The following is a 240,571-nucleotide window of genomic DNA, read 5'->3' on the forward strand; positions in this document are numbered from 1 at the left end:
GAGTTGGAACGCCAGAAACTGTTGCAGGAAGCTGTCGACGTGGTTCATGCTCGGCAGGAGCTCGAGATTTCGCTCCGTGAGTATAACAAAGCTCATGGTCTCAATTCCACTGCAATGCATAACCCTAGCCGAGTTGGGGAAGTGCGTAATCGTGAAAGAAACTTGAATGCCGAGATAGCTAGGGATGGCAGGGCAATGCCTGCTGTGTCGGCAAGCTATGTGTCGGCACTAAAGCCGAAATATAGCACTCCCGTTAAGAATCTCAGAGCGGCCGAGGCTGTAGAAGAGGAGTTGCCGAATCTCACAGGAGAGGCACTCCGGTTACAGCAGTTGCGTGTGAAGGAATTGCTTCACACGGCTAACGAGCAAAACAAGGCGTACATGAGGTTGCACGGTAAGCCCGGTGCATCTCAGATCATTCACTCGGCCGTAGGCGCTAGCGGCCGGGCCGACAAGCAAGCGTCTTCGCCCGGTGGCAGACGGGACAAGAGTGTCAATTCGGGCCGAGACAAGCATCTAGAGCATTATGATCTGGCATTAGCTGAGAAGCAAATGGTCAGGAGAGTTGATGACGGTCAAAGTGGTCTGCATCTCGGTAAAAATCGTCGAGATCCACAAGAGCGTCACTCGGCCGGTCATGGATGCCAACCTCGGGGTCCGGTGCCCAATACTGCTATAGGTCAGCAGAGTGCAGTGCGCAACCCCCTGTATCGAGGTGAAGATAGCCGGCAAGACCGTTACAATGACGGATACTCGGCCATGGGAGATGCAGGCTATCTCAGGCGAGAGCGTGACAATGTTGGCCCACTTGGAGCTCGTGTGGGAAACCGACAAGTGTCGCCGCTAGACGACCGACATCGGCTCGACAGAATCTATCTGTCGGAGCTTCTGGAAGAGCATGGCCCTTCGGGACCGCGTTGTTTCGCTCACCGGATCATGAGAGAGACACCAACCCCGGGTTTCCAGCTACCTACGGGCACGAGAACATATGACGGCAGCACCAAGCCGGAAGACTGGTTGGAAGATTATGTCACTGCAGTGCATGTGGCAGGCAGCAATCACAGATGGGTGGTATGCTATGTACCCCAAATGCTGATAGGACTAGCCAGGATCTGCCTGAACAATCTGCCGGAAGATAGCATCAATTGCTGGATAGATTTTGAGGAAGCTTTTGTCAGCAACTTCACCAGCACCTACAAGAGACCTAACCGCCCTCAGCAACTGTCCATGTGCAAGCAAAAGGACAACGAGACCGACCGAGACTACCTGACCAGATGGAATAACCTCCGCAACTCATGTGAAGGGATAGTGGAGTCCCAGGCCATAGCATGGTTTTCCCAAGGGTACCGACATGGCAGCATGTTATGGCAGAAGCTGCAGAGGGAAATGCCGGCCACTTTGTCCGAGATGATCAAGATTGCGGATATGTATGCGTTGGGTGACCCAACTCAGCCATCGCTGATGCCGGCAAAGCAACAAAGAGAGCAGCCGACATATAATCCTGTCGGAGCATTGCAGAGGAATGAGCAACAAGGGACGACAGGCCGGATTATCGGTATGGGCCAGCCCAAGTCGCAGCTATTCAAGATCAACCTGATGCCGGTCCTAGCCAGCGTCAGAAGACTGGAAATCAGCAGTGGGCCAAGAAGGGAGAGCAGAAGAAACCCTGGCAAGATAAGCAGAAGTATATGTTCGAGATGATGCTTGATCACCCTTGTCGTTTGCACACGACGAATCCCAGCAAGCCGGCGAATCACACAACTCGGCAATGCAGCTGGATGCAGCGGGCCGAGAAGGGTGAGGCAAGTCGGTTGCCCCCTCCTCCGCCGCTCACAGGCGCCAATGCAAAGATTCAAGGACCCCCTCTGGCGAACAATGCTGTCAATCAGGTGGAAGACCAAGGCATCTCAGAGTATGCAGGAAGAAACGAGTACCAGGAGCATCACCAGAGCTACATGATTTTTATCACGGAGCCAACCGACAAGCAGAGCCCGCGAAGGCATGAGATGGAAGTCAACGCTGTCATGCCGAAATTCATGTACTGGTCGGAACAGGAGCTCTGCTGGAACCGGGCAGATCGTCCTAAAGTCATGCCGAATCCTGGTGGTTATGCTCTGGTGGTTGACTGGACACTCATTGGGCCTGACATCAATGTCAAGTTCACTCGATTTCTCATTGATAATGGGAGCAGCATAAACATCATGTACTGAGACACGATGCTCAAACTCGGCATTACTGATAACATGCTTGAGCCTAGCCGGACTACCTTGCACGGTATTGTGCCGAGAGTGTCTTGTGCTCCGGTAGGCAAGATCCGGGTTGATGTCTTATTCGGCACCAGGGAGAATTGTCGGACAGAGAACTTGGTGTTTGAGATCGTGGATCTCAACAGTCCGTATCATGCGCTGCTCGGCAGACCAGCATTGGCCAAATTCATGGCGACTACTCACATTGGCTATCTGAAGATGAAGACGCCGGGACCAAATGGTACCAGGACCATTACCGGCAACTACAAGCGTTCGATGGAGTGCGCGGCAGCAGGATCTGCTTTGGCCGAGTCACTGGTCATTGCCGGAGAGAAGAGGAAGCTGCAAGAAGTTGTCGTATTGGCTCAGTCGGCGCAGATTGGTCTGCCGGCTATGACCAACCCTCATGGAAGCGTGGCTTTCCAGGCAGACAAGGAGACAAAGAAGATCTCGGTCGACAATGAGTTCTCGAGCCGCACCGTCATCATTGGTGCTGGCCTGAATGAGAAATAGGAAGGCGAGCTCACCAGCTTCCTCCGTGAGAATCGGGACATCTTCGCATGGTCCAACCAAGACTTGCCAGGGTGCCGAGGGAGTTGGCTGAGCACTCATTGGATGTCAGGCCAGACGCAAGACCGGTGAAGCAGCCCCTTCGACGCTTCGCTGATGACAGAAGGAAGATTATCCCGGTTTCTAGCTGCCGGCTTTATTATGGAAGTGTTGCACCCTGACTGGTTGGCTAACCCGGTCATGGTCGAGAAGAAGATGACCCGACTGCTGCCAAGGTGTGGCGCATGTGTATCGACTACACTAGCCTGAACAAGGCATACCCTAAGGATCCTTTTCCGTTACAGCGGATCGATCAAGTGATCGATTCCATTGCCGGGTGTGAGTTGTTGTCTTTTGTAGACGCGTACTCTGGTTTTCACCAGATACTGTTGAACCCTAATGATCAAATAAAGACATCATTTATCACCCCGTTCGGCGCTTATTGCTATATGCACTATGCCGTTTGGTTTGAGAAATGCAGGGGCTACTTACCAAAGGTGCATGCAGAAATGCTTGCACGACCAACTCGGCAAAAACGTGCAAGTATATGTCGACGATGTCGTCATAAAAACCAAAGAAAGCGTCACGCTGCTGGATGATATTCAGGAGACATTTGGAAATTTGAGGAGATTCTGAATGAAGCTAAACCCGGCCAAGTGCACATTCGGTGTGCCGACAGGAAAGCTACTCGGGTTCCTGGTGTCAAGCCGAGGTATAGAAACAAATCATGTGAAAATTGCCGCCATAGAAAGAATGAAACTGCCGAAATGTCTCAAAGATGTGCAGAAATTCACTGGATGCTTAGCATCGTTAAGTCGTTTTGTTAGTCGGCTGGGTGAAAAGTCAATGCCCTTATACCAACTGATGAAGAAAACCGACAAGTTTGTGTGGACGCAACAGGCAGAGGTAGTCTTCCAAGAGCTGAAGAAGATGATCGCTATGGCGCCGATATTAGCCTCGCCAATGGCGCAAGAGGCATTGTTGTTGTTGTATATAGCAGGAACAAACCGAGTTGTCAGCGCCGTCATAGTGGTAGAGAGAGATGAAGACGGCAAATCGGTACAGAGGCCTGTATATTACCTGAGTGAGGTATTATCATCATCAAAACAGAATTATCCTCATTACCAGAAGATGGCGTACGGCGTTTATATGGCGGCAAAGAAGCTGAAGCATTATTTTGATGCACATCAGATCCGAGTAATATGTGAAGCGCCTATCTCGGAGATCATGAGTAATAAAGATGCAAGCGGCCGGATAGCTAAGTGGGCTATTGAGTTAACACCCTACACGCTGCAGTATGACAGACAAGATGCTGTGAAGTCTCAGGCGATAGCGGATTTCCTGGTGGATTGGGCCGAGATGGAATATGAACCACCACCACCTGAAACTAGTTATTGGAAAATGCATTTTGACGGCTCCAAAATGAAAAGTGGGCCTGGTGCCGGCATAGTTCTCACTTCGCCCAAGCGCGATCAGTTAAAGTATGTGTTGCAAATTCATTTTGCAGTGTCCAACAACGTCGCCGAGTACGAGTCACTTGTTCACAGACTGAAGATGGCAAAGGAGATCGGTGTTCGCCGGATTCAGTGCTTCGGCGATTCTGACTTGGTGGTCCAGCAAGCCTCTGGCAATTGGGATGCATTGAATGCCAACATGGCACTATACCGCTTTCATGTGCAGAAGATTAGTGGCCACTTTGAAGGGTGCGAGTGCCACCATATACCACGGGCGGAGAACGAGGCTGCCGACACTTTGTCGAAGCTAGGATCAACGCGGTAGGCCATCCCGGCCGGCGTTGCGTTGGAACATCTAGGCAAGCCATCAATCAACACGTCACCAAAATCAGAATCAATATTTATTCCGGCAAGTTCGGAAGCTGATATCACTCCAATGGACATTGACAGTGGCAGTGGTTCTGGTAACCTGCGGACTGAGCGCCTTAACTCGGCTGAGGCCATGGCAGTTGATCCCATGGAGGTGGATGGGCCAATTTTTGTAACTCGTCCTGTGCCGGCTTGGGCACAGCCAATAATGTCCAGACTCAAGGTTGGGAGTCTGCCGGAAGAAGAAGTGTCGGCAAGACAAATTCAGAAAAGAGCAAAAGCATACACCATCATCAACGGCGAGCTATATAAGAGAAGCGTCACTAATGTATTGCAGTGTTGCGTTGAGCCAGAAGAAGGACAAGAAATTCTCCGGGATATTCACCAGGGGGAGTGTGGTCATCATGCATCCTCAAGAACATTGGTGGCCAAGGCATTCTGGCACGGTTTCTACTGGCCGAGTGCGTTGCAGGAGGCGGAAGATATGATGAGGAAGTGCAACGGTTGCTAGAGGTATGCCAGCAAGATTCATATGCCGGCATCCGAGCTCAAGACCATCCCAATCACTTGGCCATTTGTTGTTTGGTGTTTGGATATGGTGGGGCCCTTCAAGTGGGCAAGAGGAGGCATGACGCATATCTTGGTCAAGGTTGACAAGTTCACCAAATGAATTGAAGTAAAGCCAATACGGAAGTGTCATGGCAAGACTGCGGTGTCGTTTTTGAAGGATCGCATCTTAAGATACGGCTACCCGCACAGCATCATCACGGATAATGGAACAAACTTCGCAGAGGGGCATTTTGCGCGGTTTTGTGCGGATAAGAAAATTCGGCTGGATGTCGCCTCAGTAGCACATCCTCAGTCAACCGGGCAAGTTGAGAGAGCAAACGGCATGGTTTTAGCCGGCATAAAACCTCGGCTAATTGAGCCACTAGAACGCACTCCAGGATGCTGGTTAGATGAGCTCCCGACCGTGCTGTGGAGTCTCAGGACAACCCCGAATCGTTCCACGGGATACACGCCATTCTTCCTCGTAGATGGGGCGGAAGCTGTCTTACCAGCCGACATCCAACATGACTCTCCGCGAGTGATCATGTATACGGAAGCCGAGGTAAAGGAAGCCCGAGAAAATGATGTCGACCTGCTCGAAGAAGCACAGGAATTGGCTTTATCTCGGTCAGCCATCTATCAACAACACCTCAGGCGTTATCACAGCCGAAGGTAAACCCACGGGTGTTCCGGTAATGAGATCTCGTGCTCCGGCTTGTGCAGCGCACAGCCAGCATGCATAAATTATCGCCCCCATGGGAAGGACCTTTCATTATGAGCAAAGCGCTGTACAATGATTCCTACTATCTTATAGATGCGTAGGACCCCAACACGAATAGGATGGACAGATTTGGCGAGGAAACTAAGAGGCCATGGAATGTAGCTTTGCTTCGTCCATTCTATACTTAAGAGATGAGTATTTGTATCGTCTTTTCCTTATGTCAAATATTTTGAGATAATGAATTATCCGCCGGGTTCTTAAAAGGAACTCGGGGACTCCCATGTTATATGAATGTTGTGTTACATTTATCTATTTGTATGTCCGCATGGCTTGATTGTGTAATCTTATATTGGTCTAATACTGTGTCGATACTGAAAACTCCCTCTATGACTTAGGTATTGTCCGCAACGCAGCTTCATGGCAGGCTAGAGCATGGGTACGAAGTTATTGAACACACGAAAAACGATTGTGGAAACAAACAAACGAGCGAGCCGAGGGGCGCGTTATTTTCCCTAACCCAGCATTCCTTTTTTATACCGGGCGTTGCCAGGCGAGTTTTATGGGTTTAAATTTTTTTGGTCTATTCTATGACTTCGTGATTCATACGTCGAGCACCGACAAGGCAGACAAAGAACCGATGTCATATAATTTCACCGACAGAAAAATAAACTCGGGGACTCGTGTGGGAATTTGATAACTTGTGGCATAAGCCAACCCAAACCATAGTGCATCACAAGTAAAGATACTTCAAAGTATTTTACATCTGCACCCGGAATCCCGGGGATCTAACAATTTTAAAGAGTTTTTGCCGACATAAAAGGCACGAATTCAGGTAGCAGGATCGTTGGTGCCGACGCTCGAAGCATCCATCTCGGCAGGAGGTGACTCGGCCACAATTTCTTCATCCACCTCTTCTTTTTCTTCCTCGGCCGCCTCTTCGTCTGCGTCCGATCTCGGACCCTCCACAAAGGAATGCATGTTGGCATACTGGATGAAGGAGTAGGCCCGTTCTTGACGCTTGGCAATCAACTCCGGATCCGAGAGGAAGAGCCGACGCGCATGGACTGCAACACGTCAAGGTTAATGCCGTCGTACCAGGAAAGTACGAACGACGATGCCTCGTTGGCGCCGACACGAGCGGCCAACTCAAGCCACTCGCTAAGCCGGTCCTCCACCTCCAGGAGACACTTGGCTAACTCCGGGATGGCACTCGACGCTTCGTCTCCCGGCCAAAGAGCTCGAAAGGCGCGGATGCCAGCATTGAGCATGTCAACCCCGAAAGCCTTCAAAGGCTTGACACGGGTCCGGATGCTGATGAGATTATCATCCACATCTGAAGCGATCCTCCACCTTACAGGGTTCGATCTCTATGCTTACAGTGCTAGTCCCTGGATCAAGTCGCTAGCACACACAGTTTCGATATGTAATATCAAGATACAAAGGTCAAAAGTATATTACATCGCATTGATCCAGAATCTTACATATTGCATAACCTCGTGGGTTAGCTTAGAGGAAGATAAAATCTTGCAGCGGAAAGCAGTAGATGCAGAAGTCCCATAACAACTCCACAGTCGAAACATGTTGGAATGTAAACTCGCAGCCCTAACAATTCGTACCTCACTCTTCGTCTGATTTACCTGCATTGTTAATTGCAGCCACTATGTGGTCAATACATTGAATGTATTGGCAAGTTCACAAAAAGGTTATAACAGATCCTGTCAAGTATATGCAGTATTTGGCAAGGTGTGGTTTGGCTATTTGCATAAAAGCATCAATGTATCATCCTATCATTTTAACAAATAGTTTTATCACTATTGGACACGGGGTAGAAACACTCATGCTCCTATTAACCTAGAGCACATTGAGTAGATACATCAAGTGCCCCTACCCTGTTCAAACCATTCATTTTATTTGAGAAATTGGAATGACTGAGATCTTCCTTACAGCCCCCATATCTAGTTGCTCATAATTGTCCGTAACCGGGGACATGGCTAAGTACTTAGTTTGACACTCTCGAGAGGTTGTACACATTCCCCACAAAAATCGACGTGTTAATCCCTTGCTGTCCTCAGGGTAGAATAGCAACGGCATCGATTACAGGAATTTTCAGACCATAGTCAGCCGGACCACCTGAGGGACCTACATTCCCACCTACATGGCTACATCTGCACAGTCCCTCGGATCCAGGATCATATGTCTTACATCCATCCTGGCAGAGCCCATATTACCATGTGGTTGTACTGGAAGCTACTAAACAGGAAACTAGTGCAGCCTCTGGTTACCCCGGGTGGCATTCCACATTTGCGACGCAAGCGCTCCCGAATCCACGGAAGAGACGTCCATGGACGATCCATCTCCGAATCCACGGAGACTCGACTCAGAGGGACCCATAGAAATGGACCTGACGTCGCATAACATCTCAAAGTCTCAAAGCCGTCCACCCTGGTTGATTCGTTGGGGTTGTTTTGTCAAGTATCCAAAATTACTCCTCGATGACAATGATAACATATTGTAATAATACCACCCTCAAATACTAACATAGCATAGCATTTGACTACCTACGTTGGCGATTGGTGGTAAGGACATGGCAGGGGTATCCTGTACTACTAGGAGATTCATAGCTAGCATAGGTACAATAATATTCTTAACAATGCAACTAATAAAACATCTAGTGCATAGCGAAATAATAGGTGAAATGATCAAAATGAACTTGCCTTTGTCACAGTAGTTCGAGTTCAAACACTCGTCACACTCGCAAGGTTCGCTCTCCGAGAAAAACTATACGAGACAAACAAACATACACATACATAAACACACTATTCACATCACGACAGAAATAAGATATGCTATGATGCAATGCAACATGTGACATGACTTGGTTTATTTTATTTGGGTGATCAACTAGTCCAAGGCATTGATAAATTAAAACACAAGTATTAGGGTTTTAGACAAAGGACAAAAACAATTTATTAAACCCTAAATTAAAGTTTTATTGGCACCAGCCAATTAATTTAATTCAAAAATTTATTTCTTTGTCCAATTGGACAGAGGATAAGAAAACAAATTTTTGGGCACTGGTTTCATTTAAAAAGGACCTCTAGATAATTAGTTATGAATTAAATGGTATTAAACCCTACTCTGTAATTTGAATGTGATTTGAATGTTCAAATCAAATTTAAACGGTGCCAAAAGATTCTACAGGTTGAGAGCTTTCCAAAAAGGTCACGTTTGTCAAATTTGGCCAAAGGGTTTGAAAGTTATAAGCATTTGAAGTTACAAGGGCTTTTCTGCAAAAGTGCCATTTAATTAAACCGGGGGATTAAAATTAGATTTCCATTTTATAAATCGTATGCCACGTGTCGCGATCCTATTGGTGCGTACCGGTTCGATTAAAAAGAAATAATATGTTCTAATCTTGACCGTTGATCAAGATCCAACGGCCGAGATCGAAGATGGAGCTCACCGGCGAGGTCTAGGGTTCCGGCGAAGCTTCCGGCGGCGGCGCGGTGCGGGCGGGCGGCATCTCCGGTGATGCTGGCGGCGCGGGGAAGCACGGGGACGGAGCGGCGCGTTGAGGCGGGGTCGGGGACACGGTCGGCGGCGCTCGGGACGGTCGAGCGCCTTGCCTAGGACGACGGCGAGCGGTGGTGGCGCGACGCAGGCTCCGGAGAGCGGCGGGCGGCTCTACTCCGGTGGCTGCAAGGCACCATGATCAAAATTGCGCGCGTCAAAACGTGCGCGAGGACGATGCGGTCCAGAAATTGCAAGGTTCGGGCGAAGAGGCTCACCGGCGGTGTTGACCCAAAGCAAAAACGGCAGCGGGGAACTGCTTGCTCTAGCGAGGTATTCCGGCGGCCCGGCGGCGTGGTGGCGAGGGGGTTTAGGGGGGGAAGAGAGAGGAGGCTGCGGCCTTTATATGGACGCGGTCGGGGCTGCGAAATCAGGACAGGGCGAGGAGATTGCGGCGGTGAGCGCGCGGCGGCGAAGAAGGAAGGCGGCGGCGTTCTCGGGCGAGATTTGGGGAAGAAGGAGCTGGCGGGTGGGGCCCGCCTGTCAGCGAGGGCGCGGCTCGGGTGGCGCGGTCGGATCGGGGACGCTTCGGCCCAAGCGGTCGGACCGGTCCGGTTTCCCTTTTTTTTCCCTTTTTCTCATTTGTTTGATAACTTTTGATTTTGAACTCCAAATTGGTCCAAATAAATTCCAGAAAATTTGTAAAATCATGTTCTATCATGATACAACTTTTGAGAGTAATTTCCCTTCAAAATAAAATATATAAAAATATATTTGCCCTATAAATGCCTTTAGGGCTATATAACTATTTAAATAAAATAGTTTTTCAACTCCAAAAATTATCAAAAAATTATGGGATAGCTCATTTATGCAATAAACCCCTTTTATATATAAACCCTATTGGTTTGAAAAATCCAAAGCTCAAATGGGTGTAAACCCTAGGGTTTAAATTGAAATAAAATCTTTTAAAGCCTTTTGAGATTCAAAATTGAATTCAAACATGCAATTGTGGCATGTTGCTTATGGATGCAATGCATATGTAAGAAATTTGAACTTTTGGGATGTTACAACATCGTACTCTGATGGCAATGCCTTGGACGAATCCCTCTTTCCACGAGTTTTAATCACGGCGGCCTGCACAGCTTCGGTAGAATGCGGGAAGATTTCTGCCAAAGACAAAGATGAAATGATAAATCCCGGCAAATTGCTATTGTCGGCCAAGTGATCAAAGGAAAAGATTCGGGTTAGGGCAATTTACTGGCTAGCAATCCATCTATCTTGCCGAGATCCCTTGTGCACACGCTTAGCATATGTGTGCTCTCGGTCTTCTCCTCTTCAGCAGTGGTAGCTCGAGTCTCGGGTTCGGCGAGAAGATCCTTGTATTTTGGACTTCGCCTTCCAGGCGGATCTTCTCGTCAGCTTGCGCAGAAAGCACTGAGGTAAGTTGGACTACCTCGGCCTTATGCGCCTCGCCTTGCGCTTCAAGTTGCGCCCTTAGCCGGGCCACCTCATCTCGTTGCTGCTCCGCTAGTTGAATCTCCGCTAGCTGTTTATGTCGGCACATGTCAGTTTTCAAAGTACATAGGTAACTCGGTATAGTTTGTATGTCGGTGGAAGTGTACTGAGTCTTGTTTTGCAGCTCGGCCACCAAAGCCTTGTGCTTGTCCGTCAATTTCCGGTGTGACGCAAGCAGAAGTTTGAAGATCGAGTTCCGTTTATTCATACAGCTCTGCAAGAAGATGGTCCACAGTTAATTTGATAGCAGGGAACTATAAGCTTCAGGCCGGCTATTCTAAACCCGGCCTGAATCTCGGGGAATAGTGTTTGAAGTTTTTAAGCTTCAGGCCGACTATTCTAAACCCGGCCTGAATCTCAGGGAATAGTGTTTGAAGTTTTTAAGATTCAGGCCGACTATTCTAAACCCGGCCTGAATCTCGGGGAATAGTGTTTGAAGTTTTTAAGATTCTGGCCGACTATTCTAAACCCGGCCTGAATCTTAGGGAATAGTGTTTGAAGTTTTTAAGCTTTAGGAAGACTATTCTAAACCCGGCCTGAATCTCAGGGAATAGTGTTTGAAGTTTTTTAAGCTTCAGGCCGACTATTCTAAACCCGTCCTGAATCTCGGGGAATAGTGTTTGAAGTTTTTCAAGGCAAGCCTCAGGCCGACTATTTCTTACTCGCCCTAAACCTCAGAGAAAGGAGTATATATACTAAAGATGGAATAAAAAACTTCAAGGGATTTTCATACCTCGGCAGCTCGGCTGGACTCGAACAGCGCAACTCGTGCCTGGAATATCCGGGCCGCCACCGACTCTGAAGTCGCCGCCACGGGTGATGGCCCAACCAGAGCATTCTGCTGCGCTGTCTGGATTGTGCCGGGGTTAACCTCGTAGCTGTCGGCGCTGTTCCAGTCCATGGCATATTGGCTGAGAGATCCCCAGCTGTGCCCGCTCGTTGTCCTAAGAGGAACTCCTTGAGTACCCCGAATTGACGGTGAGCCGGATGAACTTAGAGGCTGCTGTCCCGTCGGGATGGCATAACTCCTAGTCTTTTTTTCTCGAGCAGCCGCTAGCTGCGTCGGTTGCGACTGCGGTGGCTGCTGCTGCGGCGGCGTTGCTGTGGCTTGAGGTCGTTGAGGCTGCGCCGCCGGCTGACGAAGAGGATCCGCGGCCAATGGTTGCGGCTACGCATTAGGCGCTGCTGGCGAAGGAGCAGTCTCGACTGCCGACGTCCCAGCTTGGGCGACGCTCGAAGCACCGATGCCAGGGCCGACATCCTGGATGGGGGATGTCGGATCTGTGGCGGTCTCGGTTTCTTCCGTGGCCTGAGCAGAAGGCTCTGCACGGAGACGAGGTTGCCGGGATCTCGGACGCGATGCAGGTCTGGGACTGGGTGGCAGTCGGAGCCTACCTGCAGGAATGGAATGTTGTTACCTTCATATCAGTTATGAAAAATACCGACATTAGAAATTGAAATGGCGTAAGGCTTACCCGACGACCATGGGTTTCGGCTTCGGTTGCCAGCCAGCGGTTTTCTTCCGCTTCATAGTCGTGGAAAGCTCTGTGTCGGCAATGCGCTTCTCGCCGGTCGACACCTGAGCAGCAGCAAGGGCCGCAGCAAGGCTCGGATCGTCCAAGTCAGTTGTTCCCGGACAAAAGCAGACATGAGCATTTTGGAGATAAGAGCTCTGATATCCATGAGAGGAGGTCGGGAGTTATTACCTACAACACGTCTGGGGTCGGCATGAGGAATCGGCATGTGATGCTCCGAATCCGGGTCTTCTGAGTCAACTCCCAAGCGATCGCTTCCGAAGCGCTTGTCTAGCGAGTCCCCGTCCTCATTGCGTTGGAGCGTAAATTTCTGCACAAAATTATAAGGTTACACCGAGATAAGACATTATCGGTCAGAGGCCGGCATACAATCATGTCGGAAGAAAATCGAAGAAGCAAGTAGACAAAAAATTACCAAGGGCGCATGGTTCTTCTGGATATATGGTACCATGCCCCAACTCCAGTTCTCGGACAGGTTAGTCTTAGCAATCCCCTTGACTCGGCGTCGAACCTCGAATTTGTCCAACATGATGGTTGAAACTCGGTTCGGGTCAAACCGGCCGCTGTGGAAACACATCTTGTGTGTCCGGCGTTGGAGCGGGCAGACTCACCGGAACACAAACGTGGCCAACAGATCGTCAGCCGTCATCCCGTTCTACTTCAGCGCGATGATGCCGGAATGAACCTCATTAATCTCCGGTAGAGAATCCTTGGGGTCATGTTTCCAGTTCTTTTCTCCTCCGACGGGCTGACTATGAATCCCGACAAATTTATTTTGTCAGTGTCAGAGGCGTTCATGACATAGAAAAAGGTCTTGAGCCACTTTTTGCAGGACTCAAGACAGTGGCGGGGCCGCATTGAGTCATGGGCTTAACGGCGTCGGGATTGTGAAGAACCTGGGGCCGGAACATAAAATATTTGGCCCACAGATCAACGGAAGGCCAGAGGCCGAGATAGCTCTCAGAGCAGGTGACAAAAGCGGAGCGGGTAAGAATGGCATTGGCCGGAAGGTGCTGAGGCTGGAGGCCAAAATGGTCAAGAAATGGTCAAGAAACTGCCGGACCAAATCAGTAACCGGGAGCCTGAAGCCGCGTTCGAAATGCGAAACGAAGACAACAAACTCACCGGGCTCAGGTGTCGGCACGACCCCATCATCAGGAATCCGGCACTCCACCTCCTCCGGGATCCGCCGGGTGCGGCGGTGCCAGTCGATGTCCGCCGGAGACACGTCGGAGCCCTTCCATCCGGCACGCTCCGAGCCGGCGTCCTCCTCGATTTGCAGAACGGCGGGGTCGACGGCGGCGGCGTAACGAGAAGAAGAGGCCATGGCGCAGAAACAAATCTGGGTCTGCTCCGGCGAGAGAGTGGCAGCGCGAGGCGCGGGCGAGCAAGGGAAGAGCGGCGGAAACGCAGACGAGCGCGCGCAAGAGTGCAACGGCGAGCTTGGCTACCAGAGGCAAGGAACGCGGCGGTAAGGAGCTCCGAGCGTGCGGCAATGGCGGACGCGCGAGAGCAGTGAAGAAGCAAGGGTTTCGGGGGGAAGTAAAAGCTTTCACCCCGTCCCCTTATTTATAGCCGGGGCGCAATCATGGGCCGCGGATCTTCCACACCGACGATCCCTGTGGCCAACGGTAAAATAGCGCGTGATCATGGGAGCGATTAACCCCATAAACGGCGCACGCTCGGTTACTGCGCAACGTGGCGCAGTAAATCCAAGTGAGGCGCGGAATAAGCGCGACATGTGGCATTGATGTCGGCCATAGAAAAAGGTTCTCAATTGCTGGCCGCGATTAAGAGAGGAATCTCGGTTCAAAGCTGAAAATACCACGCCGACTAAAAATGTCGGTGGTGCCAAGTCTCGGCTAAGAAAGCTCGGGATTGTATCGGCGTTTTCCTTGGTCGAGTCCTCCTAGGCCCTGAGTTGTTTGAGTTTTGGGAAACTGTCGTGGCCCGACATCACTTCCTGTCGAACCGCAACAGATTCGGGGACTAGTGTCGGGGGGATGACCCCAGGTAGGGTCATGACAACACGTATTAACCGGGATAACGGGAGCAAAGCCGGCGTAAGCAAGTACGTCGGCATCTTTAAGCCGACTTAATAACCGGCCGGCATATCAAAAGTGTGCCGGCATATCTATCTTGTCTTATGTGATCGCAGGATAAGCACGAACTAGCTGATCTCGGCTAAGGCCGGGATGCGCCAACAGTCCTATCCTGATCACATGGCGCAAAGTAAAGCAGCGACCCCTTTATGACGGAAAAGCAGTCGTTGCTCATGTCGCTCTGCCGAGCGACTGCACAGTGACGCGCCGTAGAAGGACAGATGACGAAGGCCGGGGCATGGCTACAGTACGCGCAGTCTGGCAGTACGTAAAGCACAAAGCTGCATTGTCCCCTCCCGGACAATCCGGAGGGGACCATGGGCGTACCCGGCGGGCCCGATGGTAGCTAGGGTTTGCTTTGGGTCCACATGTCAGTGTGACACCTTTGGCCTATAAATAGAAGGTCCACCCCTCCTGTGAGAGGGGATTCCTCACTTAGACATTTTAGGAGTTCTCCTTCTCCTTCTTCCTCCTCTGTAAACAGATCAAGGAGCACCATTGTAGCCCTCCATATCTTGGCTAATACGAACAAGGCAGGAGTAGGAGCTTTACCTCATGAAGAGGGCTCCGAACCTAGGTAAACACCGTGTGTCCTTACTTTCGTGCGTGGTTTACACCGCGCCATCCCTCCTCCGGATCCTCCTTCGTCCATCGGCCCCATCTCAAGCCATCCTATGGCATTTGCCGTGACACCACCACGACAAGGAGAGATCAGTTTTTCTGTAAAGTAATCCACCCAATGAGCAGGGATAATGACTAATGCCAGTTCAGGTGAGGAAGCTCTGAAGAATTTATTCCATAGCATGGTACCTTCATTAGTGACCTCAAGCTTCTCATAATGAGGCATAGTAAGATGAGGCCCATTCAGTGCAGGGAAGTCATCCAAAGAATGAATAACTTCAGGAATGTTGACCCTTCCCACAATCAGATCTTGGTTAATGACAGGTTCAACCTGATGAAACTGATGAAATTGCTCCCCACTCCCCATTCACAGAACCTTCAGAGCTAATAGCAGGAGCATTGCTACTCAGCGTGAGGGTGATAGCACTATCATCATCAAGTTCCTCAATATCAGCCAGCATCTGATCCATGTCCATAACAGGATTAACATTACCCAATGGATCCAAATTCACCTGCATCAGGTCTGGAAGGGGATCATTGTTCCCATTTCCTTCATTCTGTGCCTGATTAGCAGGCCAGGCAAACCAGTCAGGCCAGGCAAGCCAGTGGTTGATCCATCTGAAAGGGAACCAAGGGGAGCTGGTGAGGAGGTGCTCCATCAGGTGGTGGCAAATCTTCATTAGGTGGCTGACCACCAAGCATACTCTAGTTCAGAATAAACACAAGAACTGACCATGACTCAGCATGGACATCATCACCATGAGACACAACAATGCTATGTGGAATGTGGCCCAGCTCAGTAACTCTAACTTTGATAACCACCCTCACAGTATTGCTGACAACTCTATCCCAATGAATCAAAGTACCCCACTTAGCAATAGCATTAGAAATGTTTTTGGAATCTCACAAATCCGGTGCAAAACCAAGCAACATCAGCCAAACCTCTTGGTTATAGGTAAAAGAACGCCAGTTAACACCTTTGTTATGCTCACAGAAGGTAAACTGAACTCCATTATGCACAAGAGGACTATTACGAACGAGTCAATCCCGATCACTAACTGACATGAGGCGGACATAAGCATGGCGTAATGGACAGCGATGGATAGCATCGGTCTGAATTCGAAGGTGACCCTCAATCAGCTCAGTGATGGTACCTCATGTGAAGTCGAATGGCACCTCGGGGTCCGGCGGCGGGTTCAAGGTGAGGATGCATAATGCTTTGTAGATTCAAGAGTTCAACCTTCGTGTTTGCATAATGTATCCCCACATTGCTAAACAACAGTGTAAACATAAGCTACAAATGCAGAGGAGTATCTCCAAGTTACAGAACAATCTGTATTTATATGTTAAGCATACCAATAATTATTTATCATGGTTCACTTCTATCAACTATGAACGTGCACTATAAGATATCAATATTACTAAAACAAATTGGATTCCAGGACATCACTATATAATTGTTCCGACACTTTAAGGACAAAATATCAATAGTACTACGCCATGCACTCTACTCACGGCCCAAACCAACAGCAACCAAATTAGATTAGTACATGCTTGTGTTCAAAAAAATAGAAGCTCCAGAGACACATGGACAGATGGGAGTAGAGTACTAGTACTAAACCTTCCATCATCACAATATAGCAAATATGTCTCTGCGATCTCCTCCGTGTGGTGTAGCATGAGCTTTGCAGGGGCAGCTGCTTCGGTACCTCAAATTAACGTGATACAACACTGTGAACCAGACAGAACCAGAGAGATTGACAACAGAGGAGATCACAAAGAAGAAGACCGAGCAGGGTTTACCTTGGAGGGACTGTGCAGATCCGGAAATATGGGTGGAGAGGCCGGCACATCCGCGCAGGGTAACAACAGATCCGGTCCATCCGGAGGCGGCGGGGGCGGCGGGGGATGGCGGATGCGGCTTGCTGGACGAGGGAAAGAGGCGGAGGTGGAGACGGCGGAGGCGGCTTGCCAGTCGAGGAAAGGAAGCGGCGCAGGGGTCAGCGGCCGCCCGGCTAGCCGGACGAGGAAGGGGGGCACCTCATGGGGTCGGCGGCGGGCGGCGGGACGGACGGGGAAGGGAGGCGGCGGGGCAGCTGGCCGGACGAAGAAGCGAGGCGTTGGGGCGGCTAGCCCTGCATGGGTCTGCGCGTGGGGGAGAACTGAGAAAGGCTCGGAGGATATGTTTTTTTTGGGATTTTGACCGGTCTTTATTTTCAGAATTTGGCCTGCCCGCGCGCACCGACGACCCCGAGTAGCAGCCAAAATTTGTTCGTGACGGCCCGAAAACATTCCTGACGGTTAGTCTAACATTCTTGACGGTTTCACCGAACCGTCATGAAAGAATACATAATTGCTGACGGTGAGTGTTATTCGTGTGGGTCGTCGACGAAACCGTCAGGAATACCGTAATCACTCATGACGGTAAGTCATCCACGTCATGAAAACAAGTACTTTCCTGACGGCCCGCACATAGCCGTCACGAATGTATGCTGCCGTCAGGAATTTGTCCGTTTGGGGTAGTGTGACTAGCTTCAAATGTTTCGAAAAGCCCCTTGAGTCGCTCATCCAAAAAGATGAGAAGCCATTAACGTTGAACGTACTTGGACTGGGGATGATCTCCTAAACGTGCAGGTCGTCGAACCGCAAGATCTTCATGAGAACGTCAGAGAAGTATTTCAAAATTACAAAACATAAAACCAACAAATACATCATGACACACTAACAAAAATTTAACAGATACGTGTAAACGGATCTACGAGTACATAAACCCAAGATCGACAAGATCGGGTACACTAAATACACGGGGATTGAAAATCTCTAACTCCGCAGCAACCCCCCGTTGAGCACCACCACATCAGAGGAAACACCAGAATACCTTTATCCATGACGGCGTCACACCCTCCGCTATGGCAGTGTTCCTGAAAACTTCTGGATAATCTTAAAAGGAACCGATGTTCCCCCCACCTCGCAGCGCCACGGCGGCGGCCGGAGGCGAGGGGAACCGAAAATCTCCGATGACGACGGCTACGGGAGTGCTCCTCAAAAACCTAGCGAGACCTCTGAATTAATCCATCAGCAGATGGCGAAATTAAGAACGGCCTTACCGAGTGCTCGGCCGCTCGGACCGTACGTTAAGCTTGTTAACGGGCTGAAGCCAGCCTCATGATTAGTTGTCGTTAAATCGACCGGCCGCACCTCTGTCTGCAGCGACACCGTTCATGACGGATCAATGGGAAAACAAACACGGGCTACTTTCTTTTTAGGGGAACCAACACGGGCTACTTTAGTCGTTGTACGTTGGCCCAGTAAATAATGAAAATTGGGCCTAAGCAGATCTCGTCAGGGGAATTGGTCACCAGCCCAATAGCCCACGTTGATGAACAAATTAGGCAACCTCTTATAAGCTGGGCTGTGGCTACATAAACCATTTATAAGTCGGGTTGTTGCTGGGCAGCAGCCCAGACACGATGGCCTTTCATACATTTTAGATCATTTGCCTCGGTAAACATGTACTCCTTCCGTCTGACTCAAATTTGTCCAAATATGCATGTATCTATATCTAAAAAATATGTGATGAAGGAAGTACTTGCTTTTTTGACTTCTCTTCTAAATCGTACTAGAAAACAAAAACAAAAACAAAATTTTCTTCTCAACCTATATAGTTCATTTAATCTCTTAGAACATCATGTCTGGATCCCTTTAACTCACAGGCGATTCAGAGGGACAAAATCACACCTGAAAATTATCAACAGAACAATCCAAAAAAGTCATCTTAGCACCAACGAGAAAAGTGAGCCAACCCTACGTCAAAATTTTAAAAGTTTGACCATGTTTATTGATAAAAAAATCATCATCTATATTATCAAATTTCATTATCAAAATTTATTTCATGGCTGATTTTAGATATCGGTATGTTTATCCTACTAGCTAAATGTCCGTGCTTTGCTACGAGATTAAGAATCTGTGGCTGTGGCTCATATTTTTTAAAATTTGTGATAAATAAGAATTATCTCAAAATATTATTTTTGATTTATTTTTTTAATCTTGAAAGTCACAAAAACCAATCAAGAATAGTCAAAAAATCGTGCTGTGTATTAAATGAGTGGCAATTAGATGAGTCCGTAGCCATTAAGGGATAGTTTTGTCGGAGTGAATTTGCGACCACCAACTCAGATCTTTATAAGTGTAAGATAAACATACTTTAAAAATCACATGTCTTATAATATGGAAACGTGGGGTTGTACTCTTTGGCTCGTCATGAGTTGCTTGCGTTTTCAAACATAATGCTGATTCAATGAATTGTTCTTATAAATAAATTATTTATTGTTACTCTGATCAACAGCCAAACACTCTGAGAAATATTAAGAAAGTGTCGCTCACTTCCTCTTTTGGGCTATTATATCTATAAAAACACTAAGGGAGCCAAATGATCATGTTAACTCTCGCCGAATTTTTGGAAGAACCAAATCGTGCCTATAGAAATTTAAAGGAAAGCTTGTGCGTGGGTATTTAATCATTGTAATGTTTTTGAAAAGATGTTATTTGTGAGAAATACAAGTGCTTTGCGTGCATGTCACAAGTTGTCATATTTCTAGACCAAAAATCTATAAGCTTGTAAATGATGTCCTACAGTACAATTAAACTTCTTTAACGTGAACTCATGATATCTAAAAATTACTTTGTCATGAAAAATAATCAATGATATACTTATCTCAATGAATATTATATGTGTATGATATAAATCATATATTAATAAATAAAGTAATCATTCATCAAACACTTATCTTAATGAATATAAAAAAGTCAGTACTAAGCTAATCATCTTCTTCTAACTTTTTTTTTGAGAACACGGTACAAACGCAGACGCACACAACACGCGCATACACCTACCCCTATGAACGCACACACGCACACCCTACCCCTATGAGCACATCCGAAAGACCGAGCTGGCAGTTCTTGAGAGATTTACGAAGTTTTGTTTATGTTTTTTTTTAATATTGTTTATTGTTTAGTTGAGGCTAACTTTATTTTGAGGCGGCTATTGAGGCCTGTCTTTATTTGGTTAGCCGAAGGTGATCTTTGAGGCGGCTATGGATGGTTCGTTTGGTGCTGCAGAGAGTCGGAACTTGGGTAGTGGAGAAAAATAATAATGCGCGCCCGTGTGTGGTCAGCTATGTCGATCAGAAAACTCTGATTGAAGCACTAAGTCTTAGAGTATTCATTATCTTCGAGTAAAGTTACGATGATTACCTGCACCACGCTAGAATTAATACTACAGTACTCCCTTTTTCTTTGTTGGCCAACAGGGCAACAGGCTATAGTTTCTCGAAACTCGTCTGAGATTGCTGATTCAAATAAACGCCTGAGCTGATACCAAGGCAAGCATGTGGCAACGAAAAAAGCGAAGCGGGTTGAGGTAGAATGGGCGGCCGCACACAGCAGCAGATTCGACAGAGCTTGTTGACTTTCCAAGTGCCATTTGGGCGAGCACACCAGCTAGGAGGCCCTGGGCGGATCAGCTCGTCGCGATCGTTTTGCCACGTCAGGGTGATGTGTATCTGCAGGTCAAACCTCTGACTCAGAGCCCGATCCAAACGGTGGTCTGCCGCCGCAACCTCCCAAGTTGCAGAATGAGCCGTTGCATACTCGTATGCCGTCTGCTACGAAAACAAGTAAACAACCCTTTCACAAATATATCTACTAGCAGTCTAGCACTACCTGCTCCTTCCGTTTCAAATTAGTTGTATAGGTTTTGCAGGTTTGCTAAAACTATTTGTACATTTAAAATCTTAGAAGTTAACTACTCTCTTCAATTCATATTAATTGTCTCAAATTTGCTCAAATATGAATATATCTATGTTTAAAAAATGTCTAGATACATGTAATATTTCGACAATTAATATGGATCGGAGGAAGTAGTAATCATCATGCAATTATTTCTAAGAAACAGTTTTAATGGTACTATCTTTTTTTACAGCTTTAACGGTATTATCCTAGTGGATGAAGATGCAAGGCCAAAAGTAGAGAATGGAGAGGAAGATTGAATGCAAGGTGCAATAAATTGTACTCACTTCGTCCTAAAATACGAGACGTGAATTTGTACAAGAATCTGTACAAATTCACGTCACTTATTTTGGAACTGAGGGAGTATGAGAACATGAAGAGGGAGACCAAATGGTATATTTTTGTTTTGGTTTATTATGTCTCTACAAGGCTAATGTACAACTAATTTAAAACAAAACGAATACAAATTGCATCATTGCTTTTACTGTCTTACTAGGAATTACTTCCTAGTTGCTTGTGGCGCCATGAACTCTCCCAATCCATCGTCTTTTAAGTGTTGTGTTTTCTTTCTTATTTAATAATCTCTTTATTTTTAATAAGAATGAAGTTATATATTTCGATGTTTCACTTAGATAATCAACTAAATTAAAAAATATGTGGGTCATGTGTAATATATTTTTTATGCCATTTAATGCTTTTTAATGCTTTTTTATTTGTGTGCCCCTCATCCCTTAGCTGTACTCAGGAATACCCAGGCCTCATAACAGTTCTCGCTGCTACACTTGTTCACTTTCTGTTTCCTCGCAAATGCCCTCACGGAGCACCTGCTAACGGTCAAGCCCCTTTGACCGTTTGCTTCTGACGGGTGGGCCACGGGGAGTGCTGACAGGTGGGTCCGGAGCCACGTTTCTGGTGTGTGGGGCTGCGAGGAGAAAGTGCAAGCGAGCAGTGCTTAACGGGTCTACTGAGCTTACATGCGCGCCAACGCACGTGCGTCCTGACAGGTGGGGCGGCCATCGTTAATGACAAGTGGGCCGAGGAAAGGCTGACCGCTGGGGTCGAGCCAGAGGATGACAGGTGGGCCGAGCCAAAGGATGACAGGTGGGACGAGAATTCAGATGACAGGCGGGGCCAGTGTCATCTTTCCTTACATGTGGAGCCTACTTGCTCTCCTTTACTCTCACCCAAATCCCGACCAGAACCCTAAATCGGCGGAGGACGGCGGCGGCGCTGCGGCTAGTAGGTGTGTAGAAACGAACAGGAGGCGGCGATGGCACCCACCTCCGTACCACAACGTCGGTAGCTGCCGCCGATTCACGGAGGAGATATTTTGCCGCGGGGAGCCTGATATCCGGCCCGATGTGGCCGAGATAGTGATTTCCCGCACCCCCGGAATGGAAGAGAAGGCAACGAGTCTGCCAGGTAAAGCCATCGTTGCAACCATCCATACAGGATCAGCGCTCAATCCGCCGGCCACTTCGGCTGAAGAGGTCATGTTAGAGTTTGAAGATATTCGGTTCAACGAGAAGATCCTAGATAGAGATAGAATTAGTTTTTGTTGTTCTTATCTCTCTCTTTAACCTTGCCGTGTATCTCAAGTTCTCTATCTCTCCCGTTGCTAACGGTTTGTAAACAAACTCTGTAATCTCCTTCCCGGTGGATACCCCGACATATAAATAAACACCACGCGGTCCTGAGAAGGGTAACACGCTTACACCAAAGTTTATAGGCAGCTCTGAATCAGCGCTGCAACTTCAAAAGGGGAGTGCGCATCACGGTATGTCCTGCGCCCGCCAACTTTCTGATTCGCTTTGATTCGAGTGATGATTGCACCGCAGCGGTGATGCAATCGATGCGCATCAGGTGCCCTGCCAGCGACATCTCGTTTCGCCGCTGGACCTCCATCTTCCGCGGAGAGGAATCAAAACTGCGTTTTAGCTGTGTTCTTAGCTTGGATGGACTGATGGAGGATGTGTAAGAGCTGGAATTTGTGAAGAATTTGATTAATCAACTAGGAGGCAAGTTCGTGGCAATTCTGCCTAGGACCGATCCACGCTGCGTGAAGCTCAGGGCATGGATGCGTGATTCTTGTGCCATCCTGAAGCGGTTGCTGATGAGAGTGCCTACTTCGGCCACACAACCGGTTCCTCAATATGCTGATGAGCTCATTGATGATTCAATTGCAGCGGGGACAGAACTAGAAACCAGACGTGCTGCGTCGTTCGGGGTCATCGTCCACGTACATGAAGTGGTCAATAGGTTTCATCTTCTTACTCATGGTTCGGACCACAACAACAGGGAATACTCTGATTTTTCTTCAGATGGAGAAGCTTATTTGGACTATGGTGGTTCTGGAATACCGCGAGGAGATCTCACTCGCCTCCATGAGTTCCCCTGTTTTGCTGGCGCTGTAGATGACTCAGGTCCTCCAGAAGAAGGGGTTAATCCATGTTGATGTTGTGTTATGTTTAATCCATGTTGATTTTGATGTATGTTGTCTATGTATTAGTTTGTTGTCCGAAGACTACCTATTTGTACTGATCAAGGGCAGGTTGTTGCTCTTTATCTGAACCTGGGCATGTACTGTTATCGGCACATATCATTTCCTATGAATTTCTTTTGCAATTTAACTTTCTCCAAATTAATTTCTGACTGCACAAATGAATAGTGAATGGAAAGTTATGCAAGATTAGCAAATTTTAATATGTTTTGAAAAGGTTGACTTTTTTTGACCAGGGAATTTATAGCGACATTTGGCTGTCCCATCCCACCCAAATGGACAATTTTGGAGAAAGTTTAGAAAGTGAACTTGCTCCAAATTGATTTCAGACTGCACAAATGGAATCCGAATGGAAATTTATGCAAGATGACCAAATTTGAATTTGTTTTGTGAAGATTGACTTTAGTTGATCAGGGAAAAAATAGCCACATTTGGCTGTCCCAACACACCAAAATGGCTGCAATTGGAGGAACCCCCAAGATTCGACTTTCTCCAAATTATTTTCTGATTGCACCAATAGAAAGTACATCAAAAGTTAAGAACACTGGTGAAATTTCAAACCCATTTGAGAAAGTTGACTTCGCGTTGAGCATGATTTAAATCCATTCAAATACGCAAAAGTAAAGAGTTTTTTTGAACTTTTCTTCGAAGAGTCAAGTACTAACAATGTTTGCATACTTCCAATAGCTGTTCCACAACTTCAAATCATGTATGTCGTATCATTTTGGCCCAAACACAAAAAATTTAACTAAATTTGAAATTCAAAAAATATAAAAACTCGCCAAATTGAAAATGCTTTTACATACATGCAATACATACCAAATGTGCTTAGTGTGCCAAATTTTACAGGATTTGGACAAAGTTTTAAATCCAATTGTCAAAATGACTTCATTTCTCCAACATCACCTCAGGGAGATGTGGTGCAATGTACATGAAGTACATTGTGAAATTTAGATAATGCTCTGATTTTTTTAACGTGATGAATGTATCATTGAAAATTGACACTTGCAGAAAATCATAATTTTTGGACAAATATTTCATATTATTAACATTATTATACTATTGAGTTAAGTGTAAATCACAGTAATCAAGGTATAAAACATTTAATTTTCAATTAAAGCTATGTGTTTGCGTTCTAATAGGTTACAATGGGTCCAATCGACCTTTCTTACATTAATTTCTTGTGGTAAATGTATTGAAAAAAGTGATTTTTCATTTAATTCCGAATGTGCTGAAAATCCAAAATATGTATGAAATATAGTAAAATTGCTCCATAAATTCTGAAATTCTTTGAGAAGAACAAGTAACATGTAAGGTTAGCAAAGAAAAATTCTTATATGTTCTAAACCCTTATTTACAAACGTTTTGGACCCAACACTTGAAAATTGGATGAAACTCTATAAGTGGCGGGTCAAGAAAAGCCCGCCATGGATGAAACTCTATAAGTGACCCAACTCTATAAGTCACCCGACACTGATAGTTATGACCGGTTCTAGGGGACATGGATCCCCTGACGTACGTTACCCTGCAGTTATCAACGATCCCCTGACCGGTTCTAGGGGACATGGTCACTGGCACTGATTATTTTTAGTGTTTTTGCATTATCAACGATTCTTGCAGGTCATTTCTGTACGAGATTTAATGTAACTAAAGAAGATTCGAATGGATCTTTAAAATACATATATAGTTCATCTCTCCAACATTACATATAGAAATATATAAAAAAGGAAAAATACATATGGAATTTTATTCCACGCTCCTGGTGATCTTCTCAAAGGCCTTGGTACATGTCTCCAGTGTACTGATCAACGATCGGAGCACTTCCACGGAGACTTCTACTGTCGGCGGCGGTGGCGGAGGCGACGACGGTAGCGGTGGCATTGGCGATGGTGGCAGCAATGCACGACGCGACTGCGGGGCCGTAGGAGCTGCTGGAGGCGCCGACAGTGGAGGAGGCGGTGGCGGTGGTGCAGATTTCGGGGCCGGTTGACGTACCACCGGCGAAGGAGCAGGCGGGGCCGGCGGAGGAGCAGGCGGGGCCGGCGATGGAGACACGGCCTTCCTTTTACGGCCGCCTCGCTTGACGCCAAACGTTGGCGGAAGCGGCATCGGAGTTCGACGCCGTGGGGAAGACCGCCGGCGTCCACGACCACGGCGGCCAGTGCAGCGCCGCCTACTACGGACTTCATCTTCGTCCGATGAAGTCAAGAATGTCGTCCGTCGGTACTGGAAGGAGTCCCCAAACCACCGCGCCATGTCGATGGATCTTTGGTATCAGGGAAGAAGGCTAGATGGAAAGGCCGGAATGATGGCACGGAATATATAGGCATAGAGCTCTGTCGAGAGACTTCCGCATGCCTCCGCAAGTCTAGCTCCCTATTAATTAAGGAATATTGAAGGCCAGAGGGCGCGCGGGAATACATCAGTTTCCCATGCAAGTCCCTGCAACTGCCCACGCACGCCGGTTTCCCATGCAAGGCCGCCGTGCACGCCTCCGCAAGTCAAACCGCTCCGGCGAAGAGTCCCCGAGCATTCATGCAAATTGCTTTCAAAGCCCACCACCCAACACTCATCACCGGAAACCACTCCCCTTCCCCTTACCATCGCTATTTAACCCGGCGCCATGGAACTACTTTTTTCTATTCTTCTCCTTCTTCTACACATCTTCACCTCTCTCCACTTCTTCTGTGCGGTTAACCGACGGGCAATGGCGTTCCAAGGCCGCACCTTCAACCCGCCGCCCCTCATGAAGGAGCGGTTGTTCCCACCGGGCGTGCTTGTGGAGCGTACGCTCCAGGTGTGGGCGATGTCGTGCAGCAGGAGCCCAATGGCGTTGGTCAGGGACTTCCTCCACACCGGTTTCTTACACCGGGAAGCCGTAGGCCCTCCAATCTACCGCGTGGAGCAGCTCCGAGAGGATGGCGTCGACACGGCCATCCTAGTGCACCTCACCAACAGCCACGACGCCGAGTACCTCCTTGGCCGCATATATTGGTGTGGATGCGAGTTTATCGCATTCACGCTGTACAACGTGTACACCAACACGGCGAACACGTTCCCCCATGCCGACCAGATGCACGGCCTCCCGTACGTCGTGCCGAAGGTGGCGCCTATGAAGGGGCCTGCCGAGCCTGGCGTGGCAGCGGGGGAGGAAGCCGGCGGCCAGGAGTGATCGGCCGCGTCATTTTATATGAATGCTGTCAATTGTAAAGTTTTATATGAATGCCGTTAATTGTTAGAATTTGCATTGCATGTTCTATGATGATGAACCGCTTTATTAAACTGCCCGTGATGTGATCGCTTCCATAATTGTGATTGTATAGTTTTATATTAATGTCGTTAATTGTTAGAATTTGCTTTCTTCGATTAGGCTATGTAGACGCCGCTTCCTTTCGCAACTCTCGCCCGTGAGAACACGGAGGCGTATCTGGCGGCGGTGTTGCCAGGGCGAGCACAGAGGCGTATTTGGCGGGGGCGGCGGCGTATTTGGGAAAGTGATGAGAGAGATAGGCTTTCCTTCGCAACTCTCGCCGGTGAGCCCCCGGAGGCGTATCTGGCGGCGGCGTTGCCAGGGTGAGCATGGAGGCGTATTTGGCGGGGGCGGGGGCGTATTTGGGAAAGGGATGAGAGAGATAGGCGACGGACCCACCTGTCATTTTTTTTTCGTCGCCTCACATGTAAGTTAAGTCGACCGCCCCCACCTGTCAGGACGTGGCCCGCATGTAAGGTGACCCGTTAAGACCTGCCTGCTTGCACTGTCTCCTCACAGCCCCACATGCCAGAAACGCGGCTCCGGGCCCACCTGACAGCAGTCCCCGCGGCCCACCCGTCAGAACCAAACGGTCAAAGGGGCTTGACCGCTAGCAGGAGCTCCGTGAGGGCATTCGCGAGGAATCGCGAAACGAACAAGTGTAGCAGCGAGCACTGTTATGAGGCCTGAGTATTGCTGAGTACAGCTAAGAAATGAGAGGCACAGAAATAAAAAACCCTTTTTTTTTAATATGAATCAAATGATATACTCTCTCCGTCCCATATTAAGTGACTCAAATTTGTCTAAATATGGATGTATCTATATATTAAAATACGTCTAGATATTACGGCACTTAATATGGGACGGAAGGAATAAGTTTTTTTAAGAACGCAACCCACGTATCGACGGTCTTATTGTTTGTCAGAACTGAATTTCGGGTTGCATGCATTCATTATGTTATGGAACGGATGGAATATCTTAATAAAAAAGACAACAACAGTCTCTCTCTCCATTAATTATTACACCACATTAGATTTTGTGTATGTGGTGGGCTAGGAGATAACGACAGATCGAGCAATGGAAAGGACCTTAAAACATGACGGAAAGGCGCAAAATCATGGAAGCGAGAGAAGAGTGGATCGAGCGTTGTTTGAATAAACATGGTTCAAATGCTTACTCAATTCAGTATAGTATAAAGTTGTAGAGCAGGCTCTACTAGTGGCTCAAGCACATCTCGACAAGCTGATTGTATCTTTTTGCCTTTAGACACCACCCCCTGTTGATCAGATAAAAATCATACATGTTTTAATAGATTATTTGATTTGAGACAAAATACATTCTTTTTAAATATCAACCATATTCTTTCGGTCCACAGCAACACACTGGTTGTGCTTCTGTTATAGAAAAATAATATTGGCTCGTATAAATATGTTTCATTTAATGAAAGTTTGATAATGATTGAGTTGGCCTGAAAAACAAATTTAGCTCGATAAAGATTAAGGCTTGAGTTGGCTCAACAAACTTGCAAAATTAACATAAATGTGCATCAAAGCGAGCTCACCAAACAATCTGAGCTCGAGCTTTTTTCCCAGCCCTACCTAACAAATGCTCCACACAAATAGCTTCAACACACAAAATAAAAGCTTACCGACCTTTTCGATTTCTGGGTAAGCTAGAGGCGTTATCGACATATATAAATAATATTCATACCCATAACAACAGTATCCTTTAAATATACATATCGATAGTAACATGTATTCTTTAAACCTAGTGTCAAGTATATTTTAAAATGAGGAGATATGCAGCGCAAAAAAATTCATTTGGTGCTAACTTGCAAACTATTCATGTGGACCGCCAGATCTGAAGCTTTTCTTTCCAGAAAAAAGTCTCCAGCCTCTACATCAATCGATGCATACAGATAGATCTAAAACGTGATGCAAATTAAAAGTGGGAAACAAAACAGTCACTTAAACTCGTTTTTCACATCCAGATATTATCCACACTTAATTGAGCTTATTCAGCTGCGAATGCTGCTATCCGTAACGAGTAGATTCGAAGGTGGAAAATGAAAGTTTGCACCAATTGATATATTATAAGTCCTTGAAATATACGGTGAATACGTCCTCTTTTTCCCGAATTCCGGATAATTCGGATCTCGGATCGTCGCCGGCCAGTTTTCACGCTGACGCTCCCTAGCCTATCAAGGATCGGATACGTGCGTATATTTTTTTGCTTTCCTAATTTGTTACACGCCCAGTCAGAAAACCGATCGAGTCAAAGTCATACGCTCCTCGTGAAGGTTCAAAGGAGGAGGAGCACTCTTGGCGACGGCCTCTCTGGTCATGGTCACCGGTGATCCGCAGCCTCCTCGAAAAGGCAAAACAGAAACAATAGATTGACAGACCCCGAGTCGGAGCAGCAGTAGCTTGCTTGTCCGAAGCCGACGCAGCCTCCATCCATCCATATCCAGAAAAACAAGCCTCCTTGCCCGATCCCAAGTCGAAAATCCAGCGGCTTTCTGGTTCGGACCCGCCGGCATAAATAGGCACCCACACGACGACCCCCTCCTATCCCAGATACAGAGGATCTAACTCTTTATCTTCTTCGACAAGAAGGAGACCAAGAAAAAGAACGCCATACATAAAGAGCTCGGCCAACAGCAGAGATCCTTGAGTCGATCGATCAGCGAGGGCTTCTTGTGAGGAATCTCTTGGAGCGGAGTCGTCGCATTTCGATCATCTTAGGAGTTGTTTGTTCGGTTCATCGAATTGGGATCGATCATGGTGGCGGCGGCGGCGGCGGAGCGGGTGGTGGCGGAGCTCCGGGAGCAGTGCGCGACGCCGGCGGCGCGGCTGGACGGCGTGGCGGCGGCGATGGAGGAGGAGATGAGGGCCGGGCTGGAGCATGAGGGCGGGAGCAAGATCAAGATGATCATCTCCTACGTCGACAACCTCCCCAACGGGTAAACAACCACCCATTGACTCATTCTCTCCCTTCCCTTTGCTAAGAAGTAAAGAACAGAGCAAGAACAGAGCAGAAACTACATCTTGCTCTGTTTCCCCATTCAAAAACCAGAAGTAGAAAAAACGAAAGATTTCACGTTTTCTTTTCCCTACGTTTTACTAGAACAAATGGGCATGTTTAGCTTGGTGAGCTCCTTTCGTTGAAAATTAATTACGCGGCTTGGAGGCGTTTTACTCGGAGTTGGCTTCTTTCGTCTAGCTGGGTTGGGTTGGTAGCGAAAGCTGGAAGAGTATTCTCGTGCTGACTGACAGATGGTCGTAGGCTAACTGCAAAGTGCGTCTGTGATCTGTGCATGTGACAGATCGCTCTTTTATCACTCGTTCTGGTGTTCGTGTCCACTCGCCTCCGGCCGAACCGCTTGTGCGGCAGCACGTGGGAGACTATCGTGTCTGGACGTGAGCGTGTGCAAACAAGTCCGCTTGTTTTTGCCAAATCGAGAGGGCCTAGAATTTACCCATGGACATACATTTTTTTTTTAGCAACATTTTTTTTAGGGAACATTTCTTTCTTTTCAATACTGTATGTACGGAGTAAACAGGAACCTCTATCCAAGGTGCAGTCCAGTTTGGTCACTCAAACTTCCGGCTCGATGGTTTTACCTGCTTCCAGTCTGAAGATAACTATCAAGTTAGAAGAAAGGAGTTTTAACTCGATTAGTAATTCAAATGTAGCTAACTATATACAAAAGGCTTCCTGGTAATGAAATTTACTCCCCAGTTTCTACTCGCATTTTCCCAATAGCAACTCTACTAAGAATTGAAAAGAACATATCAACATACTGTAGTTCATATAGCAAGCTTCATTGGTCTTCTTTTTGGATGCTTACCATTTTGTACTACTGAATTTAGGAGCGAAGAGGGTCTTTTCTACGCGCTAGACCTCGGAGGAACCAACTTCCGGGTGCTGCGCGTACAGCTCGGCGGCAAGGACATCAAGCCCGAGTCCAGGGAGGTCTCCATTCCTCCCCATCTCATGTCCGGCAACGCCGCGGTAAGCATACTTTTCCTGCAGTCCCATCACCCTGTTTTAGTAGCTAGCATCTGATAAACCAATGATCTCATTCTAATCCTCTCCAGGAGCTGTTCGGCTTCATCGCTTCCGCGCTGGCCAAGTTCGTCGCCGACGAAGGGCGGAGCAACGGTGTGTTGAACGGCAGGCAGCGGGAGCTTGGGTTCACCTTCTCTTTCCCCGTGAGGCAGTCGTCCATCACGTCGGGCACGCTCATCAAGTGGACCAAGGCGTTTTCGATCGATGATGCGGTAAGTTATTCCGTAGTTTTGTTTGTTGCCACACACGTTCAATGAAATGCATCTACAAGAGTTGTATCTGACATTGTCTCTGGAATTGTACAGGTCGGCGAAGACGTGGTGGCCGAATTGCAGACGGCTATGGAGAAGCAAGGTGTCGACATGCGTGTGTCTGCATTGGTTAGTTTACGTCTCTTCTGATCTGGTCTCATTAGTGTCAGCACTGTTGTGAAACGAACTGGACATTTTCTTACATTGGGTCACATATTGACATTACTTGTTCATGGTTCAGATAAATGACACCGTTGGGACACTCGCAGCGGGCAGCTACTATGACGAAGATGTTGTCATCGGCGTGATATTGGGTACTGGCTCAAATGCTGCATATGTAGAGAAGGCAAATGCCATACCCAAGTTGGAGGGCGAGTTACCTAAATCGGGAAACATGGTAAGTGTTAAAGACTTATCACTTTCGGGTAACTAGTGTGCACAGCACAAAATCCCATATGTGCTTCTGGCAATCTCTCCTCACTGTTCTTTTTGCATTTTAGGTCATTAATACAGAATGGGGCAACTTCTCTTCGTCGTGCCTTCCGATCACAGAATATGACCAAGCATTAGATGAGGAGAGCCTTAACCCCAGAGAGCAGGCAAGTTTCTCCAGAGGACATGCATAATTTTCATTCATGTTAAATGTTTACTTTCACTGTATTAACAGTAGATTCTTCCTCAGATCTTTGAGAAGTTAATCTCCGGAATGTATCTTGGTGATATCGTGAGGAGGGTGCTTCTTAAAATCGCCTCGCAGTCTTCGATTTTCGGCGATATCAACCGCACGAAGCTCAAAACCCACTTCATTCTGAGGTATAGAATCTCGAATATTAATGATTAGTAGGATTAGAGAACAGATGATATTATGGTCATAGTGAAGACGTGCTGACCAAATCTCATTTCTCCATATGTTGTGTTCAGGACCCCTGATATTTCTGCAATGCACCACGATGAAACCCCTGATCTGAGGGTCGTTGCCGAAAAACTGGAAGAAAACCTGAAGATCACAGGCACGTCCCTGGAGACTCGAAAGGTGGTTGTCGAAATCTGCGACATTGTGACCAGCAGGTCTGCCCGGCTCGCTGCAGCAGGGATAGTGGGGATCATCAGGAAGATCGGGAGGGGCACCGCTGGTAACAAGGAAAAGACGGTCATCGCGATCGACGGTGGGCTGTTTAAGCATTATGGCAAGTTCCGGCAGTCCCTGGAGAGCGCCCTGGTGGAGCTGCTCGGGGAGGAGGCGTCGAAGTCGGTGGGGATCAAGCTCGCGAATGACGGGTCAGGTCTCGGAGCTGCCCTGATTGCGGCTGCCCACTCTCAATACATCAACTGATCAATGTGTTGATTTGCTGTTGTCCAACGAAGTGTAGTGAGCTTCTGTAGATTTCTATGAAGCCTGATGGGCCTGTACCAAACGAATGTTCAATGAAATTGGGCTCTATGTTTGTTGTTGTGCTGAACCATGTAGTGATGGTTTCTACTAATGGAAACCGGAGGGGAAACCCTCTCTTTCAAGAGAAAAAAATTGTTTGTTGTTGCAATATCGGTGTCTAAAGTTCTCCCGATGTACATGTACCCTGTGGTTCAGTCCTCAGCCAAGTTATCTGCCGATCTGGCTCTGTGGCACTGGTGCCTGATGCGTTGCGCTTGATACCCCTGTTTATAATGCAGAGTTCAGACCTCATCCCTCTCTTGCGAAGCGTAACTGCAGCAGCTCGGTGGCAGACTAGATTAGGAAAGAAGAGGCTAGTTTCCTCATTTCTACACGAGAGTGATACGGATTTTCCATTGGGTTTTCGTTTTGCCAAGAATATCCCACCTAGGGCATCTCTTCCCGGGTAATGTAACCCCTAGCATCCAAACAAGCCCTCAAAGCCGTTAATTTCAAATCTGCAGAACAGTCAATGCCTAGTCAGAGTTCCTCCTTTCCTCTGAGGGATGACAGGCTGGGAGTGACATCAACCGTGGCAGAGGCATATCCTAGGGCAGGGGTAATTACCACGGTTGTACAGTCTCATTAGGTTTATTCAAAATTTTGATTCCAAATTAAGCTCCTAATTGACGACAGACCCTACAAGCTACAAAAAAGGAAATGACTGACATTTCACTGCAATCATAGAAACCTCCAATACGTTTTACATTTTTTCTAGGAGATTTTGATGACATTATTTAATCAAGAATATGACATGACATCTGCAACAAGAGATCGCAAAATGAATCAATAGGCGCCCGTGAATGTGCCAGCATAACAGAGATCTTCAACATATAAGTCTGCATTAGGTTCAGATAGTACAACAAAATACATCCATTTTTTCTGTTCTAGCATCTCTGCCAAGAAAAAGGAAAGCACAAATCCTGAATACGACGACTTGTCCAAATGTAAGCACATAGGATCACTCTTCCATTGCATCGCCCTCAGCAACCTCAGCCTTCTGCTTCAGCGGTATGATCTTAGTGGACAATACCTCTGCAAACAGGAGAAGGATATTTAAGTCCATATTGCTCGAGCATAGTTACGTAAATCTGTAACATCAATCAGATACTTACCAGTATGTCCTTTAGTGAAACTGTATCCCTTCGAACTGGCGTAAGTCCTTGGATTTGGCAACTGGTGGTTTCTCAAGTACTCTGTCTTCCCCTGGTATTGTGAACAGAAACTTGGTTAGTGGAGGCCCGGAGGGAATAAAAATCCCCTCATCAATTTGAAGCAAACTAATCAGAGCATCTTCAAGATTGTAGATACATCTGGGCTTATTTTTTCTACCAATTCGAGTTGGCATCTTATAATTTGCCCAAAATGTTCTACCACATGGTAGAAGGCAAAATGGACCAACAATCTGACACAGATAATTAAGTTGGGAAAAAAAATCTACAACCCGGCATGTTACGCCCCGGGGTCTGGACCCAATGGATTGCTTGCCATCTGGCCTGGCAAGGTGTGCAGAAGAAGATTGACATCTTTGCAGGGCAACAGCGGCCCAAACAAAAGGTGATTGATTGGGTCCAGCTGAGGGTCGTACCATGAAGGGTCCCATAGGATTTTCTTCCATTAAGTTGACATTCCATTAAGTTGACATTCGATTTACTAGAAATTACAAAGGGTAATATATAAGTCAGCCATACACAATGGGGACTACCAAAGAAGACTAGTAGACAGGTAAAATGCCATGACAACAGTTTGGAAGCTCATCCTCTGAAAAGTGAACATTTCATTGATGTTGCAAATCGCTTGTCATCTTAGGTAACGGAGCAGAACTAACATACCTTAGTTATTACGCAGACATCCACATTGCTGCCACTACCCAAGTCATTGAAGATACCAGCACAGATTGCTTCAGCTACAAGTTGTATTCCCTCCTCCCTCTAGAGGATAAAAAGGAATCAGTTACTGCAATCTTGTTATCTTTTTAAAAAATTGCAAAACAAAAACAAGCATCGTGATCTGCAAATGCTAATCAAGTCACCTCACATGAAAATAGCAATATTACCACCATAGCCAAGTGCAGGAACTATTGCATTTTTTTCACTTACTGTGAGGCCTTCTTTGTACTTTGATTCAAACACGGACATTGCGGCAAGGGATCCAGAACCCATCGTGGCAAAAGGAAGAGTATCTGTGGATCCATGTGGATAAACCTGGGAATTCAAAAGTTAACAAAACTACCAAAAATTTCTCTTATAAGAAGATCCTGAAATAAGCATAGTCAGTACTCACAGTGTGTAGATGTGGTCCAGTAACATCTACTCCACCAAGAACAAGGGCAGCACTGACATGACCTTGGTAGTTAAAAAGGTGGGTCTTCAGTAGTGTAAGAGCGGTCACAACTCTTGACTCACGACTAGTGGCATAACGGTGAAGGTGTAGCTGAGAACTGACCATATCTGTAGTAAAAGCAAATATAATCATTTTTATGTGATAAATGCATAAGGAATAAGAGGAAAGCAATGGGGGTTAGTTTGGTTTCTTTCTCTTGTATAACTTCTTACCTGTCACAGCCTCTGTGTCAGCAGCAGTTCCAGCACCACAGCAATATATGTTTGGCGCCATATAGTGAATTTTCTCGCAGTTCTTGTCAGCAACTATAGGACCCTCGGTTGCCCTTGTGTCTGCCCCGAGGACAACACCATCCTAGATACAAAGCATAATCCATTAACACTTTATTATCAGGTCATTCTTCATGACAGCCATAAAAAGATGCAGTTGAAGCCATATTGGCCAATCTTCCATCCATTATCGGTTAATTAGAACTACTGCGAGGGTCAGAGCAAACAGAAGAATTGTTTATCAATAAAAAAATACTCCATTATTATTCTAAAACTAAAAACGCATTCTTGTCATCTACAGATAGCTAAATGTAGGTATGTGACACAACAGAAGGTTAAACAGATAATAAAATTGAGCTCCCCCAAGAGTATAAATTGCAAAGAGTATTGTCCACAGGTAAATCTTTAGCAGTACCGAATAATATGACATTACAATTTACATTTACCGATGTACATCAAGACAAACCGAGCACCACAAACTAATGACAGGAGAAGAGCAGAGCCTCACCTGAAACACGAGGCCTACGATGGTAGTCCCGGTCTTCCTGAACCCGGGGACCTTGAGGCCTTTCTTCTCCAGCATGGCGTTCCTGCGGCACAGGTCGAAGCTGAACCCGCCCTTGGCCGGGAGATCCATCGATCCGGTCATCCTGCACCCACGCCACCAAAGGGAAAACTAATCAAGATCGCACCAACCAGTTCCACCGAATCACCGCAACCCGCACCCTATCCACAGTCCCCTGACCTCGGCTCCACTCTAGATTGGTCGTCCCCCGATCTAACGAGCAAATGACCAACGGAAACCTAGAAACCCTTCCCGGCGAAGATTTATCCGTGGCGAGGAAAGCGAGGAAAAACGAGCAAGGACTGGGGGATTAAGTGGCGACCGGAGGGAGCAGGGGATGTACTGTACCTGATCTCGGATCGTGAGTGAGCCGGAGACGATGAGGGGAAGAGCTCGAGTTTTTTGTGCTTCTTTCTTCTCGCGAATTTGTTTTTGCGTTTCGGTTTAGGTGTTTTGGGGAGTTGGAGCTGGATTGGGGGAGAAGAAAGGAAGTGACCGCAGCGCCAATATTCGTGCTGGGCTGGATAGACAAGTGTTGATTAACCTTTGAAAAGACCCATCCCATGGGATGTCGCCCATACTATTCCAGGCTTAGTAATGGCCAATGGGCCGTATTCCGTGGACCTTCCCGAAAGAAGATGTGAGCATTCAGTGTAATCCTTCGAGTATTTGTTCGGCGCCTGATTCTCAAAAGATAAATAACTAACAAAAAAAACGCTACGGAACAACGGAATGATACGGAAGAACAGAAGATTGTATCAAAACGTCAAATCAAAATCAAATGTTGATGTGTTTTTTGGACACATATGTATATAACGACTATGATACTCTGGTCTCTTTCTCTTTGCACACGTCTTATTTATATATCTCGTCTAAAAAGAAAGTGACACATGTTCAACTTTTTTGCACTCTACCTCTAAGTTATCACTGTTCTCACATACACCACACTTGAAAAATCATGTGCGAGCGTTTTTTTAACTTTTTTGCTGAATTCATGAAGTGATTATCAATATAATCATGAATAATGAAGAACATGTAGCAGTGATAACGTTTATCACTTCCATCCGTCCAAACCGCTCGACCTCCCGTGTGGTGATGATTTAAACATCAAGCATCGGTATATCGATCAAGACAACAAGCAGCAGCAGCCATCTATAAAGCAACCGGCATATAAAGCAGCTTTCCTACTCTCCTATTACTCCTACTCTCTAGATTATTTCTCAAATCACTTCTCCCAATTTCTCTCGCTCTCCCTCTAACTATCCTCTCCATCCACCCCGAGTGCAAACTCCTCATCTCCCCGTCTCGATTCATCCTGCCACCGAACATTGTGCGGCCGCTCGCTTGTGCGAACCGCCTCCGCCCATAGATTCCCGCTGCCCGTCCGCTCCCGCGCGCCGCATGCTCCCACTTGCTGCCCGGTACGCCTGTGCGCCCTCTCACCGCCTTGTCCGCCCGTTCGCCGCGCGCCGCCCACACATCGCGTCCGACCACTGGTCGTCGTGCGCCACTGCCCGTCGGGAGGGCCACCGATGGCGCCGACACGGTCCCTGCTGCCTTGCGCGAGGCCACCGCCATCCCGGCCTCAGGTTCATCCCATCGCCGTCCAAGTCCCGCGGGGAGCCACCGGCGCACTCGAGCCGGTGGAGGCGGCGGTCGGGGCGCGCGACGGAGCCGCAGGTCCGCAGCCGCCTTCCACACACAGACGCCGCCGACGCGCACGAGCTGGTGGAGGCGACCAAGAGCGGCGGCGGGCGCTGGCGAGATCCGAAGGGCGGCGTCGAGATCCGGATCGGGTGGGGTGAGATTCGTAGGAGAGGAGGAGCGAGGAGGGCTCTGTTGTTGTTTTTCTTTTTTTGTGCGGTACGTGTTTTTCTGCGCTTAAGGACCGCGGGACAGGGATTAAAAGGCGCGTGGGGACAGCGGTGGCAGATTCGTATTTTTGGTGAAGTGACGTACCGTGACGTCCGTACCATCACCACCAACTCCAATTTAATATATGGTATAGATAATGATTGTTCGGCGCCAAATCACACCGCTACACTCGTGTTCCTCGACCTCAAATTGCTTCCCTCACGGGTGTTCGGGTTTGGGAGATAAGGAGGATGCAAGCATCTATCACCAAAACTTAGAAAGATGATCAACGAAGAACGACGGCGGAGGTGATAAGGCAACATATGGTAGTGGTGACACCAATGATGGAAGCGGCCAGGACAAGGTGAAGCGGAAATGCAGAGACAAAACAAGGATTTTGCTAAAGGGAGGCAAGGGGGCCAACATAGATCATAGGAGGTTGGAGGGGCGAAAATGGAAGTCGATGACCTTGTGCTTCGGAGTCTCCGAAGTTCAGGCCTCCGTGTCATCGTCCGATCATGGAGACCAGTCCTCCTCCTCCTCCTTCTCCTCCTTGACCGGAGGGGGCGCCTGCGCCGATGGCGGCGGCGGTGCTCCGGCTCAGTCTTGGTGGAGCCGAGAGAGGTAGAGCACCGCCCCAAGGTCGAGCCGTCCTGTGCCCGAGCTCCTCCCGCTCCTACTTCTCGATGGCTGCCGCCACCATTGCCCGCTCCTCCTCGGCGGTATGCGGCGCCGCCACCTCCCCCTCGGGCTCCTCCTGCTCGACGACGACGGCGGGAGGCGGCGGGGACATGCCGCGGCGGACCGGGACGGCGGTGAAGAAGTAGCGACGACGCACGCCGTGCTCCGTCTCGAACCACGCATCCCAGTAGGGCGAGTACTCCGCGTACGTCGGGTCTTCGCGGAGCTTGGAGCGATGGCGCCAGATCTCGACCTAGCGCGCGCGGCCACTCACCAGGACGGGGGGCATAGGAACCCGCTCGAGGTTCAAGGGCCACCCGTGCGGGAGGTGCACGTCAGACCACGGCTGTGGAATGCTGTGGTCCCAGGAGTGCTCCGCCAGGTGCACTTCGACGTACATGGGGCCCTCCGACTGCCTCCTTGTCGGCGTGAGGCGGAAGGGCGTCGCCACCAACCGCCGGTTGCGCGCGCTCGACGAGGAGCAGGGGACGGTGGGTGGGTGGAGAAATGAGTACAAACCGGTTCCCATTTAATATGACTAGGACAGGTGCTCGTGGGTCGCTGCCAGGTGGGGCCAAAATGCAAAAATGTTTGACCAGGGGTGGACCGGACGGCGCTCCGTTTCTCGGTCCGTGGACACGCAAATCCGATGCAGAATTGCGTCCGGAATGCATCTCCATGGACCAAAAAGCGGACCTAGGCGCAAATGGGTCGCCCCGTTGAACCGTGGTTTGGTCCATTTCCGCCCGAACGGACGCAATCGGACCAAGTGGGTCGCCCCACTGGAGTCGGCCTAACAACTTGTAGTTTCTTCATCTTCTTATAAAGACTCCATTTCTACAATTTGTCATGACTAGTCCCACAAACACATGATAAGTAAGAACTCATCCTCTGCAGTTAATTCAGCTGTTTTTAAACCTCGATGCCCTGAGAATGCCTAACTATGTTTAAATACTACTCTCTGATTCTAAATTTTTGACTCAAATTTGCCCAAATATGATTGTATCTATTTTTAAAAGGTGTTTAGATACATGTAATATTTCGACAACAATTTATGATCGGAGAAAGTATACTACTTCTTCTGTCTCGTATTAATTTGGAACGGAAGGAGTATTTTAACACAACAGTGTCTTAAATATAAATGGTGAGCATGTCTTTTGAAATATGATAAGTGCAAACACATAACTCGTAAATTCAACATGATTCTTCTTTTTTGTTTGCATTTTTTAAACTCCCGTGTGTCTGAACTTCTGGCTGCAGAACTGGTAGTACTATATGGCTGCAAAACATGATATGTAAGAACTCATCCTCTATAACTAATTCAGCTGTTTTTTAAACTTAAGTATACATATGAACTTTTCTACGGTACCCCAGAATTATTTTAGACCGTCCATTTTTTAAATCTAAAAGTTCAGATTTGTTGATACTTCATAAAACCCCAACTTAGCTACGTGGAGTAACAGGTTGGAGTAGTGAAAACAAGGACCGGAGTAGTAAGTCATTCACACGCCTCCGGACTGACAGTTTTGGCCTCCCCCACCCCACCCCACCCCAACACACCCCCATCTTTCTCTCCCTCCCTCGCACGGAAGCTCCGCCGGCTCCCTGTCTCCTCTGCCGTCCTCTCTGGATCCCCGGTTTCATCTCCTCCGTGATTCTGTCTCCGCCGCCGCACTCGGCCAGCCCGCGGCGCCGCCGCCCTCGCCCTCGCCCCAGCTCACGCCGCCGGCGCCGCCCTACACCCAGCCCGCGGCGCCGCCTCCCTCGCCCTCACCACAGCGTGCACAGCCACCGCGCTCCACCCAGCCGGCGGGAGAGGGGACAAGATCTGCCGGCGCCCTGGCCTCCCCCGCCCCGCCGTCCTTCCCTGCCTCATCTACTACGCCGCGGGAGAGGGGAGGAAGAGCCCCCTGCGCCCTGGCCTCCCCCGCTCCGCCGTCCTCCCCTGCCTCATCTGCTACGCCGCGGGAGAGGGGAGGAAGATCCCCCTGCGCCCCGGCCTCCTCCGCCGTCTGCCCCTTGCTCCCCCGCCCCGACGGCATCCTTGGACCACGTCCTGGCGCGTCTGCACCACCGCACGTGATGATGGCGACTCAACAACCGGCCGGCTACGACCCTGCGCTGCTCCAGGCTCTCAACAACATGTCGCTGCGTCCTCTGCGTCCAACAGTGGGGAATGGTTCCTCGACATCAGCGCGTCATCGCACATGTCCAACTCGTCCGGTATGCTCGAGTCTGTCCAACCTTCTTCTTCTTCTGAAATTACAGTGCAAAATGGTTTGATGGGAAATCCATGCCAATGCTCTAGAACAACAGCTGCAATGGCAAGAAAACCAACCTTGCTGCAATACAGATACTAGATGATTGGCAGGAAACTAGTACACTTTTGGCTGCATTAGAGAAGATTGAATCTTGGATATTTTCTCGGATTGTCGAGACTGTGTGGTGGCAGGTAAATTTTTCTTTAGACCACATAACCTTGTTGACATTTTCACCATATGCCAATCACATATAGCATCTGATGCCATGGCGAAGGGGCTTATGTTAATCTTGAATCTAGATGCCTGAAATGTTCCTTTTGTAATCTCTGCAGGTACCATGAAGATTGAACAATTAGCTGCTGGTATAGCTATGGAGTTGTTCTGTGAATCATAAAGTGCTTGCACAATCAAGTTTTGTATAGCTGGAGGCCTAACCATTTGTTGCCGGTTTCCTGATGTTGCTCCCGACCCCGTAGTGTATAGTTCGGCTCAAGAACTGATTCCACCGTAAATTGCTATTGTGCTTTAGCTTGCCAAAAGCGGAAACCCCATATTATTCATGAATTCCAAGCTTGGGGCCAAGTGTTGATGGCCTAAGCATATTGATATTTGTGAATGGAATTCTCTTATAAGCACGCTATACTTCTCTTATAATATGTTTATAATACCGAACTTACAATATGTATTGGTGGCCATGCAAAGATTTGAATTCTACAGTACATGTCCAAATACAAGAAAAGATATCAAACAAGCACATTATTGGTCATCTCAATAGCAGCAGCAGATCATCCGTTGTTTGCACAGTGCACCTTTTGTTCCTTCATATATTATTGAGTATTGACTGCAGTAAAACGGTGTCATATATACTATATGAGCATTTTAAACTTTGAATCTTATTGATTGCAGTAAAACTTCCATATACAACCATGAAACTATATTTTGGATGAAATTGGGAAAAGGTCCTCCTGTCAACAAAGCAGCAGCGAGTGAAACCCAGGTTAGTACACACTTGCATCTTTTTCCCCAACTATACAGCACGACAGCAGTTCCTTATCATTCTGAAAATCGTACTTAACTTCCTAGAAGAATAGCTTGTTACTGCCAGCATCAACAAAATGGCGATCTTCAGACTTAGCACTGAAGTTGGGAAAAACTGACAATCTAAAAGATCATCAACCACAAGTAGTATGCGAATACGAATAATATTAAATTTTCAAGCATATACAAAACCATGCAAAAGTAAGCTAATTCTTAGTTAAAGACATAAATATTAGAAGTAAATGATGTCGCACTTTCGGTAGTTTGCAGGAGAAATATGGAATACTACTACAAAAATGCATTCTTTCCAATGCTCAAAAATGCAATACTATTACAAACTATGATGCTGATTCTATACATGTGGTGGTGTTCTCACAGGAACACCAAAAAAAACTTAGTAGTCTCAGCACTAGTGCTGTTAGATATCATAGGGTTTCCGACTGCATCAACTTCTTGAACTTCGGATAGACCGCCATTAGATATTTGAGGAGAGTTTCCCTCTGGAGGACTGTCCATATATGGCGCCTTGTTCAGATTACAGCGGAGCAACGTGCATGGTAGCTCCTTTCTGAATGTATCAATTTGGCGCTGCGCATTTAATTAAAAAACTTAGATAAAAAATATGCATGATTAAAATGTGGGAGAGAAATGAGAATAGGTCATTATACACCTGCGTGAATCTCTCCTGTAACTTTTCTCCCAACCAGTTCTCCATAAATTTAAGCATGAACAAGCCGCATGAGGAACTGCAGGAGATATACCAAGTTAAAACCGTATCCATCAAACCAACAACAACAATGGGTTTCAAATGGATGCTGGCTAGAATGGCATACCCATCTCTCTGCTGTGGCAGCCCACGTATGAACTTTCTTTTCCAGGTTGATACCTTGAAATCTGTCCATATAGCATTTGTGTGTGCCGTATTATCTTCAGTTGTGTCCAGCAACTCCATGTACCTCTCCATTCCTTGGAGCTGTTATTTGTGAGGTTGAATCAATGTATCAAAAATATTAGAGCTCAACTATTAGATTGCAGAAAGTAATGCTATTAGATATAAAGAATTGCTAAAAATTTGGCATACCACTTCTGACAATTTCGTCTGGTCTGTACAATTACTCTCCTTGCTAGCTGCAGGATTATGCAAGGAGTCGAGTATGTGAATTTCTTTAAGGCTGGGATTGACCATGGATAAGTACCAATGCCTTGAGTGATTTAAGGGGAGGAAAATCTGCATCGATTTAAGATTAGTAATGAAACAAGTACGGTAATTTAAAAGATAGGGAACAAATGGGTTACCAACTTACCATGTCATGCTTTAGATAATTTTTTGCTTTATTTCTTCTTGAGAGCTTGTCGAGCTTATCGAGCGGCCTTTGTTTGGATTTCCCAGCTTTGACCAGCTGGATCACTATCCATGTGCACTCAACCTAGACCTTTTTGTCTCCTCGGTGGTCGCTCAGCGATCGCATGTAATAGATCCCTGCATTGACTATCTGCATTGCACTCGGTATTAGGTTTTAGCATTGAAAGATAGCAATTGATAATAATACTGTCAATAAAACTTACGGAATCTGTCAAGTATTTCTGTGAACTGTCTTTCTCAAACTCTTGCGTTAGGCATTCCAAGTCTTTTTTACGTAGTTCTGCGTCTTCAATCAAGATCAATAGTTTTGATTTCTGTTAGTCATTAATCCATGCAAGCGTTGGGGTACAATCAACAGAGGCTCCCTTGGCATGTTGCTTTTTCTGTCTCTTTGCAGTGCCCTAGTATACGTATGGATTACTTTTTTGAGAATCATTATTACGAACTCGCTTTGGCCGCTGTCCGTCCTGGTTGCCGCTCGTAGGTGCAGTGTTGGCTATAGGGTTGTCTTCATCTGTGGCGTGTGATGCCTACAACACATAAGGTTGATATATCATGTAAACTAGGAATAAAGGGTTACCATCTTTTATGAATTGTATTTACCTTGACCTCTTCTGATGTACGTTTCATCTCGTCGAGTCGGTTTCCCATATTTGTGAGATCTGCTTGAACAACATCACGATGGTTTACAAATTGTCCTTCTAGGCTGTCCTGTTTCGACATAATTTCCCTTAGTAGTTGAAGTACCTGCATATTCAGAAACATGGAAAGGGAAGAATAAGATGGTAACAATGGTCTCCTATTTCCATGCAATTTAAGCATACTGTTCATTTTCATGCAATATAAGCGTACTGTTCATTTCCAGAATCCACATACCTCATCATTGTCTCCTTTTGGCATTTTTTGACTAGGACATTCCGCATCAATCTTCTTGTGCTGGATAGTATGTTAGGGAACAATGCATGATTTAGTATTGAAAGGGAAGAAATGGGATACTAAACTTGATGTTGCACTACACCCAGGATGCTGAGCAAATTTAATTTTGTTATCTGCATACCTGCTCCTTTTCGCCGTTCCTTGTGCTCATGATTTTCTCAATAATCTGTTACACAATAATTGGATGAACTGTTAAACTCAGTGGTGAACCAAGAATATGATTTTGCTGGCTTACCTCCCCTTCTCCAAATGTAGATTTCGATCTTTCTCTCGCTTTTTCCTCATCCCAGTGTTGAATGAGAGGTCTTAACCGCCTAGAATGTTCTACATGCATGTGTTGTCGATTCTCATTAAAGTAGATTTTTTCCCAATACCACATCTGCATTGAAAAACAATAAGTTGGTAGTGAGCGAATGCATGCGATGGTAACATATATTGTACTAGACTTGATGCATGCAGAGTGGATTTACCTGAAGCAGACACAAATTTCCCTGTATGTTTTGCACCCTTTTCATCTTGCAGTCAGTCATGGCCTTCTTAAGAAAATTGATTGTTAGGCTAGCCAAATTCAGTTTCATGAAGTCTTCCTCTTCTAAGATTAGTCCTAGGTAGTTCGAGTCGATGTTCATAGTTGTTGTAGGGCACAACAATATTGCAAGTGAGCAAAGAAAAAATCTTCTAACAAAATGGATATCGGATGAGCCTTTGTTCATCCTTAGTTGATCCACCAAGCCAGAATATTTATATGTGGCGAATTCGCATCTTTGTACAGCCTATACAGTTCGTTCTGTTTCTTGCCTCGGTCACTTCTTGCAAAGGCTCCATCCGAGCAGCTCCGGCTTCATCTTCTTTATCTTGTACGGCCCAATTGACCCTCTTGCAGTGTGGACTGCAAACTCCAGGTTGTTTCCACCTACCTAGGGCCTTTCATGAACCTCCGAGGTGTTCATTATTAGTCAAGCCTAAATCTTGTCAAATCGGAGATTGTCTCCCTGATGCCTTCCATTTCCAAAACTCATCAACATTTTTTGGACAACAAGCCTATAAGTGGAGTACATCCTTAAACATGAAAGTAATCATTATTGTCCCTGCAACTGGATTGTCGATCTAGCCTTTTTTTAGTGTCATTTGATCGACCACGCGCCTATAATGTATATGACCGGCATAGGTGGCTTGAGATAGTAGCAATAAGAGTTGTGGGGGTAGGTTGGGTCAGCGTGTCACGTACAGTACCAATGTGGGTTCTCCTTTGATTTTTTTTCTTTCTATAATATATGTTTGGTCAATTAAAGAGGATATATGAATGCTGCGAAGCAGCTGCAAGCCCAAATGGGCTAAATCAAATATATAATATATCAGCCAGTATCATTGTCCTTTGATTTTACCGACAATAGTAATTGCACTTTTTGACCATTGTACCATTCATGTGCGGACGAAACGGGCATAGAGCATTGTTGCTCAACACGATAACAGGCCACTGCTCTCTGCTCCCACGGTCCAAGCCTCTTTGATTTTGACCAACACTGCATACTACTCCAAACTGTCGTCATGTCTGCACCAAAATGTCAAATGTGTGGTCAACATCATCACACTCATTGGCCAGTAACCTTAACTTTGTGCCAACCTCTAAGCAGTAAGCAACAATGAAACTAAGAGAGAAAGTGAGATCATGGGAAAGATGCATGCATCTTTTACTTAGGTATGAGACACATCTAACCACTACGGCATTTGGCGACAACATCAGAGGCATGTGATGGATCCTAGCTTAAAGGTGGAATTACCTTTAAAGAACGTGGATACGCCTATAGTAATCTTAGGGTACCATAAAAGAATTCGATTCGAGAAAAACTACAAGATCGACTCTAAAAGTTTATCCCAGTGCCCTCTATTCTCAAAAAAGGCTCTCCCATACATGTTTGCTTAATCTTAAACCCGGCCTATATGTACTTACGTAAAACAACGAGTGCATGTGCCCTTGTAGTTTACTTGTTCTAGCTGCCAACTTCTACAGTACCTCTCTAGCGTTGAGACCGCATAGGTAGGGCTACATATATAGGGATCGAAGAAATAACAAATTACACGAGCCAACTATAGCAATAATGGGGCAGTACAGGTTTAAATATGCATAGTACTACAGCTACCTTCGTGCAGATGATGTCTAGAAGTGATTGCTACGAGTACCCCGTAAGACTTAGAGCAATTAATAGTGGTGGCCTGACACTAGATAGTCACATCCTGGATGAGAGATGACTCGTATTTGGTCGCAAGCAAGCAACTAGTCCGACCTCCACTCCTCCATTTAGATAAATAGCTACGTCGAACATTGCTCGATCGATTAATTCCATATGCTCACACATGCATGGTCAAATTACCGGCTGCTGCACAAAACAGAGGATCCATCCAACGGTTGCTCTTCCAGAGTCCTGAACACCGTGTATACAGCACAACCATGTTCTTGTTTCTTACCGGCACGAAGATGATCAGGCTACCCTTCCTTGCGTGCCGGGGTGCGCCATCATCGAGATTTTTTTTCCAATGAAAGGAACATTGCCGCCGATTTCATTAATGAAATTTTTTGCGGTTTCGTTACGAAAATCGGCTTATGCTTAAAGGAATGATGCTGCATTCTGAGTATGGAAGGCATTGGGAAAGAATCTTGTGGAGCTTCTAACCGAAAGAGTAGTTGTGCGCATCTTCAAATTCATGCCATCTTGGGCCAACGGGACACCAACTATAAGTCTATAACACCACCTACGGAAGAGCCTTCACGTGCTTAATTCAAGAGCACGGAAGAGAAACCTGGCACTATTTTGGTGCGTGGTTGAATCCCACATATTTGGGACTGACTCTTAACCAAAAGTAAGCTGAAGACAAAGTATGTTACTCTTCATATTTCAACCAAAAGAAAGTTGAAACACTTGTTTGTACAGGAGCTCTTCTACGGTATCCGAAATTATTTTGCACCGTTCATTTTATTTGATCTAATGGCACAGATTTGTTGCTACTACTTAAAACTTCAATTTGGATGTATGGAGTATTATCTCAAACAAGGTGGAGTATCAAGAAAGGAAGGGTAAGAGCGTAATCTACCTAAGCAAAACGACTCAATTTAGTCCGGTAAAACAGCCTGATCATCGCGAAATTAAGGCAAGAAATTAATCAAGAAAGGAAAGAGAGAGAAGTGCTGTCAATCAATCAACGATTCAATTGTGCCTGCAGTTTGAATTACGGCTGGAGATGGGCCTCATGCTAACGTGGATTGTGCTAATCAATCAATCACCCAATTAATTAATTTCAAATCGACCAATCAATGGTGCTCTTCGCCGTCGCCGCTGGACAACGATCGCCGCCGCCGACGTGGAACTCGTTGGTCTCCGTTCTTCGTTCACCGCCCTGCGCTGCCTCTCGATCAACAGCAACCTCCTCGCCGTCGACGAAGGGCGCCGGCAGGCAGCAACGCGGCTCAATGGACGTCAAGAGAGAGAGGCAAGGCGGCGCCATGGACGCCGATCAAGCGAGAGAGAGAGAGAGAGGGGAAAGGCTGCGGCCGGAGTCGTAGAAGTCTAGAAGACGACGAGGATCCTGGCGGCGCCAGCAACTGCATTGGAAGAACGTTAATGTGTTTTAGATGGAGTATTAGGTAGGGTATAAATTCTCATCCATATAGTACCAGTTTTTCTAGTGAAAAAACATTTCTTTCTCTTTCCTCTTCTCTTCTTAAACTATGCCCATTCAACTGGAGAGGTGCCCCGAGAATGCCCAAGTATGTTTAAAGACAGTAGTGTCTTAAATCTAAATTTTGAGCGTGTCTCTGGAAATATGATAAATGCAAACACATAATGTCTTACGAAAATTTACTTCTCTTCAGGCAATACAGCCAAACATGTTAATGTTATTTGATTCTTGTAAATTCAACATGATTCTTTTTTCTTGTTTGCATTTTTTAAACTCCCGTGTGTCTGAACTTCTGGCTGCAAAACACTCCATGGACTGTGCAGACATCACCAGAAACCATTTCTTTTTTCAGGAAAAAACCCATCACGAGAAGCATTCATTCAAGAGCAGAGGGAGAAACCAGTCAGCAAGCAAGCAGCGTCGCATCGCTGTACATGGATGGCCATGATGAAAAGCAATGTCTCTGCCGACTGACCAAGATTCCTCCTCTCGCCTCCTCTGAGAGGCAAAGAACAGTAGACGGTAAAAGCCAAACCCACATTCCTGGCGTTCCAAAAACCAACACGTTTACGAGTTACGACACTGCACCTTACTACATGCATGATCCCAACAGTGTACCCCTTCCGTCTTTCCCACCCCGGGTCATCTTCTGGCTGATAGCAACGTGACCCAGATAACCAAAAGATCTGCCGCTCGCAGAAAAAGAAAAGAGAATAAGGAAAGTATTCAGTAAGAGCTTCAGCTTTCCGTTGCTCCCCTCTTCCGGCTCACCGCCGCTCGTAGCTGCAGAACAAGAACAGAAGTAGAGTAAGTTAGTAAGGATCGATCAGGTTGATCATCTGCAAAAAGTCGAGAAGATTTCGGAGTTGAGAGCGTACCGACGACGCGTTCAGATCCGAGCTCCGCAGAACGCGCAGCCTCTTGGCGGTGGCGACGAACATGCTGCACGAGAGGAAAAAAAAAACTTTGGTTACAAAAGAGCAATTAATCGCAGCAAGTGAAATTCGTCAGTTTTGCGATTGCTTACAAGACAAAGAAATTAAGATGTTTGGTTTCGAGACTCACTCCCATGGGACGTCTCCGACCAGCATCTGGTCGCCCTCGTCGTCCTCGTACACCAGGGTGTACTCGCCGCTGCCGTCCAGAAGCCCCGTGATCGCCGCCGTGTTCTTCTCCCCTGCGCAGCTGCTCTGGCCTACAGCAATGGCCGGATTAACGTCCCTTTGAGCTGCCGGCACGAAACAACAAAAACAAAACCAAGAGCAAATTCATTCAGGTTTCGCCCTACACCAGAGTGACACAAGCCAAGAGGTGCGTGCGTGCGTAAGTGCGTACCGGCGAGGAGGCCTCGGAAGAGGTGGTCGACGGCGTCGGCGAGCTTGCCGTAGCCGCCGTGCGCCTTCAGGTCCACCTTCCGCCCGATGGGGACGCCGTCCATGTTGATCTTCACGAAAAGGCCCTGCTTCTGGCTTCCGCCGCCGCCGCTGCTGCCGGCCTTGCCTCCGTGCCGTGGTTGTGGCTCGGCAGGCGGCGGTTTGGACGAGGACGAGGCGATGTTCCGCCGGAATGAGCGCACGGGCGGCCATCCCACCACTGGAGCTGCCGCTGGCGGCCTGCACGCACGTTACGGACAGACACGATGATCAAAAGCGCAAAGGAAAGAAACTAAGCTTAGACGACTGAAACCCCATTGCTAGCTGCAAGAAAGTGGCCAAAACAACGGCAGGGGGGAGAAGAACCGGAGCGCCTACCTTGCCTTGAAGCCGTCGCTGCTTCTCCCCTTCGCCCCAGCGCCACGGCGGCTTCCCTTGTGCTCCTCCTCCGAACCTGGAACAACAACCAGAAAACAGCTGATCAAAGCATGAAACTTTGCTGTGGAGCAAGAAGAAGAAGCAAACAAACACGATGTTTGCAAACTTACCAGCTTGGCCTGGTGATCCGGAGAAGTAGCCAGGCAGGCCAAGGCTCAGCTCAAGCCCCCGTTCCTCCTCCTCCCTCGACCCATTCCAAGCCATCCCTCTCTCTGCAGGGCAGCACAGGCTGCTCGAACAAGTTACAAGGCACGAGCCCTCTGTGTCTCTGTGTGGAGCGTGAAGCAGGCAGGCAGGCAGGCAGAGAAGGGAGGCAGGAAATGGGGGAGCATATATACTGGGTGAGATGACAGGGGAGGGAAAGGCTGCTGCAAGCAGAGGAGAGGTGGTGGTGCTGCGCCCGAGGGAGGAGCAGGCAGAGACCGGAACGGCCAAGAAACGGGCTTGTGACTTGCGAGAAGGGACAAGGTTTGAGGGGTTTGAGAAGAGCGTTCATTAAAAGGGATTTCTGCCAGCGTGCAGAGTAGGGGGACAGTGTACTACTACTGTGCTGTGTCTGTGTGACAACGAAAGGCCTCATCTACTCTCAACGGAGCACTCCATTACGGCGAAGGAGAGAGAAGTCCACTCCAGCTCGATCTGTCTACAACTACGGAGTATCTTTTTCACATGCATCCATGTAAGATCACCTTTTTGAAAATTCTTGCAGCCTTCCTCCTCTCGCTCTCCCAAGTGCCCCTGTCTCTTGTGTGCATGCATGCATGTACTAGCTCTCTCCCTCTCTCTCCCTAGAGGAGTAGAGATGCAGTAAAGGAGTGCAGAGACGGGGAATAAGGCAGAGAGGGATTCCAGGGGAGCGACAGAGCCCGGGAAAGGCAAAACGGGAGAGCATCAACGCTGTGCGCCGGGCTGCTGCGCACGTAAAGTACGCGCCAGGAGAGACGGGGAGCAGTAGCATTGCAGCAAGCAAAGCCAGCCAGACACACAAACCACGGCCAACGCCGATCTCTCTCTATCTCTCTCTCAAATGTTGCCCTGCCCGATTAGAAATTGAAATGGAAGTTTTGTGGTTAAAGTTTAAACCGTACTTTGACTGAATACAATTACACATGCTTCGTGCTCCGCCTGCAGAGGTGCCAGAGTCACACATTGCTGTCACCTCGATTTGGAAAATAGCAGTGTCATCGACTAGTGTCTACGATATGATTTATACACAATACTGGACAACTAGTCTGGCTCAGATAATTTCTAGACCTACTTAATTCAAAAAACAAAGCTTTTCAAAACAAAAACAAAAAATAGGCAAATGAATAGGATTTCTTGTATTGATAGAAGGCTTATTTGAGCCGACATGCGTGCCTAGTTTTCAAAAGCAGACTGGACCGCCTGTTGAACTAGAAAAAACTGGAACCAGAGACCTTGTTGGTTTTTTAAGCGCACAGGATCGTCCCTGTCGTCGAATCAGAAAAACCGGCCGGTCCGGCCGTTTTTATGTTGCCCTTGTTCAAACTATTTTTGTGTGAGAAATGTAATGGTAACTTTGGAAACAGGAAAAAAATGATGCTATCTCTAGCTTTTTGAGTCAATCTTGATAGATTATCTGAAATTATAATGTGAATTATTATTCATATTGGCAAGTCTGAATTTTGCAGTACTCTCTCCGACCGATATTACTTGTCGCAGATTTAACCGGACAGTGAAACCAGTGGTTGGATCGGTCAAAACATTTTCAATTTTAACGCTATTTGTAGTTTAGCGAGCAATTATGATTTTTCCCGTTTAGTGCTAAAGCATCGTAGCTGTGGTGGAACTGCTCTCAAACCGCTGTAGCAACTTTGTTCAATAGGTGGTGAGTAATCTTTTCTTTTTTCCAACGCACGTTGACACATTTCTTCGAGAGTCATCTATGTTCGTTTCCATCAACGTATATGGCGTTTAAATCTGCAACAACCTTTCTAGGCTTGTTTGATGGTGATAGGATAGGTCATCTGTGCAGTTGTACGTCTGCCCGCTGATCAGCAGGGGCGCCGAGAGCAGGCAGATGCCTGTAATTACTACTCGTGTGCACTATGGACACGTGCAAGAACTTGAACTTAGTTCCCCTCCAAGCGCAAGCTTGTAGTTTTCCTATTGTTGTTTCTACGGTCGAATGGCATGTCTAACGTTTCCGACGTCTCTGTTTAGCATCGTGAACTGTGCTGCGCTAAATTTATTTTATAATCTGTTGTGAAAAATTACACACGAAAGCAGTAAAAAGTTGGTTTGCCAAACACGAAAATAGTGAAAAGCGGGTGAGAAAAACGGGATTATTACGAGAATCCACCTCAATGCCGAACGCAACCTCAATAAGACATACTCCCGAGCAATACTGCAGACCCAACTAATTTGGTATTCTTTTTACAAATAGGCTAGTCTGATTTTGTGAGCCACATGATTCTCAACTAAGCTACCCTTTTAATCTTGAGTAAATTTCACAAAACCACTACTCTAGGAGCAAGGGTTTTAGAGAGCCACCACTTCAAAGGCTTGCTTCACTTTGCCACTACTCTAGGGGTAATTACTATCAGTTTGCCCAAATCTCACGGGTTATAGCATTTGACAGTAAAACTGACTGGATGGGGCCACATGTAAGGTCAGCTTTTAACGGGTTTCCGTCCGACCCGACCCGTTAACGAGCCGCCCCTCTTTTTTTCTTATCTTCTTCCCCAGTTCCCCGACATTTGCCCTGTCACTGGAACCCTAACTCCGGAGCAAATCGACAGCGGGTCCGGCGGCGCGGCTGAGGATGATGGGGGCGAGTTCCAACGAGGTGCAGGATTCCCGCTTGCTTGGCGAAGGGCCGGTAAGTCGCCGTCTTCTTCCCCATCGTGCAAAGTTAGGGGATTTGGTGGATTTGTGCGATTTTGGGGGATTTGGATGCAGTGGATTAAGCGGGCGTGTTGTGGTCGATTGGGATAGGGTGGGCGCAGGCTAGGAACGAAGCTGCCGCTGTACACCGATGATTTGCCAACTATCCAAGCCGATTGTAGCCTAGGAAGTCGTTGCAGGCACGGGCTTCTTCCTATGAGCCGTGTGTCTTTGGAAGGGAAATCAACCGGCCGACGGTTTTTTGGGTGTCCATTTGAGGTAAGATTAGTGCATATGTGGGAAAATGTTGGTGTTAATCCGTTATTTTGCCATGCGCCTAGATCATCATTTAGTGTTAATCCATTAGTGTTGGGGGATTTGGTGCAGGAAATGGAAGATTGTGGCTACGTGTACTAGATTGATCCGAAGTGGCCTGCATACATGGAGAATGCTTTGTCTGAGTTATGGGGCAGAGTTGAATCAACTCCTTATTTTAGCGTGCAGGATGTGATGTTCATGATCCAAGTTATGAAGAAACTGAGTGCAGAGAAGAGTAAAACTGTCAATGAGAAGATGAAGCTAGAGCTGAAGATTGCAGACATGGTGCATGAGATGGAGCAGGTTGCAAAGCGGAAAAGGAGGTCATTTCGTTGCCGGCTACAGGAATATGAAAATTGGTTCATGATAGCAGTTATAGTTGCAGTTATCTTAGCTAGTGTTTTAGTTGTAACTCTAGCTGTGAAGTAATGAATTTGAATGTGTGTATGTGTAATGAATATTTGTTCTAGCCCCTGTAGTAGCACCTTTGAACTAATGAATTTTCATATGTATTGAGTCCTGGTATGTGCAATGAATGTATTCTTTAGTGTGTGCATGGAATCCTAGTGTGTGCATGTATGTATGTGTGCAAGTAATGAAAGATGATGACATCAATGCATTTAACAGCATTCCAGATTCCAAGCAAGAGTATAACAGCAGTGCATGTATGTATGTGTGCAAGTAATGAGAGAATTGGGCATTGCAGAACAAGATTGTAACATCATGTATGTATGTGTGCAAGATTATAGCCACATTCAAGATTCCAGCATTCCAGAACAAGATTATAATAGCATTCCAGATTACCCTATTCCAGATTCCATCAGTTTAACAGCATAAGTACTAACAACAGTGCATATTACATCATAACAGTTCACAGCAGTGCCAAAATGACAGTTTTACAGTTCCATCATACTTGTACCATCATAGGATTGCAGTTCCACAAAATACAAGTTCCATTATAGGACTTACATCTTCAAACAGTACATGCCAACTTAATAGTTCCCACTTGCTGTGAAGTACTCCATGAACTTGCCTCCTGCCACCCTCTTTCGTTTCACAGGTAGCTTATGCCTCTGAAATTCAGGTGACTTGTACCTAGCAGGTGTTTGCCCAGCTGTGGTCCTTGGAGGTCTTGCTGTAGATGGTCCAGTCTGTGTAGCTTGCCTTCTCCTAGTCATTGGGCCACCTGGAGGAGCTGGAGCTGCCTTACTTGTGGCCCTTGGAGCTTTGAATGCTACCATATTTGGAGCAGGTGCTGGACTAGGAGCTGCAGCTGTGGTTGCTCTTGATCTTGGTGTTGATCTTGGCCTAGAAGGTGTTGATCTTGATGATGCAGCAGCAGCAGCATGCCTAGTAGCTGACCTGGTCCTAGGTGAAGCTGGGGTTGATCCTGGTGCATTACTAGGAGCAGCAGCAGCATGGCTAGGGTCTTGGGGCTCAACTCTGTTACTCTGCAGAAATAGATGACAGTCATTAGTTAACAATAAATTAAATTAAATTTCTGCAGAAATAAATTGAATGCTAACCCTGTGCTCGTTTTCCCTTATTGCTAGCTCAGGCTTCAGTGGAAGTGAACATGTTGGGTACTTGTGTCCTTGCCTACCACAATTGGAGCATGTGACAACTGTCATTCTTCCTCTGCCTTGTAGATTTTCCTTCTCATCTTGACATTTCCTCCTGTTCTTCTTCTTTCTGTCAGGGTGCACAAGGAATATAGGAGGGTCTATGTCTTCAGAATCTGTTTTAGTCTAAGCTAGCTGCCCAGGCACTGGATAGATAACCTCATTGTGTGCTAACTTGTACAGAGGCATTTTGAAGAAATCACTGACATAGTCTTCAGGGCTTCCTTTAGCTTTGTAAATGGCACAGATTGCATGCTTGCAAGGTAGGCCTGTGAGGTCCCATTTCCTGCATCCACATGTCTTTTCATCTAGATTTGCTACATAAGTGTTGCTACCAGATGACACTTGTCATAGGCCTTTTGCTGCACAAACTGCTTTGCAGTACTTGTACCATTTTTTCAGTTTCTAATTTTTCTGCATAGTGGGGTGTTATCTCCCATTCAGCCTTCTCTATCCCCACTCTCTTAGCATGGAATCTTGCCATCAACTTGGTTCTAATTCCATCAATCATTGTGACTATGGGCTTGTCTCTGACTGAGATGATGAAATTGTTAAACATCTCACTCAGATTATTCACTACCAGGTCAGTTTTGCAGTTTGTATCGATGGCATGCCTAACCCAATGCTTGGGATTGATTTTGCTAAGCCAAGTCCAAGCATCCTCACATTCATCCTTAAGTCTACCCATTGCAGCATCAAAATAAGCTTTACTATATGAATATGCGGCAGCATCAACATGGGCCTTTATATCTCCCCCTCTAAATCCAGCAGTCTTAAAATTTGCATAAATATGTCTAAGGCAGAACCTCTGTTCACAGTTTGGAAAAACAGTCTTCATAGCTCCAAGTAATCCCTATGTATATGTGTTGAGTTAAAAATGGGACAGCTACACTTGCCATAGTAAAATTTAAATCTGTTAAATGAGCAAGAACTTACCTTCTGCCTGTCAGACATGAAAGTGAACCTCCCAAATTTGCTGCTGTCCCCACCAAGTCCATATTTTAACTGCTCAAGAAACCAGCACCATGAAGGAGTGTCTTCTTTGCCAACTACCGCAAATGCTAATGAGAACAGATTGTTGTTTCCATCCCTAGCACTTGCTGCAAGCACTTGGGCCCCTGTTGTAAGCTTAATGAAACAGCCATCAACACCTGCAAGTTGTACATGATCAATGTTTAGTACAACATGATGTAAAGTACACAATAGTTATGAAAGGCAACAACATGTTATGTACATTACCTATGAAAGGCCTGCAACCATTCAGGAATCATTCTTTCTGTGCATTTAACATAATGAAAAGTCCATGAAATCTTGGGTTTCTGGCAGGGGCAGGTTGGAGAATAGTACATACAATTGCTCTGCTTCCTGGATTAGTGTCCATGACAGTCTAGAGATAATCTCTTATCCTCCTGTACTGTCCCTTGTGATCACCAATAACCTCCTTCCAAGCTTTTGCCCTTGCCCTATAAGCCATGATCTTGTTTACATCTACACCATGCTTCCTCATTGTGTCATCTATCATTGACTGAATCTTGTACTCTGGATCAGTCCTAACATCCTCAGCATATGCATTTGCTAGCCATGTGCTACTGATCCTGGAGCTTTCTTGTGTTATGCCACATGTATGTGGGATTGTGATTTGCCTAATGCAATGTGTCTTCTCTCTTTTGATAATAGATGAAACCATATAAAATGGACATGACCCATCTGATTTGCAGCACACAATGATCCTCTCTTTGTCATTCCTCAGATATGTGAAGTCTCTTCTGTTCACAATGTGATAGTTCCTCAGTGCTTCCCTGAACTGATATACATTTTTGAAACACATAAGGTGCTACAATTGTTCATGTGGCTGTGGCTTCTTTGGGTTTTACCGGACCCTAGATCTTTGTGGTCCAGCTCTACTCTTTCTAAATGGCTTCACCTCAGCTCTTGGCACAGCACGGTCATCATCACTTGAATCTGCCAAGTCAGCACAATCATCACTGTCTTGGGCACTCAGATATTCTTCATCATCACTAGTTCTCTTGGATGCCTTAACCAGAAATTTCTTGTTCCTCTCCTTTGCTGCCTTCAGCTTCACTGCATAATTCTTCTTCTTCTTCTTGGGAACATTATGTTCCATGGCTTCATCTGGGTTCACTGTCTCTGCTGGAGCCTTTGGAACATCATTCTCTTCCTCCTCAGCACTTGAATCAGCCAAGTCTTCTGCTGAATCCCAATCTGAATCTAAATCAGAAATAGAGAGTTGTTCCATAAATAGATCCTCCACATCGGTATCTCCTTCACAATGATCACCTTCCTCCTGTGGGCACTCTTCTTCTTCACTGTCATCTGATTCATTTGCTTCTACTTCCACAACAGCTTTCCCTTTCCCCTTATCTGGTTCAGCCTGCATTGCTGCTTTCCCTTTCCCCTTATCTGGTTCAGCCTGCATTGTTGCTTTCCATTTCCCCTTTTCTGCTTCTGGCTTCTTTGCTGCTTTCCCTACCCCCCCCCCCTCGGAAATTGTGACCATATTGGCTTGAAAGGCACATCATGATGTTGCAAAATCCTTATTGTCTTCTGCCTCTTGGGAGGTAACTCATTGTAAAACTCAGCAAATGTCTTAGAAGGAGAATATGTCACATCTGCAATGCGTTTACACAGCACATACAAAACTAACACCCTGTCCTGGCTAAACTTGTTCAATATATCACCCATCTGCTCCTGGCTACTAAGCATACACCTACCTGTAATTCCAACCCCTGGTTCCTTCTCATAGTACAAGTAATCATCACAAGCAAAACCCAGCTGCAACCATCAGATCAACCAAATTCTGATATGTCAAATAAAACCTCCCAACTGTCCTCTGTACCCTCTGTTTCCCTTCTGAATGCAAGCTGACCACCCAAAGCTGGTCCTCCAAACTAAAAGTGCGTTGCAATTAAGTTAACACCCTTACAAATGCCAAAAATATCTACATTTTACCACATCCCACAGTCCACGCAAAAAACCCCAAATTTCACGAACCCTACTCCACTCGGTACAAATCTGACACCTCGAGTACAAAATAACACTACTTCTTCGCGACCGTAACCAAAATCCGACCGAAATCCATCAAGGAACTACATCGATCATCGCAAATTTCAAAGGGGCGAAAACCTAGGGTTCCAGGCCGGGGGGAGGAGAGGGGGGAAAAGCTAGGGTTTCTGCAAAATAGGAGGAGCAAATGGTCGCGGAGACTTACTCGAGTCCAGCCAACGGGTCCGTCCAATCCATCCTCAGCGCCGTCGGAATCGCCTCCGCCTTGCCCCGGCTCCTCCCCGTCCATCGCTCTCGAACTAGCTAGCGCTGTTGTTTGACCGTTCAGACAGGACTCGGGACTGAAGGGGCTCGTTAACGGGTCGGGTCGGGCGGAAACCTGTTAAAAGCTGACCTGGCACCTTACATGTGGCCCCATCCAGTCAGTTATACTGTCAAATGCTATAACCCGTGAGATTTGGGCAAACTAATAGTAATTACCCCTAGAGTAGTGGCAAAGTGAAGCAAGTGGTGGCTCCCTGAAACCCTTGCCCCTAGAGTAGTGGTTTTGTGAAATTTACTCTTTAATCTTTAATCGTACCAAAAATCACATGAACTTTGTGAGATACTGTCGAATATTTTCTCACGAGATATTTCATTTACAACTCGTTTGGCATCCATCATTTGGGCCTAAAATTTCGGATTTCAATTTGAATTACAGAAACCAACTTGTTTGGTTGGCATGGAATTGCCCACAAGAATTCAATCTTAAATTACATGGAATCACAATATAACTAACCTTAGTTTCTCTCTAAAGGCCATTATTTCTCTGGAATTGTCTCACACTCTACAAATACATATGGCAGACAAACATGATTTTGAACGGTAATTCAAATTCAGCGAAACAAAATTCTATTAAAATTTGGATTTTTTTTAAATTTCAACAAATGAAATGACAGCTCGTTTAGCACCCATCATTTGGGTATAGAATTGTAGAATTCATTTTGAATTCCAAAAAACAACTTGTTTGGTCGGCACGGAATTAGCCACAGGAATTCAATCTCAAATTTCATGGAATCACACTATAACTAGCCTCAATTCCTCTCTAAAAGCCATCATTTATCTAGAATTGTCTCTCACTCTTCAATTCCATGTGGTAGACAAACATGATTTTTCAACCCGAAATTGAAATTTAACCAAATGAAATCTTATCATATCAAAAATTAAATTTCATTTCATTTTGATCAAATGAAATGAATTCTTGGTTGCCAAACGAGCCGTGAACTGTGAAGGATGGATGCTAGACGAGCCGGCCGCATCGTCGGTCTCAAGTTTCATCAGCCTCGTAGACACACTATTCGAGCACGTGTGTGGTGAGGTCGACGTGGGTACGTGCCTACTGGGTATCTCTGAAAAAATATTTGCACTTTGATTCTGTGATCACTATATAGTTTATTTTAAGATATACTTTCTCTGTTTCTAAATACTTGTCGCTATTTTAGTGCAAATTTACACTAAAACAGCGACAAATATTTAGAAACGAAGTTAGTATTTGACAATCAAATATAAATTAACATGGGCACACCATTCATGGCTGCTCATTTGCCAAGTGACCGTATATACTGGCCCAATGCAGAGAGAGAGCGACAAGACATGAGAGGATGCATGGATACGGGGATAAGATAAGCTGAGCACTAGCACGGCTGCTTCAGTTAATTATCATCTGTTTAATCCCTTAACCTTAGGGAAACATGGCCTGATTAGTTAATAAGAAATCTTAGTGTTTCTTAATTACCATATTTGTTGGATGGAACATGTCATGCAAATATAATCTTACTAGTATATTGCTAATGCTAGTAGTTGGTTTTGTTCACGTGCAGTTAGTTTAGTGGCAAGTGTCGATAAAAGAACACTGAATCAAGACATGAATGGAGCATCTTCTAGGCTTTTTTTTTGTCACGTGTGATAACTTGCGTGAAAGTGCAGTTCAAAAGTAAAGCCATCCTTCACTTGATGGGAAGATTGAAAAATTGAGCTCATTTTTATATAATCTTGTAAAATTAGTTGGTTAGTGGTGGTGGTGGGTGTGTGTGTGTGTGGGGCTGCGGCGGCCACACAAACGAACAGAAAAGTAGGACAGAGACAGTGGGGTGCAAGGGAAGATGTACTGTATCTTTTTCCCCGCAAAAAGGTTCTTTTTGGGTGCAAGAATATTGGAGTATCATTTTTCCCTTCATAGAAGTGGCGGAAGTTTAGGGCCATGCACGAGGGAATACCACAAGAATCTACAATAGATTTCTTATTAAAAAAAGAACCTAGAAAGAGATTTTCCACGCTTGACAACAACAAGAAAAAAAAGAACAGAAAAATAATGCTCGGTGTGCCAATGCAAAACGAAAACATGTTTCATTGTAATGTTTTTTTTTGCTCCAAGATTACTAATACTAGCAACGAATCCTTCTCTAACCAGAATGGGAGAAATAGCAGAGACAAAAATAATACAGTGTAGTACTATGTAGTATCTTTTTGAACGGAGACAGAATATTTTGGAAGGGAACATGTCTCTCTTCTGTTCTCTCTCGCAAGGACAGCGAAAAGTCTCGAGCGAAATGATTGTATTCTCTTGGTGGTACTCCACTCCAGTAGTACAACGTAGGTAGTCTCTGGAGCGTACAGCCAGCCAGCCTGCCTGAGTAGTTCTTTCTTGTCAGGTTATTTTCTTTCACAAAGTCTTAACTTGACCAGGACCAAATCTTGGTTGCAGGCCAGGGCAGGCAGTAATAATGGCTATCTCTAGCCGTGCTGCCTTTTCCAGAGGTGTAAAGCAACGAGCGTACCACCGGCCGCCTGTTGACCATGGTGTAGAACAAGGCTCCAGATTCCATGCTTTCCTCCTGCAAGAGACGCCGGCGTGCAATTACTTGGAGAATTTTTAGTTTTCTTTGTTTCTGTTCGTGTAACCGTTTTGCCATTGTACTATACTACTATTCGTTCTGTCCAGGGTAGAACAATACGTTGGGTATTTATCGTAGGTGTAAAGTGGAAAAATTTGTGGGCTAAACTGGAAATGCAAGGATTGAAACAGAATGCAGTAAGAAATGTTGGATAGTACGGTTGGGAAACAAACAAAGAAAGGTAGTACCAATTGGTTGAGCCTTAGGCTACGCTGCAGGGACCGAGAGGTGGCAGGTGGTTGGGGTCGATTGTGAGGGAATTTATGTCAACTTATATGATGTTGGTGGCTTAATTGATCATGTGCTAATTGATATTCTCTTCGTTCAGATATATAAGGTGCACGCGTATTTCTATATCACCAATTGCAACAGAAAGAATATATTTGTGACATTTCATTCATATTTGAAAAATGTTTTTAAAGGATATATTTGTGACATATCCTCTCTCCGATCAGAATTACAATAATAATACAGGTCCACTAATCAACGCCGCCGCCGCCGTCTTGAGCCACTGCTCCTCCTCTTCCTCGTCGCACCGCTGCCGCTCTCCTCTTTCAAATGCAGCAGCACGCCGGATCCGGCGAGATCCAATGCTTGGACCAAAAGGAGATGACTTTTTCTAGTGGACGAACAGAGGAGAGCGTGGGGCTTAGAGAAGGTGGAGCGCAGCAGGAGCAAGGGGAAGTTATAGAGAGAGAGAGGGAGAAAAGAGGGGAGGAGAGGACTGCGGGTTGACCAGAAATAGGTTTGAGGTTTTTTTTCCTGCAAAATGACCGGGGCGACAACAATTTCAGATCGGAGGGAGTAACTCATACTATAATCTGTTAGTCAGATGCTCAAATTGGTGGTCTAGGAATATGCGTGGGTCTATATATGTAGTATTACAATGTGTTGCAACTTAATTGGATGAGAGGAGAAAATAGAGAACGTGCATAAGATGAGTTTAGATGCCACGTTTGAGTTTTGTAAAATTTAACCTTTGAAAAACTATTTGACCAATAGGATGTCTATAATAAAATTCTCTTGGATTTGCAAAACCTAGAAAACAAAATAACAGTGAAACCAATAGGATGTCTATAATAAAATTCTCTTGGAATACATAATTATCTTTGTACTGAATTAAACCCATCATGTTCTTTATTCCATATGATTCGAGTAAATAATTATTTTGATTAATCCATTTTGCGGAAGATTCATTGGTGGGAAGCAACACAAAGGTGTCGAAAAAGGCACCAGGTTTTCTGAAACACTACATTCGTTCCCGTTGTAGTTTTGTCCCAAGTCAAACTCTGAAACACTACATAGTTTTGTTCCAAGTCAAACTTCTTTAAAATTTGACCAAGTTTATATAGCAATATACTAGAGTAAATTTCGCAGAACTACAAGTTTTGAGACTTCTTCCTCACCGAACCACCAATTTTGCTAATTTGTCCGCAGAACCACAGGTTGCGTGTCTAATTGTCTCACATCACTCAGAGTAACGATTGAAGTGACTTTGATTGGGATTTTTTTACAAATGGGTCCCGCATGACGGGCGCCGCGTCTTTTTCATTGAACCCCTTGTCTTTTTCTTCATCCCCTCGTCTTTTTCTTGAACCTTGTCTAAGGACGATGAGCCTCCACTCATGGGAAAATGAACCCCTTGCCGAATCCCACAGTATAGCAGGCAACGACGCAGGTTTGGACGTTGGCATTCTCCGGACGACCCGTGCTCCTTGTGCTGCCGATGCGAGCGCGCGGGCGGGGCAGCTGGTCGGCGGTGCGAGCGCGCGGGGGTAGCCTCCAGGGCCGTCGTTGTCGCCTTCAGCTTGGACGACCCCACCGACGCCGGCGAGTACACTAGGGCCGGCGGCATCCTTCATGGCCGCTGGCGGCTTCTCCACGTCGCACCTCTGGAGGCGGCAGCGGAGCAGGTACCTGAAGCCCGAAAGGCGGCGCGACGAGAGCGTCGAGGAGGGCGATTGCGGCGAGTAAAACTGTCAAAATCGCTTGAATCGTTATTTTGGGTGGTGTGGGACAATTAGACGCACAACCGTTTGTTTCTGCGGACAAATTAGCAAAAGTGGTGACTCCGTGAGAAAGAATCCTCAAAACCTATGGTTTTATAACATTTACTCAATATACTAACATGTACCATATCAAACAAATAAAATATAAAGATATATATATATATATATATATATCATGACATATTTAATAAAACTAATATAGAGTTGTAGATTTTGATAAATTTATATATAAACTAGGTCAAAATTTAACAAGTTTGACTTGGAACAAAATTAGAACATCTTATATTTAGGAACAGAAAGAGTAGATAATATCAGGTTTTTGAAATGCAAATTTAAGTCTTCAAATTGCTTCTTCGATTCGGACTAACTGGCAAAATTAAATTATAGTTTCGCCACTGTTTCCGTTGGATGATATCTTTAAACCTTGTCGACGGCGAATAGACCGGCGAGCCCGCATCTCCTGGTTGACGGTTGAAGAATGACACCAAGAACACGAATAAAAGTCATCACCTGACCACTCACTGGGGATAACCAATAGAGAAGCAACACGAGTAGCATATTCTCGTCTAACTCAGAACCGACGAGAGTGCGTTTGGCTCGTCGTGACTGTACCACATTCACCATTTGTTTCACAATTTTATAAGACGAACAAGTATTTACTCGGCATGGTTCCCTGCCACAGAGCTCTCCTTTTGGTTCAGCTCCACGAGATCAACATCTATCACCAACTAAGGAGGAACGTGATAAAAATGCTTTTCAAGACGAACATGATGATATTATTTTCATGTAACGAAACATGAATATTTTCTTATATGTTAGCAGTGAAAGTTCTAAAGGTTTTACTGCATGCATCTTATGAAGTATTTAGGAAACTCACAAGACATGGATTATGCCATGTTAGGCTATACTTCCACAACAACGACCACATGGGCAGCATTTCGGCAAGGAACACGCCCCCTCTTCTTTCCGAAGACAAGATAAGGACAATAAGACGTTGCAGAATTCTGCAAGTGGCATCTTCACTCGATCAGAAATGAGAAATCTGGATTCCCAGTGCATGTCATTTCTGGGAGGAAAAAAGTGTTTGGGTGAAAGATAGGAAGCGCAAAAGTGAAAAGGCACCCCTTTTCAACCAAGTTCAACAAGGAAATTATACCGAGGGGACGTCGATGGAGATTGGAGATCACCACAATTTAGAGTTGACTCTTTGGATCAGTGCATGGTTTTCGTGCGCCTCACGCCGCGTCATGCCGGAAATAATAATAATTCCCGCTTGAGATAAATAACTTAATAATCTATACCAATATATTAAATTGGAGTTGGTGGTGAGAACTACAGACGTTGCCTGTACGTCCCTATCTCACCCAAAATCCCGATCTCTTAGTGGCCGCCCTCTCTATGCCTACTCATGTCCAAGTCAAACACAAACTCGTCCAAAATCCCGATCTCTCCAATACGAACTGCTCGAGCAATGGATCCGGATCCAAATCCCCGATCTCTTCCTCACCCAGCTTCCTCCTTGCACGCCCGCCCCGATCCGCCTCCTCCTCACACACAGCACTCCCCACGATCCACCTCATCGATCACCTGCGACGTGTTCTGCCCGCTCATCCCAGTCCTTCCCGTCGCCATACGGCACGTCACTCATGTGCTCCCGTGCTAATCCTGTCCTGATTGGACGCCGGCTCCTCCTCGATCGACGAGGTGATAGCGCGCCGGATCGAAGGTCACGGCGGCGCCGAATCTGAGAACCATGCAGAGAGGATGCCGAGAGCGAGGAGAGGGAGCGGCGTTGGGGATGCGACGCCGAGAGAGATAGAGATCGACAAGGGAGAGGAGAAGCGTCGGTGAGAAGATCAATGGTTGCAGTCGTGCAGGTGCACGGAGAGATCAATGGGAAACCAGCTCCAATTTATACCAGCGAAACCTACATGTAAATAACAAGGAAACATATTGAGAACTCATTCCTTCATCTTCTCAGCTTCTTTCACGTACTAATACACATTAGCTAACCACTACTAGATGTCACCTTTTAGCCGAGGGGAAAATTACTGTCGGCTATTTTGGATCACCGTCGGCTAACCATTAAACCGACGGTTTATCGTCGGCTATTCCCCGCCGGGTATGCGGCGTCAACCATTACCATGATAGCCGACGGTACAGTCGGGTATTGCATTTGCCTACGGTAATTATCCGACGGTTGACCACTCGGTCATATGACTCTGATAACCAACAGTGCCCCGTCAGATATGTATTGACCAATGGTTATTTCCTACCGTCGACATGCTTAATAGTCGACGGTATATTTCCCCGCTGAGGGTACACACACCCCGTCGGAGATACTTCTAGTTGAGAGACCATCTAGCACCTTCGGACTATAAGATAGCCGATGGTACTAAGTTCCAGTAGGCCTACCATATATCCCAGAGGTTTCGCACCGTCGGGGATTTCTTTTGTTGAGTGATGTTGGACAATGTGGAAATACAATATAATATGGAAATTTTGGCATTTCAAACAACCCTCTTACAATTGCACACGACACACGTGACAAACGACATATATTATATTTCACCCAATATTACACATGCCTAATGAGTTGCACAATAAAGATTCCGATAGTGCCAGGATGCAAAACAAAATAGTAACTGCGATAAAATGGCCCTATCTTTTTACAAAAGATAAATTGTCCACAAACATCAGATCTTCACTTTGCATGAGTACTCAATCATCATCTTAGTGATCACTTTGCTGATTTCCATAGTCTTCAGCACCCTCATCGCCATGATAATACTCATCTCCTTTGTCGCCATAGTACTCTCTTCCTCGTTGCCATACATATCGTGCTCATCATCATCCATACGAAGATCCTTGTCACCGGCTGTGGCTGCCTCCAATATTAGTTCCCAAGCCCTGAGAAATAAAGGATAATACAAGTTGTGAGAAAGACAAAGAATAATTTTCTGTAGTTGTAATATAAGCGATCTGCATGTTCAAGTCATGGTACTAGCATGCAAGATCATCTTACATGTTGGAAAAAGACCAATCAGCCAATGCCATAGCACCTACTGTACAAGAGCATCCACAAGTAATTATTTGATTATCGTAGTTCAAACGCCACTGCCAAATATAACAAAAAAATTATCTTTAGTTGGTAACTCTTTTTCAGTTTCTGGAACAAGCAAAATTGTTAGTGACTGAAGCAGCTAAACTCGAGCAACGTGACAGAAAAAGGTGTAGTATTTCAGTTTCAGAGTTACGGCTATGCAAAAGCTTTTAGTTTTCAGTTTCACACACAAGCAAAATGGTAATGGGTAGAAAGAAGTTATACTCGAGCAATATGACAAAGAAAAGGGAAGTATTTCAGTTTGAAATTACAGATGCAACAGGTTTTATTTTTCAGTTTCACAAAGAAGCTAAAATGGTGTTTTTTTATGCACGAAGAATTGCATTGCATGTCATGAACTGTGTGCCTATTTCCCTGATCTACATTTGAAAATGACTGAAATTTATGCATGAATAACTGCAGTGCATGACAGGAACTGTGTGCCTTCATTTTCCCTGATCTACATTTGAAAATGAATTCAAGACGGAATCTAACAACATATTTACATTTGGAAATGAATTCAAGAGGGAATCTGTACCTGATGTGTTTCAGTTTGAATCTGAAATGGTGAAATGTTTCATTTTTTTAGGCAGGTCGGAAGGGAAGACCATACCAAATTTTTATATAAAACAATGTGTACTTAAATAATACCTAGGTTCCCAAGGGAGGAGGGGGGCAACGAAGAACTGAAGAGCTAAAGTTAACTAGATAGTTACAGTTTCAGAAACCCCAGAGCCGAGAGGGCAATAATCTTGAACAATCATATTCTGATGACGAAGAACTTCTCGTTAATCCCCTGTTTAAGCAACAGCCAAGCAAAAAAAAATTGCATTTTAGAGGCACAGATCATTGCTGGATGGCTGCAGAAGCAAAATCTGAAACTCCTATAGTCCAAATACTATGTGCTACTCAGTTTTTCCTTCAAAGTTACAGCTACAGAAGCTTTTTAGTCTCCAGATATTTCAGTCTCAACGTTACTGATACAGAAGCTTTTATTTTTCAGTTTCAGATTCCAAATTACAGATAAAAGTGATATAGTCCAAATGCTATATGCTACTTCAGTTTTTCCTTCCAAGTTCTGTTTACTGACAAAAAAAAATATGGTACTAAAATAAATAGCGGCGAGCTTTTTGACTGTGTATATCTATATAGAAGTTTGGCTTCTAAGCTGATACAGTAATTTTATTTATGTTTCAGAATTCTTAAAGCTCCTGCAATCTATACATATATGTAGATGTACTTACCCCCCAAAAAAATTCAACAACCACGTATGCTGCTGTTCTTGCTCCTGCATGAGGGGGACACTTGTAGTCATCCCAAGAGGACACCGGTTTCTTATCATCATTAGGACCATTGGCTCTGGATAACACTTGCGTAGTAATGCACCTTCACTGTTGACGGATCACGAGCAGTGTACCGGTGCTTTTCCTATTGACTATTATGAATGGAGATTAAAGAAAGTTAGCATATGAATATTGCCCCAACAAGTAAAGCAACTAGCTAATACTTACGTGCCAATAGGAACCAGAAGAGATCGATCAATTTCCTCTAGCTTGTCACCAGCTCCGGTCTTAGTTCTAGGGGTTCTAGCCCTTTGTCGCGCACTTGAGCCAGATGATCCGTTGTTTCCTAAGGGGCAATAGGAGACCTGTTTGGCATAGTTATTGCAACAGGCCTATGATTCAAGTGACCAATCCTGTGTACATGGTGACAAAATGCATCTTTATTAGTAATATAACAGATCATTGTCCAATACATGCAAGGGGAAGAACAAACGAAATGGAACATTCTGTAACAACTATATTAGAAAGTACTGATTAAGAGACATGATATATTATTCAGTGCTAATTTCACTCTATATAACATATATACTTGTCGATAGAACCAGCCAAATTAAAGTTCTGAACTGCAATCATGGCTGATTACTAAAGATTTACTAGTTCTACACGGAGACAAATCAGCAAAGATTTTTGTCAAAAAAAATCAGCAAAGATCTACGAGTCCTAGACGGAGACAAATTAGCAAATCTGCTAGAACCAGCCAAATTAAAGTTATGAACTGCAATCATGGCTGACGGATGATCCTTCCCTAAGTACAATTCATCGTACAATCTACTACTGCACAAATAAATTGCAATCAAGAAACAATTATAAACAAGAAGACACGGAAGCACGAGCATATAACTCGATCAGCCTGTGAGAGAGGGAGGAGAAGGTTGTCCATCGCAAAGGAACTGCTGGACACCTGCGCGCCGTCAGAGCGGAAGCAGAGGAAGCAGAGGGATCGATTTGCGCCTGGGCATCCGTCGGAGAGCAACGTACATCGGTTTGGGAGGAGATCGAGGGTGGGTTTGTTTCAGAATTAGGGGACTGCAGCGGTTGAGGGCTCAAGGATATGGGCGAGCTGCTGCGCGCGGGTTAAATTTGGTGGCGCACCAAGAGTTAGCGCCAGATCGCGCCAAAAAAAAATGCCCGCGCCAAGTACTGAGACTCCACAAGCGTAAGTTATTGGTCAAACCCACGTATTGCCAAAAGGTGCATTATTTTTTCGAACCATCTTGTTTGTATTGTTTTTGCCCAAATTATTCTAAAAACATTAGTTTTGTAATTTTCATATTGAAACGCATATTCATTTAATTTAGGACATTACTACTTGATTAATTATCATGCACTTACAAGTTTCTCTCTTATCGTCCACTTTTTCAATTATATTTAATTTAACTCTTACTTATATGAAAGGACATTGCTACTTAATGATCAAGCACACACAGCCGCCTATAATTGATCTCAATCAACTTCATACAAGTATTCTGTGTTTCAATTATTACTAGGCAGCATTAAAAATTAAATATGTTTGACATCTTGGTCCAAGCAGTGCATACAGTTGGCAAGTGAGCTAGACTCAACCAGTGCAAGCAAAAGCTGTCAATAGAAATGATTTTAATTTTTCATGTTATCAGAGGCGGCTGCAACGACGCCCTTCTATAATACCACATACAAGATTTTCAGATATGTGTATTCAGCCTCAACAGCTATATGCTCAGTTCGTTTGAGGGCTTCTCTAGTAAGCTGTCCTCTCCCCAGATATCAGGAGAAGCCGCCTCTCAAAGTTGGCTTCTCTAGTCAATTTGGTGTGCAGCTTCTCTGTGAAGCTAGATGAGGGCAATTTCTTGGAGAAATTGGCTCTAGAAACTGAAAAGAACGCATATATATAGTTAGTACATAATTAATCGAGCGAAGGTTATCTTCCATGGTCAACTGACACATATCTTGTGCCCACACCTCCACAACGACAGAGAGATGAATGTCTCCATTGTGAGCTATCTTGATGGTTGAGTCCATCTGATCGATCGACTAATATGCGGACAGAAGGCCAGATATTTTTTTGGATTGCAAATTTCTTCTAAAAAACATTTATCAATTAGGTTATTTTCCCCTTGACACCGTGAAGCCATTGCCCACGAGACCACTCATCTCGACTAGGTATGACTAGATTATTTCATACATCATTGGCAAATTAAATAATGGCCGTGGGTCAAAGCACCGTCAAATAACCATGTAGCCGACGGTTGCAGTGAACCGTCGGCTATATGTACCGTCGGGGATGCTCGAAAATACCCGAGCGTGAAGTCAACGGTCGGCTATTACTATTCACCATCGGGTATTTATACTTATATCCGAGAGTTGATAATTGACCGTCGGTCATTGTTACTTATAGCCGAGAGTTTTTATGAACCGTCAACAATGTATAGTCACCGTCGGCTATGTAATGCTAATAATTGTGGGTGGAAGACAAACCGTTGGTTATTACTATTGACCGTAAGCTATTACATTAATAATCGACCGTTGTTTTTTCCCTGTCGCGTATGTCATATCACCGTCGGTTATTTATTGTCATACTCGACAGATCCTATAGAACCGTCGCCAATTAGTTACACTGTCGGATATTACTGTATTAGCCGACGGTCCGTTGGATATTAAAAATCACCGTCGGCAAAAAGGGGATATCTAGTAGTGAACCAAAAGTAGGATCATGTCAATGGTGCTGTTTCAATATTAAGCAGCATTGTTTCAAAGTTCAAATCTGGCATATCATGTCATCAAATGAAATCTTGTATATGAAAGCAACAGGATCATATCCTGACACTGTGTATAGTTACTTAAGAAAATGTATATGCAGCATCTACATCCATGTTTCACTGAACGAAACTGAGAAAACCTTCAGAGCGCTTGCTTTTAACTGCCCTTATCAAGTAGAAGAGATATATGTACATATGGAGAGAGACGATGGACAACTTAAAATAAAAAAGCTATGTGTTTAATTGTTTTGAATAACTTCAGGGAAATAAAACCTCCTTATCACGGCTAACAGTATATATTGAACAAATGATGCTTTCCTTGCTCAAAAAGGTATAAATACCATTTTGCAGTCCATCTATGTAGCCTAAGTGGATGAATTTGTTTTGCAAATTTAGTTAATGCCATCAAAATACTATACAATACAGGTGGCCGGTGAGGCACCATGAATAAAGCCTACTAACCAAATGGGGAATTGAACGATCAGCCATTCTTATGTATCACTGGGAAGCATGATAAGTTATGTGTCAATATTTTACCTCGACACCGCTGAATAAATTCTTTCATTTAGTTAGATCAAAAGAATTGTTCTCTAGGACCACTAAACTGGTAGAAGGGAATTTTCAAGTTACATACTGAGTTATTGATAGCTCAATATTATTCTCTTCTGTCAAGTAGTATATATCATAAAAATGACATGATATTGTTATTATGTATTAATCGGTAAATGCATGATGGGTTTTAAACCAGTTGCTGCATATAACTCTGCCGTAAGAATAACAAAGAATATCACGTACCGTTCATACATTCAAACCTAGCTGGACAATTATGATCCTGCTATGTGGTTAGCAAATGACAAAATAACATGCATACAAATACAGAGCACCATCATATATAACCTCGCTCATCAGTTAGCTCCTTGTTTGGTTTCCTACAGTATGCAAAGAACTACGTAGTAACACTACAAAGAGCATGATCTCTTGATACTGTCACACATTTTATTCCTTGTTTCAGAATATCCATGTAGCCTTACAACGACAGTAACATTTTGAGAAAATGACTTCACCCTCCCTCCCCTGCCTGAAAATTCGTGAATGCCTTGTGATTGGCCCTCCTTTTTTTGCCATGTCACAAAATGAGTAAAAGCCTTATGCTGAACCTCTAGGGACAGCTTTAGGCTACTCCATCACAAGAAATGTGGTAGGCAAGAAATTCAGAACTAAACGGTAAATTGAGATGAGCTTACTTACCTTGCTCTCGAGTGCATTACCATCCCTCATCCCAATGCTTCCGCCATGCAGCTCCAAGGGTATGATCCATTTTTGCACATAATGTAACTCTAGATGGGATAACTAAAATACGATTTGACCATCTAATGCCTGAAAAGCCCAAATTTTCAGGACCTGCAGAGTTTCCGAAAACTTAGTACAACTTCTTATTAGTCGACATGTCAAAAAAAAACACGAGGGCACATCAATATAGACCACATTATTATGCCAAATATAAAAAATGTTGACAAAGCATCATGCATTTTGTAGACGGGAAAACCAAAAATAAATGGAATTCAGCCGGCAACACCAAAAGAAACAATTGGACAGACCTATTTTTTACAGGCACGCCAATAAAGACCACATTATTTTGCCGAACATACAATGATACAAATGTCAATAAAGTAGATGCACTTAGCAGTCTATAACACCACAATATAGTACGTAAGATTAAATTCAAAGAAAAGAAGACAGAACCGAGAAAGCAACACAAAAAGGAACAATTGAACAATCTGATGGAGTACCACCCCTTGATAATCAGGGTTATACAGAGCCCAATGATACTTACCAGATTGAAGCTGAAACAGAATAATCTGCATTGCAACCTGAAGTACGGACACAAACATGCTCTTGAGTTTAAACTTGTACTGCTAATCAGAATATAAATTGAAGCACTCACCATAAGGCTGAGAACTGGCTAGTTAGAAAGAAATTGCTGCGAAATTGCAAATTCCCCATGACCATGAATGCTACTCTATGCGATTAACATAACAGTAGCTGTTCAAAAGCACACAAGATGCCCTCATATGGAAGTGTCAAAAGGAATATATTGCCACGCACCAGCAGCTTATAGCTAGCCGAAGCGACAGACCTCTCGGGCACATCCACTTCCAACGGAAGCTAAGCTGCATGATACAAAAATCAAGACGTAATACAACAGGAACGAAATCATATATCACGCAAGTCGATGCAGGCACGAGTTTCCTAAATCATGATTTTGCAACATCGCGGTAAGCTAATGGTATAAAGTAGCATATCAGGACACAGGATTTTTTACACCCGAGCTTACTGCTCCGGCTATCCAGGCCGTCTGGCGGGATTCGCTCGAACGTCCGATGCCAAGCCCCTAAGACGTCGTGAAGTCCACATAACGGCAGAAGACGCCATCGCCGTCCCGGCCTACGTGTAGGGGCACTGTTCTGCTGCAGTGTCCGGCCGCTCACAAAGAAAGAAAAGAAAAGTTAAACATTGAGAGGAAGAAAATCTGATGCGATTTGTCCTACCGTGTAGGGTCTGTTTGGTTTACAACCAAAATGAGCCATACCAAAAATTGGCTTGCCTACAGTATTTGGTTGCTATTTGGATTGAGGCCGAAAAGTTGGTTTGTCCAGCCCGTCACGGGCGCGACCGCACTAGTCCAGGGAGAGCGTTGGCGAAATCAGGACGGCAAAAACGCTCGCCAACGAATTGACAACGCTGGTCAATCTCTGATCCTTAGTGGGCCCCGGTGATTTTTTATTCTTTTTTTCTCCGCTATTCATGGAAGCAGAGCACTCTCTCTTCTCAATCCGGTGGGTGGAAAAGTCCATCAACTTTTTCATTTTTGTTTATTTCTAATCCATGATTTACCTCTAAATCTTGTTTACTGCCTCGCGAACCGAGAATTTGATCTAAGTTAAATGTTTGAGCACTAAGTTAGTTGCAAACATAAAAGGTTGGCCAAAAAAAATTAGATGCAAATCAAACAACACCTATTTGCCAAAATATTGGTCATGCCCTTGTTTTGGTCGTGCCAATATTTGTCAAAAATTTGGTGAGGCAGACTGGGGCTCGAACCAAACAAGCCCATAATTGCTTGGGGGCGAGATCTGGATCCAACATTTGAGAGGAAGGAGATCGCCATGGTCAACCTACCTCTCGCTACCACCAGGATTTTCGCCGAGATTTCTAAACGGTTTTGCTATTTCTTAGGCGACTGAGAAATAACTATTTCTCAATCGATAATAACAACCTTTTGATTCAATCATTGAGATTCGTGTAAGATTATTGTAGGCCCGATGGATAAGAAAATCTTGATTGGATAGCTACGATTGTTGACTGAGAAATAACTATTTCTTAGGCGAGAAATAGACACTCCCATTTCTAAAACCATATGCAGGAGATTGGTTTTGGCGATGCCGTGCCAAGTATTACGGATCTGAATCAAGGTTAGTTAGTTCTACTGATTTAGTTAGTTCTGTTCCTATATTTCGCCAATTTAGTTAGTTCTGTTCGGGTTTTTTTTCTTGATTGATTCTGGGCCGATCTCATCTTTCTGGATTGCCAAATTAGTTTGTTTGTTCTGTTCATATATTCTGCTTGATTCTGAACCAACCTCGCCTTCCTATTAATTTTGCTAGATCCAATATTTTGCCTGACAATGCTAGTACCGTGCTTGCTGAAATCTAGGATGACTGTGCGTTTGTTCATTGGGTCGACCCCGAGTGGCCGGGGCCGCTGAGGAAAAAATTAATTAATCTACTGAATAACTATGAGTTGGGGGAGAAATGCAAAAGAGAACAAGAGAAGGCGTTGAAAATGGAATCAGAAAAGATGATTGCACAGCAAGAGAAGGAGATGGCAGAATCAGAGAAGATGGTAAAATGGAGGAGAAGAGGAGGGCAGAAATGTTTTAGGAACATTTGTTTTCGTACTATTCGGGTAAAGCATGCCATTTTTTGCCCTTCTAAATTTTTAGGACACAATCTTGTGTGATGGATTTCCCCGTTGAAGGGACTGCGCGACCGACGAATAAATGAAGCAGCGCCGGTGGGTGTCCGGAGGAGGGGTCCAAACTACCTGCAGACTTGCACGAAGCCATTTTACCAGAGTGCTATCTAATGAACCAGATGATGGTTGGCAGAGAAGGTATGTAAATGGAGATTATTACGTAGGTACGGATTGGATCGGGATAGTGTCATCGTCTAACTCTATACATACATTTGTGCTGCCTATTATTATCAGGAAACGAGCAGTCGATGGGCATCCAGTAGTGTTTTTGCTGATCTTGTGAGAGATTGCAAGTTAGATGGTTCAAATTTCAGAGGCTGGAAAAGGAAGATAATGTTTTTACACACTGCTGAATTGATTAAGATGCTTGATTCTATCTTTTGAAAAGGACCATCTAAGTATCTAACCTTTGAACTATCACTAAAACTTGGAACTTTTGGTTATATGGTTGAAGAGGCCTGGGTTTTGTTATCTCAAACATAAATTTGAGATGCTGTAGTTGAATTTCCTTTCCGAGCCATCAACAAGCATTTTAGTTTTCTTGCTTACCTTGTTACATTGTGAATCAGAATTCAATGCCGTAAGCATTGTTAAGGACAACTTGTTGTTCTCGTTATCCTCTTTATTTGAAGTTCGTTTCCTCCATATTTCTGCAAGATGGTAAATTTGGGAATAAGCTGATGTTTCTGACCCAAGGAAGCAAGGATGCATACATCTTTGAATACGAGATAAATCTTGATGTTGGTATAGCTAATACTTTATTTAAACTCTACACAACAACTGCAATGGCTTTTCGGGCAATACTGGTGAATGTAGCATAGTATAGACAAGGTTCTTTGGTGATATTTCATTAATGCCTTCATTTGCTGATCTTTTGTCTTGATTTGCCTGAACCAGCTTAATTTGACGGAAAAAACGAAAAAGAAACATGTCGATTTCGTAATTTCGTTTTATCTTACCGACTTTCATATTACTGATAAATGAAATCCTTATGCTATACTATTGCTCAGGATTCATTCTCTTTTCAGGCAGAATCACCTTCACCTTCTCGGCTTAGTCAACCAATTGCAGGTAAACAATATTTTTGGTGCTTTCTGTTTATTCTAATATGGCAGCTGCCTATCTCATTTTTTCTTTCAATCGCCGTTGAAGTGAATAATACTCAGGGAAGTTTGCCTATGACATGTGTAGAGCTTTTCCTACATTCCAGTGGTGTGATGGCCAATATAAGCTAAATTAAATGCTCAGATGGAAATGCCCCAGGTTGTGATTCAATCAATGAAGAAAAAAAAATGTATGCCATAAAAAGATAAAGGCTTGTTATATAGGAGTAGCTTGCTTCCCATATTTCTTGATCTGATAATTGCCCAAGAGCATCCAGATTATATCTTGACAATTTCAGATTCCATGTCATAAAACTAAGTGAACTGACAATAGTGCATCTGGAGTCAAATTCACTAACTATCTAAAGAAGGCTCCCAATTCAATTGAAGTAGAGTAAGAAGCATATTTTCAATTACATTCAGGATTGTACATCCTCTGGAACAGAAAACAAACAGGGAGAGAAAACCATGCACATCCTCTTTTCTTATTTGTATTTGTCCTACTTTTCTTTAGCTGAGGCTGAAAGTAAGCATCTTTACCTGAATGTGTACCGATTGTCTTCGATCTTTGTATATATATATATATATGAATGTTTCTCTAGGATTTATGGTGAATATACTGATGTAAGAGAAAATTTGTAAATATAAGCTAGCAGATTGCTCTGAGATCGATGACTGCAGCAATGTCCAATATTCTAACTTTTACATGATACTGCCATTGAACGGACTAATGATTAGGCTTTGAAGACAACCTTTCTACAGGGTACAGGCCAGTATGTCTGAGTATTAAGTTTCATTTCAGGATATGATATATTGCTGTGAGTATATATTGATAAAAAAATGAGTCACACAACATTAAGTAAATTGTCAAACTTGATTGTTTCTGGTTACTGCCGTAATTTGTGTTCTTCTGCTGGTCTGTACCTTATAGAACTACTTTCTTCTGTAGGACTTTGAGGAATACAGTGGACTTGAAAAGGTTGCTGAGCTTTTGAAGGATGTGCAAGTAGAACAGCATATAAGGGAAGTATTTTCCCCTTAAGTGTCCCTTTTTTGAAATCTGAATATAATTCATGCCCAACAATTTGTGCTAAAGTATTGTTGCAGTGCCATGCAAAGGATAATTATTAATATATTTCAGTCGTATGATTGATCTTTCTATGATTTAAAGAATTATAAACATGTGAAATGAGTAAGAAGTATGGCAACAATGCCTGCTAGTTATATGTGAAAATTATCAGTTGTTGGCCTCTACTTGCTCATTTGTCAATCGATAACTGTCTCCAATTGAATGCCAAGAGATAATTGTCCACAATGAAAGGTTGAGATGAGCAACTGAATCTGTTGCATTCTTAGTTTTTTTATTATTATATTCATTACAGAGCCTTGTAACTCCTGCTCTTTCTTTGCTAGAAAGAGTATCAAGTGCATATTTATGTCTCCATGCTGTTTATATGTTATCGGATTTGTTTTTTCTTTATCTCTTCAATGCAGATTGAAATGTGGAGGAGTTTCTACTGCTGCTCATCGGACATGTTTGCGTAAAGGAAAAACACTTCCATATACAAATGAAAATCTATTTGGGGAGGCAGCAAGTCGGTTTGGATCCACCCTCGACTCGGAGCTGACCCTCGTCTCGATATGAATTTTTTTATATATATCCATTCTATCTCAAAAATTATGTGTTTTCTCTCTCTCTGTATATATATACATTCTCTCTCAAAAATATGTGTTTTCTCTTTTTATTTGATTTCATTTCTTTTTCTATCTATCTATCTATCTATCTATCTATATATATATATTCATTCTCTCTCAAAAATATTTGTTTTCTCTTATACAAATTTCTCTTATACAAATCCACTGTCAGTATTATCCACGCCACTAATTCAGTACGGAAGGAGTATAGAATATGTGTTTTCTCTCGCTAGTCGGGTATGTATACTATGTGCGGATGACATTTTGACTATTCCAACAGTCCAATACTGTGCCATTTTGAATAGTGTTCTGAAAAGTGCTCCTTGAAACCCGGCCGTCCCATTGGATTGATGAAGCAGATGTCCACATCATGAATTAGGGATGCATGTGATTGCAAATTCATCAGTAAAACACAAACATATAACAAAACTGAAGCCTTGTTTAGCCATTAAGGCTTTTGTTGACCATAATGAACCAGACAGATCAGGTGATATTGAAACTCCATGCTGACAAGTGCAAGGCAGCCTTCTAGTCGGATTTTATTGGAGTACCCATCTGTATTTGCTAACTGAGGACTAGAACAGCAATCGCTGAGGTACACTCTCCGAGAGACTGATGCCATTCACGTAATTGGTACTGAGTTGATTCCATCACATATCCGATTTGCTATGGCCTGATGCATGTCGACCCGATCAAGACAGCAGTACAGCATGGCGGCCGCCTTTACCTCACGCACGTCGCCCCACAGTAAACCATGGAATCCCTATCTATTTCCTCCAAGCCACTAAATGCTTAACTCATCTCCGTCACGCGCCCGACGGCAGATGTAGGGCTGCGATAGATGGAGCAAAACTCTCGGGAGTAGCATCAACTTTCTCCACAGGATATCCTTCTAAATGTAGGCACCACAAGTAGAGAAACAATTGTGAGATACTTTCTGAAGTAAAATACATGAAAAGCATGGGTGGCCATATAGGAAGATTATGATCTATAATGCATGAGACACTAACATAGTAAATGAATAGACAAAGTCACAGATGCCATTCAATAAGGATGCAGATATAGAAAGAAATACATCAAGTATGAATTCTTTTGATGTCCATTAACGGGGATATAGCTGGTAGATGCAGATATAGAAAGAAATGGATCAAGTATGAGTTCTTTTGATGTCCATTGACAGGGTTATAGCTGGTATGGTACACATTATGTGCACAAAGGAATCATGAAACACCTTGATAAATATAAACAAAATTCATATCACAGAAGCTTAACAACATTTCCATGCCCAACAGAGCAATTACACCATTTGTCTGTTCTGAAATAAGTTAGGACAGAAGGCAAGTCATCTGCCTCTTTTATCACGGAGTTAAAAATAATGAAAACAAAATAGAATCAAGCCACATCTCATTCCCCGTGAGCAAAACAGCGTACGCAAGGGTAAGACTTTGCAAGAGTGCTAAACTGATGAATTAATAATAGTGTCACCAATAATTAATAAGCATTAATCGATTCAAAACAACAAACATAAAAATCACAGACAAATCCGGAAACGAAGCAACTCACCAAAACTATGCATGTGCCCCGGATCACCAGATCTTGCGGGGAGAACTCTAGCCCCTAGACAAGTCGAGATCTGTGCAAAGCGGCGGTTGCTTGCCCCTATCCACCAGCCCGCTGCTCCTGCCCTCGTTCCGGCCGCCGCGCGGCCAAGCCTTCTTCTCCAAGACCGGCTGAGCACCGCCGGCGGCGGCACCACGCCTCTGGTGCCTGCCTGTCCTTTCAGCTGCGACCAAGAGATCCGCGCTCCAACCCTGAGACTGCTAGCGCCATCGCCCGAGGTGCAGCACGACCCGATCCTCCCCGCCTAGACAGACCAGCGCACTAAGCAACAAAACCCCGACGCCACACCGCACCACCGCAGGCAACACGCCTATAAATAGCGGCCAGAAGAAGGCTCCGGAACCCGAGATACCGACCCGCGCAACTGCCAGCACACGCACTCCGCAACATTCCAACGGCCAGCGCACATGACACGCGTCAGCATGCATGCAACCCCTCCGCACAGCGCCAATGAAAGTGGCCCATCCATCCACCAACCAACCCACCGCGCGATACGCATCGCACCCCTCTCGCTGACAGCAACAATCGGTCCGGCTACGCCGTCTACGACGGCCCACCGTCAGAGGCTAAGACACATCACATCTAGGTGCACGCAACCGACCTACAAACCGGAAGTGCAGCAACGACGAAGCAAAACAAGGCCTGGGTGGCGCAACGAGGAAGCGAAGAAACCACCCGGCCTTAATTCTTGTATCTTAAATCACAATGATAAACACATTCTGAATCAAAAGCTGTTCCAGTTACTGGAAAGAATAAGCAGCCAATAAATCTAATTATATTTTACATGGCAGAGTCAACACAAATGCAAATACTCCCTCCAATCCTAAATTGTTGTCGAAATATTACAACTATCTAGACGTTTTTTAAGAATAGATACATCCATATTTCGGCAAACTTGAGACAAGAATTTAGAATCGGAAGGAGTATCTATTATCTGCCAGTTTGACCATAGATTCCACATCACAATCAGCTAATTTAACATTCGATACAAAGTGCAAAGCATGCCAAAGAACCTCAAGTTTAGTTCTAATTCATATATGACATGAAATTTGTGGCCTTGAGATATTCAGCTCTTTGGCTGCTATGGTCATCTCTAAACAAACCAAGTAGAACTTCCATACTGCAATATAAGACATGGAAAATCATAGCCTACAGACTGCTGCTGCACATCCCCCTTCGATAATTTTGCACGTACCATACTCAACTACTCAATGTCCAAAGAATCACCAAACGTAATCATATGAACTGTATCTCCCTCCCAGATTGCATACACGCATAAAGCCCACACTGCACGATGGACCAAACGCAAGGGCAATTAACTGCCGGGAAAAGTAATGAAAGCAAGGCAGGCAAACTGCCGGCAAATCTGCAATCTTTACTTGTAGACAAACTGCCGGCACAACCCATGGGAGGCAGTTTATCTGCCGGCACAACTGGGATGACAGGTGGGCCAACTCGACATGCGCATCTTCTTATCCTTATCGTATGTACATGACCCCTCAGCCCCAAACCTGTATCTCTCTCCCCACGCGATTTCCCTTCACCCTCCGTAGGGTTTCAGCCCATAGAGACCCTAGCGTCGCCGCCGCCATGACCCCGCCGCCACCCAAAGCTTTGCCAACACCGCCGCCCGTAGCTTCGTCCTAGTCTTCGTCCGGCCCTAGCCCAAGGGCAGCCCGAAGCTCCGCGCTCGCCGCCGACGGTAAGCTCCGACCTCGTCGCCGCTACCCCGAAGCTCCACCTTCGCCACCACCACCCTTAGCCCAAGGCCAGCCCGTAGCTCCACCCTCGTCGCCGCTGCCTCGACACTCCGCGCTCGTGCAGCTGCAACCCGAACCACGACTCGGTCGCTCCCTGGCCGATGTCAATGCCCCAGATCCGCCGCCAATGGCCCCGATCTGCCACCAAATCCTGAAATCGTCCGCCACCGCACCCCAGCGCCACCACTTTCTCTTTGACATCTCGCCGCCGTGCCACGCTCCTCCACCGCCGTCAATCTCGTCCGCCACGCCACGCCCCTCTAACGCCGTCAATCTCGTCCGCCAGGTGCCTCCCTTTCACCGAGCCCTCTACCTGCCGCGCCATTCACCGAGCAAGGCTACTGCTAGGTGCGCTCTATACGTACTGCTATTGCTCATCTCTTCCTCCTTGATCTGCCAATTAGTTTTTGGTTCTTCAGAGAGATTGCTCAATGATTGCCTAAATAATGTGTACAGATAACTGAGAGCTAAACTTAAATTGTTAAGCAGTCTACATGTCTAGTTTGTACTCTATCAGGTTCAAGAAATCAGCTGGTATTTTTAGTTAATCTAAGCGTCCTTAGGTAGGGCATGTATAAGAATTTAATTGCCACAAGGGTCACAACAATTTAGACTAGCTTACTCATAAATCATGTAGTCAGAGTATAGTTCTTGGCCTCGAAAATTAAAAGGTGCGCATTTTACTAACCCTGCCTCACTATTTTCAGTGGATAATATATTAGCTGGTCAATAGTATGTCTTTAGGTGATTAATAGGGAAGCTGTGTCTAGGTATATATAGGTGAAGCTATCGTCATGGGGAGGCAATTTACATCTGAGGCAACCATCAAAACCAATCGTTAAACACACTTTCAGGTGCGCTTTAGTTTTCAGCCAATGAAAATGAACTGAACCGATACCAAGATAAGAGAGTGAATTAAAGTGAAACTATATGGTAATCCATCACATTTCAGAGTGTTATCTTTGCTCTATCACATGGTGTTGTGGAAGTCCAGACAGTGCGCTGTGCGCACAAGTTACGAATCACACTAAAATTGATCTAGCTGTGAACTGAAACTATCTAATTGTATATTTCTTTGAAGGATTATTTCTTATAACTCCTATTTACCTCATAACTCATATATGTAGCTAGAGGTGGAACAGAAGTCCATGGCGAATTCAGCCTCACCGCCACAAGTGGATTGAACTAAAATATGTTTTCTTGGAATTATCTCAGGTCTGTAGCTTCTTCTCTTCTTGCCCAAGATCTGGTTTTGGTTGCTATGCCATGGCGATGGATTGTTTGTTGCTACTGTATGTAGCTCAGTTGTATTACTTGCCAAACCTTATCTCCTAGTAGCTGCTAGAGCTGCTGCTGAGTACTTGCCAAACCTTCTTGTTATTGCGGCTCAGCTCAAAGGCAAGTAGGCGTTGTACGTGCATTGTTGCTGATCTTTTATCAAATGAAAATCTACTGGATAGTTTACTTGTGAAATAGCACTAAAATCAAACCTGTAGCTAAACAATAATGCATGTGGATTAATTAAACTAACTATGATTTGATTCACCTTACATGTTTAATTATGTATAAACAAATTGAGAACATGGTGCAGGCTGTACTGTGTATTTTATACCATAGCAGCTCGCAACGTTCTTGACCTCTTGATTTATTCTCTTCTACTAAAACTTTTAGCATGTGTCCAATTTCATGTGCAGATCCCATGGGGCAAACAATGCATCGGCCTGTGCTTGTGGAGTTCCCAGCTTGTCGCATCAAGGGATGCATGCTCCTGAAAGGTAGATACTTCTGTTTCCTTCTCAAGCTAATTTTTTTTTCAAGGATCTGTTTTCATATGATTTTCTTGTAGAGATCTTTGTGTGAGGTGGTAACAAAGAATCATGCAAGTTTTCCTATTTATGTATTTCTTTGGTATTCCAGATAGTGGCTAATACTTTATCACCCCCCGGTATATGTTTTCTCTCTTGCTTGCATTTAAGTATTTGTCTCCTTTTGCAATAGATTTCTTACAATAGATTTAATGTCTAGTTATGCCATTAACACTAGTTCCGTATATCCAGACTAATGGTTAATTGAAATTGTGGCAGTTATGTCGGAATTCTATGCAATGTAAACTTGTCAATTTTTCAGCAATCTTAGCATCTGTCATTTCTCAATTTTTCAGGCAACAAAATCAGAGATTTTGTACATGTGCTGGAGGCTCGTCGAACCGGATAAAATGGGAGTCCCGTAACTCATAAATAGTTGTCGGGCTGATAGTCTTTTTAAGTGATCTTTCTAGTTTGCTAGGCTTATATAGAGGCTTTGCAAAGTCTAGATCACTAGATGTCATACTTATGCGTGTGACAGTGCTTGATGCTCCTTTTTGGTTCAGTGTGAATTTCAGAAACATGTGAATACATTATGCTGTTGTGATGCTTTTTAATGAAGAATAATTGTGGTGGAATGAGTAAAATATATTTTTTTAATTATGAAATTGCAATCAAGGGCAGTTTATCTGCCGGGGAAGGCAGGAACAGCCGGCAGACAATCTGCCAGCGAATGTAGTAACTGCCGGCAAAATCGTTTGTATTGACGGCAGAGAAACTGACTTGAAATGTCCAAACTGCCGGGAAATGTCTGAACTGTCGGGTAAGCTCTTTGCCGGCAGACAAATCTATCTGCCAGCAAAATACTGGACCTGCCGGCAAAACTGGAGCTAGCAGGGCATATAGACTGCCGGCAAATACTTTTGCCGTCAGCTAGCGGGCAGGGAAAACTGCCGGCAAGAAATTTTTGCCGGCAGTTTATTTGCCCTGTATAATGACTTTTGCCGGCAGTTTGGGTGCCCTCACGTCTGGTCCATCGTGTAGTGCCAAACATCTAGTACCCCCTCCGATCCATAAAAAATGTCACCCATTTTGTATTAAGTCAGTACAAATTTTGTTTGTACTAAGTGGGCATCATTTTTTATGATCGGGAAGTAATAAATTTATGGACCCCTTAATAATTTTGTACTAATTCATTTGAAACAGAGAAAAGTTAGAATAGACGCGCCAGATAGCAAGGACATGGAGCACCGTGTCGTTGCGGAGGACGATAGATTCCACCGCCTGTACGGCATCTTCCTTCCTCTCTCGCCAGCTGCGCCGCAGCTCCTCCACCACCGTTCGCAGGAGAGGAACCGTACCGGGGGAATGGCTCTTGCCTGCTTGTCCAGTCTGCCATTGCTGCACACGCACCGCGGCTGCCCTTTGCTATGCGCATCGAGGTCGTTGCTGCTCCCTACCACCGTCACTCACCGTACCGGGGGAAGACGGATCTGGGTGGCGGGGGGAAGGGGGTGGAGGCGGCGGCGAAGGTAATGATGGCAGCTGGAGAGAGAGAGACATGGCGGCCGTGCTCGTGGAGCGCGAGCGCTAGCTGTCTGGCCGCGCACGAAGCGCCGCGGGGTGGCTAAACCTCGCCGGGCGGCGGCGCAGAGCAGCTCCTGTCCATGAACACGTCGCGCTCCTGGAACGGTTAAGGGAAGAACCGGTGAGCTTTGGGCCGCCTTTGGTTGCCAGGCCTTTGCACTCTCTATTGCAGACGAGATATATAAGCCCTGCATTCGGCTACTTGCACTGCACTAGGCGTTTTAGCTGGGCTTTTCTCGCATAACAGTTCTCGTATTCAAGAAGACAAGTAGTCTTCATCCTAATGCAAGCAGATTGCATAAGAGCAGCTCTAGCGGTTGCCGAACCCAGCTGATTCGAACCGGCCGTGTTCGGTTCCACTGGATCTGAGTTTTCAGTTGAACAAAGTTTTGCGAACTGATCTAACTGATCTCAAATACAAGCTAGTTGAAAACGTAATTCGCGCGTTTATACAAACATACTAAAAACAAACATACGTATAGATTTCATATAGATTCAACCGAGTTCTAAAAAACATACATATAGATTCTAGAAATACTAGTAGGCATCGCCACCGGCGGTTCACTTGTCGGTGTGGGAGCGGCGGATCGCCTCCGCGAGGTCGGCCTCAAACTCCACTGCCCTCCTAGCCGCTTCCGCTGCCGCCGTCTGCTCGGACCGGAGACGGACTGCCTCGTACGCGTCCACCTCATCCACCTCCGGCAACTCCTCCGGGGCAGGCGCCAGGAGGAGCTGACGGGAAGCGGAGGCGGAATTCTCTGCCTCCGCCTCCTCCATGCCCCACTCCTCCTCCTACTCGTGCTCCTCCGGCGGTGGCATCGGCGCGGGTGCGAAGCCCGCAGCCACCGTCGCCACCCTCTTCACCTTCTCCCGGAGGTAGGCATCCCACCAGCGGGCGGCGTTGTTGCTGAAGTGGCGGTGGTGATACCATTTCAGCATCCTCGGCCGGCGAGCACCTAGGTGGCGGCGCTCGTCGGGGGAGAGGAGGGCGTCAGCGGCCGTGCCATTTTCCCACCACGGCGGGGAACTAGGGTTTCCCCGCACGCGCGGGGAAGCGTGATGGCCGCCGCGGTGATGGCTGGACGAGCCGGTTGGCCTCATTGCGGCGGGGCTCAGTGGCGAAGGGCGGCGGCGCGGTTCGGATTTGGAACCGAAACGGCCCCTCCGAGCCGTAGATATACGAGCTCGTTTCGGGCGGTTTCGGTTCCCCGAATTCTTTTTTTCGGGCCATGCCGGTATTCGATATCTAATCGGACCATTTTTTCAGCCAAAACCGAATACCTAGTTTGGATCGGCCAAGTTCGGTGACCGCTAGAGTTGCTCTAAGCTGCAAAAAATATTGTTCCTAGCCTGCGGAGCTTTGACCGTGGGTCTCAACCATACCATCACATGCGGATGTGAGGTGGAACATGACAATAACCTGTGAGTCATAAGTCATTGGAACATTCCCTAATTGTGAGTTTGTGACCGATGATGCCAAATTCCAGCGCAATTTTTTTTATAAGCAAAGGATAGTCGTTTAGAAACTGTCTGTGCCTGCATTTTCATCACATAGATAATTTTTTTTTATTAGACAGTACTTTGTTTGCATCTCTATTCTACTCCTGTCGGTAGCTAATCACATTTGCCATGAGGCGTTTGCATCCTTGCTATGTATTGTACTTTTCGTCTTTTACTTTACCCCCAGTCCAGAGTGTATTTGGTTTTGCGGAAAGTCTTATTAGTAGTTGTTGTAAGTCTTGTGTTAAATGGCGGTTCCAGGCCTCCAGGGTTGAATGGTTGATGAACTTAGTGAGAGTCGAAGAATGTAAAAATAAACTTCTGTGAAGAGATCTCAGAGCCAGCCAAGCTACCCCCAGCTGCATCTGAATCATCCACCCCTTTCTATGATCCTCTGGAAGCATCGTTTCCTTGAAGCTGCTGCCTGCCAAGATTCATGTGACGAAAACGATAGGCGATGAGATGACTACAAACCCCACACCCATGTACTCGCTCCATTCCATCCCAAATCGCACAGATCGCCTTGCCTTTTGACAAGTGTCATCCCGGTTGATCGTGGCTTTCTTTCTCCTTCCATTGATGTCCACAAGAGCCAGCATAAGTATGCGAGCAGGCTCCTCAAGGCTCAACCCTCCCACACTCCTCGAAAGCCAGAAATCACAAGCTCAGCCATAACCATTCGCCTCTTTTCTTTTTTCGTTGGTCGCTGCTCCTGATCCTTGAAGCAGAGCATTTGCAGGTTTAGTGGCCATGAGAGCTGCATCATCACGGCCGTCGTTGATGGTGCTGACATTAGTGCTAGCGGCACTGTGCGTTGTCGTTGTAGATGGAAGGAACCACATACACAAGCAGAAGCCTCATGGCCATGGAGGCGTCGGCGGCAGGCACAACAAGGCCAGCGGCGCCAATGGGGCCACGGTGGTGTCATCCCCTGCAGTCCCACCAGAGGATGCCGATGAGCCGCCGCCGCTCCTTGTGCCGCCGCCGCCGATCGGCACGGGCATTGTCCCGTCAGACCCGGCCACCCCGACGCAGCCAGAGCAGCAGCCGTGCGTGTTCGACGTGCGGGCATTCGGCGCGGCGGGCGAGAGCACGGCGGACGACACGGACGCGTTCCGGGCGGCCTGGAGCGCGGCCTGCGCCGTGCAATCGGGCGTGCTGCTCGTGCCATCCGACGGCACGTTCACCATCGCGTCCACCACGTTCTCCGGGCCATGCCAGCCCGGGCTCGTGTTCCAGGTGGACGGGGTGCTGATGCCGCCGGACGGGCCGGACTGCTGGCCTCCGTCGGACAACCGGCGGCAGTGGCTCGTCTTCTCCAACCTCGACGGCATGACGCTGCGCGGCGCCGGCACCATCGAGGGGAACGGCGAGGAATGGTGGAACCTCCCTTGCAAGCCTCACAGGGCACGTACACAACAAAACAATTTTTTCTTTCAAACTGACACGGAGAAAAATTGACGACGAGTTTCTCACTCTGCAGGGTCCCAACGGGTCCACGCTACACGGGCCGTGCGACAGCCCCACGGTAACGTCGTGACTCTTTTTAGCTGCAATCTTGCCTGCATCATAAGCAGTGGGTGATTGATCAAAATGAGTGGTGGCCCTTTTTCTTTTTAGCTGATTAGGTTCTTCATGAGCCGGAACCTGGTGGTGGAGGGCCTGAGGGTGGAGAACAGCCCCGAGTTCCACTTCCGGTTCGACGGCTGCAGCGACGTGCTCGTCGACGGGCTCTTCATCAGCGCCCCCGCCAACAGCCCAAACACCGACGGCATCCACGTCGAGAACACGGAGCGCGTCCGGATCTACAACTCCAAGATCAGCAATGGTACTTACTACTAACCTCTTGCTTCTGATCACTCTTCTTCTGGATGCAGCTGAGTTTTGGATAATTTACTGAGCAAGACGGAAATTTATTTGTTTCCGTGCAGGTGATGATTGCATCTCAATTGGGACCGGGAGCTACGACCTGGACATACAAAACATATCGTGTGGCCCTGGCCATGGCATAAGGTACACATTAATCCCGGTTCCTCAAGATTTTTGTACACATGCATGTCTTCTTATTTTCATTTTCTGTACAGAAAAAAGAACTGTTTTCTCTACTTGATTTTTTTCTCTAGAAAGACGAAAACATGCAACAGAACATATTCCATTCCAACTGAATTTTAAAGATGACAAGAAATGTTGTTTAGAAACATAGAGCCGAACCGACCCGTGTGTTTGCTATGGTCCGCACCAGAGATACGGCTTGGGAGAACACAAACAAAGAGTCAGAAACCTCCAAGCGGGTAACATAAATGAGCGATGGCATCACCCGAGCTTCCACGACATCTCTTTCCGTCCGTGAGCCCCTTCCTTTGGCTGCTGCCGAACTGTGAGCCCGTGTGATTCGGTGTCCTGCGGCTGCCTGGTCCTAGATTACACATGCCAAAGTTTTGTCAACCACTCATCTTGCTTGGTCACATGGATGAGCCTGCTTCGACAAAAGTAAACAGACATTATTTTTTGGCTCTGGGCACATGTGGTTGGCTGCAAGAATTTACTAAAGAATGTCTTGACGAGTATAAATAATGCAAGGAATTTCACACGTGAAACCCATCATTAGTAGCTACTCTCTCCATTTACTTTTGCAATGTTCCAAGTGAAAATTTTAAAGTTTAATCAAATATAAACAAATCTGCCAACTCTAAATTAGGTTTAAATCGATCAAGATATATATCTTCTTAGTTCTTACTAGTATGCTTTTTTGATATTATAAATATATTAATATTTTTGTTTACAAATTTGGTCAGAGTGTATTAACTTTGAGTTATAACGGTACAAATTATCGATGGCCGCTCATTCCTCTCTGCTCCTGCATTTTTCTGTTTGTATAGCATCGGCAGCCTGGGCGTGCACAACTCACAAGCCTGCGTGGCGAACGTGACGGTGCGGAACGCGGTGATCCGGAACTCGGACAACGGCCTGCGGATCAAGACGTGGCAGGGCGGCGCGGGCTCCGTCTCCGGGATCGCCTTCGACGGCGTCCTCATGGAGAACGTCCGCAACTGCATCATCATCGACCAGTACTACTGCCTGGACAAGCGGTGCATGAACGCGTCCACGGCCGTGCGGGTCGCCAACGTGTCCTACAGCAACGTCCGGGGCTCCTACGACGTCCGCAGCGCGCCCATCCACTTCGCCTGCAGCGACGCCGTCCCCTGCACCAACGTCACGATGTCCGAGGTCGAGCTGTTGCCGTTTAGCGGGGAGCTCGTGGATGACCCTTTCTGCTGGAGCGCCTATGGGGTCCAGCAGACGCCCACGATTCCGCCGATTTCGTGCTTGCAGGACGGCCTGCCGGAGTCTCTCCTCGACGACCTAGACCTAAAGTGTCCATGATGTGTGTATAACACCACTAGCTAGCTACACATTACTGGTTGTAATAGGATTAGATACGAAAATTCTAATTTACTGGACCCGGGACCTACCGGAGTCAGATCGATCGTCCGTCGGTTCTCTCGTCCGAGATTCGTGCTTCTATTTTCAGGTCCGTGGATTTTTGTTGTGCATATCCAGAAGCGTGTTCGGAGGCAGCAAGCAGCAGGCGTGCAGGGTCGCGGGGACCTAATGTTGTGTTGGCCGGGCGTACGTGGGTGCTGGTTGGGACCTCACGCGGTGTTGGCCGGGCGCGTGTCCCAGTCTCACGACGTGGTTGCTGGTTGGATATACTAACACATTTTGATTTTTGTATAAATTTTTTGCTGGTCCAAACGAACTCGGAATTTGGTGAAAATTTGAGGATTTTTTAAGATGGTGTTTCCCACCTACAGAAAAAGTTTCAAATTTTTTTGAACAAGTTCGAAATTCTGGAAATCACTAGGATTCAAATTTGGTTTAAAATAAAAAAAGTAGTAAACTAGTTCCGATTGACGCGAAATTTTGTATGGGCTCATCTTACATGTATGCAAACTGGTAGAAAAAGTGTCGGGTCAAAACCACAGAGTTGAAAGCCATGTGTTTTACAGAGGTTTGAAATATAATTTAACGGTTGGAACAAATTAGTGTCTAAGGATTGCCGATTGAAACATTGATGTTTCAATGAAACTTTCTTATGTAATTTCAATCGTATATGAATAAGTTCAACTCTTGCTGATTGAAACAGTAGCGTTTCAATGAAACTTTCATATATATATATATATAAAACTTTCATATATATGTCCAATGAAAACATTGTCCTAAATGAAACTAGTGTTTCAATGTTAGTTCAATGTTTAACCGTTGAAATAATGATTGGTGCTAACCAAACCAAAACCTGAACGGGCGTGGAACCAAAAAAAAATACTACTTTAATCAACTGTATTGGAACTCGTGTTGGGGGAGTAGGGACAGCGTGTCCTACAAATAGCTCGGATATTGACGAAACTTTATGGTGGATTTAACTCCGGTAACTCCTGGGTCCAATAAAAAAATCGCTTTAGGATTAGATGGTGTTTGGTTTGCACAACGATTTTGGAGTTTAAGAGTTTAGGCATTCTGTACGAGTCACCTAACTTAGAACCATGGTCGAAGACATACTCATCGCTAGACAAGTTGTCTGTTGGTTTTACCAAGTTGGGTGTACCAAATCAACCTTGCTGAAACCCTAGTACCCTCAAATCTTAATAGGAATCAAGTTGATCCGGAATTTCATGGAAGAACAAGTCTCTCAGCCCGCTCTGAAATTGATTCAACTACTACAGATTTGAGGCCAAGATCATGGGTCTGTTACCATTGGTACACCCTGACGATTGTGTTTGTTACGAAATCCGGCGGATGCACGATCAAGGATGACACCGAAACACGATATTTGTTAACGAGATTTGACCAAAGCCTACATTCCCAAGGCATGACTACGGACGCTCCTCCCCCCATAATACCGCAACACCGGCCACCCTGGCCCCCCTATTGCTATTATGTTGTCATAATCTCTTTGGGATACCCCGCGGTGCCTTTATATATTAGGCCCGGGTTACACGTGTTCGACTCCAACACCTAACCCTCCGCTGCTTCCAACTCCAATTGTAGGCCTACTCGTACACATATTCGACACATATCTCAACAAACTCCACCTTGACGAATATTTCCCTCGCCACCTTGAAGCTGTCATGCACGATCCTCCATGTACCTTGGACTTGAAACATCAATCATGAGCTCCACTGCTACTTCCTTGATATCACATGACTCCACCTGCAACTGTAGTCCCTCCTCTTATTCATTAACAGTCAATGCTGCCACGAAAAATAAGTTCTCCAAACTCTTTCCTTGTGTTCCTAACTTTCCAGAGTATCTGTTCAACGCCATCACACACCAATCATAAAGTCACCATATCCGACAACTCCGATGTATCGTCACCCTGGTAGCCTCTTCCTTGATCTATGTGAAAATGAACAACTCACATGTTAGGTACACATAAGAGTTACCTGAACTCATCATCCTCGCTATTGTTGACTACCCGCATGAAACTTGAAGGAATTTCACCGTCGCCCTTGAGTCACCTTGAGTCAATTTCACAGTTGTCTCATCCTTTTCAGATAGTTTTCTACATGTCCCACGGCTATAGCACTCCGCCTCCTTCTGCATCCCATCGTCTGCACTTTTCCATGTGCATCGGACATCACAGAATATACGACCATGTGCTCTCTGGGCCTTTGACAATCCAGACTTTCAAGAAAAACACTTTCTCAGATTCCCCATGGCCGACTCTTGTCCATCACTTCAGACCTTCCTGATAGACCCAGTCACCAACTTGAACATGGTACTCGCCAACACTGCTTCAGCACCCCTGCACACATGTCAAACAACTGTCTGACCGCATATGCCCTGGTCTGTTGCTGTGTCCCGTGCTTATCGCACACCTCGACACTATCACCGCGTCGAGCATCCGCAATCTTGGCCAAGATCTACTGGTTAGCATATCCACACCATCTCAAACTCCACTGCGCCACGTGTTGCCACGCCACGGAATTCGGACACCATCAGCCCTCACGCTCCTACGTCGTTGTCGCCGATCTTCTATCCTCTTCTGTTCCGACCGACATCCCTGTCGATCCGCTAGACTGTCGTCTGACCCCAGCCGAACTTGTCCGACTGCAACCGTATTCCACCTTGCGTCGTGCCATCCCCAGACAACTCCTAGCCTTATACGCGTACTGTCTCTCATCGCCTGAAGCCACGCTGCACGCACCCAACGTCCTGCCAAAGCTCCTAACAAACCAACACTAGCCTGCTCTTCAGAGAAACTCCTAAGATCCTTCACTTACGTATGCGATCCCTTTTTCTCCTCGCAAAACATCTGTGCTCGAAAAATTCGATCTGCAACAACAGTGACCTGATCTCTAATTGTCTGACTTTCCCGTGGTTTCTACCTTGCTTTGGCCAACGACTACTTAGCAGCTCCGTGGATTTTTCCTCTCTGAGTCGCCCTGCCGCTTTTCCTCGTGTCCTACTGCTTGAGTACTTAACGCTGCCTTCCGCGCCGTACAGACTCGACCTCGGTCTGCCCTCCGCGCATTGCACCGAAGCCTACTCGGCCTCTGCTCCCTGCCGCACCGCTTGAGCCTGCTCCTGCCTCGAATTTAAACCGAGCTCTGACCTGCACACGCCTGCTACTGCCTGCATGCGATTTTTTTTTCTCAATCCGACCAGAGCCCTGCTGAAACGGCCTTTTTTTCTTCGAAACCGAAGCACCGCTAGCCAAGGACGTGACAACCTGCATGCACCTAGTGCCTTGGCCTCCTAGTACTTTTCCTTTCTTTATTACTTCAAAGCCGACCAGCCCCCAGACTCACGTGGCTGTACTGGCCTTGACCCTTTCCTTGATTAACTTAGAAATTGATCAAATCCCACCCCACGTGATGGCCTGGCTTCAAGCCCTTATTTCTTTTTCTTAAGTTGGAAACCGATCAGTACTCAGCTAGCCACCTTCGACCTCCAAAATTTGCTTGTGCAGCGCTGTGCCTGCTCTCCGTAGAACTCTTGACTCGGCTCAGATTTTCAATCCAATTAGTTGCCGCAGCTTCGTCCGACAAGTTAACTCTCGTGGCTGTCACGCCGGCAATTTGTAACAGTTGCATCCTTGTGCAAATTATATGCACAAACCCGTGTTGCATCCTGGCCACCTGCATTGTCGACACAACTCGTCCACCGTGCCACCATGCCGTCCTGTGCCACACCCGATCCACCGCTATACCGCGATGCATCCCGCTCCGATCTATCCGGTCGCCCCTGCGTCTGGTCGTCGGTCTGATCGCGAGCCGAAGCCGTCGTCCGATCCGCGACGTCTTCCCAGCCACTGTGTCAGCCCGATCACCATGCCAGGTCGATCCTTGCCAACTGCAGCCCATCGAACGGTTCAGGCCTCCTGAAGTGTCCGACTCTACCGATCGGAAATCCGATCGCTGCCATGCTCCACCTTGCACCGCATTGGACGTTCCGCGGCGCCCGTCGAGCATGATTCTCGCACCTCCCACAAGATCTCCCGCATCCTCCAACCTTGCTCAGGTACCACTTGTTACGAAATCTGGTGGATGCACGATCAAGGATGGCACCGAAGCACGATATTTGTTAACGAGGTTCGGCCAAAGGCTACATCCTCGGGGCATGACTACGGGCGCTCCTCCCCCTATAATACCGCAACACCGGCCACCCTGGGCGCCGACACAAAGCCGCTTCCCCCTGCGAGACTATTGCTATTATGTTGTCATAGTCTCTTTGGGCTACCCCGCGGTGCCTTTATATATTAGGCACGGGTTACACGTGTTCGACTCCAACACCTAACTCTCCGCTAATTCCAAGTCCAATTGTAACTCTACTCGTACACATATTCGACACATATCTCAACAGTGTTAAATATATATTTTTCTGTTTTTTTTCCTACTCACTCCGACCGGTATTACTTGTCTAAAATTTGTCCAAATACGGATGTATCTCTATGTAAAAAGTGTCTAGATACATGTTACATTTCGACAAGTAATTTTGGTCGGAGGGGTAGTATTTTATATATCTATAATATCTATAAAGATCCCCACTTAATTCTACACCTAATAATAATAAATAAAGGGAGGGGTGTTTCCTTCATTGTCCGTCGATCCGTTTTACAATTTAGTCCTTCAGCTTTTGCTAATCCAGCCCGCAATCCAAACACCCCACACGTCGTTTATCTTCTCCCCAGTCTGCACACGAATGGAAACTCTAGCAAATCCTCCACCGCACCAAACCCGATGCCACGGCCGGACCCTCATCGTTGCTCCGTGCCATCCAGCCAGCCGCGCCTCGTGCGCTCCGCCCGACTGCTCTGTCGCTCCGTGCCCTTCATGCGCTCCTCCCTTCCCCTTCCCGTGCCAAGCTGGCTGTTGTAGACGTTGTGTATCTTTTCTACTTATACAGTTTCCACTTGGTGGTCGTCAATCCACCTTCCATGCATCTTCCCAAGCACCGATAATTGACAAATGAGGTCCGTCTAAATCACAGTGACCTCATGTTCATCTGTCGCTTCAAACTCCAGTCTCCTCCAGTATGTTCTTCTTTCTGCCGGCATCCTCCCCAATCAATCCGCACATGCCGCCTCCATTCTTGAATCCCCAATTTCTCGTCAACCGGACTAGTAAAGAATAATAAATAGTAGTGACAAAAATCGAACAACACAGAGTGTTGTGGTCCTATCGCAATGTAAGGAGTTCTGTAGAGCGTACGGGCACCTTACTAGTATAGTAAAAAGTCTGAAATGCTGTCCGGATGCCGAGGGCCTGAATAAGCATAAGTAACTTTTAATGTTTTACCACGTTTACTCATATAAAGATATCGATATACTACCAAATGAATAGTATGAAATGATATTCCTTAAGTCTAGAGAGTGCATTTGGATCAAGCGCAAATCTCTTTGCACAGTCCCATCCTTCGGACCGCTCCTCCTTGTCATGACCAAGTGCTTTTTGGCGAGAAGATTTTTCATTGTGGTGGGTCCTACCTTGTGGGCCTAATATTATCCGGTGTGTTTGAATCTCCAGTATCGCGCAATCTTCCTTTCTCTCACCATTGATTTCACCTTAATCGATGCCGAGAAGTTCAGGGGGGGGGGGGATGTGGAGAGTTTTTCGTTGTGATCCTCAGCCGTACACATTTCGCCGCCACCCTTTTTCTCTCTCCAAATAGGCCGCAACCACTGATTCTCTCTCCAAAACGGCTACGACCATAGGTTGTTCGTGCTGATGCAGGGAGTCAGGGAGAGTTGGGAGAGGTCAAGATGGAAATGGATACTCAAAAGGATGCTATCTAGTCCATGGATCGTGGGTATGGAGCATGACCTTGCTTCATGGATATCCACATATGGATACCCGCCAACTAGCGGAGCAGGCACGGATAGAAATTTGACAATTTGATCCATGGATATCCATTGGTACCCGGTATTTAAAAATAAATAAATTACTTACGTGTGGGTCCATTATTAACCATATGACTCATATAATTAGGTCCTCCGCAATCCTAACTCCCTCCCTCTGTCCCACTCACTTCGAGCCGCCACCCCTCCTCCCCTAATTCACCCTCGATCCACATCTCGAACCCCCTCCTCTTCGGCTTTTCCCCTCGATTCACATCCCTTATGGCCTTACCTCTGCTTTCAAACCCCTCCCTCACCCCTCACCTTTGCTCCCTACTTCTCCCGGCTGCCACCGGCACATCACCATCACTGTCGAAAAACTTTGGGTTCTCGACATGCACCATAGGCCTAACGCAAGAGAACTTGAGGTTATCAAAAGGTTACTTGCATATCCATGGATGCCCGTTGGATATGGATACCGTTTCGGCTCCATGAATACTTTCGTGGATGGATATTAGGTTTGGAGATGGATGTGGTCTGCTCGTCCAGACCTGCCCCATTGTCATCCTAAGGGAGAGGGCTTGGTGGTGGTCTTTTTCAGTCACGGCTAATTTTTCACTGGCGTCATCTTCTCTCTCCTACTCATCGCCTCTCTCCTCCCATTTGTTCGCCATTGATTCTGACCTAATCGATATCAGCAAGGTATTTGTGATCGATCAGCTTCCAATATGCCATAAGACTTTTTATCTACGTCGGAATAACCACACAATCGGGTTATTGGTTCAACCCAAAATTAATCTTCTTCTTTCTTGAACGGAATTTCTTTTTATTCGCAAAAGAATTGGTTAAAAAAAAGTCCCGAACTTCCATTGAGAATCATCGAAACATTGAGGAAAATCGAAAAATTTCTTAAACAACTTGCCATTTCTTCCATTGTTTTTTTCTCAAAAAGGGGAGCTCCCTGGCCTCTGCATCGGAGCAATGCACACAGCCATTTTATTGAAACATGTCATCACAAAACACAAATCATGGGCCGCACAAAGTCGAAACAAAAAAAAGGCGAAATAAAGCAAGAATCCTGAAACCGTCTATGCATCCTGAAGTCTAGCAACAGGCCGCCGGCCAGCCTGGTTGGAGATATCCTGTGCGACCGTCTCTAGCCTGATGCACCCAGAAGCCGAAAGCTTCCGCTTGTCCACAGGAAGGTGGAAGGTCCAAGGACGGATCAAAGCGGTTAAAAATAATATCATTCCTACACTTCTAAATAACCCAACAAATAGCAGACACTCTCACCTTATGTGAGTCATAGTCTTTTTGTCTACCCCATTTAATCAGTTCCCAAACATATTACAAGTATTGGTAGGGGGCAAATTAAAAGTAAAGTAAATAATTCTCCAAACAAGTTGAGCAAAAAGACAAGAGATGAATAAATGTTGACCATTGTATCATAGCTAAATAAATGATTGGTCTTTAAAAAGAAGGAACGATCTTTTTGATGAATGCTAGATGTTACCAAATGATAGACAAAGAGTAAAATACACTGCTAATCCATAAACTCAAAGGAAATAAACACTTTAGTCCACAAACTTAGAAACCGCACAACATGAACTAGTGTCAGTGATACAAATTAGTCAAAAAACGGTTGAGTAAGGGTAAAAGTGGAAGTGTGGAACAAACCTAGTTACAAGTCGCGGTCCATGATCATGTTGCGTGTCCATTGTTAGCCCTCCTAAATCATTTTTGGACTAATGGGTATCAGTAACACGAGTTCATGGACTTTTGTGCGTTTTATGAGTTTATGAACTAAAATATTCATTCGTCCTAAGTTTATGGACTAGTGTGTATTTTACTCTGCCCAAAAAAAAAAGCTTTTCCTCAATGAAATTGGCAGAGCGCATCGGCGGCCTTTCGGTAAAAAAAAAGAACGAAAGATGGTCTGTCCCCAAGCCACACTCACGAGGACATGCACGCTTGCAGCCTCATATCCAGGCAGATCTCTGTAACTCTGTTCAGCATCGCCATTTGCCATCGATCATGCACGGCCGGAGTGGAAAGCTGATCGCACGCGCATCACAACCGAAACCAACTCACAAAGCAACAATGCCTTTCTCCGGTGGTTGTACATGCTCTGCGTGTCATGTGTCATCTGCCCAGCACGGCTAGCTGCCAAGCTCCACTGCACTCCCCATCACGCATGATGGCACATCCATCGGCCGAATTAAGGCCCAACGTTAACGGCTGTACGTCTATATATCTCAGGCACGAAAAACCCACCCACAGCCATGGGCACCGAATCAAAACTTGAGCCGTTAGGTAAAACTATATATACATGGGCCTTTCGTGGGGCCAATGTTCGTGTGGCTCGTGTTCACCTAGCAATCGATTTAAACCATCTTGGGGAGTCCTGTTTAAGTCTCCATTGATTACCTGCATCTGCCAATTAATCCAAGCAGTACCATGAACCATGTAATCCACCTGCCAAGCAACAATGCGAAGGTGAAAGGAACAGGGACCAAAATTGTTAGTAGGAAGAAAACGATCGCGAAACCAATCTGCCTTCGTCTCCGGTGCTAATTTAGTGCAGCTAGCGCGCTTTCTTTCTCTACTCACTTGTGTCCGCAGCTTCTCTTCTTTCCCCTTTCCCTCTCCTCACTGACGAGCTCTACACCCAGGCTCTCCTTCTCCAGCACCGCGCCTGGTGCCCTCGGGAGTCAAGACATACTTCCGGTGTCGCCTGGCGCTGCTCCTACGCAGGTCCCAATGGCACAACACCAACAGAACCTGGGAATGGGACTTGGCCCTGCTGCCAAGCTCGAGGAAGATGGCACAGAGCAAGGGGCGGCACGCCTGGATGGTTCGGCGGGGATTGACAGTGAAGTTCGCAAGAGGTTAGTCATTTAGAATAATTTCATGTTGTATAATTATAATGGAGCATATATGGATGATTTAATTCTTTTTGCAGCGATTAGGTGTTTCTGTCGCCATGCATGTGTTGCACATGCACAAGTCGTTTTTTGTTACATGTGCTAATCTTTTATGTTGCACTAAGTTTTTTTTTGCGCGGATGTTGCACTCAGTTTTTAATCGGGATTTGTTGCATGTGTACAACCAGGACGGACCCACAATTTTTTTTTTGGTGGAGACATTTTTTGTGTATGTAAAATGATTTGAAGTATCTTTTCTAAAAATATGAGAAAACTCTGTTGAACATAATTTTTTAAGTGGAGGGCTGTCAAAAATAATAATTTTTTAAGTGGAGGAGCGTGAGCTCCCCCTCAGCTCTAAGTAGGTCAGCCCAAGTGTTAGTTAAACTGGGCTGTTAGAGAAAAAGAACAATTTAGCCCACAAACTGAAATTGCATCCATAAACTAATTTAAATGAACAATTTGATCCAAAATTGACTGGCATGGACGAGGGTTGCCACCAAGGGGTTTGCGGACGACTGCATTGAGAGGGGATTCTGTTGGTTTTTTGTTTGCAAAATCCATCATCCAAGCCTAGTGGTTGGTTGCACCGCCGGGGTGTGCAATAACGTGTCTGGGCTCGACCAGGTGTTCATCACCTACTCCATAAGGTGTGCGCACATACCAACTAGCTTGCTTGAGTTGGTAGGGCCATCCTCGACAGCCTACGCCAAAGCTTCTTGCACAACACACATGTGGCAATGGTGAGCTCCGTCTTTGTCTTAGAGCATCCTCAGCAGCTTGTGTAAATCTGATTGTCTATATCTATAGACAATGGTTTAAAAAAATGCTCTTTTAAAATGTTACAATCCTCCTCTCCGGAAAAAAAAATGGTACAATCCTTCGGTAGCTTGTCTATATGTAAGTTGTCTATATTCTCTTTCCTATCTTCATAGCTAGTGGGCATTTGGACATCGTGGCTGATCGTCTATATATGGACACTGTGAACAGAAATTTGGACGATGTCTAAAATTAGACGACCACGTAGACAAGCTGTTGGATCCTTACTTGTACTTTGGTCGTCTAAATGGCACATAGACAACCATATACACAAGCTGATGAGGATGCTCTGATGCACTCGCGCAAGCACTACGGAAAAGTTTCTCGCACAACACACACTGTGGCGACGGTGAGCTCCTTCATGTCCTATCGCACGTACTCCCGCAACCACTGTTCCGACCGGTAGCGAGCTTGGCAGAATGGTTTGCGTGGCCAAAAATGCAATTTTCCGATCTTGAGGGGGCCAGATGCTCTTTTTTTTGCCTCGTACATGTAGCTCAACCATTCTCTTCTCTCTACCAATAATAGATCCTGATATTCTGTTGTCTCGTTTATTTCACCACTATCGTATGGGTGTGCAACCGTGTTGCATTTTACAGGGGTATGATGACATGTTGCTTCTAGAAAAAAAGATAGAACTAAGCTTTGTGTTGCTGGGCTTGACGGTCGAGGCTGCTAGCAGTTGCAAAGAGCTGCCAAATGGACCCCACAAATTCTAGAACCTGTGCTTTCACCTCTCTCCTCGATCAGGCTCGCCTCGGGCAGGTCTAGCTGCCTGAAGATCAGACCTCTGCTCCGCCCCCACCAACCCCTATGGCCGGTCGCAGCAACCCGACGGTCAGGTACCGGTCACTGCAAGTGGGGCCAGGCGAGGGGAGGGAAGACCGGGAGAGAGACCAGCTCGATCTGTGCGGTCGGTGGCAGCCCGAATCGCGGAGCGGTAAACGGTCAGCGTCGTAAAGGTCGTGTGGGTTGCGCCTGGGCAGCTGGTCCGGTCAGGTCGGGTGGCGACCCGATCGACGCGGCGCCGCGCGCGCAACCGAGCCACACACACACACAACCTTACCACGCGCTAGCTTCCCTTGACGCTTACTTTTCTCCGTCACCGTAACGAACTTCCAATTTAACTTTCTCTCTCTCTGTTGGCCTCTTCTCCCTACCTTTTCTCACTTTCCAGAGAAGAAAGAACTCGACCGAATGCGCTGCATCCTGCATGCGCTAATTACTCTGGACACACGTAGAACGCACATGTTCTCCACAAAACCATCACTGAAAAAGGAAAGAAAAGGGAGCACAACGAGAGATCGATTGCAGCGCCAGCATGTTCTCGAAATTTTCCGGTTTCCGTCGCAAGATCATGCAGTAGTTCATCTCCCGTCTCCGGAGCCCGGAGGGTTTGGTGAAAGCAGAGGAGTAGTTCAAGCCTTCAAGGTGAGAAACGATCGTACGTGGAGCTGACCGTGTGCGGTCAGGCCGTTGAAAAATCAGGAGTAGTTGTTCGTCGAGCTTTGACCTTGCCACCTTGGTTTAACGACCCGGTCAGCATGAACAGTCAAGCTTTGACCTTGGTGTGATGGTGTCTGACTTTCCCACGCATGCATGCGTGTAGCTGAGTTGTACTGTACTACAGTACGTCCTACCGGTGCCAAGTTCTGAGAGGGAACCACAAGTAGGCACTCCCACGAAACCAGAAGGAAAGCGAAGTTTGCATGCATTTTAAACGCAGAGATTTTTTTTTATACCTTGACACATCAGCTAGCCGAATGTTTAATGTGGTTAGTTTCAAAATTTAAAATTGTGTCACAAAAGAATCAAGCAGTAACCGCACGTTCTCGGCTCCTCCCTGTCTACCGAGTCCAGACAGTGCTCACCACATGCCGGCACCACGAGGCCATGATCGGCAGAAGCGTAGCCATTATCCTAATCCCCTTGGCCTTTTCTCCTAATCTCTCGCTCTTCTCCCTTCGACAAAGCCGGCTCACGGTAGAATGCATCATGCATGCTTCCTCGTGTAAGAGTAAGACGTCTCCTAATTAGCGTGAATCTGATGTTAAGTTGGAAGGAGTTCCAGGAGGAACTACTTAGTTAATTCCAGCAGTAATTAACAGAGCTAAAAGATCTACTCTCTCCGTCCCGTTTTAAGTGATTTTCTATTACATGTATATAGATCTTTTTTAGGCATTGATACATTCATATTCGAACAAATTTGAGTCACTTAATATGAGACGGAGGAAGTAGTTACTGTTACGCAGTGCCGCACGGGTCTTGTCAACGATGAATACGTGATGTGTGGATACAAAGAGGGCTTAAAGTAAGACTAGCCCCCCCTCTAAAATTTTCAAAATTCTAAAGAAAAAGATATTTGAACTTTTTAAATTTGCAAAAAGAAGCATTCTCACTCAAACTCTCTGTTCTCACTCGACTTTTCTTGGTACTCTGCCCCTGCGTGCACGATACAAGAGCTTTAGCCAGGCATCTATATATGTGGACTTTTCATGATCCATTCCATCCTACTAGCAGAGTCAAGCGTGAAAATGACGTGGCATTTATAGCATCAATCAAACAAAGCCAGATCAGCAAAATACAAGGACCAGGATTGCTCTGCCCCGCGACGACGACCTAAAATTCAATCCGCAGCCAGGCGGGCTGCTGCCCGGTCTTCTTCCCCAGCACGTTCGTTCCACTATTCTTCCCTTTTTTTTCTTCTTCCAAGGAAACGTTTTGCTTTCCTGGTTTTCCCCTTGTCGTGGGAACCCTCCTCTCACCATCCGCGTCCGCCCCGACCTTTCCTCCCTTCCTTCCTCTGCCGGGTGGGCCACCCCCGGGTTCCCGGGCTGGCTTCTATAAATAGCCAGCGCGGCTGCCTCTCGTCTCCACACCACCCGCAGCGCCTCATCAAATTCCCGGAGTCCCGAAAACACAAGGAAAGGATTGGATTACACTTCCTTTCGCGTTTACGTTCGTTCGTTCTCGTGTCGTTCGTTGATTTTTGGGGGAGTGAGATCCGCCGAGACCGGAGTTTGAGCGAGATCGATGGCGGGCGGCGGCGTTGAGGACGCGTACGGCGAGGACAGGGCCACCGAGGAGCAGCTCATCACGCCATGGTCATTCTCCGTCGCAAGGTACGAATACAGAGACAGGGAATTCTGCCTTCTGTGTTTTGCGGTCGAATTCCTTCCTCCTATGTCAATCGATTTTTTTTTCGATTTTTCAAAAGATCTGTGTGGGATCTCGCTGACTCAGTCTCGTCGTGCTTTATTTGGTACTATGTCCGGTAAAAATTGGCGCGGATTTAAACTAGAGTTAGTTTAAAACCGTACCAATCTTTATGAAACGGAGAGAGTAACAATTTATTACTGTATTGCGCCACGTTACAAAAGAAATACTAAAAAATTCCCTTCCTCGAGCATGCGTTGCTTTCAGCTCAGTCCTCAGATGACGTAGATTTCCAACCCTCGTTCGTTAATTTTAGATACAGAACACCATCATCCGTTTTCAAATCGAACTGCGTTTTGTTCTGATGATGAAAGTGAAACAGAGTTCCTGTTCTGATTTTGCTCTGTTTTTAATGTTGTAACAGCGGGCACTCGCTTCTTCGGGATCCCCGGCACAACAAGGGGCTGGCCTTCTCCGAGGCGGAGCGTGACGCGCACTACCTGCGGGGCCTGCTCCCTCCGGTCATCGCGTCCCAGGAGCTCCAGGAGAAGAAGCTCATGCACAACCTACGCCAGTACACCGTGCCCCTGCAGCGCTACATCGCCATGATGGACCTCCAGGAGAGGAACGAGAGGCTCTTCTACAAGCTCCTCATCGACAACGTCGAGGAGCTGCTCCCCGTCGTCTACACGCCCGTCGTCGGCGAGGCCTGCCAGAAGTTCGGCAGCATCTACCGCCGTCCCCAGGGCCTCTATATCAGCCTTAAGGACAAGTGAGTGCATTTCTATGTCCAGCTTATTTGTGATTGTGATTATAATTGAGGTAGAAGAACTGCATGTCTGACATGGTGCCTGTGCGTGTGTTTTCAGGGGTAAGGTCCTTGAGGTGCTCAAGAACTGGCCTGAGAGGAGCATCCAGGTCATCGTCGTCACCGACGGCGAGCGCATCCTGGGGCTCGGAGATCTGGGTTGTCAGGTATGATCGATCAATGATCCATCACCAACATATATTTCAAGAGGCTGATTCTGCTGGTTGTTTACTCGAAAGACAGGCTTTGCTAGTGCTCATGTATGTATGTTCTGAATGATTATGTGCAGGGAATGGGGATTCCTGTTGGTAAACTGTCACTGTACACCGCCCTCGGAGGTGTTCGTCCATCAGCTGTAAGTGTTACTCTGAATGTTCTGTTTATTTTTTGCCCCTTTCTGAAACCATGATCAGAACAGTTGTATCGATTTCGCCGACTTAATGTTTATGATGGTCATGGTGCAGTGCCTGCCGATCACGATCGATGTCGGCACCAACAATGAGACATTGCTCAACGATGAGTACTACATCGGACTCCGGCAACGGCGTGCCACAGGCGAGGTAAAAATAAAATGCAACCCAGTACTGTACATAGTTAGCCCAACTGTGTTAGCTGGTGAACTGTCAGGCTCGCTCTCGAGTCTTGAATGCATCAATGCTTAATTTTGTATTGGTTTCATGGTTTCCAGGAATACCATGAGCTTCTTCAAGAGTTCATGACTGCCGTGAAGCAAAACTATGGCGAGAAAGTCCTCGTCCAGTTCGAAGACTTTGCCAACCACAATGCTTTCGACTTGCTTGCCAAGTACAGCAAGAGCCATCTCGTCTTCAACGACGACATCCAGGTAATTAACTTGCAACACAACTCCTAACTGGTTTCATGGACCCACAAGTTGGTTTTTCGACTGGTTAGCACTGTGTTGATTTATTACTGAACGTTGAACAACAATGGCGGAATTGCAGGGTACTGCGTCAGTTGTCCTGGCAGGGCTCTTGGCATCGCTCAAGGTGGTCGGTGGAACTCTGGCAGACCACACCTACCTGTTCCTTGGTGCTGGAGAGGCCGGTACTGGCATTGCAGAGCTGATCGCCCTTGAGATGTCAAAACATGTAAGGAACAACTCTGCACTGGCTCATGAATCATAAGCATGGTGTATGCCTGCATTAATCTTACCTGCGGCAAGACATTAAATCTTATCGAAATGGTTGTTGTCTTTGTACAGACGGATACTCCGGTCGACGACTGCCGCAAGAAGATCTGGCTGGTGGACTCCAAGGTTGGTTGCAGCTCAGGAATTGTAGCAAGGTCAAATATTTTCTCTGAGACGTACAATGTGCTAATGTTGTGTGTTACTGTTACGCAGGGGCTGCTTGTGGAGTCGAGAAAGGAGTCTCTGCAGCACTTCAAGAAGCCATTCGCGCACGAGCATGAGCCGATGAAGACCCTGCTGGAGGCCGTCCAGTCCATCAAGCCAACTGTGCTGATCGGAACCTCTGGCGTCGGGAGAACCTTCACCAAAGAAGTGATCGAGGCCATGGCCTCGTTCAACGAGGTACGTACCTACTAGTTCTTGCTTGCTCTCGCCGTAAATTTGCCATTCAGGTTTGTGTTCGAAATTCTGAATGTGATGTGAAAATGCAGAAACCAGTCATCTTCTCCCTGTCCAACCCGACGTCGCACTCGGAATGCACAGCCGAGGAAGCTTACACTTGGTCCAAGGTGAGCTACGTCTCGATAATGGGACCGAGAAAAACAGAGGAAAAATTCTGTTCAGACCAAACGAATTTGAGGTTTTGATGCGTGTGTTTGTTTGATTCGTGCAGGGTACCGCGGTGTTCGCTAGCGGCAGCCCGTTCGACCCCGTGGAGTACGAGGGGAAGACGTACGTGCCCGGGCAGTCCAACAACGCCTACGTGTTCCCGGGATTCGGCCTCGGCGTCGTCATCTCCGGCGCCATCCGCGTCCACGACGACATGCTCCTCGCCGCCTGTAAGTGTTCCCACGCGGTTCGCTCCCGATTTCTTTGCAGTCAGACTGACGATAGCTCTGGGTTTTGAGTTTTGACAATGGTATAATCTGTTGGATGTGCAGCGGAGGCGCTGGCGGAGCAGGTGAGCCAGGAGAACTTCGACAAGGGGCTCATCTTCCCGCCCTTCACCAACATCCGCAAGATCTCCGCCAACATCGCCGCCAAGGTGGCCGCCAAAGCCTACGACCTCGGTTTGGCGAGCCGGCTGCCGCGGCCCGACGACCTGGTCAAGTACGCCGAGAGCTGCATGTACACCCCGCTCTACCGCAGCTACCGGTGATTCAAGGAACGGACGGACGGACGGACGGACGGGCTCCAGTTTTGCAGCCAGGAGTCCATCCGTCCATCCATTCATCAATAAATCCAGTCCGGCTCAAGCAGCCCATTGCTGTTTCATGTATCCATGTCGCCCCGTATACTTATACAACAATCGTGAATTCGTGATGTCTACTTAATTTACTGTACTTTTCAATTAGGGGATTAAGCGTGCACATGCACATGTCTGTCTGTCGGTGTGGAGGTGCTTTGGCGTTGTCGAATTTTTCTTTTTCAGTTTGAACTAAACGAGTGTAACAGTCAGTCAATCTGGTAACATGGGAGTAGCAAGTTTTCCTTTGTGATCTGTTTTGAGAAGCAAGCAATACAATTTTTAAGAGTTTAGTGATAAGTTTGATCTAATATAATATTACTTATATATGTTACTGAGTGTAAATATCCAAAACGTGTTCTCAAATTTAAAGTTTATTTTCTTCTCAAGTTTAGATGCATTTGAATAAAAATGTTGCAAGGCACTAAGCATATCTCGTGTGGAATTTATCGTATCCCTTTTCTTCATCAGACTCTACTTCAACTATAATCAAAATTTCCAGAATAAAAGTATAAAACGTTTGCTAGCTTGACTGTTTCATTAATCAAGTCAAAAACACCTGTCACATGTACAATAAGATCTTAGGACGACGCGCACCAAGTTTTTCAACAGCTCCATGGTATTATGCGGTGACGATGTTTTCAAGAAAAATACATGCATTGTAAGAAACATCTTAATAATCAGTGCTTTACTACAGTTCCCGGTTAAAAAAAAACCAGTGCTTTACCGCCATTTCTAGAAACATGACAGCGCTAGTATAATTTGGAATATCTAATATCTGAAAATTAACATGCAATTTTGTTACATGCACCATGCATAACAACAGACGAACTGAATGTGATTAAGAATCGTGCTACGATATGGTGACCATGGTTACCTTTGGAGCGAAACACGGACCCAAGACATGAGCAATGCCAAATAATATCCAGCGAAATAAAAGAGTGAAAGCAGACTAACCACCGGTGGAGTGAAACACCTAAGAACCACTGGAGGCTAGATTGAACCATGCATGTTGTCCAAGATATAAATTTGAACGAACAGGTGTTGGGCCTCTTTGCAACCACGGGGACTAAGAATTTAGGGTCAATTAGAGTATCTTCTGTTGTTGTTTTGGTTGTTGTCGGTTTCATATTGCCCGTGGGCTGCTCTTGCCTTTTTTTTTCACTTATTGACAGGTAATATGTGTCGGAGAAAGTAGATTTTTTGCCTTTTTTTAAAGAAAAACAAAATATGAATGTAATATTCTGCAAGAATACAATAGGATATTAAACCAAAGATCATAAAATCATACTATTTTATGCTTTCCTTGCTCACTTGATTTTATTCACGTTGTAAGTAGATTTTATAGTACAAAATATCTGTTATCGGTAAAACATTGTACAACTGCAAGCCATTAGCATGATGCAGAAGAGGCATGATATTTTCAGGAGCATTTATCTGTTACCCCCTCTGTTATTAAATGTAAGAAGTTATGTCTGAAGTCGAAGTTCTTGAAGTTTGATCAATTTTATGAAAAAATTATCAACATCTAGAGTACGAAATTCAGTACAGTATAAAAACATATAACATACTCCCTCCATTTTACAAAAGTTGACATATTTTGTTTCGTTAAGACAAGACTTTGATTAAAAATTACACTATTAATATGTAACATATATGATAAAAAATCATGATTATTAGAAAGAGCTTCTAAAGACGAATCTATTGATATAAATTTCATGTACATAAAAGCACATATTAATAAAGTTATCATTAATGAAAGCCTTGTCTTAACAAACAAAATACGCCAACCTTTGTGAAATGGAGGAAATATCATGATGGATCTAATAAAATTAATTTGGAGTCCTACAGGTTGATATATTCTTATATAAACTTGCCCTAATTTTTTTGACTTAGAACGAAAGACTTCTTACGTTCAGTAAATAATAATTATAAATGACCCACGGGCTGCCCCATTGGGCTAGCGAGCGGCACATGCTTTCCTCCCTTGCACATCTGTGTTCGTTTTGCCTTTTGGTTCGCGTTTAGCCCGGTTTAGTCGGCCCAACATTTTCCATTCCATTTTGTAGTGCCCAGTTAAGGTAGACCAAATTTGGCGACCAATTCTTGGGCTGAGTACTAGACAAAATCGCTCAAACAAAAAAATTTTAGACAAAAAAGACGAAAAGCTAGAGGAGCTCATCCGACTCTCGTCGAGCTCGGCGTCTCTATCTCTCCCTTTCCGCAGCTAGGCTCGAGCGTCCGCCGCAACATCCCTCGGGATCCGTCACCTCCAACTCCTTCCCCGCCGCCCGCGGCCTCTCCACGAGCTTCCACCGCCAATGACCGGTTCTTTCACGTCCTCAAATCCTCCCACGCCGACGCGTGCCCTCCCGCTGCATTGGCCGCGCCGGCCATGGAAACGGCCAACTGCCGCTCCCTGGGCCGCCACCGCCATCGCCCCTGCCTCCTAGCGCGAGCCGCCATCGCGCCGGCGCCACCGTGCGGCCGCTGCTCACGGATCTGGAGAAGGTCGAGGAGGTCAGGATGCCCACGCTCTGCTCCCCGCGCCGCCTCCACGCCTTTGAATTGAAGTGTCAGTTTAGTGAATTCGGATGGACGATGTGGTTCGTTTTGAAGGATTGCACGGATGATCTCTATCTAGGTATGGAGATATGGAAATTTGCTTGTTTTTCTTTACCATATGAATCACGTGCCAAGATTATCAGCGAACTAGCTACATTAATTTGCCTGAGAATGAGAATCCAAACAGGAGTAGATTGTTTAGCTGTGGACTTCTCAGCCATGTTGACTTCTTTCTGTGGTTATTTATGCTATCATGACAAAATAAAAGACTCCTTTTGGTTAATGATTGAACTACTTACCCCTTGGTGTTTGCTCGCCGTTGTCCAGAAAAAAATATTTATGTATGCACAAGTCACGACCTTCAGACTTAACGGAATTTGAATTGGACATACTAGATTTTTTATATGTATGATTGGTCTCTGCAGATACATGCATTTGTCGTGGTCTCCTCCAGTTGGGTATGGGAATTAAAGCTACGAATATTTTGCTCGATGTTCAGCTCATGCCCTACCTCAGTCACTGTGGCTTGGCGAAGTTCAGCCATTTTGTCGGTGGCACAAGAATGGTCAGTGCTCACAATTATTTTTTCTCAGCTCATGCCCAGCTCTATGGTTTGTTTTTTAAGAAAGCATGGTGGATACCTACCTGTTTGCTTCGCTCTGATCTAGAGGTCCATCCGTTCAGGATGTTCGGGCCGGAAATGTGAGGGTTCATTGTAACTTGAACCATGTGCGGCTCAATGGTAGGGCCATAGGGGTGGATTTTGTACGGCTTGCATATATGGATAAAACACACAAGAAATATACTAGAGTAGAAAGAGTTTCCTGACGAAGGACGAGACTGTGGAATGTAGATAATACATCAGTGGGAGGATGTAGTGAATGGGAGGGGAGCATGATGATATTGGCTAAGGTTTTGTTATGAATACGAATCTTTGTGCAACCTGATAATCTAAAATGCAGCTTCCGCTTAGATTTCGTGCCTTTTTTTCTTTTTCATCAACAGTTTTCTCTTCCTTTAAGTGGAGATCACATAATATAAAGCCCAAAGTAAGGTGATGAAGTGTAGTCCGACTTGACTTGGTTACCTATGATTTGAAATTGACTAATCTGGATCAATTCGCCATGGCTTGTCAATTCTATAGCATCCAGCTGGGGAGCCTGGCACAACAACTAATGTTTTGCTCACAACTAATTATTGTGCCACCACCACTATAATTGAGTGGGGTGAGTGAGTGAACTTTAGCAATTTAAATTTTAATGTTCATATTTGTCTTGGATGCATATTTGGAGGCCTTAAACATCAACCTATCATACTTGTATGTTTTAAGAATTTACCTACGTGTCATTTTTTCTGAAAAGGAAAGGATATATTTCCATGTCTCGATATGTTTTTAGGACATTCAAGCAATCTAAGCGCGAAATTGTGAGCGCCAGAGAAAGCATGTCCCATGGGTAGCTTGTTAAGCAATTTAATACTAGTGTGTGTTTTCCAATGGCAGAAAGGGAACTTCACTGGCCAGCACACCTACATTTTAGAATATGATTGATGATTCAATTAAAATGCGTTCTATAAACGGATGACGGGATTACTAAAAATACAGCAGGAAAATATTGCATTACACGGAAGAGCTTTGAACACATGCCTCAAGTGTAATATAGAACTAATAAAAATATAGTAGAAAAAGTGTAATACACACAACACAATAAAAATGCTTCATACACCCATGAAAAGTGTACTACAAACCTACCAAAAAAGGAGTACACACCCATGATCAAAACATCACACACGATTAGGTCACTGATTTGTTGGTGGACCATCTATCCATGACTCCCGTAAGCTCGGTAGCCTACAACTATTTGCCCAGTGATGAAGAACCTCACTGACTACCGTCAACAACAACTCCCCGTTCTTCAATATGTTCGCATAAATCAAATATTTTTTAACCATATTGCATCCACGTGATCCATCCATTATGTTCCTCTGTGATCCCGGAACGGTCAGTATATATCGGGTAGAAGGTGTTGGGCAGAATTCTGTCGTGTTGGACGCGGCGTCGGTCATATATTTGAGTATTATATAAAAGAATAAAAAGCTCCAGGAAAGGAAGCTAGTTGTGGCCAGTAAAATCTCGATCTCTCTTGTAATTTTCTGTTAGGCTGAGTACTTGCGTGAGCGCGTGCATGGGCGGCCCATCAAGGATGTGTTTGGTTGTTGGGTTAGGTGGGTTAGGGCGGCCCCACACACGTAAAATTGTGTTTGGATCGGTGGTTCGGCCTGAACTGAGCGCCCCACGTGAAAATCAGCCCCGAAAAATTGATCCGGCTCGCTCGCCAAAATTGGCGGAACCACGTGGCCCTAGCCATTTCCCCCCACTCGCACCACTTTCTCCTCCCGAACAACAGCCATGGCGCCGCTCTCTCCTCCTGAACCTTAGCAGCCCGCTCCCGCTGACGTGGGGTACTCATGTTTAGACTGCCCAGTGATGAAGTTTGCCTCACGGACTGTCATCAACAACAACTCCCCGTTCTTCTATATGTTCGCATAAATCAATTTTTTTAACCATATTCAGAACTTGGAAATGACACAGAAAATTGCACGAGGCAATGTGGCTTCCTTTACATAGTAAAACCTCCATTGTCGAGTGCCCCATCTCTCCATGATTCACAAGTTAACCCGGCTAGAGGAGAGCACCTTCGCCTTTCCGCAATCCGGTGAGAGGCCGCTACGCCTGCCACCTCGTGTTGACTGTGTCGTGGTAGTGGCTGGACTAGCCACCGTCGCAGAAGCCCTACTAGAAGATGAAGTTGCGTAGACGTTGGAGACCAGGGGCGCACGCTGCATAGTCAGGGATGGGTGCACCTTTGCAAACGCAGAAGCACCGAGCTGTGTCGCCCGTCGCTTACCACGCACAACAATTTCAGGGTTGTCAATACCTTGTACTACAAAGGGACAAGGGCACATGCCACTACGGTGAGAAGTGTCTTCCCCCATGCATCTGCCCAAGGTATGCCATTTTTGTTGGATCACGCTCTTTTGTACCACACTTGTGTGTGCATGGCCGATCGCGGGATCTCATGCATGGATCAAGGCCGATAACGTCGGGATTTTTTAGAAAATAATCGACGATTTGAATAAAATGCGCTCAATAAATTGATGACCGCATTACTAAAAATAGTGCATTGAGCACCTTCCTCAAGTGCCATGTAGAACTACTAAGAACAGTGTGAGCAAAAGTGTAATACACACAACACAAAAAAATGTTTTACACACACATGAAAAGTGTAATACATACAACTACCAAAAATGGAGTACACATGCGGGGGTAGGTGACCTTTACTACATGATGATAAGAACATCACGATTGATTAGGTCATTAATGAAAGCTGGTGGACCATCTACCCATGCCCCCCCTATGACAGGGAGACTACAACTATTTGCAATATTCTGGGTAGTCATGCACGTTACACAGAAATTGCACGAGGCAATGTCGCTTCCTCTACATTGTAAAACCTTCATTGTGGAGTGCCCTATCTCCTCACGACTCGCAAGTTAACCTTGCTAGGAGAGCGCCTCGGGTCTTTTCGCAAACCTGTGAGATGCCGCTGATAAGACAGAGAAGTGGAGGTGGACCCAGCCCATACCGTCGCTCTTCGGAATTCATGTCACCGTGTGGATCAGTCGGTGCAGCACTCCACCGAAGATTTGTGTCACCTTCGTGAACCCACACATGCTGATCCAGCTGGCGATTCTCATGACCCGTGTGGGCCATTTGGTGCAGTGCTCCGCAGACGATTTGTGTCACCGTGGACTCCACTCATGCTATCGCTGTTGTCAATTCGCATTGCCTCGTGGACCATTCCATTCGGGTGAGGTGCTCCAAGGGAGATTCTTTTCACCTGCTTGGACCATTCAATTTGGTAGGTGCCCTGCGGAAGATTTGTGGGACATGCGTGAACCTTTCGGTGCCGCAGTCCATGCAAGATGATTTTCTTTTCATATTCGCAATATCAGTTCAATGTTTCCCTACAAATTACTGTATGTGTGAAGCAATATCTAGTGTACCAGTTATATATGTGGAGTTGGAAGTAAACTGGTCGTGTGTTTGTCAGATGTAAGAAAATTATGAGCAAAATCAAACCCAAAACAGCTCACCTCACTACCACGGGTGACATTGCCGCTTTCCTCTCCCCCGCAGCCTACGATGGCGCGGGGATAACATTTGTGCCCTCCAGGATGGCCTCCTCCGGAGAGTCATCTCTCGCTTCCCCTTCATAGACGCTGCCCACACCTCCTTCGAGTATCCTCCTGGCGCCACCTCCGACGCTCCACACCGCTCACCATCGATGACGCCAAACTCTCCGAGCCCGCACCTGCTGCCTCTTACGTCCGGGTCTCTTAATAGAGTTTGTTGTAGATGAGCTCGCCGAGTTCCGCGCCTCCTCGCCTCCGAAGACACCCAGAAGCTCGCCTCACCGGCTGCCCTTTATAGGCCTTCTTGTGCCTCCCCACCGACATCCTCCGCCGTGCCTCGCTGAAGAGAGCCCTTCTAGGCCACTGGACCTTCCCCGACAACGCCAATGTCTTTCCCCATCTCCAGGAGCTCATCTTCTTTTGTATCATCATGAGCGACTAGGACCTCGAGTATGTGCTCTCTATTAGCCACATTTTGAAGAACCATGCAACCAACAACAATAGTAAGCCCGAGCGCGTCATCCTCCAAAGCCAAAGCCTCAAATGCATGATCCTTTGCATTGGGTATTGCACACACGACTGGGTCAATATCGGGTAGAACGGTGTTGGGCAGAATAAAAAGCTCCAGGAAAGGCAACTAGTTCGGGCCAGGAAAATCTCGATCTCTCTCTTGGAATTTTCTGTTAGGCTGAGTACTTGCGGAAGCGCATGCCAGACCGGCCCATTAACGATGTGTTTGGTTGTTGGGTTAGGGCGGCCCCGCACACGTACATTTGTGTTTGGATCGGTGGTTTGGCCTGAGCTGAGCGGCCCACGTGAAAATCAGCCCGAAAAATTGATCCGGCTCGCTCGCCAAAATTGGCGGAACCACACGGCCCGTGAGCCCGTTCGCTCGCGTCCGGCTCTTCCCTAACCCACCCCCAACTCCCGACACAAATACCTCTCTGCTCGCACCTCTCCCAAACCCTAGCCATTTTCCCCCACTCGCACCACTTTGTCCTCCCGAACAGAAGCCAGGGCGCCGCTCTCTCCTCATGAACCTTAGCCGCCCGCTCCCGCTGACGTGGGGTAGTAATGTTAGACTATATTGCCCAGTGATGAAGTTTGCCTCACGGACTATCGTCAACAACAACTCCCCGTTCTTCTATATGTTAGCATAAATCAAATATTTTTTTAACCATATTCAGAACTTGGAAATGACACATAATTGCGCGAGGCAATTTGGCTTCCTTTACATTGTAAAACCTCAATTGTCGAGTTCCCCATCTCTTCACGATTCACAAGTTAACCCGGATAGAGCAGAGCGCCTTCACCTTTCCGCAAACCGGCGAGAGGCCGCTATGCCCGCCGCTGCAGCTGCGATTGTCTGAGGGGATCGTGTTGACTGTGTCCCAGTAGTGTCTGGACCAGCCAGAAGCTCTACTAGAAGACAAAGCTGTGTAGAAGTTGGAGACCAGGGGCGCGCGCTGCATGATCAGCGATGGGTGCACCTTTGCACATGCAGAAGCACCGAGCTGCGTTGCCCGTCGCTTACCACGCACAACGATTTCAGGGTTCTTAGTACCGTGTACTACAAAGTAAGGGACAAGGGCACCTGCCACTACGGTGAGAAGTGTGTCTTCCCCTCACGCATCTGCCCAAGGTATGCCGCTGGATCACGCTCTCCCATACCACACTTGTGTGCATGGCCGCTCGTGTCGGGATCTCATGCATGGATCAAGGCCGATTACGTTGGTATTTTTTTGAGTATGATCGACGATTCAAATAAAATGCGCTCAATAAATTGATGCCCATATTACCAAAAATACAACAGGAAAATATTGCATTAGACGAAAGTGCATAGAGCACCTTCCTCCAGTGCAATACAAAACTACTAAAAATAGTGTAAGCAAAAGTGTAATACACACAAGACAATTAAAAAATGCCATACACACACATGAAAAGCGTAATACATACACCTGCAATACTGAACTACTAAAAACAGTGTAAGCAAAAGTGTAATACACACAAGACAATTAAAAAATGCCATACACACACATGAAAAGCGTAATGCACACACCTACCAAAAGGTGGAGTACACAGGCCAGGGTAGGTGACCTTTACTGCATGATGATAAGAACATCACAAATTATTAGGTATTGATGAAAGCTGGTAGACCATATACCCATGCCTCCCCTATGACAGGGAGCCTACAACTATTTGCAAATATTGTGGGCAGTCATGCATGTTACACAATAATTGGAACTTGGGAAGGAGACAGAAAATGCACGAGGCAATGTAGCTACCTCTACATTGTAAAACCTTCATTGTGGGAGTGCCCTATCTCCTCACGACTCGCAAGTTAACCTTGCTAGGAGAGCGCCTCTGTCTTTTCGCAAACCGATGTTTATCAGATGTAAGAAAATTATGAGCAAAATCAAACCCAAAACAGCTCGCCTCGCTACCACGGGTGACGCTGCCGCTTTCCTCTCCCCCGCAGCCTACGATGGCGGGATCACAATAGTACCCTCCAGGATAGCCTCCTCCGCAGAGTCATCTCCAGCTTCCCCCTCACAGACGCTGCGCACAACGCCTTTGTAGTATCCTCCTAGCGCCACCTCCTGGACTCCACACCGCTCACCATCGATGACGCCAAACTCTCCGAGCCTGCTCATGCTACCTCTTACGTCCGAGTCCTCATCGTACACCTGGGTCCCTTCCTTAGAGTTCGTTGTACATGAGCTCGCTGAGTGTCGCGCCTCTCCTCGCCTCCGAAGACACCCAGAAGCTCGCGTCACCGGCTGCCCCTTATAGACACCTTGCGCCTCCCCACCGACATCCTCCGCTATGCCTCGCTGAAGAGAGTCCTAGGCCACCGGACCTTTGCCGATAACCTCCCAGATGACGCCAATGTCTTTCCCCATCTGTAGGAGCTCATCTTTTCTATCTTCATGAGCGACTAGGACCTCGAGTATGTGCTCTCTATTAGCCCCATTTTGAAGAACCTTGCAACCAGCAACAATAGTTAGCCTGAGCGCGTCATCCTCCAAAGGCAAAGCCTCAAATGCGTGATCCTTTGCATTGGGCATTGCACACAGGACTCTTTGAAATTATTGCATCAACGTGATCCATCCATCATGTTCCTCTGTGATCCCGGAAGTGTCAGTATCGGGTAGAACATTGTTGGGCAGAATTCTGTCTTGTTGGACGCGGCGTCGGTCATATATTTGAGTCTTATATAAAAGAATAAAAGCTCTAGGAAAGGCAACTAGTTGTGAGGCCAGAATAATCTCGATCTCTTTCTCTTGTAATTTTCCGTAAGGTTTGATGATGATATCTAACATCGTGCTTGGCTGAGTACTTGCGTGAGTGCGTGCCGGACCGGCCCATTAAGGATGTCTTTGGTTGTTGGGCTAGGTGGGTTGGGGCGGACCCGCACACGTAAAATTGTGTTTGGATCGGTGGCTCGCCATGAGATGAGCGGCCCACGTGAAAAATCAGCCCCGAAAAATTGATCCGGCTTGCTCGCCAAAATTGGCGGAACCAGGCGACCCGCGAGCATGTTCGCTCGCGTGCAGCTCTTCCCTACCACCCCCCGCCAACTCCTGACACAAATACCTCTCTGCTCGCTGCTCTCCCAAACCCTAGCCATTTCCCCCCACTCGCGCCACTTTCTTGTCCCGAACAGAAGCCATGGCGCCGCTCTCTCCTCCTGAACCTTAGCCGCCCGCTCCCATTGACGTGGTGTAACCTCGGCAATGGCCATCTTAATGGACTTGTGTTTTTATAGAGAAGATGTGTGCTGGCAAATTCGATTGCTAACAAGGAGACTGCGGCATGATTCAGCCAGGTTCGAGGCCCTCAATGAGGAAATAGCCCTACTAGTGCTTGTCAGGGCTTATATTGATGCGATATTACAAGATCGCCGGAAGGCTATGGTGCGCAGATTGGATCTGGCGTGATGTCTATGCGTGAGTAGATTAGTCCATATCTCCCCGCGGCAGCCCCTCTGGTCCTTTATATAGGAGGCCAGGTCGCAGGTGTAGAGTCCGGATTGGTTACAAGTTGAGATAAACCCTAAGTCGGTTTCCTTATCTGCACCGCAATCCAAGGTACTTGGCTTCATGGACCGTAGTGGGTCATCAAGTGGGCCTCCAGTTGGGCCGTATCAGGTATACCAAAGGTGAGGACCCGGTAGGGTGTGGTTTAACCACGTCACCCACTCTCTTCTACCGCTCTCTCTTCTTGCTCTGTCGAAGGACACCGGCAGAGAGAGTGACGCAAGGCGGCCGACGATATGCAGTAGGGAAATCTCCTCATCTCCATTTTTTATATGTTTCTTGGTCCGTTTATGTTCCTGATATGTTTTCTTGGCATTTTTCTTGATCTGTTTTTTGGTTCGTCCTTGATCTGTTATGCAGGGGAAAGGACGAGTGCGCTTATTCCTTGGCTATCTACATCATCCTTATTGCCTCTTCAGTTCTTGGACTTCTTGCAAGGTAACCATTTCGATATGGTTCTATTCTTCCCCCCTTATCTGTTTCTTGATGTTCTTGGGTGTGGATGCTATATGTTCCCCACTCCTATGCTCTTGGTAAGGCAGTTGGAATATACCTTCTTGTGCACATGCAGTCACTGTGCTTACGATAGCACTAACATCTTGGTGATAATAGTGTTGATTTTTGTAGTATTGCCAAACTTGGTGATACCCATAGCAAAGTATGTTGTAACAAGAAACTAACATCAAATTATTTGTGTTGTACCATGGGTTTCATTCAAAGTCTTGATGCGATGATGCGCGTAGTTGTTCTCCTTCTATTATGCAACTGTGACGTGGTAATGTCACCAGTGTGACTAGGAGGTTACCAAATCGTGTCTTCAAAATCATACAACAACAACCAAACGCATGTTCAACATGATCGGGGTCGTCCCGCTCAACGTGTCTGAAATCCAAACTCCAAGTTAAGCCGTCCCACGAGGATTTTAAATCGCGCTTGAAACCATTTCGCGGAGTCTTTCAAGAACCTATAAATCCTATAAAGCGCTAGATTGCGGAACTTTAAGGCATTTCGCGTTTCGAATATGAAATGACATATATGCCTTGTTCAGTAGGGAAATTCAACATAATTTTGGCACAAACCATTAGAGAATAATATCATATAACAATAATAAGTTGAGGACCAAGACATTTAACAAGTTCACATGAAAATTAACCATGACAGTTGCAGCCTATAGTGCATGAGCGGCATATAATTAAAAAGTTCAGAATTCAGATTAAGAAACAAACCATGAGACAATCCTTAACTCTTGAAAAGAAGTTCAAAATGAAGTTCTTAACAACAAAAGGTAATACCGAAACAAAAGAATAAAGGCCAAATGTTTCAGAAACAACTGGAGAAGGCATATCAATGTCATCTGCAGATTCTGAAGACGTCCCCTCATCCTGCAGTTCTTGGTCACGAGATTTGTTTTTCATAATTTACCTTGGGTTTTGATTCTGTTCCAGTTTTGCGCGAAATAGCGGCGAAAGAGCGTTCTTATCGCGGAATTGTGGGCGTTGCGGCAAAATTCATCATCGTGTCGCGGTAGCCCGCCTAAACCTTGATAGCGCCGCAAAAGCGCTTCAATAGCACTAGATTTAAAATCTTGCGTCCCACCGACTCAACCAAACACCAGATCGAGCGACCCCACCACCTAAAAATGAGCCGCCCCACCCCCCCAGCAACCAAACACATCCTAATCGAACGAGCCCAACCCGACACGAACAGTGATATGGCACCCTCGCTAGTTTACGTACACTTCGACCAACATAAATAACGACATGGTACAGGAGTAATCAAACTCCTCTAAACACACGAGCTACTATCCGATTACCTCTACCCTGTTCGCTCGGTTCTCTTGGGATGTGCGGTGTTGGACCAGGCGGAGATAGCCTGTCGCATGTGAGGTATTGGACCAGGCGGAGATTCGCGGACGCGAGAGGAGACACGCGGGTAGCTTGCTAGGCAATTTAATACTAGTGTGTGTGCAGAAAGGGAACTTCACTAGCCACCACACCTACATTTTAGAATATGATCGACGATTCAAATAACATGCGTTCTATAATTGAGTGGGGTTAGTGAGTGAAATTTAACAATTTAAATTGTGACGTTCATATATATCTTGGATGCATAGTTGGAGGCCTTAAACATCATCCTCTTATACTTGTATTTTTTAAGAATTTACCTACGCTACCTTTAAGTCGAGATCACATAATATAAAGCCCAAAGTTAGGCGATGAAGTGTAGTTAGACTTGACTTGGTTACTTATGAGGCATGTTGAAATTGACTAATCTAGATCAATTCGTCGTGGCTTGTAAATTCTATAGCATCCAGCTAGGGAGCATGGCACAACAACTAATGTTTTGCTGATAACTAATTATTGCGCCTACACCACTATAGTTGAGTGGGGTGAGTGAATGAAATTTAACAATTTAAATTGTAATTTTCATCTTTGATGCATAGTTGGCGGCCTTAAACATCATCCTATTATACTTGTATTTTTTTTAAAGAACTTACCTATGTGTCATTATTCTGAAAAGGAATGGGAATATTTCCATGTTTTGATTTGACTTTTTAGGACATTCAAGCAATGTAAGCGTGAAATTGTGAGCGCCAGAGAAAGCCTGTCGCATGTGGGGTTTTGGGCTAGGTGGAGATTCGCGGACGCGCGAGGAGACACGTGGGTGGCTTGCCAGACATTTTAATACTAGTGTGTCTTTTACCAAGGTCGGAAAGGGAATTTCACTAGCCTGCACACCTACATTTTAAAATGTGATCGACAATTCAAATAAAATGCGTTTATAAACGGATGACATGATTACAAAATATATAGCAGGAAAATATTGCATTACACGAAAGTGCTTTGAGCACATGCCTCAACTGCAATATAGAACTACTAAAAATATAGTACGAGAAAGTGTAATACCCAGAACACAATAAAAAAATGCTTTTTACACACCCATGAAAAGTGTACTACAAACATACCAAAAAAGGAGTACACACCGTAAGAACATCCCGTACGATTAGGTCATTGATGAAATCTGGTGGGCCATCTATCTATGACTCCCATAAGCCTGGGAGCCTACAACTATTTGCAATATCGTGGGCAGTCATGTTAGACTATCTTGCCTAGTGGTGAAGTTTGCCTCACTGAATATCGTCAACCTCCCTGTTCTTCTATATGTTCGCATAAATCAAATAGTTTCTTGTTACCATATTTGGAGCATGGAAATGAGACAAAATGCACGAGCAATGTGGCTTGCTCTACATCGTAAAACCTCAATTCCGGAGTGCCCCATCTCCTCACGATTCACAAATTAACCCTGCTAGGAGAGCTCCTCCACCTATCCGCGAACCGGCGAGAGGCTGCTGCGCCCGCCGCCGCAGGCCCATTATCGTGTTGATTGCATCGCAGCAGTGGCTGGACCAGCCACCGTCGAACAAGCTCTACTAGGAAACGAAGCTGTTTAGAAGTTGGAGACCAGCGGGGGCTGCATGATCAGCGATGGGGGCACCTTTGCCCACACAGCAGCACCAAGGTGCTTCGCCCGTAGCCTACCATGCACAACAGTTTCGGGGTTGTCAATACGGTGTACTGCAAATTAAGGGACAAGGACACCTGCCACTCCGGTGAGAAGCGTGCCTTCCCCCATGCATCTGCCCAAGGTATGCCCCACTATTTTGCTAGACCGAGCTCTCCTGTACCACACCTGTTTGTGTATGTCCGAGCACGTCGGGATCTCATGCATGGATCATGGTCGATAACTTCGGGATCTTTTACCTGCATTGCCCCAACCTGCAACAAGCAAACAATAGTAAACAAAGACAAAGGCAGATTACGAGATTAAGTAAACCGGGAGATGAGATGAGATAGGATTTTTTTTATGGTGCTGGCGCTGGCGAACTCGTAGAGGCGGCCGCGAGGGGACAAGACAATGAGGGTGACCTCGGCGTCGCAAAGGATGGAGAGCTCGAAGGCCTTCTTGAGCAGCCCGCCGCGGCACTTGGAGAAGGTCTGCCGGCTTGTCAAGTTCTCTATCCGCTTCAGCGCGTCTTCCCCCGCAGCGAGTCTTATCCAATTGGTGCCCTCCGGGGAAGAAGTAGGTGCCCATGTCATGCAGGTCGTCCATGGCGGCGGCGGGCGGCCGGGTTTTGTAGCCTCGCATGGCGATGGCGGTGCACAAGGTGGGATTAGGCGGCAGAGGTCGGGGAGTTGGAGGCCGGATTGGGTGGAGGTGTGCGAGGCAAAAAAACGCTTTGAATTTTTGCCTACCGCTTGCGGGGATCCAGGTGGGGTTATGTACGGACGGGACGGACGACCGGCTGTCCCATCACCGCCAACTCCAATTTAATAGATAGTTAGAGACACGCTCAATAAACAGACGACCTAAAAATATTGCATTTCACGAAAGTGCATTGAGCACCTTCCTCAAATGCAGTATAGAACAACTAAAAATATTCTAATCAAAAGTGTATTATACATAACACGTTAAAAAAATGCTTTATGCACCCACGAAAAGTGTAGTACATACCTGCCAAAAATGGAGTACACATGCGAGGGGAGGTGACCTTTACTACATGACGATAAGAACATCATGAATGATTAGATCATTGATGAAAGCTGGTGGACCATCTACCCATGCCTCCCCTATGCCCGAGAGCCTGCAACTATTTGCAATACCGTGCGCAGTCATGCATGTTAAACAATAATCGGAACTTGGGAAGGAGACAGAAAATGCACGAGGCAACGTGGCTTCCTCTGCATCGTAAAACCTTCATTGTGGAGTGCCCCATCTCCTCACCATTCGCAAGTTAACCTTGCTAGGAGAGCACATCTGCCTTTTTGCAAATTGGTGAGAAGTCGTTGATAAGACAAAGAAGTGGAGGTGGACCCCACCCATACTGTCGCTCTTGGGAATTCACGTCACCGTGTGGACCAGTCGGTGCAGTGTTCCAACGAAGATTCGTGTCACCTGCGGGGACCCACACATGCTGATCGTGCTGGCGATTCTCATCACTTGTGTGGTCCACCATTTGCATTGGTGCAGTGCTCCACTGACGATTTGTGTCACGGTCGACACCTCTCATGCTATCGCTGCTGGCGATTTGCATTGCCTACGTGAACCATTCAATTCGGTGCGGTGCTCTAAGGGAGATTAGTTTCACCTGCATGGACTATTCAATTCGGTTGGTGCTCCGCGCAAGATTCATAGGACATGCGTGAACTGTTCGGTACCGTGTTCCACGGAAGATGATTTTCTTTTCAAATTTGCAATATCACTTAAATGTTTTCCCTACAAATTGTATGTGTGAAGCAATATCTAGTCTACAAGTTATGTATGTGAAGTGAGATGTAAATAAATTTTGTCATGAGTTTGTCATATGTATGAAAATTATGAGCAAAATCAAACCCAAAACAGCTCGCCCTGCTGCCATGGGTGACGCTGCAGCTTCCCTCTTCCCCGTGGCCTACGACGGCAAGGATCGCATCAGCCCCCTCCACGATGACCTCCTCCACTGAATCAACTCCCGCTTCCCCCTTAGAGATGCTGCCCACACAGCCTTCCTAGCATCCTGCTGGCGACACCTCTGGCACTCCACACCGCTCGCCATCTATGATGCCAACCTCCTCGAGCCAACGCGTGCTGCCTCCTACATCCGAGTCCTCGCTGAACACCCGGGTCCCTTCCTCGGAGTTTGTTGTAGGTTTGTCTCCTTGGAAATGAGCATCCAGGGAGTGGGAGGGGGGAAATGATGTTATTGGCCTAGGTTTTGTTATATAAACGAAAACAAATATTCGTGCCCGATTGATCCAAAATGCACGCCGTCCGCTTAGATATTTTGGAATTTTTCATTTTCATCATGAATTTCCTTTGCACACCTACGTACTAGAATAGGATTGACGATTCAAATTAAATATGTGCAATAAATGGACGGTGAGATTACTAAAAGTACAACAGGAAAATATTGCATTTCACGAAAGTGCATTGAGCACTTGCCTCAAGTGCAATAGAACTAGTAAAAATATAGTACGAAAAAATTTAATGCACACAGCACCGTAAAAAAATGCTATACACACCGATGAAAAGTGTAGTACAAACCTACCAAAAAATGGAGTACACATCCATGATAAGAACATCAAGAACGATAAGGTCAATTGATGAAAGCTAGTTGATCATCTACCCACAATTGATGAAAGCTAGTTGATCATCTACCCATTCCTCCCTTGAGCCCTGGAGACTACAACAATTTGCAATATCGTGGGCAATTTCATGTTAGACTATCTTGCCAAGTGATGAAGTTTGCCTCATCGAACATCATCAACAACAACTCCTCGTGCTTATATATTTTCGCATAAATCATATAGTAGGTTTGACCATACTAGGAACTTGGAATGGCGATAGAAAATACACGAGACAATGCGGCTTCCTCTACATCGTAAAACCTCCATTGTGGAGTGCCCCATCACTTCACGATTCGCAAGTTAACCTTGCTAGGAGAGCGCATCCGTCTTTCTGCAAACCGGCAAGAGGCCATTGCGCCCGCCGCCGCAGGTGCAACCGTCCAAGCGAATCGTGTTGGCTACACCGTATTAGTGGCTGGACCAGCTAGTGCCGAAGAATCTCTACTACAAGACGAAGCTTTGCAGAAGTTGGAGACCAGCGGGCGCTGCATGATCAGCAATGCGTGTATCTTCGCCCACGCGGCAGCACTGAGCTGCGCCGCCTGTCGTCTACCACCCACAGCGGTTTCGAGGTCGTCCGTACGGTATGCTACAAATTAAGGGACAATGACACTTGCCACTATGGGGAGAAGTGTGTATTCCCCCATGCATCTGCCCAAGGTATGCCCCCACTATTTTGCTAGATCACGCTCTCCCATACCACACATGTGTGCATGGCGGATCGCATCGGGATCTTTCAAATTTGATCGATGATTCAAAGAATAGGCGTTCAATAAACGGACGACGCGTGTGTGCAGTTCAACATGTACATGTTTGCTTCGCTCTGATCTAGAGGTCCATCCGTAGTAGATGTACGAGAAGTCGGAGGGGTCATCGTAACCTAATCCACATGCGGCTCAATGGCAGGGGTGGATTTTCTACCTGTATGCGACTAGGGTTGGAGAGGGATTGGGCATGCATTGGCTTGCGTATATGGATAAGACCCGAGGAATGTATTAGCGTAGAAATAGTTACTCGAAGGACGAGACTGTGGAATGTGGGCTGGGTCATGTCGGTTCGGTAAGGCGGTGACTACACTATCCCTCTCTATAGATATAACACTATCGTCGCCCTTCAAATCGATTGAGAATTCTGATTAAATAAATACTAAATGTTGCAAACTATTTTTGCTCATTTCCATCCATGGCTCTCAAACCTGCCGTCAGACTGCCACACCAGAGTTCGAGTAATTAAGAGATCCAGGAGGTAATCCGCCAAACTGGGAGCTGCTTTCCACCGAGGGCAGCACCCAGAGCCCTCCCGAGAGGAGGTAGAACACTATGACCGGGGATAGCCTATGTCGATCTCACAGAGACTGCCACGCCGAAGTTCGAGTAATTCAGAGGTCCAGGATGTGATCCGCTAGACTGGGAGCTGATTATTAAATAAACACTAACAGCCCATTTGGCAACCAATAATTCATTTCATTTGGTAGAAATGAAATGAAATCCAATTTTTGATAGGATTTCATTTGGTTAAATTTGAATTCCAGGTTCAAAAATCATGTTTGTCTACCACATGGAATTGTAGAGTGAGACAATTCTAGAGAAATGATGGCTTTTAGAGAGGAATTGGGGTTAGTTATAGTGTAATTCCATGGAATTTGAGATTGGATTCCTATGGCCAATTCCGTGCCACCCAAACAAGTTGGTTTCTGGAATTCAAAATGAATTCCAGAATTCTATGCCCAAATGATGGGTGCCAAACGAGCTGTAAATGCTGCAAACTATTTTACCTCATTCCATCCATGGCTCTCGGACCTGATGTCATCCTCCTCCGTCGCTGGCTATGAGACTGCCACAGCGGAGTTCGAGTAATTGAGAGGTCTAGGAGGTGATCCACCAGATTGGGAGCTGCTTTCCACCGAGGGCAGCGCCCAGAGCCCTCCCGATAGGAGGTAGAACACTATGGCCGAGGATAGCCCTTATTACCGCGGTAGATAATACATAGTGGGAAAGGGTAGACATTAAGTAGGAGGGGGGACATGATGATGTTGGCTAAGGTTTTGTTATAAATACGAATCTTCGTGCAACCCGATGACCTTAAATGCACGCCATCCGCTTAGATTTTTTGGAATTTTTCTTTTTCATCATGAAATTCCTCTGCATGTAAGTCGACATCATAGAATATAAAGGCCAAAGTAAAGCGACGGAGTGTAAGTCAGAGTAGCATGCACACCTACGTTCTAGAATAGGATTGGCGATTCAAATTAAATATACGCAATAAACGGACGGCGGGATTACTAAAGATACAACAGGAAAATATTGCATTACGTGAAAGTGCAATGAGCACTCTTGCCTCAAGTGTAATATAGAACTACTAAAAATATAGTAGGAAAAAGTGTAATGCACACAATACACACCCATGAAAAGTGTACTACAAACCTACCAAAAATGGAGTACACATCCATTATAACAACATCACGAACGATAATGTCAATTGATGAAAGCCGGTTGATCATCTACCCATGTCTCCCCTGAGCCTTGGAGACTGCAACAATTTGCAATATCGTGGGCAGTGTCATATTAGACTATCTTGCCCAGTGATGAAGTTTGCCTCACCGAACATCACAACAACAACTCCTCGTGCTTCTATATGTTCACATAAATCATATAGTTGGTTTTACCATACTAGGAACTTGGAATGGAGACAGAAAATACATGAGACAATGCGACTTCCTCTACATCGTAAAACCTCCATTGTGGAGTGCCCCATCACTTCACGATTCGCAAGTTAACCCTGCTAGGAGAGCGCATCTGTCTTTCTGCAAACCGGCGAGAGGCCGTTGTGCCCGGCGCCGCAGCTGCAATCGTCCAAAGGGATTGTGTTGGCTACACCGCAGCGAGTGGTTGGACCAGCCAAGAATTTCTACAAGACGAAGCTCTGCAGAAGTTGGAGACCAGCGGGCGCTGCATGATCAGCAACGGATGGACCTTTGCCCACGCGGCAGCACTGAGCTGCGCCGCCTGTCGCCTACCACCCACAATGGTTTCGAGGTCATCAGTACGGTATGCTACAAATTAAGGGACAAGGACACCTGCGAGTACGGGGAGAAGTGTGTATTCCCCCATGCATCTGCCCAAGGTATACCCCCACTATTTTGCTAGATCATGCTCTCCCATACCACACGTGTGTGCATGGCGGATCGCGTCGGGATCTTTCGAATTTGATCGACGTTTCAAAGAAAATGCGTTCAATAACGGACGACAGGTGTGCGCAGTTCATATATAGTAGGCTACTTGTACCTGTTTGCTTCGCTCTGATCTAGAGGTCCATCTGTCGGGGATGGACGACTGATTAGGTCATTGATGAAAACTGGTGTACCATCAACCCATGCCTCCCCTAAGCTCGGGAGCCTAAAACTATTTGCAATACCGTGGGCTGTCATGTTAGACTATATTGCCCTGTGATGAAATTTTCCTCACCAAACATCGTCAACAACAACTCACCGAACATCGTGTCGGGATCTCATGGATCAACTGCCGATCGCGTCGAGATCTTTTAGAATATGATCGACGATTCAAATAAAATGCGTTCAATAAACGGACGACGTGATTACTAAAGATACAACAAGAAAATATTGTATTAGATGAAAGTGCAGTGATCACCTGCCTCAAGTGCAGTATAAAACTACTAAAAATATAGTATGGACAGGTGTAATACGCACAATATTTCATTAGACGAAAGTGCGTTGAGAACCTCCTGATGCTTGTTGAAATTGACTTATATGTAACTATTCATATTGGCTTGTGAATTCTATATTATCCAGCGAGCCTGGCACAACAACTAATTGTTTTACTCACAACTAATTAATGTGCCACCACCACCATAATTGAGTGGGGGTGAGTGTCAAATTTAACAATTTAAATGTTAATGTTTGTTTATATCTTGGATGCATAGCAGTGAAATGTAGTGCAAGTACTCCCAGAAGCCAGAACCTATGATTTTCGTTATCTTTTGGTACTTGTTTCAATGATTTGCTACCTGGTTCAGTGATTTGAGTGATTGTAATGCTTATAGTACATGGTTTCAGTTAATGTTTCTGTAACAGAATTGTGTATTACAAGGAGTAAGGGTACCAAACTGCCCAAATCATTGAAAGAAGTATTGTAATCGACTCAAATAATGGAAACCAATATAAGGAAACAAGAACCATAATAAACTGTGTTGAGTGGGCGACATATTTGCATATTAACTTCAGAACTTTAGAACACTAAAAGTAATTTCAGTTTTGGGAATCTTGACCATGGTAACTTCAAATCTGGATATATGTCAGGTTAGTGTCTCATAATTTTACTGTTTCAAGGCTGAAAGTTGAACTGGTCAACCATGTAGAGAAGTCAGCAGTCCTCTGTCATTTGGAAAAAACTCAAGGGTGAACTAACACAACATGTTATGTCTTTGTCTTACAGTTGCGGGTTGCCTTGGTGAACCATACAATTTAAATCAATGACCAATTTTACATCTTGCGGAAGACAAGGAGTTGATTCACTTAATGCCTAGGGAAGCATGAGGAATTGAATTCACAAAGCCTTCGCTGACGTTGCTCCACATTGGCGATGAATTCCTCAAGTCACAAATACGTCACAAACTACAATATCTCTCATCTGTAAATAGTCTCAGAATATGTATTTCCTGTCGCATATGCCATATCCATCATCCTATCTTGATAAATTTCTGTGTCGCAGGGAAATAATTAGGCTGTGACATGTAGATGCTTATATTATTTTTAGTAGACTGAGAATTCATACATGTTAGCATCTTGCCTGCATAATAGAAAAATTAAAGTTGGGCCCTAAACTAATACATGTTGGAAAAGTTACTAAAAATGTCGAGAAAAAATTCTACTGCCATGAGCGCAGTTTAACCTTTTTATTAGAAAACATGTAAATTCGCCAGACCAGAAAAAGACCAATTTATGAATAAAAAATCCAGCTTGTTTGATTGTCTCCATAGTTAACATTATACTCTCTGTAGAGGTGATTTGGCACATTTATCGTCTCACTCAGTGAAAAAGGAGGGTCCACCAAGACATTAAGGTCGTAGATGTTGAAGTGTAGTGAATTGTCTAGCCCTTTCCATAAGATCGGTCTTTTGGTTGCGTTGGCTGGCATACCAGTCTGGCACAGTGTCCTCTCTTGGATCCTAGTGACATGCCACCCTCCTGCCCAGGGGTTACCCTCATGGCCTGGTGGCACCTTGCCCACCACGCATCCCCAAAGCCCCTCGGCAAGGCACTCGACTGTTCGGTCCTGCTGATGGACTGGATCATCTGGAAACAGCATAACGAGTGCACCTTGGAGAACGGCCATCCCTTCTGTTCAACCATCCCCAGCAAGCTCAAGGAGGAGGCAAAGCTCTGGGCTAGAGTAGGCGCATTAGGACTCCGTGTGTTGCTGCACATATCTTAGGATATGCACTAATGTGTCTTTGCGTGCATTTGTACCTGGCCTCTCTAGGCCTGTAAATACTCTTCCACCTTTCAATACAACTGGATGCAATGCTTTTGCATTTTCTTGAGAAAAACTGGTCCCATTGGAGTATATATGCTTTTGTGGGGCCAAACTACTGGGCCTCTTCACACCAGAGAGTGAAATTAGCTACTAGGAAATAGTGAATAAAAAAAGGATCCATACAAAACGAAATGGTCCCCACACTAAGATGGGTCCCTGAGTGGTCGCTCATACCGTCATCATACATCAAATCTACCATTCTACAGGATTGAGGAAATTATCTTTCTGTAAGAGGTCCTTGGTTGATTTAAATGTTTTCATTATTAACGGAACTGTATTGAATATGAAATATTTACCTGCACCAATTTTCAATTTACAGGGAAAGGTTTTGCTTAGCGTCCTGCTTCTTACAGATGTTACCTCTGCTCAATTGCTTCCAATTTTATATCATTGGTAATATATGTGTTTTGGAATATGCATTGCATGGTGCACATGTAGAAAAGCAGTGCAACGATTCTTGCAGCTTTCAGAGTAGTGAGGTGATGGTTTTGCCACCTCTCACTTTGTGATCAGATTTGTTCTCTGCGGCTATTGTTTGCTATGCATCTTGTCGTCATGATTCGCCAAGATAAGAACTTTACTGACACTAACCATTTAAACCAATATCTGTCAATTTAGTGTGCTGTTCCAGGTTAAGATTCTCTTATCAGTATCCAGTAGAGATACCAAGAAGTCATTATCACTGCTCCAGTTATGCATTTATTCCTCTTCCTTTTCAGCATTTATTGAAAGTAGTGGATGGGACCAAAGAGAAATATATATCAACTACACAGAGATAATCGAAAAACCATGGGGGTAGCTACTAGAAAGGTTTATCAATAAAAATGGCTGTGTGCATCAATTGATGCAGAGGCCAGGGGTTGCTTCCCCTTTTCGAAAAAAAAGAAAGGTTTATCCATCCTTTTCTGTATCAAGCAGAATAAAGGGAGAATTTCCTGCCCACCATGCATCTTGCTTTTTATCGTCCAGTTTTTCCATTTGGTTACTGTGTGAAGGCATGGTGATTCCACTGTTTCTGTTCTTCCCTTTTGGTTCGATGCCTGTTTCGTCCATTTGCTGCTTACATCTCACACCCAATCTTTGCTCTAGGCTTTCCCGACAACATTTCAGGATATATGAGATGTGGAGAAAAGGAGCAGATCGTTTAGCTCCTTTGGTTCATCAGATGATAGATTTATCTTAACTGTCAAGATTTAGTGATCTTGCATCCTAGATGCCTCTAGAGTTTTTGTGGTCCAAATTATTTAAGAATCGGAAGAGTATAGCTCGAACTAATTGAACACCGATGTTGATAATCCTAGAATGTCCACAAGTATGATGTATTTGTTACATTATTGATAATTTATTCAATATTGTAACTGGTTACCTTTTTCTTTGTTTTTCATGTGATGGTTCTGTGCATGTTTGAGTTCCTACTGCTTTTATATTTTTGGAAGTGACCTTAACAGTTGGCTAGTGACTTTAAAACAGCCACTTTCATTCACAAAAAGTATTTTTCTAAAGGCTTCTCCAATCATTGTCTTATTTGCACTGTCTTTTCTTGTAGGGTCAAGTTTCTGTTCCTGTTCTACCTGTAGCAATCCATCCAATCATTCATAGCTGTAAACACATTGACAATGACAAATTCTATGATTCAAGAAAATTAACCTGTGTTAGGAATTATGATTCCCGGGATACAATAATTATTCCATGAAAATTCATCGTGTGCAATTTTATGGAGTTTCAACACTAAACGCAATATTTAGTGCTCAGTGTTTAGTAATCCCAATTAGACGCATTCTAATCGTCTTAGTTTGTGCAGAAAATCAAACCAGAACGTTAAAAGGAGATGTTCAATATGTTTATTACTTGTGCGGAATTTCTGCAGTTGATGGCATTTTATATAGTCACTGAAATTTCTGCAGAAACTTATTTGTAGAAGATATCTTGTAAAGTTAGAACTTTTAGATTTAGTGAATCTGTCCTGCTTACATTAAATGATCATGAGTCACTAATATACTCTGATGGTCCGAATCTTGTAGTAAGATTGGCCAGTTGCCAACTCTGATACTTATTTCCACATACTTGGTGGATTTGAATGGTAGATCTAGTTTCTTTATTTACAAATGATTTTTTTCATTGCACAGATATACAGATCAGTAACATCATATCTAGAAATGTTTATTTATCTCATTTCTAGGCTTTCTTCTTTGGGGACAAGTTCTAGGGTACTTTACTTCTGCACATTTCTGCTGTGCAGCGTCATCATATTCTTAAATCCTCTTGCTGTCTAAGGTCTAAACCACACACACCATATGAAAGAGAACACACAGAGCAACTTGCAGCATTTGTAGTTGAGTTTTTATTCTAGCAGTTTCATGAAAAAGAAAAGTACTTTGTCTTTTTGTTATGCTTTATTCACAGGAGGACATTATCAATTAGAATAAAGATTTTGCATGCTATAAATAAAATTCTGTTTCCCTCTATATATACACCCTCCGGTTTGCATGTCTCATTGCGGCCATCTTAGTTCTCCCTGCCTGCTTGTACTGATATTTAAGCTCCAAATATGGACTACTCAAATTTGCGTCGCCAAATTATCTTCATGAAGAAAAGTTTCTTTGATCAGGTTGGCTTCCCTTTTGTTCATCTGAATTACTGTGTTAGAGCCTGTCACCAGAGCTGCAAGTTTTGACGGGATAACTAGCAGGCAGAATTACTTTCTTCATGCTTTGTCTTCTGATAGAACGATGACCTGTGGGTGTCTCCCGATGACATGGTTGATCTACCAATTTTTTGGTTGATGTACTTACTCTGGTGGCTAAGGATCAATGGATTGTTCACTCGTTCTGTTCCAATTTTTTACTTCATCTGCAATTGCAAAACTCAGTTAGTAATCTTGATATAATGGTGGCAATGCCAAATTGGAACCTATCTTACTGTCCAAAAGTTTTGCAACTTTCTTTTGGTGCATCACATGTGAATGCTAAATGCATCATGATAATGAATTTAAAGTAGACCACTTATTTCCTTTGTCCTATTCCTTCGAGAATATACGAAAAGTTAGGATTTTAAAACTTTACAGAGTCACCATAGAGTTGGATCATTTGATGATACATTAGTATTTTCTAGCATCCTTAGGCCAGTACAAGGATGCCCTTTATGCTTAAGCTAGGCTGTGCGCCTAAAAGGCTAAAACCACTTCATGTAGCTGACTTCGTTTGGTCTTTGACAAATATTAAGGTGCTTGTTATACTTAGCTAGGTTGAAGCCTATAACCACTTGTTGGGACTAATTTCGTTTGATATTTGACTAATTATCTTGATTTACCCTTGTAAGTGAGAATCATTTTTTGTGCTGTGGGCCACAAATGGTATTTTACTGTGTAATGTATTTCACACTTCTTTGCTTTGACTAAAAATTTAATTTTGCCTATTCCTGCAGGGCTACCTTGATGAACAGTTTAATCAGCTGGAAGAACTGCAGGACGAATCAAGCCCCAATTTTGTTGAGGAAGTTGTGGCTTTGTTCCTGAAAGATTCGCCGAGATTGTTGATAAACATAGAACAAGCAATGTAAGTAATATGCCTGAAATAGTGAAATCACACCATGAGTGGCATTTCTTTGTGGCACAATAAATGCAAATGACTTTGGAGACATATAGTATATACTGAAGATTAAATCATCTTTAGTGCGTTCACTTTCCAGTTCCTTTTAATGCAGTGAGAAATACCCTCAGGATTTCTACCGGTTAGATTCTCTGGTGCATCAGCTCAAAGGCAGCGCATCCAGGTACAGAGCTCTTGAATATGCTCAGAAAACCTCTAAAAAAGAATATGCTTAATAAACGCCCGGCGTGAATAATCTTTTTGCGGGTCTCATCACTGGGAATCCTCTCGTAACCCATACATACAAGCTTTAAGAGTGCTTAGTGATGTGGAATAACAAACATTATTAGTAAATAGTACTCCATCAGTTAATTCACGTCAGTTAATTCGGGACGGAGGAAGTAGTAAATAGAAATGTTCTCACCGACAGCCTTTCCTTTTGCCTGCCTTATTTAGGTGTTCCAGTTCACTAAATTATCTTGTGCTTCGTGCAGCATTGGTGCAGTGAGGATGAAGAACGAGTGCTCGGTGCTTAAGGCGCACGGAAATGACAAGAATCTGGAAGGGTATATATGCTTCCTACTCTCTGTCCATCTGTATATCTCATCATTATGCGATGTGCTCAACTCACCCGTTGTATCATTGTCCATATTTGTGGTTCAGATGCCGCAGGTCATTGCAGAAGATGAAGAGGGAGCATGCCACTCTGAAGCAGAAGCTGGAGTCATATTTTCAGGTACAGTAGATACCTTCGTCTTCAAACTCTTTCTTGGCAAGAAAACATTTTACCTATCTAGTATTTACTGCATGCCGATGATGATACAGTTACTGAGGCAAGTTGGCCCTCGCAATTCTGCTGTGAACTCAAGGAAGTAAGAAGAACAGTACACGGAATGCAGTTCCAAGGGAAATAAGGATCAGCTATCCGCCTATCCCTCCCTTGGAAATTTTTAATCATCCATAATTTTTTCCTTATATGTTACCTGGGCCTTTTTGTTGTACACGGGTGGTGTATTCTTAGTTTTATGATGTGTGAAGTTCGCTCATGCACACACCTTGCCTAGCTACGGGGAGTGTCATGATGTAATGTAACTCGGATTAGCTGTACCCCAAATATCATGATACTAATATGAGTTGTTTTGCCATAATTTTTTTCGAGAAAACACAAAAGCTTTGCGTCTCAAGCATATATTAAAAAAGAGAGTGATGTACAAGCCGAGAGGGCAACACCCTGAGATTACAACGCCCATGACTAGGTGTCTGCCGGGATCAATGCTCCGAGCCCAACCGGCCTCGCACCTTTTGCCATGCTGCAGTCTTCTAATGTGTTTGCTGCTCAGCACTACAAATCATTGCATCTAGCCTTCAGTTGGCACACAAATTCCATGAATCATAATTTAGTTTTTAACCTGATTTAATTCTGTTTCAAAGTTTCATGTTCCTCGTGATGATAGTCACGAATTAGCACCATGCTGATGGATCAAGTAAGCTGCCAGCCTTGTTCTTTTTCGGCCCCGTGTTGTCCTGCTGGTGGATTAGTCCTAAGCTCAAAATTTTCCAACATTGGCACGTACTAGTATCGAATGTCATGCAACATCTCACAAAATAGTTCATGCAACGCATCAAAGCAATATTATGCAAGATGTCATGGCACATGTGCAATGAGAAGCACCACAAAACTATCACCGTGTGGATTAATTCTAGCTCAAGTCGGCACCATTGCCATCTCCACCACCGTAGCTCCCACTGCCACCAAATTCACTTCCAAAGCCGCTAGTACCACCAAACACACCTCCACAGGTAAAACCATCACAACTCAAGTCACCTCCAAAGCTTGAACTCGCACCTCCAAAGTTTCTCTTGAGCTCGGCCACCTTTGCATTTGCTATCTTGGCCCTCATTGCCAACACATACGTCTTCACATTCCCCTCCAATGTGTTGACATCACAGAACATGACCTTTTTTTCTTGCTCCCACATCAACTTGCGCTCCTCAATGGAGATCTTGCGCTCTTTCATGCTCTTGGTCTGCCTCCACCTCTCCTCCTTAAGCTTCCCTTCAATCTCCTTGATCTCCAGCAAACCTTTGAGTGCCTCCTCGTAAGGTCTATATTCACCTTCATTATTTTCCTTGTCCTTTGCTTGCTTCCTTCCTGGTGGTCTTTTCTGTGTTGATTCAGTAATTGGACTCTTGCTTCTGGCCTCTCCCTCCTCTTCACCAGTTCCTTCAAATGGACTAGATGACTTGCTCTTCTTGGCATTGAAATTAAGTGCTTGAAACTTCTGGTTGTTCCTAACTTGGAGCCAACAATGGACATACTGAAATGCTCTGTTGTGGTTGGTGGAAGCATATAGCTCTTGGCTTTCAATAAGCTGCATCAAAGATGAATGACTAGATTATGTTAGATCACAAAGACAAGTGCAAAATTATGTGTACAATTGATCAATGTGGAAGTGAATTTACATGCTCCTTGTATGGTATGCCACTTGGATGCCTACGCTCAACTTGATCATAGCATGCTTGAAACTTCATGCAGTGCTTCTGTAGGGTGCTCCAACGATGCTCCAAGGAGTTTGCATTTCTGTGAGAGTTAAAATCACGGTTTTTGTGGTAATGCTTAGCAATCCTCTTCCAATATGCCCTCTCCGGCTGCTCATTACCAACAATAGGATCCATGGTAATGCTCGCCCATGACTTGCAAAGTTGAGTGTCCTCTTGATTAGAATAATTGCAAGACCTCTTCCCAACTCCTTTGCTAGCAAGATCATCATTAGGAAGAGAGAATGAAATTTTCTCTGCATCCGTCTCATCATCCATCGCCTGCACAAATGATACACCACCAACAGGGGTAGCGACCACCACACTGCAATAAACCAAATGACAATTGTAAAATTAGATATGACATGACCAAATTGGCATGGCAGTTACAAAATTAGACATGATATGGCAATTTCACTTGTATCATCCACAATTAGCATGTACCTTCCACAGAATTTTCTCTACGTCGAAATGTCGCTTCCACACAGTCTCTAAATAATAAAAATCCACCCAATCATCCAATTGCGTACAATCACATCTCATCACAAATTGCAAAACATCCACTTCTCATTCAAATTGCATACATCCGCTTCTCATCACAAATCGCAAAACGAAATGATAAAGAATTGCATACATCCACTTATCACCCGAATGCATACATCATCTTCTCATCACCAATTGCAAAACAAAAAATAGAAGGCATGGAACCGAACCTCGTACCCTCTGCTGCAACCGGTGGTGGTGTAGCGGGGCGGCTCGTCCGGCTCGGCGGCGGAGGCATCTCAGCAGCGGTGGCGGCAGATGGGACTGAGAGGAAAGCCGAAGCCGGGTTGACTCGGCCCTTCTTCGCGGTGGCGCCGGCAGCAGAGCCGCCCCACGGCCTCGGCCTCGCCTTGGCCTTCATCTGCGGCAGAGGACCACCAGGGAGCAAGGGTGGCAGTCCATCGCGACCAGAGGCGTCGGTGGTCGGCGGGAGATGAGACATCGGTGGCGGCTGCGGCGGGAGCGCGGGAAAGGGAGAAGCGCAGGACGGGCTGTGGTGGCGGCTTGCGCGGGAAAGGGAGAAGTGCGGGAGACAAGTGCGGAGTGCGCGGTGGAAGGATAGGGGCTCCCTATCGTACCGGCATGGAAAGGGGCTAGGTGCCTAAAAACAGAGAGCCATTTTTAGGGGCTGTTTAAGGGCCCTGCTGGACCATGTTATTTTACCAAAGCTGCTTACGAGTGGATATGGGTTGGAGATGTTAACGGTTAGAGCATCATTCTGTCTCTATTTTGACAAAATTACCATCTGCTATGATGGTTAGTACTGCTGATACTAACAACCATTTCTTTTCTTTTCTTTTTTTGAGGGACTAACGACCATTTCTTTCTTTAATACTCACTGCATTGTAGTATAAACCTTAAGCAGAAGGTTGTGTATTTTTTGGATTTGTGGTTGGCTACCTTAACATAAAAAAAAAGAAATATGACAATGCTATAGGATTTCTAGGAGCTTATTTGTAAAATAATTACTATAGACCTTGTTACCAACATCAAGAAGAAATCTTTGGGCATGTTGCATGTTTAATCTGGATAGAAAATTGTTAGATTCTCAGCAGTCAACTAGTATACTTATTAGACATATGTGATCTTTACCCTCTGCCAAAGTCATTACTTAACAATTACGGACAATGGTGAGCATGTTGTATTGAAGACAATCCTCCTCCACATCTCCATGTTGTACCATCTCAAAAAAAAAACATGTTGTACATGCAAATTTAGTTCTAGCCAAAATCTTTGAAAAACAGTTTTGACTTTTAGAAAGGAGAAACACTTCCTGCTTTCTTGTAGACAAATATGATTTTCTACAAGGGATTAAGGGAAGTGCAAGAATATTACAAACAAAGTACAAGAATATGCAAATAAAAGCACTGACTACAGAAAGAAAATGCCATCAAACATCCTTGAAACTATTCAAGAGTGGCGGTTAGTCTTTTGAAACAAAAATATCCATATTAGCCTTTTGAGACTATTCAAGGGCTCAAACTAACACCCATGGCTAGGTCTAAAGAAGATTGAAATTTCTATTGCGAGGCACCAGGTGATGCAATCATTAGTCTTTTGAAACAAAAATATCCATATTACAAACAAAGAAAGATTATTAATCAGCACATGATTGTTTTGCTGTGGATGCTTAAGTGGGATTGACGGGATTATGGTAGCTGTAAGTCTAAGTTAAGATGCATCTTGAACTATCAACGATAACTTGTTCTCCCTCAAGTCCTATGGCATAGATACTATTATGTGCATATCATTTATATGGCTAACGAAATTGTTCTTGCATTTGAGGAAGTTCTCCTCTCATTTTTTTTACTATCTTTGTCATTTCTAGAGTAAATTTTACTTCCACCCTCTATTTGAGCTCAAATGATGACTAAAACTTTGTCTAAGAAAACAAATCATCAAGCTAACCAATTTAAGAAGTTAATACCACATATAGATTCATGGAGTTAATGGGAGATAGGCCCCAAGATTGATTAGGAACCTGGGAGGATGGCAACGGCTACCTCCGAGGATCCCGGAGGGGCGATCCACGCGCCCCAGGGGCGTTTCTGGGTTCTCTCCGGTGAGCTCTCTGACGAGAAGGTGGATGTTGCGTTTCCACCGGCGGATGGGGGCGTGAAGAGGTCGGCTAGGGCTGGCTCGCCGGAGGAGATGGCTTTCGATGCCATGGACGCGGGGTACTCGCCGAGAACTGCCATGGATCTTGCATTTCAGATGCGGAAGGGGGTTTTCCCTCGCCGTCGACAGGTCGCGCTGGAGGGCTGGCGGCCGTGGCGAGGGCCTCTGCCGCGGCCTCGGATTTCGCCGCCGGTCACCCTCGCTGACGTGGGGTGGACGGTGGTGTCAAAGAAGCGCTCGAAGGGGCCTCGGAAGATGGCGGTGGAGGATCTGAACGGCGGATCGACGATCGTCGGCGACAGTGCTTCGCCGTCGTCTGTGCGATCAGCGCCAGTGCCGTTGCCGGTTCAATTTGCTGGGCCTCCGAAGCCCATGTTGCCGCGTGGCCGTCAGGCCTAGTTTGCATCTCGGGCCCAACGTGGGGTGCGTGTTTATCCAGCGGCGAGGTGGCTAGGGCAGATAGACCCGGTTGTTTCTGATCGGGTATCGATAGGTTCTGCGTCTGGCGGCGCTGCGATTGTTGGTGGCCAGGCGGCAAGTGGCGGCGGTATGGCATCGAGTGGTGGTGGGGCGGCGAGCGGTGGCAGCCTGGTGGCGAGCGGTGGAGGTCATGCAGCGGGCGGCACGCTTTCTGGTGCTGCTCCTGTTGCTGCGGTTCTGGCTGCGTCCGCAATGGCTCCTGTTGTTGTTATGCCTGGAGTTGCTCGTACGGCAGGAGGTGCGTCGTCTGGTGGGGCTACTGCTGCGGGCGCCCGTGCACAGGGAGGTTCGGCGGTTTTTGGAGGTGGCAACGCTGGCTATCACGAGGGCAATGGCGGTGGCTTCCGTGGTGGCTACGGAGGCGGCTATGGTAATAACTACGGTGGTTTTGGTCCGGGTTTATGGAGGCGGCTATGGCAATGGTTATGGCGGTGGTGGATATGGTAATGGCTATGGTGGTGGTCGGAACTATCGCTTTGCTCAGTCTCATGGCCGGTTCCCCTACCAAGGACGTGGAGGTGGTCGACATTGGGGCCGTGGTTTTCGGGGCAACAACGAACAGCAGGGTGGCGTTGGGCAGCAAGGTGGTGGCGAGATGATGGGGGCGGAGATGGGGTCCTCCTTGGCGTCCGAGATTGCTTCTGTGCAGGGAGGGGCAGCGGCAGGTGTGGCTACCGCGGCAGGGCAGGTGGCTGCCGCGGCAGGACAGGGGGCGGCTGCGGCTGGTGTGTCTGCCGCGGCAGGGCAGATGGCTGCCGCGGCAGGACAGAAAATGGCGGCGGCTGGTGTGGCAGGGAAAGGTGCAGGTGCTGCCGCGGTGGGGCAAGCGTTTGTGGGGCTTGGTGCTGCTCAGGTGTCTGCCGTGGGTGTTGCAGCGGCAAGACGGCCTTCTGCCACGGCAGGATAGGGCGTGGTTGCTGTGGGTAACGAGGTTCCGGTGACTAATCCTTTGGCTAAAGTGCGTTGTTTTCGTTGCGAGCAGAAGGGGCACTATTCTTCGATGTGCATAGCAGTTCTTTGTGATCTTTGTGAGAAGGCAGATCATGTCTCAGCTGAGTGTGAGCTTCTTCGTCTGCCTAAACTCTCCGTGCGCTCCTGTGGTACTATGGCGGATGACTTGTTTTACTTTGAACTTCCAGAGGAGGCGGTGGTAGTTCCTAAGGTTGAAAGCAATAGAAAGGGGCTGATTCAAGTTGAAGGTGGTTCTATGTCACAGGAACGGGTTGTTGCGGAGATGCAAAGGCTCATTCTGGTGTCTAACTTTCAGTGGGAGGTCACCGCGCAGGGGATGTCTGACTTCGTAGTGTTGTTCCCTACGCGTGGTGAGTTGCAGCGGCTTGTCAGGGTTGGGGTGATCCAGGTTCCCAATTCAGAGTTGAGGTTCAGGGTTGATGAATGGACTTCTTCTTCGACTGCGGCTTTTGAGTTTCAAGATACATGGGTTCATATTGGTAATATTCCACATGATCTTTTTAATTACAGGGCGATATGGGAGCTGGGTACTTTGTTGGGTACTACTCTTGATGTTGATATGTCGTTCTCCCGCCGACATGGAGTGGCGCGTGTGCATGTCAGTGTTACCAATATATCAGCCATTCCGTCGGGTACTGATCTTCGTCATGTGGGTCGTGGTTATAGACTTACTTTTCTGGTGGAACCTTCAGAGGTTGAGGCTATGAATGATGATGATGATGATGGTAATGATGTTAACAAGGATAAGAACGATCCGGATAATAATGATGATATGGATGATGAGATTTTGAATGATATGAAAGATCTTGATAATAAAAAGAGGGAGGAGGAGAGACGAACTGGTAAGCGCTCCAAGCTGCCTTGGGAGTTGCCGGATGGGAGCTTCGGTGGTTCATCGTCCGCTCCGCCGGTTATGCGTGGTTTGATTTTTCGGACGGGTTGCACTTATGGAGTGGGCTTTCTTTCTCCTTTTAAGATGATCCCGGAGCCCGCTGCTGTTGAAAGATCGGTATGGTCGACTGGAGGTGAATAGGTGACTAACAAGTTTTACTTTTTCTTTTCACTTTTATGGGATACAAGCATCATTACATGGGTTCACTAAAACGTCTAAATGATGAACATCCCTAGTATGATGCAATAGCCGAAGCACGAGCACAAGCAATAGATAATCAATTGAAACTTGCTTGATATCCGAAGCACATGATAAATAATTAAGCTTTGCGAGTAAGTAAAGGGGCAAGAATGATACCACACGGGGAGACGAAGATTTCACCGGAGTTCCACCTATTGGGGTCGGTGTACGTCTCCGTTTCGAGAAGTGCTCTACCACAAAGGTAGAGGCGCCACAAAGGCTCACTCTATTCTCCAACTCACCACACTACAAAGGTGGGATGAGCTCTCACAACACCACAAAGGTGAGGTGAGTTCCACTAAGTGGCTTCCTTGAGGGCGAATGCCAACCCTTACAAACTTGACCGGGGCTCTCTCCACAACTTAATTGGAAGCTCCCAATCCGAGGAGAAGGGCACGTCTCCACAACTTAATTGGAGGCTCCTTCCCGAATCCACAAGCACCACCTCACAAGATTAGTGGCTTTGAGGAGACACCTTCCGGTTAGGGATCCCAAAATCCCAAGAGTAACAAAATCCACAAAGGAAACAAGGAGAATCAACTTTTTGCTTTGGTGAAACCCTAGATCTAGATCTCCTCCTCCAATCTCAAAGAATCAACAAGGGAGGAGCTCTATGGAGGGAGATATAGCACTTTAAAGATTTAGAAATGGTGTGGAGAGAGTTGGGCTTCGGATAAGTTCATCCCAAGGTAGGGGGTGACTGTTTATTGGGGTCCCGAAATCTAACCGTTATGCACTAAGTCTGCCAAGGGAGGAAGTTCCGGTCATATCCCGGAACTTATCCCGGAACTTCCGCCCTTGTTCCGGTCCAAACTCCGCCAAACACAAATGAATTCCACTAGCATCACGGAGGTAGGCCGGACGTTGGTTGGAAGTTCTGCCCTACCGGAGGGAGGCCTGAAGTTCCGGGACTGGAACAGACCTGGCAACGCAGTTAGACTTTGGGTGGCTCTCTCTCGCACGGGTAGGCTTTATGTGGCTGCAAATATGGTAGTTTGTGTACGTGAAGTCGATTCACCCATTACCTTCCCATGTGGACTCTCTCTTAATAGTACGGAGTTCCTATGACTCAATATAAATAAAAAGCCGCTAAACACCGCTATGCTTTTTTCCTTTTTGAGGGCAACGAACCGTCTTGTGCCATATGATCTCAAAATCTGAAACACTCGAGCACACGGTTAGTCCACGAGTCATGTTGTCATTAACACCAAAACACTTAGGGATCGAAATGCCCTTTCAGCTGTGTCGGCTAGTGTGGGGGGCATGTCGTCCGAGCTGCAGGTGGTTTCACCGCCGGCGTCCTCTGTGGGTTTGGTGGCGGACGGGACGGTGCAGGTGGCATCCATTTCCACGTCGCCCGTTGTGCATGGGGTGGCTGAGGTGGTGCAGGAGGCACCACCGACGAATGTTGCTCCTTGCCGCTCGCCGGCATCTCTGGTGGTGCAGGAGGCACCACCAGCTGATGTTCTTTGCTGCTCGCCGACAGCTCTGGTGGTGCAGGAGGCACCACTGTCCGATGCTGCTGTCCCCTGTCCGCCGGCAGCCTTGGTGGTGCAGGAGGCACCACCGGCCGTGGCTACCCCGCCAGCAGCGTTGGTGGTGCAAGAGGCACCACCGGCTGCTGGTCCTTGCTACTCGCCGGCAGCTCTGGTGGTGCAGGAGGCACCACCGTCAGCTGCTGCTAGTCCGCTGGCTGCTTTGGTGGTGCAGGCGGCACCACTGGCCGCGGCTACCCCTTGTTTGCCGGCAGCGATGGTGGTGCCTCTTGTACGCCGGAGATGGCTTTTGGTGTTTCTGATGTGCAGGTTCAGCCGGCCGAGGGAGAGGTGGTGTCTCCACAGTCCGTGTCGCCGATTCGTCGCTCGCCTTCTCCGTCGTCCATGTTGCTGCCTTCTTCGCCATCGGCATCTACGGGCTTGAAGCTCAACTCGCCGGTGGAGTTTCCCCCACTACTGGCCTCGGTTGTTGGTCGTCGTGGTGGGGGTGGCGACGACGAGGAGTTGGGTGCGGCTCAGAGGGGCGATGTGCCTGCTGTTGGAGCACGTGGGAGGCGTCGTGAGTACCCGCCGCCTTCGCGTTTCAGTGCGCGTCTTGCTGCCCAAGCTGACTCCGATGACGCGATGATCAACAAAGCAATGCGACTTGTTAAAATCCGGAATCTCGAAACTGAAACAGGTATGGAGGTTGATCTTGAAAATTCTATTCTTTCTATTTCAGATGATGATTTTGCTTCCGATATGTCTAGTTTGGGTGTTTCTTTGGGTAGGGGTGCTAAAGAAATTACTAGGACTATTCATAAGATTAAAAATAATGAAATTGATAAATTGGCTTCTAATTTACATGTTCTGCGTGGCAAGAAAATCGAGAAGTTTCCAGACACATCTAATTGTCTTTTGTTAGAATCGGCAGAACATTTATGTCGGGATTTGTCTGATGAGGAGGACGAAGAGGTCCTATGTGAGTCTCTTCCTTCTCACTCTCGTGGTATTGCTCTTGGAAAAAAGCAGACCAAGGTGGGGCGTCCACATGGTCGTGCTTTAAAAAATAAAAAACAAGTTGTTACTCGATGAAAGGAATTTTCTGGAACAGCAGAGGTCTTCATGACTTGGCTAAGCACGGTTTTCTGGCAGGTACTGCTCGTGAGCATAATCTTGATTTTATTGTCCTTATGGAGACGGGGCGATCGCATTTCTCGGCTGGCTTTCTTAATCACATCGGTGGTGGATTAGATTTTATTTGGCACTGTCTCCCACCGAAGGGTCGTTCTGGAGGTATGTTTTTGGGAACAAATGCGAATTTGCTGGAAGTGTTGTCAATCGATGCGGGCGACTTCTGTGTAAAGTTTAGCCTCAAATTGAAGTCCGACGGTTTTAGATGGGTGTTGGTTGTGGTCTATGGGGCTGCTCAACCTCAGTTTAAAGCTAATTTTTTAACTGAACTGGTCCAGTTTTGTTCTACTGAAACTCTTCCTTTGTTGGTGGGGGGTGATTTTAATATCATCCGTAGGCAAGAAGAGAAGAGCTCTGCTGCCTTCCAGGAACGTTGGCCCTTTCTTTTCAATGCGATCATTGAAAGTTTGGACCTCCGTGAAATTGAACTTTCTAGTAGGCAATATACTTGGGCTAATAATCTTCCCACCCCGACTTATGAGAAATTGGACCGGGTTTTAATGAGTACGGAGTGGGAGGCAAAATTTCCGCTTGTCTCCTTGCATGCTTTGCAGCGGTCTCTTTCTGATCGTTGCCCCTTGTTGTTAGATTCCGGGGATGCCGCCCATCCTGGTAATCAGGCCAGTTTTAGTTTCGAACTATCTTGGTTATCAAAAGAAGGTTTTTTTGAGATTATTGAAGCTGAGTGGAAGAAGGTTACTCGGGGGTGGTCCGCTATTGAACGCTGGCAAAACCGTATTCGCCATATCAGACAATTTTTACGGGGTTGGGCGAAAAAATTTAGCGGTGTGTTTAAACTTGAGAGGGATCGCCTTTTGTGTTTGGTTGAGGAATTAGACATTCGGACTGAGCTTGGTCCCCTATCCTATGATGATTGGGCGGTTAAGCGCTTCACTGACGATCAGTTGGCTGCTTTATACCGTGATGAGGAAACTAAGTGATTGCAGCTGGCGAAGGTTAATAGTGTCCGCAATGGCGATAACAACACGCGTTACTTTCACTTGGTTGCTAATGGGAAGGATCGTAAGAAGCGAATTTTTCAGCTTGAGCAGACGAAAGGTACGATTGTTGGTGATGAACAGCTGAGTCTGTATATCACCAATTATTATAAGCAATTGTTTGGTCCATCGGAGGCTAGTACAGTCTCTATGGATGAATCAATGTTTGCTGATCTTGAGCGTGTTAGCCCGGAGGAGAATACCCTTCTCACTGCACCGTTTACAGAGGATGAGGTGCGTGAGGCGGTCTTTCAGATGAAGCCCAATAAGGCTCTAGGTCCTGATGGTCTCCCGGCTGAGTTTTATCAAAAGTTTTGGGCTGTGATTAAGGAGGATTTGATGGCTCTTTTTGTTGACTTTCATGCTGGATCTCTCCCAATTTTTCAGTTAAATTTTGGGATAATTACTTTGTTGCCTAAGAAAGAGGATGCTTCTCAGATTCAGCAATATAGACCTATCTGTTTGTTGAATGTTTGCTATAAAATTTTCACGAAAGTATGTACTAACAGAATCAATGCGGTGGCTAGTTCGGTGATTATGCCTACGCAGTCCGCCTTCATGTCTAAGCGGCATATCTTAGAGGGTGTGGTCGTTTTACATGAAACGGTTCATGAGATGCATACCAGAAAATTAAATGGGTTGATTTTAAAAATTGATTTTGAAAAGGCATACGATAAGGTTAGATGGTCTTTTCTTCAACAGACTCTCAGAATGAAAGGTTTTGATGAGCTGTGGTGTGCTTGGATCGATAATTTTGTGAAAGGTGGTAGTGTCGGTGTCAAAGTGAATGACAAGATTGGGCGTTATTTTCAGACTATGAAGGGTGTTAGGCAGGGTGATCCGTTGTCTCCAGTGCTTTTTAACATTGTGGCTGATATGTTGGCGGTGATGGTGGAGCAGGCTAAGGAAATTGGTCGTTTAAATGGGGTAATTCCGCATCTCGTTGATGGAGGTGTCTCGATTCTCCAATATGCAGATGATACGGTGATCTTTCTTGAGCATGATCTCCAACAAGCTAAGTATTTAAAGATGCTCTTATGTGTTTTTGAGCAGCTTTCGGGGCTTAAGATTAATTTTCATAAAAGTGAAATATTTTGCTTTGGGCAAGCGAAGGAGTGTGAGGCCCAGTATACTCAATTGTTTGGGTGTGGGGTGGGATCGTTCCCTTTTCATTATCTAGGGATTCGATTCATTATCGTACGTTGCTGAATAAAGAATGGAAAGTGGTCGAGGACCGTTTTGAGAAGAAATTGAGCTGTTGGAAAGGGGAGCTTTTGTCTAGTGGTGGCCGTCTTACGCTTATTAATTCGGTATTAACTAGTTTGCCCATGTTTATGATGTCGTTCTTTGAAATTCCAAAAGGGGTAGCTAAAAGATTGGATTTTTATCGTTCGAGATTCTTTTGGCAATGTGATGAACAAAAAAGAAAATATAGATTGGCTAAGTGGGATATCTTATGCCAGCCTCGTGATCAAGGAGGTTTGGGGATTGAGAATTTCGAGCTTAAAAATATTTGTTTGCTGAGCAAATTGCTCTATAAACTTCTCAAGGGTGAGGGGCTGTGGGTGGATTTATTGAGAAATAAATATCTCTACGCAAGCTCTTTGTCCCAAGTTCGTATGAGGGCTTTAGATTCGCCTTTTTGGAAGGGATTGTTGCGGGTACGACAGTTTTTCTTCCCTCATATCTCCTTTTCGGTGAATTGTGGGGCCAATGTTTGTTTTTGGGAAGACACATGGATTGGTGCCTCTCCTCTCAGACAGCAGTTTCCATCCCTCTATAGGATTGCACTTAATCGTAAGGCTTCGGTTGCCGATGTGTTGGGGGCGGATCCTCCTAATATTGCGTTTCGTAGAGCAATTGTTGGAAATCGTTTGGTGGCATGGTTAGAGTTGTTTCACAAACTTGAGCAGTGAATCTTGTGAATCAGGCTGACTCCTTTACCTGGAATATGAACTCTTCTGGGTCGTATTCGGTGAAGTCCCTGTACAAATCGCTTATTAATAATGATTGCCAATTCCGACATAAAGGTATTTGGAAGCTTAAAGGTCCTCTTAAAATTAAATTTTTTGCTTGGTATTTATGTCGTGGGGTGGTGCTTACTAAGGATAATTTGGCCAAAAGAAATTGGGATGGTAACAAGAAATGCGTTTATTGTGATCAAGATGAGACCATTCAACATCTATTTTTTCAGTGTCCGATGGCGTGTTTGGTCTGGCGAACCGTCTTTGTGACATTTAATTTACCACCTCCATCATGTGTTGCTAATATGTTTGCGCGGTGGCTTCAGGGTGTTGAGAAAAAATTTGTTTCGCTCATCTTTGTAGGGACTTGTGCGATTTGTTGGTCTATATGGAATTGCAGAAATGATTTGGTTTTTCATAACAAGAAAGTGGCTAATTTCTTGCATGTTGTTCTTCGGACGTCCCATTAGCTCCGTACGTGTCTTCGGACGGAGGCTCAGGGATGTATGGAATCTGGGTGCAACTGTTTGGAGACGGTAGCACGGGAGTTATTCAGCCGGTTTGGATGGCGCGCAGGTCTTAGGTTGGAAGGATTTTGATATTTTCCTTTCACTCTCTGTTCTTTATCTTTTGTAACTCGGAGACATGTAATTTGAATACTTTTAATAATTTATGGCTGTGTGCATCGATTGATGCAGAGGCCGAGGGATGTCCTCTTTTTCGGAAAAAAAAAATACCACATATAGCGTTTGACCGCACACATGAATGCCATATCACAAAACACATTTTTTTTCTGAAACCGTGTTAAATACTTGGAAGAAAATCATATCTCACCCACTCTAATTCTAAATTGGGTGATACTTGTTTGTACAAACATGTAAAATTAAACTCCAAGCTATATTGTATAATCTCTACTTTATATAAATAGAGTTATATGTTTAATTTAAATTTTGTTTAGGGTGCTTAAAAAGAATAGGTACTCCCTCCGATCCATATTACTTGTCTCAAATTTGTTCAAATATGAATGTATCTATGTTCAAAAACGTCTAGATACATGTAATATTTTGACAATTAATATGGATCGGAGGGAGTAACACATTTAGTTTCACTGGAAGGCTTATCAAATCATTTCTATGAATGCTTACAATATTCTTAATATAGAATAGTTTGTCAGATACTTATGGAGGAATAAGAACTAGAAATGAAGTTAAAGTCAGTTTGTAAACTATTTTTACTTAAACCTAATAGAATGAATATTTTAATTCAGAATTTTGACAGTATAATGTGGAACATAATCATATGGATTTTAGTGAAGGGAAAGGACTATGGGAATTTAAAATAAACTCAATTTCTAGAAGTACCTTAAAGTCATCGGAAATTCAGATCCAGATTTCAGAAATTTTGTTGTATAATTTAGCTATAACTTTACAAAGATTTAGGCATGAGTATTGTTAAATTTAGAGTTAAATAAGTGAGGTGTGATTTTATTAAGACTTTTAAGAGAATTATCACAATTATTTTGTAATACTTTGTGATGAGTGTCCACATGGCCTCTGATTGGCGGTCACATAGGCCTGACATGTGTGGCCTCATTGTCAAGAGGTTTGATGTTAAGTAAATGGAGGATATACATCCTAAATCAGGAAACTCGAGTTCTTAAATGGGTACCTGCTGCCATTCAAGCAAAAATAAGAGGCAGTTAGATAGAATTTTCTTTTTTATTTGAGCTTTTTTTGACGAAAATGATGTGCTACCTTTTTTTTACAAAACAATGTGGGACTTGAATTAATGGTCTCCCAACATATTTACACTAAAACAACTGATTTAGTACTCACACACCGAATGACTTCTGAAGTCATAAAATCCTGCCTTCTGTGGCAGAGTAAATTACACTTCGGACCCGGTTTTGCTACAATAATTGCAATTTGTGCCATGGATGTCTACATGTAGTATTGCCTATATGATATTGCACTTCACACTAGGTTTTGCCAGTTGGCTAAAAGCAGCCGGGATCACTGACCTAGTTCAAAGTGCAATTTCTACTCAAGAACAAGGGTGAAAAGCTGAAGAATGTAACACAACCGAAATATGATGGCAGGAGTTGTTCAGCATCATCTACCCACAACAGCATAACAAACAACCATGTATATATTTGATACTAACCTGCAGCCTTTTCCTAGACAACAAAAAAAGGTTTGCAAAGAACAACAGTGAAGAAGCACAGAACAGCCAAATGGATGGCCACGGTTGAGATTAAAAGGTTTTTTCCTTAAAAGGTCATTGCACTATCCTATTATACATGTACATTTCACACAGAATCGGTGAAGTCTTGGATATTCCCCGCCAAAAAAGGTAAAGTCTTGGACACTTCATTCCAGTAACATCTCCTATACCTTCCCCATCAGGATCTGGCCAAAATATACATCCAGACAGATGGGTCAGCAGAACATGACCCCTAAGCTATTGGTTTAGCAGTTAACTGAAAGATAATGTCCTCCTCGATGACATAGAACCTGTCCTTGATGTAATCAGCGCCTCGGCGAATTTGTTGATCTCGACATCTTCTGGTATTGTGGCCTCACCACTATCGAATTGAGAACCATGTTCGCTGAATCTCTCGGATCCGCAAGCTGTATTCTTCTTTACCCCAGGGCTGGGATGGCTATATCTTTGGCTGCCAAAAGAATGCCTAGCGCAGCTGCGATCGTCATGTCGCTGGCTGGTAGATATAGCTGGTTCTGTCATAAACGAAGAATAGCTATCATGTGATTCTCTTCCAGTGAAGTCATCAAAGGAACAGCTCGAAATAGATACTCTCCTCTCCAATGTAGGGATGTTCTTTTCCTTTTCTTTTCCAAGTACCAATTTCCGAAGTTTAGAGAAAAACTTTTTCTTCTCTTTCTTCTTTGGGTTTGTGTGCTTTGTCATCGACGGCATGTCGAGTGATGCATCATCAGGTTCACCACCTGATGATGCCCTTGAAGAAGCGTACTCCGAACCAAATTCTACAGAGCTTAAACTTCTCTCGTCCGCACCAACATTGGCATACTCCATTATCAGTTGCTTAGCCGTCTGCTCAGACTTGGGGCTTAAGGTCTTGCTCAGATCCCGTGCGGTAGTCTGTGCCCCGGGAGAGTCCTTGTTCTTCAGCTCATGCCGCAGGCAAGCATTGATCCATTTCAGATATACCAGCTCCTCAACATCTGCAAACCTGTCAGTCTGCAGTTGTTCAACCTCCTTTTCCAATTTGTCGTTGTATTGCCTTAATTGGTCAGCTTCCTCAGATGCTTTTACCTGGAAAGCCAACAAATGATCAATAACACAGTGAAGGTCAAAACTAGAACACATGGAAGCAATTAATTCGTGATAGAATTATGTGCTTTCTTCTGTTTTGCAGAACAAATATCAAGAACAGCATTTCCTATTTTGGAACTCCTCAATTTGATGACTTAGATTTGCGTACTAAGTTCTAGCAACAGTACAGTCCAAGAAAAAGTAAAGATTCACCTCAATGCTATTGTGGGATTTGGGTACTGGAGGTAGGCGTGTGAGCTCCAATCGCCTAGTAAGATGTGAGTTCTCCTGCTGCAGCCTAGAATTTGCAGCTCTAAGCTCTCTTACCTCATTTTCCAATTCCTCTAGCCTCTTTAATTTCTTCTCAGCCTCAGCCTCAGCTTCTACCTCAATAGTCTCCTTACACTGCAAAGAATCAACCATTTTCTGAAGGGAAGTGATTTTCTCCTTTGCTTGTTCCGCATCCAGTCTCAACTTCTTTTTCAACAGCTTGCACTTTGATCTTGCCGCCTCAAGCTCGGAGGTTAACTTTGAGCTTTCCAACAACTGCGTCTGCAGCCTCTGATTTTCAGAGTGCAAAGATTCGATCTTCAAGGAGTATAACTTTGACTCGACACTGTTAATCTTCAGCTGGTTCTCAAGCTCCCTAACTGCAGCATCTTGCTCCTGCAAACCATAAAACTCCAAAAGTTGTAGCTCCAGGTTCTTCTCCCTTTCTTGCAGAGATCTCACCAAATCTCTGAGCTTGTAAATTTCATGCTCATTTGATGCATCTTCCCTTACTCTCAGTGCAGGTGAGGTTGCAATATTGCCTATGTCTCGGCCAAATTCTTCCAGAACTATATCATTAAATTCTGGAAGGAGAAATCCTTCATCGTCAGCAGTGTTTCTGCATTTTGGGGGCAGTGCCACCGAGGCAGTGGTGGTCGTCGTTGTAGTGGTAGTCGTTGTGTGGACAGAGTTTCCGTTGATGATTTTTGCCTTGGTGTCCTCCTACACAAATAGTGAACAGAAACAAAAGTAGACATGTGAATATGGGACCTGTCGCTTCCAAATAACTGAACATCGAGTACAAACAAAGAACTACTCCGTATTTGAAAATAGGTTCTGTTTTGTTACGAAAATAGTGTTGGACAAACTACCAGTAACGTGTTCAGAGGAAACAGAAGGTCATCCTTTCATTACAATTTTAAGATGCATCTGTAATGACAATTTAGATAACTTAACACTTAAGGGAAAGGGGGTTAGAAAGAAATATGTAGCCTAACTCTGAAACCCTCACTACTTCATCAGTTTATCCTCTTCCCACCAGTCCATATTTTGACTTGCCAAGTGTCTATTAGGACCTTTACCAACAATTATAGATCCCTCAGAAAAGGTTGAAGGACCACAAATAAAAATAAATCAAATAATTCTAAGAATAAAAAATATGGAGTTTCAATCATAACCTATAAAATAATTCTCCATTGACCTATTAGCCCATCCTTCTTAAGTGCGGTTACAACTTCACAAGTATGAAAAATCATCAATTAGGATTATGCGCAACCAGATTCTTACATTCTTGAGGATCCTTAGCTCCTCCTTGAGCCCTCCGCCGCCACCCTTCATGCCGTGGGTATCATCCGACTCTGCAAAGACAAATCGGAAAACCATCACCGAAATCCATCTTGCACAGGACAAGCCATAACTGACCCACATTCTTAACAAGCAAGGTATTGTCTATCTTCCATGGTTGGTTGGGTACCTGAAGGAGGAGGGAGCAGGAAACCCCGGGACCGGCGCTGAGACCGCAGCCGCGACAAGAACAGCCCAGCGATGGAGAGCGTGATGGCAGCGCCCACCCTGAGCAAAAGAAGAGGCAAATCCTTGGCGTCCCCGATCCTCCGGCCACCACCACTACCGCCGCCGCCGCTGCCACCATCGCCTGCCTTGGGCATCTCCCTTTACTTTTACGGTTTTACCTACCTTGCCAAGAACATCTGGATCCTTCCGCTTTCAAACGGCAGCGACAAGGGGAACCCAATCTTGGAGCAAGAAGGTGGCAAAAAAATGCAATCTTGGAGCGAGCAGAGTACGATTTTCCCCGTGACTAAAGTTTTCAAAAAGTTGGGCTCTAGACCCCAAAGATTGCGCTCAGGAATCTGTTCTTGGAGGGGCTGAAAGTTGCTGAAATCGCATCAAGAAACACGAGCTCCAGCCCCTGCGCAGCTTTGCTGACTATATTTCCATGGGAGGAATCAAACGGAACAATCAAAATTGTTCCACAGACCGGGCGGGGACTCGTTCTCCGGTAATCCCCAATCCAGCCAAAGAACAGCTAAAATTAGGGTGGTACAATCCGGCTTTAGCTCACGGCCAACAAAACCCGCCAAGTAATTAAGCGAAACAGCTGAGCAAGAAGAAGCAAACAAAATTAGCTTCCTCCGGCCCCTCTCTCACCCCCTCTCTCTCCCCTGTTCCTTCTCTGTTTTGGCTTGTTCTTGTTCCCAAGGTAAGACAAATTCCAAACGGCCGGAATCTGTAGGTTCCCAGTGAGACACTCGTGTTGCGCAGCTCTTGCCTTTCTTTATTCGGCTACAGGCTCTTTCAATCCTTTTCTCGCTGATTTGACAGATCCCAACACGTAAAATCCGTCGCCAGTTGCGTAGCAAGTCTCGACCTGTACCGATCTCACACGCCTCTGCAGTAATTGGGAAGACAGGCACGGATGGATGTACCGTTGGCAGGAGGAGGGTGGAGTTCAATTGATTGATGGCTCAAACGTGGAACGTGGTGGCCGTTGGAAACATATATCTTTCCTGATCTCGTGGAAACTCGACGTATCATGATAATTGGAGCGGTTGCTTAAGCTGACACGAGGAACACGAGCCGGTGGCACGAGTTGAGCCGGTCAGTTCAGTCCGGACAGGTTAAGGATGGCAAGCACGGATCGTTCTTCATTTTGGTTGCTTCAGCGAGTGATGCAACTAGAATGTACGGTGTTACGGTTAAAAATCACGTCAATCAAAAAGTACCACGTCGGCTTGATATGTAGGCCCGATGTTAATGAATGAGACTTTGAATCTGGTTAAAATTGGATTGGCTTCAATCTGGTGTAATGTGTCAAAAGAAGATAGTTCTGTTATAGGTAAAATAATCAAGAAATAACGTTCTCTAAGTTATAGCTGAAAATCGCTCGGCTCAACGAGACTTGAAACTTCCTGCAAGTGCCAAAGCAGTGAGAACACATTGATTGTTACGGGGTCAAGAAATAACTATTTCTAACTCGACTAGCTATTAGCTGAGTAAATAGTACTACCAAAAATCCATAAACCTGGTAGGTGGAAAATAGTTTAGTTCATAAACTAGCAAACTGTGCATTTGTCACACTAAACTTGACATAAAGGAACACGTTTAGTCTCGATTGTGTTTTGTAGCTCAACTCTGTCATGTGGCGGCTGGTACGGCAATTAGGAAAATAAAATGGTGTTTCAGCAAACTTCTTACTTTAACTTTTTTAAATAACGTTCTATGCGAGATTGTATTCCGACATTTTATAAATCCATATATTAATTTTTGCAATGTGAGGCACCAAAACGTGATCTTTGGGAGTCGAACTCTGGTGAGCACCAGCATATTTTTTTGGGAGTCGAACTCTAAAAGGCATCAGCATATCTTGCTGACTTGACAACCCATGCTAGCTTGGTTCTCAAAGTTTCCTTACTTTTACTATGGTCCATGCCTACTTATAACTTTGTTTCCCCGTCAACGAGCTCATCAGACGAAAATGAAAAACTTGCCAACATTTCTTTTTGTTTTTGCAAAATCATCTGTCTAGACTCTTTGATTCAAGTCTGACAAGCGCGAGGACCCTAAGGTTAGCAATTTGGAAAGATTGGGAAAATTTTAGAGGTGGAAATTTGGGCGCCGGAAATTCATTGGAAATTTGCTTGAGAACTTTTCTAATAGCCACGTGGCAAATTTAAACTCTAAAACACGATTGACTGAAAGTGTTCCCCGTGTTCCCACTTGTCAAGTTTAGCATGTAGAATGCACGATTTACAAGTTTATGGATCTCTGGGGTTAATTCCTCTTAGCAGCGAGACTGCTAGTTGCAGTTTGCCACACTAAGGAGTAAGCTACAATAGTTTGTTGAAGACGCTCTATCAGTTTTTACTTTTCCGAGGAAAGAAATTTCATACAACTTCTAGCCAATTCTATTTCCAATCGACATAAACAGATGCATACCTCATTATTTTGATGACTACAACTTGGAATGGGATTGTATTTTGTCAAAAATTTCTTCTGAGCATTGCCCCCGTGACCCCATGCAGTGGCCCTTGAACTTGCTAGCTTAGATGAACCCCAACAGCATTTTATACCTCTAATTATTAGCAATGTGGCAGTGTTAACTGGTCAATAAAGATGAGGTATGCATCTGTTTATGCCGATAGTATGATTCATATTAGAATGGAGATGTATTCGTTACAAAATTCAGTGCTCCAGATGCTAGTATCAAACCTACGAGGCAACCTTAAACCTCTCGTGAGGGTTTTAGATCACTCCAGCAACTAAATGCATCGGACTGCTAGATAAAAAATAAAAAAATAGTGTACCTCATTCAGATCCAAATTAGTTGTCGCGGCTTTGTCTAGATATGCATGCATCTATACACTAAAACACGTACCTTGACGAAGTTGTGACAAGTAATTTCGATTGGAGTACCTTTTTTGTCTATGTTAATCCCGAGCATGAAAAAATCAAGGCAAAGAATGAGAAAGAAACAAAGCTAAAAACAAAAGAAATATTTTTCCCACTATCTTTCAGTGATTAGTCCAGAAAAAATTCCAAGACTATGGTTTCTACATCCTACAAAGAATCTATCAATTAAACCTTTTTATGTACAAGAAAAAAAAAAGTGTTTCGACAAGATTAAGAGTAAACTATAAGCATGCATCTGTAAGCATTCTACTTTGTACTTGCTTCCTCTGCCTGGTCGACAAAGAATGGACTAATTTTCTAGCCTTCCTTTTATCAACTCCCAAAAACTCGAGTTGCAAAAAGCTCCATCAGCACTCCAGTGAACCAAATGCATCATTGCCAAAACATATTTGGGTCTTTGCTATATACCGCGCGATCCTGGATCTCTAAAATGGAGACATGCCAATCGACAAGCCTTGCTTGGATGCACTTACACAACACAAGCCCAGTTGGGAATAACCACCAGCTAGTTTCATCCCTGAAAAGATTTTTAAGCCTTGAGTTTGATGGTTCTCAAGTAACTTAGCCAAGAGGGTGAATGTTCTTACCCGCCCAAATTCCATGGCTGCATGCTTGGATGCCTTTTCGTTGACGACTTATAATGCACAAGTCCGCATACAAATGCCACAATCTGTGAGTGATGTGCAAGATGAGTTACAAAAACTGAGAAGTGAACCTGATTATGGAGTAGCAGGCAGTAAAAACATGATAACAATAGCATATAGCCAAACAGTAGGCATGATAATGTAGTATAGTCATTCGATATTGTTGTACATGAAAGGGTAAAACAAACCTAAGGTGTTCTTCCGATGAACAGGGTAGGTGGAAGGTTATATGTGTCTGATTTTTCTTGACTGGATGTGTGAATATGTGCATATGCGGAAACTTTGTGACAATATTTTCCACAATAACCGATGGTAAATTCTTGCAGGTAGTAGTGATAATGCTTAATTCTAACCATAAATTCCTCAAAATTTTGAACAGAATGTTCGAAATGAACTTGTACTTACAACATTAACGAGCGACGTAATGTTCCACAACGCATACACACGAGCAAGGCCTGCTGAGCGGCGTGGGCCATGGCTAAAGAGAGCATTTATCCCAGCAGGAAATGGTGCCAGGATCCCAAGAGGAAGAACAAACAAGACCAACAAAACATCTATCATGGAATATGAATATAGCTGGAGAAAAGTAAGTAACACTAAGCTAAAGTCCGCAAGAAGCAATATTGAGATGACCAAACCAACAAGATCCTGCAGGTAAGAAAGCAAAAGAACCATGATGAGTGAAAGATACTGTAAATACCAGCATAACCACATTATGGGCTGAACTGATGTTAGATCACTGTGCAAACTGACAGTCACCTGATGTCCAACCGGTTTAGTATTGTGCAAAATCAGAGAGAAAGGGTGAAACAAATCTCTCCTGTCTTTGAGCATCACCAAGTTGTCAACATTGAGAACTCCACCGGTTATTCTTTTACACATATATGCATCATTGTTCCTTGAGTAGCCTAGTTGAGAATCAGCATGTGCATTCTGGTTTCTGTTCAACATATACAAATCAATAGCAATGAAATGTGATAACACAGGAAAATGAAGTACTCCCTCCGTCCAACAAAGGATGTCTCACGTTTGTCAAAATTTGGATGTATCTAGACATGACTTAGTGTATAGATGCATTCAAATTTAATCAAAGTTGAGACATCCTTTGTTGGACGGAGGGAGTATAATGTTTCTAGTAGCAAATAACTCACAGTAAATGTTGATCGATTTTAATTCTGGAGCCACCTTGAAGTTCAGCAGACACTTCTTCTGCCCCTACAGCATGAATGACAAGACCGAATTGACAATACCCTAATGCTGTAGCTTGGAACCATGCAAGGTCAACACGCACATGGTATGTGTTCAAGCCAGGATTTGCATGAGTTTCAAGCCATTTGAGCACAGGAACAAAAGTTGCTTTCAGATTTCCACGACGAACCAAACGCAACTGGGCATTCAATCCAGCAACAAGACGGTGCCAGATTGATGATGGTACAGCCTATAAAAGATAGTTATCAGGTTAAGCGAATAAAATGTTAATTTCAATTATTCAGCACATCCTAAAATGTTTCAGAATCAACCTGACTTATAAGACTTGTGACCACACTATCACTGTGAAGTGAAAATGGAGCCATGTAACTTCCATCTCCGCCAAAAATCAAGGACATCGGAAACCGTTGATGAAGACGAGTGGGGAGATCGGGCCTTTTCTCATCCCCGCCAAGGAAAAAATCCAAATAACCCAGCATCAAATCTGGAGTAGCAGCCACCTATAAATTGGAAAATGTAAAGCAACCAATCCATAATCTCATCAGATTGCCAGTTATATAACATAATAATTGGTGATTGCAAGTGCAACCTACACATTTGTACTACTAGAGTTGCAGATAATGCACAATCAGCATGGCCACACTTGTAACAGAATCGCCAGCAGCCTTTTCGATAGTGCAGCTTTTTTAGTTTTTACTCTCTCCAATCCATAATAAGTGTCTCAGATTTTGTACTAACTTAGTACAAAGTTGTACAAGTCTGAGACACTTATTATGGATCGGAGGGAGTACCCTGGATGCCCACTTGTGCTGTTTAGCAGTAACTGACCAGTCGATAAGCATACTAGTCACTACCATGGACGGCAATGGGGACCCGAATACCCGACGGGTTTTGACCCGATTAGTATGCGGGTTCGGTAAAAAATCCCCACGGGTCTGCAATTGGTAAGTTTTCAGACCCACATCCCCGCATACCCGGTTCAGCCCATAATAATAACAACTGAGTGGCCCAGCCCAGAAGGCCTCAAAGGCCCAGTACCGCCCCTGGAGTATTCCTCACGACCTAATCGGTACAACCCCATTTCCACTCGAGCCCGATGCACCGCTGCTTCCTCCACAGCGCCCAGTCCGATGCGCCGCGGCTGCTTCCTCCCGAAGCTGCTTCCTCCAGCCTGCAGCAGCCGCCGCCGCTGACCTCCTCACCGGCGCCGTCGACAAGCACCTCCTCATCTGCGCCGCCGCCACTCATCCAGCCCGCAGCCGCCCGCCCTCTCCCTCCTCCCCGGCGCGCATCGCCCCCTCCCCTGCCCCTCCGCCGACCCCCCCCCCCATGGAATAGCCGGCCAAGGGATCTGTTCATTCGGGTATAGCAGCGGGTCCGCTAGACCCATATCAGGGCCGGGTCTGGTAGATTTTTAGACCTGTGCCGGGTCCGGGTCACAGTTGTGGGGCAGGTGGCTGGGTCCGGGTATGGTATGGCTGGACCCGGCCCCGAACCCAGCGGGTGCCATCCATACTCACTACAGGTCAACACTTTTTTTTAAAGAGAGGTATGCACACTTGAAAGATTGAAGAACCTTAATCAAGCAGACAACATTTAAATAGGCATACTGGTTTTCTCTAAGAAACTGAATACCAAACAGCATAATTCCAATACATGCTTTAGTTCATCACATTACAAGTTCATATAAATATTGGCATCCAAAGACACATACCTTAAGCCCTTCATAAAGTGCACGTGACCGGCAGGACCTTAAGCATGAATGGTCATATTCAGACCGAACAAACTCGCGTAGTCTCTGTAGCATTTTTCTTCTGCGCCACTGTTGCCAGGACCATGCCAAGGGGTAGGAAAGTATACACAGGATACTACAAATTGATCCCTCCCACCACTGATAAGCTGCCAGAACGTTGATCTCATCGACAAACTTGTTAAATGCATCCTCATATCTGACAGCAAGAATACAAACAGCATAACAGCACATTCAATACTCAATTTTATATTTCTATAGGATATCCAAGGGCTAGGTAAATTTGAGGCACAAAACGGAACCAGTAAAGATCGGGAGAAGATATGATAAAATAGCCAAAATAATGAAGGAAATTTGTACAAAATAATCTTGAGAATGGGAATTACACAATCTCTGTAATTTGCTCTGGCGGCGTGTGAGGGAGATGCCAAGGTTCACTGAAGGTGTTTGGACCCATGAAGAACATCCTGTGCACATGACAGTGAGATTCTTCGGCCCGATTTGTTTCCAATACCTACCACATTAGCAAGGAATTTCAATCAACACACCGAATGATCACACCCCAGCTTAATGTAATGAGTCATGACATCAGAATGTACCCCACTACCTCATTCAGTGATTCTAGGAAGGGAAAAGAATGATCAATTTGGGAGCCATGTTGAGTTGGTGCTGGTCCAGGAAACTCTTCAGTGCCAACAAACTTCATCCGAGCAATACTCAAAACAAGAGCTAATATTACAAGGAGGCCTGAAAGAAGCAGGCCAAAACACCAAGGTCCACCAAAAGTGTATATCAGCTCTTCAAGGGCAGTAAAACAGTGAGGCATGCGGTATCTGTCCGACACACATTTGTATGGACATGGGGTTTCAGCAACACCTCCTGTCAAATATGTTATCTAAATATTAGAACATTCAGGTAAACTAACAGAAATATTACATAGTGGACATAAACATTCTAAAACTAGAAGAATCAGAATAGAGTGTAACACCAAAGGAAGACAGAAAATAAACTTATAACAAAATATAACCTGTATATTTCAACAAAAAACAGTAAACTAAACTAAAAGCAAAACGCTTAGTGGCTGAGCCACGTAGGTTCTTTTGAACAGACCATTAGATACAGAATTTATGAATAAGTTCATGAGACTAGAAATTCAGATAGTAGACCCCACGAGGTATGTATTCATACACTGAACGGCATGTGTACGAAATTCTGGCAATGCTGCTGAATGAGTTCGATCTGCAATTCCGACGCATATTTAATCTCACACAAAAACAGAGCAAGAGCTACCTCGGATGTTTAAGTATACAGCCCGATGAGGGAGCTCATTTGGAGGGCATGGAGAACACAAGGATTTCGAAGATCCAGTAACGTTCTTGTATGTTCCTAAAGGACACTCCTGCATTTTGGCACAGAAATTGCAACAATGTTACGTAGTAAACTCAGTCATATTATAACTAATTGAGCTAAACAAATCCAAAGTATGACTATGCCACACTGCTATACCAATAGTAAAGGCATTATGTGTCTCAAATAATAGTGGACAGAACTACAGTGGGCAACCAACCTTCTGTTTGTAACATAAAAAATAAATAATGACACAGTGAAGGTGGCACATTTCACATGCTTACCTTGCAAAATATACCATAAAGACCTTTCGGGCAATCTTTTCCTGTAACTGTGCCATTCTCACCAGGAAAACCTTGGCCTTCAACAACCCCTCCTCTGTAATAAGAACACAAAGTCAGCGTGCTGGTTTAGCAATGTTCTGTGCATTTGAGACATCTTTAGTTGTCCAACAACAAATAAGATGCAGAACAGACTTAAAATCATAGAACCTAGACATGCCAAAAGGAAAATGAGGAAAGGAAATAAAAATGTCATTAATATCAGTAGTGAATAACAAACCCAAAAAAAACCATATGGTAAAAAAAAACTGGTTCAGATAAGAAAAAAAGGCAAATCATTTAGACAACTCCAGGATTACAATTAAGGAACTGCAAATCTATCTATTATTCTGAAAGACCAGCACAAAAAATATAAAGATGCAAGGAAAACACAATCCTGCTACATCCTGAACTAGAAGGTAGAACAAGAGGGAAAAGGGACAAACCTCGTAAGTATTGATCCTTTAATAGTTGCAAAAGGAACATAGTCATCTCCAGTTGGAATGTCAGACCAGTGGAAATGAATGCGACCACCTCCACCTCCACCGCTACCATTGTTTCCAATCCCACCAACAGTAGAAAGTACAGAGCCCTTCTCTAGGGATAAAGTCCGCACAAATAGAAGAATTGTGCCCCCAGAACCACCACCAGGTCCTCCATTTGCAGCTTTAGTTGCCAGACCAGTGAAAGTGCCACCATTTGCCTCCACTGAACCAGAGACAAAGAGACTAGGCAGAGATTGCTCCAGAGAACCCATCACTGAAATGTGGAGATGAAAAATCAGTAAGAGGCAGTGCCGTTTAGAGGTGTGACGACAGTGGTTATGTACACCATCATTGTTACCTATTATACCACCACCAGCCGTTGAAGATTTTGTACTGACATTACCACTGCCACTGCCAAGTTCACAAGGTAAATCAGCACTACCATATGCAGCTCCACCTCCTGCATGACTGCCACTGTAAATTCCGTCCCCGCCTTTACCACCATGCCCACCCCCACCACTAAGACCACTGCTTAACATTCCTCCTCGTCCAATTCCACCTCGGCAGCCTGAGATCAGAAAAAAAAATTAAATTCTAAAAATAGTTGGCAGAAGGCACGTGACCTAAATAATACTCCCTCCGATCCTAAATTGTTGTCAAAATATTACATGTATCTAGACGCTTTTTAAGAATAGATACATCCATATTTAGGCAAATTTGAGTCAAGAATTTAGGATCAGAGGGAGTAGATATCAAATGAAGCTTTAAACTACACTATTACATATATTCAAATAAGGGACATTTCCTTCATGACCTGCATACAGATAATTATGCCAGACTATCTCAGACCAGAAAGCTGAAAACAAGGCTAATGTAAATAGAAACAAATGTGGGTGCACAAAAATGCAAAATAGTGTAATTCTTTCTTTTTAATTAAATCAGTTGCCCAGTCAGATCAGTGCACAAGATATTTGTCGGCACAAACATTAGCATGTTATTTGAAGTATCATGTCTAACAGGACGAATAGAAGTCCCAAAAGCACACTAAAACTGCAGAGGTATGTTCGTTGTATGAAAGGTTTTACACCGTTACAGCGAGGACTGGCAAAAAGTTTTTGCAGCTATAACTAGCCACCTTGGAAGATATGCTACCTAGCAAACTTTAGATCATAACTACACTGTTTCTAGTATGACCAAAATAATCAGCATTTACCAAATAAAATAAAAAAGTGAATATAACAAACAATGTACATTTCCATGGCATTTCACGGATATTATACTACATAAAATGAACTGTCAATGAGATCTGTCCTGACCTTACTTTAATTAAAAGAGCAGATTGCTCAAAACCACCACATTTGAGGCAGTTGTCGTATGTAACCCACCACTTTGTTAAATTTTTGTGCATAACCTCCATCTCCATGTTTGGGCCAGAGCATAACAAATCACCCAGATCATGCGGTTTACAGCTCTAAAAGCGAATGTGGCTTGTACGATCCACATCTAAGAACTTATGTGGCTCTTTTATGCCGCATGCACCTTTGTAACCTCACATGATTATCTCTCCTTGACTAACACCGCCACATAGCCGACAGGTACTGAAAGGGATCGACCTCCCCTGTGGCCTTGACGTTGCCTCCAGCATGCAGCAGCATGGCACAGAGAATGCGGTGACCGTCCGGACAACCCTAGCCATTCACCACCGCCCTCATGTACCTGACAGACTCTACACCGTCGGTGTCGCTGATGCTGACAAGATCCGGGTCAGCTCTTGAAGAAATCTCCTTCCCAAGTCCCCAATCGGCAACCATGGCTCCCCAGCTCCTCCTTGCTATCTTGAGATCGAACACAGAGAGAGAAGAAAAAAAAGGGAAAGAAGAGCCAGAGTGAGAGCCTGAAGAGAGAAGGAAAGAAGAGCCAGGGTGAGAGGCCGACATGTGGGGCCCACAGCACACTGAACAGAAGTCCACATAAGTGGCTCTAATTCGTTAGATTTGCTATCGAAAGGGGGAAACCAGCATATTTTTGTGTTCCGTTGAGATATGCTCAAAAGGTGTCATTTTTTAAAGAAAAAAAGTCCATCGGTTATGGTAAACTGTAGTAAGTCACTCTGAGGTTTGGATATAGCGCCAGAGTCTTAAGTTGTAGCACAGATGATGCTGGATATTTATTAAGACGCAGACATGTTGAGAACTTGAGAATATGGTGAAGAACTAAGTCTGAAGAGGACATTCATGCATCTCTAATTTAAGAGACCAGGGTGAAGTCCAGGCTCAAATAATTAAGCAGACTATGATAATTTGTAATAACCAAGGAACTGCCAGTTCCAATCAACCATTGCAAACGCATAGCAGACACCAAGAGACATGTGGTGACATTTTGTGCAAATATAGTCAAAGAACCAAATTATTTAAGCTGTCCATGGTGTTATAGGCTCAGGGTCAATATGTTGTTGCAATGTGCAGCTATCGGGTGCTCCAATATTTTAGGTAGCTATAGGAATCCTAAAAAATTCCAGAAAAAAAATCTGTAATGGATCCCAAAGATGCTTTCATCTAACTGTTGCATCCAAGAGTAGAAAAAAAAGTGACTCAAATGCCACCCCCAATGACAAACAGAACCTTCATGGAAATTCTTGGGAACAAGAAAAACCGATGTGTTACCTAATCCTGTTGCACTAATGGTCCCGTTTGGCTTCACAGTGACGCGTCTTGCTCTATTGAAATTAATGACAGTTCCATGCAAATGACCATGAACATCAATATCTTCAACACGGCATATCTGCATTCCACCAAGGATTACATGTTACATTAAAAGGTAATCTAAGAAATAAGAAATAGGTGAAGGGTCACTTATGTGGAAAGTTTAGAAAATTAACACACCTGTAGAGTAAAAGACAAAGAAGAATTCAGGTTGCAATCCTCAGGCGGATGAAAAATTTCCATAGGACAACTCTCATTTTCGCAATTCAGTTTTGGGGCCCTAGTGTAGCCACGAAAGGTCATTAACCATTTGAACCTCTCCATCACTAAGGAAAATATCATAAGAGAGTTATTTAACACAAAATCTAAAGGTGATAGTATTTACACATCATCACTGCTAGAATTTATAAGTGGGCCCTGTAGAACAGCTCCAGGTCCAACCTACAAGGAGTTTTGTACCAATTAGCATACTCTGTTCTTGGAATGACCATGAAAGTTCAGAAAATTTAATTGCAAAATAAAGTATGAAATTTAACAGTATTGAATATATTGAAAACTGCAAAATGGTAATGCCAGCATAGACTATAGAAGGCATAAAAAAGAAAACGGATGCTTCAAATATTAATCAGTTTGATTATGCAAAGAACATAATTGATCACAAGAGATAAGTACCAGCAATCAAATTCAGCATCTAGAGTTCCAAGAGAAATAAATAAGTAAATAACAGAATTAAGAATAATGTGGATAGAACATGTAAATATGTGACCAAGCTCTCAAACAACAATTTAATAGTACTGCACTACATCAAATTAAGATGACACTCAAGACAAGAAACGCTATAGTTTGGCAAGAAAGGCATGAAGGGCAATAAGAAAGCGAAAACTTTGAATGAATCGGTAATAGGAAAACTAAAAGGCACTTGATGTACCCGTATGTTGTAAAACAGTGACAAAATAAGACGTTGTGCCCCGATTGTGTCTCCATTTCCAGATAAATTCAGAACGCCTTGACCGTGAATTCCAAGATTGGCATTAGAATGTATCACCGATGATTGCTGACAAGCAGGTGAACAAAAATATTATACGAAAGTAAAAGGTGGGGTAGAGGGGGTAAACACCTTTAGAAGGTAGGTCAATAGCTTACCCTTAAAACTATCAAATTGCTACCTTCCAGTAAAGAAGTTGCAACTCCTGAATCTCGGCCACCATCAATCAGCATGCTAGAGTTCCACATGAGGAGCATCTTTACGGACATTCGTAGAGCACCAAAGACCTGTAATAATAAAGATAGTGCAGCGTGGATGCACCAAGTAGAGGGTTAAGTTTTCTGCAAATAGAATACCTGGCAGGAAACCGACAGCACACAAGTACCTGTACTGTGGAATCACTCATAAGAAGTTCCTCAGCCAACAGTTCAAACTCTGAATATGGATAATGTGTCAACCCAAAAGTTAGAGTAGCCTGAGTTAGAAGACTAATTTGTCCTTGAGCCTGAAAAAAAGAAAAAAGAAAAAAAAAGGCTATCATCAATGGAAGAACCATCTGGTAAAAGAACAGCCCAGTTATAGTTCCTAGAAGTGCCTACTAACTGAACTTTTAATATCAGTGCAAATAATATGTAATATTGTAGATTACATTTTTTAACCAGCTAGCTCACTAGCAGGGAGCTGCAACTACCAAGGAGAAATGCAACACAAAGCCATTTAAAGGTATATTCCTTGATTTAATGGTTGAGTAAAATACAAGACAAAACAACACATCAGAATAACAGCATTCCACTTAGCTGACCAAACAGACAAAGGACGGCTCTCTGAAACAAAAGAGCATGTTCTTGTGTGAGTCCAGAAAAGTGCATTTTCTTGTGCGAGTTCATCTCCGTAAAAATAAGGGAAACAAATGTGTTGTGGCGAAACCATTTTAACACACTACCAATGAGGATAATGTTTCAAGACTCGTACCTGAAGACGACTCCAACGCAAGGGAAGAGAAACTTTTGCATGATTCTTGATAAAAACATTTGTCCAGAGTGGCTCGTATGGGGGGTCTAGGAAAACTGTATCAGTTTGTGTGCTCAAGTTATTGTTGTTAACAGTAATACTCTTAGGTACTTCTTCATAAAGTGTTCCAGCTGCTCCTGCATTGTCCAAACATCCTGAACTCCTCCCCCCTGTAAACAAAACATAGTTCAAGCAACAACGGAAATTATGTCAGTAAGCTTGTACAAATTGGACCATTCACATCTGTTAATTGATCAGAATGAAATTATGTTTACTGAAGTCAGGGGAAAGCTCGGCAATCTTCGCAACCAGAAGTTGTGTGTTTTTCAAACATTAGTTTGAATTAAATATGCTTAATTGCTTATATAAAAGAATAACACAAAAAAAAGTCCAAGATAGTTTGCATCCTACAATAAACTGAACACTATGCAATGGTTCTCCAAATCGAAACAAAGTAGTATCCATCATAAATCAGATATTCTTTGCACCTTAATTGAAACTTAGCACGAATAATTTTGAAGGCCAGAATACAATTTCGACTCTACCACAAAAAAGTTACATGGATAACATGACGATGGCAGATTATAAATAGAAACAATTGAACATAACCCAGCAGCTAGAACATCATTGTTATGATCCAAAAAAAACTGGATACCCATAGTGCCATAGTAAATTACCATTAACAAAAAAATGGGTGTCATCATGCCTACTGAAAACATCAATAGATACACGTCCTCCACCTCCCCCCGACAAACCATTGCCTCCACAGGCACTTATTTTGCCGCCTCCTTGCCTGTTCCAACAAAATTTTAGAGGGGATCAACTGAATTACCAATGGCCTAAAATTAGCATACTCCCTCCGATCCATAATAAGTTTCTCAGACTTAGTACAAACTTTGCACTAAGTTAGTACAAAATCTGAGACACTTATTATGGATCGGAGGGAGTATTTAACTACAAGGAATTCTGCAACATCATTGTTTCATATATTTGTTAGAAACAGGCTCTAGAGAAACATGAGTAAAATTGTGAAGTTACAGATATACTAAGGTTTGGGAAATCTAGATATGAAGGGCCTCATTCTTATAGCAGAGCATGATAGCAGGAATGTATGTTATTCCATCAACCTTAAAAAGGTAGCTCACTATAGCTCCTCTTCGTTCATCACGTTCCTGGAGATCTCAATTTTGTAGCTCACCAGCTTGTTCGCAGGGCAGCAAAATGTAACTCTGTTCTTACTTGTATTAACAACAGGCATAGATCAACATATTGTCCGGTGTTGTTACCTCTAAACAGTTTCAGCGTGATCCCATTCACGCTCCTATCTGTACTCTGATTCTAATCACAAAAGTACGATCCCACAAAAAATAGACATTCTAAGTAGATCGAGAACTGTTGCTAAACTAAGATGAAATTGCATTGTGCATGGACTTTATTATTGTATACTTATCAGTGACTTAGGTCAGCAAACTTTCATTTTAACAGAAGTACTGTCTCAATCCTTCAATGTATTTAATTAAAACAGATGAGTATGCACACTAGAAAGCGTAAATGTACGCCATAAGCGTTGCAAAAATGCTCACATGGTTGCAGCCTTTAGATAGATGCTTCCCCCGGATCCACCTCCACCCTTGGTACCACCATCTCCGCCATCAGCAAGAACCGTTCCATTCATGACAATCTCCTCTGCAAACAACCACACTACTCCGCCACCCCCACCACCATAATCCTTTTCGACGCTAGTAGACCCCCCTTTGCTTCCATAGCTGTCTGGGGTCTTGAGATTAGGCCATGCGTAGGTATCGCCGCCCCACGAGTCCTCCTGTGCTTGACCCTTCTTGACATAGCAGCTGGCGCCACGGCCGCCATGCCCCCCACCATCTCCATACGTCCCAGTGGGTACACCACTGGTCTTATCCGGCGGGTCTCCAGCCAGTGCAGTGGTGTTGATGAGGGCATCGTTACTCAGAATGATTTTGCTAGCAGCAAGGGAGACCCAAGCAGCCACAACATGGGCACCACGACCAAAGCGGATTTCTCCGGACAAATTGCCGGAGAAGACGCACCCTGGCCTCTCGCAGGTGAGAGCGACGCCATCGACGAGCAAGAGGCTGCCATTTCCGCTGACGTAGACGCCGGCGCCACCGAGCCGCACGGACGTGGGGACGACGCAGCGCGTGTCGAAGTCTCCCACGCCGCCGAGGTCGCCGGCGCAGGTCGCCGCCGGGGCGGCCGGCGGGGGCGGCAGAGCTGGGGGCGGCGGCGGCGTCGTGTAGTCGTGGAACGTCAGGATCGAGTACGCATCCGCCTCCTCGTCCCCCCGATCGTAAACCCCACGGCTAGGGTTCCCCGATGCGACGGCGAGGAGGGCAAGGAGGAGGAGGTGGAGGCGGCGGCGAAGGGGAAGCGGAATGTGGGGGCCCATGGGGTGGGAAGCATCAGACTACGAGCGCCAAGGGTTGGTGAAAAGGGAGCCGGCGGGGTTCGGATTAAGGTCGGCGCGGCGGCGGCGATCGCCGGAGACGCCGAGGGGGGCGACGGGGCTGGGGTTTGGTGATGGTTTGTTTGCTTTCCACTCTTCCATTAGCGAACGGGAATCGGGGCGTACGGTTCGGTGGGAGAGGGGGGAGTTGAGCCGTTGGATGTGCTTCAAGAGTCGCGTATAGTAGGTGGGGCCCTGGGACAGTGACAGAAGGGAAAACGGAAGAGGCGTTTTCGCTTTCCTGATCTTTGTGACGTGCGTTCCTTTTTCAAGGAGGAAATGACAACAGGATAGAACAATTTAGCACAAACATTCGCTTTAGTACAAACTAGAAAACTTAATTATCCACAGTAAATTTGACATTGACCTTTAATTTGGTTAAGTAGCGGATTTAGCCTCTAACGTGGGCAAGCCACGTGGCTAAGACCACGCCCGCGGCTCACCTGAGGGGGGTGAAGCTACTCGCTCGTCGACCGCTGCTCTCCGTTTTGCAAAAAAATCCTCACTCTTCTCACTCCTCAAATTCAACTGAGAGGAACGGGACATATCTTGATGCATATGTTCGACTGGTTTGATCATTGTGACCGATGGTTAGTCACTTATGGGGATCGGTGATTTCTTGAAGTGTATTGATGCCTACTAAAGAAAGGCAAAACTTATTGATTAAATCATTAAAGCGGGATGCTCATTGTCCATGATAACCACCATATCGGACTCTAGAAACATTGTACTTTTATATGGAAGATGTAATCTTTTGGTCACACAAAATTGGGGTCATGATCGTCTCGAGTCTCCACCGGTCAAGCCAGCACTATCGCATGTGTTTCCGCCCACACGTCCTCCAGTCACTCTCCTACCCTAAATTTGTACCACGCTTCCATCATAGACATGAACTGCTCGCACATCGATGTTAGGCAAGCCGTCGTATGATCGAGAAATGGTTTAGAGTTCACATTTCTTTTTGGCCCAGACCCCTGATCCACTATCTAGTGTCTAGTGGCCGAAAGTTTACATTTCTTTCTGCCATTGACAAAATGATTTTATAGTTTTGCACAATCGAGCCGCTAATACTGCTCTCCTCTCGGAAAATTTATGCTATTTTTCTCGAGACAAAGTATAGATCGGCATGAACCATTAGATCAACGAAAACAAACTGTCCATATTATTAATATTAATGGCCATGCGAAGATGAGGACAACATTGCAAGGACAACTAGTTACTACCGCTCTTTCTTCTTCTAAATGTTTGCATTTTCTGGATAGGGATTTGGGGAGTCTTAGCTAAGAATATTTGTGAAGTTTCTATTTGATGGATCCATTGGATAAACACTGGAATGATTTGTCTTCACTTCCTCTATTTGTAGGCAGAAACTGGAAGGGAAGCAACGGCTGGAAAGTTCACGAGCAATATGCAAAACATCATTTTTTTTATTGTTTGTGTCAGATGTACGGTGCTCAAATAGTGCCTTGTGGCCAGGACAGAGGGCAAAGGCTGGGTCTTCGGAGAAAGTCCTTAGGACCCAAACCTATAATGTATAACGGCAACTTTAGCGGGTCGACCCAAACGGATCGATTTTCGTGTGTTCGTTTTGATCCGTTTGGGTCATGGGCCGGACGCAAATCGCTTTCCTGTCCGGCCTTCGTCCCGTTGGGTCACGGACCTTTCCAGCGTTTCGACCCATATTTGACGCCCGAATTCAAACGCCTCACCTGTTCGCGGGCCGATCCCCTGTTTTTGGCTGCCAGCATGAATTGAGGCCAATCGATGGCATTTTAGCAAGGAAATTAACAAAATAATGTTCAGGCACCGGCACACATAATCACGGTTCATTACACCAAAATACAACCAAAATACAACCAAATTGGGCGACTGAATTGGGCGATCAACTAGATAGCGAGGCCGTATCTCCATCCCGCGAGAGCGAGCGGGCATCTCATTCTTGTATTATCTTCCTCCTAGCCTCGAACCAAGCTCGCGTCCCTAGGTCTAGGACGCTCAAGTCTGAAATTGCACAAGCCACCACCTATTGAGGACACTATTGCTCAAAACACCACCTGAATGGATTTTTTGCACTTTTCACCACCTATTGGTCTAATCTATTGCAGATAGGTCCTAATAGGCTATTAGTCAAGTTAACTGTGTTTCTGACGGCTGGGGCCCACAAGTCAGTGCCAACGTGGCCAACCCACTTGGCCACGCTGAACGGGTCGGGTCTGAGGCGAGTCCTACGCCTTCTCCCCCAACTCCTGCGGTCGTAATTCGAAGAGGCACAAGAAAAAGCTCTTGGCCATGTACGACTACGAGAGCGAGGCCGTGGGCATGATGTTCGCCGTGGCCCACCGGCGTGGCGCGGAGGTGCTGCACGTGACTTTCGCCTAGCCCAGCCTCCGCCTCAGCGCCGCTGACCTCCGCAAGAAGCTCCTCCGCCAGCAGCGAGGCCTCATGGTGTTCCCGCTGGTGTCGCAGATGACAGGCGTGCGGCCCTCGTACCTGACCTCGACCTCTCCTGCAGCTTCACCAATCCCGATCCGCCGCCACCGCCGCAATCGACATCACCAGTTCCTTCTCCGGCCCGTCAGCACCGGCGCCGCCCCTGCCATGGCGGAGATCGGTGATGAGGAAGAAGCCCTGTTGGTGCTCCCCGCGGATTCCCCCCAAAAAAACCATCGATTCTTTTATTCGCTCACCTCAGTCCCGACCCGTTCCAGCATGGCCAAGTGGGTGGCCACGTTGGCACTGACTTGTGGGCCCCACCCGTCAGAAACGTGGTTAAATTGCCTAACAACCTATTAAGACCTATCTGCAACGGATTAGACAAATAGGTGGTGGAAAGTGCAAAAAAATACGTCCAGGTGGTGTTTTACGCAAAAGTGTCCCCAGTAGGTGGTGGATTGTGCAATTTCCTCATGTCATGATACTTGTCTCCTCGCGAGCATAGGCTCATAACGGCCTCTGCTGCCTTGGCAGTTGCCCTCGCATTGGCCTCATCGATGGCGAGCTTCCTCTTCTTCACCTCGAGGTAGTCCTTCATTTTCTCCTCCTTCCTTTATTGCAACTTCTCTCTTCCGGCCTTCTTCTCTGACCAAATCTTCTTGAGGGTCTCTTCGAAGGCGAGGTTGGAGGCCTCACGCTTGGCCTCGCCCTCGGAGTTGGTCCTCCCCCTTGGCCGGACGGCCCGGGATGCTACCTCGGTGTAGCCGAAGACCTCAAGTTCAATGGTGCTGCCGTCACGCTTTTTCACATTGGGGGGGGGGGGCTCTTCTTGGTGGAGACATAGAGCTCTTGCCACTTCTGTGCCTCCTTGAGGAGCCGCCAACAATGGATCAAGCTAAACGGCTTCTTATGCAATATTTTGAAGTACTCTGAAGTTTGAAACGCCTACCCACAATGAGGACAAACACATGGATTCATGAGGACAACACAAACAACAACACTTACCACATCCTAGACGCCGCTAATCGGCCTAACCTTCACGTGATCGTGCATGCCAGCGAACTTCTTGCATTCGGCTTAGATGAGGTCCCACCTCTTTTGAAGAGACAATTCCCCTTGGTTGTTGACGAAGTTGTGAGGGGGGAAGAGACGTTGCTCGTGGAAGAAATCAAAGATCCGCTTCCAATGCAAATTGGATCTTGTCCAATTTATAGCCTAGTCTCGCACAACAGCTTGTCCTCGCACTCGGCGTACGCCATAGTCCTCTTGCTCGTGCCCTTCTTTCGTTGCCGGGACACGTCCTCGCCTCCATCCGTGCCGGCGTCGGTGTACAACGGCTCGGTTTCCATGCTGACGCCTTCTTGCGTTTCCTCCACCCATTGCTTGTCGAATTCTTCTTCATAAACTTGGGGCCTCTTCGCCTATGAGGTACTCCATGAACCGGGACTACTCATTGAAGTAATCCAGGTCGCCTGGATCAACGGTCTGTTCGGGGGCCGTGCCTGGAATTTGGCCCAACAGGTTGCGGCCATTCTAAAAAGAGGAGGCTGGGAAAGGACTGGCACCTTTGCCTACACAACTGGCGTTGTTTTCAGGGAAGCGTTGAAGTCAATGTCGTCATCGGCTGGTGCGGACAACACCCATTATGCAGTATTGGGCGAGTCCGACCTAAATGACGAAAGTCGCGTCGGCCTGCCCGACGCAGGCAACGTCGATCGGGGCCGCGGGGGCGGCTCACCACGCTAGACTCTGTGCTAGCCGGCGTCGTTGGGAAGCCGCCGGGCGCCAAACTGCCATGTGCTTGTGCCATATTGCCGAAGGGCAGCTTCCCGGAGCTGCCGCTCCAGTTCCTCCTTCCACTCCCGCTCTTTGGCGGCGGATGCCTCTGCATCCTATGCGAGCTTGCGCAGCCACCGTTCCCCCCTCTTCTAGGACTCGATGGCCCTTGCCTCCGGAGTCATCTCCTTCTTCGGCTTCTTGAGCTGAGCGGCAGGGGCTCGGGCCGGGGATGCTGCGACGGCGGGATCTGGGGCTGGGGAGTCGGCGGTGGCGATGGAGGCTGGAACTCCGGTGGCGGGAAGATGGGCGGGAACATTTTGGCAAGCCAAGGCGAGGGCGCGTGGGAGTGGCAGTGGGGAAGAAGAGGGGGAAATGAAATGGTGGCGGTCGCAGACAGGAGGGCCAGGGGGATATCAAGGGTGGACGAGCGGAGCTCTGTTTCTCGTCTGCGCGCGACGCAAATCCGGCCCAGATTTGGGTTGGGAATGGGTCGTGCTGGACCGAAAAGCAGACGCGGGCGGGGATGCGTCGCCCCGCTGGACCACAGTTTCGTCCGTTCCCACCGAAACGGACCGATACAGCCCAAATTGGTCGCCCCGCTGGAGTTTTACACTGCATTGGAGTCGCTCTTACAAAGGAGAACAATCATTGGGCCAGTTCTTTTCGGCTTTCTGGACCAGTTTCTCTGAGAAGCTGCCTTCCCCCAGCTTCCTGGAGAAGTCGCTACCTAAATTTGATTAGGTTACCAAATTAGTTTGGCCTAAACTATTTTAAAAGTCTAGTTAAATATGTGATGCGGATTCTCTAGAAAGTTAGGCAAGTGCAGGTTTTAGGAGAAACCGGTGTTAGAAGTCGAAAAGAAAGCATGGGAGACGTCGGACAATCAATTCCCAGAGTTTGTGTGATAGAGGTGATGATTTGACAGAGACGAGAGGACCGAGATGTAAAGAAAAGATATCGGGCGAACTCGTGAGACTCCACAACACCGAGAAACGATGTACCACCTCCGTCCAATAATAGAGGGCGTATTAGCTTTCTTTTGACCAATGCTTTGACCACAAATTACTTTATCAATATATAATTATATGACATAGATTCATATCCATTATATTCCTACTCGAGAATATTTGTTTATAGTTATGATTTTGATCACATTAGTCACATATTCATGAAGTAATTTGTGGTCAAAGGTTTGGTCAACCGAATCCTAATATGTCCCGTATTGTTGGACTGAGTGAGTACAAACTAGGCACGAGTAGGTAGTAGTCCATGATTGCACGCGTCTTTGTTGCAGCGTAGGATGCCCCCGTTGCCTTCCTTTTGTATCGTTCCATCATTTCTCGACGACAACGACAATAGAATCATAGGAATTTGTAGTCCGTGGTTTTCTTGCTTGGAAGTTTGGGGCCGGCCACGAAGTTGACAGCATCAAACGGATTATGGAGCAGATTGTTATTTTTTTAGAATGGGCTGGACCAGACTATATTTTATTTGGAGACGAATTTTATCTTAGGGGAAATTTTGAGAGGAAACGAGCCACGGAAGAGCTGAATTCTTGAGTTGGAACTGTGGTAAAAGAAAAATCGAAAAGGGACACGCATGCATTTACATCCCATCTAGCAATGCACCAGGTTTTCGTCAGCAACGTCATTGCCATCACTCACTGGTGGAGGCATGCAACTTCGACATCACTATTCACTAGGCAGTAGGCACTAAGCCTTCGCTAAAATAAAAACACACCCCATCACCGATAGGTAAAGTTGTAACTATGAATCTAAAAAAAAAGGTTTAAACTATATGAAAATACTCGACAACCATGGACAAAAATACTCGACGTGCAAGACACATTCAGTTACTTGTTAGTCCTGTGGCATCCTGATTCCAATCTGTGATATCGGATGGGTGCAATAAGAACGGCATTCACGGTAATAAGGACATTAATTAAATAAACTAGGTGCTTTTCCGCACGTTGCCATGAAAAATTTTATTTGCTTATTTGTAGAATTGATGTTGAATGGTGTGCATATTTGTAGCCAAAATTGATGTTACAAACACATAATGATAAAATGATCAAATTCAAAAGAAATATGATAATAATAAAATGATCAAATGTAAAAGAAATATGAATATTGTAGAACCATGGTACTTTGTGAAATTTTTAGGTGAAAAGTCTTAGATGATAAATAATTAAATTGTATAAGGTGCCACCAGAATAAATTACTTGTCGGGTTGCATGGCGTGCATGATGTGGATGATAATGTGGGTGAAAAGTCTTAGGTGATAAAAAAATTAAATTGTATAAGATGCCACAAAAATGAATTGCTTATCCGGTTGCATGATGTGGATGGTGATGTGGACATCTTACATGTGTAGTTTGCAAACACTAATTGCACCTTAGTGTGGAAGTAGATGCATGGTGAGGTGGATGATGATGTGGACACTTTGCATGTCAAGTTTGCAAACATTTAATGAAAATAGTAGGAATCAATTTTATAGATTATATAGATCAGTGCTGATTCCGATCTCCGATATTGGAGGGTTTATGGCTTTACCATTGCCCGCTCTGCCCTTGCTAATATGCGGTCTTGATGAGATGGATTATCCACATATAGTGAGTAACAGTTTAGCACCAATTATCACTCAAATATCCATAACTCCTTGCATGGATGTAATAATTACATTGATTGCACCCAATAATATTTAGTTAGGGTTAGAGAATCCAAAACACCAAAATATAACTATGGGGAAAAGTGCTTAGGGAAGTTGTTCAAGCACTTCTCTAAGTTTGTTTCTGAAAAGCAACACCCTAGCCGGCTCAGTGCATGGTTCGATTTTTGTGAGAGCCTACCAACGGTCTACCAATACTTGGATGCTAGATACACTTCAACTATATATAGCGGCCAGCTCAAAAAAAAAAACCCTTGAATTCTCTCTTTGTTCGTAGAGACGCGTCTTGAATTTCGATTTTAAAATGATTGTTGCATTTTAATTTTTTCTCTCACAATTTCCATTTTATGGCTCCTCCATGTCCATGGTCTCCTCACACCTGCGCACCTCGGGAAAAGCTTGGAAAAAGGCGGAGCCAAGTGCTGGTGACAGAAAGTGCCTCTCGCAGTTATTATCCTCAAAAAACAAGAATAATAGAACAAAGCATTTTTTCTGCGGGAATAATAAGAGGAAAAAAATATACACCATAAAAAGAATGAGGATATCTCCCAAAAATTGTCTTATGTAGAGTATGATTTAGCTAGTTACTTCCTCTGTTCCTAACTAATTGGCGTCAGAAATTTTGCAAAAAAACCTTGTAGTTTTTCAAAATCAACCTAGAGTACGCGTTCTACTAGAACTTTTGCGAAAAAAACCTGTAGTTTATCGAAATCAACGCGCAGTCCACATTCAATTGAAGATGTGTACCGCAGGTTGATTTCATAAATTAATAGGAGTTTTTTTGCAAAATGGCTGGCGCCAGTTAATGGAAACCTAGGGAGTAGCTAGAAATTTTATGCGACCACTTCTCTTTTACAGAAACAATTTTAGCTCATCAGTTGTTCAATGCAGAGTATGTGGCAAGCCCCTTCGCTAGAAAATTCCTGTAAATTCATCTAGTAGTTGAATCACTGAAGTGTGTATGTGGACAAGGGATGAAAAACAAAATATTTCTCCCAATCTTTCCCGCTATTCTTAAATTAGAAGAATACACTATTTCTTAGTCTCTTTCTCCCTCAGGAAATCTGAGTTTTGTTTTTGAGAAAACATGAAATTTGAGGCGTGCATTTAATCCCATCAGCAGGAAAAAAAGAAGAAAAACGGGTAAAGAAGAGGAAAGGGACAGCAAAGAAGGTGAGAAGGCCGGAGCCACACAAAAACAGAGGCCCGTAATGGCTAAAGCCCATGCACAGAACTGCAGCGAAGGACCTCAGGCAGGCAGCGATGTCGACGAGGTGCATCTCTTCTCTCGCTCTCCTCTCCCCATCCGGCTCCGGGAAGTCCTGCGCGGTGGTCAGAGCGCATCCCGCACTCTCTTCCGCCGCGCGAAGCCGGATCCGGACCCACATGTCGGTGGCCACCGGCAGCGAGCAGGCCCTGACGGCCCAGGAGCAGTCCCAGGGTGAGTCTTTCGTTTCCCTGGTGGTAGCTCATCTGTGTAGAAGGGGTGTACTTTTTACCTGTATGAGTTCTAGTTAGGTGGTTGATGGAACGAATGTTTCTGCGACGGTTAGTGCCTTAGTGGCTTGGTTTGGGGAGTGAGAAGACGTGGTTTGGCAGGTTTGCAAATTTTGTGAGTTTCGTGGAGGAAGATGCCGTGCACCGTGCTACCTCAATTTGGGCCTGGACTGTCCAAATTTTTTTTTCAGTATGCAGTTAGAGCAATACTAATAGTACTACTAGTAGTAGTACCAAGTCCTAAGTTGCAGACCAAGTTCCAGAGGCTATCTGTGTTGTGTTTGCCTATTGAGTGGCACATCAATTCCATGTCAATGTTTTCTCATGTTTTAGGTATTAAAACCTCAATCCACGACATGTTTTTTTTAGAATCATAGCCACGACATGTGTTTAGTAGTTTCTATGGAAGTAGCAATATTGTAGGAGTATATCTGTTTCGATCATATTCTGGCGTACCAGACCAAACTAGCCAGGGTTGCTGACTAGTGATGCAAGCGGGTCCTGTTTATCCCGCTTAATTGACTTGCTAGTTCAAAATATTTACTCAAAATATGACCTGAAGATTTGGAGGTTGGCCTGCAAGCGGAAACATGCGGTACCCCGCTTGCATCCTACTGCTGACCAACCCAACCTCAGTCATTATTCACATCTGCAGCATTTTTCTCAGAAATTAGTGTTCACTAGATTTTTCTTGCTTATGTTATCACATAGTATGTCAGTATCCGCAGAATCAAAATATAAGTGTTAGGTAGGTATTGACCTCTCTGTAGCTTAATTTGCAGAATGTCGTAGAGTATTCTGCATTCCTATCGGCCAAAACAGTTTTTTGTTCAAGGTTCCGAGATTATCTTCAGTTAAAATTGTGATCTGATTTTCGATGCAGAACCTGAGTATGGAGTTGTTAGCATTCACCATGTTGGAATACTATGTGAAAATCTTGAAAGGTCAATTGCCTTCTACCAGGACCTCCTTGGTGAGTTAGCTGGGAGTTGTGTATGTTGCACATCTGTAGTCCTTGTAAAGTAAAACGATTTTGTTGATCATTCAGGTCTTAAGGTGAATCCTGCCAGGCCAACTGACAAGCTTCCTTACAGAGGTGCTTGGCTCTGGGTTGGTTCTGAGATGATCCACTTGATGGAGCTGCCAAATCCGGATCCACTGACAGGACGGCCAGAGCATGGCGGGCGGGATCGCCATACCTGTATAGCCATCAAAGATGTGTTGAAGTTGAAAGAAATCTTTGACAAAGCTGGTATTTCTGAATTCTTTATCTTTTTTCTGCTGTGTATACCTGTCCTACTGTCTACGGTGGATAAATACCTTTTCTCCACTTGCTGATGTAACCATTATTAAAAGTTAATGAAAGAGTTATTTCGAGGTTACAAAAAGTAATTGGTAGCAGGTAGCACAAAGGTGTCACTAAGTCAACAGCTATTTTAGTTTGACATGCCAAAATCGATTGGTCGAACAGTACTAGAAATCAAACTTGTAGAACTGTGGCATGCCCTCTACCATGCTAAAGATGGTTAGGGGATATATATATCTTTGTTATATTGAATTTATCTGCATGTATAGTTAATAGAATGGAGAACCTATTCTAACTGAGGTATGGTCCTACCAAAACTTGTTACGGTAGCCTAGTGAGCAGTGAGGCTATTTTTTGTGACAGGCATGGCAAACAAACCCCTGCATGGGTAAATTAATTGATGTCTTGACTCTGGAAAACCTTGTCCTTGGTTTAAAACTACCATGTTGTATCAATTATTGTAAGCTGTTGGCGGAGGTCTCATGTTATAGTTGACTCGACAGTGATGTTGATGAGATAATCTATGAGAAGTCTGGTCAATGGCTTTATTAGGATCTCAAATGTATTAGGTCCACAATCCACATCACCCCTTCTTTGACACGAGTGTACAAGACTCATGTCCACGATTTCACATTCATATTCGAACTTTTTCTCTTGGTCAACATTACCGCTTCACCTATTACGCCTTAGTACTGTTTAATCTGCTTTGCAGTTTTCTAATTAGCATTGCAAAATTTCTTTGTCCCCCACTGTCTGACAACACGATGACAACTTACTCCTTAACTGGGATGCAGGAATCAGCTACACACTCAGCAAATCTGGGCGACCAGCGATCTTTGCACGAGACCCTGATGGAAACGCGTTGGAATTCACCCAAGTGTAGCAGCTTATTAAGGGACACATTTCCAACTAGAACAGAATAGCATTACGGTTGTAAGAATATACAGTACCAGTGTACCCGACCTTGTCGCAGGTCTTGCTGTTTAGATACCAAAACCTGTCTGGGGGTACTCTGCTTTGTGCCTTGTACACATGAATCGAGTAAATAAGATGTACCACATGATGATAGATTGACTGTAAGTCATATCACGGTTTTTGAGCACCGAAAAATGTTGACAACTTGGGATATCGACAAATGAATATTGTAAATTCCTTCCAGATCATGATGCTACTTCTTACATTTAACTTGCTATGACTATTATTTTTGGTGTCAATGACAATGTCTTTATAAATTTCTTCGTAGAACAAACGAAACATGAAAGATACTCATCAGAAAGCTGTATAATCTAATCTAGGAGGTCTTGCAATGTTTTCATGGAAGACCACTACAGTAGTTCACATCAGAAAAGACTTGGGGGCTTGATACAAAGAACAGCCAGCTAGAAGAAGGTAGCCCCGCCGTGGAGGAGATCGTGCGCGATCCTGTCCCGCTCCTGCTCTGCCGCCACGGATCGCACGGCGTCGGTGGTGCCGGCAGCCATGTCGTCGTCGCAGTCCTCCGAGAGCTCCATCTGGAGGTCGGCGTCGAGGACCCCCTCACCGCTGCGCTCGCAGAAGTTGTGCAGCACGCAGCATGCCCCGAGCATATTGTGGAGGTCGGGGAGCTTGGGCTCGGTGCGCCGCTGCAGGCACCGCCAGCGCGCCGCGAGCCTCCGGAACGCGGCCCGCGCCACGCCGCGCGCGGCGTCGACGCGCCCGTTGAAGGCGTGCTGCGCCCACGTGAGGTTCCGGTGCGCGTAGGGCACCAGCATCCAGTCCGCCAGCGGGAGGCTCGCCCCGCCCACCAGGCAGCGGCCACCACCGAGCAGCCCGGCCTCGCAGCGGGCTCGCAGCGCGGACCGCTCGAGCACGGCGGCGTCGGAAAGCGAGCCCGGGAGGCCGATGCAGACGTCCGTGAATGCGCCGTCAGCGTCCACGACGGCCTGCAGGGCCACGGAGTAGGACGCCTTCTTGTTTTTCTCCGTGAGGCGGCGGTTGAGGTACTCGCCGGGGTTCTCCTTGGGCGGGCCGATGGGGACGTGGCCCGTGCACACGGCGCCCACGACCCCCGGGATCCCGGACACGGCCTGGAACCCGGCGTTGTCCTCTGACGGCCAGCGGACGGCCGTGGGGAGGAGGACGGCGGTGAGGGCGGCGCAGACCTGGAGGACGATGTTGTGGCAGGTGGAGATGCCGAGGCCGAATCGGCGGGAGACCTCGCGGAGGGGCTCCCCCGTGGCCAGGCGCCACAGGCACACGGCCACCCGCTGGTGGACCGGGATGGCGGCGCGCAGGGCCGTGTCCTCCTTGGCCACGGCGCCGCTCAGCGACTCGCACAGCAGGTCGAAGGTCGCGCGCGACATCCGGAACGCCGCCCGGAACTCCGCGTCGGGACACAACGGGTCGCTGAGCCGGTCCCACCACTCCGTGCTCCGCTCCCGCACCCACACCCGCCGCCCGCCGCCGCCCCGAGCCGCCGGCGGCGCCGGGTCGCCGCCGCTGTGCGCGGGCGAGCTCGAAGGCGAGCACTTCCTCCTGACCGCCGCCGGCCGCGACGACCCGGCCGCGTCAGGTTCATCGTCACCGAAGCCCCGCTTCCTGCCATGACTACTCACCGCCGCCGGCGCCGGTGGTGTTAACAGCAGGCCGCCAGCGGGTTGCTCGCGGCCATGGCCGGAGAAGGCTGGAGCAGGGAGATCCGTAGTGTCGTCCGCTGCGCCGGCGTAGGCGAAGAACGCGTCGGGTGTCATGGTGAAGTCGTCGTTCATGAGGAAGGCCAGCAAGGACGATTGGTCGTCGTGGCCGCCGGCGCCGTCAAAGAGGGACGGAAGAGGCGTGAAGGGCGCGAGGAAGGCGCTCATGATCAGCCTTGAATCTCACCCTAGTTCGACCGACCAGCAAACCGTTAGCACCTTCAGTAAAAGTAGTAGTAGTAGCTTAGCTCCTGCAGTTCTTCAATTGGGGAAGGAAGAGAAGAGGTGGACTGAGCAAGAGGAGTTGTTTGAGGTCGGCAGCGAGGAGGCCGAGTTATATATAGGTAACGGGGGCCGAGGGAGGGCCGGGACGCGGTATGATGGGACTTGTTTAGTAAAGCGGAGAAGCCGGGAGGAAGCGAGCTAGGCGAGGGTGCGTGGCTCGTGTGTGGCGTTGTACCGCGGGAGACGCGGACGGGGAGAACGGGGGGGAAAGCGAGTAGGAGCTGCAGAGTGGCACACGGCTCAGCTGTTTCGGTTGCGATTCGTTGCCGGGCTCCGCATCGGATTTTGTCCTTTTTTATGGACGGAAAAGAAAAGGAAGGAAAAATCCGCTCTGTTCCGGCGCTCGATCTGGTGGGGGCTCCGCTCTGTCTGTGGACTGTGCGTGTGGATCGGCCGTGGACCGACCGGTCGGTGACGGCTCTTTCTGTTACGAGAAGACCCCTCTTCAGTCCTCATTCATGCCCGCCCAAGTCTTTTTCTGTGGGTGCCTACGCGGTTATCCGGACCGCGACGTGTGTCGAACAAAGATGACACACTGCGCTACGTCAAAAAGAAAGGAAAAGATGACACACTGCAACCCGCTCAAAAAAAGATGACACGCTGCGCGGTATCACACTGTGTGTGTCTATAAGCAGAGATGATGAACAATGGGCAAGCGATCAAGGTGGAAACTTTGTCAACGTCATGTAGACAGTGCAGGGATCGCTACTACAGAACGGTCTATATGCAACGTCACATCAGTAACGGGTCCGGCGCGACCGTTACTGATGAAGAACATCAGTGTCGGTCGCGGCCCCGACCGTTACTGATGAACCGAGCGGGCACCGCCTGTCTCCGGCCAGCGACACACCAGTGGCGGTCACGGGAACCGACCGCCACTGATGTACACTCATAGTTCGCGAGTAACATCAGTGGCGGTCGGTTATGGGACGACCGCCACTGATGAACCATGCATCAGTAACGGTCAGCCCGGCTCGATCGTTACTGATGTGTGCATGATTATCAGTAACGGTCGCGAGAACCTCGACCGACACTGATGTTCGTCGCGTTTTAAATACGCTGGACGGAGCCGCAGCTAGTCGCACCGCGCGTCGTAACGAACCAACTGCGGCCCCTTCCTCTCCGGCGATGGCGAGGTGCTGCCTGCCCGCGCCATGGCGGCAGGCGAGCCCCCCAGGTAGCCCCTCCTCCCTCCCCCCGCGCCGGCGGCGCCGCCTCCATGGCTGCCAAGCTCCATTTTTGGAGCTCCGGCGGCCGGCGAGCTCCGATCTTCGAGCCCTAAGCTTCCCTCTCCCTCCCGATGTCTCTTTCCCCTCCGATTTCTCTCGCCGGCCTCCAATTTCTCTCCGAATTTCCCCAATTTCAAATTTTTGAGCTCCGCGGCCGCCGGCCAAAATGCGGCCTCCTCGTCGTCGCCCGAAGCTTCCCTCTCGCTTGCGAGCTCTCTCCCCCTCCCGATATTTCTCGCCAGCCTCCAATTTCTCTCCGAATGTCTCTAATTTCAAATTTTTAGTTAGCTCCGGTTAATTAGCACCTTAATCTCCTTGTCAATGATTAGGCTAACTATTGTGTTTTTTTGTTTTCTTGTGTATTGTGTTGTAGATCGAAGGACCGTTCTTGGATGAACGCCAAGGAAAGAATCAATGCTCGATGGATAACCGAATGGACGGTCTTTTTTGGAGTCGCGAAAGGTGATATGGAACGAAAAGGACTTTTGATGATGCGTTGCCCATGTCGCAAATGTGGAAACACATGCTTGATGAAGTCTGAAGATGTTCAGATGAACGTGCTGGCATCGGGTTTTGTGGATGGTTATTCTCGCTGGACTTGTCACGGGGAGGATGCGGTTGATGTCGGTAGCGGTAGCGAAGATGATGATATCCTGCGGTATGATCTGGCGAATGATTCCGAGAAAGAAACAAGGGTCGATGAGGAGGCTAATGTGGAAGGTGAAGGAGCTCCACGTGGCAGGATTGCCGAAATGCTAGATGACCCGTACCTACGGGACCAGCTGGAGGACCCCGAAGATGAGGCAGAGTTTGCTCAGTTCAAAAAATTGTTGGAGGACGCAAACACACCCTTGTATGATGGAGCTGGCGAAGAAAACAACGTGCTCGAAGTGACGCTCGAACTTTTGAGGCTGAAGGCAGCATCATGCTGGTCAGACAAGGGCTTCACGGGCTTGTTGAGTTACCTTGCTTCGGTTTTTTCACAGCCAAACAAGTTGCCCAAGAGCACATACGAGGCGAAGAAGATTACATGCCCGCTCGGATTGGATTACGTGAAACATCATTCTTGTCCAAACGACTGCATGATATACATTGGAGAGTACGAGAACCATGAGAGCTGCCACATATGCGGTGCATCGAGATACAAGAAGAAAAACGCCAGAGCTGGCGAAGACGATGGGGAAGAAGTGATGAAGGGCAGGCCGGCAAAGACTGTCTAGTATCTTACGGCAGGTGGCCGAGTTGAACGTTGGATGCAGAACGTTAAGGATGCGAGGTATCTCGTCCATCACGATCCGGCCCAGGTTGCATTCGATCCTGACGGGCACTACCGTGTGGAGGAACCTGGTGTCCTAAGACATCCTGCCGATGGGACTCAGTGGAGGAACTTCGACACGGCATTTCCGGATTTCGGGGCAGAGCCCAGAAACCTGAGACTTGGTCTCAGCACTGACGGGATAAATCCTTTCGGAAACATGAACAACAAGCACAGCACATGGCCAGTGATCTTGTTTGTCTACAACCTTCCTTCATGGTTAATCATGAAGAGAAAGTACATCCACATGTGCCATACAGGGTCCAAAGCAGCCGGGAGCTGACCTAAATGTGTATCTGCAGCTAGTGAAGGATGAGCTGAAGCAGCTTTGGAACCCTGGCAGAGTGGTTTGGGACGCAAACAGGAGGGAGTACTTCACGATGAGAGCAGCACTTCTGACCTGCGTGCATGACTACCCCGCGAATGAAAATACTTCATGCCAGGAGACACATGGGTACAAGGCCTGTACAAAGTGCAGGGAAAACACGACATCGGAGAAGTTGCCCGCTTCATCTAAAATTGTGTACATGGGCCACCGAAAGTGGTTGGATGCAAAAGACCCTTGGAGGGATGACAAGGATAGGTTCAATGGGAAGACGGAGCACGGGACAGCACCGAAGGAGAAGTCTAGTATGCAAATCCTCGAAATTGTGAACGATCTTGAGGTTGTCCCTAGAAAGATTGCTGTGAAGAAATATAAGGAACCTGAAAGCGTCGTGTGGAAAAGGAGGTCCGTATTCTAGGACCTGGAGTACTGGGCACATTTAGAATGCCGCCACAGCATAGATGTCATGCACGTGGAGAAAAATGTATGCGGCAACGTGCTAGGGTTGCTGATGAACATTTCAGAGAAGACGAAAGATGGACCCAACGCACGGAAGGACCTGGAACTCATGTCTATCAGGAAAGAGTTGTGGGGCAAAGATCAAGTGTCGGCAGCCGACAAGAATGGTTTCGTGACGGTGACCACGCGGTGTCGTCTTGCATGTTACAACCCGTACAAAGACGAGTTGCATAGGATGTGCCAGTGCTTGCAGGGCATTAAAGTCCCATCGAACTACTCGTCGAGCATCAAGCATCTAGTTGACATGAAGAGTCACAAGCTATATGGCATGAAGTCTCACGACAACCATGCCATACTCACTCAGTTACTTCCGATCGTAATCAGAGGTATCATGGAGCTGCACGTAAGGGAGACAATCATGAAGCTTTCTGACTTCTTTGACAACATCTCGCAGAAGTAAATCACCGTTAGACGATGCCAGATACTGAAGGATAGTATGATACAGATTCTGTGCGAGCTCGAGATGTTCTTCCCTCCATCATTCTTCGATATCATGGTCCATCTAATGATCCACATATGCGATGAGATCCTGTCCCTAGGACCCTCGTTCCTGCATAACATGTATGGCCCTGAACGATACAACGGGGTTCTGAAGCGGTACGTTCGTAACAGATCGCGTCCGGAAGATAGCATCGTGAAAGGCTTTAGGGCAGAAGAGTGCATCGAGTTCTGCACGGATTGGTTAGCCAATCAGAAATCAATAGGTGTTTCCGAATCACGGCACAAGGGCAAGCTTGATGACGAAGGTGGGCTTGGACATACATACCTTAATGTCTATGGAAGAGGAAGGGAAGCTGACTTTGAAAGAGCACATTTGGTTGTGTTTCAAACTGTCGGTTGCTGCCGGCCTTATTAGGAAATGCACATGGAACAACTGCGAAATGAAAACCCTAAAAGAGGAGAAGTCTGGATCCACTGGGAGCACAATAAAACATTCACAGCGTGGCTGAAGAATTATTGGTACGGCAGGGAGACGACCAATGTATAAGAAGAGACAGTTGCATGTTTATCACGGGAACCTACTTACCACGTCTCTACTTGGCAATCATATGCGATCAACGGCTATAACTTCTACACTGCATCTCAGGACCGTAAAAGCACGTATCAAAATAGTGGTGTAGTCATGACTTCTGAGACGGCGACCAACGACAACAGCAAAACCTAGCATGCGGCTTCTGAGATAATAGAACAAGCTAAGGCGGAGGCGTGAGAGCAGGCATCTATCGTGTCTCAAGAGGTGTCGCGGGAATATGCAGTGCAAGCCGTCCATCATTTGGTGTCGGCATTGGTCAAAGACCACCCTGCCTTTGGCGCCATACTCGGGGGAGGAGTGGAAGGTTTGAAGGAACCTCCTTCCTCCTCTTCCTCCTTTTCCCCCGCGAAAGAGCACCCCGTTGAAGAGCAGCGCCGCCTCCGACACACGTACGGAAGACGAAGGCACCTACACCCCAGGTTACAGCCCGGCTCAGTGCCTTTCAAACTCTTTTTCACTCTTTACCTTCATGAATAAAGATCTTACACACATATGCCTTGTTCTTGTTACGCGCAGGCACCGGTGAAGTGTCGTATCCACGTTGACAAGCCTGGGAAGCCTGTAGGCGCCATTGGCCGCCTGATGCCCAGACAATCACCGCCACTGGTGCACGGCATTCTCATGAACGACGCACAAGTGAGTGTGATGGTGGACTCCGTCGTCGACGACCATCGGGATTATGCTATCCCACTACCTCCGGAGGAAGGCGTGGATATCCTAGGCGGTTGTCCAAACTACCGAATTATGTGGCCTAGAAGCTTGGTATCTCTCTACAACCAGCGTCGGCCCTCTATGACTCCATCTCCCTCCGCCCAGAAAGGTACTTCTCATTCGGCGCTCGGCCTTTCCCCTAGGATACTTCCTCCTGTCTATGCCGCCGGAGATGAAGAGCGGGCAATGTCGATGCCTGCACAGCTCAAAGATAGCCAGACCACAGGGTTGGCACAGGCTAGAAGCGTCCCTCTCACCTTATCTCTCTTGGGTGCCGCTGAGTCCATGGGTGGCCGCAAGATCAAAGACAAGTACAAGGCAGAGGAGCAGAACGCATGGGACAGTAAGAGGAGGCATAAAAAGAAGGGGCACGGCGGCAAGACCATCAAGGAGTTCTCCAATGTCACTCAAGATGAGATGCACCATGTGCCTGACATAACTGGACTCTGGGAGGACAATAGGCCTGACATTCTCATCAAGAACCCATATCAAGACCAGAGATTCGAAGACGGATCCTACTTCGTGGCTAGGGAGTTCGACCGGGTGCTTCTTTACTATCCTGGAAGACCAATGGTCACCGAAGATTCCCTACGTGCCGTGTCCAGAGAGATGCAAGAGGTTCATCAGTTCTACATGCAACCATCAGCTGGTTCTGAACAGCATGCCCAACAGATCAATGTTAGAATCCCAAAAGACTATGGCTTCTTTGACCAAGAAACCGGGAACATTCAGGAACGTCGTATTACCTTTGGTGTGGAGTTCAACGAACTGTTCCACCTCTTCAACCGCCAAAAGCTTGATATCAACCTCTTAAGGCTGTGGTCTGCCTACCAAATAAGAGAACTGCGGCGATTGGAGGTAAAAAAAGTAGCCATTCTAGACCCCGTGCTGTTCAACTACGGTGACATCGGTCTTGAGCCAAAAAAGGATGCCTCAAGAACCATGACATCTAAATACTTGGTGGCATGTCTCGAGAAATACGCGGACGACGACTTCATCCTTTTCTTCCTTAATTTGGAGTAAGTTCAATTTTATATATGGAACCGTTTGTTTTTTCTAATTCAGTCTTTCTTATACACCCTTAGATACTAAAGTTTGTTTCTTTTGAAAACAGAGACCATTGGGTGACAATACTCATTTGTTTGCCTTGGTCCGCGGTGTACTACTTCGATTCACTACTTTCGAAGAAGGGTGTTCGAGGTAGGTTCTGAAAACCCATTAAATCACTCATTAACACCGCCTGGAAAGTGGCGACCAAGGGAAAACTAACTGGTAAAGGCTATAAAGACGAGTCTCACCACAACCACAGGTTCCCTTGCCAGCAACAGCCGCTCGGCAGTGTGTTCTGTGGCTACTACTGTTGTCACATCCTTATGGAGAATGCTAGCATGTTCAAGCTTGAGTGGAAGGGGTCAGTCGCGGTGATGGAAGAGTACTGGCGGCACCGAATGACAATGGGACACTGACCTAAATGGGTCGTCTATAACATTCAAAGAGAGTTTGCCCATCTCATAAACAATGAGGTCATCAAGCCTAGTGAGACTTCTTCGAACGCGTCGAACAAGTCGTGTCTAGGGTTCACCCATGACAACAGATTCATTTGTATTCTTTATATGCTTTAATGAAATTTTGACACTTTGTAATTATGCTTCTATGGAATTTTGACACTTTGTAATCAATGTCATGAAGTGAGATACATTTGTATTCTTTATATGATGCGGCTTATATACATTTGTATGCTTTAGATGATGTGATGTGATGTGATGTGGCTTTATATGTATTTTTCTGTGATGAGATATATTTTTCTGTGATGAGATACATTCTGTATATAATTTGTTGTGCTCTATATAATTTGTTGTGTATTTCCTGTGTATTTACTGTGTTTTTAATTATTTTTTTAAACACCGAAAATGTATCAGTGTCGGTCCCTCGACCGACACTGATACGGCGACGCGACCGTTACTGATATATATACATCAGTGGCGGTCGCAGTAACGGTCAGGGAGGAGCGACCGCCACTGATGTATATATACATCAGTAACGGTCAGTCCGTTACTGATGATCCGGGCGACCGTTACTGATGATGGGTAACACGAAGTTAGTAACGGCGGTCCCGACCGTTACTGATATGATTTTTCGACCGTTACTGATAACCGTTTCTGTAGCAGTGGATATACAGGCCAGCTGCTACTGATGGAATACGGTGTGCGGTGCTTGGCGTTTTCCTTCCCGCTGGCCACTGAGCAGTAATGGCTAATGGCGCGATGATGAATTCCGTTTCCGTTTTATTGTCTGCGTCTGAGCCTGAGGTCTGACCACGTCCCGGCGCTGGCCTTCATAAACATGTGATCCCCCAGGCGTCTTTCGCTTCATCGAGAGCTAGCTGTTGGTTTTCCTCCTCAACACTACACTGTAGTAACCTAAGGCGAGAGACTGAGAGAGTACACGTGGTAGATTTAACATTGTACGGAATAAGAAACTTATTATGGGTAGTAGAGTACTTGATAATAATTTTCATCATGTATGATCCAAATAACACGAAATGGAGCGCGGAAGAATGATGATCATGTGGCTAACGGATTCATCTCACTCACTTTAGGACATGTTACTAACGGGAACATTGTTTCCATATTCTTGGAGAGTGTTGGGCTAATACGAGGTGGGATAGCAACCCCATTTAACCCATGGCGCCCTCATGTTCTATTGTTGTAGAGATGCGCTGTCACAGAGCGAGCCAAGGAGGTGTTCAGGTAGATGGAGGAGGCCAAGGCAGGCCTAGCTTTGAGCAAGGGAGGGGGAGAGAAGGGAGCGGACGAAAGTCATGTTCTATGCAGCCTGCCTCTCCATCGCGTCCACAACGAGTGATCATCGCAAATGCTCAAGGAACTAGCCGGGGCGATGTACCACTCCAATGGCGTGGCGACGAGCTCGACGGAGATCTACAAGATGACCTTGCACATCAGGAAGCGCTCGGGGAGAAGGGCGTTGGGCAGGCGACGGGCATCGCATGCTATGCGCGTACAACTACCTCTCCGCGCCACTTCGTCACGTAACTCGGGATGAATTTTTATATATTTATTTCCAATCTTTACCCAGTGTTGTTCAGTACATGGGCGCCAGGTTTCGGGCATTCCCGGGTGTACACGTATGCGCACGTGCTTGGGATGGTGCGTGTGTGCGCGCGCATGTGTGTCATGCACTTTGAGAACTCGGTCTGTGTGTCATGCACTTTGAGAACTCAGTCTGTGTGTGTTTGTCGTCATGCACTTTTGAGAACTCCGTCTGTGTGTGTTACGCACTTTGAGGACTCAATCGAGTTGTGTGTGTCATGCACTTTCAGAACTCGACCTGTGTATACCATGCAATTTGAGGACTCGGTCTGTGTGTGTCATGCACTTTGAGGACCCGGTCCGTGTGTGTGTCATGCATTTTTAGAACTCGTTCCGTGTGTGTCAGGTACTTTGATTACTCGATCTGTGTGTGTCACAACACACACGTACACTCACCTATATTTTGTGTGTACATACCATGAAACAATGTTTCTTAATTAGCTCAAGAAAATGTTTCCTTCACATGGAAAAGTATTTTAAATAACAAGAAAAAATGATGTTCCCCTTGCACATATATATGTTCACTGCCGCGTCTATGGTTTTCTTCCTTTTGTCAGCAAGGTGAGCAATGGGCCCGGACATAGGCCGTTTGTGCTCATGAGTGCTTCGAGGATGCCCCATTGCTTCATACAATTTCATACAATTAGATCTTCACATGCATGGTACTACAGCATGAGGTACATGATGGAAAGCAACTAGCTAGGTAATGCAGAACATGATCTAATATGTTTACCTTCTTCTCTAGTACAGGCAATATTGCGCTAGTACAAAACAATATCTCCTCGTCTAGATCAGATTTTTCTAAGAGATCTGGATAAGATACATTATCATGTTTACGAGCCAACAGAGCATCCTTGGCCTTTTTCAGTGTCTGTATAAATGATTTGCATAATGAAATAGCCTTTGTACAGTATATATAGGGTTGCTTCTCTAGTCTTTGACGCCAATTTGAAGTACCTCATGCAGTAGTGTAATTCGAAAAATAATTGAAGTTGGAACATAGGACGACATTTCTGTAACTGAATTAAGAAAATCAACAAAGGAAGAACCACCAAAATATACCAGCATCAGTACCTGACATTTTATATGGACATCACAATTTATCTACCATGGCTCGTGTGTACTCCAAATGATTTATGTGCGTGAAGGAACCCATATCATATGCTACATTTTTACACTTAGCCACCTAAATTTGAAGTTACCTAACATCTACACCTAAAATCCAGAGACACATGCCCAGAAGGACGGAGGCACTGAAACACTTATGTTGCAAATATGCTTCTTAATTTATACTTCAAAATAGAAGACAACTGATATAGGTAGCATTATATATTACTAGAAGATGAGAGGAGGATACAGTCCGATAATTTGATAAAGGTCAGGCTCAATCAAATGCTTCGAGATGGCTAAGGCTTTGAAGCAGACTCTTAACAAGTAGTCTATGTCTTCTGCAAATTAAATGGAGATCATGAGTATTTAAACCATTCACCAATGAATGAGTAACTAAGATAACTGGGGGTCTGAGGCCACCTCTTAGCATGGAGACTTCAGAAAGAGCAGAAAATGTTTGAAATTTCTCAGTAGTTTTGCTTGCAGGGTTCTTCTCAGTCTCAAGTATTGCGCTCGCAATACGCAACATTCTCAAAGCCAGATCCAAATCTGAGGAAAATCAGAATTAGCTTTGTCAACTGAGTTTTCCTATAATGTGAGGAAACACAGCCTGCCTCTCCATTGCGTCCGCAACGAGGGATCGCTGCAAACACGGAAAGAACTAGCCAAGGCGATGTACCACTCCGATGGCGTGGCGACGAGGTCGAAAGAGATCTACAAGATGACCTTGCACATCAGGAAGCGGCTCAGGAAGAAGGGCGTTGGGCAAACGACGGGCATCGCGTGCTATGCGCGTCCAGCTACCTCCGCGCGCCACTTCGTCACTTAGCTCCGGATGAATTTTCTATATATTTATTTTCAATCTTTGCCTAGTGTTGTTTAGTACATGGACGCCAGGTTTCGGGCCAGGCCACCCATGACCAGGCGCACGCCCAGGTGTACACGTGTGTGTGCGTGCATGGGGTGGTGCGTGCGCGCGTGTGTGTGTCATGCACTTTGAGGACTAGATCTGTGTATGTGTGTGTGTGTGTGTGTGTGTGTGTGTGTGTGTGTGTGTGTGTGTGCGCGCGCGCGCGCGCGCACTTTTGAGGGTGTGTTATATGCACTTTGAGGATTCGACCTGCGCGCGCGCGCCATGCACTTGGACTCTGTGTGTGTGTGTCATGCATTTTTTAGGACTCGGACTGTGTGTCATGCACTTTGAGGACTCGATATGTGTGTGTCATGCACTTTAGGACTCGGTCTGTGTGTGTCATGCACTTTGAGGACTCGGTCTGTGTTTGTGTGTCCTGCACTTTGAGGACTCGATCTATATGTGTGCCATGCACTTTGAGAATTCGGTATGTGTGTGTCATGCACTTTGAGGATTCGATCTATGTGTGTCTCGTGTATTTTGGGGACTCGGTCTGTGTGTGTCATGCACTTTGAGGACTCGATCTCTCCCTGCGTGTCATGTACTTTAAGGACTCGATCTGTGTGTGTCGTGCACTTTGAGGACTCGGTCTGTGTGTATCATGCATTTTGAAGACTTGGTTTCCGAGAGACAACGCCATCGTGCGCTCAGTTCCTATTCGAATTAGTGAAATTTGAGGGGCTTGGTTTCCGAGAGACAACGCCATCGTGCGCTCAGTTCCTATTCGAATTAGTGAAATTTGAGGGGAAATTAGAGCTGCATATTCTTGACATATTATCAGTCAGAGGGGACAAATGTTGTCAGACTAAATAGGAATTTTGACACTTTGTTAGGTCCTCATATTATTTGACAGCGGTGCTAAAAGTATCATTTCAACACAGTGTAGTCAAAGCCAAATTTCTCCATGTATGGGACCCACCATTATTAAAACTCATATAAAATGTACTCTCTCTTCTCTCTCATCTACTTTCAGCCAACAGGGATGGAGATGCATGCATGAATATTGTTTTATATTGTTTGAAGGAATTTGACACCAGGAACAAGTAGGTGATCCGGTTTCATCTTTTTTTAATTTGGCAAACCCTCCACGGTGGCATGAAAGTGGTGCCAAAAGCTAAATTTCTAATTTGACACCTCAATTTCTTAATTGGCAACCCCTCCACAGGACTCGTCTTGCTGCATATATATTAAAATGGTGTTGTCCAATTGCATCACAGATATGCAAAACATTGCATATGCCACTCTAACACATCCATATTATTTTCTAAGTTCATTTTACTCTCTCAAATTGTCATTGTGGGGTTTATCATCGAGAGGCAAGACCTGACTTAAGGATATCGTTGGACTAAGGTGTAACTGTTAGTTGGGTATGTATGCGGATCTTATTAGAGAAAATAAATGTAGCTACTCCTTGAAATTCTTGTTCCGAGAGAAAGAATCGGTCACCGAACGAATATTTGAGAGAAGAACTCAAATTCAGAATCTCTCCCACGACTCCAAAGTCCATGGAAAAATCGCATGTTTTTAGAACTTCCAAAATGCTTCTCCCATCTAATTTGGAAGACGGATACAAGACTTCTATTGTGGATTTCTTCAAACTATAACAACTTGTCTGGTTTGGGGGAATTAGAGAGAGGGAATGGGAGTTGAAGGGATGTTTTACTGTTTAATCATTTGTTAGCTTTGGTGTGAATGGAATCTTAAGAAAGATTGACGATGAAAATTAAAGATCAATTTACTCCATTTTAATAAGGCTTCGTTTGTATGTAGACATTCGGAGGCTTGGATTGTGTTGGTTTCAATGCCTCACAGGATATTGATATTGAGATCGAATGCCAACACTTTTGTTTGGATGTTTAGGCATTTGGAGTCAACACTTGATATTGAGATGGAATGCCAAATTATGTTCGGTTGGCTAAAGAATCGTCTAGTGTCAGCATTCTTGAGTTGCAACCCTCAGTAGCATCATGCTCTCCCGCATAGATAGATTTCATTTGAAAAAACAAAGATCGTATATGCAATTGCAGATAGAACATCACTCATAAAAAATAAAAAATATGGGTATGTCGTTCAAGATGCTACAGGGCAACAGCAATCAAACCAAAGCGCACATGTTCTGATGTTCTGTCTTTCCTTAATGTTGAACAAAACGCGGTGCTTATCTTGAACAGCACGAGGTCCTTTGGGACGAATGTCGTGGGTGCTACCGTCCGGCGGAGATGCAGATCTTGTTTTCTCCGACGTTCTGTCCCATGGTTGTCGATCTAGCACGGAGCTCGTCGGTCCCATTTTCCTCCGACGGAAGACAGGTTCGGGAGGTGGAGCCAGCCGGGAAGGAGGGAGGCGGCCGCGCGGCCAACAGTCTCCAGCGTTGTGCCCAACAGGAGGGGGGAGGAAGGTCGCCGGCGCTTGGCTCAGCCGGAGGACGAGGCCACGAGGCGGCGGGGCTGTAGACGACCACTGGCCGTAGGATAGAGGGAGGGCGCCGCTGCCGCGGGGAGGGACCTGCGCTACGCCGGCTATCGGGAATCGGAGGGAGGCACTAGGAGAGGAATCTGGAAAAGGAAAAAAAACACTCCGTATTTGCTTAGTGCGGGGATCGAACGCGGGTGTCGGTCCAAGCGGTACCTACTTCCGAATACAGAGCAATTGGGCTGCACCCAAATTTGCCTTCGGGCTGAGCATTCAATATTGAGACTGAATATCACGGGTCAATCAAAATTTTGGCATCCCAGACTCATACACTGCCAATTTCTGATGCCAAGCTTCAATGTCTATATCCAAAGAAGATATAAGTGTTTTAATAAACAAGTGGAGAATTGAGAATTGATAGGAATTTGTTTGCCAAAAATGATTCTAAACTTTTATGGTAACTTATTTATCTTTTCTAATCGAAACTTTTTTTTAGGGTTAAAGGCGGCAGGCAAAATGCTTACAGTTATGTATTAAATAAGCAAAAGTAACTGTACAAAGAATAAAAGCTGAAAAGTTGAAAAAAAATTATCTTATGTTTTGCAGCCATGAGGCAAAAGATGCGTATGTTTTTCTCCTCGCTCCGTGGAAGACAAGATTCATTTCCTCTTTAAAAATTATCCGTGAACTCGCACCAACCGAACATGAGAATAGACCCTTTTTTGTTCTACACGTATTTTCCATTGCATATCAAAACAAGGGACGATTTCCTATGTCCGATCTCCTACAAATTCCCCCCTCTAAACTCCATTCCCCTTGCACGGAAATACCAAACACGCTGTAAGGTCCTTTGGTATCCGTCGTGCTGGCTAAATTGCAGGAAAACAAAGAGAGAATAAAAGGAGAGAAGAGAAGATAATCGAGGGAGCCCTCCACAGTTCGCGCGCAGCCTCTGTCTGCAAATGAGCGGCGCGTTGCCGTCCCCTCCCCATGCACGCACGCACGCGCAGCTAGCAAAGAAAAATGGCAAATCTCCGGGTCCCTCGGCCATTGCCGTCGTCCTCTTCCCCTCCTTGACCTCGTCTTCGGTTTATCTTGGCCCCCCTCTGGACCGTCTCCCTCCTTTCCCCGGCCGTCTCGATCGCTCAGGAGGGGTCACAAGGCAAAGAGCACGGCCGGCCGCGCGCGCGCCGGAGACAGCTAGCTAGCTACAGCAGGGCGTCCCTGAAGGGTCGTCGTCAGCCATGAGCGGAGGAGGAGGGGGCGGCAACTCGAGGGAGCTCGACCAGACGCCGACATGGGCCGTCGCCTCCGTCTGCGGCATCATCGTCCTCATCTCCATCCTCCTCGAGAAGGGCCTCCACAAGGTCGGCGAGTTCTTCGCTCACCGGAAGAAGAAGGCCATGGTCGAAGCCCTCGAGAAGGTCAAGACAGGTGACGACGAGATCCATCTTCGTTCATCTCCCATATGCATTGCATACTGGTAATTAATTGATTGATCAATGGCTGCGAATTGGGAATTGCAGAGCTGATGGTGCTCGGGTTCATCTCGCTGCTGCTGGTGTTCGGGCAGAACTACATCATTAGGATCTGCATCACGGAGAAGTCCGCCGACACCATGCTGCCCTGCCCGCTCAAGAAGAGCACCATCGAGGCAGAGACCAACAATGACCACCACAACCCGGCCGTCCTCGCCGGCGCCGCCGGGGAGCATGGCGCCGCCGTCGCAGAGGGGGAGCATGGCGCCGCAGCCGCGGCGGCCGAGGGCGGGCACGCCAAGCCCAAGGAAGCCGAGCACTTCGGGCTCGGCCTCGGCCCGCCATTCACCACCGCCGCCTCCTTCGCCGTCCCCCACAGGCTGCTCTCCGGCGGCGAGGCCAACATGAAAACGAAATGCCCTCCGGTATAAATATACGATAATCACCATCATCTATCTTAATTATGCAGCTGATCAGAAAGAATAGATTCTGAGGCGTGCTATACTGCTATCTTGTGGTTGGTTTCAGGGGAAGGTGTCGCTCATCTCGATAAACGCGCTGCACCAGCTGCACATCTTCATCTTCTTCCTCGCCGTCTTCCATGTCTCCTACAGTGCTATCACCATGGCATTAGGCAGGGCCAAGGTTCTGACTTTCCCTCCCTCTCTGTGATCAATCTCTACCTCCTCTGTTTTTACTTTTCTTTTTACCATTGGTGATCGCCGTGCAGATACGTGGATGGAAGGAGTGGGAGAAAGAAGCCGCGGGCCAAGATTACGATGTATCCAGTGGTAAATCAAAAATTTCACTTCAGCTTCAGCAGCAAGCACTGAGAAATCAAACGCAATCTGTCACTGTTTCTGAATTAACGGCCGTATGCGATCGCTGCAGCAGATCCGACGCGCTTCAGATTCACGCACGAGACGTCCTTCGTCAGGCAGCACATGAACGTGCTCAACAAGACCCCGGCGTCTTTCTACATCGTAAGATTGCAGTACAAATTATTCTTTTTCGAGCCAAGAGCTTAAAATCATACAAAACGGGACCTGACATGATGCACGCGCGCAGAGCAACTTCTTCAGGCAGTTCTTCAGGTCGGTCCGGAGGGCTGATTACTGCGCGCTGCGCCACAGCTTCGTCAACGTACGCATGCAGTATCTTTCTTAGCTAGCACAAATTAACAGTTGATCTACAGTAGTTCTTTGTCTGGATGCTGAATGATCAATTAAACATGTTGTTGCTGTTGCAGGTTCATTTGGCTCCTGGTAGCAAGTTCGATTTCCAGAAGTACATCAAGCGGTCTCTCGAAGACGACTTCAAAGTCATCGTCGGGATCAGGTACGGTGGACCAACAGTTTAAAACTCTTTTCTTTGAACGATTTTTTTGGTTAATTACTGTACATTACATGCTTGCGGCATCATATCCTCTATTCATATTTATTTCGCTTTAGTTGTGTGATGTTAACTAATTTTGTTTGTTTGTTTGTTTGTTCGCAGCCCTCCTCTGTGGGCTTCTGCCCTCATCTTCCTGCTCATCAACATCAACGGTGAGTCATCTAATTAGAAATCTTTCTTTCCCCTACTAGAAACCGGAAGAGAAAAATCTAGCATTGAAGGGCACGTTTGGATTTAAGCCGATGCTGGCCTTACCAAAATAATTGGTGAGCCCAGGACTTTTGGTCGTCGTTTGGATGAACACCGAAAATTTGGTTAGCCCCACGCAGCCCAAACTTGCCCGCTCTTTTTTCGCCAAATCGCGGGCGCATCGTGGGCGGTGAAATCCTTCGCCAAAATTTTGGCCGCCAAATCCCCTGTCGTGTTCTCCTCTCTTCTCTCTCCCCTCTATGCTGGTCTTTCCTCTTTTTCACCTCGATGGCGGGGGAGGCCGCCGGCGTTGGGATGTTTCTGGGTAGCAAATAAGGGCAAAAATAGAACCAAGGGGACTGTAGAAAGACATGGTGTTATCATCTTGTATGGCGGTGCACCAGAATATCAGATGACCGGCAGCGGCGTTGGCCGGCGATGGCGGAGCAGGGAAGTGGCGCCGCGGATGCCGAAAATCAAAATAAATCGGGCGGAAATGCATATCGTGTATCTGTGAGCATACAGTTCAAAGAAATCGGTCCATGCATCACCAGAGATTAAGAAATCGACGCGGTAGACGTTGGCCGGAGTTAGAGAAGAACATGAAATTGCGCCCACGTGGTCGACGGAACTCCATTTTTATTGAGGCGTCTTACAGCTGATGGTGTGGAGATCATCTGGTGCGAGGGAATCGTACAGGTTTGCCTCCTTCCGCTTTGATTGGGTCGAGTTGTTCTCCTTATTTCACGTGGATTAGTTTCTGTCTCTGTTCTGAAAATCTCTGTTGGATCGAAGCTTCTCGTTCTTCTTGTAAAACTTTCGGCATATACTTATTTGCTGCTGCCACTTTCATCTACCTACACCATGTTACTCTAGATTCTACTTCTTCGGTGCAAAAATGGCAGCAAAACAAAATAGCTTAAAGTCCGGCGTGCTTGGCGAGCTAAATGGCAGCAAAACAAACGGAGGCCCAACTCTTTTTACCAAATATTTGGTTGTTACACCGGCTGCAAACCAAACAACTAGAATTTGCCAAAATTTTGGTCATGCCCATGATTTGGTAGTGCCAAAAAATTGGCAGGGCGAACTGGGGCTTAAACCAAACATACCCGAAATTCCTAGCTTGAACGAAAACTCTGCATATGCTTTCCCTCCCTCTTGATACCGATGATTTCCTTCAATTTCAGGGGCACACTCCATGCTCTGGATATCCATCATGCCCTTGGTGGTAAGTGATTTTTGCTTTCCTTACAAAAAACACATTAATTTGTTTCTTGTTTCGGGAAAAAAAAGACATTAAGTTTTGGCCTTAAATAAAATAAATGAACTTGAACATCACGGAGCAATTCATGGTTGATTTGATGTGTGCGGCCCGGCCCGGCAGATCATCCTGTCGGTGGGCACGAAGCTCCAAGGGATCATCTGCCGGATGGCGATCGACATCACGGAGCGGCACGCGGTGATCCAGGGGATCCCACTCGTGCAGGTCAGCGACAGCTACTTCTGGTTCAGCCGCCCCACCTTCGTCCTCTTCCTCATCCACTTCACCCTCTTCCAGAACGGCTTCCAGATCATCTACTTCCTCTGGATCCTGGTAAATAACACCCAACTCCATCTTACTCAGTTTATTTACTCACAACACCATCTCGACCAAGATTAATTGATTGAATGAATGGATGCAGTACGAGTACGGGATGGACTCGTGCTTCAACGACTCGAAGCAGTTCGTCTTCGCCCGCCTCTGCCTCGGGTACGTACAAATCGATCGATTTGCACATATATATGGTTCGAATCAGTTCGAATTGACTGATGGACTGATGTGCGGTTCTTTAATTTTGCATCCAGGGCGGTGGTGCAGGTGCTGTGCAGCTACGTGACGCTGCCGCTGTACGCGCTGGTGTCGCAGATGGGGTCGACGATGAAGCAGTCCATCTTCGACGACCAGACGTCCAAGGCGCTCAAGAACTGGCGCGCCGGCGTCAAGAAGAAGCCGGCGGGGGCCAACTCCAAGCACGGCGCCGGCTCGCCCTCGGGGACCCCGCGCGCCGGCAGCCCCAGGGCCGACGGATCAGGCATCGCGCTCACGGAGAGCAAGCACGGCGACGGCGGCGGCGGCGACACGGGGCTGCAGGCCGGCGCCGCGCAGCCCGCCAAGAAAGGGGACGAAGAGTTCGACCACGTCAAGCTTGAGCCGTGATCGATTTATACATACACCGCCCCTGGATCCGTCGACATTTGTAGATCGATCCGTCGACTACCTGCTCAAATTAATTCTTTGTATTGTATACTGGAGTACATTGTGTATGTATGTATGCTGTAGGGTGTATGCTGTATATGTAGGACACGCAGGAAGGGAGGAGTTTTTTGAAATCTTTTTTTTATGCGGTTTTTTCCTCTACAATTGAAGTGCCGGTCGTGTATATCCATGCCGACCCGATGTGTCGTTAACCTGTGTAAAGTGTAATTACAGTTCAAACTTGAAACACATTCATGACCGCGTGTCAGTGTCTCTGCTCTTTTACTAAGCTGCTGCCTGTCAAGTTATTTTTTTCGAAAAAAGAAGGTTGACCTTCCGGCTTCTGCATCAATTGATGCACACGGCCATAGCTGCCTGTCAAGTGAACCATGGTTAATTTCCACTAACGGTGTTACCTACGTCGATCTACGTATAGATTAGTACCAAACTAGATCGATCTAGATATATTAGTGCCAAATTGAACTTTTAAGCGCTCTACAACCATTTATTTGCTTTGAGTCTAGGTGGAGATCCTGACGTGGGCTACTGCACAAACATATATGGGAGAGACTTATTCACAGAGCTCTGCCATGATTGAATTTGGTGAAGGAATACCAACAGCCCATTTTGGAACTGTCGGAAGATTTATTTGTTTTGTCGTATTTCCTCCGTCCTGAAATAACTGATATGGATTTTTATAAATTGTTATACAAATTAATCCACGTCACTTATTTCAGAACCATTCGTCCTGAAATAACTGATGTGGATTTGTATAAATTCTTATACAAATCCACGTCACTTATTTCGAAACGGAGGGAGTACTTCTCAGCATTTTACTTTTCTCCACTTCCGGGTGTTTCCAAACTTTTTCCTCAAAATTTGGAAGAAATAAACAAACTAGCCCACCAAAGGCGAAGAAGCACGGTCGGTGGTTGGTGGTCGACGTGGAAGATGGGGAGCAGCCGCTGCGGTCGGGACCGGGCCTCCAACGACGACAAGCCACTGCCGTGGTCACGTGATCGAGCCATGGTGGCTCGCGTAAGAGAGGAGAGACCGTGAGGAGGAATGGCAGCCAGCTGGAGCGGAGAGAAGCGACAACTGGAGATCTAGAAGAGGGGGAGGTCGGTAGAGGAGGAGAGGGAAGGATGAAGGACATAAAAGTAGGAAGAGGCCGAAATCGAGCCCCACGGTTAGACACTAAAAAGGTAATGTGAACTTATACATACTATACATATAATAGACCTCTCATTTGAGAGGGTAAAAAAATCATCACAATTGAGAGGCTTATTTGAGTAGTTTATTCTTTCGAAATTTATGTTCAGAAGATGGGCCAGTTCCAAAGACCCTCTCGGATAAGCATTTGAAAGAACAAAAAATAGCATGTGCAAAATGACGAGAACAAAAGAGGGGGACCGACATGGCAACCAATCCGCCCACCACCTATAGCAAACTTTGAGGATAGTTTCAACCAACAGATGCAGCGGAATAAACATAAACAACATACACAAGTGACACAAGAATTTAACGTGAAAAACCCTTCCAAAATGAGTAGTAAAAAAACTATGGCAACACAACTTCCACTATGAGCAAATGGGTATAAGAATCTTCTTTGGACCATCTAGAGATGTGCAACACCGTCAGCATGTTACGAACCGGTAATCACAATAACAATCAAGAGAGGTAGAACCACCGCAAAGCAGAGTTGACACAGTTTCTATCCCTTTTAGTATTCTGTCAACTTTTTTTAAACCATTGATCCAAACTACACCAAAAATTGACATACATGCAGATCCAGGAGTCTTCAACAAACCGTCCAAATTTTAGTTCAATCGGACGCCGTTTGCCTACTAAAATTGTTTATCTACCAAAATTGTTCTATCTGAAACTTTAGTAACCAAGCTGACGAAACCCCTCGCAAATCTGATACTCCACTGGTCCAACACTCAAGTCAGTTTAACCAGATTGAAGTGCTCAAAGTAAAAAAGAAACTCAACAAGTTTGGAGCCGATGCAATCACTTTTGAGCCTCCGATTATGAACTCGTAGACAAAGGTCTAGAGCCACTAAGCTGGACGGAATCAACTCTTGTTTTCCCCCTACTTTTCTCACAAGTTATGTGCTTTTGTGTTTCTATTTCATACTTTTCCTCACAGCAGCCACACTCAGTACATGTGTTCTCAGCTGTTGAATGTTTACTGGATCGAAACTTAACTTTCATATTTATTTATTTTGTAAAAAACTATAAGGGAGACCTCTAAAGTATATTGTGAACGTCAAAAAATTTAAATCGACCATCACACCAAAACGTGTTTCTTAGCTTAACTTTCATGTGGATGGATGACCCAGCTTAAAAGGGTATTTGAAACAATTTCAAATAAACAGACACGACCAGGCGCTTCTTAATCAAGTCCTCCGTTAAAACCAAAACCAGAATGATAATCCCGCACCTCAAAGTAACAGCAAAAAAGCAGCCAATACAGGAATAAATAAACAAACAAAGATTATTAGAAATACAGTACTTCGAGTTCAGCTCAGCAGGCATAGTTGAGGACGGGAGGCGGGGCCACGGCGGTGAGCGGTGGTTAACATGGAGAGAGCGCCGGCGGAGGATCGGCCGGTGGCACGCGGTGGAGAGGACGAGCCGACGGGGTCCAGCCGCACCATGGAGCGCGTGGCCGCCGCGAAGAAAATTATCGAGAACGGCTACCGCGAGCGCATGAAGAACCTCCAGCAACGCAACGAGAGGTACCATCGGTCCCATCCCTTCCCGAATTCGTCCCCAAACCTCCAGCGTTTCTCGATTCCACTGCGTGCGGTCTAACTAGATATCGCGTGGGACGGGATGATCGAGGGAATTGGAGGTAGCTCACTAGGTCAGAGATTTGAGGATTCTGTACTTCTCTGCATAGTTTGGGCCGACATGGATTAGTGGTGATTCGACTGCTTCTAGGGAAATTTGTTGTAGAATGCTTCGTTGTAGAATACGACTGTTGTAGTTGGAGGCTTGGAGCGATGTGCTTCGCCTGACGAATTTCGGATTATTGCTCAATGCTTCCGTTGAGTTGGGCAGCCTGTGTGTGGCATTCGAACTTAGCTTGTTGGGTAGCTTTTGTTTTCGTTTGTTGGGTTAAAGAGGCTTTGTAGCTCTTGGGATCTACTCCCTCCGTCCCATATTAAGTGTAATAGGAAGTCACTTAATATGGGACGGAGGGAGTAGTTAACTACTAGTTCGTGGACAGTTGGAGGACGAGGACTGGAAAGAAACTGGGTCTGTGTTTTCTGATTTGCGTTCACCTAGTGGTGCTTGGGCGTGCAGCTGTCATTCTTGCTTCATGCTCACTACTGCATTGTGTATCTCTTGGGATGGTCTGTGTGTTGACTTGTGTGCAAACATTCTGTAAGTTGGTCTTCAGTGGCATGTTAACAACTGTCAACTGGAGATGACAATACTTGCATAAATAAAACTAATTGAAAGAAATCATACTATACTTTCATAAATAAAACTAAATTAAAGTGATCTTGAAGTGTTAAATAGAAATAAATTTTGGATCATGGATAATGAATTAACTCATGTGCTTTTTGCCAAAACCAATAGTTAATGACATAATTTACTTTGTTGGTACTGATGAAATGCTAATGCTAATAAAGTTCGCGGATACCATACTTACTAACTAAAGGTGGTACAACCGTACAAATGATAGGGGGTCCAGGCCCTTGTGCAAATCAGTTCACATGGTGAACTGATACTTTCATTGGTTCAGTAAGTGACTTCAAGTAAATGAATTGTGTTCTTGCAAAAAATGGACCCACGCGGCATGAGTTTGTTATATAATTGAAGTGAAATTTCATTTACTTATTTGCTTGCTGCTGACAAACCTACTAAAGATTATTGTTTTGCGTCCCTCTCACTCCTGCTCTAAGAACATACTCTGATGTCCATTTATCCACACTCCGTATAGAGTTGAAAATCAACACATAGCCTGTTAAGACTCTCTTCAATGATCTCGAAAAAGTCTGCTCTCTTCAAAGACAAAAAACAAAACGAACACAAACAGGCATGCCATCATGTACATCAAGTACAAAAACCATTACGCCACCAAAAAGTCACAAGCAAAAGCAAACATAAAATGTGAACTATGTTCCTGCCGACATTCTCCTCCACTCATACCTACAGTTATACATTCTAAATTGTAAATCTCCTTTTACGCAATCAACGAAACCAGCAGCTAGCCTGACAATCTAGGATCCATGCTTCACACTTCGAAATGCCACACACTGCTGAACCCAGTAACGAACCAATCAACGTAATAAACCGTCTTCTAATGAAATGACACACCGCTTGGTGTGTTCGAGAAAAGAATAATACATTATTGTGTTAGGTATTAGGTGGGTATGTGATTTTTTCTCTTTCTTTTGGTATACAGTTATTTTGCTTTTGTTTTTTTCTCTTCTGTTTCCTTTCAGTTTCTTTTTTGGTTTTTGGCCTTGGCTTTTATTAACTTTCGCTGACTTGGTGCTTCTTCTAATGAAACTGCTGTTGTTAACTTTCGCTGTCTTGGTGTTTCTTCTAATGAAACTGACACACACTTGGTGCGGGTTCGAGATTTTTCTCTCTCTTTCTTTTAATCTTTTTGTACGCTTATTTTCCAGGGCATAGACTCATCCTTGGGTCCATTGCTTCATCTGGAAATCTTGTTTTTTCATTACTTATGCCCACTACTGTTTGCTTTCATTTCTATCGACACTGGAAACTTGGATGTATTCTACAATTGCAGACGATTAGTTTTGGAACAACAGCTAGCTTCTTCACAAGTTTCTATGGAGGAGAAAATAAGATTAAAAGAGGAGTTGCAGAGGAAGGAGACTGAATACATGAGACTTAAAAGACATAGAATATGTGTGGATGATTTTGAGCTGCTCACCATCATCGGGAGAGGCGCTTATGGAGAGGTTTGCATGTTCCAACATCTACAAGCATGCTTCTGTGTCATTTTTAGACACTTAGTATTTTGCATTTTTATTAATTGTGTCATATCTGCTCAATTGGTAGTCCACTTCGCTGAATAAACATAGCAGGCACGCTAATGCTTTTTACGCTTGCGGTGCCAGTTGGTTACATGTAGCATTTCGTGCATTTATCAACCCTCTGGAATTCCTTATGTGTAAAGTATGACTGTTTGTCGTGCTTGAGCTTTTAACCTCTGCAGGTGATAACTTGAGTTTGTTGTTCTGTCAGGTTCATCTATGCCGGGAAAAATCCTCTGGTAACATTTATGCAATGAAAAAACTAAAGAAATCTGAAATGCTTGTCAAGGGTCAGGTAGGATAAGAGCACTGTACCATTTATCTTGCATTGTGTTTTCTTTGTTAGTAGTATTTGTTGATAGAACAGTTTTGTTTAGTTACACTTTGATGCTATCCTCAAAGACAGTCGCATAATGTAAGAAGTAACAGTGATCAATTAATGTCCTGCTAGAGAACCAAAGTGGCTTGTACCTTGACCGCTTTGTGAATCCCGTTGACTTTTGACTGGGATTTGTTGGATCCCATTGTATATTAGGATTGCTCTGTCATGGATTCTTTGAAGCATATTGTGACTGAGATTCTACGCAATTACACTGTGATCGCATCATTTTTGTACTCTACAAAGGAAACTTTCCTCAAATATTCCGTGGCGTAGGGTTGTTTTCATAAATTCTTGTCTAATACTAAGGTTTATACATTAGTTTTCTGGATTTTATTTATGTTGAGTTTGGTCATAACATTTTAACTATTTATTTGGGGAATACTTGTCAAGTTTATTTGCTCTGTTCTTAATATTTTGATTATATCTATAGGTGGAGCATGTTAGATCTGAAAGGAACTTGCTGGCTGAAGTTGGTAGCCACTGCATTGTGAAGCTATACTATTCTTTCCAAGATGCTGAGTGCCTTTATCTTATCATGGAGTACCTTCCTGGAGGTGATATGATGACCCTCCTAATGAGAGAGGATACATTAACTGAAAATGTGGCTCGATTCTATATTGCTGAGACTGTTCTTGCCATCGAGTCTATCCATAAACATAATTATATCCACAGGTCAAACGTTTCCAAATCTAATTTAAATACTGTTCAGTATGTTCTATATGTCTACTCACCTTTTTTTGGTTTATTCTCCTTGCAGAGATATTAAGCCTGATAATCTGCTTCTCGATAAGAATGGCCACATGAAGTTGTCAGATTTTGGATTGTCCAAGCCAATTGACTGTTCAAAAATTTCAACCTTGAACGAAGATGAACCTATGACTGATGAAAATCTTAGGGAGTCAATGAACATAGATAGTTCTCTCTCTGATACATCAAATGGTAGAATGTGGAGAGGACCAAACGAACCGCTTCAGCACTGGCAGAAGAACAGAAGAAAATTGGTGTGTGCTTACATATTGAGCATCTACCTAATTACATGCAACTCTATATTTTTGTTCTCTTACTTCGCGAGCATGAATTCTGCACGCACTCTTTCAAATTGTGGCCGAATATTTTCATCCATTTTAAATGGAATTTCAGGCATTTTCGACTGTTGGTACGCCTGATTATATTGCTCCAGAGGTTCTACTGAAAAAAGGATATGGAATAGAGTGTGACTGGTATGGAAATAAGTCGTGTAGTTATGTCTTGTTTTGAAGAACAAACCTGTTTTTGTATTGGGTAGCTGTATCTGATTGCTTGTTCTTTTTCTTTACATACAGGTGGTCCCTGGGTGCAATCATGTATGAGATGCTTGTTGGGCATCCACCGTTTTATTCTGATGATCCAATAACTTCATGCAGAAAGGTTTGGCCATTGAACAATTTATCTAGAATTGGATTATTATGCCCAACCAGCTACATATGGTATACTAGTAACTTTGGAATATGCAATTGCAAACTTAACAGTTTTGAATAGAGAAAAGTATATTTTTCGTCCCTCAACTTGTTGAAAAGTATACAAATAGTCCCTTAACTTTTTTTTGGTATACTTTTAGACTTTAGTCCCTCAAGAGTCGAAATCGGACACCAATTTTCCCTCATCACATTTGAAGAGGTTTCGGAGACAAGGTGTCATGGTTTTGCCCCCCGCCTTGTCATGTCATTATACGGTGTTGGCGTTTGGTTGACTATTTGGTTGGATCCGAAGTTCCGAACCTTGGACAGCTGACAAAAGGTGTCTACTTGAGTCTTTTCTTGGCTTTTGAGGCAAAAAAATGAACTCGGGGATAAAAAGAAACCTAATGCCAACGTGGCATGCCTACGCGGCAAGTCGCGGAGAAAAAACATGCCATGTTGGCAGCAAAGCCGCTTTAGAACGGGGTGAGGGGCCATTGGTGTCCGGTTTCAACAGTCAGGGGACGAAAAGTATACTAAAAAAAGTTGAGGGACCATTCACGTACTTTCCGATAAGTTGAAGGACAAAAAATATACTTTTCTCTTTGAAATATGACACTGGATGTCCCAATGGCATGTGGGACCTGGACCACCCGTTGCATTTTTCAAAAGAAATTGCAGACTTTGCAGTGGCATGGTCCAATTTCCCCAATTGTATGACTAGCAACATATAGTATGAGAGTTGTCTTTGTGGTTGAGGAATGGTACATATTGTCCATAATTAAGATCTGGAGTGATGGATGTGAATTAGGAATAATTAGGATCCCACCATGGGGGGACATACTCTTTTTTTCCTTTCTTTCTTGGTGAGAGTTTCTACCAAATTTCTCTTCTTCTTTTCCTGAGCTCACATCATCGGTAGCTCCACAAAATTGAGGGATATATGCTTTTCCTTTTTGAATTGCTAATTCATAGACTATTCTATCGTCCTGTAGGATTTCTAGCCATGCATCATCATCTTTTTTTTATATGATAAATTTACTGTTGAAGAGTTACCAATTTTGATTAATCTCACAATATTTGCACTGTTCTGTCCTGGTTTAATTTGATTATTTTGGTTCCTGTTGCAGTTTAGTATGAAGCTTACAACTAAGTGCAAGTATTAAGTTTGATGAAAATATTGCTATATGTTGTTACTTATGATGTTGTGTAGAAACATACCATTTTTTCACGCTCAGATCACCCTAGTCAACTGAGGCACATAAAAAGTCTGTCAAAATTGTCCAAGTATTACAAAACTGCATGCTCTCCTCTGTGTGAAGATGTGTAAACAGAAAAGTTCCTTATTCTTAATCACCTTCTTATGCTGTTAAAATTGTATAATTTGAGATCCAGAACTTCCCGTATTTGATTTTCAATTTTTCATCCATTCGTGTTAAAAATGTATATTTTGAACCTCAGATTTTTTGGGGTTGTATAAAAAGAGAAGATAGAAGTATATTTTCCGTCTCCAACTCGTCGAAAAGAACGCAAATGGTCCCTCAACTTTTTTTGTATACCTTTTGACCTTCAACTTTCGAAACCGGACACCAATGATCCCTCACCCCCGTGAAGTGGTATCAATACCGACGTGTCATGGTTTTGGCTCTGAACTTGCCAGGCTGGCCTGCCCAGCTTGCACTATTTTCCTTTTTAGCCCATGACATGATTTTTTTCCGCCAAGAAACAAAAAGATCCGGTAGATGCGCAGGAGGAATGGTGAGACGGCGACAGAGAGTGTCATTGTTGCAGTTGCCAAAAGCCGGCTTTCACTTTCCCTCCCGTGCGTCTACTCGGGATTTTTTAAATTTCTTTTTGGTGGAAACAAATCACGTCAGGGTAGTGATACCAGCTTGGCAGACCGATGTGGCAAGTCCAGGGCCAAACGTTGGTAATGATACCGCTTCGTAGGGGGTGAGGGACCATAGATATACGGTTTCATCAGTTGGGGGTCGAGTATAAGGGACCATTTATGTATTTTCTGACAAGTTGGCGGACGAAAAATATACTTTTCTCAAAAAAAACAAAGAATAGATAAGTGCCCAACTCCTATAGGTACTTCCACTTTCTGTTGTGAAGTACTGCACTGACTCTGGTTTTCACTTTCTAGATTGTGCACTGGAGAAGCTATTTGAAATTTCCAGACAATTCAGGGCTGTCTCCTGAAGCTAAGGATCTGATTTGTCGGTTCTTATGTGATGTGGACCACAGGATTGGCAGTGGAGGGGCTGACCAAATAAAGGTATTTTCTATTGTCTCCCATCATTAACTACTATCTCCAATTGCAAATGTAAGTTGTTTCGGTATCTAGATCTGTAAAACATTTGTTCATTAATAAATAACAATGTACCTAAATTGGCCACATGAAATTTGCATTAGTATATTCATCATGGAATATAACTGCATACAATATTTTTTGAGATTTGTAATGATAGCAATGAGCAGTAAAAGTGGTACTCCCTCCGATCCTAAATTGTTGTCGAAATATTACATGTATCTAGACGCTTTTTAAGAATAGATACATTCATATTTGGACAAATTTGAGTCAAGAATTTAGGATCAGAGGGAGTATCTTGTAAAGAATGTCATTGTCCAAAATGACTTATATTTGAAATCCAAGAGAGTATCACTTGCATTTGTTTGTTTGGTTGATATACTTCTCTCCGTATCTCTTTTTGTTAGGCTCATACTTGGTTTCGTGGAGTTGAATGGGATAGACTTTATGAAATGGATGCAGCATTTAAGCCTCAAGTAAATGATGAACTGGATACACAGAATTTTCAGAAGTTTGACGAAGTAAGCAAATCTGTTTCATTAGTTTGCTGTGTGTTGGATTCTCTAAATATTCTCAAGTTGAAAGATTCTTTCAATTCGTATTCAGAATGTCATTCTTGCAGCTCCATATGTCACTATATTCCATTACTTCCTTTCCTTACTGTCTCTACAGGCAGACCCTGCTCTAGCAAACACAGGTTCTGGTTCCTCAAGGAAGGTATGACCCCTAGCGTGGTACTTAAGTCTAGGATCCAACAAAGCTAGTTGCCTAAAATCACGTTCAGCATTGAGTTCCCATTTTCAGGTCATCTTTTAGATCATATTGTTTGTTGATAATACATCGATGATGTGCCTGTATATTTTTCCTTTGCTGCCATTATGTGTATGCATTTAATATTTACGTGGAGAAAACCCAGGGTGAGTATTAATTGAGTGGTTCATTGTTAAGAAATCACTGGATTGTTCTTGCTACAGCTGAGGTGCACCCAAAATTTACCGTTAATAACGTTTTGCAATTTTGCATGACATGTTCCATGAAGGCAGAGTTTGTAGATTTTCTAAATTCTGATGATTGCAGCTATCTGGCAAATCAGTTTTCTCTGTCTTTCAAATGTCTGTGGCTAGGCATCAATTGAGTCACCTTCATCAGTGATCACTTTTAGATGTCTGTCTAGGCATCGATACATCCTTTGTAACAGACAATATGCTTTTAATTATTTATTCACTCCAAAGTTCTTCATCATTGTTCTGAAACATCATTGCAGATGATTCTTGATTCTAAAGATCTTAGCTTTGTGGGGTATACATTCAAAAACTTTGAAGCTGTGAAAGGCTTGCATCAGCCTGCAGGTTTGTTTCTTTGTCATCATCAGTCCGTTCAAATGATTTGCTTTTATTATAACCGATCGATAGTGCTAGCAGGCTTTGGTCTACTCCCTCCATGCCCGAAGCACATATTACATGTATAAGACCCCTGTAGATTAATCCTAAGCTTTCCCCTTCGCCCGGTTAGCTCAATGGTAGAAATTGGTTATTGCTTAATTTTGCTCCTTTAAGTTGATAATAATTGTTGTCTGTCACTCCACGGGCTTTGCCCGCCGTAATTTCTGCTGATATTGATTACCTGTTAGATTTTTTTTTTAGCATAGCTGCAATTTCATATCCCTGTGTTGCCACTGTCTATACTACTACAGTAGTACTGCATGGATATATGATATCAGATTGTTATTCAGCTTTACTTATCAGTTTCGTTCCTTGCTTGCAAAACATAAACGAAAGCAGATCTTCAAAGAAGCTCCTCATTCACAAACAAGCCACCTAGTGGTTCCGCATCTGGTAAAGTATTTTCTTTTGTTGGCTTGTTTGTGAATATCTTACTAGACTACCTCTTGGTCTGGTCTTTTATCTTGTTTGACTCCTTACAATCCCCAGATACATCTGATATGGATTCATCAGCATAACCCACTGGAAGGGGTACAAACATGCATACTGTTCCATCTGTCGACCATATGATGTGTTGGCCTTCGTGATGTGGTTTCATCCTAGATGACCTGCTTGTTTTTGGTCAGGTGCATATTTATCGCTAGCAAGCATTTTGTTGTAGTTGTAGAAATTAGGCAGCATGTTGAGTTGAGGACTAAACAACAGCATATTTACCGGGCTTGATCAGATATGGTACTATAAGATGTTCCGGCTTAAGCTGAGATGGGCGGATATTCCCTTCTTGGCGCTCTTTGCCCAGGTTGGCAGATTTTTGCCTTCCCTTTGGCAATTCGTAACATGCCAACAATAAAAAAGAAAGGGTGCTTGCGGTAGTCTAGCCATCGACATCGTTGCTTGCAGTTACGACATATTTTTTCAGTTCCAACTGGCTGATGCTTTGATATGAATCGGATGATTTCCTGTTGGAACCCTGTTATCTAGGATCTGACCCAGGTTATTTCGAGTTCCAAGCATGTTTATTTCTCTGGACATGCAAAGTGTGTTAATTTGTAGAATGTGTGTCGATGACATGTATACGATTAAGTTGGACGGAGTCAGTGATGCTTTTGCTGTGACATGCGGGCGCATCCTTCTAGTCTATTACTATCTATTAAATTGGAGTTGGTGGTGATTGCAATGGGTGCCGTACGTCAAACTCACAAATATTACATATGTGCCGCCGCTCCCCATCGTTTCTTCTTGCCGTCCCATGATTCCCCCTTCTCTCTCTGCCCTCTCTCAATCTAACGCAGGCGCCTCCTCCTCCCAATCCCACGCAGTCCGTCGCCTTGGGCCTCGGTGCCCAAAGCCGCGCCGCCCATCGCCACGCCCTGGCCCTGACTCGCAGCGGGGTGGACGGCGGACGGAGAGTTTTTAATTTTCTTCTTTCTCTTCCACCTCCGTCGATTTCTCCTCTTCTCTTTTCTCCCCTGGCACCTCCACCTTTCTTCCCTAGACCGCCTCCCATGGTCCATAGGTCTGGTCACCCTTGATTCGTGACTTCTCTGACGGCGCCGCCCTCTTGTCCTACCACGCCAACGCCGATCTGCTCCAACTCCCAAAGCTCCCCTGAGGAACCGCTGCCCCCACGTTGACCTACAACAAGCTCCTGTCCGACCCCTCCAGAGAGCGCCTAATGCTCCCTCCAGCCAGCTCCTGTACCGGCCCCCTCCACTGAGCTCGTGCCCTGGAGTTGCGCCGCCACCCGATCTGCTCCTCGGACGCCAAGATGAGCAACGTTGGTGGAGTTCTCGCCTTCTCTATACGTCCAACCTCTAGCTAATCACCGGTGCGCAGCCGTTTGGATCTTGCTTTTGCAAGTTGCAGCAAAAAACTGTAAAGATTTTGCTTGCATTTTCCTTCTTCGGATGCATAAAAAAGCGTACTGGTGATTTGTTGTTTCCGTACATAAGGTGTCTTTCCCCTTATTTACCAAGGAATTTGTTGGCTGTATATTTTTTTTCCCAACCTACCAGTATCTTGTTTGCAAGCCTAAGGAAGAGTACTCTAGGATATTTTTTTGTCATATATTTAAACACTATAAAAAATGTACTATGCGCTATAAAATGTCAAATTCGTTGAAAAATCAGTCATGTGCAGTAAAAATAGCTATTAAACATGTTGCTTTCGGTTAAAATGGTACAATCAAAACTTAGAATTGAGCGCGGTGGGTGGCACTGTGGTGGCCCGTTGCAACGCACGGGTATCTTACTAGCTCGAACATATGGCTGAATTTGACACCCGACGAGTGCAGCTTAAGGTGGTGTCACATCAAATCTATAGTAGATCGACATGTGACATAAATGATAAATCTCTGGAAGCAAGCAAAAGAGTCCCAATGGAACGAATTGACATGTGACGAATCTGAGAAGCTTCGGATCAGCTCTCGGAAACTTCCAGGAAGCGTGCTGGGGCCATACAGCACCGGTCTACCGGATGTATAAATGGCAAAGCTGTGACGGCAAAAGATTTATTAAGTTCACAAGGACAATTAGCAACTAGCTTAGCAGCCTTAGCTAGTGGTGCAACTAGCAATAGTAATGGCGGCTTCGTTGGGACTGATCCCCGAAGCCGATCTCTTCAGCTCCGCCTACGCCCATGGTGATTTCACGTCCCCGCTCCAGGAGTACTATCAGCACCGCTACCCTTCCGATCTCGAGTACTCGGCGACTCCACCGGTCTTCTTACCCGGCGCCGGCGATCATCATGGCGGCGAGGAGGAGGAGGAGAAGAAGACGCGAGCTAATAGCAAGAAGAAGGCAAGGGCGATCGGGGGCGGGAGGATCGGGTTCAGGACCCGGTCGGAGGAGGTGGAGATCCTGGAGGACGGGTTCAAGTGGCGGAAGTACGGGAAGAAGGCGGTGAAGAACAGCCCGAACCCGCGGAACTACTACCGCTGCTCGGCGGAGCGCTGCGGCGTGAAGAAGCGCGTCGAGAGGGACCGCGACGACCCGCGATTCGTCGTCACCACCTACGACGGCGTCCACAACCACGCCACCCCCGTCTCCGCCGCCGCCGCCCTGCGCTTCTACTGCTAGCTGCCTAGCCCGGCCAGGCCCACTGCACTTCTCAGCTAGCTAGCCCGGCCCGGCCCGGCCCATGCGTATAGTACTAATCGATACGGAGTAGCTCCGTTGTGCTCGTCAAATCGTACAATAGAAACTAGATATTGGAAGCTGATCGAACTCAAAACTTTTTGTTTTGCCGATCGATGTCTTCGACTCTTCGGTTTGAGTTCTTGTATACTCTCCATAGTATATAGTTTCCTCGCTTGCATATACTAATTTGCAGATGGAACATTCTCAATTGTGAACAAACAAAGGGGAGATGTTTTTATTTTCTTGGCTTTGCATGTTTTTCGTTTAGTTTCTTCTCCGGCCCATGAAGTCAAACCATCCACTTGAGTATAAAAAAACGACAACGGCTCTAGTTTGTCTTTTCGTGATTTTATTTTTGCGGAAGTCCTTCCGTGAATTTACACGAACACTGTAGTAAATTTTTTATATTCTTTCCGTCTCATATTAACTGACTTTTTTATTACATGTATCCAGACGCCATTTAAATGTACATACATGTATATTTGGACAAATTTGAATCACTTAAAATGAAACGGAGGGACTACATGATTTTGCTACGATTCATACCGCCCGGATTTATAAGGTCTCCATGCGTCCCTAGAACGGCAGTTTAGGTAGCAAAGTATGACTGAATTTAGTAGGACTTTCACCGCTCTTCCTCTCTCCCGAACTCTCTGGTTCCTCTTGGTTGCTTGCTGTCAGTCTGCGGGGGGGGGGGGCGGTAGATAGGTGTGGCGCCATGCCGTCAGCTGTCTGGCGGTCGCCGGATCGGAGCTCCGGTGGCAGCACGGTTTGGTGTCAGATCTGCCCTCCCCCTTTATTTTTCTTTGGTGTCTTTGCATCTCCATGATCTTCAATCTCGTCAGTTTTTGGAGATACTGTGGTGGAGTGGTTGCCGTTGTTTCGCCTGTTGACCGAGCGTGGTGATGCTGTGTTGTGGCGCCCGGTGAAGCTGCTCGTGAATCTTTCCCAGAGTCGGATTCCAAGCTTGGTTGCGTTGGACCTCGGTTCCTCTTCGGTTACAGCTGAGCTCCATCTAGTTATCTGTGTGGATGAAGGTACTGCTATTGTTGTTTGCTTCCATTTAGCAGAGAAGCTTATCTTCAGGAAGAATTCTACAAGATATATAGCAACCTTATCCTTTATCCTTTGGAGCAAGATATTGTTGGGGATGAGTATTATTCTAGTTGGTGTTTCTTTTGCATCATGGATTCAAGGCAAGACGATGAACAAGTAGAAGACGATGATTCTCGTCCATCCGAGTTGATTCACCGATGACAGATGAGAACGCCATTATCGATGATCCTCAGATCTACAACCCAATTGTCCTAAACCTCAAGTGCTATCGCTGGGAGAGCCGCCGGCTCTACGGTTGGCACACGCGGGAAGCCCCTGAAGACTGTTGATATGGTTGTGCACCAGATTTCTCACTTGGCCGCCATCAGGCTATAGTGGCTGTCTTCGTCGTCATCTGCAAGTTTGTTGTTTTTCTTGGTCTTATGTGGTGCAAAATGACACTACTTATGTTAATCCCCTTTGTTGGTGTTTAATATATCGGAAATTATATCGCGTGAACATTCTCCATGGATTCTTCTCGTGCGACGCAGTTCTCCTCGCGCGCCATCCCCGCCCGAGCGCCGTCCATGCCACCCACGCGGCCGCCGAGCGCTGCCCCGCCCCAACCGCCGTCGCGCGCCGTGCACTGCCCCCGCCGCTTGGAGAGCCAGGCGCACCCCAACTTCCCATTATGGTTGGGCAGGTGGCCTGCGAGCGCCCGCCACGTCAGGAACCGCTCCCCTCACCGCTTGCACGCGTGACGGAGCACCACGAGCGCCGCGGGGAGCGGCGGCCTCGACGCCGCGGTGGGAGCGCGCCATGTGCCTGAGGGCGGCCTTTGGTGTGCGGAAGCTGCTGCCGCAGATGGCGCACTCGAAGCACGTCTGCAGCGGGTCTCGTCCAGCTCGTGCGCCGACTTCACGTGCCATGGCTGGTACCTCGGCGGCTCGTCCCAGCAGCCGCCGCCGCCGGAGACAGAGGAGAGGGTGAGGCGGGGCAAGTAGTATTCCTTCTTCCCGTGGTGGTTCGACTGGTGCCCGTAGAGCGCCTCCCACCTTTGGTACCACTTCTTGCAGCGGTGGCACACATAGTGGCCGACGAGCAGCGGATCCATACCACAATGTACGCGGATGTGCTTGTGCTCGGCCTCCGCAACACGGAAGGTTGCAAATTAAGGGCCCATCGAACAAAGTCTAGAAGGGGTCCACCAGGGGTAGATTCATGCCCACACAAATCTACCACCCCCGGAGGAGGTGGCAGCTCTCTTACAATGGGTATAACATTTTTGAAAATAAATGGGTATAACATTTTTTTAAAATAAATAGGCATAACATTTTGGAAAAAGGAAAATGGGCATAACATTTTTGTTTTTTCTTGGTATAACGTACATACAACTACATCTGAACTTCTATATTCAAAGTTCTTCAAATGAGAAATTGGGATAGCTAATCGTAGTCTTTATGCGAAATATCCACAGACGATGAGCTCTGCGTTGCTTCAGTAACCAATATGAGGTAAGCATTTGTTTGTTAACTCCCTACCTAGCTCTAACACCGACAAATAGGTAATTAAGCCACGTCAGAAAAATACATTGATGATTCATGCATGTGTGTAAAACTAGAGGAAATACAATAGAATATGTTCTTTATCAAAATACTCTCCCGGCCCAGCTTGCACTTTTTGTTCGTGCATGTGTGTAAAATTAAAATATGGAGCTAGGAGCGAAAAAATGAAGCAATATGGAGCTAGGAGTGAAAACCTAACATTATAGCGGACCGGAATTACATGAGAACTAATTAGACGATAATAATCGAGCCCCGAAATGTGAATATTAAAAAAAAAGTGAATATTCGGCTAATGTTGCGGGTGTTGAATAAGCAAATGGCAGTCTAGTTTGGCGCCATTCCTTGCCCGCCATGGGTTCCATTCATAGCACCTAGAGTCTCATTGGTAACAGCCTGCCCGAGCTCCTTTTTCTCATCAGCTTGAAACCTTCCAATGACCACCTGAACATCGGTGCAACAAAGCATAAACCATTAAGAGAAAGCACAAAGGTTTTTCTCATCGCCTGAGTAGGTTGGGATCCCAAAGGTATAGGCCAGTGATCAGGTATAGAGTCATGTCCTGATGTCCACATATACAACTCTACAACCCCACCAAAAGGTTGTTCTATTAAAAGTGGGTATAACATTAAAAAAAACAAATGTGGATCAATAATGTGTTTTAAAAAAAAAGTGGGTGTAACATTTTCGAGAAAGGAAATGGGTATAACATATCATGCAGGTGCACTAGAATTGAAGGAGTAGAAACTCATCAGTGGCGAATCTAGGATTTTCCACTAGATCAGTAAGTTTTTTCTTTTGAATGAATCCACTAGAGTAAGTGGCACTTCTTCATGCACCATGGCACCAATCAGATCCTGCTGTAACAACAAACATGAGCAGCAACCACGCCATAGATCCCTCCAACGTCAAGCAGGCGGCAGCAGCAGCAGCTTTGTGACGTGCTAGAGGCTGAGGAGTTCTTCGACGCCGCAGAATCCTGCCGCGACAGAATCTTGGTGGAAGTTTCGGGTGGAAATTAAGCGTTGCCACGTACGGTAGCTAGAAATCGGTACAAGCGTAGAATCTGGTTTTTCCAGTCTGCCTTGAATTCTGGTTCATCCTGGGATTTTGATCCGAGACCTTTTAGGTCAATGGAGGACGGCAAATATGGTGCTCCCATATGTGAAAATGAGGTGGTCCGGGCGGTGTGGCTGGGACATTTCCCTCCCTCAAACTCACTGTGCGCGCCAACCAAGTTGGCAGCGAGGGGAACATTGTCACAGGGACGCAAGGTCAGCCCAACTTTGACGAATTTACATCACCAGCCTTGCTTCGGGGATTTGATGAGGAGTTGGAAAAACAGGAACTCCCGCCATAGGGATGGCGGTTCTCATTCTATTTGCAACGTCTTCAATCCGGTCAACATGTTCCTGCCGGCGAGTCCGCTGCTCTCGCGTAAGGCTGCTTCAAAACCACCCTGAATATGGGCATAAGGGCTTCTTTATCAGGGGAAGGTCCAGCTGGCCTCTGGGTTCCCGTGGCTGCTTAGTGTTCAAGAGGCCGATGCTTAATCATAATTCTGTTCTCACCTTCCCTGCAGAGTCCCAATGGTCTACAGGGATTTTCACCGTCGACGTCACATAGTCTCCTGCTATTGATCCTGCAGCTGCTTGGATGTTGTTCAAATTCGGCGACGCCCTTGACGTGTCATGGGTCGACAGATGTGCGTCCAACTCGTGGGAGACTTGAAGTGCCACGGGCATGTAGTATGAGGGTTCCCGCCACCATGCTGGCACTTACCCGAGACGAAGAGGCCGTGGAAATGGCCGAAGAAAATATGTAATCAAGCCGCATCCGCGCATGCTGCCTTCTGCCCGGTGATGCCATTGGAGTCTCTTCTTCGTCCCGATCGGCATGTGCTGCTATCTTGGCCAATACAGTGCCAGCAGCGACAACAGCAGTAACAGATTAAAATTCATCAATTTGGACACCGAGGCACCTCTCCAAGTACGTCCCCTGGCCCTGCCAAGGCGTCGGCACCACCGGCAAGTGCGCTGCTTCTCACCGTGGACGTCATCACAGGCCCCATGTTGTTGTCCCCGCTAAGTAAATCCACCATGAGCTTGCGCCAGTATTGCGGCCCCGGTGGCCCCGTCCCCGTGAAACAGACCAGCGACACGTCCATGGCCACGCCGCTGTTAAGCGAGCCAAGTAAGATGAGGAACATGTTGCGGTCATCCTACCCGACGACGACGTGCCATGGCTGAGACAGTGGCAGGATGAGGTTAGAGGGCTAGCCGTAGCTGATGGTGAACATGGGGCTCCCGTGGGCAGCGGCTATATGGTCGAGCAGCGCCAGCGGGGTGCCCCGGAACGCGCAGCTAGGCTCTGGGCACAAGCAGGGCAAGTGCGGGCATGAGCACAGGTGGTTTGCGGCATGTGCTATGGCTGAGACAGTGGCAGGACGAGTAACCGTGAACATGGGGAGCCCGTGGGCAGCGGTTATGTGGTTGAGCAGCGCCCGTGGGCCGTGGTGCCCAGGAACGCGCAGCCAGGCTCTGGGTACAAGCAGGGAACATGCGGGCATGAGCGGAGGTGGTTCACGGCGTCGTGGTAGACGATGTGGAGGCCGCAACAAAACTCTCTCTACGTGCACGACACCTTGGTGGCGGCAAGGATGGCGTTCAGCACGTCACATGGGGCATCTGCAGAGTTTGTCGTGCAAAAGGAGTGGGTAAAACATTTTCAAAAAGCGAATGTGTATAACATTTTCAAAAATCAAATGTTTCTAGACTAGTGTTACTCACACGCAGCCCCCAAGCGTTCTAAAAAAATATTATGGTGGTGGCACATGTAAAGACGAGTATATGCGAACATCTGTTCAAAATTACGAGATGATTTCCGTACGTGGAGCAGCTCGTGATGCAGGCCACCTCTCTCATCACGCTCCTCGTTCTCCAAATGTTGCTTTTGTCAGTCCCGGCAGCAAGGACGGGTGGGGCTCTGCGGGCGACGATTCCCCGTTTCGCCTAGCGGCATTGGCTCCTGAGGCACCTCCAAGTACATCCCCTGGCCCTCCCAAGGCATCGGCACGCCACCGGCAAGGGTGCTGCTTCTCACCGTGAACGTCATCACAGGCCCCATGTTGTGTAAATCCACCATGAGCTTGCACCAGTACCGCGGCTCCGGTGGCGCCGTCCCCATGAAACAGAACAATGACACGACCATGGCCACGCAGCCGTTGAGCGCGTCCAGTGAGATGAGGAACATGATGCGGTCGTCCTACCCGAGGACGGCGTGCCATGGCTGAGATAGTGGCAGGATAAGGTTGTAGGGCTGGCTGTAGCTGAGGTGAACACGGGGCACCCGTGGGTAGCAGCTATGAGGTCGAGCAGGATCCCCACGAACGCGCAGCTAGGCTCCGGGCACAAGTAGTGCGAGTGCGGGAATGAGCGCAGGTGGTTCTTGGCGTGTGCGATGGCTGAGACAGTAGCAGGATGAGTAATCGTGAACATCGGTAACCCGTGAGTGGCGGCTATGTGGTCGAGCAACGCCGGCGGCTGTGGTGCCCAGGAACGAGCAACCAGGATCTGGGCACAAGCAGGGAGCTTGTGAGCATGAGCGCAGGTATTTCACTGCGTCGGGGATGTGGAGGCCGCAGCAGAACTCTCGGTATGTGCACGACACCTTGGCGGCGGCGAGGATGGCGTTCAGCACGGCGCAGGGGGCATCTGCAGAGTTTGTCATGCAAAAGGAGTGGGTAAAACATTTTCAAAAAGCAAATGTGTATAACATTTTGAAAAGCAAATTTGTATAACATTTTCAAATAGTAAATGTGTATAACATTTTCAAAAAGTAAATGTTTCAAGACTAGTCTTACTCACACGAGGCGCCCAAGCATTCTAAAAAAATATTATGGTGGTAGCACATGTAAAGACAAGAGTACATGCGAACATCTGCGCAAAATTACGAGATGATGTCCGTACGTGGAGCTGCTCGTGATGCAGGCCACCTCTCTCATCACGCTCCTCTTTCTCCTAATGGTGCTTTCGTCAACCCAGCGACAAGGACGGGTGGGGCTCTGCAGGTGACGAGTCCCCACGTCGGCGGCGGCCCAAAATCGCGGCGTGCCGCGCCCATCGCAAGGCGGAGCTCTTTCGGAGCCTCGACATGCGTTGCAAGAATGCGAGGCTGCTCTGCGCGCCATCCCCGCCGCCGAAGAAGACGATGTCTACGGTGAAAAAGGAGGACTCCACACCTATCTAGACGCCGCGCAACATCTGGTGGGAGCGCTTCTTCTAATTCTGCTACGGTGATTTTTCTACCACCTTTGGCCCTCGCGCGCTGACTCCTGCCCGGAGATGCCATGGGAGTCTCTTCTTCGTCCTGATCGGCATGTGGTGCTGTCTTGGCCAATATAATGCCAGCAGCATTAACAAACTAAAGTTCATCAATTTGGCCATTGACCGCCAACATTTTGCTAGGCGGCATCAGCTCTTGAGGCACCTCCACATACATCCCCTGGCCCTACAAGGCGTCGGCACACCACCGGCAAGCGCGTTGCTTCTCACCGTGGACGTCATCGCATGCCCCATGTTGTTGTTCCCACTGGGTAAATCCACCATGAGTTTGCAGCCTCGGTGGCGCCGTCCCCATGAAATAGACCAACGACACGGCCATGGCCACGTCGCTTTTGAGCTTGTCCAGTGAGATGAGGAACACGCTGCGGCCGTCCTACCCAATGATGGCGTGCCATGGCTGAGACAGTGACATGATAAGGTTGCAGGGCTGGTCGTAGCTGACGGGGAACACGGGGCACCCTTGGGTAGCGGCTATGTGGTCGAGCAGCGCTGACGGGGTGCCCACGAACACGCAGCTAGGCTCTGGGCACAAGCAGGGCAAGTGTGGGAATGAGCACAGGTGGTTCATGGCGTGTGCGATGGCTGAGACAGTAGCAGGATGAGTAATCGTGAACATGGGGAGCCTGTGGGCGGCGGCTATGTGGTCAAGCAGCGCCGGTGGCTGTGGTGCCCAGGAACGCGCAGCCAGGCTCTGGCACAAGCAGGGCACGTGCGGGCATGACCGCATGTGGTTCACGGCCTCGTGGTAGACGATGTGGAGGTCGCAGCCGAACTCTCTGTATGCGCACGACACCTTGGCGGTGGTGTGGATGGTGTTCAGCTCGGTGCAGGGGGCATTTGCAGAGTTCGCCGTGCAAAAAGAGTGGGTACAACATTTTCAAAAAGCAAATGTGTATAACACTTTCAAAAATCAAATGTGTATTTAACATTTTCAAAACACAAATGTTTCTAGACTAGTATAACACATGGTTAGTTGATCCAATTGGTGATCTACCAACCCACATGACGCAGGGGCTGTTTGGTTGCTACCCTGAGGCCAATTGCTTGGCCGGAGCCTCTGCCTGAGTTATGTTTGGTTGGTGTCCTGGATTTAATGCCTGAAGATTGTGCCTATGAAAAGCTGCCTGACTCAGGCCTATGAAATTGGAGGCCTGAGTTTTGCTCCACATGCCTCAGTTTTTTCCTAAGACTAATCATTCCTCTCAGTTGTAAATTTCTCAGGCAAAATATGAGCCAAACACTGCAAAAATACCGATCAGGCATGGTTTCAGGGTACCAACTAAACAAGGTCTTGAATGAGAGACATGCCTGATCAGGCATTTTATGAAATATTTTAAGGCATCCAAAAAACTCAGGCATACCTCTCGGGGTGGCATCCAAAAAGCCCTTAAAATTTGGATAGAAGCACTAACATTTTATGACCCTTATACATAAACATAGTGCGAAAAATAAAATAATTTTATAATAATGAGAGTGGACATGTGGCCCTTTACCGTAACAAATCTATCCTACACATAAAGTTTCTGAATTTGCACATAGCCACCACTCTATCTCCATAGTGGCATCCGCACCTACATGAACATGTGGGACAGCTGTCCAAACTAGAACATTAAATATGTTTGATAGGGTGTGTTTGGTTTGGTACCAAAAGCCCAAAATGTATAATGTCAATTTTTTTTCATAATCAAAGTTTAGTTAGTCCAGACACTTGACAAACCAATATCTCTTAGCCATTTTAATATCATTTATATCCGAAGTTGGTCAATTCATTGTAACAAAAACTAAAACCAATTATTTGGTTTGCCACGTTTTTGTTTGACAAATCTGGACTCAAACCAAACACATAGTATGAGTCACTTGGAGAGAGACAATAAAAGAAAAGAAACAAATACACCGTACGCGTTCGTGCGCCAAGTTAATAGACCAGCCGAATGAACACTAAAAAATCGGTTGTAAAGATGATTTATCGTAGGCATCTATGTTTGATTCTTGATAGCTTATGCTATTTTGATCTTTGATTGACCGGTTTATTGATTCCCAAAATTTTGTTCATATGAAAATTTGCTTAGCACCTGCAATCTCTTTTCATATTTATTTCATCTTTTGGTCGCCCATATTTATTTCATCTTAGCACCCGGCACGATATGGCCTAACAAATCTTATGGACCGTGTTTTTTTCGCGTACCTCGGGTCGGCCCAAAAAAACTAGGTCCGATGGCCAGATTACATACCACAAGTATATTGAAAAGCTTTGCCTTCAGCAAATCAATGGAAAAGGAAAATACCAGAAAATTCGGTACACCTAAATCCTTGTGGACCCTGCCTAACAGAAACAGACCTAAAATTCCCCAACCCGTGGTCGCAATCGCAGTCCACACAACCCGCAGCCGCGGCGCGCACCTCGCCGCCGGGAGACGCACCGCCTCCTGCTCACCCCAGGCGCGCGACCTGCAAGCAGCAATTCACCGCGATCTCCCTCCCCTCTCCCCGTATCGATTGTCGACCGCACCGTTGGTCGTTGGGCGGCGCTGCGGGACTCGATGTCCGGGGGCCAAGAAGGCGCCGAGGGCTCAGGTGATTTGATCCTTTCCGAGCTACCGAGAGGCACCAAGAGATGCATTATTTATATATTATCTTCAATGAATCGACGAGAGCCTTGGTGGCATGGTTTGAGTTTCATGGTTTACTTTCATTTGTTCGTGTAAAGCTGTTAGGTGTGTTAGGAACGGATCGACCTAGAAAACGAGCAAACCCGCACTCACTGCAGACATGAGAGTTGTTATCTATGTTCGGAGAACACGCCTTCATCTCCAGGAGCACGATTACGGGCGCCCCATCCCAAGTTAACACCGTCGGCCTCGGGATTGGCCGGTTTTATCACCACAACAGAGCTGATCTGACCTCTCATCCTCTCCCTGCGCCTTCTGGTGCAAGTCGTTGGTTACATGGTAGTAGTGCCTCTGTTTAAGAGAGGCCCAGGTTACAAGAGTTCGACTGAAACTTTACCCTATCCAAATAACTACTAATCCAAGTCCAATTGTAACCCTATTTGTACATAATTTTCGACACACGCTCAACAAGGTCATTGGTGGAATATGGCCTTCCTTGATAGTGCAATTTATGTGCCTGTATTTTTGTGTCCAAAGCAATTGAACATATGCACCTAACACTGCATCGAGTTATTGTATTGGAACTTTGATCAGTTTTTAATGTTGTCTAACATCTTGTCAAATGGATAATTTTTGTATAGAACAATGTGTATTGTGTATTTGAATGCACCTTTGAAAACAATAATACAAAATGACATATGTGGTTCAAACAAGTATTAAATAGTTATTTAGCCATTGAGATAACTACGCATTACTCGTACTTTTCCCAATTTGTTCTTATAGAGAATATTCTTATGTGCTTTATGGTCACAACAGATAAGCCCTGCAACCAGATGTGGTAACACGATTGTTAACACCTAAGTGCCAAGCATGTTGCGATGAAATATTGTTGTTAGTTGATTGAAAGTGAAACATTGTTGCATTGGATTTATGTTTGAGTTCAAACTTGAATCACTTTTGATTGATGGTGAGTATGGTTTACATGTCCTTACTTGATGTTCCTATTGAGCTACTTTAGTTAGGACTGTGTCGAACCATCCTCAATGGTCCTTTACATAAGCTGGAAAACGGAAGGAACAAGAAAGGTCCACGGGTGTTCAATACATTTGTATATCGAGACACTTTACTTTGACATGAACCAAACTGAGCTTACTTTTAATGGCCAGCAGGCCACAGTAGCCTTAGTTGCACAAAATGGGTTTCAAACCTCTGAAGGTATGGAATATAAATCTTGATATGAGTGTGGAGGCATACTTGTACACCACAATTTGTCCAGTCACTAAAGAGATTATATGTGCATGACAAAATGAATGGACTTTTGATTTTATTTTTTTATATTTCTTACTCACAGAACCATTTTTCCATATAGGACCCAAGTGAAGCTTGTAATGCCATGTCCTGTTGAGCACAGTAAGATAACTACTCCCTCCTTCCCGAAATAAGTGACGTGGATTTGCATAAGAGTCTATACAAATCCACGTCACTTATTTCTGGACGGAGGGAGTATTAAGTATAGACATCAGCTTGTATGATGGCCCAAGTTGGTATAAATCTATACGAAGTGTCTGAACTGATTAAAGTGCTCATATATCAGCCAGAAGTGAACTGTTTAGGAAGCGTTTGCTTCTGGTGCGGGGTGGGGCGGGACGGGGCGGCCAGGGGCCGGATGATTCCACGAATTTCGACGGGCCACGCGGATCAGCTCTTTAGGAAGAAAATGCCATCCTGGGCCGCCCCGCTCAATCTTATCTGCAATCCAAACGGAGAAAAAAAGGATCGGGCCGACCCAACCCACCCGGCCTGGTAACCAAACGCATCCTTAGTACATTGACCTGCCTCATGGATTTGAGAGATCGAAATTAGTATAAGAACTTCCTGGATTGGTTAGAGTAGTTTGTCATGAACTAGGTTCACGACAGGGGGGAATGGGAGATTATGGCCCTAGGGTCTGTATGGGGTAACCCTGGACCCAAGAGGTGCGACAGCTCCATGAAGGTAGCTGCACCTCAAGGGCAGGGAGGAAGTTCACAGGATAACTAGGTCGATTTATTCTTCTTGACTGCCTCATAACGATCACAGGGGAGCCTTTTATACTCCCTCTGATCCATAATAAATGTCTTGGATTTAGTACAAACTTAGTACAACTTTGTACTAAATCGAAGACACTTATTATGGACCAGAGGGAGTAGGTAACACTCAATTTGGCATCCAAGAAACTAATCTCTACTTTCCTGACTAGCCATATCTGAATGTTCTTATCCAATCTATGCCTACCAATTTAGAATATACTGGGATATCGTCCCTTATTTGGATACCTAGGGCTGCGCCCGCTATAGGGATGTACGCCCATGGCATCACAGACCTCTTTTTGAGCAGCTCGTCCTCGAGTTGTGGTGGTGACCACGGCTGAAGCCCAGGGAGGGCCCAAGCTGATGGCTTCCATGGCTGTCATGGTTGCGCATCACCTCTGACTTTGGAGGAAGACACACCCATGCCCCTGCTACTTTTGGAAGAAGTGGCTTCTCCCTTGCATCTGGAGGCAGGAAATTCCGTACTGCTGCAGTATGTCCCACTGCAGTTGACTGTGCTGAGAGACATCGACTCCCTGCCGCCTGCCCTGAGAGACGCTTCTTCTCTGCTGTTGGGCGGCCAAGGCGATTGTTGTTGCTGCTCCTTGCAAACTTCAAGATGTGCACATCAACACCACCTCCCGTACTTGACATCGTGAGCATAGTTGCAGATCAATTGGAAGTGAACTGCCACTGGCCAGTATAATGTGATTATTCTGCCTCATGGATTTGGGCAGAATATTTATTTTTATCTCTTCTTGTGCTGTATTAAGGCGTGCAATTATTTGTTGATGTTTGCACCACTTGCTGCCACTACTGCTACTTGTATATCTTCTAATCTGTACTATTTGGACACGGTCGTAAAGTATGATTTATCTCCTATTAATGATCTTGCTTCGCTAATACAGTAGAGTCACCTTAATTCATGTGGCTTTACCTACTTCCTGCAGATCACGCCATGGACTTAGTTGAAGACCAGAATAACTTGAAAACCAAAAGGTCAAGAGCTACGAATTGGCCTAAAGTAATGTCAAAATTTCTACTTGAGTGGTACCTTGAGAAAAAGAAGGCGATGCCACCTAAATCCAAATTCAAGAAGATCCACCACCATTATTGCCAATCTGCACTAAATGCTAGATTCGAGTCAGCTTACACTGTTGATCAGGTCCATCGTCACTTAAGGCGTTTCAAGGAGGTTTGGAGTATTGTGGCACGTTATATGAACGAGAATGGGAGCAGGATTGACAAGAAGAACAGAATGTTAATACTACCTTCTGCAACGATGTCTGCTCTACCTGTAAGTATTGCACCGCTAGAAAGGACAATAATATTTCAAAAAAAATTCCCAGTGCACTAATGGATAGTTTTCTTTTATAGTTAGCAGAACGTGCTATTCTCGTTAAACCTATTCCATTCTTCGACCATTTGCAAGCTCTCTTTGGCGATTGCCCAGTTGATCGTGCCTCTATGACAGTCCCGTTTACTGATGCTGACTTAAGTGATGATCAGTTAGAATCTCAGGACCCATCAAACTTGATGGTCGATCATGCAGACCCAGACGAAGCAGGCTTGGACAAAGTTGTTTTGGAGGGTGAAGATGACTGTCATGACGTTGTAATTTTTAACGGTGCTGGTACAGTGCCCTGCGAAGTTATGTCAGGCACCAGTGCACCATCTGCTGAACCATCTGGATCCTATGCAGAGAGCACAATGGCTGCTCTCAAACCCAGCTTGAAGAAGTGCAAGATAGTCAGCAAAGCAAAAGCAAGTCCAAAACCGCAGGCCCCTGTGCCACATCATAGCAGGACAACCGATGTGTTAAACAGTAACTTGATAGGGATCCATGGCAGTGTCGCCAAACCAATATGGACAGCATCAACATCGTTAGACCCGAATGCTCCTCTGTGGAGCATGCTGAAGGAAATTCCATTGACACCTGCGGATAGACTATCAGTTGGAATTCATCTTTGTAAGCCAGAGTCGGAAGTTCATCGAAGTTTTTTCTTGAGTATGGGTAAGGAGTACCTCGAGGCATGGGCCCAGAAGTTCTTGGCTGGAGGGGAACCTGGAGCCTTATAGTTTTGGTAGCTCAACTGCCGCAGTCGGTTCTTCTTGTTGCTGCATCAAGTCAGCCACACTCTCTGCTGATGGATTGTTGTTCAGAGGGCCTTGTTTCTGCTGCTACATATTGCTGCACCTCCTGTGCTCGCGGCATAGGTAAATATTACTACTAGGTATCATGTGGTTTAACAGCTTAGCTAACATTTCAGCCATGCTTGTGTAGTAATTTCTGGGCAATTTATGGGCACCTTAAGATCCAGGTTTATTTTGTCTGATGTCCCAAGATTACAGATGTCAACAGCAAATGATGGAATGTTATGTGTGGTTTGCTTTCTGACTCTGTCCACCGGAATGTTCTTCGTTTCAGACCTCTTTGATTCAAATGATTTTTATACTCCCTTTGTCCCATATTAAGTGACTTTCTATTACATGTATCTAGACGCCTTTTAGTCTAGAAAATTTTGAAGGATGCTCTCTGTGGTTTGCTTTGTTTGTAGGATTGTGATCCATATTAAATTATTCTGAAATTCATTTACACTGCATTTCACACCTTTTTTTTGTCTGGAGGTTTTGTAATGAATACTATAGTGGGTATTCTGTTGCCACATCAGAATTGCTTAAATATTGTGACGTATAAAAACAATAAGGTCGATTCCTGAAATTTGGATACTTATGATTGTCGATGAGGGCGTAGAGATCTTGGAGCAACTTGGCGCATGCTATTCCTGTCTCTCGGTAGGTAGGTACATCATGTGTACTCGCATGTTCCTGTCGGCGGTGAACCTGCAGGTGTCATCTGATGTGCTCTTTGTTTTACACTTTTACGCCAGATATAGTTCATGTAAGAGTAATTTTACCCCCTCAAAAAAAGAGTAATTTTACCCGGATCAAGGAACTATACGTATTATCGGATGACATGACGTCAGCAAGCTGAAGGCGGCGAGATCTATGCCTCAAAATGTTGACAAAGTGTGATTTTGGAATTCTTTTCTTCTGCAAGGATTGCTTAGACGTGTTGTGAACCCATGTATACTCTGCTACATATACAAGAGAGGCTTGTTGCAACGATTCCTAGTTGTATTGTCAAAAGCCGCATTCAAGTTGCAAAGGTGCTTTACGTTGCCGGATATGCTGGTTTCTATGCTGTATGCTCCTATGTTGCAATCCATTTTCAACTATTTGTTGCATACACAAAAAAAAGTTGCATGAGTGTTTTTGTAGTGTTGCAAATTTTTTTTTGAACGCTAGTGTCGCAATTTTTTATGTACATAAGAATCGCAAAAGAATGTTACGATGAAGTTGCATATACTAGAAAACATTTTAAATGTAGTTTTCTTTTTAGTTTCCTTTTGTGTTCTGTGAAGTGTGCGTTATGAGGAAACAACAAAACAACAAAACGAAGCGGGTGGTATCTCTGGTCTTTGCCGATGCACACCACTGAAATGTGTCTTTGTCTAGTACCATTACAATTTTGTGGACATTTGTCAGAACACATTGTATGAACCAAAACGGAAAATTTGACTTTTTTTCACATTGAATTATCATTCTACCTTTTAGCAAATGTGTCTAGAATTTTCCAAACTCTTTGTTCGAAGCGTTTTCCTCTCCTATAGAGTGCAGCAACACAGAGGACGAATGCCCACCTCAAACAACGAACCCTAGTAGATGTCAAGTATCGATTCGTACAAAGGAGAAAAATGTCCAAAATCGGATTTAAGATGGTCGTCGCCCAAGTAAAAATGTCAAATTCTCAATTTTAGTCGATGCAGTGTGTTCTAGCAAATGTCCATAAAATTATAATGATACTGTCAAGACACATTCCAGCGATATGTTTTGGTAAAGGCCACAAAATAACGATGTCATCCAACAAATTTCTCTTAATTTTTCTCGATCAGGCCCCGTTCCTTTAGTCCCATCCCGGCCAGGATGAACCGAGGTTTTCTAAATTCTAGCTCAGGGAATCAACAAATGAACAAGCCCTCGTAGTAGCGGTGACATATTCATAATTTTACTCAAATTGCTGATTGTTGATTCTACGTCTGTCGAGCCGGCTGATGGTAGCCGGTAACGGATCTGGAATTTTTTGCAGCACTAGCCCCCCGGCTAACTTTTTTGATAAATTTGGCCCCCTTCAAAACGAATTGCAAAAGTAGCCTGGCGGAAAGCCTTTCCACCAATGGCATTGACAGAAAGAGCTTTCCTCTAATAGCATTGGCGGGATGGGAGCAAAAACGCTTTTCTACACAAATGCACAACCACTACACGTGTACCGCTACAGTGCGTGCTACAATGCGTTCCGCTAATGCCATTGGCAGAAAATCCACATGTCTCCTTTTAGGCTTTCCGTCAGATTAGTTTTGTCAATAGACAGTATTGGCAAAAACGTTGCCTGGGGGCCACTGCCGCAAAAAATTCATGGATCTGCCGGCCGAAAGCATCAGGATTTTGGGCATAAAGATTCCATTGGCCCGTCAAAAGAGGCCCCAACTCCTGGAGATAGGGTAATACATCTAAGAAATTATTCCATCGAACGTACTCCCCCCGGATGCGGGAATAGCAACACGAATTAAATGCCATGTCCAAGCTAAAGAACTTAACCCAAAAAGTCCTGACAAATGATGATTGAGACGAGATTCCACGTTTTTGAACCACGAAAGACTTGGTTTCCATTAGAGCCGACGTCTAGCTTCAGCCTTTGGCAGAAGCGCAGAGGACTACCACAAGTACCACTATTTTTTGCTTCCGGCACACTCAAAAAGGAGAAATAAACAGCAAAGGGTAATTGTTTTTAAAGTCGTTACAAAACCCAACAATTACCAAAGGGTCGTCCGTTTATTTACGGCTAAAGTGTTGCCAAAAAGAAACCCAATGGCACAAGTGATGCCAGAATAGCGTCTGGTCTAAAAATTTCCTGCTCTTAGTATCGCACACATTCAAATTTAACAAACAGCACTTCCTGCTAGCAAATATAACAAAAAGGCTGGAGCTCTTTACATTTTAACCAGTAAGGATTTCCCTTTACAACGTTTCTATGGAGCAAAGAATCTGGATGGATGTCTCTCGCTTACCCTGAGGAAATTTAACTGACAGACTTCACCGACGTGGACCTGCAAAAGAACGCACCAGTTTTACTTCATTATTTGATCATTGTTTCAGTTCATATGTCCAGAAATAAAGGAGGCTCAATCCTCAGACCTGCTTAGCTTCTCAGCAGAAGCATCATTGGCGAAGCCACTATAATCCCCTGACTCTATGGCCAGTTGCAACCCCTGAAAAGTAACAAGTATCCACTGTAACAGTAAGACAACTTTGAACAGCTCATAGAACACAGAACCAGGAACCTTAGCCGAATTACATTGGACTCCAGCTTATCGTCGCAGACTTGTGGTTGTTGTTGCTTTTTATAAAATGCATGATCTTTGTTACTAACTTTGTTTAGGGTAAAGAAAAGCTGGATACTTCTCCAAGATATTGACAAGAGACATTAATTTTCAATTCTGACCAGTACAATATAAATATCTTACAATATAAAGAAGTATGATGACTAACTAACCTGTAAGCCATTAAAACGCTTCCCAGACGGTTTTAAGCCCTCCTGTAAAAATCAAAGGAGAATGCTTATGAAATGGACAAACAATTTGAGAAGCCTACAGCACATCAAATATTAGTACTCCCTCCGATCCATAAAAAGTGTCGCCCATTTTGTACTAACTACAAATGTTGTACTAAATGGACGACACTTATTATGGATCGGAGGGAGTAACATAAATACTACTTTAACAGAACGCACTGCAGGTATTACCAACATGTAAATTATCTTAAAATATAAACTATAACAAAACGATACCAATTCAATTCTACCTATTTGTTAACTTTTTCTAGAAAATACATTCAAATGCAATTCATCAATCACAACCAAAAGGGTATGTGAACGCACTATGGCATGTGTTGGTCAGAACATGAAAAGTAACTGCAGATAGTGCATGTCAGAAGTAAGAATTCTACAATACGTTATGCTAGGTTCATACCAGGCGTTCTGGGAGCTTCCCACCACTTTGCTCTATGAATTGGCAGAGGTACATCACACCGGCGCATGAAAAATTCTGTTGGCAGAATATCATTAGTCACGATAAGAAAAAACTGAAGTGCAAGGAGCTAACAATATTATATAGGTAAATTTGGAAGAGGAAGGGCATGCATGTCATTCCAGTAATTGTGCGAACTCGAAAATCACACGATGTGTCATGCATATAATATCTTTCGGGGCTTCGTAGCAAACTTCACCCAGCTGATTTCTACACAAACTGTGACTGGGATTTAAGGGTTATGTGCAACTCAAGAGACAACTTTTATCACATAATCACTCAGCAGTGTAAAATACGAGCGGCAATCTTTCTGGATTTTCAGACACATGACTCCTCACTGTGTTGTTAAGAGTAAACAATGCAAACTAAAAATACTCAAATAACAACAGAAACATTTCTAAGCGAATATCCACCTGTTTGGCTTCCATTGAATCCATCTTCTCGTCCTACAAGAGCAAGAGGGCTTTAATGCAAGCAACTTAAGAACAGCAATCGTATCATGTTCTCCACTTCTCCATGTGAAAGACTGACAGGTATTTTCCTCAAAAAAAAAGTCTGTCAGGTAAAGCAGAAATGCACTTACCAGACCCCAGACCAATTCTTTGATGTTCTTAATTTCTGAACCTATATTTTCAAGCTTCAGTCGTGCACCAGTAACCTGAATAAAAGAAGTTTATATATCTAAAAACAATATGCACCATGAGTGCACTCTCCATGCACTTTAAGTACTACTAGTCTAGTTCAGTATAACAGAATTAATAAAGAATAAATTTTGCCTCTTATTAGAATATATAGATTCAACCTAATGAATTCATATGCACTTTGAAGAAATGTAGATATGGAGACTCATATGAAGGTGCTAAGGAGAAAGTACATCATCTTTTATTTGCCCAGAAAGCGCCTTCTGCTGATCCAACTTATCATCCAACTTCTCAATGCGCTGTGTCAAATGCTTTTTAGCAGCCTGCATAATCAAGAAAGTGGTTTAGCTATTAGAGAATCTCCTAAGTTGTATAACAAATACGAAATCCAATATGACAATCAAACCAAGTGGCACAAATGCACAGCCAAGAATTTGTAAGAAAATTAGGAGTACATCTTCTATAGCCTCAAACCAACATCATTTTAACCATCAAGCAAAAGTCAGATTGCCGGTGCAAACGGTTAAGAAATAAGGACTGCAACCAGTCAAGCAACTGTACATCTATACGTGAAAAATAGTTAGTTTAACCTTAGAGGCAACTGTGGTCAACAACTACCTTTCTGTAGGCAACAAGAAAACATTATCAACACAACAGTGAGCTAACCAGTTAGAGTCATGACTAAACTTCTGCATGGGAATTTATTTATGACAGAACTTGTTTTGAAAAGAAATAGGAATTACAAATCTCAACATCCTAGCAGTGCACTAGCATATTAGAAAGACAAGGAAACAGTAATTCAATAACTAGCTAGATCTAACTGTTTATTCTCAAGAAGAATGGAAAAGGAAACTAGAGGCACCATTGTTACTTACAGCAAGAGAGCTCTGAACTTGCTCCAGATGCTTAGTCATACTAGAAACAACGTTTGCCATGTTTTGCTTGGTCACATACATTAGGTCCGCAAAGGAGATGCCCTGGAGAAGAACAGCACTTCAAAAATGATTTTTTTCTTCAAGAGAACTGTGTGTGTGTGTGTGTGTGGGTAAATCAGATTGCAGTCATGGCTAAAAGAAATTATGATGGTACAAATTATAGAAAAAGAGATAGATCCTAGGATTTTGGCAGCTAAAGATATTGGCAGCATGACAGGAATATAAAAACCATGATGGAAAGAAACATACTTTCCACCACATGTAACCATAACCCAGTGCTCCAACAGTTGCTGCAGGTACTATCAGGCCTGATACCCCTGCAAAAGATTAAGAAAAATGTCACTAGGAAGAATATATCATCATATAATGCAGTAAAAATGTGTTTTGCCGCAGGTCACGCAATAGCTAGGTAATTGTGCTGGAATAACCTACAGTAGCATAGCATAGGCTGGTTCACTAGTTGCTAGAAATCCCTCTTATCTAATACAGACTACCCCAGTCAAAGACATCAAATTTGACAATTTATCATTTAACATTTTAGAAAATAAAAAAGTACTCAGGCAAACCTGCTTGTCCAGAACCTCCATTGAGAACAGTTATGGAACGTTGAGAACCTAGCTCTCGCACCTGCATAGTTAGGAGGCGTACCTGGAACGACCAGCATGTAAGTTCAGGATGACAAAATTGAGTAACATGCTTATGAAGATAAACAACATACATGCTCAAAGATGAGAAGAAATGATGGTTGTAACAACTTTCAAGGATTACATTTGTAGTTGAATGTATTGGAATAGTTTAAATGCCACATGCAGTACTATGAAGTTGCATTAATCTTCCTGTGCTAAACTGCCTCGTTTCATCCTATCACAGATTGCATACTTGTGGCTTATGGTATCTCTTAATAGTTAATATTGATGCACTTCCAAAATACTCAATGATGCTTCATTCTAATTGATCCAATTGTCAACCCAGCATACCACTATAACACTACTCCCTCCGATCCTAAATTGTTGTCGAAATATTACATGTATCTAGACGCTTTTTAAGAATAGATACATCCATATTTGGGCAAATTTGAGTCATGAATTTAGGATCAGAGGGAGTACAATATAAATTCATCACTCGTGCTAGAAACAACTGAACTATCATTTAAACAGTTTTAGACATCAAGTCTCAACTAAGACTGACTTGTTTTACGGTAATAAGATATATCTATATCAAGGTAAAAAGTTGAAATATACACATTTCAAATGCGTCTCAAGTTTAGTACACAGGAACATCCATAATCCAACGTTCATAGGAGCATTTTAAATTGAGCCATTGCAAGTTCAGATGAAGTTTTTTCTATCTCGGAATAATGAATGTTTAGCACAAGGCATCTATAGTACAGCAGACAAAAAATAAATAGGAAAAAGGAATGAAAATGCCACGTTACTAAATAGGGATAACCATCAAAGAGAAATGTGTTCCTCGGTCTTAGGATCTACCAAATTTGTCACTACAACTGCTCCGGATTTCAGTGAAATTGTTGTGTAATGTTTCTGCCAATCAAACCGTAGCATGCAGAGCAACTGACATGGACATATTCATGAAACCGGACACACTAATTTCCACACATGCATCCCATGTTTATATTTGCTTATCTCTTTTTGAAATGGATCAAGTGTATTGGACTATTTGCAACAAGGCATCAACTCGCATGCTTCATGCTGGATTCAGAACAATACTTAGCAAATAGCTACCATAAATTTTGCATAGAAGCCATGCTATGAATATCACAGTCACGGTCATCCCATCCAAGATATCAAAACATCCATCACAGGGGTAGCAACTGATCTGGGCCTGGCAATTTGAAATTTGAACTACAAGTCGGTACTACCAGCTGATCTGGGCCTGGCATCGAACTAGATACAGTATTTGCATCACGCAGTTCACATGTTTGCAATTTTGAAGTGCAGGCTCTTACGGAAGCCTATGTGTCACAAAGTACACCCACGCTGAATCAGAACAAACTCTTAGCTAATAGGTGATCACAGCCAAGGAAGGGAGATCACACGCATACCTCGTTGAGCGCGTTGTTGATGCCGAGGTCCACACCCCCACCTCCTCCCTTCCCGTTCCCACCCTTCTCCAGCAACTCCTGCAAGGCCACGCGACAAGTATCATCAAAACCAATCATCCGAAGCAAACGACCTCCCTCCGTCCCTCTCCAAGGATCAGGACCGGATCGGGGCTTCAAAGGGGGCAGGAGCAGCTGCGAGCTGGTGCCCCACGCGACGCACCTGCAGCTCGCCGAGGATCTCGGAGAGACGGCCGTTGCGGAGGACGACGGACCCGGCCACGCCCGTGCCGACGAGGAGGATAACACGGGTGAGGCTGAAGCCCGCCTGGGCCATCATCGCCATGGCTGCCCGCGCGGCCGCGCGTTCGAAGGTGGAGCTGGAGAAGAAAACCCTAGCTTAGGCGAGGTGAGCGGGTCGGGCAGAAAAGAAAGGGGAATGGGGTATGCGAGGACCAGGTGAAGAAGAAGGTGCCTTGCTAGGGGTGGGGCCTATATGTCGGAGACTCGGAGGCGGAACGGAGCAAGGTCGGCACGAGCTGAACGACCAAGAATCCCGCCACGATTTCATTTCATCTTACAAACACGATCGATTATTCGATTTACGATCTAGAATAATTTATCGCGTGTCTAAATTCAGACGACATTTTCGCCAGTACTACCTCATTTTAACACGGTAAAACTTTGAATTGATATACGATAGAGTATACAAAACGGGTGCTGCAATTGATGGTCATTCTCTTTCTCTCGAACAAAAAGATTTAGAAATTTATTATAGCTCTTTGGTGGAGTAACTCCTTGTTTCGGTATTACTCACGTGGAAACTGCATATTTGCAACATGTTGGTAAAAGTTATAACCCAATGTGAGTCATATGTCGTTGGCGTATGTAGAGTGGGATCACTTGGTTTTCAACGATCGTTGTGAGCGCACACATGAGTGTTTTGTCACACCGGCAGAGCTATGTACAGGCCAAACCAGGCCATGGCCCGCCCAGATATTTTGCAAAAAAAGAAGTCTATACTACTAATCAAAGGCCCAGCCTAGCAATGCCCATTGCCCGGCCTGCTCCGGTGCTCCCCTTTACGCGGCTACCTTCCTGGGTCGTCCGGACATGGCCGGTAGCTAGGGCGCCTTGGCCCTCGAGGACAATGGACGGAAGCCGGCCGGCAGGGCCGTCCTGCACATCGTCGATGCTCGCTCCATTGGTCTGCGCGCGGCGCCGCCTCGCTGTGCCCCGCAAGCCTACTGCCGCTGCCACGTGCGTGCCCCGCACGACGCCGCTGCTCGCTCCACTGCCCTCCGCCGCCTCGCCGCGCCCGCAGCCATGCACCTGCCGTTCCGTGGCTGCTGCTTCTCTGCCGCGCTTGCCCCACAGGTTGCCACTGCCCGCTCCCTCTTCTTCCCCAATTTCTCTATTGAAGTATGTTTTTTTTTCTTCTAAATCTGTAGTTTGCAATTTGTCAATTTTATAACATGGCACTGATTGGATTGTAGAGTTGAAAAAGATCCTATGAAAGTAACAACTGATCCTTTTGCCCTTGCTTGAAAAGAAAATTTTCATGTTCTTCTTTAGCCTGGCCCGCCCATGAATTCCTTCGTAGCTCCGTCGCTGGCTTGTCATATGGTTAACGGTGTGGTCCACCTACCACGGTTCGTTGCATTTCTTTTCTTTTTTGTTGATTTAAATTCAACAAGATGCGATGTTAGTGATTTCGGGATAAATTGAAGAGGAGGAACCTAGAGTAGTTAAATTACTCGAATTTGTGGTTTTCCTTCTTACTTCATTATTGCTTCTCTTCGGATTATATATGCCCGGAGTTATCGGTTTGAGAATTGCAGCTAGGAAAGGTAGACAGCTGCAACAAGTGACAAAGGATGACGTAAATAGGAGAAAATTACGTGGAGCTATAAGCTTTTTTTCTTTTTTTGCGGGGAACGTGGAGCTATAAGCTATTAGGTCTGCCTATTACAACTTAGGTTGCCGCATCGAATCACAGCCTCTCGTTCAGTGAACTCACATCATCACTTGCGTCTTACTTCTTACTTTTGTATTCTTCAGTTGTTGCAATAGGGTCCTAACAAGTAGCGCCGATGTGGGAAAAGAGACGGCGACAGTGAGAGAAAAGAGGCGGCGGCAGCGAGTGAGAAGAAAAGTTCCAGATTATGATACAAAATAACTTCATGGCTTTCAGGTTTTCACATGTACAGCTGTTTTCCTGAAAGTTCCTGCTGCATTACCTAAAAAAAATGTTCCCACTGCAATGCACGGAGCAGTTGTTAACTAACCTTAGAAACGACATCGAAAATACAAATACGGAGTACCAATATTGGTAGCATCAGTAGCAGTGCAAGTGCAATATCTAACCAGGTTTGATTAGGAGAAAACCATACATTCATCACAGGCTTGCATAGATTCGTCATAAATTACACCTATTCATCTCGATAATTGGCAAGGACATCAAGAACAGCCACAAGTTTGACAACACAAATGCATGAGTACAAACACAAATACACAATCGACACAGGAATTGTGAGGTCATTGTTTAGCACTAGCAAAGATCAATATCGAAGAAAAAGGACAGATAAATTGATGAACTGACATCTGATCTTTAGAACAGTAACAAGAATAAAACCCTAATGAACTGAAAAGCTGCACAAAGCAAGATCTCGATTTGAAATTTGATCCTTTAACTAGCACCGCACATCGAGATCTTGGCATCAAAAGGAAAACGAGGATGGATTTTGACAAACAATTAGTCACCAACAAACAACAAGAAACTACAAAAATCCCTAGGATTCAAAAGAACAACATCGTCCACTGTAGGTAGTTTACGCATAACAAATTGGGTGTATAAAATAATTTATTGCTCAACCATTTGCATTTGCATTGGAAAAAAATCAAGAAATGAGAAAAATGTGAAAACTGGGGAAAGGAAACATGGACAAGATCCATCCACCCCAGCATCATCCGTCGACAGTGAGGTGGATAGCAATCAATGAACAGTCAAGTGCATCCGATGCCACTATACCAGCAGGAGATTTTTGGAGTCATCCATGCCCCCCGTCAGCGACAATGAAGATGACCAACAAGGTGCTTCGTAGGCAGGGAAGTCGTGGCAGAACCACATGATAACCTCAACTGAGCTGGACATGCCCTTCCCTGATATCTGAGCCTAGGACCCGGTGCAAGCTATTGAGCTCCCAGGCTGCACATGCAGTTGCATGACAAATCGTTTGGATGACATGCTCACACATGTACAGCGTATATGGAGATTGAATTCTTTTTTGCTGTGTTATCTGAAGCTCCCTGTATCGTTGTGAAGTAAAGTTTGTGATCTGCAGTGGTAGGGTTTTGAAGAAACAGAGCAGGGCAAAAATGATTGGTCTCCGAACTGCTAGACGAGAAAAAAGACTTGGGGTCATGTCATAATCTCAGGAGGGAGGAGGGCAAGCAGGTTTCCTCAGTCTCCGTTGAAGTATATTCACCATCCTTAACCACAGTAGACGCCATGGTGATCGGCAGCAGCATACCACACAAGGAGGTTTTGGCCACCGGTGATCAGAGCTTCGGAGTTGCCCTCGGCTCGTTTTCATTCTATTGGCAAATTCACAAGCTAACTTGGGCTGAAGGCAGGAGTGTTTTCGCAAGATTGCCAGGACTGATTTCATGCACATGATTTGGATCGGATGGCTGGCAACAGAGGGATGCACACGACGCTAAGATTTGTTTTTTGATTTTTTTTTGCAAGATGAAGATTTTGTTACCAAATCCAAATGTCATACTAAGATAATTACATAAACAAGAAAAGGGGAACATAAACCCTTTAAGGCATAATTGATCATGGATGCTGTATGTCATAATCGGATGATCGCCACGACAACACGGAGTACATTTTTAGCCATGCAGCTGAAGTTACCATCACATATTCACATTCTCATGGCGAAACTAATCAAATTAGCTTGATCAGGACTCACATTTCACAATTCAAGAAATCAGATAGACCATCAATGGCAACAGTTGGCTCTATATATGTCTTGCGTCTCGATGGATGGAGGATTCACATTGGACAACTGAAGAAACCAGATATACCATAAATAACTGTGATGATAATTAACTAGGCACATTTATGCAATCAATCAGAAGACACCAACGCACAATTTGCAAGCACAAAATCCTCTGCCAGATGGAGCAAATATTCCATGTAATATATAAAGGTAATTAGCAAGAAAGTAAGCAGAACATGATTTTGATCAGATCACTACTTCCCAGAAGCATCAGGCCACGCATGTTCAGCAGTCATTGTGCAATGCAGCGCTACTGTATCAGATCACAGCTAGCTAACGAAATCAAATGAACACATAGATAAGGTGCTCCATAATTGCCAACCAGAAACAGCGTTTACCAGTGGATGAGCAGTGGTACTAGTAACTTCGACACTTAAGCTAACCATGGTAGCAGAACCCATTTTCTAAACAAAGTGGAAGCAGAACCAAGAGTGGGGGTGAATCTTCAGAAACTGAAAATATTCTCAAGCGGAGCAATTTCACATGATGAAATATATAGGCACCTGTGACTTCAGTAGTTCGCAAAAGGGTCGTGAAGAGAAAAATTAGATCCTCTCTTGAAGCTCCGAATGTAACCTTCATCAGGATCAGAAGAGCCAGTAACCAGCACCGAGGAGCCTTCAGTGGCCCGTTTCATGGACCGCAGACTTGCCACTTTGGAATGCACGTCATCCATTGAAGTGAAATGGTCATTGGCCAACACAATCACCACCTTCTTCAGCACCAACGCGCTCTCGAAGAAAAACTTGAGGAACGCAAGCTCACTTCGCTCACCTCGGAAATCATGGAAAACCAGCAGCTTGATGCGTGACCGGATGCTATTGATGGTACCAGAATCATGCCAGAACTTGACATTGAGCTTGCCGGTAGGTTGATCAGTTTCTTTAGACTGAAATTTCCATTAAGTCAGTGCAAATGCAGTTCATCAGCTACTGATAGGAATTAGCAATATGAAGCTAGCACATACAAAAGAGTGCCAAAAGAACAGTCAGGGGCTTCACCTTGATATGGAGCGTCTCAACATTAGGAAAGCATCTGAGGACACTGGGGATCATCTTGACATCATTACGGACTCCAAAGCGCACCCCGAAAGCAAGGATTTTCACACTCGGTACCATGGTGCTTGGGCTCGCCCTTGTCCCAGCCTGCAAATGCAATTGCAATGCACCCAATTAAGAGAAGACACATGACACATTCACATTGATTGTCTAGGCACGATGCAAAATTGAACAAATGGAGAAGTCAGGCACCTTGATGATGTTGTTGCCGACCTCTAGGACGTGATTTCCTGGGTCGAGCTCCAAGTAACCCAACAAGTGCAGCTTAGGGGCATGGCCAATTTTGACTTTGGTGCAGCTGTCGTCCGGGGTCCAAGCTTCCGAATGGATCAGCCGCTCAAGGAGCGGGGCGTCCACCACGGAAATTTCCTCAAAGAAGGACCCGATGATCTGCACGCACCGGAGGCTGTGGCTGATGAGGCGGAGGCGCATCTTAAAAAGATTCCCTTGGATGCACAGGGTCTCGAGCACAGGGCTCCTGTCGAGGATGAAGTCCATGTCCCGGCTCTCCAGGAAGACGCAGCAAAGCCCTAGCTCGAGGAGGTTGGGGAAGGAGGCGGCGCTCGGGAGACCGGCGGTGTCGGGGAACTTCCAGAGGCCGAGGTAGAGGCGGGTGAGGGTGGCCATGCCGAAGAATGTGGAGGGGAGAACCAGGTCGAGCGGCCACGGGCGGTTAACGAGGACGAGCTCCTGGATGCCCTTGACGGCGAGTTGCTGGAGCCATCGCGTGAGAAGGCCTGGGAAATCCTCCATGTAGCTGCTGGTGAGCTGGACGCAGCGGAAAGGCCCCGGGTGCGCGGCGAGGATGCGGGAGACGGCGGAGGTGACGCGCCGCGCACCGGCGCGCGCGACCGCGGTGCCAGCGGGGACGAGGTCGGCGTCGACGAGGACGAGCGGGGCGGAGCGCCAGACCCCGAGCCAGCGACGGGAGAGCGCGGCGGTGCGTGCGGCATCGTCGACGGGGAGGCGGGAGACGATGTTGCGGAGGAGCGCGTCCGGGAGGCGGCTGACGCGGTCGAGACTGTCGTGGGGGAGGAGGGCGAAGAAGCGGGCGGCGGCGGAGACGGGCGGGTCCGGGAGGGCGTAGTGGGTGTAGGAGAGCACGTTTGCGAAAACCTGCTCCGTTTTCTCCGGGTCACACCCGCGGCGCCGGAGCTCGTCCGCCATCGCACGATCCATGGGGACAGGCGGCACCCGGGTGTCCATGGCTGCCGCCGCCGTCGGGTGCCGGAAGCGGTTGGGACGAGGGTTTTCGAGTGGCGAGCGCTGGGGAGTGGAGACGGTACGCGGACGGGAAATGTTTCGGGGCTGACAAAGAGCCGGCAGGGCGGCAACGGCAAGGGATGACGCTGGGATTATGACCGCTTCACCCACGAGTGTTTATCTTTCTCTTGATCTCCTGAACTTCGCAAAACCAAACAAATCATCCTCTGAAACCAATCTAAACGGTTTTTGTACGCGGTTTTGATGACGTGACGACTGAAAAATGCTACGTCGTCAGATTTAGGGAAGGAATAATTGGTTTAGACAAGAAAACCCCTCAACTTCCCTTCCTCTTCCTCATTATTCATTCCCTTCTCCTTTTCTCCCGTCCCATTCTAAAAACTAGGGTTCATCCTCAATGTTAAAATTAGACAGAAACTTGAGCTCAGTGCGGGTGTCGATTGTGTCTGGTTTCTTGCTATTTTTTTTAAATAATACGAATTATTTAATCATTATTGAAAATAATACATGTTTTAGATATTTTTTTAAAATAATACACCCTCGGCTTGGGTTAGGGCGACTAGAGCTAATCGGCCTGGCCCAAGTCGATTCGGCCCACTCGGCCTCGCCCAGGGAGGCCCCAATCGGCTTTGGCCAGGCCGACTGGGTGCTCGTCTTTCTCGTCAGTACAGGAACAAACGCCATTGCTCGCTGGTTGATCTCCCTTCGATAACCCTGGTCTCCACTCATTCTCATCGCATTAACACATGAGAATTAATCTCCACTATTCCACGAACCAGTTCAGGCACTAGGTCTCCGTTTTCCTTCTTTAATGGCCACTTCCATTGACACGCACCGAATGCCGCCCGTCAGTATCCGTCTCCAGATCTCCCTCTTCTGCCTATAAAAGGCGATTCCTAGCGCGTCACCATGTGCCTCTGCCCTTTCTCTCTCATTATCCTATTGAGAGATTGTCCCCTCAAGCTCTCTACATCTTGTGCCACGACCACTTTCCTCCGCCGTCCGTCGCCTCCATTGTTGAAGGGGAGCTCACTCCGAAGCTCTGTTCCTCGATTCCTTTCACCGGGAGACTCGTCTGACCCCCTTCACCTTTTTTGACAAGGTTTCGCGAACAACCGTCGCCGTTGGCCGTGCCATCCCCGACGTCATGTCGAAGCCATGCCCGGAGCCCCGGCCGCGACGGGAAACCTATTGCGCCTGAACCGGTTCGTGGAATAGTGGGGATTAATTCGTATGTGTTGATGCGAAGAGAATGAGTGGAGACCAGGGGAACCGAAGGGAGATCAACGGCGGGCGTGGCGTTCGAGCTTCTGTTCCCCTGTACGTGCGAGAAAGACGAACACCCAGTCGGCCTGGCCGAAGCCGACTGGGGCTTAATCGGTCTGGGCGATGCGGACAAGGGCCAGTCGGCCTGTGGGCAGGCAGGCCGGCCTCCAGTCGGCCTGGGCGAGGCCGAGTGGGCCTAATCGGCTTGGCCCAGGCCGAGTGGGCCTAATCGGCTTGGCCCAAGCCGATTAGCTCCAGTCGGCCTGGGCTAGGCCGAGGGTGTATTGTTTTTGAGATTTTTCTAAAATGGTATTATTTTCAATAATGATTAAATAATTCGTATTATTTAAAAAAATTAGCTGGTTTCTTAGATATATTGATATGTGCTCAGTTCATGCTATTTTATTTTTTGGGTAAATGTATGATATTTCTTACTTTGTGGTAAGCATGCTCGCTTTGGTTTTGAGATGCAACTGAAATGATCATGTTTTGCTATATAAAAATATATGCTCCAACCGATTACCGCTCTAAAACTGACACTGTTGCATTTTGCCGGGGTGATTAATCCGGTTTTGCAAAATTCAGAAAATTAAGCACCCAAATTTAAAGAGGGGAAATTGAGGGGTTTCCTGCCTAAACCAACTGATACCTGCACTAAAACTGACAGCATAGCATTTAACAGTCGCCACGTCAGCAAAACCGCCTACAAAAACTGCTTAGGTTGGTCTCAGGGGGTGATTTGTCTGGTTTTGCATAGTTCAGGGGGTAAAGTACCCGGTTTTGAAGTTCAGGGGGTAAAGTGGTCCCATTCTCAAAGTTCAGAGGGTTATATGGACTTAACTCTTATTTTTACTATTTTTTAAGCCACAGTTGGCGTACATCCGTGCCTCGTACGTCCTCCGACACCCACGCACACTCGCTAAAACCAGCCGTTGCCTCCCACCCGCACGATCAGGCGGAAGGCACACCTTCCTAATTTCCTTGTCCCGTCGTTCCCACCTCCAGCGCCGCCATACCGACTCCGCCCCTGCCTTCCACAGCCGCGGACGCCGCCGCCCTTCCTCTTCGCAGATGACGTCTCCCACGCGGCGGCCCCGCCATCCTTAGCCGCGTATGAACTCCTCCAACATCCGCCGCATCCGCCTCCCTCACCCGCGGCCACTGCCGTCCGTCGCAGCTTGGGACGCCACTGCCCTCCCTCGCCACCGACGATGTCGTTCCGGATGCCGCCACCGTGTTCTATCGCGGATGACGCCGCCGTCATGCACCGTCCGTCCATCGCCGCCATCATACCTCCGCTCTCTCGCGAAGCCACCACCGCGCGCCGGCGCCGCTGTGTACCGTCAACATCCGACAACTAGGGCTTTCACAAACTGTGGTAGGTGATGATGAAACCACATCTGCTTATAAGGTTGAGTGCCAACCACATCTATGTGTGCATGTCATGTGTTTGATGAAGTGCACATAACGAGTCATGGTAGTCAGTCGTCTTCCCCCATTTGATCTATATGCCTTGTGGTGAACTGAGATTATTTTGCCTTACACCCCTGCACCATTGTATCTGTATAAAACCATGATATTATTTTACCTATATTTGTATAAAACCATGATATTCTGTTACCTATTGACTGCTGGAGTCTCCTTTACATAACCTTCTGGTATGAATGAACCGATTAGTGTTCCTTTGTTAATCTTCCCTTGTAGTTTTTGGCTGTACACGTGTAATCCCCTCCTGCCTGAAAAAAGGCTGCTCAAGTACATAACAGCTGTCTTGTTTTTGTTTCCTTTGATTGCTGTCATCCACTTCTATTACTTTTCCTTTCATAGTTCTTGCTCCTATGAATATTGTGGTTTAGGGTTCTTACACTAATGTAGCCTTTAGTGTGGTATGACATTTTAATTTGTTATCATCTTCTTCAAGATACATCTCCAGTTCAGGTTCTTTGTTATATTTTCTAGAGGTTCGTTGTTATTTCCGGTTCTTACATGTCTAAAAGAAAAGCTTCAGTCTAGCATTATGGAACAAGCTCATGCTTGGATCAGTTCATGTTTACATCAAACAAACATGAATGGAGTAATTTTGTGTTTCTTCCAAAGCAATAAAAATCAGGTTGATTTTATCAGAATATCTCTGTTCTTTTCTTCAAACATTTTCCTAGCTATGAATAGTGTCGGACCTGATTTTGGCTACATAGAACTGCTTAGATCTGTATCTCCCAAATGATACTGGTAATGCTTGTGCAACTTCGGTTAGTTAATTTTGGGATAAGAGAGAAACTGCTTGAGGGGTGAAGTAGTAGGATTTATTAATTTGACTACAGAATGCTTATCTCCTGGATCACGTTCTTCGTACGTAGTAGCAGCTCAAATTATCTCCTTCTCCACTCCCCGCAGACTACTCCACTCCTCAGAGTTCCCAATTCTCAAATTATTGCATCTTAGTAACTTCTAACTAAATTGGTCAATGATCAGCAGATTTTTTACTGCAACTCTCTACATTTCATTTGTTTACTGCGGTGACAATTTTTAGTAGCTGTGTAATGATTTGGCTTTTTTAACTGAGTTCATTAGGTGCTTCACTAGGAAGGAGTTCAACTGGAACTTCGAAAATTGAGAGGTATGATGGACATATATGCTTCATAGTTCTCTTTTTTATATTAAGTTTTCTTACATCATAGTACATGGTTTATTGTTGATGAACAAAAAGCTTTAGAAGAAGAGAGGAAGCTTTATGGGAAGACAATTTACTTATCAGCTTTATGGGAACTCTATACCTCATTGTTCATTACGTGACGTTGCTGAATATCTTGAAAAACCATTACTGTAATTCCCACTCCCACCTCATGAATAATGAGATCATTATTCCATAACTATTGTCATACAATTTTGAATGTCTTGAAAAGGTATAGAGTACTCATGAACACTCGTCAGAGTTCCCAATTCTCAAATTATTGCATCTTAGTAATAATGAGATCAATCATTGACCATTGATCTACGAATATCTTATATGATTCCTTTTTGC

At 45.6% G+C, this 240,571-nt stretch overlaps 19 protein-coding genes, 3 long non-coding RNA genes and 1 pseudogene across 32 annotated transcripts; 12 read left to right on the forward strand and 11 right to left on the reverse strand.

Moving 5' to 3' along the window:
* Window positions 1-8,608: 8,608 nt before the first annotated feature.
* On the reverse strand, window positions 8,609-17,373 carry LOC106866171. Its single transcript, XR_001406087.2, has 8 exons — window positions 16,975-17,373; window positions 15,361-16,880; window positions 12,864-15,270; window positions 12,389-12,758; window positions 11,647-12,308; window positions 10,657-11,127; window positions 10,477-10,564; window positions 8,609-8,666 (listed from the first exon to the last, which is right to left on the reverse strand). It is a non-coding gene; the product is annotated as an uncharacterized LOC106866171 (long non-coding RNA).
* Window positions 17,374-29,047: 11,674 nt separating this feature from the next.
* Window positions 29,048-32,571, forward strand: LOC100832143 (hexokinase-7). The gene is made up of 8 exons (XM_003568734.4): window positions 29,048-29,670; window positions 30,581-30,722; window positions 30,809-30,991; window positions 31,085-31,159; window positions 31,272-31,427; window positions 31,531-31,629; window positions 31,713-31,843; window positions 31,952-32,571. The coding sequence occupies exons 1-8, from the start codon at window positions 29,489-29,491 to the stop codon at window positions 32,361-32,363; spliced, it is 1,380 nt and encodes a 459-aa protein (XP_003568782.1). The 5' UTR covers window positions 29,048-29,488; the 3' UTR covers window positions 32,364-32,571.
* Window positions 32,572-33,231: 660 nt separating this feature from the next.
* LOC100832453 (proteasome subunit beta type-7-B) lies at window positions 33,232-36,149 on the reverse strand. Its single transcript, XM_010233327.3, has 8 exons — window positions 35,988-36,149; window positions 35,583-35,724; window positions 35,018-35,159; window positions 34,746-34,912; window positions 34,562-34,666; window positions 34,295-34,393; window positions 33,578-33,668; window positions 33,232-33,497 (listed from the first exon to the last, which is right to left on the reverse strand). The coding sequence occupies exons 2-8, from the start codon at window positions 35,721-35,723 to the stop codon at window positions 33,424-33,426; spliced, it is 819 nt and encodes a 272-aa protein (XP_010231629.1). The 5' UTR covers window position 35,724; window positions 35,988-36,149; the 3' UTR covers window positions 33,232-33,423.
* Window positions 36,150-38,409: 2,260 nt separating this feature from the next.
* On the forward strand, window positions 38,410-41,151 carry LOC104583213 (extensin). The gene is made up of 4 exons (XM_014898588.2): window positions 38,410-38,556; window positions 39,699-40,397; window positions 40,483-40,626; window positions 40,768-41,151. The coding sequence occupies exons 1-4, from the start codon at window positions 38,410-38,412 to the stop codon at window positions 40,774-40,776; spliced, it is 999 nt and encodes a 332-aa protein (XP_014754074.1). The 3' UTR covers window positions 40,777-41,151.
* Window positions 41,152-41,650: 499 nt separating this feature from the next.
* LOC104583214 (ubiquitin-like-specific protease 1A) lies at window positions 41,651-42,788 on the reverse strand. The gene is made up of 4 exons (XM_010235011.3): window positions 42,555-42,788; window positions 42,307-42,446; window positions 42,144-42,219; window positions 41,651-42,061 (listed from the first exon to the last, which is right to left on the reverse strand). The coding sequence occupies exons 1-4, from the start codon at window positions 42,705-42,707 to the stop codon at window positions 41,846-41,848; spliced, it is 585 nt and encodes a 194-aa protein (XP_010233313.2). The 5' UTR covers window positions 42,708-42,788; the 3' UTR covers window positions 41,651-41,845.
* A 4,985-nt stretch (window positions 42,789-47,773) lies between these two features.
* On the reverse strand, window positions 47,774-49,840 carry LOC100832768 (auxin-responsive protein IAA16). Of its 3 annotated transcripts, none has more exons than XR_002963871.1 (6): window positions 49,369-49,813; window positions 49,199-49,274; window positions 48,783-49,060; window positions 48,475-48,675; window positions 48,326-48,389; window positions 47,774-48,230 (listed from the first exon to the last, which is right to left on the reverse strand). XR_002963871.1 is itself a non-coding variant. In XM_014898361.2 (6 exons), exons 1-6 carry the CDS (start codon window positions 49,460-49,462, stop codon window positions 48,186-48,188), a joined length of 687 nt encoding a protein of 228 aa, XP_014753847.1. In that variant the 5' UTR covers window positions 49,463-49,840; the 3' UTR covers window positions 47,774-48,185. The 3 variants fall into 3 exon arrangements, 2 of the variants coding, with proteins under 2 accessions (XP_014753847.1, XP_003568784.1); XM_014898361.2 differs by having other exon boundaries at window positions 48,513-48,642; window positions 49,369-49,840; XM_003568736.4 differs by having other exon boundaries at window positions 48,513-48,675; window positions 49,369-49,803.
* Window positions 49,841-51,467: 1,627 nt separating this feature from the next.
* LOC112271073 lies at window positions 51,468-52,945 on the forward strand. Its single transcript, XR_002963872.1, has 3 exons — window positions 51,468-52,100; window positions 52,217-52,384; window positions 52,493-52,945. It is a non-coding gene; the product is annotated as an uncharacterized LOC112271073 (long non-coding RNA).
* A 23,448-nt stretch (window positions 52,946-76,393) lies between these two features.
* Window positions 76,394-77,922, reverse strand: LOC104582730. The gene is made up of 2 exons (XR_730691.3): window positions 77,589-77,922; window positions 76,394-76,917 (listed from the first exon to the last, which is right to left on the reverse strand). It is a non-coding gene; the product is annotated as an uncharacterized LOC104582730 (long non-coding RNA).
* Window positions 77,923-84,650: 6,728 nt separating this feature from the next.
* Window positions 84,651-87,853, forward strand: LOC100821491 (polygalacturonase At1g48100). The gene is made up of 5 exons (XM_010233328.3): window positions 84,651-85,704; window positions 85,781-85,825; window positions 85,918-86,125; window positions 86,229-86,310; window positions 87,177-87,853. Exons 1-5 carry the CDS (start codon window positions 85,048-85,050, stop codon window positions 87,679-87,681), a joined length of 1,497 nt encoding a protein of 498 aa, XP_010231630.1. The 5' UTR covers window positions 84,651-85,047; the 3' UTR covers window positions 87,682-87,853.
* Window positions 87,854-96,240: 8,387 nt separating this feature from the next.
* On the forward strand, window positions 96,241-104,040 carry LOC100833074 (NADP-dependent malic enzyme, chloroplastic). Of its 2 annotated transcripts, none has more exons than XM_010233329.3 (12): window positions 96,241-96,525; window positions 100,961-101,308; window positions 101,406-101,511; window positions 101,634-101,699; window positions 101,809-101,904; window positions 102,033-102,188; window positions 102,307-102,453; window positions 102,567-102,620; window positions 102,708-102,896; window positions 102,986-103,063; window positions 103,168-103,333; window positions 103,436-104,040. In XM_010233329.3, exons 1-12 carry the CDS (start codon window positions 96,398-96,400, stop codon window positions 103,651-103,653), a joined length of 1,752 nt encoding a protein of 583 aa, XP_010231631.1. In that variant the 5' UTR covers window positions 96,241-96,397; the 3' UTR covers window positions 103,654-104,040. The 2 variants fall into 2 exon arrangements, with proteins under 2 accessions (XP_010231631.1, XP_003568785.1); XM_003568737.4 differs by lacking the exon at window positions 96,241-96,525 and adding an exon at window positions 100,140-100,502.
* A 1,855-nt stretch (window positions 104,041-105,895) lies between these two features.
* LOC100833386 (pseudo histidine-containing phosphotransfer protein 2) lies at window positions 105,896-131,005 on the forward strand. Of its 4 annotated transcripts, none has more exons than XM_010233330.3 (8): window positions 105,896-106,384; window positions 106,731-106,870; window positions 114,900-114,977; window positions 129,679-129,809; window positions 129,958-130,026; window positions 130,337-130,408; window positions 130,506-130,578; window positions 130,668-131,005. In XM_010233330.3, the coding sequence occupies exons 1-8, from the start codon at window positions 106,267-106,269 to the stop codon at window positions 130,716-130,718; spliced, it is 732 nt and encodes a 243-aa protein (XP_010231632.1). In that variant the 5' UTR covers window positions 105,896-106,266; the 3' UTR covers window positions 130,719-131,005. The 4 variants fall into 4 exon arrangements, with proteins under 4 accessions (XP_010231632.1, XP_024315119.1, XP_003568786.1 ...); XM_024459352.1 differs by lacking the exon at window positions 105,896-106,384 and adding an exon at window positions 125,155-128,863 and having other exon boundaries at window positions 106,806-106,870; XM_024459351.1 differs by lacking the exon at window positions 114,900-114,977.
* Window positions 131,006-131,384: 379 nt separating this feature from the next.
* On the reverse strand, window positions 131,385-133,509 carry LOC100822427. Its single transcript, XM_014899706.2, has 3 exons — window positions 133,094-133,509; window positions 132,306-132,705; window positions 131,385-132,214 (listed from the first exon to the last, which is right to left on the reverse strand). Exons 1-3 carry the CDS (start codon window positions 133,363-133,365, stop codon window positions 131,543-131,545), a joined length of 1,344 nt encoding a protein of 447 aa, XP_014755192.1. The 5' UTR covers window positions 133,366-133,509; the 3' UTR covers window positions 131,385-131,542.
* A 5,379-nt stretch (window positions 133,510-138,888) lies between these two features.
* On the forward strand, window positions 138,889-143,662 carry LOC104583215 (annotated as a pseudogene).
* A 1,683-nt stretch (window positions 143,663-145,345) lies between these two features.
* Window positions 145,346-149,278, reverse strand: LOC100834002 (protein CHUP1, chloroplastic). The gene is made up of 4 exons (XM_003568740.4): window positions 148,295-149,278; window positions 148,108-148,178; window positions 146,764-147,543; window positions 145,346-146,550 (listed from the first exon to the last, which is right to left on the reverse strand). Exons 1-4 carry the CDS (start codon window positions 148,485-148,487, stop codon window positions 145,732-145,734), a joined length of 1,863 nt encoding a protein of 620 aa, XP_003568788.1. The 5' UTR covers window positions 148,488-149,278; the 3' UTR covers window positions 145,346-145,731.
* Window positions 149,279-151,315: 2,037 nt separating this feature from the next.
* LOC100822738 lies at window positions 151,316-164,315 on the reverse strand. Its single transcript, XM_010233332.3, has 22 exons — window positions 163,288-164,315; window positions 162,382-162,497; window positions 161,666-161,874; window positions 161,079-161,198; window positions 160,852-160,980; window positions 160,637-160,762; window positions 160,094-160,149; window positions 159,889-159,988; window positions 159,670-159,787; window positions 157,365-157,574; window positions 156,968-157,280; window positions 156,486-156,579; window positions 156,145-156,253; window positions 155,462-155,733; window positions 155,241-155,368; window positions 154,819-155,053; window positions 153,416-153,604; window positions 153,047-153,333; window positions 152,655-152,835; window positions 152,301-152,543; window positions 151,839-151,921; window positions 151,316-151,768 (listed from the first exon to the last, which is right to left on the reverse strand). The coding sequence occupies exons 1-22, from the start codon at window positions 164,127-164,129 to the stop codon at window positions 151,624-151,626; spliced, it is 4,305 nt and encodes a 1,434-aa protein (XP_010231634.1). The 5' UTR covers window positions 164,130-164,315; the 3' UTR covers window positions 151,316-151,623.
* A 7,963-nt stretch (window positions 164,316-172,278) lies between these two features.
* Window positions 172,279-175,053, forward strand: LOC100834312 (uncharacterized protein YwkD). The gene is made up of 4 exons (XM_003568741.4): window positions 172,279-172,506; window positions 173,446-173,535; window positions 173,611-173,814; window positions 174,663-175,053. The coding sequence occupies exons 1-4, from the start codon at window positions 172,290-172,292 to the stop codon at window positions 174,749-174,751; spliced, it is 600 nt and encodes a 199-aa protein (XP_003568789.2). The 5' UTR covers window positions 172,279-172,289; the 3' UTR covers window positions 174,752-175,053.
* Window positions 175,005-176,866, reverse strand: LOC100823053 (protein ALP1-like). The gene has a single exon (XM_003566421.4). The coding sequence runs from the start codon at window positions 176,706-176,708 to the stop codon at window positions 175,248-175,250; it is 1,461 nt and encodes a 486-aa protein (XP_003566469.1). The 5' UTR covers window positions 176,709-176,866; the 3' UTR covers window positions 175,005-175,247.
* Window positions 176,867-190,419: 13,553 nt separating this feature from the next.
* Window positions 190,420-195,085, forward strand: LOC100834610 (MLO-like protein 9). 2 transcript variants are annotated; one of them, XM_014898322.2, is made up of 12 exons: window positions 190,420-190,936; window positions 191,029-191,405; window positions 191,509-191,625; window positions 191,711-191,771; window positions 191,872-191,963; window positions 192,049-192,123; window positions 192,230-192,318; window positions 192,478-192,527; window positions 193,752-193,792; window positions 193,949-194,158; window positions 194,247-194,314; window positions 194,410-195,085. In XM_014898322.2, exons 1-12 carry the CDS (start codon window positions 190,747-190,749, stop codon window positions 194,759-194,761), a joined length of 1,722 nt encoding a protein of 573 aa, XP_014753808.1. In that variant the 5' UTR covers window positions 190,420-190,746; the 3' UTR covers window positions 194,762-195,085. The 2 variants fall into 2 exon arrangements, with proteins under 2 accessions (XP_014753808.1, XP_003568790.1); XM_003568742.4 differs by having other exon boundaries at window positions 191,875-191,963.
* A 2,213-nt stretch (window positions 195,086-197,298) lies between these two features.
* Window positions 197,299-206,513, forward strand: LOC100834913 (serine/threonine-protein kinase 38). Its single transcript, XM_003568743.4, has 13 exons — window positions 197,299-197,544; window positions 199,575-199,749; window positions 200,036-200,119; window positions 200,637-200,878; window positions 200,964-201,207; window positions 201,347-201,426; window positions 201,529-201,613; window positions 203,792-203,923; window positions 204,364-204,477; window positions 204,629-204,673; window positions 205,221-205,305; window positions 205,738-205,791; window positions 205,888-206,513. Exons 1-13 carry the CDS (start codon window positions 197,387-197,389, stop codon window positions 205,914-205,916), a joined length of 1,527 nt encoding a protein of 508 aa, XP_003568791.1. The 5' UTR covers window positions 197,299-197,386; the 3' UTR covers window positions 205,917-206,513.
* A 1,379-nt stretch (window positions 206,514-207,892) lies between these two features.
* On the forward strand, window positions 207,893-208,778 carry LOC100835222 (probable WRKY transcription factor 50). Its single transcript, XM_010233335.3, has one exon. The coding sequence runs from the start codon at window positions 207,978-207,980 to the stop codon at window positions 208,473-208,475; it is 498 nt and encodes a 165-aa protein (XP_010231637.1). The 5' UTR covers window positions 207,893-207,977; the 3' UTR covers window positions 208,476-208,778.
* A 9,024-nt stretch (window positions 208,779-217,802) lies between these two features.
* Window positions 217,803-222,622, forward strand: LOC100835534. 2 transcript variants are annotated; one of them, XM_010233336.3, is made up of 3 exons: window positions 217,803-218,049; window positions 221,104-221,450; window positions 221,663-222,622. In XM_010233336.3, exons 1-3 carry the CDS (start codon window positions 218,016-218,018, stop codon window positions 222,230-222,232), a joined length of 951 nt encoding a protein of 316 aa, XP_010231638.1. In that variant the 5' UTR covers window positions 217,803-218,015; the 3' UTR covers window positions 222,233-222,622. The 2 variants fall into 2 exon arrangements, with proteins under 2 accessions (XP_010231638.1, XP_003568793.1); XM_003568745.4 differs by having other exon boundaries at window positions 217,806-218,049; window positions 221,531-222,622.
* Window positions 222,623-224,973: 2,351 nt separating this feature from the next.
* LOC100835843 lies at window positions 224,974-230,384 on the reverse strand. The gene is made up of 12 exons (XM_003568746.4): window positions 230,158-230,384; window positions 229,938-230,015; window positions 228,442-228,523; window positions 228,125-228,192; window positions 227,816-227,917; window positions 227,174-227,263; window positions 226,883-226,957; window positions 226,713-226,745; window positions 226,243-226,317; window positions 225,768-225,809; window positions 225,410-225,483; window positions 224,974-225,321 (listed from the first exon to the last, which is right to left on the reverse strand). The coding sequence occupies exons 1-12, from the start codon at window positions 230,278-230,280 to the stop codon at window positions 225,294-225,296; spliced, it is 870 nt and encodes a 289-aa protein (XP_003568794.1). The 5' UTR covers window positions 230,281-230,384; the 3' UTR covers window positions 224,974-225,293.
* Window positions 230,385-233,732: 3,348 nt separating this feature from the next.
* Window positions 233,733-236,384, reverse strand: LOC100836147 (F-box/FBD/LRR-repeat protein At5g22660). Of its 3 annotated transcripts, none has more exons than XM_010233338.3 (4): window positions 235,252-236,384; window positions 235,003-235,146; window positions 234,505-234,890; window positions 233,733-234,007 (listed from the first exon to the last, which is right to left on the reverse strand). In XM_010233338.3, the coding sequence occupies exons 1-3, from the start codon at window positions 236,263-236,265 to the stop codon at window positions 234,513-234,515; spliced, it is 1,536 nt and encodes a 511-aa protein (XP_010231640.1). In that variant the 5' UTR covers window positions 236,266-236,384; the 3' UTR covers window positions 233,733-234,007; window positions 234,505-234,512. The 3 variants fall into 3 exon arrangements, with proteins under 3 accessions (XP_010231640.1, XP_024314760.1, XP_003568795.1); XM_024458992.1 differs by lacking the exon at window positions 233,733-234,007 and adding an exon at window positions 234,095-234,405; XM_003568747.3 differs by lacking the exon at window positions 233,733-234,007 and having other exon boundaries at window positions 234,122-234,890.
* Window positions 236,385-240,571: the final 4,187 nt, after the last annotated feature.

The sequence above is a fragment of the Brachypodium distachyon genome, chromosome 2, assembly GCF_000005505.3.
Source record: "Brachypodium distachyon strain Bd21 chromosome 2, Brachypodium_distachyon_v3.0, whole genome shotgun sequence".
Taxonomy (NCBI): Eukaryota; Viridiplantae; Streptophyta; class Magnoliopsida; order Poales; family Poaceae; genus Brachypodium; species Brachypodium distachyon.

Bases quoted from the DNA above. Each gene is read 5' to 3' on its own strand.
- LOC100835534 (XM_003568745.4), top strand. From the start codon at position 218,016: ATGTCCGGGGGCCAAGAAGGCGCCGAGGGCTCAG. The intron at 218,050-221,103 runs GTGATTTGATCC...TACTTCCTGCAG, and splicing joins AGAAGGCGCCGAGGGCTCAG to ATCACGCCATGGACTTAGTT. The intron at 221,451-221,530 runs GTAAGTATTGCA...TTTCTTTTATAG, and splicing joins CAACGATGTCTGCTCTACCT to TTAGCAGAACGTGCTATTCT.
- LOC100833074 (XM_010233329.3), top strand. From the start codon at position 96,398: ATGGCACAACACCAACAGAACCTGGGAATGGGACTTGGCCCTGCTGCC. The intron at 101,512-101,633 runs GTATGATCGATC...GATTATGTGCAG, and splicing joins TCGGAGATCTGGGTTGTCAG to GGAATGGGGATTCCTGTTGG. The intron at 101,700-101,808 runs GTAAGTGTTACT...GTCATGGTGCAG, and splicing joins GAGGTGTTCGTCCATCAGCT to TGCCTGCCGATCACGATCGA.
- LOC100833386 (XM_010233330.3), top strand. From the start codon at position 106,267: ATGCCCACGCTCTGCTCCCCGCGCCGCCTCCACGCCTTTGAATTGAAG. The intron at 106,385-106,730 runs GTATGGAGATAT...TGGTCTCTGCAG, and splicing joins CACGGATGATCTCTATCTAG to ATACATGCATTTGTCGTGGT. The intron at 106,871-114,899 runs GTCAGTGCTCAC...TCTGTTATGCAG, and splicing joins TTGTCGGTGGCACAAGAATG to GGGAAAGGACGAGTGCGCTT.
- LOC100822427 (XM_014899706.2), bottom strand. From the start codon at position 133,365: ATGTCTCATCTCCCGCCGACCACCGACGCCTCTGGTCGCGATGGACTG. The intron at 132,706-133,093 runs GTTCGGTTCCAT...GGTTTATTGCAG, and splicing joins GTTGCAGCAGAGGGTACGAG to TGTGGTGGTCGCTACCCCTG. The intron at 132,215-132,305 runs GTAAATTCACTT...TCTTTGATGCAG, and splicing joins GCATACCATACAAGGAGCAT to CTTATTGAAAGCCAAGAGCT.
- LOC100832453 (XM_010233327.3), bottom strand. From the start codon at position 35,723: ATGACCGGATCGATGGATCTCCCGGCCAAGGGCGGGTTCAGCTTCGAC. The intron at 35,160-35,582 runs GTGAGGCTCTGC...CTTTGTATCTAG, and splicing joins TCGTAGGCCTCGTGTTTCAG to GATGGTGTTGTCCTCGGGGC. The intron at 34,667-34,745 runs GTGAGTACTGAC...TTGAATTCCCAG, and splicing joins CTGGACCACATCTACACACT to GTTTATCCACATGGATCCAC.
- LOC100836147 (XM_010233338.3), bottom strand. From the start codon at position 236,265: ATGGACACCCGGGTGCCGCCTGTCCCCATGGATCGTGCGATGGCGGAC. The intron at 235,147-235,251 runs GTGCCTGACTTC...TTGCATTTGCAG, and splicing joins TCGGCAACAACATCATCAAG to GCTGGGACAAGGGCGAGCCC. The intron at 234,891-235,002 runs GTGAAGCCCCTG...TGGAAATTTCAG, and splicing joins TTGAGACGCTCCATATCAAG to TCTAAAGAAACTGATCAACC.
- LOC100832768 (XM_003568736.4), bottom strand. From the start codon at position 49,462: ATGGCTTGGAATGGGTCGAGGGAGGAGGAGGAACGGGGGCTTGAGCTG. The intron at 49,275-49,368 runs GTAAGTTTGCAA...TTGTTGTTCCAG, and splicing joins CGGATCACCAGGCCAAGCTG to GTTCGGAGGAGGAGCACAAG. The intron at 49,061-49,198 runs GTAGGCGCTCCG...ACGTGCGTGCAG, and splicing joins AGCGACGGCTTCAAGGCAAG to GCCGCCAGCGGCAGCTCCAG.
- LOC100823053 (XM_003566421.4), bottom strand. From the start codon at position 176,708: ATGAGCGCCTTCCTCGCGCCCTTCACGCCTCTTCCGTCCCTCTTTGAC.
- LOC100835843 (XM_003568746.4), bottom strand. From the start codon at position 230,280: ATGGCGATGATGGCCCAGGCGGGCTTCAGCCTCACCCGTGTTATCCTC. The intron at 228,524-229,937 runs GTATGCGTGTGA...TGGTCGTTCCAG, and splicing joins TCAACAACGCGCTCAACGAG to GTACGCCTCCTAACTATGCA. The intron at 225,810-226,242 runs GTATGAACCTAG...TGATTTTTACAG, and splicing joins GGAAGCTCCCAGAACGCCTG to GAGGGCTTAAAACCGTCTGG.
- LOC104583213 (XM_014898588.2), top strand. From the start codon at position 38,410: ATGGCGCCAGATCTCGACCTAGCGCGCGCGGCCACTCACCAGGACGGG. The intron at 38,557-39,698 runs GTGCACTTCGAC...CCGGACTGACAG, and splicing joins TCCCAGGAGTGCTCCGCCAG to TTTTGGCCTCCCCCACCCCA. The intron at 40,398-40,482 runs GTATGCTCGAGT...CCAATGCTCTAG, and splicing joins GCACATGTCCAACTCGTCCG to AACAACAGCTGCAATGGCAA.
- LOC100835222 (XM_010233335.3), top strand. From the start codon at position 207,978: ATGGCGGCTTCGTTGGGACTGATCCCCGAAGCCGATCTCTTCAGCTCC.
- LOC100834002 (XM_003568740.4), bottom strand. From the start codon at position 148,487: ATGCCCAAGGCAGGCGATGGTGGCAGCGGCGGCGGCGGTAGTGGTGGT. The intron at 147,544-148,107 runs GTAAGAATCTGG...CTATTTGTGTAG, and splicing joins AGCTAAGGATCCTCAAGAAT to GAGGACACCAAGGCAAAAAT. The intron at 146,551-146,763 runs GTGAATCTTTAC...TTGGCTTTCCAG, and splicing joins AATCCCACAATAGCATTGAG to GTAAAAGCATCTGAGGAAGC.
- LOC100834610 (XM_014898322.2), top strand. From the start codon at position 190,747: ATGAGCGGAGGAGGAGGGGGCGGCAACTCGAGGGAGCTCGACCAGACG. The intron at 192,319-192,477 runs GTACGGTGGACC...GTTTGTTCGCAG, and splicing joins AAAGTCATCGTCGGGATCAG to CCCTCCTCTGTGGGCTTCTG. The intron at 194,315-194,409 runs GTACGTACAAAT...TTTTGCATCCAG, and splicing joins TTCGCCCGCCTCTGCCTCGG to GGCGGTGGTGCAGGTGCTGT.
- LOC100834312 (XM_003568741.4), top strand. From the start codon at position 172,290: ATGCACAGAACTGCAGCGAAGGACCTCAGGCAGGCAGCGATGTCGACG. The intron at 173,536-173,610 runs GTGAGTTAGCTG...TTGATCATTCAG, and splicing joins CTTCTACCAGGACCTCCTTG to GTCTTAAGGTGAATCCTGCC. The intron at 173,815-174,662 runs GTATTTCTGAAT...ACTGGGATGCAG, and splicing joins AGAAATCTTTGACAAAGCTG to GAATCAGCTACACACTCAGC.
- LOC100834913 (XM_003568743.4), top strand. From the start codon at position 197,387: ATGGAGAGAGCGCCGGCGGAGGATCGGCCGGTGGCACGCGGTGGAGAG. The intron at 200,120-200,636 runs GTAGGATAAGAG...TTATATCTATAG, and splicing joins AAATGCTTGTCAAGGGTCAG to GTGGAGCATGTTAGATCTGA. The intron at 200,879-200,963 runs GTCAAACGTTTC...TTCTCCTTGCAG, and splicing joins AAACATAATTATATCCACAG to AGATATTAAGCCTGATAATC.
- LOC104583214 (XM_010235011.3), bottom strand. From the start codon at position 42,707: ATGCAGATTTTCCTCCCCTTAAATCACTCAAGGCATTGGTACTTATCC. The intron at 42,220-42,306 runs GTATGCCATTCT...TATCTCCTGCAG, and splicing joins CTGCCACAGCAGAGAGATGG to TTCCTCATGCGGCTTGTTCA. The intron at 42,062-42,143 runs GTGTATAATGAC...TTAAATGCGCAG, and splicing joins TACAGGAGAGATTCACGCAG to CGCCAAATTGATACATTCAG.
- LOC100822738 (XM_010233332.3), bottom strand. From the start codon at position 164,129: ATGGGCCCCCACATTCCGCTTCCCCTTCGCCGCCGCCTCCACCTCCTC. The intron at 160,763-160,851 runs GTAAGCTATTGA...CCTGCTTGTCAG, and splicing joins GCAATTTGATAGTTTTAAGG to CAATCATCGGTGATACATTC. The intron at 153,334-153,415 runs GTTGATTCTGAA...TATCTTTTATAG, and splicing joins TCACAAGTCTTATAAGTCAG to GCTGTACCATCATCAATCTG.
- LOC100832143 (XM_003568734.4), top strand. From the start codon at position 29,489: ATGGTGGCGGCGGCGGCGGCGGAGCGGGTGGTGGCGGAGCTCCGGGAG. The intron at 30,723-30,808 runs GTAAGCATACTT...AATCCTCTCCAG, and splicing joins TCATGTCCGGCAACGCCGCG to GAGCTGTTCGGCTTCATCGC. The intron at 31,844-31,951 runs GTATAGAATCTC...TGTTGTGTTCAG, and splicing joins AAAACCCACTTCATTCTGAG to GACCCCTGATATTTCTGCAA.
- LOC100821491 (XM_010233328.3), top strand. From the start codon at position 85,048: ATGAGAGCTGCATCATCACGGCCGTCGTTGATGGTGCTGACATTAGTG. The intron at 85,826-85,917 runs GTAACGTCGTGA...TTTTCTTTTTAG, and splicing joins GGCCGTGCGACAGCCCCACG to CTGATTAGGTTCTTCATGAG. The intron at 86,126-86,228 runs GTACTTACTACT...GTTTCCGTGCAG, and splicing joins CAACTCCAAGATCAGCAATG to GTGATGATTGCATCTCAATT.